The sequence below is a fragment of the Nelumbo nucifera genome, chromosome 4 (genome assembly GCF_055504915.1).
Source record: "Nelumbo nucifera cultivar China Antique chromosome 4, China Antique-T2T, whole genome shotgun sequence".
NCBI classification, from domain to species: domain Eukaryota; kingdom Viridiplantae; phylum Streptophyta; class Magnoliopsida; order Proteales; family Nelumbonaceae; genus Nelumbo; species Nelumbo nucifera.
The window spans coordinates 6,700,866-6,973,734 of NC_142652.1; the positions used below are offsets into that span (position 1 = coordinate 6,700,866).

The 272,869-nt window shown below is 39.7% G+C and overlaps 17 protein-coding genes, 1 long non-coding RNA gene and 1 other non-coding gene across 27 annotated transcripts; 9 read left to right on the forward strand and 10 right to left on the reverse strand.

Moving 5' to 3' along the window:
• Positions 1-6,996: 6,996 nt before the first annotated feature.
• Positions 6,997-33,712, forward strand: LOC104591628 (AUGMIN subunit 6-like). The gene is made up of 13 exons (XM_010250544.3): positions 6,997-7,343; positions 7,436-7,492; positions 7,641-7,735; positions 10,033-10,183; positions 12,635-12,760; positions 12,882-13,041; positions 20,247-20,307; positions 20,397-20,718; positions 22,975-23,100; positions 31,898-32,059; positions 32,147-32,399; positions 32,530-33,000; positions 33,450-33,712. Exons 1-13 carry the CDS (start codon positions 7,128-7,130, stop codon positions 33,488-33,490), a joined length of 2,241 nt encoding a protein of 746 aa, XP_010248846.1. The 5' UTR covers positions 6,997-7,127; the 3' UTR covers positions 33,491-33,712.
• Positions 33,713-37,504: 3,792 nt separating this feature from the next.
• Positions 37,505-67,034, forward strand: LOC104591627 (Zincin-like metalloproteases family protein). 4 transcript variants are annotated; one of them, XM_010250540.3, is made up of 20 exons: positions 37,505-37,741; positions 38,019-38,140; positions 39,206-39,369; positions 40,117-40,207; positions 43,115-43,294; positions 52,219-52,299; positions 55,381-55,461; positions 56,445-56,537; positions 56,731-56,811; positions 56,888-57,050; positions 57,186-57,306; positions 57,408-57,480; positions 59,628-59,735; positions 60,372-60,469; positions 60,544-60,589; positions 61,638-61,734; positions 65,611-65,684; positions 65,755-65,859; positions 65,956-66,036; positions 66,743-67,034. In XM_010250540.3, exons 1-20 carry the CDS (start codon positions 37,624-37,626, stop codon positions 66,863-66,865), a joined length of 2,100 nt encoding a protein of 699 aa, XP_010248842.1. In that variant the 5' UTR covers positions 37,505-37,623; the 3' UTR covers positions 66,866-67,034. The 4 variants fall into 4 exon arrangements, with proteins under 4 accessions (XP_010248842.1, XP_010248843.1, XP_010248844.1 ...); XM_010250541.3 differs by having other exon boundaries at positions 37,509-37,741; positions 66,752-67,034; XM_010250542.2 differs by having other exon boundaries at positions 37,563-37,741; positions 40,109-40,207.
• A 2,751-nt stretch (positions 67,035-69,785) lies between these two features.
• LOC104591626 (serine/threonine protein phosphatase 2A 57 kDa regulatory subunit B' theta isoform-like) lies at positions 69,786-78,103 on the forward strand. 2 transcript variants are annotated; one of them, XM_010250537.3, is made up of 3 exons: positions 69,786-70,036; positions 70,262-72,150; positions 77,292-78,103. In XM_010250537.3, the coding sequence occupies exons 2-3, from the start codon at positions 70,939-70,941 to the stop codon at positions 77,649-77,651; spliced, it is 1,572 nt and encodes a 523-aa protein (XP_010248839.1). In that variant the 5' UTR covers positions 69,786-70,036; positions 70,262-70,938; the 3' UTR covers positions 77,652-78,103. The 2 variants fall into 2 exon arrangements, 1 of the variants encoding a protein (XP_010248839.1); XR_016085338.1 differs by having other exon boundaries at positions 69,895-70,036; positions 70,262-75,781.
• Positions 78,104-78,153: 50 nt separating this feature from the next.
• On the reverse strand, positions 78,154-79,936 carry LOC104591625 (vignain-like). The gene is made up of 4 exons (XM_010250536.3): positions 79,322-79,936; positions 78,952-79,187; positions 78,679-78,819; positions 78,154-78,574 (listed from the first exon to the last, which is right to left on the reverse strand). The coding sequence occupies exons 1-4, from the start codon at positions 79,809-79,811 to the stop codon at positions 78,278-78,280; spliced, it is 1,164 nt and encodes a 387-aa protein (XP_010248838.1). The 5' UTR covers positions 79,812-79,936; the 3' UTR covers positions 78,154-78,277.
• A 7,055-nt stretch (positions 79,937-86,991) lies between these two features.
• Positions 86,992-92,143, forward strand: LOC104591624 (putative carboxylesterase 11). The gene is made up of 2 exons (XM_010250535.3): positions 86,992-88,256; positions 91,265-92,143. The coding sequence occupies exons 1-2, from the start codon at positions 87,376-87,378 to the stop codon at positions 91,800-91,802; spliced, it is 1,419 nt and encodes a 472-aa protein (XP_010248837.1). The 5' UTR covers positions 86,992-87,375; the 3' UTR covers positions 91,803-92,143.
• A 3,114-nt stretch (positions 92,144-95,257) lies between these two features.
• Positions 95,258-99,094, forward strand: LOC104591622 (nucleoside diphosphate kinase 2, chloroplastic). Its single transcript, XM_010250534.3, has 7 exons — positions 95,258-95,535; positions 95,674-95,730; positions 95,849-95,935; positions 96,276-96,356; positions 96,491-96,603; positions 96,723-96,772; positions 98,882-99,094. The coding sequence occupies exons 1-7, from the start codon at positions 95,305-95,307 to the stop codon at positions 98,947-98,949; spliced, it is 687 nt and encodes a 228-aa protein (XP_010248836.1). The 5' UTR covers positions 95,258-95,304; the 3' UTR covers positions 98,950-99,094.
• Positions 99,095-103,964: 4,870 nt separating this feature from the next.
• LOC104591621 (uncharacterized) lies at positions 103,965-109,258 on the reverse strand. Its single transcript, XR_734281.3, has 2 exons — positions 105,575-109,258; positions 103,965-104,232 (listed from the first exon to the last, which is right to left on the reverse strand). It is a non-coding gene; the product is annotated as an uncharacterized LOC104591621 (long non-coding RNA).
• A 1,636-nt stretch (positions 109,259-110,894) lies between these two features.
• Positions 110,895-146,373, reverse strand: LOC104591620 (uncharacterized). 3 transcript variants are annotated; one of them, XR_016085562.1, is made up of 12 exons: positions 145,919-146,371; positions 145,706-145,834; positions 145,078-145,272; positions 142,322-142,369; positions 142,115-142,243; positions 135,292-135,416; positions 133,389-133,499; positions 132,710-132,818; positions 122,316-122,434; positions 121,443-121,596; positions 111,415-111,549; positions 110,895-111,325 (listed from the first exon to the last, which is right to left on the reverse strand). XR_016085562.1 is itself a non-coding variant. In XM_010250531.3 (12 exons), exons 1-12 carry the CDS (start codon positions 146,030-146,032, stop codon positions 111,261-111,263), a joined length of 1,443 nt encoding a protein of 480 aa, XP_010248833.1. In that variant the 5' UTR covers positions 146,033-146,369; the 3' UTR covers positions 110,895-111,260. The 3 variants fall into 3 exon arrangements, 1 of the variants encoding a protein (XP_010248833.1); XM_010250531.3 differs by having other exon boundaries at positions 111,415-111,559; positions 145,919-146,369; XR_016085563.1 differs by lacking the exon at positions 121,443-121,596 and having other exon boundaries at positions 111,415-111,559; positions 145,919-146,373.
• A 5,657-nt stretch (positions 146,374-152,030) lies between these two features.
• LOC104591618 (glycosyltransferase family 92 protein RCOM_0530710) lies at positions 152,031-163,996 on the reverse strand. The gene is made up of 8 exons (XM_010250528.3): positions 163,738-163,996; positions 161,892-163,453; positions 153,622-153,992; positions 153,449-153,531; positions 153,127-153,284; positions 152,987-153,036; positions 152,814-152,888; positions 152,031-152,730 (listed from the first exon to the last, which is right to left on the reverse strand). Exons 1-8 carry the CDS (start codon positions 163,859-163,861, stop codon positions 152,166-152,168), a joined length of 2,988 nt encoding a protein of 995 aa, XP_010248830.2. The 5' UTR covers positions 163,862-163,996; the 3' UTR covers positions 152,031-152,165.
• A 3,332-nt stretch (positions 163,997-167,328) lies between these two features.
• Positions 167,329-179,090, forward strand: LOC104591617 (multidrug resistance protein). Its single transcript, XM_010250526.3, has 6 exons — positions 167,329-167,697; positions 168,074-168,211; positions 177,277-177,363; positions 177,488-177,535; positions 178,413-178,554; positions 178,697-179,090. The coding sequence occupies exons 1-6, from the start codon at positions 167,446-167,448 to the stop codon at positions 178,699-178,701; spliced, it is 672 nt and encodes a 223-aa protein (XP_010248828.1). The 5' UTR covers positions 167,329-167,445; the 3' UTR covers positions 178,702-179,090.
• A 511-nt stretch (positions 179,091-179,601) lies between these two features.
• Positions 179,602-181,603, reverse strand: LOC104591616 (tryptamine 5-hydroxylase-like). The gene is made up of 2 exons (XM_010250525.3): positions 180,549-181,603; positions 179,602-180,401 (listed from the first exon to the last, which is right to left on the reverse strand). Exons 1-2 carry the CDS (start codon positions 181,482-181,484, stop codon positions 179,769-179,771), a joined length of 1,569 nt encoding a protein of 522 aa, XP_010248827.1. The 5' UTR covers positions 181,485-181,603; the 3' UTR covers positions 179,602-179,768.
• A 12,647-nt stretch (positions 181,604-194,250) lies between these two features.
• Positions 194,251-196,712, forward strand: LOC104591615 (myb-related protein 315-like). 2 transcript variants are annotated; one of them, XM_088886322.1, is made up of 4 exons: positions 194,251-194,664; positions 194,798-195,064; positions 195,194-195,323; positions 195,499-196,712. In XM_088886322.1, the coding sequence occupies exons 2-4, from the start codon at positions 194,932-194,934 to the stop codon at positions 196,013-196,015; spliced, it is 780 nt and encodes a 259-aa protein (XP_088742448.1). In that variant the 5' UTR covers positions 194,251-194,664; positions 194,798-194,931; the 3' UTR covers positions 196,016-196,712. The 2 variants fall into 2 exon arrangements, with proteins under 2 accessions (XP_088742448.1, XP_010248826.1); XM_010250524.3 differs by having other exon boundaries at positions 194,251-195,064.
• Positions 196,713-204,920: 8,208 nt separating this feature from the next.
• On the reverse strand, positions 204,921-208,920 carry LOC104591614 (26S proteasome non-ATPase regulatory subunit 6 homolog). Its single transcript, XM_010250523.3, has 8 exons — positions 208,637-208,920; positions 208,416-208,530; positions 206,929-207,019; positions 206,681-206,826; positions 206,373-206,592; positions 205,958-206,066; positions 205,473-205,641; positions 204,921-205,360 (listed from the first exon to the last, which is right to left on the reverse strand). The coding sequence occupies exons 1-8, from the start codon at positions 208,770-208,772 to the stop codon at positions 205,186-205,188; spliced, it is 1,161 nt and encodes a 386-aa protein (XP_010248825.1). The 5' UTR covers positions 208,773-208,920; the 3' UTR covers positions 204,921-205,185.
• An 822-nt stretch (positions 208,921-209,742) lies between these two features.
• LOC104591613 (Cysteine proteinases superfamily protein) lies at positions 209,743-212,060 on the forward strand. Its single transcript, XM_010250521.3, has 7 exons — positions 209,743-210,066; positions 210,536-210,779; positions 210,869-211,033; positions 211,128-211,259; positions 211,336-211,417; positions 211,499-211,612; positions 211,704-212,060. Exons 1-7 carry the CDS (start codon positions 210,009-210,011, stop codon positions 211,773-211,775), a joined length of 867 nt encoding a protein of 288 aa, XP_010248823.1. The 5' UTR covers positions 209,743-210,008; the 3' UTR covers positions 211,776-212,060.
• A 9,566-nt stretch (positions 212,061-221,626) lies between these two features.
• GHS1 (Ribosomal protein S21 family protein) lies at positions 221,627-223,482 on the reverse strand. Its single transcript, XM_010250518.3, has 2 exons — positions 222,917-223,482; positions 221,627-222,275 (listed from the first exon to the last, which is right to left on the reverse strand). Exons 1-2 carry the CDS (start codon positions 223,375-223,377, stop codon positions 222,164-222,166), a joined length of 573 nt encoding a protein of 190 aa, XP_010248820.1. The 5' UTR covers positions 223,378-223,482; the 3' UTR covers positions 221,627-222,163.
• Positions 223,483-224,202: 720 nt separating this feature from the next.
• EMB2423 (telomere length regulation TEL2 family protein) lies at positions 224,203-243,453 on the reverse strand. Its single transcript, XM_019196736.2, has 13 exons — positions 243,176-243,453; positions 243,002-243,030; positions 242,643-242,745; positions 242,056-242,230; positions 239,686-239,883; positions 239,344-239,489; positions 237,658-237,913; positions 235,337-235,551; positions 234,839-234,937; positions 234,213-234,748; positions 226,181-226,947; positions 225,396-225,594; positions 224,203-224,595 (listed from the first exon to the last, which is right to left on the reverse strand). Exons 1-13 carry the CDS (start codon positions 243,333-243,335, stop codon positions 224,431-224,433), a joined length of 3,048 nt encoding a protein of 1,015 aa, XP_019052281.1. The 5' UTR covers positions 243,336-243,453; the 3' UTR covers positions 224,203-224,430.
• Positions 243,454-243,670: 217 nt separating this feature from the next.
• LOC104591610 (elongator complex protein 3) lies at positions 243,671-248,988 on the forward strand. Its single transcript, XM_010250516.3, has 9 exons — positions 243,671-244,211; positions 245,428-245,497; positions 245,626-245,798; positions 246,431-246,605; positions 246,776-246,942; positions 247,109-247,328; positions 247,454-247,558; positions 248,278-248,430; positions 248,736-248,988. Exons 1-9 carry the CDS (start codon positions 243,676-243,678, stop codon positions 248,892-248,894), a joined length of 1,758 nt encoding a protein of 585 aa, XP_010248818.2. The 5' UTR covers positions 243,671-243,675; the 3' UTR covers positions 248,895-248,988.
• Positions 248,989-250,191: 1,203 nt separating this feature from the next.
• LOC148791989 (U5 spliceosomal RNA) lies at positions 250,192-250,308 on the reverse strand. The gene has a single exon (XR_016070987.1). It is a non-coding gene; the product is annotated as a U5 spliceosomal RNA (small nuclear RNA).
• A 1,244-nt stretch (positions 250,309-251,552) lies between these two features.
• LOC104591608 (C2H2-like zinc finger protein) lies at positions 251,553-257,985 on the reverse strand. 2 transcript variants are annotated; one of them, XM_010250515.3, is made up of 10 exons: positions 257,735-257,985; positions 256,813-256,838; positions 256,062-256,146; positions 255,740-255,949; positions 253,515-253,637; positions 253,375-253,432; positions 253,197-253,270; positions 252,606-252,694; positions 252,453-252,526; positions 251,553-251,956 (listed from the first exon to the last, which is right to left on the reverse strand). In XM_010250515.3, the coding sequence occupies exons 1-9, from the start codon at positions 257,837-257,839 to the stop codon at positions 252,457-252,459; spliced, it is 840 nt and encodes a 279-aa protein (XP_010248817.1). In that variant the 5' UTR covers positions 257,840-257,985; the 3' UTR covers positions 251,553-251,956; positions 252,453-252,456. The 2 variants fall into 2 exon arrangements, with proteins under 2 accessions (XP_010248817.1, XP_088760602.1); XM_088904476.1 differs by having other exon boundaries at positions 251,710-251,952; positions 252,455-252,526; positions 257,735-257,984.
• Positions 257,986-272,869: the final 14,884 nt, after the last annotated feature.

Consider the following 272,869-nt stretch of genomic DNA (forward strand, 5'->3'; position numbering starts at 1 on the left):
AGAATAAGGGGAAATTACATATTAGTATCCTCTACTTTTGGCCTAGTTTCTGTTTGGTTTACTGTCATATAATTTTTTTTATCAGCCATCCAAATACCCTTATCCTGATAAGTTTGAACCATCACTCTTTTCTCTTTCTTTGATTTTTATTTCTTAACTCCTCCCACTTTCGTGCCTAGGTTTAATGGAGATGTGAGCAATGTTTTTAACCTGTCGTTGATCTGAACGATTGAATCGTTTAAACTGTCACCCGATCAAGATTATGGGTCCGATTCAATCAAGACATGTTAGACGGTCAAAAACTGTTGACTTGGTTAATAACTGTTCAACCCGGTGACCAGGTTGCGGGTTGCACACTCAATGCATGCAAACTTTCAAAGGCCATAACTTTGCATTCCGATGTCCAATTTTTTTTTTTTTTGGGGGGGGGAGGGGGGCCAACTTTTCAATATCTATGTGTCCCAGGGGCCATAATCACCTTGCTCCGCTATTTTCACAAAAAAAAAAATTTGTGGACTCAAAATTGCAATTTTTAATATTTATATAAATAAAAATAATAACTAAATTAAATATAAAATATTTATACATTATTTGTTGCTACAATATATATATATATATATAAGTATGTATGTATACATATATGCATTGATGTGGCACAGTTTTAACTGTTCGACCCGACCGGTCGAAACGGTGACTCGAAGGCAAAAAATGATTCGGCCTCCAGGTCATTAATAAAAACATTGGCTATGAGTATTGCCACTCCCTTGTAAAACTCAATGCCCAAAACTTACACCATTGCTTCATCTTTATGAGGAAAATTATGGTGAATAATATTTTATTCTGAAGGGTAATTTTGACATATTCAAAAGTTTTAAGTCACACATGATACACATAACTAACGGCTGATTAACTATAGGCAATGTTCAAAATTTCATCACGTATCAGTGGGTCACCAATACACGAAATATAAAGAGTTTTGGGGTAAGACCTGTTTCAAGGGGTAACTAGGCCTTTAACCAACCCTAAACATATTTTGAAAAAAAAATTATAAAAGAGTGTTGATACAAAGTCCGATACACCCAATTTGGTGTATCCGACTGTATCAATACTTTGAACTTTTACTATAGGTACTAAGTTGGCATGTTTTGAAATTTGGAGACCAAAGTGAGAATAGGCCTAAAATACACAACAGAAATATGCAATTTTCCCTTTTTTGTAGGAAACGAGCTTATTAAATGCAGTTTAGTGTTTAAGTGTTTGAAGAAAGTCTTCTATTAGAGTATATATTTACTAATTCATTTGGTGTCAATTCCACAATAAGAAGACTAGAGACAATTTGTACTTTTCTTTAGGGTTGTTCACAGGTCGGGTTGGGTCGGTTTATTGGTGTTTTTCCAACCGACCCGATCTGGTTGGGTTACCTAAAGATGAAACCAAAACCAACCCTATACTAAGCAAAACCGACATGGTCGGTTTGGGTTGGTTTCAACCGACCTCAAGCTTTAACACTCATGAAATTGAATACCCATGATATTTTAACAAATATTTTTTTCATAATATATATTTTCAGATATTTTGGTTTTTATGCAAAACCGAAATATCTATATTTAACAGTTTTAAATATAAAATATATATTTAAATTAAAACTGAAATATATATTTAAATAGATTAGGTTTTCCATACAAAACTAAAGTTTTTTTGTGCAAATATATCATAAATAACCAGATTTTTTTCAAAGCTTAAACAAAACATAAATAAAATATATTTAACATGCATTAAAATTAAAAAATATTAACATGTGAATGACTGAATGTGATGCTTGAGTCTTAACTCTTGAGAAGTTGAGAGTTGAGAGAATGAGAGATGAGAAGATGGGAGAGCCAACTTGAGATTCGAGGGATGTTGAACAATGAACTTTAAATTTGAAAATCTTGATTCTTGAAGTTGAGAGAATGAGAGTGCTTGAGTTGAGCCTTAGGGAGGCTGACCAAGAAAAATAAGAGTCAAAGAGAAATAATAATGAAATTTGGAAATTGGAAGTAGGGCTGTCAATGGACCGAATACAGATTGGACCCCGCCCGGACCATAACCAGTTGGACCGATTTGGATGGTCCAAAGTATTATATCGGACTGGATTGGTCCAAAATTTGATTGTTCAGTAAATTAGTGGACCGAAATGGACATAGTTCAAATACCCAATGGTCCGTTCAATTGTCCACTTAATCCTTTTTTCCTCACTCTCTTCATCAGCATAACAAAGGGTTTTGTCTCCGACAATGATTATGCATTCTCTCTCTCTCTCTCTCTCCCTCCCTCCCTCCCTCTCTGGTAGTATACCAGAGAGTGTTTTTAGATGATCTCTTCTTTAACCGATGATAGACGATCTATTCTTTAACCGATGGCATATTACAGAGGTCTCTCTCTCCGACAATATTATAGAGAGTGTTTTCAAACGATTTTAGCAACGATCACTCCATCTCCGGCAACGGTTCCAGCCTAAGGTGTTCTCTCTCTCTCTCTTCAGCAACAATATCTCCTTCATCTCCGGCAATAGTTCAAGCCTGAGGTGTTCTCTCTCTCTTCACCAACGATATCTCCTTCATCTCTCTCTCTTCGACTCTCTGCTTTTTTTAACAATTAAAGAGAGCATAGATACAAAAATAACCTTCCTAAACAAATCCTTGTTTCCAGATCACAAACACAAGAAAAATTTAGAAATTCATCAAAACTGTCCAGTTCATTCCATTACCTTCACCATGACTGAAAGCTTCACTTGAGAATCCACCTTGTGTGCTCAGATTGGAGAAAACAAGTTCAGAGAGAAGAAGTTGAAAGGCTGCTCGCTCAAAGCTAACGTGCACCGAATGGTCTCTAATTCTTTATCATTGTGGAAATTATTTTCTTTTTATATTTTTATTTTCTATTTTGATACATTTTTTATATTTTGTAAAATTTTTAATAAATATTTTAAATACCGATCCGCAACCGGAATTGCTTTGGCCACTGGTTTTTGGGTCAGCGGTTTGACCATTCGATTCAAATGGATGGCCCATTCCAATTTAAAAAATAAAAATTAATTAAAATAAAAATGACAAAAGATGGTCGAACCGGTTGATGGTTCAACCGTCTAGGCCAACGGTTCATTGATCAAATCAACACTTTTTGGCCAATATTCGGGTTAATGGTGAAACAGAACCGGTTGTCTTGATGGTTTTCGAGCTGAATGGTCTAATTATCGGGGTCAATGATGGTTCAAAAACCATGTTTTTAATGTATTTCTATAAATTTTTATATTTTTTATATAAATTTTTTTTTCACTCATTTTGGATCAGATTGGACCCAATTCAGTCCATTTGCATTTTAATTGGACCAGTTTAGGTCTAGCTTGTATGGTTTTTGGACTGGATTGGATTTGGTGCATTTGTAAATGGACCCGATCAGATTGGACCAATTTGACCAAATCTAGTCTAGTTGACACCCTTAGTTATTGATGATTTTTTTTTGTTAGTAAGGATGAATTGGACTTGGATTGGACCCAATCCGATCCATTTGAATTTTAATTGGATTGGAATGGAGTGAAACAGGTGTTGTAGGTTTTTATATATTTTTCTGGATTTCTCATGTTATATTGGTGTATGGTCCAATTTGGATTGAATTGGACCCCAATCCAACCCATTTATATTTTAATTGGATTGGATTTGATTGCAACAGGTATTATAGTTTTTTATATATTTTTTATAAATTTTGTATGTTATTATAGTATTTGATTCAATTTGGATTGGATTGAACACAATCTAGTCCGCTTGCATTTTATTTAGACCGGATTGGACTTGGTTTGTTTGGATTTGGTAAAATCCATTTATAAATGGACAAATATTGGATTTGACTGGAGTGGACCAAATCCAGTCCAATTGGCAGTCTTAATTGGAAGAATACTTATAATCTTGGAAAGAAATGACACCAATTTGTCATTGCCTATTTGGTGTAAAGGTCCTTAGAGAGTAGGGATCATTTCTTTAAAATTTTCCAAAAAAATACAATAAGCTAATATTTCTAAAGGAGTAAAGGTGTAGGGACTAGGGATTTTCCTTGCATTGCAATGCTTGCCATTAATGTCAATCCTAAAGAGAATACTATAAATAATAGATAATTAAATATAATGAATCAAAGAAGTAAAAAACTAAGTTAGTAAGTAACTAGGATAGAGACAACCTTGTTAAGTAGTTAGATAACTCGGTTCAATTCGGTTTAGTTTTGATTTTCACACATGAAAATTGAAACCAAAGCCGAACCAACAATTTATCCATCTTTGCAACCCACAACCAATCGGTGGTGAAGAAAAACAAGCCGATTCAGGTTGGGTTGGGCTGGATTATCGATTTGAACTTTTTTTATGAACAACTGTACTTTTCTTTAAAGAGAAATGGGGATGGAGCAGTGAGAACTAAGAATATAAGGCGATGAGAAGATAGCATGTGAGAATGGGGGAGAGGGGGGAGGGGGGAGGACGACATGGAGCGGTGGTGAACTTATAGTGGATATAAGTTGGGATGGGGGAGGGGTTTGGACTTCGGAGGCACTTTCAATCATCTATTGAAACCGAATGAGACAATCTAACCAATCATTAGCAAACAACATTGTATCACTTAATATTACTCAACGAATGATCCTCGTACTAAGTATGGGACCATTAATATGAATTATTTCAACATTTTAAATTATTTATATTAGACATTTAGGTTATGCTTTTTATTTGATTTAAGAGACTTACTGTTTTATCTAGAGAATGATCCCATACTAATGGGCAACTACATTATCATTTCATTTGAAATTTACCATTTAACTATAAAAAAATAAATAAGAAAAATTAATATGGGTTTTACATATTTGAAATTGACAATTTATTTTGACCTATTTTGTTTGAAAATCACTATTAATTTATATTATTTTTAATATGATTTAAGAGATAAAATGAGATCTTATTTGTATAAATCACTTTAATTGGTATTTACTATTTGATAAACTTATTTTTAAAAGCTAAATTAGGTTATGCTTCCAAAAAAAGTTAAATATAATTTGCAATTAATAAACTATTTCATCTAAAAGAATGAAACTCACACTGATGAAGGGTGATTCGGCCCGACCTAGCGAGAATGGGACACATGGACGCGACCTGATTAAGGGATGATAGCTCAGCCTGGCAAGCCTAGTTTGCAACATTTGAGATTGGGCATTCAACCACCTCGGCCCAAAACTCACATCGACATTGAGGCACCTCGGTATCCAATCCAGTTCGAAACTAAAGAATCGAAGTATCAGTTCGGGGCTAACAACCCGAATCGTCACGTAACCGACTCCAGAGGTCTCTCCAACGGATCCCGAATCTCTCGAAATCACGATGAGCTAACAGATCCCGACTTTTCCGATATCACGATGATGACTCATCTCGACTCCACCAGAGTCGGAAGTGAAACGATAAAGCCTTATCTACGTACTGCTCCTTTGAAAGTGTAATGAACCTATCTCCACACCCTGGAGATTTCGGAGCTCTTCCATGAGACCCACGACTACTCCAGTATATAAATACGAGAACCTCAAGGCAAAGTTACACGTGATTACTCTACTCTCTAGCATTAAAGCTCTCAAGCTCTCAAGCACTCAGCTTGCATTTACAACATACTAACTTAAGCATCGGAGCGACCTCATCGGGTTAGCCACCCCGGTTCTCTGATAGATTGTTTTGCAGACCGATCCAGCTCGCCGTCTACTTGGAGTCTGGATCGTCCTCCAACTAAGAGTAGTCAAATCGCGCACCATCACACATCATTTGTATTAATTGTTTAGTCATTTTTATGAATTTCATTTATTTTTATCTTATCTATTTAATATTTTGAATATTTTTAAGTTAAATTAACTGTTTAATGTTGCTTTTGAAATGATTGTGTTTGAATAAAATTCGGTTACTACCATAACATTTAAAGTGTCCACTTTTTAGGGATTAGGATGCTAAGTATGTGAATTTTAAGAGAGTGGAGTTATCACTTTTTTTTGTGAGTGGATATATTTTTTTAAGAGTGAAAGTTTAACCTCTTATAAGATTTTATATATTGAAAATTTGAAGGATTTAACCTCTTATAAGAGTTTAACCTTATATATATATATATATCAAATAGATAATATCCAAGATCTACTTCTCACGGACTCACAGCTTTAATAGGCGCGTGTTACCGAGTTCACATCTTGTGGGGCGCCCCACAATGTCCCACATCACGTACCCACTTTGTATTGGAATATCTCCTAGTGATGTCTCATCATTTCCTATACTTATTATCGAGAAATATTCCTAATACACGGTGGAGATATGGTGTAGGGCATTGTGGGGCGTATATATGATCTCCGTGTTCGTATAGTGTTGGATTCACCTTCTAAGTAGAACTGTCTATCACGGTTCCCACTATCACGGTTCCCACAGGTATTCTTAGAACGAGTTGGGACGATTTTTTTATTGGAGGAGATCCGAATTTGTTGGCGTTTTGCTTAGCATGACTCCCTTCAAATTCAAATCTCTCGATCGCGAGCAAGGTTAGTTGAACGCGAGGCTGTTCAGAGGGCTATGGAACCAATGGTAAGGTTCCACGACAGTAATAAAATACATGGGCTCGTACCTTTTACAGTGGGCCCATAATTTATTGCGAGGAACCTCATTATTTTTTCACAGCCAGTTGAACAGCCAAGGCGTTCAGCTAATCCGAATTCATCCATCTTGTTGGCCTCTTCGTAACTTCCTCAGTTCCTCTACCGTAAAGGCGCAAACAAAAAAGTTTTTAAAATAAAGTCCTTGTATCATTTCATTTTTCTGCATCAGCCCTTGAATTGATGAATTTGTTTTCAGCTGTTTGTATTTATAAGGTCTGTTTCCGGATTAAGTATTTCTAGAAGGTCGTAAAAGAATAACTAGAACCATTTGAATGAAATACAATAAAATAATATCAAGGAACCACCGAAACCACAAAAATACGAAAAAATATACAGAGAAGAAGGTGAGTGAAATAGAGAAAAAGCGAAAACAGAAATCAGAAGAGAGGGAGAAGAAGCAATCCTACGAGGAGAGAGAGAGGTAGAGAGGAATGACAATGGACAGAGAGAAGGAGAGAGAGGTTGAGCTAGAGAGCGCAATGTACACCAACTGTTTGTTATTAGGGCTCGATCCAGCGATCATCGGTGTGGGAGGCAACAATGGTACCCCTCGAGTTGGGCTTTTCCGCCATTCCAACCCTAAATTGGGTGAGCAGCTTCTTTATTTCATATTATCTTCACTGAGAGGTCCAATTCAATCCGCTAAGGTACTATAACTATCTCTAAAGATCTCGACCCTCCTTTTTTTTTTGAATTTTGTATTGGATTATTCTGGTTCTCTAATCTCGAGATCTTGCAGGATTTCGATAAAGTTTGGCCGATCTTCGATTCTGCCCAGTCCCGCGACTTTCGTAAGGTGAAATTCTCTAACATTTTTAATGATTCACCTATCAACAAAATTACATGTTTAAACTTCGTCGGTTCGTCCGTGTTGGTTGGTTTGAAATTATTGATTCTGACATTTTTTTCCTTAAATAAAATTCATTTTTGTTTGTTTTCCCCAGGTTGTGCAGGGGATTATAAATGAGCTCGAATCACAGGGGGCCCTTCCTAGAAGCAATTCAAGGGTTTCTTCACTCGCAACTTGTTGTGGGCCGAGGTTGGTTATTTCTTTTATTTTTATCTGTCATACATTATTGTTAGTTTACTACTCTCTTTGTTTTCCATGTCTTTAAAGCATTAATTCAACTATAAACTTTCATTTTTTTTAATATTGTCACTTATTGCGAATGTCTCCATGATAGACATTCCTTGCTTCTGTATGAGCTGTCTTTGGGGTTTTGAGAAATTATAAGCTGCTCCTGGTTAAGTATTGACATTGAGTTTTGCTTCTGGCGCTATTAAGTGTTTCGTGGAAGCTACTGAATTAAGTTAACTCTAAATGTTTTCTACGCGTGATTGTGAAGTGAACCCGATCTTGTGCATAAAGAGGTTACTCTTTGATTGGCACCTGAATACTTTTTTCATATAAAAGAAACTCTTAGCTGGACCAGGACTTTTGCTTTAGGTCTCCTGGTTGACAGAAATTCAAGGTGAGAAACTTGTTCTTGGACGGTGATTTCTACTCAGCAAGGTGTACTGGGAAACAATAGGGATTCATAGCATGTTATAAAAGTGGGAGTTGATGAGTAGGTATTTTATCACAATGCCTTCGGTAATGTAAGGTTAGAGTGATGACCACCATAACTATGCTTTTGATAAGTCTTGAACTTTGTCTCTTTAATTGATCAAGTTGCACGGGAATGGTATACTACACATGGAAACATGGCTTTTGAGAGTTTCAATCATTCAACATAAGGGTGCTTGCTGACTGCTGTACTCTATGGAAGATATTAATGGGTTTCCAATTGTCTCAGGAGTGGTAGTGGTAGAGATAACTAAGTTTGTATTCCATATTTGATAGTACATGAATACTTATTTTTTTCTGCATATTTTGTGCATCCATTTATTTTGCGTTTGATGTTTGAAGGCTAAGATCTATTTATAGGACGCTAATCATTGAAACGAATTATAAGAATATTTTGCGGTCTCACTGCATTTATTTCCTTTTCCTACTTATCTTGGTGGTTCTTTGTTATTTAGTTTTTCTGGTCTTGGTGTGCATCTGATTATCACTCTTGAGTTGTCTTGAACATTTCATGCAGAAGTGGGCCTTGTTACGAACCAGATAAATATATTTTTTATATTATTGGGAGCTAAAATTTATTGTTTAGCATTTTCCTCCCTAGAGACTAAACTGTTTCTGGTGAAGTTAAAGCGTTGTCTAGATGTAACTTAAGTGATTGCCTAGGCGAACCATATGGTCGGCATAGATATAAACTTCTAACTGGGGCCAAATAACTTGTTATGCTTCCTTATATATTAATGGGTTTATGTTATCCCATTTACAGTTGACAGGAGTAAATGTAGGGCTAAAAATTAGGACTCATAATCTTTTCGTGTATGTTGTGTTTTTCCATTGAATCATGGTGGTTACCTGAGACTAGTATAAGTTGTCATTTGACCATGTATTAATTTAACTTGTGGTTCAATAGTTTATAAATAACTATTATAAAATATGATTTTCAAAAAAAAAAGCTATTGTAAAATATGTGTGTATGGTTATATACAGTATGTTATGTATGGTTATATGCAGACACTATAGAGTATGTATATACTTTTTTACTGATTGTGATGCCTATGTCTGGTAGGCATTGACTTGCCTTGCCATGCCAACATGCCTAGGAGTTGTCTAGCTGCCTCTGCTTTTGTACACACTAGTTGTGTGTGCTTTAATTTTTATAAATGGTCCTCAGGTTTTTCATCTTCTGTTTCTTTGTTATATATTTGTATGTACATGCATGTATATTTCCTTTAAGGCTATGTTTGGTTTAAAGAAAAAAGTAGAGAAAGGAAGGGAAAGGTAGGAAACCTTTACAAACCTTGTATGGGTATCCCAACCTTTCCCTTCCTTTTTCTACTTTTTCCTTCAAACCAAACACAACCTAAGTTCATCACTATGGCTGTGCTGCCTCCACTTTTGCACACACACAGTTGTGTGTGTGTTTTACTTTTTATAAATGGTTCTCAGTTTTTTATTTTCTTTTTCTTTGCTGTGTGTCTGTGTTTGTTTTTTACTTTTTAATGGTTATCATTTTTTTTTTTCCATTTCCTGTTACTTTGTTATATATTTGTATGTACATGTATGTATATTTCCTTTAAGTTCATCACTATGGCCATGTTTGCGTGCATGTCATTTTCTGTTTCTTTGTTATATATTTGTATCTGCATGTATATATATTTCCTTTAAGTTCATCACTATGACCGTGCTGCATCATTGAAGTCCTTAGATTTTGCAATGCATGTTGATAATTGGTATAGTATAACTAAGGAAGATGTTTCATATGGTGACTGCAGATTTGTTGAGCTTTTATGGCAGCTTTCTTTGCATGCTTTACGAGAGGTTCATAGAAGAACATTTGCGGCAGATGTAGCTTCTAATCCATTGCCTGCTTCATTGACAGATGTAGCATTTTCACATGCAGCTACATTGCTTCCTGTGACAAAGGTACTCTTGATTTATTTCACTGCTTAAAGTTTTCATGACCTCTCTATGTTACTAGTATTACATAGTTGTTTATTATCACTTTATTTTTTAAATATATATAATAAGAGCCACATATGAATATGTCATGTCTATTAAGTTTTGTTTTCATAACGGATGTTTGCTTCTCCTTCAATGAATATCTTAAGTACATTAGGAACCTAAGTTGGGGTAGTGAGTAAACATATTATTATTTGCTAATTTAGTCAAAGTAAGAGAGAGGGGAGTTGGGGTTGGAAAATTGGAGTAAATAACTTCAGATTTCCTTAGCAAATGGCTATGGAGATTCACACTTGAGCAGGACAATTTGTGGGACAATGTCTTTGGTAGCATCCATGGTTGGGCTGTTAATGGATGGGAAGTTAAATTTTGGGAAGACCTCTTGTAGGGAGACAGACTGTTGAAATATCATTTCTCTATTATCTATTCCATCTCCTCGCACAAGTATAAGCCCATCTCCCACTTGGCCTTCTTTTCTAATATGATAATTTCTTGGGATTTGGGTCAAAGGAGGTTTAAGGGACTTCAAACATGCTAAAGCAATCAACCTCGTTAATCTTTTGGAGGAAGTGTTTCTTGATCCCTTAAAACATGACTCTAGGCTTTAAACCCTCTCTGCTTTAGATTGACTCTTAAGTTCTTTGATCTTTTAACCCTCTCCTGTGCAGGTTTTTCTGGTAAGATCCATTTGGTATCAAAACAGTTCTGCTAAAGATTAGGGTATTTTGTTGGGAAGTATTCCATGTGGCCTTAATTAGTACCTTTCACCTCATAAATTCTTTCTTTGTGATGCGACCATGGAATCTACATTTTGTATGCTAATCTCATGCCCATTTACTTCCTAGTTTCTTGGTTTGGTTTTTTGCTCTCTTTTGTTGTAAGTGGTTCTTTTCTGGAAATGTTTAAAGCCTGTTTAAGACTCATTCTTCAATCAAGAAAAAAAAAGAAAGATCTTGTGGAGGTGCACAAGGATATTTGGGTGGGTTCAAAAACTGATACGTATTGCATGATACACACTGATACGTTGTGATATTTTGAACCCTGCAGGTATATTTAATGAATAAAAGTTATCTGAGGATTCAATCATAGAAAATATTTCCACAGAAGTTTACTGATAAAAAAATCCATAGAAGTGGTTAGTGGGGTTAAAACATTGGAGTTATTTTGAACCATATTCTAAGAATGATAACCTTAGAGGATAGTAGATAGTGGCTAATTCCTCATCTTTAGGAACACAGGTATGGCCTCCACGGTTCCACTAGCTATGAGCTAAGTGAAGCTTAACTTTATTGGTTGTAGCTTGGGCCAAGGTTCAAAGTATCGATACGATACGCATTTCGGCTGTATCGTATTGGTACTTAGAAACGGCCGATACACACTTTTTTTTTTAAGTTTTTTTTTCAAAGTTTGGTTTTTTGGGAAGTTTATAAGATGTTTTTTATTATTAAAAAAAGTTGGGGGGTCCGAAACTCCTGGAAACAGGCGTTTCGGACCGTATCTTTTTCAAAAGATACGATATGATACACCCGATACGGGGTGCATCGTATCGATACTTTGAACCTTGGCTTGGGCAGCCTGGGTAATTCAGGCACTGGAGGAATTATTAGAGACAGTGAAGGGGCAGCTTTAATCCTCTATTTAGGCCCCTAAGCCCCTTTTGTGTTGGGGATTCCACAAGAGACAAACTGTTTACTGTGTTACAAGGATTCAGGTTGGACAAAAGGTGCATGAGGAACATGGTTGTAGAAGGAAATTCTAAGGTTTGATAAAAAAAAGGAGATTCAAAGGTATGGTAGGCTGGCTGAAAAATGATAGGCAACGAATGCTACAATATTATCAGACATTCAGAGAGTTCCTAGCAAGGGAAATGACTCTTGCTATTAGATGATAGATCATTCAGCAAATAGTATTGCTAATTCAATACCAAAGCGAGGGATTACTAGGGAACAACTGCTCTGGGGGTAATCAGTTTGTTGAGCAAAAATTAAAATTGGTGTTTAGGTGGCAATTGCTAGCCTAACAAAGGATACCAATGCTCACTGTACATAAAATCTTTTACCACAATCAATAAAATTTCAGAGTTAATACAAGGAATTTAGTCAGAATGTCAGATATTGTAATTTCAGTCCTTTTTGTTTTTTTGCATGAAGTGGCCACTCTCAGACTCGAACCTACGTTCTCATGCTTGACAGCCCGAGTTTTTACCATTACACCAAGTAATGGTCCCTATCAAAGTTTGCCTAGAAAACAAAATGTAGTGATTCAAAGAAGTTCAACATTGTATTTTTTGATGGTCCTCTCCCCTGCCTCTCTTTATCTAGTAAATCACATATTCATCTTTATATTAAAGCCAAGTATGTCAAAACCATCTTTGGTTGCTGGCTAGCTCTCACTGGAGCCTTCTATGTATAACAGGCTCGGATTGCACTTGAACGAAGGAGGTTTCTTAAAAATGCAGATACAGCTGTCCATAGACAAGCCATGTGGTCGAACCTGGCTCATGAAATGACTGCTGAATTTCGTGGTCTTTGTGCCGAAGAGGTAGAGGGTAACTTCTTGACATTTCTTTCGGGGGCCTGAGGTCTATATTGAATTTTCTGCTTAGAGGTTATGGTTGTATCAATTGTTCTTACATCAAAATTTCCCTGATCCTGGAAGTCAGGCTTATTTACAGCAAGAGTTGGAAAAACTACAGGACTTGAGGAACAAAGCAAAGTTGGAAGGGGAACTATGGGATGATCGCGTCCCTGGTTCCTTGGGTCAGAATTCACATTTAGTCTCCAAGGCAACTCGTCTGTGGGAGTCTTTATTAGCTCGCAAGAGTAATTATCCAACTCTTACTGTTTTGAACTTTTTGTATCAGTAACAGATTAGTGATTGTATTATTTGCAATACAAATAGAGTACAACTTGATTTGTGCCAAGCACCCATTCAGGTATAGGCCCCTTGGCCATCCCAATTTGAATATCTTTCTAATTTGTGCATTTTACAAGGGATTTCCTTCTGAAGCCACCCAACAATACAACTGATTTCTGCCTAACTGCCTTACTGTTCTGAATCTTATGATACGGCTTTCTTTTTTCATACCCTTTTCTTGTTCACTGTCATAATAGTAAGTAGCCAATCTGATAGTTCAAATTATTGTGCATGATTCTCTCAAGAGAAATCTGTTAAATGGAGCTTCTTTTTCATGCCCTTTTTCTTGTTCACTGTCATTATTGTAATTAGTAAGTAGCCAAACTGATAGTTCAAATTATTGTGCATGGCTCTCTCAAGAGAGATGTTATTAAATGGAGCTTTTTTTGGATGTTTTACATGTATCGCAGTATTGCTTTGCATGTGCTTCATTTAGCATTATGAATGTTGACTGAAACATTGTAATTTTGACAATGCTTTTTTGATTCTATACACCTTCACATTTTGTGTAAATAGCACTTGTAGTTCTTTTTTTTTTGGATAAGCAATGGTAAGATTTTATTAATGAAAACACCCACACTGCTCCAAAAAGCAGTTGGCATAAACAGGTACAAACAAGCTACCAAAGCTGCAAGCCCAGCTCCTGCCACAAGAAGCCCTATAGACAGAATTAGAAGGAAAAAAACGAAACACAAGTTAAAGATTACAAGTTTACAACCTGGTCCTGGATAGCCCTATTCAAGATGATTTTTTTTGCCACTCCTGCCCTAGCTAGAGAGTCCGCTAGATCATTAGCACTTCTAAGCACCCATTTGAATGAGCTATTCAATAAGAAGCCCAAATGTTGTGCTTGTCTCACCAGTGGTCTAACCTTCAATGGAATCAAATTCTGTTTTCTCATCCAACAGATTTAATTCCTATGCACATTATAATGGCCAATTCTTTTTTTTTTCTATACTTAACTTTTTTAGGTATTACTGTATTACTTTAGATCAATGATTTTTGGTGTGTTCTTATTTTGGTAAAGCCATAAAGGGGGGTGCCCTCAAACAGAAAGAACAAAAAAAAAAAAAGAGCTTGAATTTATAGGCGGACTTTGAGGGAAATTGAGAAGTTAGCAAGGAAAATGGTTGCAACATTCAGATGGGTTAAAAGAACTGCTAATGGGAGGCAGATTCCTTGGCCAAACAAGAGGTTAACAGGGAGCAGTATTTCTGGGCAGAATTGTAAAGGTCTAAAGATAAAAATGGGTGGTCGGGTATCCAGACCCAGTCTGGTTGTAATGTAATCACTAACTCAATAATTAATAAGAATGCTTTTTGCTGATAAAAAATGTCTCTGTTGTAAATAGTCTAAAGATAAAATTTGGGTGGTTGGGCATCCAGACCCAGCCTAGTTGTAATGTACTGATCAGCTCAATAATTAATAAAAATGTTCTTTGCTGATAAAAAATGCCTGTGTTGTAACATGGGTATCAGTTAGAGTGGCAGCCAAAGTCTATACTAATATACTTTCAGTTTTTTATTCTTCTGTGAGGGTAGGTTATCACTCTTCTATTTTAGCATATCATTTTTGTTTAGGCCTTTTTGTATAAGGTTCTGGATGGCCAGAGTGTGATCTTCCTTTTTGTTGATGTTTCTTTGTTATTTGGTCAGGACTGTGCACGAAGCATATACAATCCTTGCTAATATTATAGATGATTACTTTAAAAAAAAGTATATATAGTCATAATGACATGGCAAGAAGTTTCACCAACCCAATTATGATATTTTATAGCTCCTTTTGCTTGTCAGGCGTCAACCATCTACCCATCCATTCTCTTTTATTCTATCAGTAACAAATATTTTTTATTAACATGGAAATAAATGTACAGAAAAGAAGCTAAGGGTTTTTATTGTTCAGTCCACCTCATAATTTTTTATGAGTTTGTACGGTTGGGAGCAGTGGCAGGTAGGGGAATCCATCACAATTTGGGGGGGGGGGGGGGGAGTAGCATAGGTGGTGGGTTTGGGACAACACGTTTAGAAAACCAATAAAAAATTCCGAGGGCGAGTACATCATAAATTTCCCAAGAATATGTTATCTATAAATGAACTGATTTCAAAGTCAAAACTTGATCTTGATTATATGAAAAATTGTGTATACACACACACACACACTTGAAACGAAAGTAATGTCCCCATGCTGGTACTATCTATTCAGGTTCTTGGAAGGGCTGGATTGGATATGGACCTAACCCTTTGCATTCTTTTTTAGGCACAAAGTAGCAGCTGGCTTGAACCCATGTTCTCACACTTTCCAGCCTAAGATTTTACCATTTCACCAAGAAATGGTTATACTGTATGCCATAGTAGAGTTAATTATGGTACACCATAATACAAAGTGATAATGTAAAATTTAGAAGTATTAATTACGATATTGATAATATAGTTGAAAAACCAAATTTAGAAAGGGAATAAAATATAAATTTATTAAGTGGGATGGACAAAACAATGCTGAAGAAACGAGGAAACAACTATTTGTCTTGCCGCTTGTTGATTTAAGCAATTAGATGTGAGTTTTTACTAGATGCATTTTTATTTTATTAATAAATTTCTGAGAAACAGTAATAATGGCAGGATTTAAAATATGATCAATGATATGATTTGATTTAGTTTTCTTTATGTCTATGATAAGAGTAGAATTTAAGACATTGCTCTAGGGCATCACAAACCAAAAAGGTTGCACCTAAATGGATGGGCTCAGGGCTTACCTGAGGTGCAATGTCGAGAAGCCCTTGGAGATCAATTTTGGTTTTATTGCTTACCTTCATGCAAAACATAAGGTATGATGTGGTTTCAGGGCAAGGTGTGAAGTTTTGGGAAGATACTTGGTGGGGAGGCTCTCCTTTTTGTTAAACTTTTCTGAGAATTTATAGATTGTCCAATTCTAAAAATAGATTTTGCGGATTTGGCAACCTTGGGAGAGAATGGTTTAGTTTAGGACTTGGGCTTAAGAAGGCCTTTAAGGGATCTTGAATGTGTTGGTTTCTCTTGTAACCGTACTTGAAAACTTTGATTTGTCTTTGTTGGGGAATGATGAGAGAATTTGGTTCCCTAATACCAATGGCTGTTTTACTTGTGCCTCCTTTTTTTAAATCCTTATTACCCCTTACAAAGTCTCAACCATTCCTGGTTAAGGAGGTTTGGTGTAGCCTGACTCCCCCTAAAGTAAAGATTTTTTGTTGGGAAGCTATCAACCAAATAATCAACACCCATGAAAGGCTTAGTTGTTTAAGGTGAAACCCAAAAACAAAGGAAGAAGAAGAGAAAGGAGGAGAAGGGAGAAGAAGAAATGTTACGAAGGTGTGTCTCAAGTTACTGTTTACACCAGAGACAAGGTTTATAATGTTGCTGAAAGTGCAAGTTTGCTCGCCCTTGGGTGCCCAAATACAAAGAAGAAATGAAAAACCAAAAAAATCCCTTTCGTCATATTGCATATTCTCAACACTCCTCCTCTAGCTGAGGATAGATATCTATCATGTCCAGCTTGCCTAGGTTACTATTGAGCTTTGGCTTGTGAACTCCTTTAGTAGAGCAGTTAACAAGTTGATCCTCAGATCTTACAAAAGGCAGGCAGACTTCTCCACTATCAATTTTCTCTTGGATGAAATCCCTATCCATTTCAATATGTTTTGTACGATCACGTTGAATAGGATTATGAACAATGTTTATAGCTACCTGATTGTCACAATAAAGTCTCATAGGATTTTTTTTGTTGGGATTCCCATTTCTTCTAACAAGATCTTCAACCATAGTAACTTTGAAACCCCATGAGCCATTGCCTTACATTCTGCTTTCGTCCATTGACCTTGCCCAATTTGCATATGTGTAGGCCTCAATCTTCAACTTTCCATGATTGGAGTATAAAATTCCTTTGCTAGGACACCCCTTCAAGTAAGCAAGAATCTTGTTGACAACTTGCATGTGAGAGGTTCTGGGCTTATGTATATATTGACTAACCACATTGACTGCATAGGATATATCTAATCTTGTCAAACATAGATAGAGAAGACGACCAACCAATCATTGATAGACCTCTCTATTTGGAAGAACATCTCCATTTGTGGCATTCAACTTGTGGTTGGGGTCAATTGGGGTTTACACCCCAATTTTCCAACATCCTGGAGCAAGTCAAGAACATATTTTCTTTGAGAAATGAAAATACCCTTCTTTGATCATGCTGCTTCAATTCCCAAAAAGTATTTAAGATCACCAAGGTCCTTGATTTCAAACTTAGAGGCAAGAAAAGATTTCAACTAAGAGATTACAGAGATGCCATATCTTGTCAAAACAATATCATCTACATAAACTATTAGCATAGTCACCCCATCATCATGCCTTCTTATGAACAAAGTATGATCAACCTGGGATTGAGAGAACCCAACTGCCAAGATTGCTCTTCTGAATCTATTCAACCAAGCTCTAGGAGTTTCTCAAACAAGGACAGAACCTTGGCAAACCTATTGGATCTAATACTTTTAAGGGCTGTCCATTGGCTAAAATCTTTGGAGCTGTTCTCAGACTTTCCTGTGGCTGACTTATTAAGAAATTGGAAAGAGATAGCTACTTCTGCTTTGCGTAAGAGGACTCCTAGTCCCTCATGGTCCCCTCCTCCCTTTGGATTTATAAAACTGAATTTTGATGGCAGTAGTTTGAGGAATCTAGGGCCTTCTGAGATTGGGGGAGAGTTCATGAATGAGGAGGGGGTTGTTATTGCCTTGTTCTCTGGAAGGAATTCAAAGAGGAAGGGAACTAAATATCAGACGTTTGGCCTTGGAAGGTGACTCGAAGGTGGTGATTAGCTGGCCGAAGGAAGAGGACAGTGGCTTGTGGAGCTATAACAATGAAAAGAAAAAATTCTGTTGGTTGGGCAGAGACATTGAGATACACTATAGCTGGGTGAAGAGGTCTGCCAACTCATTTGCAGTTGGGCTGGCCAAGCAGGGGGTGAATAGGGAGGCTATCTTTTGGGCTAATTATTAACTTTCTGTTATTGTATTCTGTTGATGGGGAGTTGAGACTTTTTACCTCCCCTATTGTATCTAAAGCTTCATAAATATTCACATCATTAATAAAGTTCTATTGTTATTGATAAAAAAAAACCAAGCTATAGGAGATTGTTTGAGTCCATACAAAGACTTTTTTAAGTGACAAACCTTTCCCTCACCATTAGGAAGGCTCTCCTGATGGTAGGTCCATATAAACTTCCTCCTTTAGGTGTCCATTAAGAAAGACATTTTTCACATCCATATGATATAAAAGGTAAGAGAAGTGTGCCACAAGAGACAAAATCACATGGATAGAACTGATTTTAGCTACTAGAGCAAACATTTCCTAATAATTAGTGCCATAAGTCTGAGTATACCCTTTGGCTACTAGCCGTGCCTTGTTTCTTTCAAGTTTCAACAAAGCCATCAATCTTGTGTTTAACTATGTACACCCACTTACATCCAAGTATAGATTTATCCTTGGGAAGAGAAACAAGCTCCCAAGTTTGGTTCTTTATGAGGGCATCCATCTCCAGGTTCATAGCTTCTTTCCAATGAGGTGATTGCACTGCCTTTGTAACACTATGGGGAGTAGAAACAGAAGAGATAGCTTAGATATATGCACAATAAGAGGGTAAGAGAGCATCATAAGAAACATAATTGGTGATGGGATAGTTGGTGCACTTTCTCTTTACCTTGCGGATGGTAATGGGAAGATCAAGGTCAAGATCAATGATAGGAGCATGAGTAGGTTCAAGAGGAGTAGGATCAAGGTTACTTGAGTTTGGGTGTTTAGATTGTTATGGACATTCAGCATTAAGAGCCTCCTTTTTCTGCCGCCTGATAAAAAACTGTTGCTAAGACCGAGGACGAGATACATAGGAGGGGGAGGAGGAGGAGGTGAAGGAATGGTAGTAGAAGATGGATTGGAAGTAGAAAATGAGTCTGGAATAGGAAGATAAAAGGGAGTCCAATCTTCACTAACATTCTCCCCCTAAAGATAAGGACAAGATGACTAGAAAAAGGTGGAGGACTCGATGAATGTAACATCCCTAGAAGCTTCCATTCCTTAACTAGGAATAACTTTAAGAGTCACAAAGAGTTCCAATGCACCACCGGCACACAACAAGGCCAAGGGAAGAGCCAACACATGGCTAAGAAGCAACAACAGCCCCAAGAATAGTCTGGGTGGCAAAATATAGGAAGAAGAAAACCCCCCAAAAAAATTTATAGTGTTCAAAAAATTACGAGACTCACTTCCCGTCTTCCTAGAAATATAAAACGAGCCAAATAAAATTGGTTTGTGGGAGAAAAACTCCATTAAAGGTGCTGAAACAACCTCAAAAGGGTAGCTCATTGGGCTGTGATTCGTGGGGAATTTCAAGGTGTTTCTATCAATGATTTGCTTAGGGAGTGGCAGGTGGTGACAGATTTTCAGATTAGGAGACAACAATGGGTGGTCAATTGGTCCCCCCCGATATAGAGATGTTCAAACTCAATTCTGACAGCTGCAGCCTTGGAAATCCCTTGGGAGTGGGAGGGAATTGTTAGGGACCATGGGGGCAGTATCATTCTAAGCTTTTCAGGTCTGGCAGGCCAAGGGAATTTTTCAAGGGCCGAACTGCTGGCTTTGATTCAAGGTTTGAAGTTGTTTGCTAGACAGGATTTTAAGGAATGTGGAAGTGGTTACTGTCAAGTGGTTTTATGTTGGACGACAGGTCAAAGTGAAATCCCATGAAAATCCAGACCTCTAGTCAGACTGGCTCATGCTCTAGGTGCTGCATTGAATTCCTCATTCAAGTGGGTGCCTAGGAGTGCCAACATGATGGCTGGTTCTCTGGCTAAGCCTGGGGTTGGAGAAGTTTGTTTAGAATGGGGATGCCCAGGACCAGCTGCTAATTTGTAATAAATGAGTTGCTGTCATTTGTTTTTGTTTCTGCTGTTAGTTGTGGTGAGGCCTCTTTTGGGAGGCCCAATGTTGTACACTTCTCTGCATACTTTGTGTGCAGTTTGGTGTTTAATGAAATAAAAAAAAATTATCCTGTTTAAATAAGAATACTTGGTTTTTATTTCTATTTACAGGTCAACATGAAGTTCTTGCTTCAGGCCCTATTGAGGACTTGATAGCTCATCGTGAGCATAGGTAATTCTCTTTCACTCTTCCTCTTTTTTATGATCTTTGCATGGAATTTTACTCATCTCTCCATATAAATACACAACGTTCCTATCCAGGTACCGCATCTCTGGATCATCTTTGCTTGCAGCTATGGATCAAAGTTCCCAGGTTCCCTATACTGATATTTTGTCTATTCAACCTGGTGATCCAAGTTCAACACATGCAGATGATAGAGAACCGGTAGATGGGCCATTTATCAATGTCAATAGGGAAAAACAGAAAAACAGTGTAGATTCAACTCATCTACAAGCAAATAATGAAACCTATTCTCGAGTGGATGATAGAAGTGGAAGAGTCCATCCTGTCGTTGACATAGCAGAAGTTCTCAGGCGTTGGACACATGCTTTACAGCGTATTCATAAACAGTCACTTAATCTGGTAAGTCATTATTTTGTTTTATATTACTATTTTATTCCCACATAAGGATATGGCACTGAACAGCACAGAATGGCAAAACAGGATTCATGTGCCGAACCCTTATGGCTGGAACAAGGCTTAGGTGGTAATGATGATTCATTGATTCTATTCCCACCTAAGAAATATGATTATTATTCCTTTCTGGCGTTATCTGATTCTTCTCATGTAAGGTCACGACTGATAAAATGATTACAAACATATTATGAAATTTGAAAAAAGGTACAAAGAAGAGGAAAGCAAAAGCTTCTCACCCACGACATGTAGTTGTTTCTTTAATAAAGTTAGGCTGAAGGGGTCTTTTTCTTGGTTTCTGTTTCTTTTAATGTGTGTGTTTTTTTTTCCAGTTAGATATTCATTGGCTAAAGTAGTCCCATTCATCTTGCCATTTTAACTAAACATGTGTCTTAACTGTGTATGGGAAGGATTAGTTGTGTTGTTTGGTGAGTTTCCCCGAACAACCCAGGAATCTTCTTCCACATGATAACCTATTTTAGGGACCCAAGGGGAACTCGTGAGTTTCTCCATTCTTTTCCCATGGGGTAAATTGAAAATTTGAATGGCTGCTATAATTTTGGCAAACTTCGAACCAAGGTATGCTACTGATATGGACTACAGTAGTGGATGCATAACTGATCTAGGGGATCCTATATATGATGGATGTTATGGATAAGGCCACATGATCATCCACACTGATCTTGCCTAGTAGTTTGGCTTTTCCAAACACTTGCACATGTGCACACATATTAGGACAACATCTTTGGACTAGTTTTATCCAGCTGTGTAGTGAGCAGTACCATATACATTAATAATGGATATGGTACCGAGGACAGAAAGGTGGAATAGGATGCTTGTAGCCGACTCTATATAGTTGGGACAGGATTAGATGATGATTTCCTGTTGGTTGGTATAAGACTAAAATATTTTCATTTATGATATTCCAAGTCTGTAACTGCAGTAAGGAATTATAGTTTAGCAGTTTAGAAAATCTATTATGTTAATATAATAAAAAAATTGATGCCCATAATATTGTAAAATGCTTTGTCTTGTAGCAAGCTGTCCCAAACAGGGAGAGTAGTGGACTAGCCACCATTGTCAGTATATCAAAAGGGCATGCCTATGTGCATAATAAGGTGCATTTTAAGGCACACGCCTTGCTTGAACTGGCAAGACAAAAGATTTAAACTCTCCACACTCTTAAAACAGATGACACACAAGGGCAGAGTAATTAAGCCTTCTGTCTTGTCTGGTATTGTCAATCTGTAGTGTAACCTCCTAGCAGAAAACTTCAACCTTTGGAGGAAAGGGACCCTCACAAATGGCTTTAGAAGGAAAAGATTGGAATAATAGGTTATTCTGGTAAGATGTTTTAAAAAATGAAGCATATGAAAAAACCCATTTTGGGTTGGACATCAAATTCCCTTGCCTACCCCAGATGGAGAGAGAAAAACACCTTTCAAATCTTCCAGAAGGTTCACGACTTCATCAATTTTGTAACCTCTCAATCCCAATTTCTGAGATAAACCCTCATATGCAAACGAGATCAATTTGGAAATAGTTTATTTCTTGTTATTGCACAAAGCAAAAGTCCTAGGATAGGTTTGACATGAAAGTTTATCCCCCACCATAGATCTTCGCAGAGTTTCATCAGACCCTACAGTGATCCCGTCTGATATTGCTACCAAATTGAGGTCAATTGAGCTAATATCCTTCGGGGGGCATTGCAAAATGGAACCTCTAGTAGGTCCTTAGTTCCAACTTTCAACCATTTATGTTAATGTCATATTTGCTCTTGACACCAAATCCTGTAAGGATTAGCTTTCAATAGGAAATTTCCACAGCCATTTACTCAGAAGAGCTGTATTTTTATCCCCTATTCTCTTCAACCCTAGCCCACTCTTCTTTTATCTTATACACCATTTCCTAGTTTGTCAGGTGGTGTTTTTTCTCCTGCCACAGAAATCCTTTATTACCATCTTCACAGAAACCCTAAAATTCAAAATAAAGTAGGCAGGGAGACTCAGGAATATGGATTTAATAATTGTGATTCTGCCCTCAAAGAACTCTGGGTTCTTCTTGCAAGTCACGTAATGAGCTGTAGTTGTGATAGGCTTGGATTTTTGTTTTTTTTTTTTTGGTATTGTTTTCTTTTTCCATAATCTGGTTTTCTTTGTTAGTTTTAAAATATTAACATGCTGTCACTCGCATATGATATTGTAGGCCAAGGCCAACGATGGAGAGGGTCCAGAACTTCTACGAAGTGATCATGATGAAGGTACTGGTGGCCATGCTGAATCTTTAGCAGCAACACTTGCAGAACATCGGCAACATTTAGCTAGCATACAGGTATTTAAACATTATTAGAGAGATGACTCTTGCAGCATGCAATTGCTGTAATCTTTGAAGTTTATTTGCTTCTTCTTTTGTGTTTTTTTTTAATCTTTTTTTTTTTTTTAAATTCAGTTGTTCCTTTTGCAGTTAAATGGAATTTTCCAATACCTTCTAGTTTCTTTACCCTTGTGGGTATAATTTATATGAGATCTGGGTTCTTAATGAAAGAAAGGATGGAACTTTTGTCTCTATCTAGTGTTATAGATCCTAGCATTTTTATGTAAGGTGGACTATGGCTTCTCAAGTTTGTTGGCTTCTCTGAGAGCTACAGAAATCTATTGAGCTTTGAGATGTTGTTGAGATGCTTACCAAGTAGTTGGCAACTTGTAATCTCTACTGGGCAAAGGATAAGTCCAATAAGGCTCACTTTTTAATATATGGCAATACGGTTTTGTGGTGTTTAAGGTCTTAATGAAGGTCTTTTTGAGAATTTGATGTATCTAGATGTACTTTTCTGGGAACAGCTGGATACCTTGTTTCTCTCATCAACTAGGAAATTATTCATAAATCTAGAGAAAAATGTTTCTCTTTTGTGGCAGGTGAACTTTTCAGGGAAGCACATTGTAAGGATTCTCATTTGGCTATTGAGTAACCTTTGTCTGTTGTAATCCATTAGGTTCATTCTTGCTAAGCTTTCTTATTTTATTAGTTATATTGTGAGGAACTGAGGGTACGAGGTTAGAAAAGGATCTACAGGTAGGGCTGTCAATGCATTGGATAGATCTGATAGAACCAGCCTGACCCAATAATATAGAGTGTGGGTGTAAATTATTTTTTGGTAATAAATCAAAAAGAAAATTTATTGAATTTAAAAAGAATGATACAACAAGGTGATAAGACATCACCCAACAAGACAAAGAGATCCAGATACTACTGTTCTTCTCTAAGGCCCTGTAGAGAACACTGATGTGGGCCCCACAGCTACGGTCCCACTGTGTTCGTAGGGTAGAAGGTGTTCTAGTCTTCCTAGGGTTAGCCGTTGGTCGTTTAGTTGTTTCAGTTGCTATTTATTTCAGTCTTATTTTGCTCTATTATGTTATGTAAAGACTAAGGGCAGATCTGTCCTTTCCATGTAATGAGCATAACCTATAAATATTAATTAAAGTGGCGACGGCAGAACATTAAGCTTCTGCTCCTCATTTCAACTCTTATGTTGTACTGCTTCTCCTCCCTCTTTCTCCTCTCTTCTCTTTACCTTTCTTCTTATTTTCGAACCTGAAATCCATTAGGGTTCAAAACTGATAACAGTCCTGAACTTCTACTTGGTATCAAAGCTAGGGTTTCTCATGTGAGTCTAGTCCAACCGACCACATGAGAACCATCTAAGGCTGGAAGCTGAGAAAATAGAGTTCGTTGACTAGTTCTTGGAGATCTCCAGAGGGTTTAACAGCTGTTTGAAGAATTGCCACAGTTGCGTGTTGGTGATCAGGAAGAATCAGAGAAGGCTAGGGTTCGGGTAATCTTGGAAGGCAGCGAACAACATCCTATTGTAAGTTTTTTATTTTCTGAGAGAAGTAATATCAGAGAAGATAGGTTGGACCTATCTAGCAAGGGCGGCTGAACCACTCTAGGGTTTTATCTTTCTATTCTCTAGGGTTTTGTCTTAACCCTGCGGAAAACCCTAATACTGGACTGAACCTTGTGATCTAATACTGCGGCAAACCCTAATAGTTCTCTCCTCAACATTGATCAGTTTTAGGGTTTCATATTAACCCTACTACAAGCCTTATTCGTACGGTACTTTCTAGAGTGTACGGCTGAGAATTTGCTTTTAGGACTGATTAAAACCCCAATTCGGCTTCAGCATATCAGATTGTTCTTCAAACTATTTTTTAGTTTTCTTTTGGGGTTTTTGAACTCTTCTAAGGGGGTGGAAACAGTTCGGACTGTTGCTGTTGTGTGTGGTTATTGGTTTCGGATCAGTTTTATACCTGTTTCATGCACATCTACTGTGAGTACAGATTGGTTCTATACTGATTTTGTGATTGTGGTTGATAGTCCAAGTGCTGTTTTGACTGTAGTAACCCTAATTTTGAGACTTTTGGTTCTTGACTGAAATGGAGTTTAAGAATCAGGTAGAAGGCAGTTTTGGGAACAACAGTTATGGTGGTGGTTCTGAGACAGGTTTTCAGATTACAACCGTAAGATTTGATGGATCAAACTATTTGGAATGGGCCCAATCAGCCATGATGGCTATTGGGGGAAGGGGAAAAGTAGGGTATCTCTTGGGAGATGTGACAGAACCTTCCAAGGGAGACCCTATGTATACCAAGTGGGTTCAAGAAAACTACTTGGTTATGACATGGCTGTGTAATTCTATGCAGCCTCATATCAGCCGAAATTACTTATGGGCAAAGACAGCCAAGGAGATATGGGATGTGATGAAAGAAACTTACTCCCAACCCCTTAATGTTGCCAGAGCATATGAATTGAAATGTGAGGTGAATACCCTTAAACAAGGAGAGAAACCTGTTTCGGTCTACTTCTCTACCTTGAAGTCCCTGTGGCATGAGATTGATCACTTAGAGACTCTTAAGTGGGAGAGTCCCAAAGATGCTCAGACCCATAGAAAGCACATCGAGACAAACAGAGTGTTTGAGTTTCTGGCAGGACTGAATTCAGAATATGATATTGTGAGGCAGCAGATTTTGACCAGAGATAGTGTGACCCTCTCTCAAGCATACTCCTTAGTGCACAGTGAAGAGACCAGGAGGAAAGTCATGATGCAACCTCAGTCGCTTACACCTGCCTTGGTAGCTGTCAAACCCAAAACAGGGGGTGATTCAGAGAGGGACAAAAAGAAGGAAGATAAAAGGGATGTGGTGTGTGAGCATTGTAAGAAACCTAAACACACAAAAGAAACATGTTGGAAGCTGCATCCACATTTGGTCCCGACAAAGTTGAGAAACAAAAAGGGTAATGCTCATGTGGCTGTGACTATTGATTCAACATCCTCGTCTGGTACAAGAGGCACACCCTTAGAGACCTTAGTTGCAGTTCGGGCTGCTCTAATACAGTTGAAAAAGGAAATTGGCAGTTCAGCTCAGTCACCGCAGTCATCATCAGCCCCTGCCACATCGGCCTTTGCACATTCAGGTACTCGAGCCTCAGCCTACCAATAGATTCAGGTGCATCCAACCATATGACTAGCTTGCCCTCATTGTTTACTACTTATCACTTATCTTCTGGTAGGGATAAAGTATCTATTGTTGATGGCTCTCTTGTCCCTATTTCTGGCAAGGGTGACATCAAATTGTCGGATACTATCTCCTTGTCATCTGTCTTGCATGTTCCTAAACTTGATACTAACCTTCTTTTCGTTAGTAGTATTACCAAACATATGAACTGCTCAGTAACTTTCTTCTCTAACCGATGTGTTTTTCAGGACCTGGAGACGAAGAAGGTGATTGGGATTGGCCGTAAGACGAATGGTATCTATCTGCTCGGGGAGAGTTCTCGTCGGGAAGAGTCAGTGGATAAGAAGTTACTTGTTTCTCAGGTTGTGAGTCCGGTTATGCTTTGACATAACCGATTGGGTCATTTGTCTTTTCGGTCCTTAAAGAGTCTGTTTCCTACTTTGTTTGAGTCTGTTGAGTCGTCTCAGTTGAAATGTGAAAGTTGTGAGTTTGCTAAGCATTGTAGAAACTCTTATTCATTGAGTAATAAAAGGAGTAATAGTTCTTTTGATATTGTGCATACTGATGTTTGGGGGCCATATCACATTCCTTCTATGGGTGGGTATAGATATTTTTTGTTATTTGTTGATGACCACACCCGGTTTTCTTGGGTTTATCTTATGCGTTCACGAGATGAGGTTCCTGCCCTAACCCAAAACTTCCACCAAATGATCCTAACCCAGTTTGATGCCAGGATCAAAGTTCTTAGATTTGATAATGCAAATGAATACTTTGCTAAGCCCATTGGCATCGTACCTTCTTAATCATGGGGTTATCCACTAGAGCACTTGCCCTCATACACCTCAGCAGAATGGGGTTGCAGAAAGGAAGAATAGGCACATATTGGAGGTGGCTAGAAGTATTATGTTTACCTCCAATGTCCCTATTCGCTTCTGGGGTGATGCTATCCTTACGACGGTATATCTTATTAATCGGGTTCCTTCCTGGATTCTTGATATGAAACCTCCTTTTTCACTTCTATACCCCAATGAGGAGTTGTTTACTATTCCTCTCAAAACATTTGGTTGTACCTGTTTTGTTCAGCTTCTCGGTCCCCATCACTCCAAGTTCGAACCCAAGGCCTCCAAATGCATCTTTCTTGGTTATGCACAAACTCAAAAGGGTTCTTGCTGCTATGATCCTGTCTCAAGGAAGAAGTTTGTATCCATGGATGTCACTTTCTTTGAGGAGACACCCTACTATTCTCGGGTCTCTCCTCAGGGGGAGAGTAGTGAGCGTGGAGATTTGGGTCATTTTCTTCAGGGGGAGTGCAGTGAGGGCAGGGTTAATACTTTTGGGGTTGTTCCTTTACCTATTCCATTGGGTGATGAGGGTTGTAGTAGCGAGGGTGGTCAGGGGGATCGGGAGTTGAGAGTCTATCACAGGCGATGTAGGTAGGTTGATCCCGATCATCAGCAGTCCCGACCAGCTCTAACCTCTTCTGCGGCTCCAAGTCCAGATATTACAGTTCCAGGGCCCACAGAGACTCCTTCCATTGTTGCTACCTCACCCCCTGCAGATGACCTTGACCTTCCCATTGCCATCCGTAAAGGCAAATGGCAGTGCACCACATCTACAGCTCACTGCATCTCTCGGTTTTTGTCCTATGATCGCCTATCTCCCTCCTACAGGTCCTATCTCACTTTCGTTGCTAATGTCCCTATTCCAAGAACAGTGCAAGAAGCCCTATCAATCTCGTAGTGGAGAGGTGCAATGCAAGTCGAAATGGATGCCCTGTTGAAAAATAATACCTGGGAGCTAGTTGACTTGTCCAAAGGAAAGAAACCAGTTGGATGCAGATGGGTATTTACTGTGAAGCACAATGCGGATGGTTCCATTGAGAGGTACAAAGCTTGGCTAGTTGCAAAAGGGTTCACTCAGACTTATGGTATAGATTACTTGGAGACATTTGCCCCGGTAGCCAAGATGACCACCATTTGGGTTCTATTATCTCTTGCAGCAAGCCACACTTGGCCTTTGTACCAAATGGATGTTAAAAATGCCTTTCTGAATGGGGACTTGCAGGAAGAGGTTTACATGCAGTTGCCTCCTGGATTCTATGATACAGAGGCAGGTAAGAAGGTCTGCCGGCTCAATAAGGCATTGTATGGTTTGAAGCAGTCACCTAGAGCTTGGTTCGACAGATTCAGACTAGCCCTTGGGAAGTTCGGTTATGTACAGGCCCAGTCAGATCATACATTGTTCATCAAGAGGGTGGAGTCATCTCTGACACTACTTGCAGTATATGTTGATGATATTGTGGTGACAAGAAATGACAACCATGAGATTGAGTCCCCCAAACAGCTCTTTCATCAAGAGTTTGAGGTGAAAGATTTGGGTACACTACGGTATTTTTTGGGTATTGAGGTTGCTAGATCTAAACAGGGGATCTTTGTCTCTCAGAGGAAATATGTTCTAGATCTGTTGGCGGAAACTGGAAAGCTGGGTGTCAAACATGCGGATACACCCATTGAACAGAACCATAGGATTAGTGCAGAGAGTGGGGAGCTGCTTGAAGACAAGGTTATGTTCCAGCGGTTAGTGGGAAAGCTCCTATATCTATGCCTCACTCGGCCAGATATCAGTTATGCAGTTAGTGTTGTCAGTCAGTACATGCATTCTCCTAGAACCACGCACCTTCTAGCAGCAAAAAGAATACTAGCATACTTGAAGAGATGCCTGGGTAGAGGTATACTGTTCAAGAACAATGGCCACATGAAGGTGGAGGTCTATACGGATGCCGATTGGGCCGGGAGTGTTGATGACAGAAGGTCTACCTCTGGATATTGTGCTCTTGTGGGAGGTAACCTAGTCTCTTGGAGGAGTAAAAAACAGAGTGTTGTCTCCCGATCTAGTGCTGAAGTTGAGTACAGGTCAATGGCTAACGGAGTGGCTGAAATTCTTTGGCTGAGATCACTACTTGAGGAGTTGGGTATTGAGTATGAGAAGCCCCTGATGCTGTATTGTGATAATCAAGCGGCTGTTAATATAGCACACAACTCGGTGCAGCATGACAGAACTAAACATATTGAAGTTGATCGACACTTTGTACGAGAGAGGGTCTCATCACAAGAAGTGTCTCTCCTGTACATCACCTCCAACATGCAGTTGATAGATATCCTCACCAAAGTTGTACCACGGAAGAAGCTAGAGGCGGATCTATCCAAGTTGGGAATGATAAACATTTATTCCCAACTTGAGGGGGAGTGTAGAGAACACTGATGTGGGCCCCACAGCTACGGTCCCACTGTGTTCGTAGGATAGAAGGTGTTCTAGTCTTCCTAGGGTTAGCCGTTGGTCATTTAGTTGTTTCAGTTGCTATTTATTTCAGTCTTATTTTGCTCTATTATGTTATGTAAAGACTAAGGGCAGATCTGTCCTTTCCATGTAATGAGCATAACCTATAAATATTAATTAAAGTGGCGGCGGCAGAACATTAAGCTTCTGCTCCTCCTTTCGACTCTTGTGTTCTACTGCTTCTCTTCCCTCTTTCTCCTCTCTTCTCTTTAACTTTCTTCTTATTTTCAAACCTGAAATCCATTAGGGTTCAAGACTGATAACAGTCCTGAACTTCTACTGGCCCAAAGGTACCAGCTTCCCAAATCAACAAAAGAAAACACCCAAAACAGAAAGCCCAAAGCCCCAGGAACTTTTTTTTTTTTGATCAATAACAAAAGTTTTCATTAATGAGAAAAAGTCAATTACAAGAGTCCCAGGAAATTAAAAAACATAATGACATAATCCTTCACCTAATACAACAAGTTGTCAAGTGAATCAAACTACAGACCCATCAAAAACCCACCAAAGAAAAGACATTCCTTCCAGATGACTCCTGCATAACTGTAATACTCAATTACTTAGCACCTCCTGAGTCTATACCAACACCCTTTTTGCTTCTCTTTGTGGCTTTCTTTGTTTTCTTCACCTTCTTTAGGGCACCATTCCAAATAAACCCCCTCTCAATCTAGCAAAAACTTTTGACACTTGGACAGCTTGCATACTCTTCTGGCTTCTAAATCTCCTTCCTGCATTAGGGTCTAGGGATTTTCTCAAGAACATGTGAGTCCTTATTGTGATCAATGATTTTTTCCATATCCAAAACTGCATTCTTCTCAAATACCGAGTCTGCTGCCAGCTCACCATCCATACGGATATTAATCCTTATATGTCTCAATTATAATTGGGTCAGTTCTGGTGGGTTTTGCTATTGTGTCACAATTACAATTGGGTTGATAGACCTTAACTGACTATATATATGTAATTACATTACTTTCTCATGGTGAACTTGTAATGTTATTATTTTAGCATATTGCAAAGATACTCCCAATCCAATACCTAGCTTTCTCATGGTGAACTTGTAATGTTATTATTATATTATCATACCCAAATGCGTCAATTTAATGAATGAGTATAGCTGTCAATCGTAATCACGTCTTCTTGGGTTAGACCCAATAGTCCCAATTAATAATTAGGTTAGTTCTGAGTCTCTTATTTACAGAATGTAGGTGGTGTTTGGTACTTTGGTAGATAGCCATTTTGTTTGGTTTCGGACCACACCATGGAAGACACATTCTTTTAAGCTGTGGAATGTTCTGAAACTGACCGAGTATATTTTGACAAAAATATTTATATTTGAGATTCCAATGCTTTGTGTAACACACTGGCTACCATAGTACAGAACACTACCAAAGGTCTGATGAGTTTACCTATCATTTGAAAAACACTGCAGTGGGGACAAATAGCCTGGCATGCACCAAACTTTTTACGTACATCGTACTGAACGAGATGTACTGAACATCCCCTTATTGGTTCAGTATTGGGTCTACTCGGACACGACCCGACCCACCCATTGACAGCACTATTTTGGAGGGAGAGGCATAAGATTGTTATAGATTCCCTAATTTATTGTCTTTCTGATCTCAATGAAAACTGAACACTATCTTTATTGCCATGCCTATGTGGGGTTTTTCTTGTTGAATTTGGCTTTTGTGGGAACTTTAGGGTCTTCAGAAAGGTTAATGTGTTTTATTTGGTTGATTGCCTGAAGGATGTCAATTTTTTATTATTTGACAGATTTTCCTTCTTTCTGCCTATACATCTATTACTGATTTGATTGCTCCAAATTCAGTTCTCAGTTTAACATTTTAATGTAAGTTCTTGAATTGTATTTGTAGTAGTTTATCTCATAACAATCTTAGTTCATTATTTTCATATTTGTTAAGGATACGGTGCATTTTTCATTATGCAGAATTAAGTCTATTGCTACGCAAGCATCACAGTGCTTTCCCTTCCCATCGTTAACTTTCTTGAAGATTAGGAATTAGACTCTGAAAGACTTTTCTTAACTTGTTTACTTGAATAGTTTCTTTGGAAGATTAGGAACCCAGTTTTCTGGTATTGGAAGGTCATTTGCCCTATGAGTTTATCAATGTATTTTGGTTCTGCTGTTGCTGCAATTAATTTTGGAAGGTCATTTGCCCAGTTTTCTTAACTTGTTTACTTCTGAGAGTGATATGATATACTGTATTTTTAGTCATTTTTAGAACTTATTTTCAAAGGAAACATCTACCGTGCAGGTGCTCATTAATCAACTCAAGGAAGTTGCTCCAGCAATAAAAAAATCAATTTCAGAGCTCACAGAAGAAGTGAACAATATTTCATCCACTCTACCTCCCATGGCTACATACTATGGCAGATCTAATTCACCCATCCAAGCTCAAAGTAGTGGAAGGACAGTGGTAATTGCTCTTTTAAATGTTTACTTTGACAGTGTCTTTTTCTTCTCTTAAATCATGTGACTAACTGAAAATCTCTGAACTAAGCAGGAAAACAGCATTGCTGAAGTCGCTGAGGTGACTTCAAAACTTTCTACTGTTCAGATTGAAAAAGTTCCGGCCACTTCTCCTGCTTTGAAACTCCCACAGTTATTTAGTCTAACCTCAAACTCAACTGGTAGAAGTGCAAATCTGCAAAAACGGCATGCTTTAGCTCCTCAAGCAAGTCAAATGGAGAATTTGTCTGAAGGGAAATCTCTGAACCAGCCTTTGTTTAATAATCATGTAGATAATTCACCACAAGGTTTGCAATCCTTTTTTGTTGTTACCCACCTTATGTCCATTTCCATGGTTTGTCAGTTTTCTGCTAAAGTTGAATAGCATCATAATTTTTGTTCTAGCCAGGGGAGTTGACTCTTGTTTTTGTTTCACAGAAAGTGATAGTAACTATGTCCAGAACTTGAGGAGATCTGTTCGGGAAGCTGCTCTTTCAATGCCTACTGTACAATTATGCAATACAGGCTCACGGGAGAGTAATGCCAATGATAGCTCAGAACATTTCTTTGTACCCCTTTCAGCGAGTTCATTTTCTTCTGTTGGCCTAGAAACCAAATCAGTTCCAACCAAGAATAAACAACTTGTTTCTCCACCAGACGCCTGCTTGCTTAAGAATAGTGCTTCCATTAGCCATGATGGGAGCAAGTATGAAGAAATGCCAAACATGTTGATTGAAACTGATTTTGATGACCATGTTAATGGGGTTCTTTCAGTTTCTGGTTCAAATTACGGTATTTCTGATATCCAAAAGACATTTTATGACTTGGAAGATACTCAGGATCAGGTCTTCTCTCCTCCGTTGCTAATGGAGACATCACTCTTAGAAGATTCATACGAGGATTTGCTTGGTATGTGAAATTTTGATCTTTTCAATGCTTTACGTGTCTCTATTCTAGTGTTCTTTAGTGTGTTTATGTTTATTGGAAAACCATATGATGTTTGGGTACTTCTATTAGGCATGACACACCATAAAGGGGTGTTTAGATTGCTTCTTTAATTATCACCTTTATTTTTTTCTTTAATTATTGTCTGGACGCACCTAGTTCAACTCTCAAATCATTTGGACCGGCACCTGATGTCTTCTCCCAGAAGTTTACCGTGTTGCTTTTCTACTTCCTAGGCACCAAACGGATATTTTTCTAGCTGTTAAGATCATATTTCTTTGGGGGGGGGGGGGTCTTCGGACGCTTATACATGGAGAAGTAACCTGTGCTTAATATGCAGAACTTTCCTTTATTGTCCGCTTTCTCCTTGTTCTATAAGGAGTTTTATCTTTTTTGTTCGTTTTACTCTGCAGCTCCATTGTCTGAAACAGACACAGCCTTAATGGAACGTTGAGGCTGAGCTTGGACCTGGTATCTATGATGGGCTTGGGAAGCATCTCAATCAATTCGAGTACAAACTGCAGTAACAGTTAGGTGCAATCGGTTATGCAGTGATATTGTTCATCTCTTGTCATTGGTTTTTGTATTACTTATTGTTTGTATTATTTTATTCTAAATGCCATTATCTCCGTTTATCTTCTCCATACTAATGAACAAGAAATTTTAAATTGTCCTATTTTTGAAGCTACAACTGTAATTACACTGGTGTACAAGGGAGCATGGACTAACACTTGGCTTCCATCTATATCTCCTGGGTCTTAAAGCCAGCCTGGATCAGATGTTTTGACTGGCTGACCGCCTGACCCATCACATTTGTCTATTAATGTGAACCAAAAACAGGGATGATAACGTCTGAGTTTTGTTGGTTCTCAATCCCTTGGGCCTGGGTGAGTGGGTGATCTGATAGGTGGAAATTTACCGCACCTACTGAGTCGATTCGGATTTATTTTTTTGCTGTTGAAAACAACTGATACCCGAACAGCGATTATTAGGTAAGTAGCCGGTATCCAAAAGATGGTTTCTTACTCCATTTGAATTGTACTGCACCTAGTGGAAATTGGAAGCTTTTTATCTGCGTTTATAATCTAATTCTCCACCTTTGGCACGTTTGTGATCTGAACTATGAACTTTCCCATGTCGATAGGTATTCGATGCCCAAATAGTGTGTAAGTGGGTTGCTAACTGAATAAATTAATTTCGCGTAGAAAAACTTAAAGGTTATTGAAGGAAACAACTTTTGTTTTGTTTTGCTTTGTTTTTTTTTTTTTTTTTTTGGTGAGAAGAGAGATCATTCATAAAACTCAGAATCAGATGAATACCAGTTTAAAGAGTTACAATCCACTCTATTGGTACAAGCTTTGCTAGCAAGGAAATGCGCTCTAAAATTTTTGAGCCGCGGCACATATCTAATACAGACTGAATTAAAAGAATTAAGCTCAGCCTTGATATCATCCAAAATCAACCAAATGTCTTTTTGGGGAGTAACCAAAAAAGCCACTGAGCTGCTTTGCCAAGTAAAGATTCGCCATGAAGGCACTAGCTTTAGCAAAAATAGGAGAGTATGTGTTCTGAGAGAGCTGCTAAAAGAAACCTGAAAAACGATCTGAAATGAAGACACCAACAGCAGAAAAACCATCACCAGAAAAAGGAGCCGTCCTGATTCAATCCTCACAAAATCATGGTCACACTGTCCTCGGCCTTTGTCAGCTGTCAATCGGGAACATCTTCATATTTGTGTCTCTTTATTCATGCGAACATCAGCACTCTCTTTTACCCTATGAGAAAGAGCTGCACCTGTTCTTCTATAGTTCTATATAAGCTATACTAATAGAGCACAATAGGAAGAAACTGATGAATCATCTTGAAACATGGTTGAACGATCTCTAAGGGATATGTTAAACCAAGTCGGCGGGGGGAGGGGGGAGGTGACGAGTCAAATTCATCAGATCTACAGCCCATACAAGAAACTAACCAAATCCTGGGAGTATGGTTGCTAAGAAACAGAGCATGATCCAGAGATTCGCCCTCTTCCTTACATAACAGGCAAATGAGATATACATTTATACCTTTACAGCAAGATTCTTGAGAATCCAGATTTGGGTTCGGGATCTCCAAATATTGGATTTTCTCCTCACTTGATGAAATGATCCCGATCTCAATATATGGTTTCAATTTGCCGTTAGGTTGGTGTGAGAAGCGCGTGAGGAGTAAATCTGAATTCGTAAGGTTATGTTTGGAAGGAGTAGAAATGCAAATATGTAGGATGTAAAATCTTGTATTTTGTATTATTTTGTATATATTTACACTATATATTTGTCTTTGTTTTCTTTCCAAAATGAGTATTATTTTATATATATTTACACTGTATATATTTGTATTTGTACTCTTTCCTAAATGAGCCCAAAGGTATTCTTTATACACCGCTACAGGTCCTGTGAGGTGGATTAAAACATTAATGTGAGGGTAAAATAACATCTGCAAATTGCAGAGACTGGATCTGCTCCTCACACAGGGGTGCCTCACATGCACATCCACCGTGTATTGGGAACATCTCCTGTGAATACTAACTTATAAGTACAGGAGATGTTCTCAATGCATGCTATGATGTGCGTGTGAGGCGCCCCGTGTAAGGAGCAGATCTGGTCTCCAAATTGGAACCAATTCCAAAGACAAATCAGTTTGGATGTACTGATCATGGTCATCCAGCTGCATATCATGAACACCAGTTATACTTTAAATCGTTCATATTTCCGATGTGCGGCATAGTGAATTAGGCCAACAATGTGTTATGTTGAGTTCACATCTCCGCCCCACAATGCTCCACAGTACATCCCTGCCGTGTATTGAGAACATCTCCCGATGATGACATCATCAGTTTCGGTGCTATCATCGGGAGATGTTCTCAATACACGGCAAGGATGTGCTATGGGGCAAACTCGTGTTATGTTCAGTAGATCCGATACAACCATTTTTTTTTTGTTAAGTAAAATATCTAAAAATCTTTGTCCAATCATACCCCTCCCACACGACGCCCAATAGGCATGTGATAAGTGGCACATTACGTGTTGTTTGCTTGATTCATGCTCTTGGTTGCATTAGTGATATCGCCCAATCAAAGACCCCAGATGTCACACTTTTGTCACTCCAATCTCTTACCCACAAGAATTCTATCCACGTTTACCCACAAAATAGTGAACATCCCTTGCATATAACATGTAGGAAGATGAGATGCTCCCAATGTGGCTGCGATGTTATATAGGTAGGTGTGGGTAAAATTGTCATGGGTACAGAATCAGAACTCTTGTATGGTGATGTGTTCAGATGGAAAGAATTTTTTTCTTATCTTGCCAGGGTTGTAATTTGGCTTAGCTTAATCATATTCGAAATGGGAGCTCAGTGATCACATCAATACCCCTATAGGAGATGTTCTTAATACACGGTTGGAATGTGCTGTGAGACGTGATGTAAACTCCTCAAATGGAGATGGAATCTGCTCCTCACTAGGGCTGTTCATAAGAATGCCCAACCCAACCAAACTGACCAGCCTGGACCAATCCAACCCGAGTTGGTCGGGTTTTCATCATTACCAGTCGGTTTTGGGTTGGGCAAATATATAAACCGATATATTGGGCCGGTTTCGGTTTTCTTGTGTGAAAACCAAAACCAACCCGACACGAACCGAACTAGTCTTCTACTAGTTCGGTAGTTCATAGTTTGAATAGTTTTCTACTTAATTATAACTAGTCTTCTATTAGAACTAGAAGGCCCATTAGGCAATTACAATTAGAATAGACAATCTATCATAGTTTTTAACTTTCTATAGTCTTTTACACCAAATAGGCAACCCATTAGGCAATTACAATTAGAATTCAATTAGGTGTCCTTTTGTACAACAGCAAAACCGAAACTGACCCAACCTGACTCAAACCGACCAGGTCGATTTAGCCTATCAGTGGGTCGGTTTCGGTTTCCACCTCAAGTAACCCGACCAGGTCGGGTTAGTTGGGAAAACCCCAATAAACCGACCCAACCCGACTCGTGAACACCCCTACTCCTCACAAATGGGCGCCTCACATCCACATTCACCGTACATTAGAAATATTTATCGTAAAAATAACTAATAAGTACGATTTACAATGCATGATAGGATGTGCGTGTGAGGCGCCAGGTGTGAGGAGCAGATCCCGTCTCCCCCAAATGGACGATGGCTATTGTCTACCTGCGAGACATGGGTGTGGCCCACTGGCCCGGGTCCGCTACAAAAAAGACGTGTACACCAGCTTACTTTATCCGAAGATTCCGAAGACAGTGATGCACACCGGTCACCGGTGATGCCGGTAACCATTTACAAACTTTTTTTTCCCCACCATTTACCAACGTACCAAATAGCCAGTGCCAACAACCCAACATTCCAAAAAAAAAAAAAAAAAAAAAAAAAGCTTGTAAATTCGAATTAGCATTTGTGATGTTTGTAATCATCATCGTGTATGACTTTAAAAAGTGCCCTTTCCGCCCTTTCAATTTTCATTGACACAAAGTTCCCTCGCATTTGTAGCTCTGTCATCGGGTGGAAGCTGAGAGAGGCAGATGAAAGGAAGGAAAGAGAGGAAAATACTAGCTTTCACGGGAGTCGCCGCTCTCGTTGCAGTCGCTCTGAATCTCATCATTACCACAGTTAACTCCCAGAAAAAGAGAAAAAAGAAAGGTCTTAGTTCTCCACTATCTCTTCATTGTTTTTTTTTTTGTTCTTTTTCGAAGTAATTCTCAATGTGCTTTCAGTTCAGTATGCATATTCTTTTAGTACACTTTTTTCAAGTTTATTTCGTTTTTTTTTTTTTTTTTCTGATTATGGTTTCCTACTCATTTCGATAATTTTGATGAAATACTCTATAATCTTTACCACTATACTAGTACTAGTAATGCTTAATCGCATATAAGCCTTTCCTTCATAGTATATTTTTTTCCTTGCGGGAATATGGCAGATCTTCCAAGCTCAAATGTGCTTGTCAACCTCTCGGCATCCGAAATTCTCAAATTAGCCGATCATATCATTGCCAAGTCGAAGGAGGTTCATGATGCAGTTGCTTCGGTTCCCCTCGACAAGGTATTAAAATTCTCTTTTCTCTATTCAATCCATCTTTTGATTTTCTTCTGCATTGATAATTGATTAAGGCGCATATGCCTTTTTTTATTCCATGTCTACTCTGATTCTTAATTAATGAAATTTAAAGGGAAATTGCCATTTCTGTGCAATGAATTCCTGCCTTAACAGCAATAGCTTGAAAACCGATTTCTAACTATTCTCATCTTTGATTTTTGAGCAATAAATATGTGCCCAAATTTTACTTCACTTGGCGTTGGTTGTACAATAAAACTTTCTAGTTGATGTACACTATGTTTTCTTCATTCTTGGAACTTGGAAGCTGAGTTAGTGTTGGACATTGATACTGTGGGTCTCAGGAGAATTATATGTTGACATTAGGATTAATTTTATAGGTTTAGATTATGATTTATTGTTTCTCTTGATACATTAGTACGGTAGTACCAAGTATCAAGCAATAGTTATACCGTCGTTAATCAGCAATGATTCATTGATATTCGGTAGATTTTTTTTTTCTTTTTTTTGTTCACATATGCAGAAATAAACGTGACCAGGGAGGCTAAACATTGATCTGTGATGCTTGGTCTTGGTCTTGATTGTTGACTTGCTGTAGAAACCGTTAATTTTCCTTTATCTAGTGCCTTGGAAAAAATTCAGAAGTGCATTTTTCCCATTGCAAGGGGAAAAATCCACCATAAAACAATCTATAAGGAGCTCTAGCACAGTGCTAGATGTTCACTATTGCATTGAACATTGTCATTTCAGGTATTATGTCCATGCCCCTTTTCACTAAAGTAATTGCAACAAATAAACCATTTGGTGCTGTATTTTATTTGTTTCATTTTGGTTCAGTGCTTATATGCACCTTTATTTTGGAATTTGACCTTGTGCTACTAGATCTGATAATATTTTTTTTTGATGAATTACTAGATCTAGATCTGATAATCTTGAGCTGTCATACAAGTATATATTTGCCTACAGGTTTCTCATTTACTAATTTGGATGTCCTGCACATTTAGATATCCATATGCTTTTCCTCAATACATGTTGCTATAATATCTTTTGCAGGTCACATATATGAATGTTCTTTCACCATTGGCTGAACTAGAGGCTCAACAATTTCCATTGGTGCAGTCCTGTGTTTTTCAAAAGATGGTATCTGTTTCAGAGGATGTACGCAAAGCTGGTGCTGAAGCAGAGAGGAGAATAGATGCTCACAATCTGGCATGCAGGTCTCAGTTACCATCTTGATATTGCTTTTTTATGTTTTCTTTTTGTTTTTGAGGACCTTTTGGAAAGGTAGCAATGCTTGTGGCCTCTTGGATCACATGCATATTTGTCATTGACTTGTGTCTGAGATGTCCTTAACAAATGCATTCTCTGGTGTTGAAAAGTACAATGTTTACTACTGGCTCCCGCCAATGAGTGTGTGTTTTAGCGCAATGGTAGAGTTGCTCCATTTTGACCTGGGTGACCAGGGTATTTGTAGGAGCAAGGCTGCGTACATCTGTCCTTCCCCAGACCCTGCATTGGCAGGAACCTTGTGCACTGGGCTGCCCTTTTTTATTATAAAACAAATTAGTTATTCTCTTTGACAAGAAAAAGCAAATTGGTCAGGGTGTATATATCTTTTTTAGTTGTTCAGGCTTAGTAGTTTATGACATATCTCTCAAAACAGAATTTCTGGAAGTTCTCCAAGAATAAAAATCATCTTTCTATGGGACTGCACTTTTCTGATGGTAGAAGGGCACTGCCAGGTGGTGATCAGCTAGTTGTCTTCAAGTACAGTTGTTTCTTGGATCCTTAGGTTCTTAAAAAAAGTTATTAGAGTCTAAATATTGCATCCTTGTAGTACTTTTTTTTGGTAAATTAAATAATCAACATGTAGCCCACTTTTGTGGAGAAGAGGTTGTCTTATGGTGAATTTGAACTTGCCTGTATATAAACTAATGCTATATAGTTGCATGCAAGGTGATCAGCAAGCGCGAAGATGTCTACCGTGTTCTCAAGGCTTTTGCTGCAAGAGGGGAATGGACAAATGCTGAAGCCAAACGATATATGCAGTGTTTGGTATGGAAAAAAGTCAATTTTTTTTATGGATTTTCTTTTTTCTTTTGAAATGGTAAAGTTTTTGTATTGGTGACAAAAAGTATAGTATGCATTCATTTCAGAAGTGCAGTCAGAAGGCAACAGGAAGACGGGAATCGAAAAATTAACAAATAGTTTTGCTGTTCTTTGCACCTTGTTATGGGTATTGGTGGGGGTAGTTTTTTCTTGTTTTGGGTATTGTTTTGGTTTTTCGCTCTGTGCTTGTTTGTTGTTACAAGTGGTTTCTTTCTGCTTTGTATGGGGTATGAGTTTGTGGGTCGGGTTTGTTGGGATGGTTTGGCATATCTGGGTGTCTTAAGACTTAGTCAGAAATCTTTGGGTGTTTTATCTTTTTCATTCGGGTGATTGCTCATCTTTCTCTTGTATCCTCTTTCTTTTTTAATTTAATTTTATTTATCTTCAAAAAAGTATAGTATGCATTCATATACTCCCGTACAAGGCTTTGTACATATGGAGCACAAAATAAGTGCCTTATTGACTAAAAAGGATGACATCAATGCCTAATATTTTGTTAGAGAATAAATACCTATTCAAGGACCTCACCTAACAGCTTAAGCTTTTAGGTTGAACAATTCCTTGAGATGGTGTTAGAGCTTGTTTGACCAAGTGGTCTAGTGTTCAATCCTTGTCGCCTTCATTATAATTAGTTAAATTTTGACACAATGTATGGGTGCCTGTGCTTGTCCACACTTCTTGCTTGATGGAATTTCACGTGAGGGGTGCTTTAGAGAATAAAAACTTATTCAAGGACTTCACCTAATAACTTAAGCTTTTAGGTTGTGGGTCAGCCTCTTTTATAAGTCGCTTGCCTTTCTTCTCCCTTTCCTATGTGAGACACCATCCACTCACACGTGAATCCCAACAATCTCCTCCTCATATGTGAGTCCTTTGTTATTTGCTTAAAGAGCCCTACCTATCCAAGCACACTCAACCATGGAGAATGGGAAAGCCATGGGAGTCACCGACCACTCTTGCAAACCACTCACCAACCATTCTTGCCAATCATTCAACCATGGGAACTGGTAGAAGCATGGTAGTCACTGTATACATCCATCAAACCTTGTTCCTAACTGAATTATTAGCTTTGATGTCACTTGTTTGGGGGAACCGAGGGGGGTCACCAAAACCTAGGAGTTTGTAAACACAAGAGTTGAACACCACCTCTAACCCAAAAGCTTAAGCTATTAGGTAAGGTCCTTAAATAGATTTTTATTCTCTAACACACCCTCTCATGCAAAAGCCCATTGTGCTTGGAGCGTAGTCAAACATAGATCCACCCATACCTTGTGCTGAAGTTTAATTAATTATTAATGAGGGCAACAAGGATTGAACATTAGATCACTTGGTCAATAAGGCTCTGACACCATCTAAAGGAACTGTTCAACCTAAAAGCTTAAGCTGTTAGGGGAGGTCCCTGAATAGGTTTTTGTTCTCTAACATATTCATGGATTCAAATCATAAGAGAGAGCTCAAGCATCAGTTAAATCCTTGTGAATGGCAATCTAAGATGAAACTGTGCCTGCCAACTGACTATTCTCTTCAAAATCATTTCTATAGATGAAGGTTTGTGCTTTAAAATGCTTGGGTTCCTATTTTCCATAACATCCAAATGAAAGCCAAGGGTAAGATATTTCAAAGAGTTTTACACCTTCTACTTAGCTTCTTGGTGTGACATGGCCCACATCTCAAATGCTTGCTGTACAAGCTGTGGGAGGCACTGTCTCATGCAGTTGTGCTGAAGGTCTCTAAGAAATCAGCCCATAACAAAATGCTAAACTTTCATTGAAGAAACAAGTGGCAGATGGATTCATCTACTTTTTTACATGACACAATTGATGTCTTGAATATCCATATCTCTGGCCAGCAGTTAGCACTTGCCTGGGGTGGTGCTTGACAGCCCACACCATGAATGAAAGTTTGGAGGGGGCTTTTGAATCCCATATCCAAAAGTAGGGAATTCTGGTCTTGTTGGGCTGTGCAGTCTTTAACCTTGAACATCTTGGATCCTAAAACCTACTCTTGTATCACTACAATTTCTTTGATGGGCTACCTTTCAATTTCAAAATGAGGGCTGCTATGTCATTTTCACTATAATAATCTGTCTAATCTGTATTGCAACTTCTGTTCATTTAATTTGGAATGCTTCTTTTTTTTGATTGGTAACAACAAAAAATTTTATTGATTTCTATACCCCAAAACAAATGAGATCTATGGATTCCTTGCCTAGTTAAGGCATCAGCCATGCTGTTTGCACTTCTGGATACCTATTGGTATGTGACCATCAATTCTTCAGCTAGAGATCTAACTTCCCCGAGCAAGTATCTATATATCCATGTTCCTTGGGTTTTATTCTTTAATCAACCCACTACTAATTTGGAGTCTCCCTCCCCTGTTAAATTTCTGTGTTGGAGATTCCTGCTCAATCTCAGCTTGTGTAAGACTGCCATCAATTCTGCCCTGTTCATTTAATTTGGAATATTTATCTAGGCTACTTAGTATATTGAGCAATTAAGTTTCCTACCAGGCAATGCCGGTGATGGCATTACATGTTTAATTCCTCCCCTTCAACCCCACCCCCTAACATTCAGGAGTGGATTTTTGAATTGTTAACTTAAGCTAGGACTACTTCATGGTTAATCTCTATTTCCTAGTTTAAGATGTTTCATATTCCGCAAACAAGCTCATTGAACATTTATAGTTGTGGAGCTTTTCCCTTTTTTTTTTGTTTTGTTTTGTCATTCTTCATCTCCTCATGGAGATGTTATTTAGATTCTATTGCAATAACAACACATAGATGTAGAGAATAACCTGCAATTCTGCAGAGATTTCTTCAAGTTTACATAGTGATTCTTTTGTAATCAATGACAGCTTAGGGATTTTGAGCGGAATGGATTGAACCTTACTTTAAGCAAGAGAGAGGAAGCACAGCGTTTGAGAACTCAAATAGATGAGCTGAGTATGCGATATATCCAAAATCTGAATGATGATAGTAGTTTTCTTCTCTTCGATGAGACTGAACTGCTTGGGCTGCCATCAGATTTTATCAAGGTATAATATTCTTCCTTTTCCTTTAACATTACCCATAAGCAAAGTATATTAATTCAACTGTGTTCTATGGTGGACAAATATTGGCACTATTTTTGTGTTTATATGCTATTGGCATTCCCATAATTTAACAATGGATATGGCATTAAACAGAATAAAATGGTCAAACAGGGTTCATGTAGCCAAACCCGTACAGTTGGGATAGAGCTTTGAGTTGTGCCTCACCATACTTGCCTCAACTGGCACAAGTCCACCAAATTGAATAATTCCCATTGAAAGGGAAGTCGGATCTTTCTGGACTTAACATATCATGAATACAATTTGAAAAAGGTTGTTCAATATGCTTTGCTCATTAAGGCTTAACAAACCTGTCCTCCCTTTTTCTCAACTCCACTGAATCCATGCTTGGAATTGTGAAGATGGCTGTCATGTGTGATGGAGCTGTTCTTTCCCAACCAGCAGAAATAGCAGAGGCTTTTGCAACCCATTTTAAATCAATTTTTGGAAGGCCTCTAAATGAGAGGATTTGGGTGGAGGGGTTGGAATGGCCAACTCTTAGTTTAGAAACTAGAGTGGGGTTAGAGAAAAACTTTGACTTAGAGGAGATAAATGAAGCAGTATTTTCAATGGATGGAACGAAAGCTCCAGGCCCAGATGGATTTACAATGGCATTTTATCAAGATTGTTGGGATATTGTGAAGAAGGACTTAGTGTTGGTTTTTGAGGAGTTCCACAGGAGGGGAATCATTGATCCGGGTTTAAACTCCACATTCATTGCATTGGTCCCTAAGAAGAAAGAGGCATCACATCCAAGGGATCTCAGGTCGATTAGTTTGGTGAATAGTCTGTACAAGATAATTGTAAAAGTCTTGTCTCTAAGAATTAAGAAAGTTCTTCCAGCCATTATCACACCCAATCAAGGAGCTTTTGTGAAGGGAAGGTAGATCATTGATCAAATTTTGGTTGCAAATGAGAGCTTAGAGAATTTTAGGAAATCCAAGAAAAAGGGAGTGGTATGCAAACTAGACTTAGAGAAGGCTTATGACCTAGTTGACTGGTCCTTCTTGGTGGAGGTAATGAAAAGTTTTGGTTTTGGAGACAGATGGTGTAGATGGATCTAGGGTTGTATCAGGAGTTGCCATTACTCGATATTGGTGAATGGAACTGCGGTGGATTTCTTTCCGGTCATGAGAGGAATAAGACAAGGTGATCCGCTCTCCCCCTTTCTCTTTACTTTGATTGCAAATGTCCTGGGGAGACTGATACATAGAGCCGATTCTTGAGACTTATTAAGAGGTTGGAGAGTCGGAAGGGGGGGAAGTACCACTTACACACTTGTAGTTTGCAGATGACACAATCCTATTTTGTGAGGGTGGGGATATAAGATGGATCAGAAAACTAAACTGACAATACAACTCTTTGAGCAGATGTCTAATCTTAAAGTGAACTTCGATAAGAGTTGTGTGGTGGGAGTGAATTTTGAGGAAAGGGAAGTAAGTGATTGTGCAGGTGTGTTAGGGTGTGCTATCTTGGAGTGGCCTATCACTTATTTGGGCCTCCCCCTAGGAGATCACCCCAAGAATGAAAGCTTTTGGAACCCGGTAGTAGAGAGATTTGAGAAAGGCTTGCTTCTTGGAGGAAAAATTGTCTTTCTCTTGGGAGGAGAATCACCTTGATTAGGTCTACCCTTTCCAACCTTCCTATTTACTTCATGTCAGTGTTTAAGATTCCTACAAAGGTCTCAAACAGGATAGAAAAATTAATGAGGGATTTTTTTTGGGAACCGGGAGTGGAGAAGAAAGACCATAGGGTGAGGTGGGAAATGGTAAATAGGAACAAGAAGCTAGGGGGGCTTGGGATTGGGAATATCAGGAAAAGGAACATGGCATTATTGGGGAAATGGTTGTGGAGATTCCCGTTGGAAAGGGACAAATTGTGGACGAAGATTGTGGCTAGCATACATGGGCTGGATGAGAATGACTGGGATCCTGGAATTTTGGCAAGGACTACTGCCGCATCCCTGTGGAAAGCCATTCATGATTTGCTTCCAGTTTTCTCCCCTTGGATCAGGTACGATTTGAACTCCGGTAATCGAATAAAATTCTGGGAGCAAATTTGGGTTGGGGACCTACCTCTGAAAGACCAATTTCCTTCATTCTTTACTTTGTCAGATTTGAAAATGAACCCATTTCCTCCTTCTTGGTTCCTTTTGATTCTTCTTCTGGGTTTGGGTGGAATCTGAGGTTGAGAAGGGCAATAAGGGATACAGATTTGGGGTGTATGTCATCTTTGCTAACCATCCTTGAAAATGTTTTCTTGAACCCTAGTAAGGGAGACACCAGAATCTGGACCCCTTCTTCATCCAACTCTTTCTCTTGTGCTTCGTTTTTTGAGACATTAGTCCAACCTACTACACTGCTTGGGCTGTCATTCCCGATTAAAGATATTTGGAGCAAACCTATTCCTCCTTGGGTTGGTAGTTTTTGTTGGGAAATTTTTCTGGAAAGAGTTAACACAAATGACTTTAAAGAAAGAGGCCCAACTGCTGTTTACTTCCCAATAGGTGTATTCTTTGCAAAGCTGATGGGGAAACGGGTTATCATATTATGGTTACTTGTCCAGTTACTAAAATTGTTTGGGAGTGGGTGTTTTCCCTTTTTGGGTATACTTGGAATCCCCCTGGGAGTGTGCAATGCTTGTTCTCTCCTTTCTTTAGTTGGCCTAAGAGAAAGGGGAAGATTATGTGGAGAAGCATTAGGGCTGCGGTGTGCTGGTCAATATGGGAAGAAAGAAATTCACAATTTTTTTCAGATAAGAAAAGAACCACAAAAAACCTAACAGATTTGATACTTTCAAGGGTTGCTCATTGGCTGAAATCAATGTTGATATTCTCTGAATTCTCTATGGCAGACATGTTGAGAAAGTGGAAAGAGGTTGCTACTGTTGTTATGTATAAAAGGAACTGTAGTCCCACTTGGACCCCCCCTCCCGTTGGATTCATAAAATTGAATTTTGATGGGGGTGTTTTTAGGAATGAGGAGGGGTATATTACTGCCATGTTCTCTGAGCCAATTGGAGAGAGTGACTCTCTTAGAGCCGAAGCAGTTCTTGAAGGAATCCAAAGAACAAGAGAATTAAGCATTAGATGCTTAGTGATTGAGGGGGACTCGAAGGTGGTGATTAGGTGGTTGAAAGGAGATATCAATGGCTTGTGGAGCTACAACAATGAGAAGAAAAAATTTAATTGGCTGTGTAAGAACTTAGAGGTGCAATACAACTGGGTGAAGAGAAGTGCTAACTCAATGGCTGATGGGTTAGCTAAGCAAGGGGTGGCTAAGGATTCGTTGTTTTGGGCACATTTTTAGTATTTTGTTGCCATTTTGATGTTGGGGAGTTAAGATAGTTTACCTCCCCATTTTCTGTAATTAATTTTCACAAGTATTATTCATTAATAAAGATTTCTGTTATCGATATAAAAAAAGATGGCTGTCATGTCACCTCTCGAGATAGGGATATTAAGATTGTGCCCCTTTCTGATACGAGGTATTCTCCATTGACAATTAAGAACTGTGACCTAGCTCTTCTAAGCTCATATAAGACCTTTGTTGAGGATGAAAAATCATCACCGCCAATGCCTTGTGACTTGTGAAATCAGCTGAATTGGTTTGGGTTGAATATTTCGTTATGGCTAGAAATGCAACCCTGTCATTAAGTTACACTATGCTTTCAAATATCATTGCAATTGGCTTGTAGTCATTTTTTGGACCTCTGAGAAAAGAAATATGGTAGCATTTTGGGGTGAGAACTTTGGCACTTGCACCTTTTTTCCTCATCTCAGTTTGCTGTTTTTGCATCATAGTAGAGTAGTAGGTTGATTTAGAATTTATTTCTTTTGACGGGCAGATAGGCCTGTAAACGGAGCGATTTTGAATCGAATCAAGCCATGCTTGAATTCAATTCCAATTACAAAATAAGTGATTTGAATTCGATTCAAGATCCGTCGGATATGCAAAAGTCTCAACCGAATTCGATTTTGATTAAAATGTTGAATATTCGATTCAGTTTGATTTAACCGATTTTACAGAGAAAACCCTAAATCTAAAATCTAAAACAAAGACATAAAAACAACCATTGCTTGTGAACGACATAGAAAGGCCTTAGAAAATACAAACTCACTTGTTAACAATACAAAAAACCTCAAAAAATCTAGAACAAGAAAGAAATAGAAGAAAGAAACTCATGGACAGAAGTTGAAGCTTAAACTTCAAAACGCCATTTTGTCTTCAATAGTAGGCAGCAGGTGATTCTCTTTACTTGAGGCACTAAAACGAAATATTGCACTTGCAAAGGCCAGTGTTAGATCACAGTCCAATTCAGCTGGTTTGTGGTGCTAGAATGGTAGCTAAAGTTCTTTTTAAATTAGAGAATGCTAATCTTGTTCCTTTGTTGAAGTCAGTTTGGGAGGAGTTGCATGTGGAGGGTACCAGTTCATTCATTTTGGCAAAGAAATTGGGGGCTATCAAAGCAAGATTAAAGATTTGGAAGTTGGAAAAGAATTTAAATTCAGACATAGAGAAGAAGGCTCTCCTGAGTTTCATAAAGGAGATAGATACAGCTGAAGAACTAGGTTCTATTGCTGAGGAGATCAGACTAAAAAGGCAGGAGGCCAAATTGGCAGTGGTGGAAGAAACTAAATGGAGGCAAAGAGCCAAAGTAGCTTGGCCGAAAGAGGGGGATAGGAATACACATTTTTTTCACAAAATGGCAAATGCTAGAGCTAGAGCTTCTGTAATTACCAGACTGGAGAGTGAGGGCAGGATTGGTATCACTGAGACTAATATGAAGCTTGTGGCAACAAATTTTTATTAGAAGCTGAATAAGGAATCATGGTCTTTCAGACCTTTTTCAAGATCCCTTCCTTTTAACCAGTTGAGTGAGGAGCAATCTTCCCTTATTGAGGGTTCCTTCTCTGAGGAGGAAATCAAAGAAGCTATCAAGTTGTTGGTTGATGAGAAGTCTCCTGGCCCCGATGGTCTTACAAATCTCTTTGATATTAAATGCTGGGATATGGTGAGATAGGACATCATGAATGTTTTCCAGGATTTTTTTGAGGGGGGTTCGTTGCAGAGAAGCCTAAATACTACTTTCATCACCCTTATTCCAAAGACTAAAGGTGTAGTGATTATTAGGGATTTCAAGCCGATTAGCCTTCTGCATAGTTTTTATAAAATCCTAGGTAAAGTGCTTGCTGAAAGATTAAAAGGAGTCCTTGGTAGTGCCATCTCAAACAACCAAAGTGCTTTTATTTCGGGTAGGCAGATGCTGGATTCGGTTCTTATTGCCAATGAGCTCATTCATTCAAGGAAAAAAGAGGGTTCCCCAGGTTTGATCTGTAAACTTGACATTGAGAAGGCCTATGATCATGTTAACTGGAGACATGTGGACCTTGTGCTTGATCAGATAAATTTTGGGCAGAAATGGAGAAATTGGATTAAAGTCTGTATCACTTCTCCAAAGTTCTCAGTCCTGGTAAATGGGCAGGCTGCAGGTTTCTTTGATAGTTCCAGGGGCCTTAGGCAAGGAGACCCCTTATCTCATCTTCTTTTTATATGTGTAATGGAGATTCTTACTCTGTTCTGTAAAAAGGCTGCAATCTCAGGAGTATGGGATGGTTTTGCAATTGTGCCGGGGGGAGAAAAGGTGAATATTCTTCAATTTGCAGATGATACTCTATGTTTTGTGGATGCTTCCCCCTCTCAGGTGGAGCTAATCCTTGGGATTCTGTCTTGGTTTGAAGTGATTACAGAGCTAAAAGTAAATTGGAACAAGAGCCAAATTATCCCAGTTGGCCAAGTGTCTAATTTAGCTAAGTGTGCTGGTATTTTGGCTTGTTAGATTGAGTTCCTCCCAGTTAAATATTTGGGACTCCCGCTAGGGGTGAGTGGTGGTTCCTCTGCAATTTGGGACCCAGTTATTGAGAGATTGGAAAGGAAGCTGGCTTCTTGGAAGGCAAAATATCTCTCTTTTGAGGGGAGGGTGACTCTGATTAAGAGTACTCTCTCCAATTTGCCTACCTACTTCTTGTCTCTTTTCTATATTCCTAAGAAGGTTGCAAATCAGATCGAAAAGCTTCAAAGGAATTTTCTTTGGAGAGGCTGGGAGGAGGAGTAAAAAGTGCACTTGGTGAGTTGGGAGCAAGTTTGCCTCCCCAAATCTGAAGGGGGGTTAGGTATAAAGAAGCTGAAAAATTTTAACTCTGCTCTCCTTTGTAAATGGATTTGGAGATTTTCTATAGAGCCTGATGCTTGGTGGAGATCTCTCATTGCCAGTAAATATGGTGTGAGTTGGGGAAATTGGAGAACTAGGGATCCTCCTCCTAACTGGGGTAACTCTCTATGGAAAGGGATAATGAAGACCTATTCAGATTTGGCCAGGGGAGTCTCAATTAGGGTGGGTAATGGCAACAGGACCAAATTCTAGAAGGACCCTTGGTGCTCTGATGTTCCTGTTGCTGAGTCCGTTAAGCGTGCTTCTGATCAAGAGGCTTCAGTTGCTGAGTGCTATAGTATTTCGGGTGGTTCAGCTCCTTGGACTCGAGTTTTTGAAGGAATCTTTTTGATTGGGAGGTGGAAGAGGCAGTGAATCTCTTGTCCTGTCTCCAAAATCAAGTTCTGGATTATAATTTGGAGGATAAGTGGCTTTGGAGGTGGAACTCTGGTGGTCCTGTTTTCTGTATAATCCTTGGCTGCTATGATTGGTAGGAGGGGTGGTCCTGATTTCCTAGCTCGGCAAGTATGGAATCCAACCAGCCCAACAAAAGCCTGCTTCCTGGTTTGGACTATGGCTCTAAATAAATGCCTTTCTAAGGAAAATCTTGTGAGAAGGGGCATCCAGGTTTCAGACTTGTCTTGCAGTTTATGTGGTTGCAGTGCTGAATCCACTGATCATTTGTGCATCTACTGCTCGTTTTCTGCTCAATTGTGGAGTCATCTCCTCAACATTGTGAAGGTTAGCTGGGTGATGCCGAGGTCGGTTAAAGAGTTGTTAAGCTGCTGGCAGATTAGGGGTTTGAGCAAGAAAAAAAAGACTCTCTGGAAGCTGATTCCAATTGTGGTAATCTGGTGCATCTGGACCGAGAGGAACAGAAGGGTCTTCAATAATAAGTTTCTTAGTCTGGAGGACCTATCTCAGAAGTTAGTGGGCAAGCTGATTTCTTGGCTGTCTGTGGTTGCAGAGTTTAGAAACTGTAATGTGTTAGATGTTTTATTTTCTGTTTCTTGATGGTTCATGTATTTGCTGTTTTAGATCAGTCAGCCTATTCTGGGACTGATCTCAGCCTCCTGTGTGTATCTCTTTCTCAATAAATATTACTTCACCTTTCCAAAAAAAAAAAAAAGAATACAGGAGGAGAGGAGAGAGGAGAAAGAGGGGAGAAGAGTGGGTTTTTGGTATCTCGGTAAATTAAAAAGCGGAAACCTGAAAAAGTAGCTGCATGTCAATTAGTCTTATCTTTCAATCAGATAACTTTTAATTGTCTTTTGTAATAAAGAGATACAATGGACACTTTGGGTATCGTGTAAAGGAGTGTAACTCGAACTAAAGTTTAGAATGATATATATTATAATTCGAATATTTATCAAATCGAATTGGCATAGCTTCAAATTTGATCTGATGAAATAATTGGTACACAAATCAGATTTGAATTTGACCATTTATTCAATCCGAATAATCCGAATTCGATTTGTTTAAGTTGAATCTCGAATTCAAATTCGAATTTCCGGATACATTTTTCAGGCCTACGGGCAGATATATTAACACTACTAGTTCTCCTTCAAGCCCCTTGTCCAAAGGCAAAGCCTACTTGATCTGGTCAAACCTCTCATTTTTCACCTTTTATTTATCTGTTTGACCTTCTAATAAATTTAAAACAAGAGGAATTTCTAGATCAATCTTTTTGTTTCTTTCTTTTTATCATCAGTAGAAGAAGTTTATAAAGAGATAAAACCAGGTATGGAGACAGAGTTATCCACAAGAACATGGCTAAATATGAGATGCCAAATATAAAGGGCTAAATTATAACTATGCATACAGAAATGACACCTCAGCTGACAAAGAAGCACTGAAATTATGAAGAATTTATGAATAAGCAAATATTTAGTTGCAGTGGGAGATATGAGATAATCTGATGCAGTGGAAGTGATCTGACCTAATTGCCAATGATCTCACCTCATAGATGTTCATTCTCAAAGGGCATGGAAAGAGATTGTCATCCATTCATCCAACCAATAGCTATTTGGAGCCATTGTCTATCATGATCTCCTCAAAGCCCATCAAGAAGAACTTCTAGATCAACTTTCTTTTGTCTAGTCAATAGGCAGCATATAAGGCCACAAAGGTTTTACCTTATCTGTATGGATTATCTGGATCTTATTTTAAGATTTTCCAGTGAAGCAACTGATCTATGCCATTTTTGTTTTATGATACTCTTTGAAGCACTTAGCTCTGGTTGCACTGCAGTGCATCAAATGGCAGATTATTTATTATAGAATTACATGTAAAAATACCCTTGATTTTTTCTAGAAATTTGGTTTTGGTGTATTTGCTCATGTTGGATTTGTATTGGTGACTTTGACCCTGCATGACTAGGATTCTTGACATATTTGTAGAAAACTTGGGATTCTTAATTTTTGCATTGCCTTTCTGGTTTCATATTGTGATTTTATTCATTTCTGTGGCATACTTAAGGTTGTTTCATATTGTTTCATATTGTGGTTTTATTAAGCCATTACTAGAATGCTGAGCCCCCTTCCCCTCCCCCTACACCTAAAAGAAAAGCAAATCCTGTTTTCAATGCATTTTTTATTCATCCCGTACAAATGTTCTGCTTTGATATACTAACAATAGTTGGAAACCATATTTTTGGCCAGAGCTTAGACAAAGCTGAAAATGGTAAATTAAAGGTTGTCCTTAGAAGTCATCACGTTTCTCCTGTATTGGAGTACTGCAAGGTATACTGAATTTTCATGTTTTTGTTCTTGATTACTTAATCCATTCCCCTTTAAGATCTGCTGTAATATAATAAATGTATAATATTGTTTAATGCCTTTTTGAGTTGAATAAATGATGCCATAATTCTGTTTATGCTATGATTACTTGGTTTGGTTGAATTGCTTCAACTTTTCAAGGTCTTATTGTTTTTACAGAAAACATCTTGTTCATCCATTCACTTGGAATGTTCTTTTCTTTTGTGGTCTAAAGTAATCAAATTGTATTCTATGTCAAAAGAAAATGTGCATGAGATGGCATATACGTCTGCACAAAAATGTTAACAGACAGGCCGAATCTCCATGCAAAACTTCTCTAAGGTAAGGAGCTGTCACTAACAGAAAATCCCAGTAGTCACTGATTTGACTAGCATATCTGCTACCCCTTCCAGGACCCCAGATAGCTGGGACCAACATTTGGTAATGTCCTTTTATCTGCTATAGAGTTCATCTTCCTTTCAATCCCATCTTTTTGGAGTCAATTGCCAAGTCCTGCTTCCCACCTTTTGACATCACTGCATTTGCTGGACTCTCCTTAATGACTTAGAGTTAAAGCTGATGGCTAAGCAAAACCAATAAGCAAGACCCTTACACCTGCTTCCACACAGTTGGGTTTTTTCACTAGGCTCACTGAAAGCCCAAAGGTGCTTGGATTGAACTTGATGAAGACACCACCAATTCCAGTTTGCCTGAAATTCTTAATAAAGCTAGCATCAAACAAAAAAAATTGGCATTATCTTCCACTGGAGGAAGGCTAGGCTGAAATTCACTGTGAACATTGTTGTTATTAGGAAATTTTGCAAACTTTGGAAGTATCTAAGTCGTAGGCAATTGGAGCTTTATCATAGATATGGTAAGCTTCATGGATCTTTTTATCATGTCATAATTTAAGTGGTTTATTCCACCCTTCAGTACACATATCCAGTAGTTTGTTTGTGATAGCAGGGGATACCAGCAGAGTAATGCATTTTTTTAAACCACATCACTTTTTTATTTTTTTAGTTTTTTTATCAGCAATGGATCAAGGAAAGTTACAGAGAATGAGAGTACCAATATAATCATCCCCATTTCAGATAGAATGAGAACTAGCCCCTGGTGCAACTCTCCAATACCGTACAGCTAAGGCAATCTTGAGTTGTGGAGGGGTTAGTCCTCCACCAATTCAATTTTTTTCTATTAAATCCCTCTCAAGCAAGTGAGGCACATCCCAGGCTTGCTGATCTTGACAACCAAATAAGCAAGGTGTTCAAAACTTCAAATTATTTGCCAGAGGTCTTGCTTCCAAGATATGATGCTGCAGCTGCCAAGGAGCAATGGTACCTTCCCAAGATTTTTATTTTTTATTTTTTGATAAATGAGAGTAGTTTTATTAATTCAAATAACGAATATACAAACAGCCTAGGAGGAGGCACGGGATGCTACCTCCCCCGAGGACTGAACCAAATACACTAATCATGCCCAAGCCTGAGACACAATTACAAAGTAGCCCAAAACAGATCTCCCCTTGACACCCCTTGCTTGGCCAGAGAATCAGCCATTGCATTTGCTGATCTACTGATCCACTGAAACCTGACAGTCATATTCCATGTCATCCATTTAACATTCTTTAACAGATCCCTGTACCTTCCCAAGATTTTCCTATGATTATTTGTTGATCTCTTTCCAATTGGAAGGTTCTGTATCCTAAAGAGCAGCCCGACTTTAACCGATGCAATATGGAAGTTCATTCTGAATTATCATTACCCATTACTTGAAAATACCATCAAACATACAAGCCACATCACCTTTTTCTTTAACAATTTTCAAATGCTTCTCAGACATTAAACAATGTATAAGCTTTGTATTTCATCTCATTTCATTACAAGGAACTAGTTTAATTTTGAATGGGCAGTCATGGCAATCAAAATTTTACAATTTAGAATATGATTCATGATTTGAATTGCAAATGCCAAGGGTACCCAATCTATTTTTATTTTTTTTCCTTTGAATCCTTTAATGAGAAAACTAGCTCTTTTTAGGGGATTTTGTTTTAATACCTTCAGTGTGAACCAAAAACTTGTTTGGGTTCTTTAAAACTTGTCTTCAGTTTAATTTCCATCAAAATGTGGTTAAAGAATATTTGTTGTAGTCTGAAGTTGAAATTGATTATATCATTTATTGCTTGCAGTGTACAAGTAGAGTAGTTGGTGATAGTTATTATTCATGGTGGATGTGGATTGAATTGGATACAGTTGTCTTTCTTTTTGTTTCAAGTTTTAATTTTTTTCACTAGGTGACTGCTCTCAGACTCAAACAAGCATTCGCATTTTTGTCCTACTTCAGAGATTGACATTGATATCTTTGTTGGGTTTTCAAAGGCTTGTGGTGGTAGGAGACTCTTAGGTTGTGATTGCATGGATTGGACGGGGGGGGGGAGTATTCATAGCTGCCATGACATCATAGTGGAGAAGTGGGGTGTAGAGCCCTTGGTTGTTGGAGTGAACATCTTGCTCTGGAGTGGACAGAACTGAGCATTTTCATGGTTCTGTCATCCCTAAACAGTCTCTGGTTTCTTATAATTGTTGTCCTATGGGTGGCCTTTGGCTTTTGAAGCCAGTGTTTGCTCCATTTTCTAGGTTCTTACTGTTTTCTGTCTTTCTTTGCTCTTGTTAATTCTCTGTTTTTGAATAATTGAAATCTTAGTTTTTTAATAATTTCATCAATGTTTGCATAACGTGTGTTGTTTTTAATATCATGATTGGTGAATTCAATTGCCATAAGGTGTTCATCCATGCTGTATGAGAATTCAATAGCAATAAAACTTCCAAGTTTGGTATAAGGAAATTTCTATCTACTGCACCTTGGTGCAATTTCTTCTGAATGTATGTTAAATGGGGGTCCCTTTGCCAAGTTCATGGTTATGGTGTCAGAGTTGGATTTTTTTTTGTTTTGTTTTTTGTCATATTTATTCTGTCATTTCGATGTTATCTTTGATGCATGTTAAAGTGGGCTCTGTAACATCAGAAGTTTGTTGCAATTAACAGCTTTCTGTTTGGTTTTGTGAAGGTAGGAACTACCAGGAAGATGGTAGCTGTGGCATATGGGCAGAGATGTTCTGAAACTAATCTTCCTATCCTGGAAAATCTGGTAATGCACTAATGCTGCAATGAGAAGTATATATTTAACAAGCTTTTATTTTGATTCGATGTTGCAGAATGCTAGTTTTGAAAGTTGCACTTTAATATGATACTGATGCTTCATATGAGTTATGCAGTATCATTCATTCATCACCATATGAGCTAATTTTTTAAGGTTTCCCTCTATAGCTAGATATGGTAAATGTGAAGCAGCTATGATGCAAAGCATTGGCTGAACACTGATTTCATTTATATCCCTTATTCATGATATATATTGTTGACCAAATTTACTTAGCTACATGCATTATGTCATGGGTTCACCTGGTTCTATTCTAGGGCATAGTTTTATTTCCATCAGACAGCTGAAATTTGGTGAGAAACTGATACTTGGACTATTATTTGACCCAATGGTCCCTTCTGTTAAAACTTTATTCCCATAAGGCATAAGCTATGATACCCAGATACTCATACAAGGGTGCTGTATCATGTTTGATGCTTAAATTTTTAGTGCAGATACTGTATTTTTTTTGATAAATAGTGCAGATACTGTATTTTTTTTTTTGATAAATAGTGAAGATACTGTATTCATCTGTTTCCATTCTATATCTGCATAATATAGTCTGTTAGACTGTTGAAGTTCATTCTGGAACTCATTGAACATTGGCTAGTCAGAATGCCTTGAATGCAGAATATTTAGTGTCTTTGATCTTGGACCTTCTCCATTTCATTTTCTCATCCATCTTTTCCTCCCCGTACATACAAATATCTTGATTTTTTTTAGATGGCATTGATGCACGTGACTGATATTGAATGATAAAATATGGTGGAATGTTATGCATATTGCTTATCATGGTTCCTCCTGATGAATCTCGTCTTTTATTCCTATCTGCCCAAGAAGGGGGCACTATAAGCATAATATCTGAGATTATATGTCATTGCCTCTTGTTCTTTTTAAAACTCAGATATTAAAGGTGGTAGTTTCATTTAACTCAGGTCCATTTACGGCATAAGCTTGCTCGGTTGCTTGGCTATTTGAACTATGCTGATTATGCCGTAGAGCCTAGAATGGCAAAGATGTCTTCCAAGGTTTGTTCAGCTCTCTCTGTTTATAGAAACTCAAACCAACCATGATGTCTGGTGCAATTATTTAGAATGATCTTTCTCTCAATTTTATCATTATAATTTCTACTTGGCAATTAGTGTATGATGCCAATTCTTCTTCCGGATATTCTCCTTATGGTTGGGTTGTGTCCCTTTATATTCTCCTTATGGTTTCCAGGTGTTTGAGTTCCTAGAGGAAATCTCTGTTAATTTAACTGACTTGGCTTCAAAAGAACTTGCAACACTTAAAGATTTGAAGGTTGGTTCTAGCCCAGCTTATGTCCTTCTCATATCTTGTTCAATAGCTTATAATTTTGAGTGTTTTGGATGTTCAGAAGAAAGAGGAAGGTGAATCTCTGTTTGGGGTTGAAGATCTTTTGTACTACATGAAAAGGGTAGAAGAACAAAAGCTTGATCTAGACTTGGGAGCTGTTAAGCAATACTTTCCTGTCACTGTGGTTCTCTCTGGGGTTTTCAAAATATTCCAAGACCTTTTTGGTAACTGTGATATATTTCCTGATGTTTTTATAACTCTGAAGTGTTTTTGAATTTGTCATTGATTATGCTAGTATACAGCTTAGTCATTTATTTATTTTTATTGAATAAAATTGATAGTCCTTTGACATGTCTTAGGCTTAAGGTTCGAGGAAATCATAGATGCTGAGGTTTGGCATGGTGATGTTCGCCTATTTTCAGTTCTGGATTTTAGTTCCAGTGAACTCTTGGGTTATTTTTACCTGGATATGTATTCCAGGTCTGCTTTTTTTTACTTGATAAATGTTTGGCCCACCCTTTTATTTGTGTATCTTTCATTTGAGATAGAATGAAATGGTTTCAGTTGATATTGTCAAATAGGGAAGGAAAATATGGTCACACCTGTGTCATGGCTCTTCAAAATGGTTCATTATCACAAAATGGTTCACGGCAGGTAACTGTCTTATTGACCTTCATATTTAAGAGGACTTCTGATTGGAATTTTCAAGATTGATGGTTTATTCAGGTTTTGGATTGGAATATTTCACCTTGAAGTATATGCTAATTATGAAGCATCTTCTATTTTTTTTTTTTTTATTAAGCTGAGCTGTGTTTCAATTTGTAAATATGTAATGGTTAAGCTTTTAAGACATGATATTCGACTACAATACTCTAAACGGTATGACGTGTAGCTTACCTGTTTGTGCATTGTGTTTTACAGTTCAAGCCTTCCTTGCTTTGTTCTGGTTTCCCTTGTTTTTGTTGGAGCTTTTTCTTGGGAATTTGATAACTCAACTTTAGGAGGGCTGTTCAGATCATGCACTCATGTTTAGTTTTTGAAAGATTATGCTTGTGTGTTTAAATGTTTATTCCACTTGATTCTACCCTGTCTTTAAAGGGAGAAATATTTGGATTAAGGTCTATATGATTGCATTGTTCCTTCCAACTGAAGTTTAATAGACGTTCTTTCTTGATCTCTGCCTGTTTGGCAGACTGATCCAAGAACTATGGGTTATGGGATCTCTGCCTGTTTGACAAGATACCTGAGGTATTATTAATGCTGGTGTGAATGACACATTGATGGCTATATAGCACCTTTGCCAAGAAATTAAAGCTATTCATCAAAAAGACTGCAGGCTTATTAGTTTGGTGAGTGGTATCTGCAAAATAGTTGCTAAGGTGCTTTCTCTAAGGGTCAAAGAGGTTCTCCCTCCATTATCTCTTTGACTCTTCGCTCAAGGCAAATAAAAAGTTGTAAATTCTTCTGCTAACTAGTGTAGTCAAGAAATGAAAAAAAAAAAACCTGAGAGAAAAGGATGAGTGTGCAAACTAAATTTGGAGAAAGCGTACGATATGGTGGATGGGGATTTTTTGGAGGAAGTAATAGAAAATGTAGTTTTGGGGAGAAATGGAGGATATGGATGAGAGAATGTTTGCACTTTTGTCATTTTTGAATCCTAGCCAATGGGTTGATTTTATAAGAAAGGCCTTGGCAACTTTCTCCTGTCAGTTTTAAACTTTTTTTTTTTTTTTTGAAAAGAGGCAACTTTCATTAATCAAATGGGGGGGGGGGGACACGAATGATGTGCAAAAAGCCAAAAAAAAAAAAAACAAAGCATTTACATCAGTAAAGAGTTAGCACTATACAAATCAATACTGACCACCCCCAGGTTTTGAAAGAGAATCAGCCAAGTAGTTCATCTCCCTCGGAATCTATCTAAAAGAGCAACAATGATCAGAAGAAATCTCCTGATCTCATTTAAACAAATGGCCAAGTTTCCAAGGACCCCAATCCTGTCAATTTTAAACTTGTACTTGATATACTAAGTTGTTCACTTTCTAGAGCATATAGTAGAGAAGGGCTAGACTTGTGAGGGATGTAGTAGTTTTCCCCTCACCAGTATTACTAATTAAACTCCTAATTTAACTTGCAAAACCAAAAATAGCAACCTTATCTAGAATTCTACTCTTACTTGGAAACTACCATAGCTCTCAAACCATGAGTCCAATTTAGTTGAGATTTGAATTGTAAGTTCCTTGGGTCTGGGCAACACATGCTATGTGGGCCCATATGGTCAATCTGACAGTCCCTGGTTTCCTGTTGATGAACTTATGCTTGAAGACCTTCTGATCTAATTTTCCTGAAATTTTGAGAATTCCTACACCATAAGAACTTTAGCATATAAAAAGATTTAGCTCAATCTGATTGCTAGATTGAGAGAAATTAATCTTGCGAGTTCTGCCTAGAAACTATGCAGGAGAAATTGTATCCTGCATTTTCTTCTGAGGTTTGGACAATGCTTGCCAACCCATTTGCATCAGTTTACAGAAGCTATGATTTTCTTGTTCCACATTTTGCTTCATCATACTAATTGGTGAGACTTTGCTTCTATTTCTATTGATTCTTATAAGCTCTTACATGGATCCCTGTGAATTATTTGCTTTACTATCCTGATAGATAGCTGATTTACTTTACTGTCCTGTATTGTTGGTGTGTGCCTACTATGTTGCATGGCAGGTTTTATCTTTCCTTTTAATTTTATTGCAATTTGAAAAAAACTAATTTACTGGTTATTTTTCTTTGGATTTTTCCTTGTCTAGATCCCAGTGGCGTTATTTGTTTCTCAATTCCAAAAGGAAACTGAGGGAAGTCCTGGGTTGTTGCGGTTCTCAGAAGTGGTTAATCTTTTCCATGAGTTTGGCCATGTGGTATGTTCATATTTCTTATCATTTTTTCTTAATAACTTTCAATTGATGTCCATGTTTGCTTATTATTTTACAGTATAATAAAGTTCTAACCTAGTTCATCTTTTGATAAACTGTTAAAGCTTTTAATTAATCTAGAAAAAGAGGGAGAGGATCCCTTAAGATAAAAGATAAAACAAGGAAGGCCTATACAAGTTGATTCTATTCCAATTCCTCATAAACTGAACAGGCTTACAACCATCAAATATCTTAATAATGCTCATTCAATGTCAGCTTTTCAGTTCTTCCAATGATAGCTTCCACTTTGGAGCTCTTCCCCTTAAATTTGGTGGTTGATGATCTACTAGGAGGGGTGTGGGATCTTTTGTATTGTGATAAGTCTGCCTTCCTAAGAATTTTCATTGAGCATGGGATGCATATCCTCTCATATACTTTCCTCCTTTTCTTAATCAAATAGTTAGATTAGTTACTTTCTTGAAATAAGAGGTTTATCTTTTCTTCAATTAACTTCCTTCACTTTTTCCTCGATGACAAAGGAGATATTGTTTGAGAACTGGAAACAGGTAGTGTGGTATTTTAATGTGTTAATTTGATATGACAAGCAAGTATGATGATCCGTTGTAAATAATGGGTTTTCAGGTCCACCATATTTGCAATCGTGCATCATTTGCTAGATTCTCCGGGCTTCGTGTTGATCCAGACTTTGTGGAAATTCCTGGTCAACTGCTAGAGAATTGGTATGTGATATTGATGGCAATACTTTGGTTGGATAAAACTTTATAATCATGCTACAACTCCCTTTATTGTCTAGGTGTTATGAAAGCTTCTCTCTCAAATTGATGTCCGGCTTCCATCAGGTTAGTAATGTTATTATTTGTCCTTCTAAATCTATTCATCCTTCTGAATTTCTGGTTCATTGTTAACTTCAGTTTCCATTTCCTCCTACTTTCCTTATTTTGTTTTCCTTAAGGCTGTGTTTGGTTTGAAGGAAAAAAAGTAGGGAAAGGAAAGGAAAGATAGGGAAACCTTTACAAACCTTGTATGGGTTTTCCCATCTTTCCCTTCCTTTCCCTACCTTTTCCTTCAAACCAAACATAGCCTAAAATCTTCTTACTTTAGAAAGGATTTAGAACTTTCTTCTAAACATAACAACTAGCAGAATGGATTTGTTTAATGAATATCAGGATTCATTAACAATTGAAAAGAAAGATGTAGTGAGAAAAAACAATTAAAAAGAAAGAAAGTACAAGGAAAAAAAGAGGAACTACTGTAGAAGAGAGCATAGCCAAACAGAAAAAGATAATATAGAGCCCCTCTATACATAGATACTGAATGTGGCATCTTATCCCCAACCTTTTTCCCAAGACTAAAAAGGCCAAGCACCAATGAGTTCATGAGCTTTTAACTGCTATACCCCTACAACCACTACCTTGACAACTGCAGCCATGACATCCCTTTCCTTAACCTCCCTTTGGCTTCTATGACCTCAACTGGTTAATTGACTTCTGCTCCACTACAAGCACCTTCAGGCTTCAACCCTTGAGCCATTCTGAACAATCCTATGAGCAAAAGTGGATAACCTTCCAGATAAAGTTGGTTTTGCATGGTAAAGATATAACAATAGATGCCCTCCTCCCCCTGCTTATTCTTTCCTGATCCTTAGGGCTGTATGTTAGGTGTTAAACAGATCAATGGGATCTAACTAAACATATACCCATCATATTGGATATGCTCATATAGCAAACTGGTGATATCTAAATAAGCACAATGTCAGGTAAATGTCAAAGGAAAAATTCACTTGGATTTGATTTTAAAGTTTACTAATGTAAAGTAGAAAAGGTAGCTCTCTCTGTTCCCTGCTCTTCTAGACATCTTGTTGATCCAAGTAAATTTTACGATGTGTAGGATATCACAAAGCCTATCCCAGATGAAATGTGTAAATTGCTAAAAAGAAGGAGGGACTTCTTTTCTGCACTTAAATTGAAGCAAGAAATTCTTCTTTGTAAGTCATCTATTGTTCCTAGCTACAGTCACAAACTAGGAAATTTGTTAATTCTGTTCTCTGAGGAGCTGGCTACAAGCTTCATGGATGAGAACCTGCAAAGGGCCTCAACCATAATTTTATGGTGTTAGTGTTTACACTTTGTTCATAACATTTGTATTGCTTATCCACTGGTTTCTTATGGTCTGATATACACAACCTAGCAATGACAATTCAAATAAGCCTTATGCCATTTATTTGTCTATTTGGTTTATTTATGGTGTGGAACTTACATTATTGTTCTTAGATCTGAAAATTACTACTTGATTTTTTTTTATTTTTTATTTTTATTTTTTTTTATTTTTTATTTTTATTTTATTTTATTTTTTATGGTTCATGAGTTAAATTTGCTTGCAAGGATTAAAATATCGATATGATACTCCCCTGTCTCTAGGGCTGTAAGCAGATTGGATTCGGATCAGATATAGCTGCATCTGCATCCGGTTACCATGTTGGATTTTGGATCATATTCGAAAAAAAAGTTAAGAAAACCTAGTTATTTTTAACTTATATATGTATAATAAATGTACATAAATATAAAATATTAAGCTTAACAATTATATATTTTATATAACTATACATAATATATATATATATATATATATATATATATACATAATTATATTACATATGTACATAAAATAATATTTTTTTATCGGACTCAAATTTAAATTGGATTTGATGGGGTTAAATCCACATTCGATCTGATTCTTAATTGGATGCAAGTTGTAGCATCCAAATCCAGGATAATTGGATTCTGAGTCAAATTGAGTATCTGACTTTCAGTCCATTGACAGCCCCACCCATATTAGGTGTATTGTATCCGTATCAGTGCACCCAGAATCCCAGATATAGGTGGATGTATTGATACAAAAGTTTTTTGAGAACTTTAAAATACATTGTGGGACCCTCTAATAACCATAAAATTACGAAAAAGTAAAAAGAAAAACAATGTGTCTTGGTCATATTGGGCCGGGCCGGGCGTTGCACCTTGTTAGAGTTGGTTATATAGGGGTAGTTTGGTTATTTCATTTTATATTAAGAATGTGGTGTAATGTCTTTTATGTTCTGGTTTAAGTACTATGTCCCATACTTATCTAGGGGCATAAGTGTCTTTGTGTTCTTTAATCAGAAACATATAAATAATACCTGGCCGACTAGAGAAAGACATCTTCTCTAGTTCAAACCAGTTTTCTCTCCTCTTTTGTTCTCTCTCTCTCTCTCTCTCCTGCTATTATTATCTGCTAATCAAGGGTTGAAATTTCGATACGTATTGGGGGCTTCCCGATACACCCCTACAGGGGGTGTTTCAGGGTTTAACCTGGTTTAGGGGGTAGACAGGCCTTAAACCGGCCCCTCTGAACCAGGTTTAAAAAAACTAAAAAAAGGGGGAGCGAGCCCCAATACAGTCCGATACGCCCCCACTGGCGTATCAGGCTGTATCGATATTTTGAACCTTACTGCTAATCTACGGCTGAAACCAGTACAGATCAGTTCTGTAGCACACCTCACCTGTGATAAGGGCTATATCCTGGGCCTGTCTTTTTATGTAAAAAATACTATGTTATGTAATATGCATATAAAATTTATTTTATACATATATAATATAGAATATTATGCATATGATACTATGCATTGTATGCCTCATCTTATAATATTTATATATGAAATATAACATAAAGCAAAGTATATGCATATGCATAAATTATCTATAAACTATATATTTATAAATATGTAGGTTGGGGCGGGCCCAGGCCAGCATTGAAGTATTAGGCCCAGGCCTGGCCTTGAAATTTGCGGGCCTGATGCGAGCCCAGGCCTGAACACAAAACCTAGGCCCAAGTCTGGAATTTCTGGCCTGGGCCGGGCTGAAAATGATCACCCCTAGGTGTATCGATAAGCTACTTTTGTGTTTGTGAATCTTTGTGGAGAATAAGTTTCTATGTTCAGTTTGTGTCTGAGCAACATAGGAAAATGTAATCAAGCAAAGGAGAGGGACATGTTCAACATGCTTTTTTTTTTTTTTTTTTGTGAAAGTTCAACAGGCTGAAGGAGCAATATGATTTTGGTCAAGGTAAAATGGGTCTACAGGGTCACACATGGACTCGTTCGGTCTTGCTTCGAGGGGCGTGGTACAACGGTGACTCATAGAATCAAGAATGCAATATGTTTTACATCACATTAACTAGAAGTAATGCAATTGAGTAAAAAAAGAGATTGTGGATTTTACATGCTTGAAAATGATTTATATGTTTGCTTTTATTTTTAAATTTTCATTTGAACATGTTTTACATAATATTTTATGTATTTTAATTTTAGATGATAAGTTTTTTAAAACATTTATTTTAAAATTTAAGTGTATTTTTTTATTAACATTAGGTTTAGTATTTTTTTGGCATTTTTTGAATTTTCTGACACTTTGATTTTTTAGCTTTTTTTTTTTTTGTATTTTTGCGCCTTGCGCTTCAGGCGCAAATTGGCCCTTGCGCTTTCTTTGCGCTTGCACTTTTAAAACACTGACATGGTCTATTTTGCGCTCCATACCAATTTTCAGTGGAAGATTCTGTGGTTGTTCACCCTTAAATAGTCCAACTAGCATACCTACTCCATACACAGAAGTACATACATTTACAGACGCACACACACACACACGCACACACTGGAATAATACATCCGATAGTAGTTGGTATTCTGAAATAATACATTATTTTAACATATAAAAGTATCTCTAGCTTTACAGGAACCTATTTTAGTTGTGCAATTGGCATATGAATGAGAAACAACACTAAAATGTGTCCTGACAAAGAAAACATGCAAAAGTCTAACATAAACGGTTTCTGTAGCTAAGCCTTTTTTCTTTTGTCATTGGAAAAGTACAAGCTTTATCACCTAGACATGTCCTTAAGAACATCATAATAAATTAGTAATTTTAATTGCATGTGAATAGAAGTGATAGAAATCGATCAGCACCCTTGAAAACTTATTCTAGAAAGAAGGCCTTACAACAGGCCCTGATATGGCATAGTGATGGTACTTGGGATTGGGACTGAAATGGAACACCAAGGGTATTTTTGCCATTTAATAATTTTTCTGTAGGGTCCAATAATAGGGTTTGATTGTCTAGTTATAGTTTGTTTATGTTTAAAGTTTCAGATTCATTGCATAAGTAGGATTAGAGTTATTGAGTCTTTGAATTGAAATAGGATATGACAACTTAGTTTGAGTCCTACTAGGATTATTGAGTCTAACAGTTTGACTCCTAAGACTATTATGAGTCTAACAGTTTGACTCCTCGGATTATTATGAGTTAGATTCTATAAATATGTATGGACGTTTTACACAAAGGCAATGAATCATATTGAGTTTTCTTCAGCTTATGCTAGCTATGATGAGTGATTCCCTTGCCCTAGAGTGGTTCTAGGCACCCTGTGAGTGATTACAGGTATTTCTCTCTTCTTTCTCTCCCTATTTTCTCTCTTGTTCCTTCAAGAAGCCATTGCAGCCATTGACAGCCATAAAACTCTGATCAAGAAGGCCATTCAACATTCTCTAAGGACTAGAACTGAGCTGGTCCTACATCAAGAAGTTGTACTGTTTTAATGTTAATGTTGGATACTTTTTTGTTTCTTAAGAAGTTTGTAAGTTGCACAAATGCCCTTAATACTTGTACTGATGCTTTTCATCTTTTCTGTGTATATGCATAACAATGGAATTAATCATCTTTATCTTCAGCATCAGATGATATATTTCATGGTTATGATTGATCAGGTCATGAATATATGCTTGCAGCATGTACAATTTGTAAGTAGCTCAAAGTTGTGTGTGTGATTTTATCAGGTCTTTTTGATCAGATTATACATTGCACTGAAAACGTTGACACAGTGGAATTATTCAAGCACCTTCATTTAAAGGTAAAGAATGGTGTGCTAGAAATTATAGAGGACTTGTTATTATTGTTTGCATAAAAGAGCCATTTTACAGGTGATGCTAGGATTGCCAATGTTAGAGGGAATCAATCCAGCCTCATGTTTTCCACGCTTTGCCATTGGTTATGAAGCTGCTTGCTACAGTCGCATCTGGAGTGAGGTCTGTATTGTTGTTGATCTTGAGATACTTTCATTTGCATTCTGAACTTCTGTCATCGGTTACAATAGCCATTGATGCTTCATGTTGTCTCTACAGGCTTTTGCAGCTGATATATTTGCCTCAAAGTTCCAAGATGATATTTTGAACCAGTATGTAGGTGCTCAGTTCCGAAACAAGGTAAACAAGTTATTGACCTTGCCGAATTGATTTCTGGTTTTGTAAGTGTCAGGTTACTCAATGGTCATTTAGGGCAGGCAAGGCAACTTGTTGGTTTCAGTATGGATAGGGTCACTCTGACCCTGAGTCCCTGATCCTGTTGGATCTCAATTGAAGCCTAGCCTGGCCTGCCCTGTGAAAGTAAAGGGACTACATAGTTGGGTCTGGTGGGGAGGGAGATAGCCAGATAGGGACCTTGTACCGTTTCCTTGGGTAATCTAATCATAACGATATTTTTTCTTGAGAATTTCTCCCTTTGATTGTTGAAGATAATACTTGTTTTGAAACTTCTGTGTGGGTTTGGTTGCTGGTATACTTTCTCGGAATAGTTCTGCATCTCTTAATCCCTTTGACAGTGCAAAAGTTTTCTTGTTGAAATCCCAAAGTCTGCATCAACAGATCTTAGAATCCAACAATCATCGCAATACTAATTTTCCACTGCTGTAATTCCTCGAGTCTTAGTCTCTCACCAGGCTTAACTTCTGAACCTTTGATATAACTCCAGAGACCTTAATTTTCTTATTATCAACTTATTCTAATTAATCATTGGCATATGCAATAAAATCAGTAAGTTATGAATATACTTTTTTAAGGTTCTGAGTTGTGGAGTTCCAGGGCTTATTATTTAAAAAGTTGAGAGCAATGAAAATTCTGAAACAATAGTTAGATTTTGCAGGTGTTGGCCCCAGGTGGAGTTAAAGACCCCGTTGAGATTCTGGCTCACTTTCTAGGAAGGGACCCGTCCATTCAACCCTATATTGAGAGAAAAACTAGAAATAGTTTGTGGTAGGGTTTCGGTATTTTCCTGGCAACCACGCTGGCTGTAAGCAAAATTTTGTAGCATCTTTGTCCTCTTTTGATTTTATTAGCAATAAGCCCTGCAAGAGAGCCTACCTCTCCTGTAAATTTTTACAATTTAGCTATTTATTTAATTATTTATTTCTTTGCCTTTTCCTGAATAAGCTATTAAGTAGGTTGTGAAATGTGAACTCTTGACCAAAAAAAGGATTCCTAAATTGGCTGAAACTGAAGTTGTGTTGATTATTATATTTATTATTTAATTATTTTATGCACTAAAAGACAGAGATAAAGCCATTCAATTCAGCCACTTCAGCCTCAGTGTCCTCATAAATTCATGGCAGCTTTAGAAATTGGCAATGCCGTCCGCAACTAGTTGGGGTTTAATAAATTCTAATGGGTTTAGGCTTGGGTATGGGCTACACTTCACACTTGGTTCAGCACACTCCATTTGACTCGTTGATTCATCGGATCCTTCCTTGTGCCATATAAAAGCGGGAACACGATGGGTAGAATTCGGATGGGTAGGGATCGATGAGGGATTGTTTTTTCAAAATTCCTAATTGATGACTTCTTCCATCGAGAAATTTTGACCAGCATCACAGTATGAGAATACCACCGGCGAAATGACTAAAATGCCCCTACTATTCAAAATCTGGTATTTCTGGAATAATTAGTTCTCTTTACTAATAAAAAAAGGATTAATTAGGGCATATTTTGTTTATGGAATTAGAATCGGAATGGACAATTCCATTCCAACTGTTTGGTTGGATAGAATTGAAATCCCATTTTCATTCATGATGGAATGGTATTTGCCCATTTGAGGGAATGGTCATTCCCTCTCGTTCCCTTGGGAATGAAATCACATTATAACTGATTTTAATTCTCATTTCATTCCTGTCTGATTAAGAATATACCATGCCGATTTGATTTCCTTCCAATTCTGACTGTCAATCAAATGGTTTCTTAATTCATAACTCAGGGAAATGTTCTTCAGGTGTTTGGAATAGATTGCGAAGCAATGGTTATGAGTTTTTACTTTTTACATAAACGGAAGTCCAGGTGGCAATAGGTGTACTCGAGTCATTCGATGCTGTAATTTTGGTCTGCTACATGTAGAGTCTAGAGTGTCATTTTCACCGCTGAGTCTATCCGGAAGGATAAATGAAGGAAATTAAAATGGGGTGACAAAAGTGCGATAGAAGAGTACATGGCTGACATAGATCCTGTATGGTGAACCCTACTTCCAAGGATTGGGTTCCCCTTGGAGGAATCATCTGGATTTGCTATATTAATTTTCAACAGGTTTTTTGTTCTTTTAATCTTTTTTTTTTCAAAGAATATAAGACATAAAGCTATGCAGATGGAATAGTATAGACCAGAATACTTTTCAGTTTTCACCCATGGAAGGAAGATTCTTGATGGTTCAAGGTATTGTGGATATTTTTTTATGCAGTTTCATGGAGTTCAGCTTGTAGTTGTGTGGGGACTCGGGGGGATCTGATATCAATTTGCAGATTCTATACAATTTGACGACTAAAATCAGGAGTTCAAATCAGTCCCCCACAATGTTCTACATCACATCCCTGTTGTGTATTAGAAACATCTTTCGATGATATCATTATTTCTGATATTATAATTGGAAGATGTTTCTGATACATGGCGGGGATGTACTGTAGGACGTTGTGGGGGCTAATTTGATCTTTAAATTCTAAAACCAGGTAAGTTGGGAATATGGGCCTACTTGGGCTGTTGGAATTGGGTGAACCGGTGAAGGTAGCTTCTTGGAAGCATTGTAAATTTTACGTTAGGCACGTTTGGCAAGCCTTTTTGAGAAAATCTTTTTGTAGCTTTGACAGTCAAAAGACGCATTATGTTTTTGACATAAGATCTAGGCAGCCCGAAGACCGTTTGGTAGACATGTGTCTTTCTATGCATCGTTTTGGGTCTTTCCGTGTGATATTAAAACACGGAAAACGCAAGAAGCTTCATTTGGAGCTTCTCGAAATCAGCTTAAAGTGGGCTTCACGCATCTTTTCGGCGTCCCATCTTTTGGCGGCTAGATCTTCCGCATGCCAAACGAAAATAGACCAATTTTTGGTCTTCCCGATTTGTAAACTGCCGAAAGACTGTACGGAAAGATACGCCAAATGGGCCCTTCTTTTTATTCTATAATAAATGCTTTTTATTAAAATATTTATATTTCAAATTAGAGTTCCCCACTAATAATAGGCAGTAAAGCACACGAAAGAAGCTTTGTTTAGTTTCTGGTCCAACTGGTTGAACCAACTGGCTCCATTTGCCCGGAGTTTTTACTTTTTACCAATAAACTACCAACCAAACAAAGAAGCTTTTGCATGCCTAGAACTAGATCCTTCTTGAACCAGCTTATCTCTATCTTGAACTATCACAGTAGAAATTAAATTACCGTGGTAATAAGGGTAAGGCTCATCAATCTAGGTTCTCTAAAATCTAAACCAGCTGTTACTGTCTTGGAACGGGCGCCACATCTTCGAACACTAAACCAAGTGCAACCTTTACAGGGACCGCTGATCGCAGATCCTGCTGACCATTGACCCTGTAGATGAAATCATCAGGTGGTATACCGAGTTTAAGCGTGCAGCTTTAAAACAGGGGATTATTACTCAATCAACTATTAATAAATCAATGGTATTAATTAAAGATTACTTGCTACTTAATTTTCATGATTAAGAAAAATAGTAAAATAAACAGATAGAAAGTGCGAAAAGAAAGCATGTGGAATTGTGGAAAGCGAAAAGCAAAAGACTTGTTACGAAAAAAGAAGGATAAGCATTTTTGTATTTTCAACAGAAGTTTTAAACGCGGATTTTTTTAGGGCTGTTTCCGTCCATTCGGTTTTCTTTCTTAATTTTTCCTCCCTGGTCCCAAGCGAGACAGTAGACGTAGACCGAAGAAAATAGAGAGAGAGAGAGAGAGAGGTGTATGAGAAAAAATCGGAAATAGAAAAAGGAAGAAACAAAATCTAACAAACAAAAACAACTACAGCACAGAAGAAAGGGATTACTGCCTGTCCAACCTTTTTTTAGTTGGTGGGTTTTGCGGTTTCCGACCACTGACCCAACACCCAGAACTTCTCCTTGTTTGTCGTTCATATTCCTCATCAGGACCAGCTGAGCTCTGTGTAAGTATCAATCGCACTCATCTGTTCCTAGTTTCATCTTGGTTTGCATGTAGTCCTTTTTTTTTCTCCTTTCCTTTTAGTTATTTCTTTAAAATCGTTGTGTTTTGTCTGTTGTTTGTATATCTGACTGTTAGCTTTGTTTTATCGTCATTTTCTTTTCTTGATTATCCTTTTTTCACTCTGCTTATGTCACTTTTGATGAAAAATGTTATCTTGGTCTTCTAGATCGTACCCGGATCTTGTCTTGTTTTGATCCAGCTGAATTGCTGTTAATTTGTGAAAGGAAAAAGAAGAGGGAAATATTCTTAGCCTTTTACTTTTAAGTGGAAGAGCTGAGAAGACAGCAGCATCTGGGGTGTGGATTCAATACTCAAAGTTGTCGCTGATCTTTGGGTTTGAAGTGGTTTTGTGCAACAGCTTTCCGATTTTAAGAAAAAAATTGTCATCTTTCCCTCATCGATTTCAGGAAAGGGGTCATTTTCTTTTGAGGAGGTAAAGAATTGTAGAGAAGAGTTTCCTTCTTGGCTGATTCGTCAGACTTCAGGTTCTGTTTGAACTCTGGATTAAAATGGTTCACTACCTAAGGGATTTATCTTCAGAAGCTGTTCAATTTTTCCTTCCAGATGAGAAAGGGAGTATCCCCTGATTTGGAGAAACTGGAGAGCAAAGAAACAATACCGGTTTTCAGATGCTAAGAGACTTATAGGGTGGGCTAGAAGTTTTACCGCTTGAACTAGTATATAATCGGTTTATACATTTGAAGGAGCTTTAGGGAAGAGAAGAAGAATAGACAGATTTTCTCTTTGTTGATGGAGTGTAATCTGCTTTGAAAGAGCTTCGGACACAGAAAATAGTAGGTTTGAGAGCTCAACAGTAGGAGTGTCTGTTTCCATATCTCAATCATGATCAAGCAGATACTTGGTAGGCTCCCTCGGAAGCCAAAGCCAGTCGAAAATCGTGACTCAGGGGGAACCACTGCTGCTTCTTCAAGTGCTTCTACTAGCTCAAGAAGCAATGATCTAATCAGTAATCGGGCTGGGAACCCAAGCATATCTCTTCCACCCCCTAATTTTGCTCCAGTTTCAGGATTAAATTATGGCAATAAGGTATCTCAAGTCCTGAATTCAAAGTTAAATGGAAACTCAGCTATTTCTTCTTATGAGGCATTACCTGGTTTTAGAGACGTGCCCAGCTCTGAGAAGCAAAACTTGTTTATCAAAAAGCTGAATTTGTGTTGTGTTGTGTTTGACTTCACTGACCCGACGAAGAACCTGAAAGAAAAGGATACCAAAAAGCAGACATTGCTAGAGCTAGTGGATTATGTTACTTCAGCAAATGGAAAATTCACAGAAACTGTCATGCAGGAAATCATAAAAATGGTATCTTCAAATTTGTTTAGGGCACTCACTTCTCCACCTCGTGAGAACAAGGCTTTAGAATCCTTTGATTTGGATGAGGAAGAGCCTTTAATGGACCCTGCATGGCCTCACTTGCAAATTGTATATGAATTCCTCCTAAGGTTTGTTGCATCACCTGAGACTGATGCAAAGTTGGCTAAGAGATACATCGATCATTCTTTTGTTCTCAGGTTGCTGGATCTCTTTGACTCTGAAGATCCCAGAGAAAGAGAGTATTTAAAAACAATCCTACACCGCATCTATGGTAAATTTATGGTACATCGCCCTTTCATCAGGAAGGCCATCAATAACATCTTCTACACTTTTATTTTTGAAACTGAGAAACATAATGGAATTGCTGAACTTCTGGAGATTTTGGGAAGCATAATCAATGGATTTGCTCTACCACTGAAAGAAGAACACAAACTGTTCCTTGTCCGTGCACTGATTCCCCTTCACAAACCAAAATGCATACCCATGTACCATCAGCAATTATCATACTGCATTACACAATTTGTAGAGAAAGACTGCAAGCTTGCCGACACTGTTATAAGGGGTTTATTAAAGTATTGGCCGATTACAAATAGTTCAAAAGAGGTTATGTTCTTAGGTGAGCTGGAGGAAGTTTTAGAAGCAACTCAGCCTCCAGAATTTCAACGCTGTATGGTGCCCTTGTTCTGCCAGATCTCTCGTTGCTTGAGCAGTTCACATTTTCAGGTACTAAGTTTTTCAAAGTTTCCTCATTTTGTATTTTCTGGTTTCCTTATTTCAGTTTTTAGGACATGCTTCCTTTTACAAAACAAAATCATGAATGGGGAAACTTATTTCCATTTTGCAAATTCATGATGGTTCTGAAAACTTGTTTTCAACTTTTCATTTTCTCCAATTGAAAAAGAAAGTGTCCTATCTCATCATCTTCTGCAATCAGATGATGAGAACTATGGTATTAGTGATCTGTAGCTAAAGCATTCATATGTTTTGCATATTGCCCTGCTTTGATTTGTATTTTTGCCTTTTTTTTTTGTTTATCTCAGTTTACAATGATATATTGAAATATAAAAGAAGAAAACACCTTGCCTATTTGAGGATTCTCTATAATCTGCAGTTGGCACAACGTTGAATTTTACATTCACTTACGTTTTTATTGAATATGCTTAAATATATTTCCTGATTCTATTAGGCTATGTTTAGTTTGAAGGAAAAAGGTAGGGAAATGAAGGGAAACCTATACAAGGTTTGTAAAGGTTTCCCTATATTTCCCTTCCTTTCCCTACTTTTTCCTTCAAACCAAACACAACCTTAATGTTGTAAGTGCACCAACACTTGTCTCTCCATGATTGTTGTGGGTATTGTGAATTTGGCTAATTTTGGATGTCAAATCATTGCTGTTTCTAAGCTAACTCAATAAATTAAGGAACTTATATACTCCAAAATAGATGGACTAGAGCTAATAAAGTAACAAAAACCATGAAACTTCTCACAGCCTTCTAACGATAGAAAATTTGGATTTACAAACAAAAAGTAAATGTTAATTCACTATAAGCAACTGAGTCACAACTTACTATGGATTGTAGACTAAAAATTTAAATAATGAAGTAAAACTGAAAATAAAAAATTTATATTGCAACCCGCCGTTTTTCTATTTTTCTTTCTTCTTGTTATATGCATCTCTTTGGACATATGGTATGATATGATCCAAAAGTGCCAATTGCCACATGAGGAATTCATTCTTCCATGTCTACATCTTTTTTACTGGCAAAAAAGTAGCCCAAAAATGATTAGTTAACAAATACAAGGTATCCTATTGCAGTTGGGACTGACCTTTCATTTCAAGCCTATAAATTCTAGTGGATTCCATTTTCTAATAGGTACATTTTTAACTACAAAGGCAAAAGGAGGCCTAGATATTGTCCCTGTAGATGTTAGTTTTCATTTGCCCTAAACAACACCGTGGAAAAGCTTTCCTGAAATTTCTTTTTTTAATCACTAAACAGAAAAAGAATTGCACAGAAAATAGGGTGCCTTGTAAAAGATAACCCCCCCATAAGCAAAAGATAACTCCCTATGCAATAAACAGCTTCAAATAATACCCCAAATAATTCCTCCCATAAAGGCCTTGTTCATCCATTTGAAGTTAAGTAGAATCAAAAGCCAATCTAGGATAGAATATCCATGATGGCTCATAGATGCTTGAAACTCCTCTTGTTCATGTCAATTATTCTTCTGTTTCTTTGCTTCCATATCCGCCAATGCAAAAGGTGGTGTAAGCCTTTATAATGAAGAGAGCAATGATTGCATCTGTAAAAAAAGACTTAACTATTGCAAATTGAAGTCTTTTAAAGAACCAGGGGAAAACCAAAAGGTACATTGGTTTCTTGTAGTAAGGGGTCAACTGGATAAGTTTTAGGAATATGTTTTTTTTACAATTCACAAAATAATAATAATAATAAGTGGCTTCCAAGTTTGGTAAGATTCATAAAAAAAAAAGTTTGGTAAGGTATCAAAATGAAGTACTTTTACGTAGTTCATAAACCTTTTTCTTCAGATTTATTTTATTTTGCAAATGAAAAAGGTGCGATTTAAACAGGAACTTTTTTTTGCTAGTTGCTACTCTCACGACACTTCTTTGAGTTCCTTGCAAAGAAAAATTTTGTGCTATTTTGGCAATGTGTTTCCATTACAAAGCACAGAAGCTTGTCCAAACAACTCATAAGAATGAATTTGATAACTCATTTCTAATTAAAGATATGGCCCTATTTTGAGTGAAATAGAGGAACAACATTTTAAATGTGATTTGTATTTTATTTTTTAATGTAATGTAATGCTATTGCATTTATACATTGACATAAAACATTAGCTTTTTTTTTATTTTGTAAATAATGTTCATTAATTTGACATAGACATTCACTGAATTATATTTCATATGTCCTCCATTAAGATTAGAATTAGATATGCAAATATAATTGTCCATTTACCTTTCTGATGTCTTATTTGTCATTATCTGTTGCTCTCTGAGTTTTCCACTTTTTTAATTTATTGTAAATATTTTGTGGAATAGTTCCATGAACATGATTTGGTTTTTTATTTTTACAGAACAGGTGGAGTAAATTTATTTGCCTTGGCCATAGACGTGATATGCTTATAGTTGGTTGTCTTTAATTTTGTGGTTGGATGTGTTCTTTTTTTTTTTTTTTTCCTTCATCATCACCATCATCCATGCCCCATCTGAACTATATGGGGTCAGCTGCATGAATCCGGCATATCAGCATTGATGCCTCTGAGGCATATGCTGATATGCCTCATGCACGAGGCTTACACCCTCTGAGGCACACTCCTCTTGAGGAGGCTTGCGTTCCTTGCATTCTGGACTACACCACATGTTTCCAGGTTGTGGAACACCTCACATCACACCTCCATGTTTTAAAACTATATCCATAGTGGACTATATAATGGAAGAAGAGAAGATAAAAATGTCATTTGATTTCTAGCTTACTCTTGTCAACAGACAATATGACATCAGTTCATGCATGGCAGATAAAGGGGTCAAAGTGTCACTAAGGTGGCGTTTGATAAATCTGAAATCTGAAGTCTGAAAAGTTAAAAAGATATTATTTATGTCTGAAATCTGAAAAGAAACGTATAGATGCTTTTCTACTTTTTAGAGGCTCTGAATAGACAAGGTTGTTTGTGTTGGATCAATGCCTAAACATCTGAAGCAATGAAAAAAATTTAATAATTAGCAAATTAATATCTTAAAACTATTAAAATAATTAATAATTAATTCAACTAAAAATTATAAAAATAAAAATAATTTATTGAAATAAGAATAAAATTGGAAAGTACATATAAATTTATAAATTAAAAAAATTATTAATAATTAAAATAATAATAAAATAGTAATAAAATTTATGAAGCAATTAAAAAATATTTAATAATTAGCAAATTAATATCTTAAAAACTATTAATCTATTTAATAATTAATAAAAAATAAAATATTTAATAATTAATTTTACATCAGTTGTAGCGGTGTTTTGTTTTACATTAGTTGCAAATGCACAGAATGGGGCGGAGATGACGACAGTGGTCGGGAGTGGAGGGGGGAGAGAGAGAGAGAGAGAGAGGGAAACCGAACGACTGAGAGTTACAATGGATTCTAACGGCTACTACTGAGAGAGAGAGGGGGGGGGGAATCGAACGGCTGAGAGTTGCAGTGGATTCGATCAAACAGCTCAACTGGCTAAAGACATGGGTGTTGGCCGCCGCTGCTGTGAGAGAGAGAGAGAGAGACATGAGGACGGAACCGACAACATGCTTCATTGGTGTAGAGACCTCGATTAACATTCTTTAGGTGAGTTCTCCATCGCCATCTACCCTTCTCATTCGATGGCAACATATCGAATGGGCTTCTATTGGGTTTAAATGGGGGTATAATATGTCATTATTAAAAATATTAGGGATATTTTAGACTTTCAGCCAGGTCTGAAAAGTATCTGGGGTATAACATTAGGCGTGGAAAACCTTCTTACTTTATGTATTCACAGAATGAAGCATTTTTTTATTATTTACCCCTTAATAGGAAATTATCAACTCTTGCTTTTTGTTTTTGAAGTCTCCCAGTAGTAGTATTTCAGATGAAATGTGGTTTTGACAATTCACCTATGTAAGTTTCTCATATGGAAGTGTTGGGTCAAGCCTGTGGAACTGCAGACTCTCTGTGGTATGGCCAGTGGGCCTCACATGCACCTTGCTCTGTCCCCATCCTAGTCCCTTGTAATGTATACTATATAAAGCCAAAAAAATGTACATAATAATGTGCACAATATTATGATATGTATCAATTGATTCGATTCTGTTATTGTTTCAGGGGATTGCCATGTTTAATATTGTGCACATTTATATTCACAATGTTGGCAAAGGTTTTACTTTCTATGACATTCATATCTTCAAAATGCCACGGTATTATCTACTTTAACATATTATTTTAATGGTATAGCGTTTATTTTCATTATATTATTTTATCCATTAACACCATGGACATTTCATATCGAGTACATTAACGCATATTATGCTACAACATATGGAATTTTGGAATTATCGAATATATATATATATATATATGTGGAGTAATGGACATTTCTCCCTACATATTTTTGATTCTGATATGTCAAAACACATTATTGGTATGTGCACAATATTATATGTGTCAGCCCTGGATCTTTAGGGGGCTTGCCATATTATGCTCGCTTATATTCACAATGTTAGGAAAGATTTTGCTTTCCATGACATCCATATCTTTAAAATGCCATCAAGTTATCTACTTTGACATTTCAGATAAATGCTATGTATGTGGGAGAGGGGCAGGAGGGACAATTTTCCACTGACAATGTGAAATTACCATAGCAATCGGATTGTTTAGTACCATATATTGTCTTCGTCATTATCATTATCACCAGTCATGTACTGGTTGTGTAGCTGGTAGCTGTTGTGTGAAACCTGCTCCTCCAGTCCCAACCTAGGACATTTTTCATATTCATTTCTCATTGCTAAACTATTGGTGCTAACCCTAAAGATTATCTGTACTCGATAGTCATTTGATAATGTGTTTCTCCTAGTATTACCACTCATCCCTACACCTTCCATCTTACCACTTATTTTGCTTTCACTGTAAAAAAAAAAATTAACCAAGCCAAATTATACTTTTTTATTTTTTATCTCATTATATTGTGATTATAAAGCATATACCTTCCACTATCACCTGCAAGACAGTTTCTTCAAGGTAAAGTTTTTACTGTGGGAAATGATTGTTTCTGTGAGAAGCTATTGAAGCACACATGATGTAACTGATGCCTTTGTTGCAGGTGGCAGAAAGGGCTTTGTTCTTGTGGAATAATGATCACATTGAGAACCTGATCAAACAAAATCGCAAAGTTATACTGCCCATCATCTTCCCTGCCTTGGAAAGAAATGCTAGAAACCACTGGAACCAGGCAGTTCAGAGCTTGACATTAAATGTCCGCAAGATCTTCTCTGATCTTGATCCGGAGCTGTTCGAGGAGTGCCTTCTCAAGTTTCAGGATGATGAAACAAAAGAAAAAGATCTCAAAGCAAAACGAGAATCAACATGGAAACGTTTGGAAGAGATTGCTGCATCAAAAGCTGCAAGCAATGAAGCTGTGCTTGTTGGCCGTGTGACACCTCCTCATGCATCTTTGGGGTAGATAGAGAGAGAGTTCCACCACTCTAAATTTTCAAATGGATGTTGAATCAGGAAATGGGTAAAAATGCTTCAAGAGGTGGAATGCCCAATGCCGTTATTCATTCTTTTAGTTGCTCACCCCTGTTCTGATTGTTTTGGGTTGTCAGGTCCCATAGAACCAAGAACTCCACTGTACAGGGAACATACTGGCCCCAGCTTGTGGTTTTTAGGCGGGGACTGTATATATGTGAACAAACCACACAGGAAACTGCTTTTCAGTCATAAAGTGAATCGGCTGGTATCTGTGTACTTTCTATAGTCAATTCTGAAGGGTGGCATAGAGGGGCTTCAAGTGACAGGTATTTTTATTTACCTAGCATTACATACTTGGCTTCAATTGGTTCCTGAGTGTTGATGAATACTCAATCTTCATTTATTTAAATGTATTGCCCTTGCATTTTTTTGGTTGCTTTATGAATGGAACCGTTGCTTGGCATGGAATTCAACATCCTTATAAATCCAAGTCAGTTCAAATAGGAATATTTGTCAATTGTCCACCAATTAAACATGAACGCTGTTGATTGATGAAAAAAAAAATAAATGTACAGTAATTGCCCGTTGCCATCAGCAGCTCAGTTTTTCATGGAGTTACGATGCAAGGGGCTGCCCAGACTTTCTTCCAAGGGGCTGGTGGATGAGGGGATCACTTGTTTTGGCAGCTGAAGGATTGGGTGTGAATTTGACTGGATAGGATGGCATCATGTTTATCCCACACAATCCTTCCTTTGCTTCACTCATTTTCATCTTGATGTAGCCTTTCTCCCCCCAGTCAGATCCCCATGAGTTCTTCACTATCCAGTACTTGACCCCATTTCTTGTCTCTCCGTATCCTACAACTGCAACCCCATGATCCAGATCTGTTCCGCATGCCCCACTGAACACACCCTGCATGGAAATTTGCTCAATCAGCGGTTTGCTTGTAGAGGCCAGGCGCATGCTTGTTTATTGATTTTATAGTGGGTGGGATGAACGAGGATAAGGAAGCTTACTTTCCAGTAAAACTGAAGCTCAAATCCTCCAGCTTCAATCGCAACTGAAACAGGCTGATGAGAGACTGCTCTCAATAGAGCATCAGTACTATTGGCAGGAACATCTTCATAACCATCTATGACAACCGAATGTAAATTTTTCTGCCAAAAGGAAAAGTGATATGCGAATGAATAACCAGTGCATGGAAAAACAGTGTTCCTAAAATACAACGTTTGCCCATGGAAATTGTGAATAAATTTAAAGGCAAATTGTTCTGAAAGCATAAAAAATACCTTCGTGAGGTCACATTGGTTGTCGGTAGCGGTATATGGATAATCGCCTTCGCTGCTGATTCCACCATTCTCAACAATGAATTGGAAAGCATAGTCCATTAACCCGCCATTACACCCTTGGTTTATTTTGATGTCGCAGTCAACCAGTTCTTGTTCTGATAAAGACGTCAACTTTCCTGATCTGATTTGATTAATTCCTTCAACTGCCGCTACTGTGGAGAAAGCCCAGCAGCTCCCTATGATATTTTTTTACATTTGCAAAGAAAAGCTGTCAAATTTCTATTCACTACAAAGCTAGAACAACCGAGAAATGAATGGCGCAATCTGCAATTTAGAAAGGATAAAAAGAAAACAAGTATATGCAACCCACCGCATGGACCTTGGTCTTTGACTCCGGTGACAGCTCCTCTCCGCCTCCAATCTACAGAAAATCGCAACGGTCGTGTTACATTCTCATACATGAAGCTTTTCTCACCGGCCTCACCACCTTGCTGTTTGATTCTTTTGGGTATTGATCCTGTATAGATTGTTCGAAACTCTTCATTGCTCAAGTCGGCAAATTTGTTGAGCCCAAGAGTGTAAGTAACATTAGTTCTTTTATTACTTGCATAGATGAACTGAGCATTGTTCTTGAAGATATCGAATCTCCTGAGCAATGCATTCTGGTTGGTGCCTGTCTCTCCAAAATTGACGTAGTTGGGTCGATGGATTGCAAGCCATCTCTTATACAAACCGAAGAGAGCCCTCTCGGACTGGACATCTGCATCAACAACCCCAAGGACTACATCACGGTGGGATGCAGAGGATGGAAGATGAAGAAAGCAGAATATGGCCACAAATGCAAACCACGTCAGGGCCATGGGGTGAGGTTGAGGTGGTGGTGGCCAGGAACTGGGTGGGAGGGAGCATGTTTATAAAGAGGTTGGTTGGTTTGATTTTTCTTGTATTAGGAGGTTTTGTGTGCAAAGCAAGAGAGAGCTTTCTTCGCTTAACGGCTGTTTCACGAGAAAGAAAGAAAAAGATTATATATTGATGATCTAAGGATTTGCTTCTACGACTGAATTGTGATTTTCTGCCAATAAAACACATTCCAACCCTCTACCAAATTGATCTCACACGCACATCTCACCATAAAACTAGGACCCATCATGTATGAATAGGAGATGTACAGTGTGAGATCATGTTGATAAAGGGACAAAGGATTTGTTGGCAGTTGATCCGGACTATCTCTCTCTCCATTATTTGTAGAATTTAGAAGAAAGATGAAAGGTTGTTTCAGTATGAACCGTGCACGGTTTCCCCACAAGGTGTGTCGTATTCGTGGCTAATGATCAAACATTGGTATCCAAAAGCTCGTTTGGATGAGAAATGAGATGTTGGTTTGTAGGACCCACTTTGATAATATACCACCAATGGAAGTAGTCATCGTGACACCCGACAAGCCATGCAGATGACATTCTTCTCGGTTCATTTTGACTCTATGGAGGATGATGTGGTCATGGCTGATTACTCAAAAACATCACCGTAAATGAACTGATTTTTCAGCAATCAATCATTCTTGGCAAATGGGATTTTCTACACAATTAAAAAATTCAATTGATGTGGAAATTAAAAAAAAAAAAAAAAACGTCAAAATTCAACAAATCTATTCCTCCAACCAAACCTCCTGGTCAACTTGAAGGAAGTAGTTTATGAAGAATTCGACTTTGGGCTTGGCCAATTCATACAACTTAAAAAATTGACTCTATTTTCTTCTAGATAGTCAATTCCTTCCCCCTCATTATAATTATGGCAATTTTTATGATGTTAGAAGGATATGATGTCCAAGAAATTTAACCAATCATAACCCTAACCCCTATTAGTTATGAGATCAAATCAGCCCCCCATAACGTCCCACAGCATATCCTTTATCATGTATTGAAAATATTTTTTGATGACGATATCATCATTTTTGATATTATCATTGAGAGATGTTTTTAATACACGGCGAAATATGCTGTAGGACATTCCCGAAAATAATCTTGTGGAGGTCTGATTTGAATTCATTGGTTATTAGTCTTATTGTTTTCTTTTAAGTATCATGCCTTTTCGGTACATGGTTGAATTCATTAATGGCATTCAAGCGTTGGATTATATTTAATTAATCCTTTCAACAATCTTTTAAAGCATCTTTGTGTTAAAAATAAAATCATAGATATTGATAAATAACCCTCCTATCATGGTGACAGGCTGACAGCAGGATTTGATCCCAAGTCTTCGTTGCAACCAGGATAAGAAACTTAGAAATTGCTCTACACATTGGGAGTTGGGACGCAGCCACAACTACTAGATGGTTTCACCAGGTTTGATGTCGATTTGCTAGGCATTCAACAGAATCATTCCTTACCTTTGCACATTCATAGATGCTGTTTCCAAGATTTGAACCCTCGTAATGAATGAATTTAACCAAGAGTCACCCTAAGAAATAGATCTTTTAATTCTTGTAATTATATTTATCTATGCATCAAGTTCGTAGATAATTCTTGTAATATATAAAGCTGATGCAAACAAATTCTTGTAATATGGATCTTATTATGAGATTATACAATTTTACCTGTAATAAACTAAAGCAAACGAAAATTGTAGATTAGTACCTTGTATTTTGGGTCCAGTCTCACTTTAGTATCCTAGGATGCGTTTGGAAGCGACGTAAATCAACAACCCATTCTGAATTGTTCTAGTCACTGATTTTTGGATCGGTAGTTTGACGGTCCGGTTTGAATGGACGACCTATTTTGACAACAAAAATTACAGGCAAAAAATTGTGTGTGAGGTCCATTAAGCAGTAGCATGCGTGTTATGTCATTCGAGTGTGTGACTCATACGACCCGAAAATGGAACCGTCTTGGCCACTGATTTTTAGGTCGATGGTTCGACCGTCCGGTTCGAGTGGATGACCCGTTCTGACAATAAAAATTAAAAATAAAAAATGGTCAAAAACATTGAACGGTCAACGAGTCGACGGTTTGACCACCCGGGACAATGGGTCGTTGACCGATTCAATGGTTTTTAGCCAAGGACTGGGATTGGGATAAAATAGAATCGGTTGCCTGGACAGTTCCCAATTAAAAAAATAAAAAATGGCCAAAAACCATTGAACGGGTCAACGGGTTTTCTTGTGTAATGTTTTTTTTTTGTTATTTTCTTACAAGACAATCTGCTTTGTCTCTTTCTTGATTGCATGCATGTTTAGCTTCGTCTCTTGGTGGATTTACCGTCTTTTTTTTTGTGTTTAATGTCACTTTGGATTTATCTTTCAAGGTTTTGGAATCCCTTGCAATGTTCACCCTTCCCATGACTATGACTACAAAGTTATTTCGTCTAATTATTGATCTAGAAAAAATGACCTAGAAACAGAACCGTTCTGGCCACCGGTTTTCAAGTCGACAGTTCAACCATCTGGTTCGAACGGATGGCCCATTCATACAACAAAAATAAAAAAATAATTAAAAATGAAAATGGCCAAAAACCATTGAACGGGTCAACGGTTCGACCGCCTAGGTGAACGGGTCGTTGACTGATTCAATGCTTTTTGGCCATGGATCGGATTTGGGGTAAAACGGAATCGGTTGCCTATACGGTTCCTGGGCCGAACAGTCCTACCGTCCGGATCAACTGGGAGTTCTTGATGTGAAACAAAGGACATCTATGAAGTAGAACTCAGAACTATCAGTGTATGATCGTGTTATTTTATATAAGATGCTTTATTGAATCAATATTTAAAAAACAAGCACATGATGATCTCTTTTAAGTCTTTGTATGAGTTTCAAGATTTAATACTTATAATTCTAAGTTTCTTATTAAGAAACCATTATTTTTTTCTTAATGTAGCAAATAGCAATGTTACAATTCTAATCCGACCCCTGCTTTCGCAGGCCCCTCCGCTAGCTTACCCTTTAAAAAACATTCAGAAATAGTGTAATATTCGCTTGATTACAACTCAAATCAATCCTTGGCTTTTGTACATTTGTTCTCCTTTTTTTCTTTTTAATTTAGACATTTCTTAGTAAAAAAAAAACACTCTTTTCCAAAGTTGCTATTTTTCTCTTTCACTACATGTAAAAAGAACTATACTTTTACTATGTCATGCAAAGAGTACTTCCTTCCTAAGGAGACCATACCCACCATTGGATCTTAACCCACTTCAACGATTGATGCAAAAAAGAAAATAAACCCTAATTAGTAATTACTAATTAGTAATTACTAATTGCTAATTAGTAATTACCATTTTAAATGCATTGCTTTTGTTGTATTTGAACATGATTTGGACCATGGTTTTCAAACTGTTGTTGATCCGGACGGTTGGACCATTCGGCCCGAGAACCATCTAGGCAATCGGTTCTTAGTAAAAAATTGTTGAACTAATCAATGGCTTATTGACTTAGGCAATCGAACCATTGACCCATTTGACCTATTCAACAGTTTTTAGCCATTTTTTATTTTAATGATTTTTTATTTTAATTTTTTGTTAGAACAAGCCATCCATTCGGACCAGACAATCGAACCGTCAACCTTGAAACTGATGACCAGAACAATTATATTTTGGGATCATTTTCTAAACATTGATTTGGACTTTGGTGAAATACTTCTTTTATTAATATAATTCCCATGAACCCTGTAACCAAGGTTCAAAGTATTAACACTGGTCGATACACTACTTGTATCGGTGCTTTTTTTTTGTTTTACTTATTTTTTCTGAAACTGGTTCAGAGGGGCTGGTTTAAGGCCCGACTACCCTCTGAACCAGTGGCTGGCCCGATACAACCCCTGTAGGGGCGTATCGAGAAGCCACCGGCATGATACAGATCAGTCGATACGTATCAATACTTTGAACCTTGCCTGCAACCAAGTAAAAAGCAAGATGATGCCAAAAATTCCATTCTCTCTCCACCAAGCGAGTTTTTCACTGAGAGTCTTTGCGTGCGACAAAGAGTTTTCCAGTCGATTCAAAAACTCCTCCCTGTCTGGGAGGGGTCTCCCTCTCGCACCGCCTGATGCGAATATCCCTCTTGCATCGATTGATGCGAGTTTTTCCTCTATTACAATAGGTTTTGGATAGATATGGTGTTCTTTCTTTATTGTTTTATTTGTTTTTTTTTTTGTGTGTTTTCTTTTGTTCCGAGAAGTGGTTCATCCTCTCCAACTTGTTCTTCGTTGGCTTTATCTTCATGAAGGCTGAAGATGTTATTGTTACTAAAATCACTCTGAACGGTGATGTCTGTTGTAGAAAGAAATTTGTGGATGCTTTATTATTGACATTTGTTTAGGAGTATCCTCTTCCTCGTCGGGATGCTTTCTGGTTTGGTGTATTCCAGTGAGTTGTTCTTCAGTGCGGAGGATTGTTCTTTGTTCTGGCATTTTTTTTCCGGTGCAGCCCAAGCGTTTCTGTTCAGTCTCCGGCGCTATCCGGCATTTCAGTTATTGGAGGAACCATTTTTTGACACTATTTTTGGTCCATCTTCTTTTAATGGGGACGTGGCCTTTTTATTGCCTCATGCCTAGGGACGGTTTGTCTTGGAAGGAGTTTACTTTTGTAAAATAACTGCTACGTCCAACAATGGTTGGCTCTCTCCTTTACCTTTCCAGTTTGAAGTTTTAGTTGTGAACTTGTGATTGCCTTAGAAGGGGTGATTTTGGCAATTTTTTATATATTTATCCCTGTTTTCGGGAGTTTCTTGTGGCTGTTGGAAGTCGGTATCCTCCTTTTGGCGTTTCCATCTGTATTTTTTTTGTTTGCTGATTGTACTCCTATGAATTATATTTGAAATTCTGAGCATTCTTAATGAATTTAGCCCGTAATTTAAAAAAAAAAAAAACAAGGTGATAAGCCATTTTCACACAAAAATAAAATAATAGAGAGAAACAGCTAAATATGGTTATTGGTGACTAGTGACCTCAAAATCACCCGAGATGGTCACCTGTCACCTGCCCCCACCTCCATTGGTTAATATTAAGCAAAAGAAATTCATCTCTACTTTAGAATAAACCTTTCAATACTCCACTTAAAACGAATTTGCATCTGCTGAACACGATACATTTAGTGGCCACATGCATCCAGCTATATATCGGGAATAGCGATATTTAAAGTACAATTAATGTTCTCATCCTTTATCATTGTTACAAAATTTACGATGAAGTTAGAATTTGTTAGGTGGGATCAACTAAGGACGGACCCATATTCAATCCAAATTATAAAAACGGATCGAATATGAATATCCGTTAACCGGATCTAATTATGGGACACATGCATACTATCTATGCAGGTTTTGGGCTGTTTAGAAGTTCGAAAGCTTGAATTCTAGGTTTTTTTTTGTTTGGTAATGAAAAGATTTATTAGAAAAAAAGTTAAAATTCATAAAAGATGTCAATGGTTCGAATTTGGGCTTTTTCAGAAAGCTTCAAATGAAGATTTTACAATCTTTTAGCGCCCCGTTTTCTTCGAATGTGTGGCACGATGCACATACTTGGAAGAAAGTGAGTTATCTTTTTCACAAAAAAAAAACTATTTGAATCTATAAGTGAGACCTACCAATGGTATGTGGGGCCCACCTTGTAAAATATATGGGCCCCACATACATATCCACACATAAACCCACATGCATGCCCACCAATGGTATGTGAGGCCCACCTTATAAAATGTAATGTAGGCCCCGCATACATGTCCACACATGGATCCTGCATACATGTCCACAAATGGTATGTCGGGCCCACCTTGTAAAATATTTGTGGGCCCCACATACATGTCTACACATAGATCCCGCATACATGTCCACAAATAGTATGTGGATCCCACACACATGTCCACCAATGACCCACCTTACAAAATGTATGTAGACTCTATGTACATGACCCCACATGGACCCCACATGCATGCCACCGGTGGTATGTCAGGCCCATCTTATAAAATGCATGCCAACCCCATATATATATCCACCAATGGTATATGGGGCTATTTTAGAAAATATATATAGGTCCCATGTGTTAAATAAAATGTTTGTTGGCCCACACACAAGATATTTACATATACATAACACATATTTACTTCACGTTACCAAACAAATTTTTAGCTTTTATGATATTTCATTAAATGTATGAAAAATATTTCAACCAAACAGTATTTTGGTATTTTACATCCACCTCGGTTGAATTTACAAATGGCTGACCTGAAGTCTGATCCGGTTTCAGATTTCCCAAGATCATGATAAATAAAAGCTTCATCACCAAAGCATTCACGAGAATGTGTGTCAGCCGTCCTTGTCTCCAGATGTGTATCGTACAATTTGGCTGCCATGTGATTCCTGTTTGTCGCTTTTTGATGGTGGATTGGTGGGGTCCCCCGTCCCTCTCCTCTCCCATTATGATACCCTGGTTTCAACTTTCAACATATAAATTCTTCCTTCTACATCAATTAATGGTCCAGATTAATCCAGGGGCTCTACCTCTACCACTCGTATTGGTTTATACACAAAAAAACGTACAGCCAATCAGCACTCCAGTATTTCTATTTCTATTTGATAACCAATTGGGTGGGTGGCACATGCAAACAACAGAGATTGATAAAATGGAGAGAGAGAGAGAGGTCAAAGTAGCAGCCTCAATGAATTTGAATTGGAATGATCGTATTGACGTGAGGCCTCAAGGCAAGTATCTTCCTGGGCTTGTTCAAATATATAAGTATTATAGATCGAAGTAATTTACAAATTTCCGATCGTGTTTGCCTCCGTTGGATTGGAATATCATCGCCCTATCCAATGGGGATCTAGATTCTGCTGGGCCTTTTCGAAACATGGTTGTCGTGTTGGGCTCACTTCCCAAGTATTAATCAATTTCGATTGCTGATTACACAAAAAAGAAATCAATTTCGGTTGTCATTAATTAATCTCGTGACCATACTAAATGCACCTTGCGCATATTAGCTGAGATTCTAGATGCAATTGTTTTTATCAACCAGCGAGTGGTGAGAACTGAAAACTTAAAAGGAGTGAAGGAAGGATAACGATTACGAATGAACCTCGACACGGCTCCAAGTGTTTTTCAACTGCGCATATTAGTAAGCCCGCCACGACTGTACAATCCATTGTCCTGTCTGATCGAGAAACAGAGTCGAGAGAGGAGAGACCCATCCCTTTCGATTTAATAAAAATCGAAACCATTTCTTGTCTCTCTCTCCTTTGCAGTTCCTCCGCACGCCATTGACAAATATTGAATTGAACCGGTCTCCACCATCTTCATCTTGTTTGAAAAACAAAATCTGTTTTCATTGCCATAAATGTAACCTCGGAGGAGAAGAAGAAGAAGATAATTGTAATTCGTAAATTGTATCTCTCTCCTGTCTGCACTCTGGCTTCTGCAAGCAACAGAGAGGGGAGAGAGAGAGAGAAAGAAATGCCAAGCGTTGCTGTAAAGCTCTACAGTGTATTCTTTAAATTCCTACTGAAACACCGTTTGCAGAAACGAACTCAAAGTACATTTGATGATAACAATCCTTTCGGCGTCACGTCCCGACCTGAAGACCCCGTCGCCGCTGCTAATCCTTCCTTTACCGATGGCGTTGCCACCAAGGACATACACATAGATGCCTTCACCTCCCTCTCCGTTCGAATTTTCCTCCCCGACACCTGCCTCGCCGCCGCTGATTCTGAATCTCATTGCAATTCTAGGGCTAGGGCTAGGACCTCTTGCAGATCGTCAGACCTCGATTCGACATCTGCCGCTCTCGGTGCAAATCCCAACCTCCAGAACCTTCGTCGTAGCAGCTATGGCGTTCCTGGGACGCCCAAAACCTATTACCCGAATCGTAGGAACAGCTATAGTAGCAGCATCGATGCTGGGAGCTTGAATTCTAAGCATGAGACTGCTTCTTATAGAGGTTACTCCCCGTCCCTAGAGAATGACCACCAGACCTGTCGGAAGTTGCCTATCATGCTGCAATTTCACGGTGGCGGATTTGTTGCGGGGAGTAAAGATTCCACGGCCAATGATTACTTTTGTAGACGGATCGCCAAGTTGTGTGATGTAATTGTCATCGCCGTCGGCTATAGGCTTGCGCCAGAGAATCGTTATCCGGCTGCATTTGAGGACGGGTTGAAAGTTTTGAACTGGTTAGGGAAGCAGGCAAATCTGGCGGAGTGTAGTAAGTTTCTTGGTAGCACACGGGGTGGTGGCGGTTCGGATCTCAGGAGATCTGATATCTATCTGCACATTACTGATACATTTGGGGCATCAATGGTGGAGCCTTGGTTGGCTGCCCATGGAGATCCTTCCAGGTTCCATTCTGATCCACCTTTCTTTCTCTGCATTTAATTTTTGAAGCTTTGATAAAATCTCCGTGCATTTGCTTCAATGACGCTACATGCTTTGATGACATAAGGAAACCTATCGTTTGGTTTTGAATTTGTGGAGTGACAAACTGATTCCTGACATTGGTTTGGATGTGATGTGAGACTTCTTTTGGTTCTTAATTGTCTGGACTTAAGTTCCTGAGTGTTTTGTCTTAGGTGAATTTTATTTGTTTCTGTCAATCAAACTATGCTTCATAAAGAGTAACGTATTGTGATGAAATGTAATTGGGAAGAATAGAAAGAGAGATTATTGCTGCTACTAAGCCTTTCAGCCTTTCAGTTATCAAAATACAATGTCATTCACATTTAAAAGGTCAAGGCCCTTTTATATCGAGATAAGTGGATTTTTAATTTGTGAATGATAAACCCTTGCAATTTAAACTTTACTCCGTTTATGAAGAAAACTGGAACTGCAGCAACTTTCAAGTAACATTATATTCTAAATTTATTTTCTTATCAAAAATATTCTAAATTTATTCGTAGTGAATGATGTTTTTGTAATGCTTTCCATGGTTCATTAGTACATTATATATTTAACATTTCTCATCATAGTGTGCCGAAGCATTCTGGACTATCGTCCTATCTTGACTTGAGCATGCATGGGACCTTGTTTACTAGATTTTTCTGAACATATTTTTATGTTATTAAGAAAATTAGAAATCTCTTGGAATGTGTAGAGAGATGCTTGTGCACAAGAGGTCATAAACATTAGAAAGTGCATATTTTGTGGAAGTCCTTAAATATTGGAAGTTGAAGCAGGGTTTTCATATGTTTTTCCTTCTTGGATAAGAGAAGTTGTATAGATCCTGTTGTGAGTGTTGTCTGCCAATCTTGTGGGGGGCATGCAGGTATTTTGATTATCTTATGTACCATATTCTCATTGGAATGGAATGCTATGATACCTGGATAACGGTGCATGCCTAGCATATTGGTTTTGGATATGATGCTGGATATTACATGGACACTTCTAGAATATACTTTATACCATACTTTAAAACATGTAAAGTGGTATGTTTTAACAAATTATACAACAAACAAATATGTATATGTTAGAAGTTTAGTTAAATTTGGCAAGATATCTGTACTGGAAAATCTATTAATTTTAATAAATAAGATAGTTTTAAATTCAGGTCTGGTTGGCTTGGATCATATTGTCTTAATGTAAATGGATAGGATTGGATTCTTACATATTGGGTCTAGATCAATTGAATCCAGGTCTGGTTGGCTTGTTGTTTTCTGGCCAGTCCCCTTGTGGACTGACTATGTCTGTAGCTTCTTTCAATATTCAATAAAATTACTTTACCTTTTCAAAAAAAAAAAATAGTATTGGATTATCGGAATCAAAACCACTAATATTGAAGTTCACCCTCTAAATATGCAACGTATAGAGTTGTGCTACTCAGAAGTTGGTACACAATCCAAAATTTGATGTCTACTATTTCAAAATTTCATTAGACAGAAATTGTTTGGTGATACGTGGCTAAAGAGGAGTGGTTTCAGTAGGGATATTTGATGCATGACCTTTCTGGCCAATGATTTTGATCTGCCACATTGGTCAATCTATTGCCCATGTTGGACAACAGGTGGCACATCCAATAGACATTTTCATTTCCTTCATATTGAGAAGAAAGCAGATCCTTCAGGCTCTGTTTGCAGTGCAAATTTCATTTGCACTGATGTAAATGCATGGGAATGCAGATAGGCTGAGGGTAAATTCTGGTTTTCTTTTGCTTCAGATTTGACTCTGTCTTATTTGTTTGTGAGAAGTAAAATGGGAAGTAAAATGAAGTAGTCTCCACTTCATATGAAAAGTAATGGAGATAGGAGGAGGATAATTTGTTTGGGAGTGAGGCAGGAAGAAAGATGATGTGTTCCCCACTTTATGAGAGAGAATTGTGGTAGGAGGAAGGTGGTGCAAATTTTATGTTAGTTAGATGTGCAAATTGTAGTTGCAAACAAAGGAATGCAAAACTGAACCAAGTATAAAATTTATATCCAATTCAGATTTGCACCGCAAACAAACAGAACATTACATATGTCGTGTGGTTACATACTAACAACTGACAACTTAATAAGTTACGGGTGGTTTTTGTCTTTCCATGTTAGTTAACAGAACGGGTTGGTTTCCTTTTAGAAAGGTGAGGAGAGGTTTTATATTTGTCAGAAGCCTCAGTGGAGGTTTAAGGATTTTACCTCCTTTGTGTGTTTTTCCTGGTTATAGTTTCACAACTTCTGGTTGTATTTATTAATTAATGAATGAGTTTCTGTGTTGCTGATAAAAAAAGTTTCGAGAGTACAACAGGCCCCTCTTTTTTTAAAAGGGAAAAACAGGGGGAAAGGATGTACATGAGGAGATGTACAGCAATATCAAACAAGACCAAAACCAAAAGCAAAAAGACCCTCCAAGAATTTACAATTGCACTGAAGAGTCACTATGCAAAAAGTCCCTCCCCACCCCTGACTTGGCCAAAACATCAGCCACACACTATTCAGCTCTCTAGGAATCCATCTAAAGTGATGTTTTAAAATAGACTTGATTTCCATAATCTCATTAAAAAGCAGTTGAATCTCCAAGGACCTTCCTTGGCGTTTTTTCATCCAGCTGATTACAATCTTGTAGTCACCTTCCACCACCAATTCAGTGTTGTTAAGATCCACCGCAGATCTCAAGCCCGCCAACAAGGCACGAATTTCAGCTTCAGCTGCATCTGCTACACCAACAGACCCTCCTACTCTAGGACCAAGAGAAAGAACCAAAAACAAAGACAAACAACCACAAAACAAGGTCAACCAAAAAGCCTTTTTTAACAAAGGCTACCCCAGAATGCATAGTTAATTGTGAAATGTATTTCCATCTTTTCATCCTTCTCATCTTTCTAAGAATGCATGGTTATTTACAGAACCACTGACTTGGTTTGATTTTACTGAAACAGATGTGTTCTCCTAGGTGTAAGCTGTGGAGCAAACATCGCAGACTATGTGGCTCGGAAGGCTGTGGAGGCGGGCAAACGTCTAGATCCTGTTAAGGTGGTGGCACAGGTCTTGATGTACCCTTTCTTTATTGGGAGTGTTCCAACTCATTCAGAGATAAAGTTGGCAAACTCTTATTTCTATGACAAAGCCATGTGCTTACTTGCATGGAAGCTTTTCCTACCTGAGGAGGAGTTTAGTCTGGATCATCCAGCGGCCAATCCTCTCATCCCGGGGAGGGAACTACCACTAAAGCATATGCCTCCAACACTAACAGTGGTGGCAGAACATGACTGGATGCGGGATCGTGCCATTGCATACTCAGAGGAGCTTAGGAAAGTTAATGTGGATGCACCTGTTCTTGAGTACAAGGATGCCGTTCATGAGTTTGCAACACTTGACATGCTCCTCAAGACCCCACAAGCCCAGGTCTGTGCTGAGGATATTGCAATCTGGGTGAAGAAGTATATCTCAGTTAGAGGCCACGAGTTCTCTTATTAGTTAGGTGAAAGAAAGGCCAGCAACAGCTGTAGCAGGATTAACAATTTTGTATCATTCAAAGGCCCCCGAACTTCTCCCACAACTCAGACTCCTTGTAACTTGGATACGTGGTTCATGCTAATTTAGAGGATTTATTTGTAGGTGATATTTTACATTTTTTCCTCCTTTTTGTAAGATAGACAGTTTGTTTGAGATCAAGATATAGTTTGGGCAATGAGATGCATTTCTTCCCCTGTTGAACACTCTTTTTGTTCATGTTCTTTCTTATATGTCCTTTTTCTCTGTGAGATGTATTATTTATGTGATGAATATAATCAATCAAACGAGATGCATTCCTTTTCCTTCTTTAGCACTTTCTGAGCATTTTCGATGCATACCTTCAATGAAGAGATAACTTTGGCTGTTGGGGGCCAACAAGCAAAATGGCCTATGCTGTTGAGAATGTTCTTGGGCTTGACACGTTAACCCATTTAGTCATTTACGCCCATCTCTAACATTTTGGTCAAGAGAAAATAGGCTCTCATGGTAACATGGCATTCCCAAGAACGTTTCTCAACATCATAGGCTGTTAGCCCCAACAGCCAAGAGCTGTGTCGTCAGATTAATTTTCTTTCCCTCCGACGGGATAGAACAGCCTATATGGATTTTCTTTCCGCAGTGTTAGATTCCGTATTCTTTGCAATTACATGAAGAAGAGTAGAAGACATGCATGTTAATTACTCTATGCTTAGTGCTTATATTGCATATGCCTGCTTTAGGGGAGCAACCCTTAGACCCTTTTTTTTCTATTTATTTGGAGGGTTCAGATTTTTATATAGAGAACCTGGGAAATTTTTCCCACGATGGAAATATAGAGGTAGACTTGGAGCCTGGTTGAATTTGCATAAATCTATGATGGATGGGGCAGTTGGTTTTGTTTCCCCTTAGGGTGTGTTGGTTTTTTGGATTTTGAGAGAGGGAAATTTGGTCAATGGAATTTTGGTTTTTAAAGACGAAAAAAACCCATGTTCTTTTTTTAGATTTATGTGAGGATTAGAGAAAATTTATTTATACCCACATCTTTTCCACTTAAGAAAAGTTGTCAATACTTTAATGTGATAAAAATGCCCCTTTTAATAATGGATTTTTATGACCAAAATGGTTAATGTCTTTTTTTGTTTACTTGAGAAATAAATGCCAAGCGCATTCACCAAGATAAATAACTTACCAAAAAACGAATGGGCCTTAATTATTGCCTCCTATAAGAAGAGGCTTTCCATAGGGGTGGAGGTAGTGCAAGGCTTGAGCTCGAGCTCGATTCAAGCTAGAACCTTGAGCTCAAGCTTAGCTTGAGCCAAAACCTCGTAAGCTTGAGCTCGGCTAAACTTGAGCTCAACTTGAGAAAAATGTTTTATAAAAATAAAAAAAAATTATATATAAAAAATAGTCTTATTTGATATTTCAAAAATTAAGAATTATAATAATTAGTTGTTATTATTATATATAAAAATAAAAAAATATTATATATATTATTTTTTATAATTTTATATTGTATTATTATTATTATTATGTAGCTATTTGAGCCGACTTGTGAGCCTCACGAGCTGAACTTTATTAGGCTCGAGCTCGATTAAAACCGATCCGAGCCGAGCTTGAGTAGCTCGTGAAGAGCTCGGCTCATGGTCATGGCCACCCCTAGTTTTACACCTTGTTTATAAATTGGGTCATTTACTAAAACACCTCTTATAGTTTCATGAATTTACTAAAACCTACCCTATAGTTTGTGTTTTACTAAAACACCCCCTATGAAAGTGGAAAATAACAGTTTTAACCCTAACATCCATTCAATTAAATTTAATCAAAAGAAACTAAAAACAAAAATGCTATTTTTGCCCCTACTAAAACATGGACAACCACTATTTTTCTCTATTTGTTCAATTTTGTTTTCTATACAAAAAAGTGTTAGGGGTACTTTTGGAATAGGCAACCATGGATCCATACCCTTGAACATTTTCCACTCAATTTAGGGGTACTTTTGGAATAAACAACCATGAGTACATGCCCTTGAACATTTTCCACTTAATTTAAGTGATCATGTTACTATTTTCAGATGACAACACGAATATTTCTTAATGAAAGATCGATTAAATAAACAGGTTGTAAATTATAAAGGATGTTTTAATAAAATGCAAACAATAGGATAGATTTAAGTAAATCTGTGAAACTATAGGGGGTATTATAATAAATGACCCTTATAAATTTTGCCCACAAATTCACTTTTACTGGTATTTGGTTACTTCTCGATATTTAGGAACTCTTGACAGAAAATCTGGTTAATGTAATAGACCTACCAAATACCTATTAGGGAATCCGCGCAGTGGGCGAGTGCACCCACGAATCACGTTTGAACACATCAACCAGGGGAAGCAAACATAACGTTAACAGTCTAAGGCCCCTTAACACGGGTTCAACGGTTCAACCACACACAAACCGGCCGCAAAATGACAAAAGGTTAATGAATTCAAAGCCCTAATCACATTTTGCATTTCTCCTTATGCTTTTCCTCCCTCCACCAGACCCTACCCACACATCGGTGACCATACCACAGCGAGTGACCCGAACCAGCGGCCATCGGCAGCAACGGCAAGAGTTCCGGCGGTACGTTTCTGGGGCTTCTTGTGTCAACAGAAACCACCCACCTGGACAACCACCGGCAACCATACCACAGTGAGTGACCTGAACCAGCGGCAACCACCGGTGGGAATGGTGAGAGCTCCAGTTATACGTTTTTAGCCTCCTCTTCCTCTACTACTACTACTTCTTATTCTTATTATTACAAAGGGCTTCTTGTCTCAACAGAAACCTAATATTGTGGCCGGTTTGTATCCGGTTGAACCGCCAAATCCGTATTAATGGGCCTTTGATCGTTAACGTTATGATTGCTTCCCCTGGTCAACGTGTTCGGACGTGGTTCGTGGGTGCACTCTCCCAGTGCACACAGAACGCGGGCGGACTGGTCCAACCATTGAATGAATCTGGGCCAATAGAAGTATAGAACTACAGATCCCTTACCTTGAAGGTCAGCTGGGCTAAAGCTGTGGAGAAAAGTTTCTCTTTAAACCAACCAAGTACTAAAAGTATGAGATCCCTTCAATATTGACTGTTGAGAGGTACAATTGTTGATTCACGTGTGATTAGAGTAAATATCAAATTTACCCCTTTTAGCAGATAATATTTAGTTTAGTAAATCATGCAATGCATCCTCTTGCTTGGATGGAGCGTTGGGGAACTGGAATTAAGAATTCAGGACAGCTGGAGGTTACAATCGCTGTTCTGTTGCCTTCTTTGTCTGTCTGTGACTGTGAGCGTATCCATCGACTACAGTGAACAACCTTCCATTTTATCGTAGGGGTGTTTTGGTCAATCTCAAACAATTCAAGGAAGGGATATTTGGGTAATTCGACCATATAAATCCATTCGTTCTCTCATCTGAAGCTGAAGGGGAGACACTGACAGAAAGAGGATGGAAGCTCTAGCTGTGTTTGGAGCGATCCCCTGTGTTTCATCCTTTCACTCCCCAACCGAGAGGAATGGCAGCTCTTCCAACTTCCGGAAGCTTTTTCTACGCACCCACCACCTCGCTGCATTGCGCCCATCTTCACTCTTTTCGTCTTCTCCTCCTCTCTCCACTTCTAAAATGCGCACCAGGAGGAACAAAACCCACATCTTCCTTCCTCACTTGGTTGCTTCCATGGTCAGCTCTTTTTCTCCTCCTGGTCATCTCTTCCATCTTTGTTAGAAATGATTATGAATCCACTTAAAAAATGTCTTCCTTCATCTTTCTTCTCTTTGTGTAATTAACTCTTCTTCTTCTTTGTTTTACTGCGCTCAGGAAGAAGTTGAAGAGACATACATCATGATAAAGCCCGATGGCGTTCAACGAGGTCTGGTACGACTCAGTTACTCTCTCTCTCTCTCTCTCTCTCTCAATTATTTTAAGAGGTTAATGGAAAACAGGCTATTTCCCACCAAAAAGTTATGTTCAAATTATATGTTTGCTTTTCTAGGTGGGAGAGATCATTTCGAGGTTTGAAAGGAAGGGATTTAAACTCACAGGCTTGAAACTTTTCCAATGCCCCAAGGAACTCGCAGAGGTTTGTGCTTGAACCATACCTTTATTCACTTGTTTGTTGAAAAAAGAATCCCATTTGTATTTCCATGCCTCCAATGTGAGAAATAGTGAAATACGTCCTTTTGAAATTACTATTAGAGATTTAGATGTGAACGAAGGAAATCCATCTTGTCTTTCTTGTATCTGCTGTGGGAATTATGTTGATTTTGATTCCGTGCATACTTGGTAAGAAGCAGCATCAGCTGAACCCTTCTAATTGATGTGAACTTGATGGCTACCAGTGCATTGCAGCTTTTCGTCTGACCCTTTCTCTAATATACTTCTGTTATCCTATTTATGTTTCTTTTGTTTAATTGTTAAAGGAACATTACAAGGATCTTAAGACTAAGCCTTTCTTTCCTAAGCTGATCGAGTACATTACTTCAGGGCCAGTTGTCTGTATGGTATGATTTTCATTGGCTTTTTTCTTTAAATTGTTAACGATAATACTTAAAGTAGTTAAATTTCATAGCACTTAAGGTTTAGTTGACAGTCAGTTGTGTGTATTATTAATTGCCCCCACTTTCCTTTCATGAAGGCTTGGGAGGGTGTTGGTGTTGTTGCTTCTGCAAGAAAGCTTATAGGTGCAACAAATCCCCTTCAAGCTGAACCAGGCACTATCAGAGGGGATTTAGCAGTACAAACAGGAAGGTCAGTTTCCCAGAGTCTGGACTTTATGTCCAAGTAGTGTACTACATGCATTTATTTGTCTATATTGATTAGATTGTAGCAAGACAAGTTCTTCTGAGTCATGATGTACCTGTTTGCAGGAATGTCGTCCATGGAAGTGACAGCCCTGAAAATGGTAAACGTGAAATAGGTGAGGCCTTTTAATCTTCTCATAAACTCAAATTTTAATTAAATTATTACAGAAACATTTCTTACCTGTGGATGCTCTCATAAGTCTTGGCTTCCAATGTCCTCTTATTTGAGTTCCCTAGTTCAAACAAGGCCAGGTGGATTTTTGCAAGGAAAACTATGTGATAAACCTAAAATCTATATGCATTTAGGAATTTCCATCCTTTGTTCCATGTGTAATGACCACTGATGCATTTAGTCAAATCATTCAATCTGGACTGCTTTGATGGAGAATGGTCCAAAGTTGGACAAATAGACAATGTAAATGTTTCTGCTTAAAGCTAAATTTGAAAAATGTACATAATGCTAGTCTGACCATGCTCCACCAAGAGGAAGCTTGCCATTTACCTGTATTCTGAAATAACTGTAAATCTTGTTTGGAAAAGGAGACTTGTTGTTATATATTCGTAATTAACAAGTTGTCAATATTATTTATTTACTTACCTAAGTAGTCAATTGACTTGCCTTGGTGGTCTGCCCAGGTGCTTGCATTTTGTAACACTGCTTCCTACAGTCAATGTGTCTTAATGTGTTACTTGAATTTGAGCCATTGGTGGTGTAACTGGGCAAAGTTATGTCAATCTTCTTGGTGGCGTATAGACTTAAACATCAAACCAGTACATTCAGTTTTTATAGACTAAAGGAGCCATCAAAAGTAGTAATCAATTTCATTAGGTAATGAGAAGGAAAAGGCTGTAAAGGGAGAGATTTCCTTTACAGCCGGCTACAAGGAAGCATGCAGACGCCAAAGAAAAGCACAATACAAGAACAACATCAACCAACAAAGGTATCATCCCACAAAATAGAATCACATTTATCTGTGAAATGATTATACTTTAGTCCTCTAAACATCTTTCTGAATGAGGCCCACTTTAGAACAGTCCTCTCAACCTTGTCACAAAGCTTCTTGATAGGCAGGGAGACATCTTCAAAAATTTGGTTGTTTCTTTCCCTCCAGATGCACCGACCAATTGCAAAAGGGGCCATATTCCAGAGCGCTTTCCCCCTTCTACTAAAAGCTTGTATTCTCCTAGTAGAGAGCAGGGACTCCACATCAGGAGGGTTGACCCAAGACACCCCAAACAAATTCAAAGCATGAAAAAAAAAACCACAAAGCCTGTGAATAAGTGCAATTCACCAGGAAATGCAGGATATTCTCTTCATCTGTACCACACGAACAGCACCTATTGACGAGGAACCATCAATACTTACATTTTAATTTGAAAAGGAAAGAGACAAGACTAGTGAGATGATTAGGCATCTACTTAATTGGTTTGGATATAGATAGATCAATATAGCAGCCATTATCAATAAGAAATTTATATCTCATTGGTCAATTTCAGTGTATCAAGTTTTCTTAGATGATAAGTTGTTGATTAGATGGTTTGTCCACCAAAAAAAATAAAAGATTAAAAATATTAGATTGTTTGGATTATTCCAAACAGATTGAATTTTAGACAATTGCTATTTTCAAAGTGGCCTAGCATTTGCAATATCCAGATTAATAATCTTGTCTATAATATGTTTGGCATCTAAACCACTGCTGTAATATGCACAACTAGGGCAAATTCTACCTACCGTGCATAATGACAACACATGTTTGTCATCTGACCCACTGATTAAAATGAGTAAACAAGCACAATTATATAATGCAACAGGCTTTCAGGTCACTGATAAAAAATGAGTAAACATGCAAAATTAGGGCAGCTTTTACAATGTATCGTTAGTGCCATTATATAATACAGCAGGCATTCAGGTTACTGATGATTGCTAATTTGAGACTGCCCTAACATTCACAATTTCCGGATTAATGACCTTGTCTGCTGGATGGCATGTCTAAACCATTGTAGTATTCACTATTGGGGCAGCTTTTACAATTATATAATGTCTTGGATGGCATGTCTAAACCATTGGAAATAGTAGTAGTTTGGCAATACAAAATTCTGGTTTGTTTACTTTCTTTGTTGTTGGACATGGGATTATGCCTTTCTTTTTAAATGCTTGTTTACATTTTACCTTGGGTTCCAAAGTTGTATAAGAAAGCCTGGTTTGTGACCTTTATTTTCTGCAGATCTCTGGTTCAAAGAAGGAGAATTATGTCAATGGGTACATGTTCAAGCACCTTGGTTAAGGGAATAATTTTTCATGATGTACTCGTGGGTTTGGTTTACATGTCAGAATGTCAATCGATGATTTCAAGCAACGATCCGAGATGAAATTGCAATATGGAGGCATCATTTTTGTGACAAGAATAAAGCAATTATCGAGATAAGGGTGTATAAAATCCTTGCCCTCTGTTTTTTTGCTTTTTTGTAGTGACATTTACATGTGCCCAAATTCAAGAATCCATGTCCTTGAAGACCCCTCACACAATGAGGAATTGAGGACCTGAGGCTATGCTTGGTTTGATAGAAAATAAGAGAGAAGGAGAAGGCTGAGGAAAGTTCTGTTTCTCTCTTATATTCTATCAAACCAAACACAGCCTAAGCGAGATTGCCAAGCCTAGAACTGAACTCGCGAAGTATTAAGCTCGTTATTATATGCCCGTTTGGAGGGCTTTCGGGATGTGGCTTCTTGCGTTCTGAGATGAGGCCCCATCATATGGAATTTATGAAAGTTGTGTTTGGTGAAAATCCGAACGCAAGAAAAACGACTGTGAACTAAAGCTACACCAGGTAGTTTGTCCGGACCAAGGTGGTCAACAACCACGGCTCAATCAACATAACTCACCTCCAATGCTGAAGTCCTCTCAAACAGGCCCTATGTTTTTGTGCGTTTTCTGCATCTACATGGGGCAATAACGTGTTCTCCTCCCAAACGAAGCTTAATATTGATCTCGGGACCCGGGAGATTGCTGAGTTTGCGCTCGACTATCTCTTCTACTCTACAGAGTGGGATCTCCAACTACACTCTCGGCTTTCCTAGGTTTGGATGGCTTTGTATAATAGGAGTGATAGAGAGGAATTGTCGTCATTAGATATAGGGCATTGCATCCTCGTCGTCAAATTCATCTTACACTACATCTAGAACACAGCGAGTGAGACCAACTGGGAGTCTGGGACTGATATGTGGACTACTGAGGTGCACAATTGAGGTGTATGATGATGCATTTCTGTGGAGAACAAGAATTTGCATATGCATATATATAGGGGCTGATATTAATGGATACAAAAAAGTTTTTTATTTCAATCTTTGAATGAGCATTTCCATGTCAGGGAAGGGTATTAACTACAGAACATGAACACCATGTCTTACATCCCCACTATTTAAAATTTTGGTTACGCATGTAAGAGCATTGCATTGGTAATAAACCTCTGGACACTGTGGAGTAGAATTAACGTTCATCTTTTTGCTACATTAATTATGATTATTCTTATTATTATAGAAGGAAATCAATATCACTGAGATTTTATTTATTATGGACAATACACATGGTACAAATAGCAGAGATCATCATCCAAACACCTAAAACAAAACCAAGACAAACGCAATCAAATCCCAAAGAACAATCTCTTAAAATGGGCAGATGAAGAGAGGCTAGAACCTAGAGGGAAAGAAGAAAGCCAGGAGAGTCAATAGGGCTGACAGGACCAAAGGAGAGGAAAAGGCAGCAGCACCATTGCCTCTAGTAGGAGTAGTAATAGTAGTGCCTGGAGCTGGAGCTGGGGCAGGGGCATGATGATGATCATGTCCATTATGAGCAGCCACTTCTGAGATACCCATCAATACCAACATTGCCATGACCATGCACATGTAAGAAAAGAGGGAAGCAGTCCTCCCTATCGCCATTTCTGAGCCGAGAGAGAGAGAGAGAGAGGGGAGGCCAACTTCCTTACAAGATTCAAGTTTCTCTCAGACAGACTAGTAGTTATATAGGCAAGAGTGGGAGAGGTGGTTGTGTCTTGGGTAGTTAATTGTATTATGACAACTGGTCGGTACCCGAAACTTCCAGCTCCAGGTCACCCAGCTTACCACTTAATGTGTTGAGAAATGAATACAGAATATCATAACCATGTACCAGAGAAGAGCTGGTGGTCCGAAGTCTAAAGCTTCGGCCAGGATAGAGACGTGCGTCTTTTAAGAATTGGACCCCAACCTCATAACTGAAGATGAGTTTATGGATATGGTTTGTTTATTTCCATAAAATATGAATTTGCTCTTCTTGTTCACGCAAATTATCTGAAGCCTGACCAAGTCAATCCAATTGAATAACAACTCTCTGCATCTTTTTTTAATCATAATTGACTATAGAATAGTCTATTTATTTGGATGGGAATTACGTGTGTTTAAATAATTAAAGTCAATAGATCTTTAATAATAGATTGATTGTGGACGAAGATAATCGAATGGCCACCAGCCCATTAGACTAGAACTTCAATGGTCCTATAACACATACAATTGGTACAAAAGGAGAAAGAAAAACAATTTCAATGCCAATGAAACAAGTAATGTTGTTATTTTTTTAATTATTTGGTATTAGTTTGTTGTTTATTGAAAGCTTAGTACCAGATGCCAAGTCATTCCAACCTAACACAAGTTGGAACTGGATATTTTATTTGGTATTTTTCTGATTATGTTGGAATGATTCTCAATACTTATTGATCAAATTTTATGAATATTTTAAAATTTTCAAAATGTTCCACAACAAACAAAATTTCATTTTACAAAATTTTGGGTGATATCCATTTCAGATTTTCAAAATTTCAAAAATTAGAACTGGATTTCTTTTTTGACCAAAATAACCTATATTTAAGTTCTTGGAAACCTTGGGTTAAATTGCTCAAATGAATTGATAGGCCAATCATCCTCTTGGGATTGATCTTTTTGGGTTGAGTTTAAAGGCCATGTTTAGGTTTTTCAAATTATAATTCAAGAAGGTAAATGGTCCAAATCATAGTATTGGGCTAGGGTTTGCAGATGGAAATTTCCTTTTTGATTATTTTATAGTTTGTCAGTTGTCGGGTAGGAAGGATGGCACTTTCATTGAAAATACATATGAATTTGCTTTGCTTTAGATCATTGCTTTTGAAATTGCTTACCAATGCATACATCATTTATTCACTTCCCGATAAGTCTGGTGATCTCATCTGACAGCACAGTACAAGCCGGCTTCTCTCATGCGTTTTGTCCTTGAAGTTGGTATCTCCGGATCGGGTTCGGGTTGGGTGCAAATATGTTCGAGATGAACCTCATTATATTCATTGGTTATGGGTCTTGTCGGGTTTGGCCCAGGTATGGCACGGGGTGGTTCCAGACCGAGACCCACTAAATGATTTAAAGCTTTAAACTGAGAAAACTCTATTGACTATAGTCTATATGTTGATAAAAAAAATTGGTATACTTGAAGGAGTAGGAGATCAAAAAGTAGACTCCCTAACGACTCTTATAGGTTCATGGTTTATACAAAAATCAGGGTCATGGGTCATGACGCACATAATCAATCTCAAACAATCCATCTTTCTTCTCTCTTTTATGAGTAAAGAAGGTAGGAGAGACTGAAGAACGTAGGAGAAAAGGGCAAGACCTGATATCACGGACTACACTATTGTGTGTTGGAGGCTTAGAGAGCCCCAGCTCCACTGGATGTTCCAAGACGAGGAGATGACTGATGGGAATGCCAGGATGATCCTTGTGGCACCATTACAGCTATGTCAGACCTACTATATTTTAACACTTTGGTGCAGAAGCCCCAGTAAGCACTTTAACAGAGGCTAGTTCTAATTGTAGTGCAGAAGCCCCAGTAGGGGTGTCGATTGGACCAAATTTGGCCCAATCTGCTCTAATATGAGTCCATTACAGATGGACCAGGACCAGGTCTAATTAATCCAATCGAATGAATACTCTGGACTATTTTTGGACCAGTCCAATTCAATGTCTAGACCGTTCAATCTGTTCAAATTTGTTATAATTTAGATTGGTTCTAACAAAAACTTGGTCCATTGACTTGACACCTGTATCCATGACTGCATCCATCATTGTCCATGCTTCCTTTACTGAGATTGAATCGCTGTCTAATGAAATGCCCATCTTTTTTTATTCGAAGGTCGAGACTGATGATGTTGCCAAAGTGACTTGCTACCCATGCTGAAGGTTTCCCCATACGTGAAGTGCCTGTTGCCATTCAGTTTTATCAAAATTTTTCTCAAACTTTCTATTGCCGTTGTTCAACATAAAGCATGTCCAGAAGACTACAGAGTGCAAATTATTGGTGAACCATTTCCGCTTTAAAATGTTCATGTTTCAGCCAAATGTTGCCATCACAAAAATATTATAAACTTTTACTCGGATGAATAGCATTCTGTTTGAAAATTGAAAATTTTGATGCCGCTATTAGATGACGAGGAAACCCTCGAGCATTTTTTTTAAGTTGAATAAACGCATAGCTCTTTGCCTCTTTCTTTCCTGCTTTAATGATCTCATGTCATGTGTGATGGATGATATCTTTGAAGGAGATTTCTGGAGTCGGCTGTTACCTGTTACCGAGTGGATGCACATGCACATACCAAGAGGGTTGCAGAGTTCCCTCATAGGAGTTGGGGTAATGGTTGACAAATCTCCTTCAAGTATGATATTTGGCACTCCATGCATGTAGAAGACTATATTGCACGGTTTCCACAAAGGCCAAAGCTTCTTCATCTTCGATAGCAAAACAGAGATGAAGATGGTTTGCCGTGCTTGCAAGTTGCAACATGGAATCCAGTCTCGTTTATAATGACATTACAAAGGATTGGCACAACGTAAAATGTTACCTGTTTGACCTTGGAGAAATGGGTTGGATTGGAACAAAGAAGACTGAACATCATTAGATCAAAATGTATTTCAGCAAGATGATCCTCCCGAAAGAGAAAGTAGGATTTTGGAATACACTAGGTATCTGAGAAGGTATAAAACCTGCAGGGATATCAGTACTAGAGACAATTGCCACATACGAGTTTCAACCCATGGAAAGAGGGGAGGACCATTGGCTGGTGGAAAAAAAGGGCATATAACCCAGTTTTAAGGTTCTTTCGAACATGGGAGATGTGTCTTAGTTATTCACCATCCAAAGCAGCGTTTCCGTCCAGGAAGCAAAAGTTTAAAATTTAAATGTTGAGTTGAGCCAGCCCAATACCCAAATCAGGCCAGGCTTGGTAGTGATTGCAGGACAATCCATATTGATTCAATGGAAAAATTCATCTCTTAAACTAAGAAAATGTCATCCATAGAAGTTAGCAATCATGTATACATCATACACAACCTTACATTAGGAAACTGACAGAGAATTGAAGTCTTGTTCCTTTTGCTGTTTTGAACAATCAACAGATGGGCCATTACTATACCTTGAATCAGTTCTTTGTGAAGAGACATCTATATCCATTGAATTTGTTGAGGATGAAAGAAGAGCTCGTTGAGAACCAAGTCTAAGCTTCGTAAGTGTTGCTTCTGTAAAGACATTACACCATTAAATCCATAGGGTAATGTAACTTTTAACTGTAAATTTTAATATTCAACATTATAATCAATTCCATCAGCAAAATGATGTGAACTTTATAATAACAAGAATCCAAACTAATGAGCAAAGCAACATGTCAATAGCATTCGGAATCCAAGCAGGTATTACAACACATTGAATCCATGTAAATAAGCGAAATTACAGAACATTAAATCCAAGCAAGAAAGCATTGCAAAATGAATCCAAGAAAAAAGTTAACAAACAGCATACGAACATATATATATAATATGATGGCATGTATCATAGAGTACAAATAAAATACAACATAGTAAACAGTATGTGATAAGGTGCCTGTCTTACCCTTGTTTTCCCTTTCCGAAGAAGGCACTGAACATGTATCCAAGAAAACCATGATATAATGACACACCCTAGAAAATACCTTTCACCTAGGCAAAGGCTTGCTAAGGCACCCACCTAGACATCACCTTGATGTTAATAACCATGACCAAACATTACCAAATAAGATTTTAATGAACAAAGAAAACTCCGAATTAAGATTTACCACTGTTAAATTGTTAATTACTCAAATTTTCATGTTTAAAGAACTGATATTTAACCATCACCATTCTAGAGGATACAGGATTTAATTCTACCAAATTATCTAAAAAAAACATGGAAATGATTGAAGCGAATTCTAGTAGTAAAACTCTTAAATGTGATAAGTGAAGAGTGAAGAACATAGCGTCTGTTTTAGTCTTGTCCCGAAACATAATAAGACCCAAACATGTGCAACATTACAAAATCCCATCTCTGATGTCCAGTCTTTCAAATATTAGAGTACAAGTTCATTTATTAATAAGGAAACGGAATGGGTCCATTTTGGGTTTCCAATAAAGAAACTGAAATCCAATTCTAGTGAACGGCAAGAAATGATTGCATTTGATATGATAATGCCTGAGTTCATATGCTATAAAAAATAAAATGAAAATGATTTCTTTCACGAGGTATTCAAGTTTTGAATCAAGGGTTTAAACTCCAGACAATTTAACTTCTCTAGGGCAGCCACCTATCTGATCAGTTTGTTTGCTACGGAACAAGGAAAAACAGCACTCTTCTACAGCTCAGTGGCATGATAACGCAAAAATGAAAGAACCCAGTGAACAATTCCACACGTTTCAAGAATTTGCCCTAAATCAAATTGGCATTTTCTACTCGAAATTGGTGTGATTTGGGAAGAAGTAGAGCCCATCTCGCAAATAGAACCCAATCGACCGAAAGAAAGCATGTAGACGAAAGAAGAGAAAATGAGAGAAAAAAGAATGGGAAATTTACCGTAGATGGAGAGAGCGTCGTCCTTGATGATCTTTGGAGGAGGCCTCTCCAGACAATCCAGTGAGGAAGGTCTGACTCTCCCCAACATCTCCCTCTCGAGTGGAGAACAGTAGAAGAGAATTTTCTAGCTCTCGATGGTCGATATTGCTTTCCGCTCCAGAAAACAGTGCGCCTAAAAATCTTCGTCTCTCTCGATCCTGGCTCTTGGGTCAGATCTTGATTTTTGAAAGTATGGATCCGCGCGGGCGCGGGCGCGGCCAAGGCGAAAGTGGGTACAAATTAGGGCGGGAATGCAGAAACGCGAGGTCCATACAAAATTGAGGCGGGACCATTGAGTCTGCGTCTGCTACCCACAACGCTACCCATTATCCTACCCACTCGCCGCAATACACTACAGACATGAGATGTTCCCGATGTGCAGATGCAGTGTCTAGTGAGTACACGGTTGGGCAACGTCATCGTAAGTAGAAGATCCGAGCTTGGAGCATGAACCCAAAATGCGAATCCATGGATGGAAATGGAATAATGCTACAGACGTGTTCCGATCTCAACTTTATCCACGCATCACTACAGCCGCACATTGAGAACATCTGACGTATTTGAACGTTATCATTCATAGGGAAGATCAGAGATGTTCCCGATGTGCAGCTATTGTGTCCTGTCGGATAGGTATGGGTAGAATTCTTGTGGGTAGGAAATAACTTCTCCCAAATCCGATCATTTCTGAAGTAGAACATAATTCTCTCCTGCATCGTATATATGATATATGGTTGGGTTCAGTTTTTAGACTCTGCAAATAATGTTAGATTGGCTCTTCTGTTTTTTGTTTTTCCTTTTTATTTTTCTTGGTCAATTTCTGGCATTTCATGTGAGGATATGCAAAAAAATATTATCATCCTGTGTCTTTCTGAGTTTTGATGTATCAATGTTTTTCTTTTTGATTGTGCATTCCTTAATGCTTGAAGAACTCAACTCGAATTTGGGTTTTTTTTATATCAAGTTTGACATGAGTCTGGATTCGATGAAAATTCTCTGAGTCTTGAAGAACTCCTCTTCACGTTTGCAGTTGTTGTTACCACATTTTGACAGAGTTCTCTACTCTTTTGTTCGTTCTTTTCTCTCACTGGAGCCTTTGCAAAAACCTTATAAAACAAGCATTACGAGGTTAACGGACTAGTTGTAAATTACTAAATTTTGAGCTTAATGTGTTTGGTTGCAGTGCAAATTTATTTGCACTAGTACAAATGCATGGTGGTGCAAATGTAAAAAATGTAAATTCTTGTTTAATTTTGTTTTAGATTTTAAATTATTCTACTTCATGTCTTAATTTATTTCATTTGTACTGCAATCAAACAAAGTAAACTAAAATTTGAAACAAAAATATGTCATAATTTACACTCAAATCATTTTTACTGTCACGATTTTGCATCAATGCAAATTTATTTTCATTGCAACCAAACACAGCCTAATTGGGCTTCATCTCTTTATTTTTTTGTAAAAGGTGAATTCATTAATCACGAACAGGTGGAAACAAAAATTTCAAAAGAGAAATCGGACAAGATTAAGGTGTGGTAACTCAGAATGGGGCAATAAGATGAATGCAAGAATCAGAATTAGGACAGGAAAAGATTTGTCGCCGATAGGTTGCCACTTGCCAGAGAATGAGATTGAGAGAGTGACAGCAAGCTTTAAGCAAAGTTAAATATATCCCATCCTTTCCCTACCTTTTCTTTCAAACCGAACACAGGTCTAGTTGCACATTTTAATGAATTGTTTTCTACTTTTCTCTACGAAGATGGAAGGAAAATATGTTAATCTCTGAACAACTGCACCTGTAACAATTGAAGAAGTTTTCTCGGTTCAACTATCAACTATACCCAAATATAGGGAGAAACAGTAAAAGATAATCAGCTTTGCTGTAGCGATGAATATGTCTTGGCAAAGAACACCACACTAGACCTCCATAATAACCCACAACATTTGCTGAAATGATGTTTAAAAACATTCAAAGATTGTATGGCTTACACCCTATTACATATGTCAGAATTACCAATAATAAAATGCAGTCAATGTGAGCCATATAGGTGGTGTTTTGGAACTGTGGGTGTTTTTTCAATAAATGTTGCCATATATGTACCACTTCAGCATTTAGCCCATCATGTTGATCCATACCCATAGAGACTTGCAAAAGCTTACCTTGATTTATGTGCACGCCTATCATTTTAATGCTTCCCTTAACGGTTAGGTGTTTATTCACTGTTATACTAATGTGGTGTCTAATATCACTTAGTTGTCAATAAAAAGTTTCATTATTATTTTTCTTGTTTTTACAAATAAATCAAGTATAAACGTTTAGTGAATAAACAGAACCTTCATTTTAACACTTCCCTCAATGGCTATGCGTTTATTCATTATTATGCTGATATAATGCCTAATGACACCTAATTGTCAAATGTCAATAAATGGTTTCGTTATTACTTTTCTCAATTTTATAAACAAATCGAGTACAAATATTTAGTAAATAAACGGAAATTATACCAAACACATACATAGTTGTAGAAACAACCTTGTTCAGTGTTCAAAGTTCTCAAAAAACTGTAGGCGGGGCTTACTTGGTTGAGAGCCCGGGTCTACCATCCACAGTTACCACAAGACAGTCTCCGTACAAAGTGAACATCTCCTTAATGCACCTCTGTAGTGTCTTGTTGGCAACAGATCCACACTCCTTGGAGGTTGAAACGCAGTGTTTCATATACATGGGCCCACATGCCACTGTTACCCTTTGTGTACAGAACATTGGTGTATTAACTTGTGATTGGTTATGTAGCAAGTGATACACGGCGTTGCAATCAGAAGATCCGGGCTCAAGATGCATAGGCTTTTGGCTTTCCAAGGTGGGTCATACATAGATGACTCATAAGTTATGTTTGGTGAAAAATGTGAAGGGTTGTCCACTTCTACCTCTTTTGAATAGCCTATTCAAAGCAGCTGAACCAGCTCAGCCTTCCTAAGTGCCTATTTGGGAGAGCTTTTATGCAATAGCTTTTGACTTTGCAAGGTGAACCTACTTGAAAAGCCTATAAGTTATGTTTGGTGAGAACCCCAAAAAGCTCAAGTACAGGTTATTTTAGCCAAGAAATCAACTTTCCAGTGACACTAATTTTAATAGTTTCTTCCAAACATCAGCGAGTGCAGCTCAATCAAAGCTGAATCCCTCCCAAAGAGGCTCCAAATTGGACCCATAGGCTTTCCAAGTAAGCATAACCAAGTGCATGTTTGTATGCAAGGTTCAAAGTATCGGAAATGCCAAGTGTATCGGAAAGGCAATTTTAAGAGACGTATCGGGTTACACCTTGGATACACATGCATTTCGGAAAAAAACTAAGATACACATGAAAACACTATAAATACTTTAATAAATCATAAAAATACATCAACAACACTAAATATAAAACCTCAATGAGGCATATATACATTAAATTAATATATTTTAATGGTTTTACAAAGAAATATATTATATCTAATTATAATTTCATTAAAATCCTTTTCTTAACTATAATTTATAAATTATAATTCTTAAGTTTTAATGTTTTATGGGATGAGAAAAACCCAACTCTCCTATCCAACCATAAAACATGCATTGACGCAACTTCTATGTGAAAATATAATTAACAATTATTTATTATTTAAATAATTATTATTTTCAAAAATTATAAAAAATAAATACACATTTTATAATATATTCAAAAAATAGTTATTAAAGAAGAAATTTCAATTGCTTTGTGGATATGATAGATCACCCATAGAATTATAATATATTCAATCATTGTGATCAAATGATAAAATATAATTAATTAATTAATTAATTTTTAATTCTAAAAATATAAAAATAAAAAAATAATTATTAAAGAAGAAATTTCAATTGGTCTATGGATATGATAGATCATCCATAGAATTATAATATATTCAATTTTTGTAATCAAATGATAAAATATAATTAATTATTATTTATTTTTTAAATTCTAAAAATATAAAAAAATAAAAAAAAAAATCAATTGCTCTATGGATATGATAGATAAATCCATGGATCTAAAACATTTAATCTTTATAGGTAAAAAAAATTACATTTTCAAATTTTTTGTTAATTTATATTTCTCCAAATATCTTCATGAAATTTCCATAAATCTACTGACAACACAAAAAAAAAGTGATTTTGAATGTAAAAAATGTAGATCAACATAAATTTAAACATTCAAGAAAAAAAAATCACAAGATATTATAAAAGATTGAAAAAATTTACCTATTTTTGCCATATTTTTTCAAAATTTGAAAATTCTTTAAAAAATATTAACGATTCATACTTGTTTCTTGCAAACTTTTGCAAATCTAACACTGTAGAAATGAAGTTTAGAATTTTAGAGTCATTTGGAAGGCAAAAGAAGGCTTATTTCAGGGAAAAAGAGCTTGTTTTCCCCCTTTATTTTTTAGTTTTTAGTTGTATCTTTTTCATCGATACGCCCCAATATACTCCCAATACACTCCGATACACCACCGATACGGGTCCAATACGTATGAAAAAAGACGAAACGTCTGATTTCCATGCATATCCTATATCAATTTTTCAAAGATACGATACGATACGCCCCATATTGGACGTAACATCTCAAAATTTTAAACCTTGTTTGTATGTCAAACTCCACTCACAAAATCTCAGTAACCAATTATAAAGTAAGAAAAGCTGCTTCCTTCTTGACAACATTATAAATACATGCACGTGCACAAGAAAAGTAATAAGATATATGATATATGGTATTTTTATTTAACTTTCACTTGCATGAAATTAAGACAAGTATCAAGAGTACGTAACATGCACATATGGAATGCAAATATTAATTATATATATATGCTATTTGGATATATGAGTACGTGATATGCACAATATGGAATGCAAGTATTAATCATATATGGTATGGTATTTGGATTTAACTTTTATGATATCACATGGGTCAGTGTTTAAATTTCATTTTTGTAGGAGTTTCAAATTGATGCTTTCTTATCAAATACTGAAAATAACCCCCCATCCCCACACGCAAAAGGGAAAATAAAAAGCTTACTCAGTTAATGATTGAAAGTTTAAAACAACTGTTGGTCCAGCATTTCCTTGCCCTTTTTACCTCAATAGCGTAAACCTTGGCTCCGTAAGTGTCTAGTAATGTGCTTCCTTTTGTTACTGAACTTTTTATTTCCCCTTTGTTTTATTCTGCTGTTAGATATTCCAGACAAGGAGGGAAATAAGTCAAATAACCACAATTCTACCAAATTCAAAAGGGAAATCTGGAATTACCTCATTGAATAGATGATTGGAGACAATGAACCGTGACATTTTTGTTTTTTCTTTCGCAGTTATGCATCTGGGCCACAGGAAAATAAAATTTGTACCCACTAAAAATGAAAGATATCAAGTGAATGAATTATCTAATCTGTCTTGCTGATCTACTGTGGCATTGGGGAGATGAATGCGTAGATTGCTACAACAGAAAGAATAATGGAACCCAGAAGCTCAACCAATATTTCCTTGTTCTTTCTATTCTTCTTTTTCTTTTTCTTTTGGAGGGGAGGAAGAACAGGAACCTGGCAAGATAACTCTTTCACATCAGTTACTATTTACCCATCACCACTGAAACATTCAGACTCTCCAAAACATTCTTCTAAAGAAGCTGCGCTTCTGTAATTTTGTCTTCAGGTCTTTATCTGAAATATTACCACAAGGAGCGTCAAACATGGTAGCTACATGTCTGTAGTTTGGGAGGGATGAAATATTTTAGCAAGGAGATGTGAACCTTTTAGTCTCCCAGAGAGATACAAAGCTTCTTCAGCAATAGGTCTCCACTGCTCTGCACATGAATAGTTGATGCCCAGGCCAACACCAAGTCCTCTCAACAAATGTACAGTTCGAAGAATAGAGAACAACTCTTCTGGGAAGTTCTACCATTGTTTCAGAACAAAATCAACATATTAATACAGTTGAATGCATGTTTATTTTCGTAGACATACAAGCCATAACTGAAGCCAAATAACCAGCTCAACAGAATAAATTCGGTTTTGTCTTGCATTGGGAAACTAAACAAAATAACATAGAATAAAATGCTTGCAATTTAGAAAAGTAGTTTCATATAAATTTCCCCCTTCCAACCATTTTCATCTTTTGGGGCCAAACCATCTTTGATTGCTACCATATTTGGATGCATTCATGGATCCTAAAAACCCTCCACCTCTCCATATATCATCATAAAATTCCATCTAGAACCCTAGATTCCGTAACTTTTTAGTTTTCTTCACACCTCAAAATTTTTGTCCTTTTGTGCAAGACATTCTGAAGCCTCTACAATTATCCATTCTAACCCTACCCATGTGTAGGTACATAGTGCTCATCCAGTCCCTCAAAGCACAGAAAATACTAGATTGATGCCACGTGGACGCCTACGATCAGCCTGCAGTTCATTTTTCTTCTGCAATTAACCTATAGTACACCGCAGGTATGCGATGGACCCGCGGTTCACCACACGCTTCTGATGAACCTGCGCTTAACACAAGTCCAAAACAGACTCAAGTTGAACCTCCAATGAGGTTTTACATGCATTTGGCCTCGTGATGAACCCCGGATCGCTATGGGATCCTGGTTCGTTAAGAACCGGGCTCGGATATTAGCTGCACGTGTAATTTCTAAGTGACGAATGTGACAAGGCACCACGTAGGTCTAATAAGACATTGTCTGCCAAGCAGTGACGTCACTGGCGCCATGTCGATTAAGTAAGGCGCAAAAGGTGTAATCTGAAGTGCTATACTCGAAGTAGCAAGGAAGAAAAGAGAATGACAGAAAAGAAGAGAATGTCGAACTGTACTAGCCAGTCGACCAGTTCTTTATTTATAGATGAATATAGTACAAGGTACAAGAAATTACTGGGATGCCCCTGATTAGTGATGGGACACCCAGATGACTTAAACATTAAACAGGATTAGGCCCATTAACACAAGCCCAGTTACAAGATAAGTTAAACATAAGAATGAGCTAATAAGAACTCTTATCAGCCGAACATAACTCTAATATTCTAACACTCCCCCTCAAGCTAAGCATAGATATCAATCATGTTTAGCTTGCCAAGTATATCCCTGAACTTCGTTGATGCCAGCCCTTTAGTTAATACATCTGCAATCTGCATCTCTGATGGAGTATAAGGCACACAGAGTTCTCCTGAAATAATTCTCTCTCTGACAAAGTGTCGATCAATTTCAATATGTTTTGTCCTGTCATGCTGCACAGGATTGTTGGCAATGTTGATAGCAGCTTTATTATCACAATACAGCTTGAGAGGACCCTCTGTCTTGATACCAAGCTCATTAAGGAGAGTCCTGAGCCATAAGAGTTCAGCAACCCCGTGTGCCATAGCTCGGTATTCTGCTTCTGCACTTGATCTAGCCACAACATTCTGCTTCTTACTACGCCATGTGACTAGGTTTCCTCCCAAGAATGTACAGTAACCTGAGGTTGATTTTCTGTCTCCAACAGACCCAGCCCAATCAGCATCAGTGTAGGCTTCAATTTCAAGTCTGCTGTTTTTTCTAAATAAAATTCCTTTCCCTGGGCAAGTCTTCAAGTATCTGAGGATTCTTTCCACTGCTCTCATATGAGGGGTCTTTGGTGAGTGCATGAATTGACTGACAACATGCACTGCATAGGCAATGTCTGGCCGAGTAAGGGACAAGTATATCAGTTTTCCTACCAACTTTTGGTACCTTTCCTTATCACAGTATTCCTCACCCATTGATTCTTGTAATCCATGGCTTGGTTCTATTGGAGTGTCTGCTGGCCTGCACCCCATCATGCCTGTTTCCTCTAGGAGATCTAGCACATACTTTCTTTGACATATGTAGATTCCTTCTCTTGATCTAGCAACTTCAATTCCAAGAAAGTATCTCAGATTTCCCAGGTCTTTGATCTCAAATTCTGAAGCTAAGAACTCCTTCAGCCTCTTCATCTCTCTCACATCATTTCCAGTAATCACCATATCATCCACATACACAATGAGTGTTGTAAGTTTGTCATCCTGTCTCCTTGTAAACAATGTATGATCTGCACTGCTCTGAGTGTACCCTACTTTCTTCATGGCCAAACAAAGTCTCTCAAACCATGCCCGGGGAGATTGCTTCAAACCATATAATGCTTTCCTTAGTTTACATACCTTCTTTCCAACATCATATCCAGGTGGGGGTTCCATGAATACCTCTTCATGAAGATCACCATTTAGGAAGGCATTCTTCACATCCAGCTGATGAAGTTCCCAAGAGAATTTTGCTGCTAGTGACAGTAGAACCCTGATTGTGTTGAGCTTTGCTACTGGGGCAAAGGTTTCCTTGTAGTCAATTCCTTCCTTTTGTGTAAACCCCTTTGCCACGAGTCTGGCCTTGTACCTCTCAACTGACCCATCTTCCCTGTGCTTTACTGTGAATACCCACTTGCACCCAACAGTGCCTTTCCCTTCTGGCAGGTCCACCAATTCCCATGTCCTTGCTTTCATTAGGGCTTTCATCTCCTCATTCATGGCTTCTTTCCACCTTGGATCAGATGCCGCCTCTGAATACCTGGAAGGGACACATACAGAGGAAAGGGCAGACACAAAGGAATGATAGGCAAGGGATAAGTGTGAGTAAAAAACATAATCGGCTATGGGATGCCGAGTGGTACAAGAACGAACAGGCTTACGGAGAGCAATAGGAAGATCCAAATCTGAATTGAGTGAATCAGAATTACCTTGGATTGCAGAGACAGATTGATCTGAGTTCAACTGGTTGCAATCATGAGGTTGAGGGGCCTTCTTCCTTCTACTGTATGTAAGTATCTCTTTCTCTTGTTTACTGGAACCTTCAGAAGTATCAGCCGAATCTGGAGAAGCAACTGGCACAGTGGAAGTCTCACTAGGTTGACCCGGAATGCTATAGCTAGTAGTAGTGGAAGGTGCTGAAATGGGAACAAAAAAGAAGGGAGAATGAGAATCCTCTTCCAACCCACTACTCTCCCCCTAAAGAGGATTCTGAGAAGACCCGAAATAGGGTTGAAACTCAAAAAAGACTACATCCCTGGTGACATATTTTTTCTTGGAGACAGGATCATAACACTTATACCCCTTCTGCGTAGGAGAGTACCCCAAAAATATTCCCTTTGTAGCCTTAGGATCCAGCTTGGTCTTCTTTGGATCTTTCACATGTATGAAGCATGTACAACCAAAAACCCGCGGGGGAAGAGAAAATTCTGGAAGAGTGGGACACAAAACAGAGAAAGGGGTCTTCATACCCAGTACCTTAGATGGCATCCGATTTACCAGGTATGATGCAGTGAGAACAGCTTGAGACCAATATTGCTTGGGCACATTGTGCTGGAAAAGAAGGGCTCGAGCTGTCTCCAATAGATGTCTGTTCTTGCGCTCAACGACCCCATTTTGCTGAGGGGTGTAAGCACACGATGATTGATGTAACATGCCTGCATCTTCCATGAATGAGTTCAGGCATCTTTCAAAGTATTCAGCTGCATTGTCTGAACGGAATTGCTTGATCTTTTTATCAAATTGTGTTTCAACCATCTTGCAAAACATCATAGTTATCCGGGGAACTTCTTCACGTCCTTTCAACAGATAAATCCAAGTGCACCGAGAATAATGGTCAATAAAACTGATGAAGTAACGGAAGCCATCAATGGAAACAATGGGTGAAGGACCCCAAACATCAGAATGAACCAAGTCAAAAGGGGCTTGAATTTCATTACTAGAAATTGGATACATTGATCTACATTGTTTTGACATTTGACACACATCACAAATTAAACTCTGACTCGAAATGCCCTTACATAATTCGGGAAACAACATTGTTAAGGAAGAAAAGGACAAATGACCTAGCCTAGCATGCCACAAGTGCAGCCTAGCTATTGACTCCACACTCTCCGGACTAGTAGTAGAAGCTTGCATGGCTGAGCTGACATCTTCATCAAAGTAGTAGAGGCCCCCATACTCATGACCACTCCCAATCGTTCTCCTCGTCAATCTGTCCTGGAAGACACAATGAGAAGGAAAGAAAGTTATACTGCAGTTCAAGTTTTTTGTAAGCTTTGAAACAGACAACAGATTTGAGGTAAGACTAGGAACATGTAGGACTGATTTAAGAGAGAGATCCTTGCTTAGGTCAACCACCCCCTTTCCAGAGATGGTGGAGAGGGACCCATCAGCTACTCTCATCTTATCCTGGCCAGACAACAAATGATATGTGGAGAATAAGGAGGACATATGTGTCATATGGTCAGTGGCTCCGGAATCAATCACCCAAGAGGTAGAATTAATGGAACTAGATGCACTAAATGCAGAGGCTGTACCTGATTTGGCAAGAGAGGTGGAAGCTAAAGAATTGTTCTTCAGACGGGCTAATGCCCGACTGAGAACCTCTACCTCACTAGCTGTGAAGCCCAAAGTACTTGGTCCAGAGGAGTCGGCAGCCTGCCTTGCGGTGGAAGATGACACTGTCTGAATACTCTGTGAGTTGTCACTACTGTTGTTGGTGGCAAGATTCCCACTTGCTGTGTGGCCCTTCTGTTGCCTTTTGTCCTTTCTCAGAGCAGCTGGCTTCAGATGAGGGTACAGGACCCAACATTTCTCCTTTGTGTGTTTCTCACCACCACAATGTGTACACTTGAGGGACTTCTTGTCTGAAAATCTATTCCCCTTAGTGGAGACTAAGGCTGAATGTTCTCCAGGTTGTTCTGTTGACTGTGTCTGGGAGTCAATTTGCATCTCTTTTCTCCTTACTTCTTCATTCCTCACCAGGTAGTAGACATGGTGAAGCTCAGGTAATTCATCTCTCCCTAGAATCTGTGACCTTATACCTTCATATACAGGGTCAAGACCCGCCAGAAACTTGAAGGCTCTGCCCTCCTCAATCTGCTTATCATGCCTCCCCTTATCATTAGCATTTTCCCAATCCAAAATCAAATGGTGGTCAAGCTTTTCCCAGAGGCCTTCCAGTGTTGCAAAGTAGGTTGCCACGGACATGTCTCCTTGCCTTAGGGCTGCAATGTCTTGGTTCAGCCTGTAAATTCTAGCATTGTTCTTTTTCTGGCCATATGTCTTAGATACTTTCTCCCAAATTTTAGCAGCTGTGGGGAAGTGATGAACAGTTCTAGCCACCCTAGGAGTCATAGAGGCCAGCAACCAAGACATGACTGTGGCATTTTCCTTACGCCACACGGTGTATTCAGGACTGCCAATTTCTGGTTGTTTCTTGTCTCCATCCAAATAGCCTGTGAGGTCACGAGAGGTAATGAACAGCATTGCTGAGACAGACCACTCTCTGAAGTTATACTCATCTAGCAGCACACTTGTAATCTGCAAGCTGTGCAGATTAGGGTTTTCCAGGTTTGAGGACCTTGTAACAAGTCTGTTATCTCTAGAGGAAACTTCACCGGATAGTGAGGACATCTTGACTTCAGTCCAAGAGTTGTTCACAGTGCTGTAGGTGATTCTGTTTAGGACTGGCCGAAGTGGTCACAGTGTTCACCGTGCTGGTAGAAGTGTTCACAGTTCGGGTACTGTGCAGTGCTGTTTAGGACTGGCCGAAGTAGCAAGTACAGGGCTGTAACTGAACCAGTTCACAGTGCTAGTAACTGAAGTTACTTCAGTTAGGGCTTGTTGTGCAACTTGAAGTAACTGTGCAGTGCAGTAACTGAAGTTCACAAAGTAGGACTGATAACCGACCTGAAGAGAATCTGTAACTGAAGTTACCACAGTTCTACCCAAGTCTTGCTGGGGCACGAAGCTGCAACTGTAGAGAAGGCTAAGTCTTTACCACTTGTTCTGCGCAAGTCTTGCTGGAGCACGAAGCTGCAACTGTAGAGGAAGCTCTCCCTCTTTCGGCTAGTGCTAGGACTGCTGAAAACAGTCCTCAACTAGGTCTGTCCTATACAGACCTCTCTTAGTAGCCCAATATCTACTATTTGCTGGAGATAATCTAGTAGGACATCTACTTCTGGGTCTTACTTCTCTTGAGTCCTACAACCAAGAGAAACCCTAGGTTCGAACTTGCTTTACTCTCTTACACTCCTAGGTCTTCACTGCAGCAACCCAGAAAAGGAAAAGAGAAGATGAAAAGACAGCAAGAGAAGAGAGTGCGCCTGCTGAAACCAGGAAGGAGCTAATGCTCTGATACCATGTAATCTGAAGTGCTATACTCGAAGTAGCAAGGAAGAAAAGAGAATGACAGAAAAGAAGAGAATGTCGAACTGTACTAGCCAGTCGACCAGTTCTTTATTTATAGATGAATATAGTACAAGGTACAAGAAATTACTGGGATGCCCCTGATTAGTGATGGGACACCCAGATGACTTAAACATTAAACAGGATTAGGCCCATTAACACAAGCCCAGTTACAAGATAAGTTAAACATAAGAATGGGCTAATAAGAACTCTTATCAGCCGAACATAACTCTAATATTCTAACAAAAGGTAGTAGCACACATGGGTATTAGGATCTTTGGGTGAAAGGAAAGCCAATCCTTGAAGAGATCCCATAGGAACAAGTGGCGAAACCCTAGCAATGCTCCTTAATGACTGACAACGAATCTAATATTCCCTTTCCTAGTAGAAAACAAACACTTTTGGTTCCTTCCTTTCACCATCTTGGGATGAATCTACAATTCTTGCTATTGAGCTCCAAGACTTTTGCTAAACTAAATCCTTTCCAGATTTTTCTGGTGGCCTAGCTCTCAAGATCGGTAGGGGAGATAGGTTGAAGTTTTGGAAGGACTCCTGGTGCTTAGACATCCCTCTTGCTGAAGCCTTTCCTCTGCTCTTTAATGTGCCCTCAGTCTTGAGGCTTCAGTTGCTGATTCTTATGATGTGATTGGGGACTCAATCTCCTGGTCCCCCCCCCCCTCCCTTGGAAGAAACCTTTTTGATTGGGAAATGGACCGGCTGTTGGACCTTCTGCAACTGTTACAGAGGCAACCTATCTCAGTTAATCTGAAGGATGAATGGAAGTGAAGATGGTGTTTTTACTGTTAAGTCCTTGGCCTCAAATCTGAATAGAATAAATATATTTGATTTCCCAAGTAAGCAGGTGCAGAATTCTGTCGGCCCATCTAAGCATAATTTTCTGGTTTGGGTGATGGCACTAAACAAGTGCTTGTTGAGAGTTAACTTGGTTAGGAGAGGGGTTCAGATTTCAGATCTTAACTGTGGCCTATGTGGGCTCTTTCCAGAGACAGTTGATCATCTTGGCATCCATTGTTCGATCTCTGCAAGAGTTTGGGAGCATTTTCTCAAGGCGGCTGGGGTTTGCTGGGTTATGCCTGGTTCTGTCAAGGGCATTTTATTCTGCTGGAAGTTACCCGGTCTGAAGAAAAAGGGTAATCTGATCCAGATAACTATTCCTGTGGCTGTTTTAGTGACGGACTGAAAGAAACAACAGGATTTTCTGCAACAAAGTGAGAAATCCGGAGGACTTAATTCAGGCAGCAGTGTCTAAACTTGCTTCTTGGATGTCTGTTTCCCCTGAGTTTAAATCTCAGAATCTGTTTCAACTGCTTTGTACTCGGTCTATTTTTTTTTTTTTATCAATAACATCAATTTCATTAAATTAAGAGAATAGAGGGAAAGGAATACAAAAGGAGAAAAAATAACTTAGCTCCCCAAAAATCAGAAAACTCAGGGAAAGCAAAGAAAATTAAAAACTAGCCCAGAAAACAGCCTCCCTATTCACTCTTTGCTTGGCCAACCCATCCCCAAATGAGTTGGCACTCCTCTTCACCCAGCTGTACTGAATCTCTATGTCCCTACCCAGCCATAAGAACTGTTTTTTCTCATTGTAATAGTTCCACAAACCACTGTCCTCTGTCTTCAACCAATTAACCACCACCTTCGAGTCACCTTCCAGAATCAAACGGCTAATATTTAGATCTTTTGCTCTTCGAATTCCTTCAAGCGCTGCAAGGATCTCAGCCCTAAGAGAGTCACCTTCTCCAATAGGGCCAGAGAATAAAGCAGTAACAACAAGCTGTAATGTGTCTTCCTATTTGGAGTCTCTAATGTGTCTGTGTGAGGGGCTCCAGGAAGTAGTAACATTTTCATCTTTCATCTTTCATCAATAAAATTTTTTACCTTACCTTCTAAAATATAAAAGCCAATCTCTACTTTAGTCCTAAAATCACTCACTCCTAAACCTGTCCTAACCCTCCTAGACTCATCCATCAGTCATTGAAGTCCTATTTTAAGTGATATTGGACCTATCTGTCCTACATCAATAATTAATTCAATATCAATGCTATTACTCCTACATCACCTTAGATCAAGAACATTCACCTCCATCTAAAGAAATAAGATCATGAATGGAACCCTCCCTACAATCGAACAAATAAAGAAAGGGAAAAGAAGCTATTACATGGAAAAAAATCATAGATGAGAAAAAAAAAAGGCAAATACACAAAATATCCTCATGAGTGTAAGAAAAGAGAACTATAAATCATCATGTATTAAAAATGGGACACTAAACAGTGTGAGCTTGTCTTACACAGCCAGTCCCAAGCCAGGATAAAGGAGGAAGGTTGTTCCAGGTTGGCAGTTGGCACTAAAACTTTTGCCAAACTCCCATGATCATGGAGGCCAGCTATCCTATATGGAGCAGAGTATTGGGCGGTCAAGAAACAACAAGCCCAAAAAATAAGTGTGGCAGAAATAAGTATGCTGAGATGGATGAGTGGAAAAACAAGAAAGGATAGGATCAGAAATGAAATCATTGGGAGGAACCTACGAATAGCTCCAATAGGTGATAAAATGAGAGAAAGTAGACAAAGATGGTTTGGTCATGTGCACAGAAGACCATCAACAGCACCTCTAAGAAGAAGTGACCTGTTGCAAGTTGAAGGGGCTAGAAGGGCTAGGAGTAGACCAAAAAGGTCATTGGTCGAAGTAGTAAAAAATGATTTTAAGTACCCATAAGTTAACAACGGTTGTGGCATTAAACAGAACAGAATGGTGAAACGGGATTCATGTAGCTGACCCCATATAGTTCAGATAAGGCTTGGATGATGATGATATGTACATGTGTGTGTGGAAAAGGGTTCCTAAATGGGTCAATCAGGGATACACAACCCATCAAATTTCTGCCACATAGATGGATGATATGGTTGATCTAAACAATCCACGGAGTAGGGAACTCTTTGGAACAGCCTCCCAGATAAGATTAACCATTGACTTGCTTGCAAAAAAGAGCCTATCCTACACATGTTGCAAGGTCTTTTGGGCCAATATTTTTTTCCATGAACATAGAACGGGTAGAACACAGAGAGCCTTTCGGACTCCAAACTAATTTTCCATGTGGAAGATTCATGGATTGTTAATGGAGCTTCCCTAACAAGTTGACTAGTAGGTTTTTTCCTTATAACAATGAAATCATATAATGCGGAGGCATTTTTTTGTAAATAGTCACCCAGGCCTGGTTACCGCGAGGCACGAATACCTTTGTGAGGAGGTACCCTTTTCCCAAAGCTATGAAACTATTTCACTGTGTTCCATAGAGTGAACTACTTCACATTCCTAAAAATTCTCTATCTCCCTATGAGCATCAGTTTTGAGTACAGGTACCCTCTTGTAATATACCTCCATATTAGAACTTTATGAAATTTAAACACCAATAAAACAGGAGAAATGAAAAAGCCAAGATGTTTTTGTGTGTAAGCATACATTATATGTAATCCACAAAATTTATGCACCTCTAGTAGTGTAATCCAACTGCAGATAAGAAGCAAAACCTCCTTGGGCTTGAATAGCAATTATACCTGAACAGCAATTTTTTTTATTGAAGATTCTTCTGAAAAAGGTTGCAACATCATCACTCCAGGCGGGAGTTTTGTATCAAACATTGTTTGGGCCAACTTAAGCATTTCTGTTTGTTCATCATCACATTTACTCAATGTTTTTATACCAAGCTCTCTGCAAAGTGAAATAAGAAAAATAATAACATATGCACTTAACTATAATACCAGATAGATATAAGATCCGAGTTTTTTTTTTTAATTAGAATCTTATAATTTAGGCAGCATCAATGGCCCAACATGGCCTTAAAGAAAGACCTTATGAAACGGGAGGATAGCTAGACCATTTTTACTTTAAGAATTTCTGCAAGAAAAAGGTCTAATGATATATGAAATTGGATTCATAAGGTGAAAAAGGTCTAATCATATATGAAATTGGATTCATAAGGTATCTGTTCAGTGGTTAGCTAAACTTTGACCTACCAACAGCATGGAAGTAAATGAAGGTGCAGAAGAAAAGATGGGAGAAGCCCATTGGTCCCCATTCTCTACAAACATCCACCTCATTGGATGATCTTAATCATCTGATCCATGCAGCCATTTCAAAAGTCAAAAAGAAAGCAGATTTTCCAGAAAGAGAGAACACCATATCCAGTAGTTAACCATCCTAGTCAATTGTCATCCAATATAATGGCACAAGTCCCACTGAATATCAACCAACTCCCTTGTTTTTAAACAACATCCACTGGTAGAATTACTAGTATTTAACCTTAGATACTTCTTTTTTTTTTTTGATAAATTCCTTAGATACTTCTTAAGACCTTTATCTTGGATATTCAATCTTACTGTTGTCAGATGAAAATAATACATTAGCAATTATTTGGTGAACTTTAATACCTGTAACTCTGAGAGGCTTTTATAGGATCACCATCAGCAATAGCAAGAACCAGGCCAGCATATCCGAGCCTCAAATCATCAGGGAGATCCTTCACTTGTCCATAGTCTAGCAAAGCAACCTGATTTTTTTTTTTTTTTTTTGGAGGGGGGGTGGGGGTGGGGGTAGGGGAGAGGGGATACCAAAATAAGTTATAGGTTGACTATGAGGGCCTACTAAAGTTGCAATTCTGAATGTATGAAAACGTAATAGGAAATGAATTACATAACCAAATAGAAACTGCTGTTTCGGAAAAAGATAACATAATACTTGTATGAAAAAGGACTGGAGTGCTTGTCACTTTACTATTCTTGTAATTATATCCAATTCTTAATAAAGTCACCAGTTACCAATCAAAAAGTGAAAAAAAAAAAAAACATATGACAACTTTTTGATACATCGATTGATGAATACATTGAAGAATGATGCTTCCATAGAATTGAACTAATAAGGATGAAACTCAGATGTGCTTCTAGAGTGCTAGGAAATTTTATAAGACCAGTTGTGCTGTATGGGATAGAATATTGGAAGATCAAGAAAAAATACACACATAAAATGAGCATAGCTGAGATCAGAATGTTGACATGGATGCATGACAAAACTTAAGAAGAACAAAGTCAGAAATGAATGCATTGGTAGAAAACCTAGATAGAGATTCAATAGGTTATAAGGCCAATGACTGTTCTATTGAAGCATATGATGGGCCTATGACACAAGAATGTATATGACCCTGGATAGTTTAAAAGGAACAGGATTCATGAAGCTGACACTAAATAATTAATTGACTTGAGGGAAACCACAAGGAGCCCGAACTCCCTACAAGGAGCCCGAACTCTCTACAAGGAGCCCGAACTCCCTACAAGGAGCCCGAACTCTCTACAAGGAGCCCGAACTCCCTACTAGGAGCCCGAACTCCCTACAAGGAGCCCGAACTCTCCCTTAGGCCCCGAGCCTCACACAAGGCAATGACCAGAACTGGCCCGCCTCATGGCAGTTCGGGACACTCCCCTATCCGAACTCAAGACTTCACCTCACTCACCACTCCAGCACTTCGCCTCCAGGACACCGAACTGAACAAACGTACCATACCTGACACCGAGGAGGTCCATATCCAAGGGCGGCGCACCTGACTGACCTGGGATCTGACGCTTGACAGCCGCACTTCAACGGCCACCTGCCACCGTCATCGCCAGTCGCAGAGACGGCTCCGACAAAGAGAGCAGTGGCGGTTCTGTCCAGCAGAGGGGATGACACCCGAACTGGCAAGAGCCCAGAGGTAGTCATACCCGACCTGGCAGAAGCTTAGAAGTGAGTGCACGAGGTGGTTATAAAAGGCTCCCTACCCCCCAAGAACAAGGTATATGAACTTTGCGCCATCTGGTTTTATCTTGCCTTTGAGAGAATTCTAACTTGAGCTTCGGAGCAATCACACCGGGTTCCCCTCGGAGCTTCCTCATCTTCTCCGTTTCAGGTTCCCTGTAGCTCCGTTCAGAGGTAAGGTCGTTGACAGCTAGGACCAGCCGGATTGCGCACCATCAATTGGCGCCGTCTGTGGGAACGCTTCTAAAAGCCTCCTTCTAAAACTCTCATAACCTCTTTTTTCTCCAAAAAACCCCAACACTCATGGCTTCTTCCAGCAATGTCGGACGTGGCACAGAGACGAACACCACCGGGGAACAACTCCAAGTCCCCGTGGTGTGCATCGGACAGTTCACCATCCCCCTTCCGATGGATGGGATCCCCAGCTTGAATGCGCCACAAACAGTGGCGCCCGTGAACCTTCCTGCCATGAACATCCCTCTTCCACTCCCTATCGAAACAACCTTTGCTGAACCAACTGCTGTCCCCCTGGCGACCCGCCAAAACCAGTTTGACAACCTGATGCAATGCATGCGGGCAATGCAAGCCCAAATGCAACAATTCCAGCAGCACCAAGTACTACACCACCTCTCTCAACATCACTATCAGCAACAGTTCCCCCAACTACCCCTGAACCAGTCACTACTTCCACCTCGGCACCCTACTCCGAAGCCGGTTAAGGCCTCCCCTCAGGGCGGACGCCCTCACCGAGGAGAAGCCTCCCAACTCCAGAACCCCCCTAACAGCCAGGCCTCATCCCCAAGCCGAAGGGAAAGGAAAATCACCCCCGCCTCGCAGCTCGCAAGCGGGTCGAGAGCCTTGCCCGCAAAGTCAGCACCTCGGCGCTCCAAGCCTGAGTTCCTGCTCACAGAGAACCGATTCAGTGCCCTAGCAGTAGACTACCAACATTCCGGGTACAGCTCCCTAGCAGAACCGATTCGTAGTCCAGAGAGAAGGAGAATCCATCCGGGGCTACATCAAGCGGTTCAATGAAGCGTGCTTACAGATACCGCGATACAGCTCGCGGCGGCCAAGAGAGGAGTAACGCACAAGGAGTTTAAATGGCACATGGTAGCCAGCCAGCCCGCGACCGTGGCCGAATTCCTCAAACTCGCGGACAAGTTCATGAGAACAGAGGAAGAAATCAACCAAAGGACCGAAGGCGGGGTCGAGAAGAGGAAAAGAGAAGGTGAGCCCTCCAACCCAGGTGATAGAAGAAACCCGGCCCGGAAGGCGAAGCCAAGCCAGCCGTCCTAAGCTCCCTTAGCAGTTCGGACGAATTACACGCCGTTAAACACGAGGCGGACCGAGATCTTGATGACGATCAAAGACGCCCCATACGTAAAGTGGCCACCTCGCCTAAAGGGGAATCCAAATGAGAAATAAAAATCTGTACTGTAGTTTTCATAGAGATCACGGTCATAGTACCGAATAGTGTAATAATCTCCGAGACGAGATAGAGGGACTCATCTGTCGCGGATACTTGAGAAATTTTGTACAGCATAATAATAATAATAACAATAAGACAGGTCGGCAAGGGGAGCACGGAAAGGATGCCCCCGAATCCAGTAACAGACCGGCTGAAGCATTGCAACGACAGCCTCCGGAAGAGAGGCCAGTTCGGGGAACCATCCATGTGATAGTGGGAGGTTTGATGGTAGCAAGGTGTACTTCGGCAGCAGCCCGGACGTCAGTTCGCGAGGCAGCCCGAGAAGAAAAGAACCCGCCAAAGAGGCCGAAGGCAGAAGAACCGATCTTCTTCACGGAAGACGATGCGTGAGTTGTCCACTACCCCCACGATGACGCGCTCGTCATAAAACTAAGGATCGGCGACTTCGAAGTCAGGCGCGTACTTGTGGATTCAGGTAGCTCGGCGGACATCCTCTTTAAGTCGGCATTTGACCAGCTACAGTTGCAGAGAAGCGAGCTGAAGCCCGCAAACACTCCTCTGGTGGGCTTCAGCGGAGAGGAAGTCAGGCCCCTCGGGAAGATAACAGTACCTGTGGAAGTCGGCACATGGCCTTGTGCGGTCAGACTCAACCACGATTTCCTGGTGGTCGCGACCCCCTCCCCATACAATGCCATAATAGGGCAGCCACTTACGCATATTCTGCAGGCAGTGGTCTCCACCTACTATCTGGCAATGAAGTTCCCTACAGACTTCGGTGTGGGGGTAGCGCGGGGCGACCAGCTTGAGTCCCGAAGTGTTATGTTGCCGCCCTGAAGGGAAAAACCAAGGCGGCCGACAACCTCAAGCTAGAGCGGCCTACGAAGCAGGAAGAGGAACGAGCCTCGCCCACAGAGGAAACGGTTGCAATCCTGACTTCAGCTACGGATCCGGCTCAAACGCTACAGATCGGTGCTTCCGTCAAGGAGCCTCTACGAACCGAACTGATGAGTTTCTTACTTCAAAATTTAGATATTTTTGCATGGTCCGCGGCCGATATGCCCGGTATTGACCCTGGCCTTATAACTCACAAACTTAACACTGACCCTGTAGTCAAACCCATTAGACAGAAGAAACGCAACTTAGCCCTGGAGCGCTGGAGGGTGGTCGACGAGGAAGTTGAAAAGCTCCTCGCAGCGGACTTCATAAGGGAAGTTCATTACCCGAGCTGGGTAGCCAACCCAGTACTAGTGAAAAAGGCAAACAGCAAGTGGCGCATGTGCGTCGACTACACCGAGCTTGCCCAAAAGACTGCTTTCCCCTCCCCAGAATTGACCGCCTAGTGGACGCGACCTCGGGACATGAGTTGCTAAGCTTCTTGGACGCCTACTCAGGCTACAACCAAATTAGGATGGACCAGTCCGATGAGGAAAAAACCAGCTTCATTACCGAGTTCGGCCTGTACTGCTACAAGGTCATGCCCTTCGGACTGAAGAATGCTGGGGCGACCTTCCAGAGACTTGTAAATAAACTGTTTCGGCCCTTAATTGGCACGAAAATAGAATGTTATGTAGATGACATGGTCGTCAAGACGCAGTTTTCACAAGAATTAATACAAGACTTAGATTCTGTCTTCCAAATTCTACGTCAATTTAGCATAAAGTTGAACCCCAACAAATGTGTCTTCGGTGTCACCTCGGGTAAGTTCCTAGGGTACATTGTCAATCGGTGCAGTATTGAGGCCAACCCGGACAAGATAAAGGCCATCCTAGATATGAGACCACCCCGGAAAGTAAAAGAAGTTCAGAGGCTAAACGGCCGCATAGCCGCTCTGAGCCGCTTCATGTCCAAATCGGCAGCTCTGTCTGCCTTTCTTTAAGGCAATCAAAGGCAAAGGGTTCAAATGGACCCAAGACTGCCAGCTCGCGTTCGACGAGCTAAAAAGCTACCTCGCTACTGTGCCAACCTTAGCCAGGCCCGAGGAAGGCGAGGTCTTAGAACTGTACCTCTCGGCAAGCGACGAGGTGGTCAGTTCAGTACTAATAAAAGAAGTAGATCGGGTCCAGCGGCCCGTCTATTATGTTAGTAAAATTCTGCAGGGAGCAGAGACGAGATACCCGTAGATAGAAAAACTAGCATATGCACTGGTAATCGCAGCTCGGAAACTCCGCCCATATTTCTAGGCTCACACGGTCATGGTCTTGACCGACAAACCTCTGAGGCAAATCTTGCTCAAGCCTGAGGTTTCCGGTCGGCTAACGAAGTGGGCCATCGAGCTCAGCGAGTACGACCTCCAGTATAAGCCACGAACTGCTATTAAGGCCCAAGCCTTAGCAGATTTTATCCCCGAGTGCACGTTTGTCCTCGAAGCCCCTGGGCCAGTCGAGCCCGAGATCCCCAGTTTGGGTGAGACCAGAGCTCCCAAGCCAATAGAGTCTGAACCCCGTGAAGTAGCAGCCAGTGTGGCATCTCTCCTGGTTAGGCCAAACGCGAACTGGGATGAGGAGCCCTGGATCCTTCACGTAGATGGCTCCTCGAACCAGCAGGGCAGCGGGGCTGGAATAGTGCTATGCGGCCTGGGTGGCACGAAATTGGAATACGCACTACGCTTTGAGTTTGCAGCATCCAACAACGAGGCGGAGTACGAGGCACTGATAGCCGGGCTGAACCTAGCGCACAAGGTAAGAGCAAAGCACGTAGTTATCTGCAGTGATTCCCAGCTCGTGGTCAACCAGGTTACAGGCGAATACGAAGCACGCGAACTCACTATGATTGCATACTTGACAAAAGTAAAGAAGGCTCTGCTCAACTTCCAGTCACACTTCATCAGGCAAATCCCGAGGTCAGAGAACACTGAGGCCGACGCCCTGTCTTGGTTAGCCAGCACGAGTCACAACACCATGAGAACCGTGTACATAGAGGACTTACCTCGGCCTAGCATTCTCGGTGGGGCAAAGGAGGTCGCTCCCGTCCTTGAAGCAAAGCCGAGCTGGATCGACCCACTCGCGAGCTTCTTGCTAGATGGAACCCTCCCTGCGGACCGCAATGCAGCCAAGAGGGTGCAGCGCCAGGTAGCCAAATACGTCATAATAGACAAACGGTTGTATCGACGGTCCTACACGCTCCCCTACCTGCGTTGCTTGCGACCTGCCGAAGCCAAGCTCGTACTCCGCGACACTCATGAAGGTCTGTGCGGCGGACACCTGGGGGGCAGAGCCCTCGCCCAAAAGGCACTTTGACAAGGATACTACTGGCCAATGATGAAGGCAGAAGCCGTCGAGCTCGTCAGAAAATGCGACAAGTGTCAGAAGCATGCCAATATCCACCATCAGCCTGCTGCCGACCTCAAGTACCTCACCAGTCCATGGCCCTTTGCACAATGGGGCATCGACCTCCTGGGGCCATTCCCGCCAGCAACAGGTGGAAGAAAGTTCCTAGTGGTGGCAGTAGATTACTTCACAAAGTGGATAGAAGCTGAACATCTGGCAACAGTCACAGCCCGAAACATACAGAACCTCTTTTGGAAGAACATAGTATGTCGCTTCGGGCTACCTCGGGTACTGATCTCCGACAACGGCAAGCAGTTCGAGGATATCAAGTTCCAAGAATGGTGCCAAAATATGGGAATTCATCAGAACTTCACATCGGTCGCACACCCGCAGGCAAACGGTCAGACAGAAGTAATGAACAGAGCCATCCTCCGCGAACTGAAAGCACGACTAGACCGAGCTAAAGGGTTGTGGGCGGACGAGCTACCAAGTGTTCTATGGGCTCACCGAACTACGGAAAAAAACCGCCACAGGAGAGACCCCCTTTAACCTCACCTACGGCACTGAAGCGGTAATTCCGGCGGAAATCTAAATACCTACACTGCGACTAGAAGCATATGACGATCAGACAAACGGAGACGAGTTACGTACCAACCTCGACCTACTGGATGAGGTAAGAGACCTCGCGCACATCCGGACAGCGACCTACCAACAAAAAGTAGCTCGGTACTACAATGCCAGAGTAAAGAAGCGGATCTTCCGCGTCGGCAACCTGGTTCTCCGTAAGATCATGGTACCCGAACCCGGCGTGGGCAAACTTGGACCGAATTGGGAAAAGCCCTACAAAGTAAAGAAAGCGCTCGGGGGGGCATACGAGCTCGAAACCTTAGAGGGCAAACAAGTACCCCGAACGTGGAACATCGTCACCATCAGCAGCATTGGCCATCTCCTGAGTTATGCGCGAAGTGGATATGGCACTGATATCGAGCTCGGGATACGTATTCTGGATCATCCACCGGCTTAGCTTGAAACCCCTTCGGTACAAGTCCACCATTAGGTCGTCAAAGCTCGGCGAAGCGATGTACTCATCGACAGCCTTCTTCTTGGCATCTTCAATACCTTGAGAAAAGATCTGCGTCCTCTCCCTAATGTCCTCCTGAAGGTATTCGACCTGATGCTGCAAATCCAGCCTTAGGTCCGCCATGTGCTTCACTACGACTCCCATGGCCTCGGCATCTCTCTGAGACCTCGCCTGCTTGGCCTCTGCAGCGCGAGCAGCCGCCCCAGCAGCTCGGGAAGTCGCCTCTGCAGCACGGAAAGCCTCTTCGGCAGCTCGCGCCTGCCTCGAGCTCCTTTCCACCTGGGCCGCCAAGGCATGGATAGAAGAATTCACCTACCAAAAGGGAAGAACAAGTGTTCAAAAGGACGACAACAAGAGGGATAAAAGCAGAGAGCCCGACAAGAAATCTGACTTACCACCATGGCATGAGTAACAGCGCGACAGGCCACCTAGTTCTAAGGAAGATCTGTCCACGCCGCGACCTCCTCGGGGAAAATGGCCTCCCTACTCTTCTAAAGAGCGTGGTTCGGCGACAACACGCTCCTGAATTTCCCCTTAGGCTCCCGAGCCTAAGGGCCCAGCTCGCGTATAAGCAGACCCAGAGTAAGCGGGAGCCCCCGTGTAAGTAGTCTCGGCATAAGGGGCCCCTGCCGCTTCTTGCATCGGAGGAGCCATCTCGGGCTCCCTAGGCGGATCCTCTGACGGGTAGTCTGGCACCTCGGGCTCCACGTCTCGGGGCAGCTCGGCACGAGTTCGTTTGGCGACTCGCTTCCTCCTCTTCATGCCTTGAAACAAGTGCCCACCAAGAGTCCCTCCTGAGTCCATCACACCTGCAAAAAGAGTTCGGCATCAGAAAAAACAAAACAACAGAGCAAAACAAAAAACCTTTTGTAAGGAACCTACCCGAGCTCAGGCCGGCCGCAATGAGTTTGGCCTCCGTCAGATACTGATGGCATTTTAGCCCAAGCCGTGCCCATTGCCGGAGGCCCTTCACCGTCTCTTTATCAAGCGTAACACCGGAGTCAGGGGCGGCCATCCCCCATCCGGGACCTTGTTGGGAAGTTCATGTAAAAGCTTAAAACCCGGGCAGGGAGACAGGTAATACGCCCGCCTACACCCGGGAAGGGGACCCTCTTGCTTCTTAAGCATTAAAATGGAAGAGAAGATCTCCAAGTCTAAAGGAAAGCCCTGTTCGCAAAATAGGGAGATTATCCCCACCAAGTTACGAATGGAGTTCGTGTGAAGCTGGTCGATCGTAACGCCGAAGTGGTTCAAGACCTCGACAATGAGGGAATGGAAAGGCAATCGTAGCCCCGCAGTGAGCTGCTCCCGGAATATCACGATCTCATCAGGACCGTGTTCCCAAGGAAAGCTACCCGAAAGTATGAAATAAGCGTACTCCCCAGGCAAGTTGTAATAGGTAATAAGGGATTGGAGCCCCTCAGGCGTCATGGTCGAGGGGCCAAACTTGTCTAACGTCCGACTCCGACGAGAGGTGGACGCCAAACTACCCGAGGCGACTCGGCCTACGGGTTCGAACTCTTCCTCGAGCTCTACCTTCGGCTCGCTAGAACCATCAGGGGATGCAACTCGGTTCGTAGAACCTGCATCTGACCCACTTGAAGAACCGTCTGAGCTATCCGAGCTAGACATCGAGGAGAGAAGATGGATTCCAGGAAGGTACTCACCCGGAAAAAGGCTTGAACAGACTACGGGAACTTGAACGAGCAAAAACCTTGAATGCGAACTAAAAGCCTGGACGCGAGCTGGAACTTGGACGCGAGCTCAAGAAGCAAAGCGCAGAAGTGACAAAGCGACTGGGGTCCCCCACTATTTATACCCACATTGACCGAGAAGCAACAGTGTAAATCAAAGCCGATGTGACGGCCGCAGTCGCGCTGACCGCACGTCCCCCGAGACCGAGACGTGATTGGCGCACGTCTTTCTGAAACTGACAGAGCACCGGTGCACGTCTTTCTGAAACTGACAGAACGCCAGCGCACGTCTCCTCACATTAAAGGCGGCAGCGGCACGTTTTCAAATTTGAAAAGACGCCTGCTGTCACGTCTCCCAGCGGCGCGCTTTTTGAATTTTTGAAATAAGGAGCGCGCTGTCACGTCTGTCAGCATTTGTAGGCAGGTCGGCGCGTTTCCCGCACTATCAGTCAATCCAAAGAACCCTGACAACGCACCTCGCGCTTTCAGTCAATCGAGATTCGAAGTATGGGACAAATCCACCTGCCACCTCGCAGACTCCCCGCGCCAGGGCAAGACCCTTAGCACGAGGAGTGGGGGGCAATTGATGAAGGAAGATTTGGCCCGACCTCGTAATCACTCAACACATGGCAAAGGCAAACAGCTCGGCACAACAGTGCGCCCAAGGCGCGAGCACCGAAGGGAGGAACCAACAATCCGAACTCCCTACTAGGAGCCCGAACTCCCTACAAGGAGCCCGAACTCTCCCTTAGGCCCCGAGCCTCACACAAGGCAATGACCCGAACTGGCCCGCCTCATGGCAGTTCGAGACACTCCCCTATCCGAACTCAAGACTTCACCTCGCTCACCACTCTAGCACTTCGCCTCCAGGACACCGAACTGAACAAACGTACCATACCTGACACCGAGGAGGTCTGTATCCAGGGGCGGCGCACCTGACTGACTTGGGATCTGACGCTTGACAGCCGCACTTCAACGGCCACCTACCACCGCCACCTGCCACCGTCATCGCCAGTCGCAGAGACGGCTCCGACAAAGAGAGCAGTGGTGGTTCTGTCCAGCAAAGGGGATGACACCCGAACTGGCAGGAGCCCAGAGGTAATCATACCCGACCTGACAGAAGCTTAGAAGTGAGTGCACGAGGTGGTTATAAAAGGCTCCCTACCCCCCAAGAACAAGGTATGTGAACTTTGCGCCATCTGGTTTTATCTTGCCTTTGAGAGAATTCTAACTTGAGCTTCAGAGCAATCACACCGGGTTCCCCCGGAGCTTCCTCATCTTCTCCGTTTTAGGTTCCCTGTAGCTCCGTTCAGAGGCAAGGTCGTTGACAGCTAGGACCGGCCGGATTGCGCACCATCACATAGAATCTTTGTTGTCATAACAAGGCAGCCTATTCTCATTCAAATGATTGAATCAACAAAACCAACTTCACATAAAATTGAAAGTACGGGGGAAAATCCATTTTTGCCTTTATCCAACTAATTGTGAGAATATGAACAATTACAACAAAATACAAAATCAAAATAAAGCAATGAGTTTTCTGGCTGAAAATCAGTAATCTACTTGCCTCTGAACCCTTACAGATCAGAATATTTCCAGGATGAGGGTCTGCATGAAACAAACCACTCTTCAAGATCATTTGACCATATGCTAGAGTCAAACTTCTTAGGATGTTCCTGTATTTACAGAATTTTTGAGAAAGGTGTTACAATATTTTTGAGGTCTAATTTATTGTAATGTAAATAAAACATCTTGCAGCAAGCTATAGCAGAGTTGATTGAGCTTTAGATTTCATGAAACCAAGTCAAACTGATTAAAATAAGAGAAAAGACAGAAGGTGAACAGCAGAAAGATGTCGCCATATTAAAAGTAAAGAGGATTTCAGTTGTAAGGGTGGAAATTTGACAGAAAATTATAAAGATCAATAAAGCTTCCTCTCTTAGACCAAACAAAACAAAGATGAAATTGATATTGAAAAATCTTTATTTTTGTTTTTTTCTGGCACTTGCATGATTTTGGTCCAGGAGAGAGGTTGCTAAAGCCAAACAGTGAATTCTAAGATTCCGTTGAAAAAAAAAAAATCAGCATTTGAATATCAACAAGTCATAAACTTCTTTTCTACAAACCATTCCTAAAATAAAATACATATTGATATAAAAACAAGCACGCAACAATTATTCATACAATGAACAAACAAGGCAAGGAAAACTTCAAACTATCCATCTAGAGTAACATAGGGAGCTTACTGCTTTGCCATGGCAGCAACTTTACCATCAGGATTTATGCCTCTTTTAGCCATCTCATCACCAAGGTTTAGAATTGGTACTCCATCTATAAATTCCATTACTAAAACTCTCCTAACCAAGAACAGACAATTTTTATTAGCAAAAGTAAACTAACCAATACCTAACAATCAGAGATGAGTTTTATATACTTCTGCAAAACTGCAAGAAAAACTGCACAGTAGTTGGAATCAATCAAATTAAGACTTTTCAGGTTTATTAAGGTAGCACAATATAACATTTAGAAAAATTAGGATTATCATATGAATTGGTAGGGAGCATGAAGCAATAGAACTCACTGGAGCTGATAAATGCATATATTTATACAAAAGGATAATAAAAGCCAATTACAAAATGGAAGAATGTGATTGCCTAATATCAATCTCAAGAACCTTATTTAATAGCCTTAAGCTGGAATTTATCTCCAATTCTACATTTGGGCCTTAATAAGAAACTACTATGTTGTAGTGGTAAAGATAGGCATATAAACTATCATCATCATCATCATCTAAGCCTTACCCCAACCATATGGGATTGGCTACATGAATCTTGTTTCGCCATTCCATTGTGTTTAATGCTATATCCATTGTTAAATTATGAGCATTTAAGGCATTGTTTGGATAGACTTCTACCTTTGTACTTCTAAAAACATCAAAGTATAAAGTACATAAAATACTTTTACTTTTGGTATTTTTGTTTTGAAAACCGTTTGGGTAAAAAGGTGTGAACACCTTTGGTATCAAGAGTTTTATCGAAGGGTGGTCACGTGTGACCACCCGTTCGCACGAAAACAAAAGTACAATTTCACCAAAAAGCACGAAGCATAAAAAGCTGACTTCGTGCTTTTGGGGTTTTTCATACCTTTAAAGTATGAAAGCAAAAAGTATAAAGTACATAATACAAATACTATGTCGTGTTTTTCGTACTTTATACTTTCAAAAGTACGAAAATACTTTATAAAAGTCTATCCAAACAGGGTCTAAATCATTTCTTTCTACTTCGACCCATATCCTTATTGGTCTGCCCCTAGCCCTTATAGCCCCTTCAACTTGTAACAAACCACTTCTTATAGGTGCTGTAGGTGGTCCTATATGCACATGACCAAACCATCTTAGTCTACTTTCTCTCATTGCATCACCTATTGGGATGCTTAAATCATATAAACTGTACAGGGAAATTTTGTTTGATTTAGTAAACCTGTCTCCTCAACAGAAATCTGCAAATAAAAAGACTTTTCTACGTTTTTGGGAGAAAAGACAGAATTTCCAAGTGACCAGATGAGAAGAAGAAAGGTAAAATGCATAAATGTATATATTTTAGTGGACCTATTTTCTATTGGAAGGTTTCTGTTGATTTCCACCCACAGAAACCTCCAAATAGAAAGACCTTTACTCTATATAATATGGAAAATATACTTCAATTCTCTGAGTGATCAGATTATATCAATGGCAATGAAAAGTGATACATAGAAGTCTAAATAATATTGAACCCACTTAAGCAAACCCAAATAACCAAAGCCCCATCCGCGCACACAGAAAAGGGATATTTTGACCACTTAGACTATGTTTGGTTAAGATTCTAGTCCAAAGAATTGGTATTTGAAGAATGAATTTTGGGCCAAAATGATTATTTTTTGAAGCTGATATTTTTAGTAATGAGTTTTGAGTCCGAAAAATGGATTAGTTTGAATCATGTATCCAAACTTAAAAATGATTCTTCCAATCACAAATTAGCAATATTCATCAGAATTAATTCTCTGTAAGCAAGCCAAAGCCAGCCTTAGTCTCTAATGGAATTGCATAGAAAAGATTTTTCCGTGTGAATGTTTGAAGTTCTGAGTAAATAAGAATTATTGTACATGGCTTACCTAGTCACCATGTTTGGCATCAGACGTGGCACTAAAACAGGAGGCCTTTTGTTGTTGACATAAAGAAAATCCCGTATTTTCTCCATGGCTTGAGCCTCCCTCATAAAGTCAAATTCATATCCAATCTTGAATTCCATGCATCAGAGCAGAAAACAACAGAGTTTGAATGGTATTACACAAAAATAATAACAATTAAAAATAGAAACAGCCTATGCTAATGCACCTGGACAATTAGATGTTCAATTAGATATAGCAAATAAATAGGCTGTGGTGCTGTGCCATGATTAGATAATTCATGGGTTCATTAGGTTTGAATTCAGGTTTGCAATTCACAATCCATATACAGTAGGTGAACCAACTTTACAAGGGGCAGGCTTCTGTTTTAATCAGCTAAAATAGGTGATTCTGATTAAAACCCAACAATTTCTGGTGTAATAGATTATGAATTGAGGCATTACATGAATGAGAAATTGCAATTATGAATAAGTGTCTAGCACACAATAGTTAGCATTACCTTCAAGGAAAGATTTTCTGGTTCCAAGCTTATTATTTCTTTCATTTCCTTTTTTTTTTTGTTCCAATTAATTATTTATCTAATAAGTCTTCAACTTACTACATTTTTATTGGTCATTTCTTTCCAATAGAATCGCCTAATTATCAGGAATTGTTTCCTTTTTTTTTGAACTTATATCAACCAACTTGCCAATTAGTTCCAACCAAACCAAATCAGATGGTAGGGAATGAATCAAGTAACTATAGAGAATAGACTATACCAACATACACCATTGGAAGTGAACTCATTCTGGTCCTTTTTATTGATATCAGGTATATAATATCTTGATTCAAAAATGTCCCAAGGAATCAGGTAGAACTCAATTAGATATTAACCTAAAAAAAATCACCCATGAAATAAATTATCTAGCTTTCCCACCAAAGGACTCCAGAAAATTAGAGAGAAACCACTGGAGGTGGCTGAGTAAACTAATCTAAAGTTCAAATCAGCAGGTACATGCATGAATCAGATTCAGCAGATAGCACCCGGCAAGCTTTCAACCATGTCTAGGTGTAATCTATATGGAGTTTGTAACTGCTGCAGTTCAAATTTTAGAGTGTTAACATAGAACTCCAATACTGTTGAGTTGGTCTGAGTTGTTTTTTATTTAGTTAGGAAGTTGTTGGGCTTTAGGCCCATTAGTTTATGTTTTTTTTTAAGTTGTTACTGTTCAGCTATATTAGTAGCCGCCCTACTAAGGGCATCCTTGTAATCTCATTCTTTAAGTTAAGTATAAATATAATGAGAGGTAGGTGGCTAGGGTTAATTCAGAATCCTGGTTGACTTCCTACTCTTTTCTTCTCCTTTCTTCTCTACTGCTGAAATCTTCATCTTCCCCCTCTTTCCTTTCACAAGAAACTCGACTAAATCTGCAATTAGTTATTTCTACTTGGTATCAGAGCAGGCCAAAGGTTCCTTGAAGTTGTTCTCTCATGCAGCCCTAGATCGGCCGACTGCATGGTGATTTAAGAGGCTGATCGAAGCTCTCAGGTAAGCCCAGTTTTTGGATTTTTTGGTGGATCTGTGTGCCCTGTAGCTGATCTAGGGTTTCTCATCAAAATCAGGAAAAACTGGAGAAAGGGAAAGAGTCTTGTTTCTGTTAGACTCTTCAATTTTGACCTAGGAAGTGGCGCCTTAATTTTTTAGGGTTCCTTGGAGTTTTTTGTAAGGGGCGATTCAAGTCCTACCTGATTTGGAGGCTTCTAGAGAGAGCGGCTGCCCCTTCTCTCTCTCCTCCCGTCCCACAGAAAAGGAACCTTTTGTGGGAAGAAAGTCTAGGACACCAGAAAGGTGTTGTTGGTTCCAAAAAGTGTCTTGTTTGATCTTGTTGCAAATTTCAGTTATTGTCTTTACATTTTTTGAGAAGCATGGAGGGCCACGGAGTTGAAAATAAGCTCGGGAGTGAAATGGGACCAGTGGGAGGAGGTGTTGGAGACCCTTTCGGGGCTGGGACCATTACTACAGTTAGGTTGGATGGTGCAAATTACTTAGAATGGTCACAATCTGCAAAGATGGCCATTGGTGCTCGTGGGAAATTAGGGTATATCACTGGTGAAGAGGTGAAACCCGAAACTAGCAACTCCCGGTGGGTACAGGAGAATTATATGGTGATGACTTGGTTGTGTAATTCCATGTTGCCCCATATAAGTAAAAAATTTTTATGGGCAAATATAGCTGAGGAAATATGGGATGGGGTTGCAAAAACCTATTCACAGAGGGAGAATGTTGCTAGGGCTTATCAGTTGAGAAATCAGATTATTTCTACAAGGCAAGGAGATAGATCTGTTGCAGCCTATTTTTCAGCCCTTAAAACCCTGTGGCAGGAGATTGACCATTTAGAGACATTTGCTTGGGAAACCACTAAGGATGCAACTACCTATCAAAAACATCTAGAGAAGTATATGGTGTTTGAATTTCTTACTGGCCTTAATCCTGAGTATGATATTGCACGACAGCACCTTCTTTCCAGGGACAGTGTTACTCTATCCCAGGCATATGCCTTTGTGTCAGGGGAGGAGTGCAGGAGAGATGTGATGATGAAAAACCTTTTTCCTGATCAGTCTGCCATGGTAAGTGTTGTGAAACCTAAACAAAGTGGAGATCGGGGTGGCAGTGAAATCAAGAAGGAAGATAAAAGAGATTTGATCTGTGACTACTATAAGAAGCCTTAACACACAAGAGATACTTGCTGGAAGTTTCACCCACATCTTGTGCCGACTAGATTGGAAAATAAGAAGGGAAATGAACACATGGCAGTTACTAGTGACATTTCGGCCTCTCCTACTACAGCTGCTGCAGCAAGGGCCGAACTTGAGAGGTATGGGCTACTTTTGAACCAGCGAGATACAGCCAGTTCCAGTTCAGCCGCAAGCGGACAGCAAGGTACAAGTGGCACTGGTGGAGTCCACTCTACTTCCTTTGCTCACACAGGTAGTTCACACGTCATTGCAAATTATGTTTCAACTTCAGGTAAGGAGGGACCTCCTTGGATTATAGATTCTGGAGCCTCAGAGCACATGACCTAGAGCTCTACTATTTTTTCAACTTACCAGCTTTGTTCTTGTAGAGATAGGGTTTCCACAGCTGATGGATCCCATGTTCCTATTGCTGGGAAGGGATCTGTCAAGATTAGTGATTCTATTTCTCTACCCTTTGTCCTTCATGTTCCCAGATCGAGCACTAATTTGTTATTTGTTAGTAGTTTGACTAAAAACCTGAACTGCTCAGTAATTTTTTCTCCTGATCATTGTATTTTGCAGGATCTGGATTCAAAGAGGACGACTGGGAGTGGTCGTGAAGTGAATGGAATCTACCTCCTGGATGTACTTCCTCCTCATCAGAGTCATCATGTCAGCAGGAATAGTGAGTCAAGGTCTGTGGGTCAAATTATGCTTTGGCATAATCGTTTGGGCCATTTACTTTTTTCTTCTTTGAGTCTTTTGTTTCCAAAACTTTTTGAGTCCGTTAATTTGTCAAGTCTGGAATGTGAATGTTGTCAACTTGGAAAGCATTGTAGACATTCATTTAAACCTAGTAATAAAAGATGTTCTTCTTTTGATATTATTCATTCGGATGTGTGGGGCCCTTACCATGTTCCTTCTATGGGAGGTTATCGCTATTTTCTCTTATTTGTGGATGATTTCTCACGATACTCTTGGATTTACCTGATGAGATCCCGCGATGAAGTACCATCCTTGGTGAGGCAATTTCATCATATGGTTCTAATACAGTTTGGAACAAGAATAAAGGTGTTCAGATCCGACAATGCCAGGGAATATTTTGAAAGACACCTTGCCTCATATCTGTTAGAATATGGTGTTGTCCATCAGAGCAGTTGTCCCTACAGTCCACAGTAGAATGGTATTGCAGAAAGGAAGAACAGACACATTGTTGAAATTACAAGGAGAATGATGATCACATCTACAGTTCCAGTTCGGTTTTGGGGTGATGCAGTTCTCACAGCAGTATATCTGATTAACAGGGTGCCCTCTCGTATACTAGGATTCAGCACCCCATTCAGTCTCCTTTTTCCTCAGGGAGAGATGTTTCATATTCCTCTCAGGGTGTTTGGGTGTGTCTGCTTTGCACATATCCTTGGTCCTCACCACTCGAAACTTGATCCCAAGGCAAAGAAGAGTGTCCTCCTTGGATATGCAAAGAATCAGAAAGGGTACTACTGCTATGATCAAGTCTCTGGGAGCCGGTATGTTACCATGGATGTCACCTTTTTAGAATCCACGTACTTCTTCTCAAAGAATCCTTCTCAGGGGGAGTGTTTTGGGGAAGTGAGTCAGCAGTCTATTCCTCTCCCAGTTCCAGTCCCTGTGTCTACTCCTGTGCTTGACCACCACCCTGTGTCACCTACCTTGCCACCTCCTTTGCGTTCTGCTTCTTAGCATTACTTACGACAGAGACTTCACAAGGAGGTTGATCCCACTACAGCAGAACTCATATCACTTCCTGACGATTCCTTGGAGACTCCAGATTCGGTTGACATGAATTCAGGTATTCCTCTTGGTCCCGCTACTGTTTTAGTTCCCATTGATACTACTAACACTGTTACAGATAACCTTGATCTCCCTATTGCTCTCGGAAAAGGGAAGAGAAAGTGTACTGCTCATTGTATTTCACAGTACTTATCCTACAGTGGAATTTCTCCTTCCTACCATGCTTTTCTTTCCTCTCTTGATTCAGTGTCTATACCTAAGAGTGTTAGTGAGGCTCTCTCCAAACCTGAGTGGAAGACAGCTATGCAGGAAGAGATGGCAGCTTTGATTAAGAATCAGACATGGGACATTGTGAATCTACCAAAAGGCAAGGAAACAGTTGGATGCAGATGGGTTTACACGGTAAAATATAAGGCAGATGGAAGTATAGAAAGGTACAAGGCAAGACTTGTTGCAAAAGGGTACACACAGACCTATGGCATTGATTACTTAGAGGCCTTTGCACCAGTTACAAAGATGACCTCTGTTCGGATACTTCTTTCTCTTGCTGCCTCATACTCTTGGCCCTTGTTTCAACTTAATGTGAAGAATGCTTTCCTAAATGGGGATCTGCAAGAAGTGTATATGGATCTTCCTGCTAGATTTTACAATGATACTGAAAAGGGAAAGGTATGTAGGCTTAAGAAGTCACTTTATGGCTTGAAACAATCTCCTAGAGCATGGTTTGACAGATTCAGAAAGGCCTTGATTGCTTTTGGCTACACTCAGACTCAATCCGATCACACCTTGTTTGTGAAGCGAAGGGAATCTTTGGTGTCAGTCCTAATTGTTTATGTGGATGATACTGTTGTCACCGGAAATGATCTGAGTGAGATTGATGGCCTGAAAAGGAACCTACATAAAGAATTTGAAATTAAGGATCTTGGAGAATTGAGATACTTCTTAGGCATTGAAGTTGCAAGATCAAAACATGGAATTTTTCTCTCAAATGAAGTATGTCTTGGATCTCCTTCAAGAGACAGGGAAGCTTGGAACAAAGGCAATCAACACCCCTATTGATCAGAACCATAAAATCAATGCATCAGAAGGTGAACCAGTAAAGGATATTGGGAGATATCAGAGATTTGTGGATCGACTGTTATACTTGTGTATGACAAGACCAGACATTTCCTATGCAGTAAGTGTAGTAAGTCAATACATGCATGTTCCACGAGTCTAGCATTGGGAGGCCGTTGACAGGATTCTTGCTTATCTGAAGGGACACCCGAGCAGAGGCATATTGTTTACTGATCATAGACAGTTGAAACTAGAGGCCTATACAGATGCAGATTGGGTAGGATGCCTTGATGACAGGAGATCAACTTCAAGAGTGTGCACTCTTGTTGGGGGTAACCTTGTCTCATGGAAGAGTAAGAAACAAACAGTGGTGGCAAGATCAAGTGTTGAAGCCGAATATGGGCTATGGCACATGGAGTTTCAGAACTTCTCTGGATCCGTTCCCTGTTAGAAGAAATTGGCGTATATGCAAAAGAACCTATGATGCTATACTGTGATAACCAGGCAGCAATTAACATTGCCCGTAACCTAGTCCAGCATGACCGAACTAAGCACATTGAAGTGGATAGACATTTTATCAAAGAAATGGCAACTTCTGGAGAAGTTTGTCTTCCATACATTGCTATCTGCAGCTTGCTGATGTTCTCACAAAAGGTGTTGCAAAGAACAAGCTGGAGCATGATCTACGCAAGTTGGGAATGTGTGACATTTACTCCCAACTTGAGGGAGAGTGTTGAGTTGGTTTGAGTTGTTTTTTGTTTAGTTAGGAAGTTGTCGGGCTTTAGGCCCATTAGTTTATGTTTTTTTTTAAGTTGTGACTGTTCAGCTATATTAGTAGCCGCCCTACTAAGGGCATCCTTGTAATCTCATTCTTTAAGTTAAGTATAAATATAATGAGAGGTAGGCGGCTAGGGTTAATTCAGAATCTGCAATTAGTTATTTCATCTTCCCCCTCTTTTCTTCTTCTCCTTTCTTCTCTACTGCTGAAATCTTCATCTTCCCCCTCTTTCCTTTCACAAGAAACTCAACTAAATCTGCAATTAGTTATTTCTACTAATACAAAAGCCGTACTCAAAATAAATTTGACAAAATATGACCACCTAAGTGAATATAGGATTGACCAATGTCTCATCATCTCAATGAACTCTAGCCTCTCATATTGTACCCCTGGAATACCTACTGACCAACAATTTAATGAGATGGCCATCTCCTGCACTGGCACATACAGAAATGGGATTGAATGTACCAAAATAGAAATAGTATGCACCTGTTTCTCCATCTCCTTGGTTACAGAGAAAAGATCAAATTTGATATCTGTCATTTGCAAATATAGAGCAAAAGCTTGCAAGTTTTGAATATCTGTCATCATCAAATCCCGAACTCCAGGATGTTGCACCTATAAATCCACATATGAGTTAAAAATCCATAAGAGCATCCAAATTGAAAATATTAAATAATTTCTAATATCACATACCTTTACAGCAACATCACTCTTGGCACCTTTCAATCTTGCACGATGAACCTAGGCCAAACACAAAAGATTTATTATTATCCATAAGAACCATGGGTTCACTTTGCCAAGATAATCACAATAATGAAATTCCCCTATCCCCACCACCACAAACAAAAAAGGCAGGGTGCTTGTAATATGACAGTTTGGTCCCACAATGTACTATCAAATATCATCACTTCCTTCCATCTACATGTTTAACTGATTTTCACTGAAGGAAACAGCACATTACAGCAATTTCTTCATGACATAGTATTACAAAATTCCAATCTTTTGTTCTGGAATCTACATCTCCTATTTAATATTATCATTTGCACATGAAGATAAATATTTAACTTCAGTGGCAGGGCTGCTTCTGGGGGGCCTACAATATATGCATAGATTCTCAACCTTTTCTCCTATAAATTCTTGACACCATCAAGTTTCTGCCCCTAACCATAGTTATGTTACTTGTCCATGACATATTTATCTTCATATGGAATACAGTAGAATTTTACGTATCTACCTCTTCTTTGAGCAAGAAACCAATAGTAAACTGTGATATTCCAAGCTCAGCAATAAATTGCATACCTTAAATATTATTGTTATTTGATGTTCTTCAGTATCACCTATACAATTAATATTTAGCTAACTTATGTATGAGTATCATTACAATCAAGTAAAACACAAGATTTAGGTAAACCAACCTTATTGCAACTCCATAGTGTAAAGGTGGTGGTTTGTCAGTGGTCTGTGGAGGTTCTGAGATGGAGATACCACTGAAGAAAGAGATTGTGAGGTTTGGTTAATGAAGATTATGAATCTCTGCAACCTGAAGGGAGTAAAAAGAGGATGATGAGTTTTACAGAGAAGTTGCAAAGGAGATATAGAGTACAGAGATTAGGGTTTCCTAGGAGAATGATGGAATCTTCCCAAAGGAAGTGTGTTCCAAAGAGCCATGTATTGAAGGACATAGAGTTGCCTGATCTGAGGGGATGTTATGCTGTTGCTTGATTGGGTGTACCACCCTTTTATAGACACATGTCGCGCAAACCATGCCTAATACAAGAATAATCTCTTGTCAAAAAAGTGTCTTAATTAGTTATGCCAGCTTAGCACAGGTAGTTACAGGAGGGCCATGAGGAAACTTTTATCAAACGGAGTGCCTTTCCTGAGTCCTTACATGCTGTCTTGCCACATGTCACTGCCTTGTGCTTTTGCTTCGCTTATTAGAGCAATCATAAAGTTATGCTTCACAGACCTTTAGGAGCTTAGACAATTGCTTCATAGGGCCCTGGCAACTCAGGTCAGAGTTTCACAAGATACTTTTATCAGCTGATGGTGTTGGATATGTCCAAACCCTTGCACATAGGTGGCTGGGTTTGGCCATACCAGCCTCTTTTCACATAGTAATTCAGCCCACTAGCCTTTGTCATGATGCAAGGAGTAGTGTTGTGAAGGGAAATATGTAACTGGATAACTGAAAATATGACCACTCTAAAAAGCCTTCTATTTGATAAATAGTACATATGTAGTCAAAACACCTTTCCATGTATGAAATAGTGGAGGCCACTTAAACAAGAGAATTAAGCCACTCACATTTTGTCAACTGAGTTGGAAAATTGGGTCCACATGTTTCACCATGTCGCTGTAATTCTATGTTGTAAGTTCTAGGCTAACAGATTAACAACAACCTAAAGAGTTATTCTGTTTCCACCAAAAAAAAGAGTTATTCTCACTCCTTGCACATTTACAATAGTTCAAGAAAACCAAGACATGTAAAAGAGACAATAGATGATGAGGCATGAGGATGAAATGGACAACTGAAAAGGCCAAAATCTATTAGCCAATTCAAAAGGCCCCTTATTAAATTGGTGCTTGGGATCTAATAGGTTAGAACCACACATAGAAAATGTAACTTCAGGCATTGAAGATCCGTGGTAAAATAGAATATTTTCACCTATACATGTTTCCATGGTAATGAATGCCTGTACATATTAACCACGGTTGGACCTTCAACTTATCAAAAATCACACAAAAAAAGAGGTGTTATTATTGTAAGCCTGTAAGGTTGATGACAATAAGCCAACATCAAGGTGACAGAAAAGTCACAAGTTTACCATATTCATACAAAGCATAGTTTTAAAATATGCTTCATAGATAATCTTGGACAGAAGTTCTAGATACCCCTGTCCAGCACAAAAGGAAGAATGAGAAGGAAAATAAAAACCAGAAAGAGAGTCCTGGATTCTCCCTCCATATGGTATTCTCCCAAGTAATGGGTGCGTTTTCAAATTTCACCTCTCCTACATTTTATCATCTTTTCCAAATTCCAAGCCAGGTGTAAGGCAACTGAACTTTTTTTGGTCCAAGATGCATCATTCCCATAATCAATCTTGTTTTGGGATTATATCGTTGCACCTAATGACCTAAAGAATGAGCCTTGGGTAATAATTGAAGCATTATTATGTAATGCTTATTTTTCAACATTTTAAGTTTTAACAAAATCAAAAAATTTTAAACTGAAGAAGAGAAAGCTCCAGGAACTTTTTTTGGTCCAAGATGCATCCTTCCCATAATCAATCTTGTTTTGGGATTATATCGTTGCACCTAATGACCTAAAGAATGAGCCTTGGGTAATAATTGAAGCAATATTATGTAATACTTATTTTTCAACATTTTAAGTTTTAACAAAATCAAAAAATTTTAAACTGAAGAAGAAAAAGCTCCAGGAACTAAACCTGTGCAATTGAAGCAGAGCCGAGAGGCTCCACATCAAATCTTTCAAACATTTCACTAACACTTCGACCTAGCTCCTTCTCAATCACAAGCTGGACAACATCAAACGGAGTTGCAGGAGCTTTATCGCACAATGTAACAAGCCTTCTAACCCATGCAGGAGGGGCCAAATCAGGCTTCCCCAGAATTTGAGCAACCTGAATCAAATGCCATCACGTTAACAATAAACATCCACCTAAAACAAAATAACATGAGGAAAAATATAACAGGGCCTTAACGTCATTTCTTTTCCTCTTTTTCCTCTACTTTTCCCCCTTACAGGGTTTCATTACCGAATAAAACATGATTGCCGAATCGTGGATAAAACCCATAATCAGAAGAAGCTACTCCGTTGAAAAAAGATCACAAACTCAGAAAACAAAAACTACTCTCCACTTTGAAAATGAAGCAGGGAGAGAAAAACAAATGCATATTCTCTTAAGCTAAAACCAGGATAAGCACAACTCATTTAAAAGTTAAAATGAATATCCAATTTTGACAACCGCACTTTTTTGTCAGCAAATCAAAACCAACTAGCAAGAAAAAAATATTAAGGCAGAGGCCCGGTTGACAGCAACAGAAATCCAATACCTTGAGAAAAAACCCACCAAGGTCAGAACACATTGAGTATATCTTCTTAGCAGCGAGCTCATGCTGCCTTTCCCACATCTCCTCCTGCTTCTTCATGTCTTTCACAAAATTAACCCGCAATTGAAAAACCTAACAAAACCCAACAAAGTTCAGATGTAAAGAATCTGAAATCCCAGAAAGAACGCGGGAGGAGAAAGACAGACAGAAAGAGACCTTGTAGCCGGTATAGATATCCGCAGCTCGAATCCAGAACTGGAAGGAACGCTGCCAAGGTCTGAAGTGGGTGGTGAGCTTTTCACGAAGATCTTCAACTTGAAGAGAAAGCATCCTATTGGGTGATGGTGAATGAACTTAAATCGAATCAAAAATGTTATGAGATGTTGGAAACTCCACTCTACGCATGAAGCAATTGTGCAGTGTACTGCATTTTAAACGAATGGGCACGCGTCGCAGATCATCGTCGTCATATACCTCTCACATAGGAAGAGGAGGGAAGTCTGTCATGTGTGGTTGAGAAGCTAACGACTATATGTATTTTCTTTTTTTGGGTTGAAGATTGGAGTTGGGACAGAAAGAAAGTGGATGAATGAACATCTAAAACCGGGGAAGAGAAATGAGTGTTGGAGTCTTGGAGTTGGAGGGAGGAATTTTATGATTTGATTGACCCGTTTCCATTCCTTCATTTATTTATCTGATTTTTTGACGAGAATTATTGATGGATGGACAAATACATTGTATGTGGTAGGGACTTGGGTTACTTGGTTTTATTACATTTACAGAGCTGACACTCCGTCCATCCGTATGATACAGGGTGGGGTCGCATTTTATCTCAGTTGCTCACCTTGCACTATTGCACGTGGAGGAAACAGTTTTGATTGCCAGACCCGCTTTTATTATGACTATGATTGTGGTTTGCCGAGTTCGGCTTCGGTCACGGCTAGACCTGTTCATGGGCTGGACGGGACGGGTTCGGGTCGGGCTTTTATTCTTTATGAATGGAAATTTGTTAGGCCCAAGCCTGAGCTCGGCCCGACCAATGGGTCTACAATTTGGGCCCGAGCCCGGCCTTGATAAAAAGCCCAAAGCCTGAGTTTGCGGTGACTGTAAGCTACGATTTCAATAGTGATCAATTTGTGTCTGAGAAAGAGAGAGAGAGAACTCATCGCCGCGCCCGGTGCCTATATTCGCCGCCTCGCCGGTGACTGTAAGCTGAGTTCGCGGTGTCTGAGATTTGTAAGTTGCGATTTCAACAGTGATCAGTTCGCGTCTGAGAGAGAGAGAGAGAGAGTGTGAGAAAATGAACGGTGAATGTTCGCTGCCTCACCGGTCGTGTGGCTGCCTGAGAGTGTGAGGACTGAGGACTGAGGAGGATGTGAAGACTGAAGAGAAGAGAGGTTCGACTGGAAAGAGGTGAAAGAGAAAAGGGGTTCGACTAGGGTTTTTTAACTTTAATCTATAGGTCAGGCGGGGCTATTTTGGCAAATCCCGAGCCCGGCTCGAATTTATTGCGGGTCGGGCTTTTTTGGCCCGAGGTTAAGCCCGTCCGGGGGTCGGGCCACCTGGCCCATGAACAAGTCTAGTCAAGGCAAAGCCGGATCGAGCACCCTTTACTGCCTTGCATTGAGAATATCTTCGTACTTGTGTGTTTTATTTTTCCAATGCAAAAGGTGGAAAATGCTCTTAGAACGGTGTGGGCACAGATTTGTCTTGATAAAAGTTGATCTTGGCTTTCCAAATGCCAATGTTCAAACCACAATTGTTAGAATTCCATTTTTATTATTTTTTAATTATATATGATATATGATATTTGAACTGAACTTCTATTAATTATTTTTAAACTATAGTAAATATCTATTTTATATAATATATAAATACGAATATATATATATAACAGGGTTGTAACCATTATCTAATTGTATGAATTAGAATCTAAGTCCCATCTGATTAATTGGTTTTAATGTTGTATTAAGTCATAGGTTTAAGATTCATACCACTAATTTTTGGACCATTTTGTTCTTGATATATAATATAAAGGACTTTGATGGGTGTTAATTTATTAATACTAGTCACAGAATGCCATTTTTGGTTCAGGCGAAATTGAAATCAAAATCAGAATTGGCTGGAATGGATTTTCATTCTCATGGGAGGGAAAGGGAATGGTCATTCCCTCAAATGGGGGAGTGCCATTCCACTAGGAATGGGGATTACACTTGAGGTTTGGTTTTCGATTACACATGTTCATGGGCTAGACCGGGCCAGGCTTTTACTCCTCATTAACTGAATTTTTTCAGGCTCGAGCCCGAGCTTGAAGCTCGACCTAACAATGATTTTTTTTTCCACTTTTATTGAAGATTGCATCTTGAGTTCACCGGTGAGAATGAGTTCGCTCGAGTCCGCCAAAGTTCTGGTGGCGTGGGTGTTCACTGGTGAGAATGAGTTCGCTAGAGTTCACTGGTGGTGCCGGTGTTCATTGGTGAGAATGAGTTTGCCTAAGTTCATTGGTGGCGCTAGTGTTCACTGGTGAGAATGAGAACATTGAGAAGATGGAACACACACACAGAGGGAGAGAGAGAGAGAGAGAGAGAGAGAGCGAACTCACCGTCGCAATTCATTGGTGACGCTGGTTCCTGAGAAAATGAGAATATGCAACAGTGAGTTAGAAATTAAGAATGAGAATTGCAAGAGAGACGAGAGAGAGAGAGAGAGAGAGAGAGAGAGGACTCACCGAGAGACGACCGGTGCCTGAGCTCGCTTGTCGCCTCTGAGACTGACAATGGTGGCTGCCTGCCTGTCTGGGTTTGTGCCGGTTCTTGAGAGTGAGTGAGGAGAGAAGAAGACGAAGACTGAAGAGAGGGAATAAGAAAGGGTTATTCGACTAGGATTTAGAATAGGCTACACTTGGTCAGGCTGGGCCGGGCTTTGTGGCAAATCCCGAGCCCAGCCCATAAAACAGTTGGGCTTGGGCTTTTAGGCCCGAGGTCAAGCCCACGGGCTAATATCTATCTATGCACAAGGCCGTCTGGGGTCAGGCTGGGCCAGGCAGGCCCATTAACAGGTCTATTTTCGATAAGGGGCAAAATTGGTGTTCTATTAAAAAAATTACCAGCACATGATATCATGTTCAAACCGATATCGATGGTTTGACGACGGACGGGAGGTGTTTGTTAGATGGCATCACCTAACAAACAAAAGGTTTAAATAGAGGAGAGGATTCAATATTTACAATAAAATATGAAGGGAGGTTTAAATCTTTTACCCTATATTATGATATGAAAACAAAAGGTATTCTTCAAGTTAAATAAACCTAGATTTGTTGCCATGTAAAGAAGTTGGGAGTGTTGGATAAAACCCTAACAATATGATGAAGATCAATAAGTATCCCTTGTGCAGGTGGGGTGCACAGTAGAGGTGTTAATCCATTGAAAGAAATCCAAACAGAGTTCATTCTTAATATCGCATGAAGCTAAAACGAGTTCACATCAGCACCCCACAGCACATCCCAACAGTGTATTGGGAACATCTCCCGATGACAAGCACAGGACATGTTCCCAATGCACGCTGAGATGTGCCTATGGGGCGCTGATGTGATCTCAGCTAAAACTCCCAGTTTAGTTGAATTCATCAGGTAAGCAAAGATTGAACACTTTGACCGCATTGTCGCCTTGCAACAACATGTAGCCTGATCGCTCAGTGTAGCTTGGTTGATGGTCAGAACCTAAATTGTATCAATTGGGTCAATGATCTTGCACCAGGTCGCTAATCCCATCTTTTGAAGTTGGAGTGGAGATTATATGTAATTGAAAGGGAAACTTTAGAAGATTTTGCATGATAATGCCTTAGTCCATGAGTTTGCCAAGAAACAAGAAGCTTCCTACATTGAAATGCATGAGACCCCATGCTTACAATTGCTCTGATGTCCTCAGAAGTCAGAAGCCTTTCAAAATCATAGCAATTTAGAGGTAGTTATACATCTCCGTGAACCAGAAATATAAAAGCATCCCACCTAAACATGCATGAAAAATGTTTTCATCATCAAGTTCAACCAGTGAGATACAAGAACCATGAAGCAAGTAAAAAGGGTCTGAGTTAAACTCCAAATGATGACTGAATAACCCAAGTTAACAATTCTTTACAATTAATTTAATTTTAACTAACAACAGAAGAAAGTCTTCTATTAATGTTTCATAGAATATATCCAACCATCTGTGGCTAAACCATCACTAATTCATAATTCATATAACAATGTCACTAGATTAATGCTTTTTAAATGGATACAGAGGAAGCTTTTCTTCCAAAGTTTGGTAAAATATTACTGATTATGTGAGAGGAAAATGAGGAGATCTATAAATCCTTCTAAAACCAAATCATGAATCAGAGAAAAACTTAAACATTATAAAGAAACATGTGCTACAGCCTACAAGAACAAGACTGGTGTTCCATGGAGATTGAAGACCTTTGTTGATGAGTGTCTCAAGCTGTCCGATAGTTGCTGGAGCAGGTTGTGACTTATTGCTTATAGCTGGGATACAGAATCATCTTTTACTACTTGTTATGAGCTCACAAGAGTTGTAATAATTGCAATTGTGTTAGAAAAAAAATTAGCTATGACCATGTTCCAAGCAATTAAAGCGAGTTCTACAGAAAAAAAAAAATTAAAAAAGGTGGTGTGATTCTGGCACCCTTGCATGCTAATTATGATAATTAGGGAATTTGTCTAAAACTTACTATGACTTTTCACTATTTCTCTTTAAACTCACCATAACTTTTCAAATCGTCCAGGGCCACATGTCAGTAACTTGATGTTAAATAAACTAACCAATATTAAGAATCACCATTTTACTCTTTGTTATATTCAACTATTTTTTAATATTCCAAAAAAACCCTTGTTATTATTCGATCCAAAATCCATTTGTTAGCTTCATTGGAATACTTTCAAGTGGCACAATGAGAGCAAAACGTCTATCAACAAGTAGAAATCTTATATATAAGGCATTTGGGTGTTGAAGGGCATTTTAGTCATAAAAATATGTTTAATAAGGCTGACTTGCCATTATGGGGGCAGTTTGGTCATGAAAATTGTATTTATGTTGATGTGGACAATTTTTGTCAATGTACACTGATGGTGTTCTAACGGATGGTGAGTTTTAGAAAATAAAAACTTACTAACATGGGGTTTCCTGGATGTTTTGAAATGTTGAAAAGTCGTGGTGAATTTTAGACAATTTATAGTGCCCATTTGGGACTTGGGAGGGCTTTCACATAGCCTTTTCAAGCATTGCAAGGTGAAAAACCCAGAAAGCCAAAATATGCTTCAAAGCTGAAGTTGCTGGGACTCATACATAATTGTAAACAGCAAAAGTTTTTTTCTTGTAACTTTTAATAATACAGACATATATGTATATATATTCCTCCTATTCTTCTTTCTTGCACATGTGTATATTTATTTTTAGTGCAAATTTCTTAAAGTATCCTTATGGTTTAGGAAATTGACTAACAATTGTCTTAAAGTACCCTTAAAGTTTTCTAACAATTGTCTAAAACCTCCCTTGCCGTTTAATTTTCTATCACACTCCATTACACGTGGCATCATCTGATTGATATATTTTCTAAAAATTCTTAAAATACACTTTCAAAAAAAACCCCAAATCCTTGCCTCTTCTATTCAAGAAAGTTGGGGTCACCAGAATGCCCACTCAAACATAACCCCAACTGTCTTGAATGGAAGAAGCAGGGATTTGGGACTGTTAATTTTTTGTCAACGTTTAGATGATTGATAAAGAAAATTAAATGACACTCAAAGGGTTGTGTCATTTTCAAATGTCACTTAATGACAGTTAACTGCTGATTAATGACAGGTATTGGATTGTTAAGTTTTGAAAGTTCGGGTGCTGAATTATATCGCATTTTAAAGTTATGAACCAAAGTGGCACTAGGCACACAAAGTACATGGTACTAATGGGGAACTTTCCCTTAGAAATATAACAAGACAAAATTAAAACCCTAATTGTGTCTTCATTGTATCTCATAAATTCCATGTTTAATCTATAATAACACCATTATTTTGGTTCTATCTAATAAAAAAATAGGGGGTCAGAGCTAGTTCACAAATATAGAGGAATGATAGTTCTTCTGTAGTATAAATTTCCAATTCGGAGATCAGATTCCCACAGGTTGGAATAAAATTTGTTTGCAGGGGAGTTCTAAGTTTCCTTTCTCTTTTTATACCAAGTTATTCAGCAATAAATTAAAAAGACAACCAGCTATTTACAATAATAAGTAAATGACAACTAGTAAACAACACCAATAACAAGGTTTTCACTGGAGAATTTTTTGGAGCAGAGAAAACAAGCTGCTATTTTCAAGGTATTATTTCAAAATTGTCTTCAGCATGTAGAACAAACGAAGCAACCATGCTTTTCTAAGGAAACCCTCAGAAGATGAAAGATTAGAGATAAAGAGACTAAGTCGACCGGCCTCTGATGCGAAGTTTCATGGCTCTGGATGCCATGGCTCTCAAGTTTGCTCTGGCTGAGGAAAGAGAGCTTCTTGGTTGCATATGATGGTGATAGGTGGTTCCCCTAAACGCCTCCATGAATTCTTCCCTCTGAAACCTAAAAGCCAATGCAGCATCCTCCTCATGATTAGGGCTTCCCTCCCTAGTAAAAGCCAATGCAGAACCATCATCCACTCGACCAGGAACTCTTCTTCGTCCTCTCACACTAATATCCAATACATCATCCAGTTCTTGACCAGTTACTCCTCTTCTTCTTCTCGCAGTGAAAGCCAATGCAGCATCCACCTCTTCCTCCGGACTAGGCACTTCTCTTCTCGACGCACTAATTTCTCTGCTCATTCTGCTAGAAAGTGGGATAATTCGATTCCGTGTGTTACCCTTTCCAGGGCTCCGGCGCGCAGCTTCACGGCTGTTTAGGGCCCCTGTTGCTTTTCTTGCTTCAACTTCTGCTGGAAACAGAAGTTGTATGGTGTTCCAAAGAACCGTGTTCACTGTGCAGGATCGCCCATTTCTGCTAATTCAGAAGGAAAATTTTTATAAGCGTTTAACCAAATTCGGAAAGAAAATTTAATTGAGTTTCCTGCAAAGTCATACCCAATTAATTGCCTGCATTTTGGGCATCGCTTTCCACATTTATCAGCTGCAGATCTTAGACATTTCTTGCAAAAGCTGCGAGAAGAAGAAGAGCAAGAATACTTAAAAGGAGAACATTAATCAATCAAAGAGCAAGAAAATTATGCACTATTTGAATTGATTTTTCCTTTTACCTGTGACCACAAGGAGTGGTACTGGGTTCGAAGCAAATCTCAAGACAGATCTGTGAAGGAAAATAAACTTGGTTACCAAATGTATTTTGATCCACCCAAGTCGAAATCTAGAGCTGGACAACCAAGATTGAATTCCTTACCGCACAAGATAGCTCTTCCCTCAGTCTATCCATGCAAGGGAGAGATGAACGCGAAGAAGAAGCATCAGATGCCTTTTCAGGCAAAGCAACTCCGTCTTCTTCTCTCTTTTTCTCTTCGATCACTTTAACTTTTGACTCCATCTTCTTCGCTGCATCTTCTGCAGATTAATCACACAGAAAAGAAGACCCCAAAAGCGTGAGCAAGCAAAACCTCATACATACAAAATAGAACACAGAATCTCAATTGTTAAATTAAAAAAAAAAATTTGAAGGTAAAAATTGAAGAGAAAATTTTGAAATGAAGATAAAAGGGATACATTACCTTCTCCTGTAGTCTCCTCATCATCAAGGTTAAGAACAACAATAGGAATTGAAGCAGGATTTCGTCTCTGAGCTCTGCGTTTTCTGAGAAACTGGGAAAATCAACTAAAGATCTATCTAAAGGGGGAAAATGAGAAAAAGGGTGGAAAAGGAAAAGAAAAAGCAAGGGTTTACCTTCTCGAACTGGTTTGTGGAGACTTAAACTGCAAATGGGCGCGTTTCTTCTCTTTGGATTCTCTGTCTGGCGTGTCTTCGACAATTAGAGTGGCCAATAGAAGTGCTTCTTCGTCCCAACCGGCCATCGCCGCCACGGTTCGGAATCTGGGACTCATGATGCTTTCTAGGTTTCCCAAGTTTTCGACATCTACGAGTTCTTTTGTTGGGACTTCTGCGTTTGGCGGGCTCTCATTGTCTTCCGTAGTCATTCTTTGTTTCTTCTTAACTTGTGCAAGGTAGAAGCAGAGTATGGGTCGGAAGTCGGACAGAGGGAAGACCGGAAGGGTGAAATTTCTCAGCAACGGTCGATATTTTTGAATTGGGTATTGCTATCTTTTCCCATCGACTGTAACGGTTATAATATCGGAGTACGGGAGGATACAAAGGACTGGGGATTATTTAAAATGCGGTAGACCCAGATCTCCTGCAAGCAAAAGCTCGTTAACGTTGACGTGGCATTCAGCCGCAGATTGGGAATATCTCGCGATAAGAAGATGTTCCAAACGTGTGGCTGGATTCGTATGTTTTCAAAGAGTGTGCAGAATTGGAATTTCGTCACGGGTCTTCAGATTTAAACGGGCCAACTTTTAATGCAGCAGTGAATCCTCCGTCACATGTCCTCACAAGTTACAGTCATTCTCCATAAGTATGAGAGAGATCCCTAGTGTACAGTTGCAAGTGGCTGTGAGTACACTGTGAGCATGTTTTGTAGGATTGAATCTGATCTCTACACCAGTATATTGCACAGATCCATCATAAACGGGTCCTATTAAACCCGATCTACTCGCCTTCTTCACCCGCATGTTCTGAAAGGAGATTTTAAAGGCGTTTTCGGATCCTGTTATGACTTTCCATTGTAAAATAGACAGAACTTGTCCCAATGTAAAATACTAAAATCTAATCTCATAGAAAACAGAAACATTTTGATCTCATAAAAAAATCTAGAAATTTCATGAAGAGAAGTATCAGATGCAAGAAAAAAATGAATTCGTTATGTTAACTTAGGATAATATAGATGGTTTATATAACTATCGGTTCACATCTGTTATACTATGCTTGTACACGTGGCAAGAAAAAACAGCTGGCGTAAAGAGATGCTTGACATGTGAGCAATGATTAAGTCCCCATATTGGATCAAGTCCCGAATGAAGTGACAATCAATTTCTATGTGCTTTGTGCGCTCATGAAAGACTGGATTTGCTGCAATATGAAGAGTAGCTTTGCTATCACAATGGAGGGTTGGAGGCTCAACTAGAGAAATAGTGAGTTGAACAAGTATTCTATGTAGCCAAACGAGTTCAAAGGTGGCAACAGCCATGGCTTTGTATTCATCCTATGCTGATGAGCAGAAAACCGTGTGTTGTTTCTTTGTTTTCCAAGAAAGAGGCGAGTCACCGAGCAATGTGAGATATCCTGTAGTGGAACGACAAGTAAGAGGACAACTGGCCTAATCCGAGTCATAGAAACCATGCAACTGAATTGTGTCCATGGCAGAGAAGAAGATGCTAGCAGAGAGGGAGCCTTTAATGTAGCGAACAACTCTTAGAGTAGCATTAAAATGCTCTTGGCGAATGGCATGCATGAACTAGCTTAAGCAAATTAACAACAAAGCAAATATCTGGGTGGGTTGTCATAAGGTATATAAGCTAACCCACAAGACGACGTTATTGTGCTAGATCAGAGCATGGAGGGCTCAAATCATCAACGGAGTGATTTTGTTGTTCCATGGGAGTAAACTTGGTTTGCAATCTTGAAGTCTTGTGGTGTGCACAATGTCTAGAGCATATTTGTGTTGACTGAGGAAAATGCCAAAAGCAAAGCGAGTGACTTCAAGGCCTAAGAAGAAATGCAAGAGCCCAAGATCCTTTAATCCAAATTGTTCAACAATATACCTTTTGAGAGATATGACTCGGTCCTAGTCATCACCGGTGATGATGACATCATCCACATACACAAGAACAACAACAAAAGAGGTATCAGAACATGCAATAAAAAGGGAATAATCATTGGAAGATTGTTTGAACCCCAAGGATGTGAGGGCATGTGTCAACTTAACAAACCACATGCTAAAAGCTTGCTTAAGGCCATACAAAGATTTCTGAAACTTGCAAACATGCGCTGAGTCTATAGTCTCAAAACCTTGGGATACTGTCATGTAGATCTCTTCGTTAAGGTCTCCAAGAAGGAAGGCATTGTTGACATCTAGTTGATGAAGATCCCAACCTTTAATGGTAGCTACGGCAAGGAAGCAACGAACAAAGGCAATTTTGCAACTGGAGCAAAAGTGTCATGGTAATTAAGGCCTTTAACCTGTGTGTAGCCTTTTGCAACAAGTCGTACTTTGAAGTTCTCACTGGAACCATCTGCCTTATATTTAATTTTGTATACCCATTTTGAACCAATGGGATGCTTGCTGGGAGGGAGGGGCACAACAGTCCAAGTGTTGTTTCTTTCAAGAGCAAAAATTTGATCTGCTATAGTTTTCCACCAACGGGGATCTTGGGCAATTTGGGAATAGGTCTTGAGCTCAACCTCTAAAGTAGCATGGTTGGATTGTGAAGTTGAATGAGGTAATTTGTAAATGTAATCATTAAGGAAAGCAAGGATGGTGGTTTGGCGACAAGGTCGCTGAAGGTGACCATGAGTAATGGGTTGAATTGAATCTATAACTTTGGTGGGTTGGGCCACATTATTAGTAGTGGTGGGATGAATGGTACCAGTGGTTGTGTTCTCATGAGAAGGGCCATGTGTATTGGGGTAGTCACAATCATCAGATGGATCTAGAGGTAGAGGTACCACAATGGAAGAATTGAGCTGGCAGGTAGTGAGCCATCTTGAAAAGGAACTAATCTTCATAAAATACAATGTCTCAACTTGTGAAGATGTGTCAGGTTTCAAGGCCGTGAACCCGATAATCTTTTTGGCCATGTGGGTAGCCCATAAATATGCAAGGTTCAATTCTAGGAGCAAATTTTTCCAAGGGACCTGGGATGACTTGAACATAACATATGCAATCAAACGCCTTCAAATGGTCATAAGACATTTTTTTGTGAAATAACATTTCATAGGGATAAACATTAGATAGCAAAGGTGTCGGTAGCAAATTGATTATGTAAACTGTATTGAGGAGGCACTCTCCTCATAATGAAATAGGCAAAGAAGCTTGGAAACGCAAAGCTTGGGCCACTTCTAATATATGGTGATGTTTTCTTTCCGCTACTCCGTTTTGTTGAGGTATAGCAACACATGAGGTCTGCTGTATATTTCCTTCATTCACGAAAAATTGTTGAATAGGCCCGGAGAAGAATTCAGACCCATTGTCTGAATGTATTTGCTTGACAGATGCATTAAATTGGTGGGCAACCATTGTGCAAAAAGCCATGAGATAAGTGCCAGCCTCAGATTTATTCCTTAACAAGTAAACCCAGGTACATCGTGTATGATCGTCTACAATAGTAAGGAAATAATGTGCACCAGAGTGTAAGTTTTTTTTTTTTTTATATATATAACCACCCCAAATGTCACAGTGAATTAAAAAATGGAATATTACAAAGGTAGTACTAATGGGAAAATGAATATGAGCTTGTTTTGCTCTATGACAGGTATCACAACATTTGTTTAAGCCGGAGGTAGATATGCCAAGCATAAGGTTCATACCGGCTCGAGAGGCGTGGCTTAAACGCTTGTGCCAAAGTTTAGAAGTGATGAAGGCAATAGAAAAGTTAAAAGCTAATGGTGGTGTGATGGAGTGGAAGATGAAGTGATACAAACCATGGCGAAGTTCACCCATCCCAATCACAATGTTGGAGCTCAGGTCCTAAAGAGTGCAAGAAGAAGCAAGGAAAGTAGCCACATAATATAGTTGTTGTGTGATTTTACTAACATATAGAGATTGCAATGAAAATTAGGTACGAATAGAACATCGTGTAGAATGTAGGAATTCACTACAATGGAACCTTAAAGAGATGCATGAGTGACAGATCCACTGAGTAATAGAATGGGCGTGTGAACAGGTTTAGAATTATAAAACAAAGAAGGTGAGGATATCATGAGGTCAGATGCATCACTATCCACGATCCATTCGATATGAGGTGTTGAGTGCTTACTGATAATGACATTTGCAGTGGAATCAAATAATTCTCGATTCAACATGGAAATGAGTTGTGAATACTGGTGCATGGTTAGTCCTGCAATTGGAGAAGTCTTATTGTTAGATGCAACATATTTGTCATTGGTAGAGGCACAATATGTTCACTTGTCGGTCTTAGAAGAATTGTCTTGTTGTGTTTTATTAGTTCGACGGCGATTCCAGTTGGCAAGATAGCCATGGAGAGCATAGCATCGGTCTTTGGTGTGACCAGTGCGCTTGTAGTGGTCACATTTGAATTTTGATCGAGGATTGGCATTCTTGGAAGTATATGCTACTAGATCTGTTGCTTCTGGTTGCAATACACGAGGAAAAATCACCGACTGATGTCTCTCTTCTTGAGTGATAAGTGCACAAGCCTTGTTGAGGGAAGGTGGTGGTTTAGATCCGAGAATACTGGATTGGATGGCATTAAAAGAATCATTGAGTCCCATGAGAAACTGATGTAGTTTCTCTCTTTCTCCTTCTACTGCAAAGGCTTTGGCTGCTCCACAGATACACTGAATATTCTATGAGAGAGCTGAGTTCATCCTACAGAGTCTTTAGTTTAGTGAAGTGTACAATTACCGATGATTCACCTTATCGAAGGAGAGCAATGTCTTGCTTCAATTAGTGGAAACGAGGGATATTACCCTTAGAAAAATGTCCTTGAAGCTCCTTCCAAATATCAACAGTAAATTCGATGAAGGCCACACTTTCATATATTTCTTTACTTAGTGAATTGAAAATCTATGCAACTACCATGGAGTTGCATTTGATCCAAGCATTCAAATCTAGATTGTTAGAAGCTAGCCGTGTCAAAGACCCATTGACAAATATGAGTTTATTCTTTGCCCTAAGAGCATGTCATGTCTCGCTACTACATCGAGAAGCTATCTCTAGTGAGCGAATATGAAACCAGGATAGCTCCTGGGCTATCAGATGGATGCGAGAAGTATGGGGAATTCATCGTGATCTCCATTATGAACTTGTGATGATAGGGAAACAGAGAACTTGTTTTCGGTGAAGACAAGGAAAAACAGGCAACACAAGAAAGAGGAGCAAAGCAGCTCTGGTACAGAACTGTTTCGGTGAAGATCTTAGAGGAGACCAAGAAAAGCATCACGACAAGATCCTCAGAGGAGGGTAGAAAATAGAGCAATCTTCGATGTAGAGCAGCTCCAGTGCAAAAATTTGGAGTAGAAAGCTAAGAAAACCGGCGCAAGTATTCCCGGAGGAGGGCAACAAACAGATTAGCTCCAACGCAGAACAACTCCAGTGCAAAATTTTGGAGCAAAGCACGTAGTGGGCAGAGAAGTTATCGCTCTGATACCATGAAGACAAGTATTAGATGCAGGAAAAAAATGAATTTGTTATGTTACTAACTTGGGATAATATAGATGGTTTATATAGCCATTGATTCACATCTGTTATACCAATCTTGTACACATGGAAAGAAAAAATAGGTGGCATAACTAATCTTGATATCCCAACAACAGTTGTCTCAACTAATCTTGATATTCCAACATTTCAAAGTTAAAAAATTTATAGAAAATAATATGGTCAGGACTCGATGCTTTTTGACTTCTGAGGGATTATGAAACTACTGCCCACAAGGTATTGCAAATTCAGATATGCTATTTACAGAGTTCACCTCACAACACATTGTAACCATGCATTGGGAGAGTCTGGATCTGCTCCTCACAGAGCGCATCTCACACAGACCTCATTGCTCCATCCCACTATGTATTGAGAACATCTCCCATACTTTGTGTTATTATTCATTGGGAGATGTTCTTAATACATGGTGGGATGGTCTATGAGGTGCGTTCTATGTGGAGCAGATCCCAATTCGCATTAGGAATATCTCCCCATAAACGACAATATCAAATATGGAAGATATTCACAATGTGTGACTATAAGTACCATAAGGTTGGTATGAGTCACACTATGTGAGGAGCAAATCTAGACTTTTAAGACACTATGGCTACCACAAGTTGAAGTTTCAGTACATCTCGCTATCTCAGTTGCTATATAGGGTTTGGGTCAACATACTATGGACCTAAACATCATCATCATTTAAAGTTTTAAAACAATTGAGAAAATTCCTAATCAGTACCCTATACTTTAAAGGTTGTGTCAAGTCTAGGGGTGTCAACGGTATTCGAAATGGTATTTGAAAATCTGATTTTGAATTCGAGATTCGACACAATCGAATCGAATTCGGATATGACCTGATTCGATTTGATAAATATCCGAATTCGATCGATTATTTAATTTTTATATATAATATATAAAATTTTTAAATGTTTATATATAATAATTAAATTATATAAATAATTTATATATTTATATACTTTATATAAATAAAATATTTATTTTATATATTTATTAATTACCTAAAATAATTAATTAGTCGAATTCAAATCAAATTGAATAATCGAATATTTAATCAGATTCGAATTCAAATATTAATTTTTGATATCCATCAAACATCGAATCGAATTCGGATATCAAATTTTTTAACCGGATCTGAATTCGGATGTTGCCTGATCCGATTCGAATTCGATCCATTTACACCCCTAGTCAAGTCAGTCCCCGAACTTCAAATTTCAAAACATGTCTCTGTAGTACTTTGAACTTTCAAATTGTGCCTAATAGGTCCCTATCCGTTAATAGACATTAATAGAAATACCCATCAGGTGTCATTTAATTTTCTTTATTTGCCACTTCCACATAAACCAATTCAAGAGTTGAGCAACGTGAAATGGTAGCACTTCAGATGCAGTGACTGTGGTGGAGAATCGTCGCATTCGTTAGTGTTGAGTTTCTGGAGTCTTGAGTCTTCTTTTGCACATCCAAGTATTAGATTCCTATTTCATCCATATCTGACAATGGGAAGCACAAAAATGCACCAAGTCCTACAAACTCAGTGAGTTATTCTGTGGATGAGATTACCAAGTTCTCATATTTCTTCCTCGTGTCCACGTTACGACTTCTGAAAAGCTCATCAGTGATTAATAAGGTCTGGATGGCCATCATCTCATGTGCAATCCCAACGTGTTTGGTCCTATAACAGACCTTAACACTCAAACGAAATGGGTAAGATGGTAAAAAAAATACCATAAAAGGTAACTTTTCCATTTTAAAATTATTTAATGCACACCTGATATCATGTGAAGGTATTGTCAGGAAGTTTGGGGGACTGACTTGACACAACCTCCAAAGTTCGAGGCATTGATAAGTAAACAATTATATGAATTAGCTACATAAATCTTGTTTCACTGTCTTGTTCTCTACTCTATAATGTCGTCTAGTTTATCCTTTTTGAATTAATGCCTCATGAGGATGAGGCCAATTTCATTATCAAGGTTTATCCTCTTATAACAGTTTTTACTTTTTAAGGGGTTACTTAAAAAATGGGAGCTAGGATGGCTTAATATTACAAATAACTCCTATACAGTGATTAACGGATTTGGATGAGATAAGCACATTTAATGAATACTTGAAAATTTTTTTGACACCTGTCCCTTAAAATACCCTCACCCACCCTTAAAAAAATTAATACCCATTTTTAACAGTTATCAAATATTCCTTTAACGTATGCGCCACTATATTTCTGATAGTTGTGGCCTACGCATTCATAACTTGACAATAGACATAACACTAAATACAACCGAATGGTGAGTTAGGATTCATGTAGCTGAGGTGAGGATTAGGTGTCTTGATTTGGAGAATTGACAGCAACAATCGTGAATCGTCCAACCAAAAGGAAAGACGACAAGAGTCGAATGGAATGAAATTATTTGCAATTTGACATTATCTTCATTTTGTTGACTTTTGGTTACTTCGAGTGCCACCCCATTGAATTTTGGGGTTTCCTCTAATTCTTTCCTATTTATGCTTGAAACTTGAAATCAAAGCATGACTTATTGGAAAGATTATTAGAGAGAAGAAGAACTAGAAAAAATGGTCGACAGACTGTATGCTTCTTGATATAAAAAAACAAAAGAATGAATCAAACTATGTATGTATATATATCTCTCTCTCTAAAAAAACAACGCGAGCTATCTCTCTGTTTCCTCTTATTAGTTATCTATCATCTGCCGTCTTTACTTTCTTCAATCAACGATCTATCATTTTGTTCCTGCCAGGGGAGAATGCCAGTGTGAGGGTCGGCCATGACCCGTAACACCCAATCCCTCAGCCCAGTGTCCATCACCTGACAAAATCGATTCGACCAATCCCGGGGCTCAACCGCCTTTGTACCCAAACCCGGTGTCCGATCTTTGGACCCCACATTCTCCTTGACACGCCAATCAGCTACGTAGGTGGCAACCCTCCTATAGAACTTCTCCTTGAACACCTCCCACACTTGATACTTGTAGTGATTAATCACCATCACTCCTCTCTCCACGTCCACGTACTTGAACCCTTCCCTCAGATGAAAATGGTGCACCACATTTATCAGCGTTGAATTCAACGCTTCCGGCCTCACTATACTCTTGTGCCGCTCCGGGGTACCCATCCGACACGTATACCCGACGGTAACCCCTTTCTCAGGAACACGTTTCAGCCCCGATGGACCGAAGCTATGACATGAGATCCGTATCTCCCCAACCTGGCCATGGTCCGAGTAGTAAGACCCGGATTGGTTCCTCACAACATCGTGCAAATACAGGCCGGACGGCATGTATAAGAACTCGTCCACGTCAATGAACCCGACCCACTTGCACGACTCCCGTGCCCGCATTGCACAATGCGAAAAACCCGCTTCCTGGGTCTTGATCCACGGCCATGCATGCCGGGTCATGTTGTAACCGGAGCCTTTCAACATCTCGATCATCCTGTGGATGTCATCATCGCTGTTGTTGTCGTAAATGAACCAACGTTGAACGCCGATCCGGCCATGGTACATGACCCACTCTTGCAGGAATCTCGCTTGGTTGCGCAACATGGTGCACACACACATCTCATACTTTCCTGCATCCGGTTCGACCGCTTCCGGATGGGCCACCGAGTTTAAGATGCGCCCGCCTTTGACCCGAATGGAGACCTTCATAGAGTTATTAGGGTTATGTGGGCCGTTCATTACAATGAGAGGGGTCTTACACCGTACGATTTCCTGAGCAACGGATATAACGTCCGACCTCAATAGGTGCTTCGTACTGTTGAAATCCCCATCGTACACGCACTCGAATCTCGAGGGATCGGAGAGCCTATTGGGCCGCAAGTTTAAACCTTTAACGAAGACGATGGTGGTGTTGTCTCGATCGAGCAACGCTTCGTATACCAGGGAATCCCAGCGGTGGACGGAACCTGCAGGAAGATGGCCACCGTTGGATTTTAAGGCAAGAGAAACGGTAAAGCCACGCTGTTCAAAGGGGCACCGTACGATTTCGTAATCGGGACGCTGGCGGTCTAACCGGAGCGGCGGAAGCTTCCGGAGGGGATGAGAGGAATTTGGCGGGGTGTAAACACAGTCAAGGTCCTCTTTAGTTAATAAGGAAGCCGAAGATGGAGGGTACTTTAGGAAAATTAGGATTTGATCTGGGAAGAAGACCGTTTCTTTAATCTCGATAGCGGGAGGGAGGGAAGAGTCTCCGGAGATGGCTTCCATGGCCGGATTCTGCCAGGCGGAAATCAGAACTGGATGGAACGACTCTGTTGCAATTAAAACACGCAAGTCAGAAGCCAGTGATTGTTATTCAGAGGAAAAATAAAATTGTTTAAGATAAACAGAAAGCAGAAGATTCATCAGGAACCCATCACATGATAATAGAAATACAGAACAAACCGTATCTATGGGACCTCCGTATTTGGAAAAGAAACCATTAAAATAGTTCATAGATTGGAAGAAAGAAATCACTAAAAAAAGAAGATTTAAATTGAAGTAGCGAATTATTTGAATAGACGAAAATCCCCACAAGAAAAACAGAGCAATTTACCTCCGAAGCGACGAAAAGTAGAGAAGGTGAGGCCTGTGAAGAGCACGCAGGACAAAACCATGAAGAGAGCGCACCAGAAGGACGTGCTCCATGGCACCACCTCTCGTTTCCGGCGGTCCTTCATTTCTGTTTTACAGTAGCGATCGTCGAGAGACGCAGAGTTGCATAAACTCCTCCCTCTGCAGCAAATTCATGGGGTTTCCTCTTCTAGCAGGGAAAAAACAAAAACAAAGCGCCTGCGCCCAAGTGAAAGGAGAGGGTGAGTATAAAGCAGGGTCGATGATACTGACAGTTCTGGACTCTGGAGAGAATAATAGTTAAGGAGGACGGTAGAGGAAGAGACGGCTACCTGCAACTTAAACCGGTCGTGTGGGTTTAGTTGTGGTGGTGGTTAGATTTCGGTGCACCTTCATATACCGGTCGGGTCAAATGACCCGGACCGAATTGATTCATTTAATCAATCAATCCGACTAAATACAGATGAATAGATGATGAGTGGATCCGATGCCATTGGCTCCATATACTTGCCTTGACACTTGTAAAGCTTCTTTCGTCATTGGAAAAAAAGAACAGAAGAAAGAAGGGAGAATTCTGATTACGTATGGCTATGATCTTGGAAAAAAGATAAAGTGGTTGCTTTCATCAATAAAGAGATTATTCTCTTCCTCTTCAGTCTTCAGTCTTTAGTCTTCAGTTGCAACTTATCCGAGCTAATAATCCACTTCGCTTTTAGAAGAAGGATCTAACTTTGCTTGGTCCATCTAGTTTTCCGCTCTGATCACTCTCATCTCATATTGACTTTACGAGTTAAAGTCTAGCTTAAAGCAGTTAGATAAAACATGGATTCGACTACTCAATCCCTGCTTTTGCACTACTTTTACAGGGGGGAGAAGTACAGAACATGCAATGGATTTATAAGAGGATTGATTTAGGGAGACCCTGTCTTTGATTATCGAGGCATATCCCTTGCTCATCGCCAGGAAGTATTCATCGAATTGATTCTTGCGTTACGTTTTGTTCCTACTTTCTATTATTGTCTTTCTGTGTGTATATTTCGTCTTTTCAGCACTAACAAATAAAAAGAAGAGTTTTGTGGCGTGAACTAGAATCAACTCTGCTTATTTATTATAATAATAATAATATTTTTTTTTCAATTATTTAGATTTTATGCATAGGATTACTTAGAGTTACAAAAGTGTGGAGAGAGAAAATAAAATGGAATAAAATTTTGGGATGGCCACACTTGAAGCTTGAAGTGAGGGTGTTTATGACACACAAGTGTCATTAGGCACCACATCAGCAAAGTGCCAATTAAATGATTACCCGTTTCAGGAAGTTCCAAAATGAAGCTTCTCCCATGCAAAAACTGATTACGTACGAATGCAATTAATGAGGACTTTGCTGATGGGGTGCCTATGTGACACCGTTTACTCAATAAACGTAAATGGAACCAAAAACATACTAAGTCATTACATGTATTTTAAGTGAGACCAGAACTGCACTAGTAGATGGCTGTGTTGGGAGACTGTTTTTCACGAATAAAAAAAAAAAAACATACATTCGTTCAGTTTGGTTCTATGGCAGAATCTAAAACCTACTTTATAGGGGTCAGTTCTAGGCTATTGGAATGGAAGCCTATCTTATGAAAGTCGGTTCTGGTCTTGACAGTTCTAGGGTCAATTCCAGGGTCTACCGGTGGAATATGTTCTTTGTTTACTCTCCCCCTTCAAAAAATAAAAGAAGAAAAAAAAATGAAGCATGTTCTTTAAAAACTTGGTTTTCAATAAATATATATAATATATAGTTTAAAACTTATATTATCTTTATTTTTTAAATTGAGTAATTCAATATGTAGATTATCATGTATTAATATATGATTCAAAACTTATCATTCTAATTTAAAATTTTCAAATATTACCTTTTATATTATTTATTATATACATTAAAATATTAAAATAATAAAAACAAATGATTAAATCACTTAAGTAACTCAATGGTCAAGTGAGACCATGGCCTTTTGTAACCATGAGCACTTGGGTTTAATTTCCATGTCCTCAAAAGTATTTTGGGGTTTATTTCTGACAAATTTGGTTCAAAGGCTGGTTCCACCAAGCCCGATCAAGGCCAGTTCATTGATTCAGTTTTGGGTAGGGTAAACCCCTATACCCTAGAACAAAATAGGTGAGGATCAATACCAAAAATTTGGAACCAGATCCTATCTATAACAAATTGGGTAGGGTCAGTTCAAGGTTAGTTTGAAATTGCTTCCACTCGATTCCTGGTAGAACCTATCCATTTGTTCACCCACCTCAACCATCATGTCAAGTAAGAGATTGAGTGGTTGCGGGGCATATACACTTGATGGCTGTGTGTGCTGTGGGGTGTTATTGATATTGGTTAAAATAGCCCCCAACCCCCCAATACATCCATCAAAGTGCAGCTCTTCCAGACTTTGTTTAAATACCTATACCATTCATATGAGAATGCTCATATAATATGACAATGGAAGTTCAGGATAAGTGCAGCAAAACTAGCACAACAAATTCAATAATGGCACACAATAATAGAGTTCAGAACTGCTTAGATCTCTTTGTTGTAGCATTTGAGATAGGCCCAATAACAATTGTCCACCTGTTTATTATTACTATCAAAGCTCTCCTATATATGCAACTTAGAAAACTTCATGGCCTTTCCTCTCCATCGTGAGCTAACAAAAGAGCACGCCTATTAGATCCACTTTCTTGCTTATCTTTGCAAATAAAGCTCTTCTCCTCCGATTTCTGTTGCATTTGGCATTCTTATCTCATTTTTTCTGTTAAAAACTTACTGTTTGTAGGGGCATTTTAACTGTAAAAAAAAAAAGTCCTTCAAACAAGGAATGTCAAATACAATATTATTTTATTTTATTTTTATCAAACACCCATTCGGGCTCATGTTTGGGTGATTTTAGAATCTAATAAGCAATAAACTAGAGTTATCAACGAGTTGGGTCTGAGTCGATATCAACTAAAATCGAAAACGATTTGACATAAAATATTAAAGACTAAGCCAAACCAAATCCAATAATATTTATAATTTTTAGACCCAGAACCGAATCGAACGATTTTCGGAACAATTGAAAACAGTTCGTTGGAAGCGATGTGGGAATAGTTCATAAATAGGACTGTAGAAGATCGGGGCTCACTTTTAAAACACTTCATTTTTCCACTTAAATTATTTGAATTAATGCCAAGTCCAAATTCCAAAAATTGATTTGGCACACAAAAAAAGTCTAAAATTGATTTTACATGGTTTGAAAATTACAAGGAGCTAGGAATCGGGCCTAAGCCTGGCCCAAAATCAAGTGTCTGGACTCTGGACTGGGCTGCTTCGACCAACGTTGGAATACCCAGCATGACACGTTGCAGGCTTGTAGCCTCAACATATTACTGAGATGATGTTCAATCAATGGATAGAAATAGAGATATGGACAGGATCACGTGGGTCCCCGTGCATGTGAGATTTTGCATGGCTGGTTGTGCGCCATGTCAGCAGCGGTAATATGGATAAGAGAAAGAAAGGACGGGGCAGAGAGCCTGAGAATTTTTTGATGATCTGTCTCCATATTCGCCTTGGAAAAAGCATACAACGACACCACTCACTCACCCAGAAATCCCACAAACATAGAGTGAGGAGTTTGCAATTCTTCTAGCATTGATAGAAGTGGGTATGTCTCTAAACGCACTGGTTCGTCTTCCCTTGTCAAATTCGAGGAGCCATGAAGATCTGCTCGTCAAACATTCTCTATTCTCAACTGGGACTGGTAGAAAACAACAGCATAGACAGCGCGTTTTAGTTGTTCAAGCAAAGGGGAAGAAAGGAATGCTAGCTCGTCAGTTCCAACGACCTCCCCCTCCTTCCTTGCCCAAAATCGAAGACGATGGCAACCCCAAATTTGTTATCTTCATTCGCATGGCCAACGTTAGTTATTTTTCCTTTTTCCCCATTCGAAACTTCTCAAGCATTTGTTGCTCTTGATTTCTGGTTTTTGGTATATATTGTTATTAATTATTTGGGATGTGATTCCAATTTCTTCTCTTGGAAATGGTTAAATTTAGTTGTTATTATTATTGTTTTCTTCATTCCGAGGTAAAACCGTAAAAGAAATATCTATTTAATTGATTCCTCTTGATGGATTATCATGCATCATGCATATGGGCGCTTGTGGTTTTTTTATGGATCTTGTAAATTTGTTTTTGGTTTCTTATGGTGGCTTCACGTATTGATTGATGCAACTGTACCCATACTAATAGATTGACTCCCTTGATGGCCTTATAAAACACTTAGCATTCTGCAGGTTTATCTTTGGTACCCGCTGAGTCTTATAACTGGTGGGACAACTGCAAAAATCATGGTTGCAGCTAAAGATAACTTTCTTGGAAAATATATCTACAAGGATACAATAGCGAGAAATCTTGCAGCTGTTATTTACAGAGTAAGTTCCTTTGATGGGTCTTCACCTCTCTTTAGGTTTTAGTTCCTCTGCAAGGACTTGCTTTTTTATAATTGTGCTTATAGAAGAATGCCCTCTTATTTGGTTAAGAAATGTCTTGTTTAATTGCTATTTTATCCGTCATTATTATTAGTATTATCGTCATTGATAAAAGAAAGCTTTTGAATTTTGATTGCTGTAACTAAATTGCATTTGTTTCTTATCATTGGCAAGACTACTATTGTGTCTTTTTGATAATTTTCATAAAAAAAGGAAGAATGGAAATAGGGACGGGAAGCTGCTCTTTAGCCTATGTAACTTAGGAATGATGGCTGTATTAGCCTTGATGACTGTTGTAACACTTGATTTCAATTTTCAAATTTCCAACAAATATCTCCTTTTTGTTTCTAATAAAATGGCCAAAAAACATTGCAAAGGTTTTGCTTGCCTCTGCTTGAATCTACCATGCTGGTGCTCCTCTTTAAATAGAAGCCTTGGGTCTTGGTTTATTGCTCTTCCAAAGTATCCTAGGCTTGAATTGATCAAGTTGGAGACTTTTCTTTAGTGTAGGGAATTAAGAAGTGATGATGGGTTTCTGTTGGGAATTCAATAGAGTTATAGTTGAGTTGCAAAACAGAAAACAAAGAATTTGCTTTATTGTGATCTTGGATCTTATTGAGGTTGTAGCTGATATCTGTCTGTATGTATTTGCATGAAAGAACCAAGAGATATAGTACTGATGGCACCATACAAACACCCCGGGCAAGACAAATTCTATTTGTGTCAAGACTGTTGGAATAGACCAACAAAAGGCAGTTAATCAATTTTACAAGAGGAGGCCACATCAGCACAACTAACCATCCACTTGTAACAACTGCCATCCACTTGTAACAACTGTAACAATCAAGATTGTAACACTATAAGTAGTAGAGCAGAAAAGAATAGGACATTGACTCTTTCAGCATTAAACTCTCCCTCTCTCTCTCTCTCTCTCTCTCTCTCTCTTTCTCTCCTTCCAAGAATTCAGGAGGTTGGCCCCTCGAAGAGCCCTGAGTTAGGCAGGTTCCTAACAATTTGGTATCAGAGCTAGCATGACCAACACAAGAAACACGTTAGTAGACACCCGAGTGGATTAGATGGAGGTCAAGATCCATCGAATGTCTTCAGATCTCAAAGAAATGAAGGAAGGCTTCACTGCTCTCCTCCTTCGACTGGAGCAGGGGGCAACGAACATTGACAGAGGAAGCCAAGAAGAGCGCAGCAATGAAAACAACCGCAGAACAGGGGCGGCAACAAGAATAGCCAAAATCGACTTCCCCATCTTCTTAGGCGGCAACCCAACTCCCTGGATTCTCAAAGCCGAAAGGTATTTCGATTACCATGAAACACCGGAGCAAGATAGGGTAGCTCTGGCTTCTGTGCATCTTGAAGGGGAAGCCATCATTTGGTTTCAATGGTACTGAAGGGGGCACCCTCGTCAAACCTGGGCAGACTTCACGGACGCCATGACTGTCCGTTTTGGATCATATGGTTTCGAAGATCTTGATGAAAATTTGGCAAAGCTGCGGCAGGTGGGATCAGTAAAGGAATACCAGATGGAGTTCGAAAGGCTGGCCGTGAGAGTCCAAGGGTGGACGGAGAAGGCGTTGGTGGGAAGCTTCGTCGGCGGCCTAAAAGAAGAACTGTGACTGGAAGTGAAAGCGATGCAGCCCACTTCGGTCATCAATGCGGCAGCACTACCAAGATTGTATGAGGACAAGTTCAATCGAGCAAGAAAGGTGCAGCGACCATGGGGTCCAGGAGCAAGAAGGGAACAAGAAAGGACAACAACACCAAACAAGGAGGAAGGAGTACTGGGCCCAGGCCCACTGGTTCCTTTCAAATGGCTGACCTGGGCAGAGATGCAAGCCCGCAGAGACAAAGGTCTCTGTTACAACTGCGAAGAGAAATTTGGGTCGGGCCATCGCTGCAAGAAACAACAAGCGTTTCTCCTCCAAACAGATGCCGAAGAGGAAGACGACATCACCGGTTGCGGAGAATCTAACCCAGGGTGGGAAATACAATCCAATGGCATGCCTGAAATATCCTTACAAGCCCTTACAGGTTTTGCGTCCCCTCAAACAATGAGAGTTGCAGGGCTGATTCTAGGACGCCAAGTGTCAATCCTCATAGACAATGGCAGCTCCCTTAACTTCATAACTCAAGTCTTGGTGGATAAAATGGGACTTCCGGTTCAACCAACAACGGCCTTTACGGTTAGTGGCCACCTGTGGATGAGGCATGGAATAATTCCAGGAGCTTCCTGAGATGAGCAGAGGCTGCCGGGATTTCTAGGCGTCCCTTGAAGAAGAGTAGATCATTCTTAATTGTGTACCCGGGGTGCAGTGAGGGATTTGCCAATACTTGGGGCCTTCAACTGTTGTAACTCCTTATGGGATTGGGCTTCTTTTCGCAGTAGATCCAGGAGTGGAGAAGTTGGGGAAGATACTAGTAACTGAAATGACTGTGGATGCCGTGAGAGGGCATCCGCCACTCGGTTAGCAGCCCCTGCTTTGTATTCAATTCTGTAGTCGTACCCCAGTAGCTTGGATATCCATCGTTGCTGTTTTGGGGATAGAACTGATTGATCCAATAAGAACTTCAGACTTTGATGGTCAGTCCGAATTGTGAACCGTCTACCGATCAAGTAGGATCGCCAACGTTGGACTGCTAAGACTATTGCTATTAATTCTCGCTCATAAACTGATTTGGCCCACTTTTGTGATGTTAAGGCCTTGCTGAAAAAGGCTAGTGGTCGCCCTTCTTGCATGAGAACAGCCCCAACGCCTTGAGCGGAGGCATCACACTCAATGATGAAATCTTTTGTGAAATGGAGCAGTGCTAATGTTGGAGGGCTCGCAACTGCCTGTTTCAATTGCTCAAAAGCTTGTTGGGCCTGGGTTGACCAATTAAAAGCGTCTTGTTTCAACAATTGGGTCAATGGGGTAGCTATTAGGCCGTAGTTTTTGATGAAGCGGCGATAGTACCCGGACAGGCCCAAGAAGGCCTTCAATTCTTTCATACATTTGGGTTGCAGTCAGCCCAGTATACTGGAGATTTTATCTGGGTCAGCCGCTACAGTCCCCTTTTCTACAACATGTCCTAAGTAGTGAACTTGGTTTTGTCCAAAGGAGCACTTGGACTCTTTAGTGAACAACTGGTGGGCCTCAAGTGTTGCAAGGGTGACCTGTAGATGGTTCAGATGTTCCTCCCAATTGGGGCTATAGACCAATATGTCATCAATGAAAATAAGGATGAACTTACGTAAATATGGCTGGAATATGTCATTCATCAATGCTTGAAATGTGGCTGGAGAATCGGTCAACCCAAATGGCATGACCCGGAACTCATAGTGGCCATCATGTGTCCTGAAAGCTGTTTTGTGAACATCCTCCTTATGTAACCTTATTTGATGATACCCAGCTCGTAAATCCAGTTTTGAGAATATGGTGGCTTGACTGAGTTCATCAAGCAGCTCATCAATGACTGGTATCGGAAATCGGTCTTTAATGGTGATGCTGTTAAGGGCTCTGTAATCAATACAAAACCGCCACGTCCCATCTTTTTTCTTGACTAATATTACCGGTGAAGAGAATGGGCTGTGACTGGGCTATATTATCCCTTGCTTAAGCATATCTTGAACTTGCTTCTCGATTTCAGATTTTTGAAAGTAAGGGTATCGGTAGGGTCTTACATTGGTCGGGGCTGATCCCGACATGAGGGGGATGCGGTGGTCATGCTCCCGGCGTGGTGGCAGTCCTTGGGGTTCTTTGAACATGTTGCCATAGTGTTGAAGGAGTTGTTGTAGGCGGCTTTGGAAGTCTCTAGGCCCATCTGGGCTGTTGTTAGCTAAGGATGGTCTGGTCCAATTTGAGTCCATGTGCATGAATATGGGCTGATCTGGATCTCCTCTTTGCTTTGTCAGTGTTGCAAGACTGATGGGCCTTGGGCCCTTGCATGTTTGCCCTTGTAGATGGACTGTAGAGTTTCCTGATGTGAAGTCCATGGTAAGACGGGCCCAGTCACAGACCACGGGTCCTAGCTGTCTTAACCATTGAATGCCTAGCACCACGTCTGCTCCACTGAGATGGAGAGGATATAGGTCCACTGCAAACTGATGACCCTGAATCTTTAGTGCTAGGCCCATGCAAATGCTATTGCAAGATAGGCTGTTACCGTTGGCCACATGAACCGTAAAGGCCGTTGTTGGTTGAACCGGAAGTCCCATTTTATCCACCAAGACTTGAGTTATGAAGTTAAGGGAGCTGCCATTGTCTATGAGGATTGACACTTGGCGTCCTAGAATCAGCCCTGCAACTCTCATTGTTTGAGGGGACGCAAGTCCTGTAAGGGCTTGTAAGGATATTTCAGGCATGCCATTGGATTGTATTTCCCACCCTGGGTTAGATTCTCTGCAACCGGTGATGTCGTCTTCCTCTTCGGCATCTGTTTGGAGGAGAAACACTTGCTGTTTCTTGCAGCGATGGCCCGACTCAAATTTCTCTTCACAGTTGTAACAGAGACCTTTGTCTCTGCGGGCTTGCATCTCTGCCCAGGTCAGCCGTTTGAAAGGAACTAGTGGGCCTGGGCCTAGTACTCCTTCCTCCTTGTCTGGTGCTGTTGTCCTTTCTTGCTCCCTTCTTGCTCCTTGACCCCATGGTCGCTGCACCTTTCTTGCTCGATTGAACTTGTCCTCATACAATCTTGCTAGTGCTGCCACATTGATGAGTGGACTGCATCGCTTTCACTTCCAGTCGTAGTTCTTCTTTTAGGCTGCCAACGAAGCTTCCCACCAACGCCTTCTCCGTCCACCCTTGGACTCTCACGGCCAGCCTTTCGAACTCCATCTGGTATTCCTTTACTGATCCCACCTACCGCAACTTTGCCAATTTTTCATCAAGATCTTCGAACCCAGATGATCCAAAACGAACAGTCATGGCGTCTGTGAAGTCTGCCCAGGTTTGATGAGGGTGCCCCCTTCGGTACCATTGAAACCAGAGGATGGCTTCCCCTTCAAGATTCGCAGAAGCCAGAGCTATCCTATCTTGCCCCGGTGTTTCATGGTAATCGAAATACCTTTCAGCTCTGAGAATCCAGGGAGTTGGGTCGCCGCCTGAGAAGATGGGGAAGTCGATTTTGGCTATTCTTGTTGCCGCCCCTGTTCTGTGGCTGTTTTCATTGCTGCGCTCTTCTTGGCTTCCTCTGTCAATGTTCGTTGTCCCCTGCTCCAGTCGAAGGAGGAGAGCAGTGAAGCCTTCCTTCATTTCTTTGAGATCTGAAGACATTCGATGGATCTCGATCTCCATCTGATCCACTTGGGTGTCTACTGACGTGTTTCTTGTGTTGGTCATGCTAGCTCTGATACCAAATTGTTAGGAACCTGCCTAACTCAGGGCTCTTCGAGGGGCCAACCTCCTGAATTCTTGGAAGGAGAGAGAGAGAGAGAGAGAGAGAGAGAGAGGGAGTGTTTAATGCTGAAAGAGTCAATGTCCTATTCCTTTTCTGCTCTACTACTTATAGTGTTACAATCTTGATTGTTACAGTTGTTACAAGTGGATGGAAGTTGTTACAAGTGGATGGCAGTTGTTACAAGTGGATGGTTAGTTGTGCTGATGTGGCCTCCTCTTGTAAAACTGATTAACTGCCTTCTGTTGGTCTGTTCCAACAGTCTTGACAGGCTCTTCGAGGGGCCAACCTCCTGAATTCTTGGAAGGAGAGAGAGAGAGAGTTTAATGCTGAAAGAGTCAATGTCCTATTTCCTTTTCTGCTCTACTACTTATAGTGTTACAATCTTGATTGTTACAGTTGTTACAAGGGGATGGTTAGTTGTGCTGATGTGGCCTCCTCTTGTAAAACTGATTAACTGCCTTCTGTTGGTCTGTTCCAACAATCTTGACAACCCCCCCTTCCTTTAGAGCGACCTTGCCCTCAAGGTCTAATGTAGGAAAATTTGATTGCAGATCTAAGTAGGATTCCCAGGTTGCATCCTCTTCCGGAAGGTTAGACCAAACAACTAATGCTTCTGGTATGACTCTGCCACCCCGGCGCACCCATCTGAAATCAATGATGGCTCAGTCTGCACTTGTCCTTCTTCTGAAAATATGGGAAGGGTCGTACTTGTAATGACTCCTGACTTCGGCCCTTTCTTTAGTAAGGAGATATGGAATACAGGGTGCAGTTTGGATGTTGCCGGAAGGTCCAGTTTGTAGGCCACTGATCCTATTCTCTCCAGGATTTTAAATGGGCCAAAATAGCGCGGGCTGAGTTTGTTCCACTGTCGGCTTGCAACTGAAATCTGCCTGAAAGGTTGTAATTTGAGAAATACCCAATCACCTACTTCATATTGGACATTCTTGTGGTGTTTATCATAGGTGTGCTTCATCCATTGCTGTGCCTGTAAGAGATGATGTCTCAGTTTCCTTAGCACCTCATCTCGTTGCGTTAGCTGTTCTTCAACGGACGCTACTGTGGTGGTTCCTTTTTCATAAGGAAGTAGAGGGGGTGGGTCCCGGCCATATAAAGCTCTGAAGGGTGTCATCCCCGCAGCGCACCTGCGAAGCATCTCAGATATGTTTCGAGACTCTTGTTAACCGCCTCTGTCTGTCCATCAGATTGGGGGTGGTAGCTAGTTGACTTGAACAGTTTAACTCCGTGTAGGCGGAAGAGCTCAGCCCAGAAACGGCTCATAAAGATAGGGTCTCTGTCTGATACAATTGCCCATGTAGGCGCACAATTTCCCGGAGGAATAATTCAGCAACTGTGGCTGCTGTAAATGGGTGTGATAGAGGTAGGAAATGATTGTATTTCGTCAGTCTATCTACTACCACAAGGATAACTGTTTGCTGGTAGAAATGGGCAATCCCGTGATGAAATCCGTTGATATATCATCCCAGACTTGGGTTGGTATTGGGAGTGGTTGCAAGAGGCCTGCTGGTGTTGTAGTGGCTGACTTGTTTTGTTGGCATACTGCACACCCGGCTATGAAGTTCTGGATAGATGTACGTATGCCTTTCCAATGAAATTGTGTGGCGATGCGCTTTTGTGTTCGTAGGATGCCGGAGTGGCCACCTGTGGGTGAGGCATGGAATAATTCCAGGAGCTTCCTGAGATGAGCAGAGGCTGCCGGGATTTCCAGGCGTCCCTTGAAGAAGAGTAGATCATTCTTAATTGTGTACCCGGGGTGCAGCGAGGGATTTGCCAATACTTGGGCCTTCAACTGCTGTAACTCCTTATGGGATTGGGCTTCTTTTCGCAGTAGATCTAGGAGTGGAGAAGTTGGGAAGATACTAATAACTGAAATGACTGTGGGTGCCGTGAGAGGGCGTCCGCCACTCGGTTAGCAGCCCCTGCTTTGTATTCAATTTGGCTATTGAATTTTCTGGATGGCACCAAAGAATGAATAAAATAATTCAACAAGTTGTGTCACTCCCAGCAATAAGCAGCACTATTGCAACACTCTACAATGGAAAACCTAGCTAAAGAAAAAAATTGCTTACATTCTGTTCACGATAATTTGAAATCTATATCTTGTTGTTTGAACCCCCTCATTTGTATACAAGATCTCCACAAGTCTTACTCCCGACACAACCCAAAAGCATAGTAAACTTATCTAAGACTGCTAAACAAATTACTGGTTAAAAAGGACAACTGAAACTGATAGAAAAAAGACAGCTAAACAAGTTAGAATGAACTCCAGACAAATAAACAAACTTCCTAAACTAACCCTATTATTTGCAACTTATTGAAATTAGACAACAGAATTTAGTAATAAATTGTAACTTCCTATAATTATTTAGTAAATGCTAACACTAAAAACAGAAAAGCACAAGTCTGTCTTTTTCTGCTGTGATCTGTCTTCCCCACCAACTTTTAATTTCTCTTTGATTTCTCTTCTAAGTCTGTCTTTTTCTGTTGTGATCTGATATATGGTGGAGTGTTGCCATGACAAAGAATCTTACACTTACATGACACATGCTCCTGTATTTATATTAAAGGTTTATCTATCACTTCTTTCAAAATTCAGTAAAAGAACAAAGGGAAAACTTCATGGCTGGAATCAATAACTAAAAATATGCTGAAAGATATTTTCCTTATTATAAGTCTGATGACTCTGATCTAAAACAACAACAGTAAGGCGTACGTCTCAAGGGGAGGTGGATCCAAGACACCCACCTTCTATAGCTTCAAACAACATAAGAGGACTACACTTCCTGATGCAAGTCCTGAAATGATTGATTGACTAAGGTAGTAAGGTCCTTAAGCCACCACTGCCTTAAATTCTTCCAATAAGACCAATGCCATCCAATAGGCCTTGATCTAGCTTGTAAGGAGGTTATAGTGGCTTTACTGAAACATATGGCCAAGTCTTCCATTAAATTTAAATTGATGCATCTGTCAACTGGGGGGAGGGGATATGATCACATTCAATTCTTCCTTGGGTTTTTGATATCTCTGTCAAGGGATAGGGAGGGATGCATTTCCCTTTTAACTTATTCAATTTGTCTCTTGACCTACCCATGGCTGTTACATTCATAAAAGTAATGGTCCATTGTCAGCAAAGACATGGGGATAATGTGGACAAGGAACTCTGAGAAACCTAAGGCATTGCTGGGGCAACTGATCAGATGGGTTGGATTGGTCTCATCATTTGCCTGAGTGGTGGAAGCAGGGGAAAGGTTGCATCAAGAAGGCTTTTACACACGCCAAGTGGTTGACCTTTATAGTTTTTCCTGTAAATAATTACTAAAACCAGGAAATTGTTTTTTTTTTTCTCTGACCTGCATGGATCTCCGAGTCTCTCACCACTAAACACCTTGTCTTTTAACTGATAAAATTCATTGTATTTGTGTGATTTCTGGTTGTTGATTTCCATAGTGGGGTCTGAGTTGGATTATCTTTTGTGCATCTGAAAGCAAGTCTTGCCATTTCTAGTGCAGATTGACATATTTTCTACTTCAGTCTGCTTGGATCATTCTTTCTCTAATTCTCATGCATTACTGACTTTGTCAGGTGGTCTATAATTTAAACAGGATGAGAAGGAGATACAGAAGACAGCATTTAGGCAATACCGAGTCTTGCGATCAACTACAGACTTTAGATATGGCTACAAACTTGTTGTAATGTCTCTATTACTTAAAACTTGATGCCTGTGCTCTCCTAACTCCTTGCCATTAAAGATTCATCCATACACAACCTAGTGGGCCTTTAAACAGGCTAAGTTTCTTTTTAATGAAAATGCAGGAAAATAGCAATGTAAGAGCTGCTATTTCTACTACAGACGTTATTGAGGTCAGCTTTGATTTTCTTTCTTCCTTTTTGATATATAGGGTCAAATATTAATTTTCCTTTCTATCCCACATTTTGAACAGTTTAATTTTCTCAAATAGGATTGAGGAAATATTGGGTATATGTATATCAGGTACCTTGACCTATGTTTTCTTATGTGAACTCAAGTAGTTAGGTATGGCTTATACACTTGGCAAATATTTTAGCTTCAAATGATGCATTAGAGAATCTAATTCTTGATTGAGTTGGATACTAAAAGAATATCGAGGATTGTTCAGGTGAAAATTTCATAGATAGAGAATCTAGTTCTTGATTGAGTTGGATACTAAAAGAATATTGAGGATTGTTCAGGTGAAAATTACATGGATCCCCTGAATCTTCCGAAATGGAGTGCAGAGATTGTGTTGTGCCTTTTCCTTGGAACAATAACAATCATAGAAATATGCCTTAAATAGAATAGACTGGTGAAGAGGATCCATTTACCCAAACCCAAATAAGTGGGCCAAGATTTGGTTTTTGTTGCCTTAATGTGTTCCATTTCTAATTGGATAACTGGAAAATGCAGGCTATTGCAATTTTATTATTTTGGTTGTTGAGTGAAATGGAATCTAGAAGGTCAATGTTGTTTTTGATGAGATTAGTTTTAACTTTTGAACCAATGGCCTCTGAGCAAATAATAGTCTTACTATTGAACCCTGGAACACTGACAAACTTTGGCAAAAATGTAGTAGCCTGTTGCTTGTATTTTCTGTGTAATGAGACTGAGTTCAAAACTTCCTGAGATTGTTCTATAGTACTTATTTTTGCATTTTTATCTTTACTATAAAATTATTGTACCTTGTTCTCTTATAATCACCCAGCCTATGAATTCAATTTTCAGCTTCCAAGAAAGGAGGAACTCAAAACTGTGCTTGACAAAGTGAAAGACTTTTTTGGGGACGCCAAAGAATCATTCGGGAAGTTAACAGCCTTAAATCCAGCTACACCTGAGGAGCCGATGGAAACTCCCAAAGAAAAATCAAGTAAGAATTGCTGGTATAAATAATACATAATTAATTTAAGAAGCACTCTTCCTTTCTCGTCTACATTGCCAGTCTATCATATATAATAAAATATCTTATACTATGATTTTATGAGTGAAATTTTATTTTTGCACTGCCATAGGGTGAAAGGCTGAGAATGAAGGAGTACTTGTCAACATGGTATACTACAATTATTCCTTAGAGCTCAGAAAGCTTCATTTGCTACCATACTGGCATGGAGCAAGGTTGTGGATGCATCTCGACAGCATAAGATTTTGTACACAGATTCAGTTCACAAAACGCTTTCAGATTTATGTTTTTTTTCAACCTCTCAGTAAAGGAGATATGTTTATTAGATATGATTTGCTAATTGTGAATGGTTGCCATCTTGCATGTACTAACCAGCATTCAGACTCAAGACGGTTGATCTGGGATCAATGAACTCTCCGGGTCCCAGATTATTTTTTATGGTTTTGGTATCTGAATGCTGAATTGCTGATCGGCCAATTTAACTGTCAAGGAGCTTTCCTGTTTTACATCCAGTCTGGTTTACTTTCTTAGTTTTTAACAATAAGGCAACAAATTTGATGAAGATAGATGTTATAAAACACTGAAATGGATCTATTGAACGTCAATAGCTATGGTATACGACTTTCTTACGGATCCGGGATCCCCACACAGGTGGTGCACACTTTTAATAGAGCCCACCAATTAGGAGGTATAATGGCAGATAGCCCTAACCCTAGATCAACCTAGCAGGAGAGAAAACTCAATCTACATGGACCGAGCATTCTTGAGGAAAATTGCTGATGGTCCAATTTACTGCATGGTCTCAAGCATCTGGTATACAGACTTCCCAGGTGCGAAAGTTCCTTAAGGCTCAGTTCGGAAGGAGTACAAATACAAACATGTACAATGCAAAACTTTACATTTTGTATTATTTTATATGTATTTGTACTCTTTCAAACTGAGCTTAAATTGTAAAATTTTATATTCAATATCCCAGAAACAACGGAGCAAAAAGCTTACCTAAAAGTAAAAAACAAATGGAGCAGCAAAAAGAAATATGTTATTGACGATGATTCATCAGTCATCCTCACTCATGGGGTCATGGCACTACACAGTAACACAGATAACAGCCAAATGCTGCTGGTAGTAGCTAGTAAGTAGTAACCAGTACCAGCCAACGAACCAAGTATCGATCGAAAGAGGTATCATCCAGTTCTTTTGAACTCATAATCCTTAATGGTAGTAGGAACAAGAAGCAGAGCAACCTTTTTTCTAGTAGCCAGGCCAAAAATCTCAGTGAGGTCGACATCATCAGCAGTGACGCCGTTGGGCAGAGCCCAATCGAAGTGATACAAGAATCTAGCCAGTGCTATCTCTATGGTAGCCAATCCAAAGGAGTAGCCAGGGCAACCCCTTCTCCCTCCCCCAAATGGGAGTAACTCGAAGTCCTGGCCCTTGACATCAATGTTGGTGCCAATGAATCGCTCAGGGTTGTACTCCAGGGGATGCTCCCAGGAGAGTGGATCCCTTCCAATTGCGTAAGTGTTGATGAAGACTCGAGTCTTGGCCGGTATCTCGTAGCCGTCGAGAACACACTTCTCTATCGACTCTCGGGGAACCAGCAGAGGGGCCGGCGGGTGTAACCGTAAGGTCTCCTTGATCACGGCCTTCATGTAAACAAGTTGTTGCAGATCTCCTTCCTCTACTCTCCCTTTGCTGCCAAACACACTTCTCACTTCTGTTTGCGCTTTCTTCATCACGTCTGGGTGTCTAGCCAACTCTGTCATGGCCCATTCCAGCGTGGCCGATGTTGTATCAGTTCCAGCAACAAACATGTCCTGTTGCACAAAAGCTCAGAAAGAGTTCGTTATATTGGTATTTAGTTATTTACTATTCACGCCTGCATGGCTGTATCAATCAATCCCGGAGGCCGGAGCCGGGATTGATGTAAAGGGAAAATGGAAACAGAGTTGCGAATGAGTTACCAGAACGAGGGCTTTGAGATTGTCGTCTGTAATGGGCACCTCTAAGTCGCCACCTTTCTGCACTCGAAGCAATACGTCTACGAAATCCTCCCTATCGGAAGCATCGTCGGTTGTTGCTGCACTACCACTACTAGTCTTTCTCTTCTCTAAATGCTCTTTGATGATTTCGTCACACACTGTTCTCAAATCTCCCAGGTTCCTCTCCAATCTCCTCTTCAGCCCGGTCAACCAATTGACCCACTCCAACGCCGGATAGAAATCGCCTATACTGAACCCGGCAAACAACGCCTGCGCCTCCGTCAGTATCTCCGGCAACCGGCTTTTCGACCCTCCTGCTCCTTCGACCCTCGACTCGTCGTCTACGTACCTACTCCCGAACGCGACGCGACACAAGACGTTATTAGCCAACGAGAAGAATCGGTGGCTCATATCGGTTTCTTTCCCCGACAGCGCGGAAAGAGAAGCCAGCAACAGGTTCACCTCCTCGTCTCGAATACGTTGGAAGGAGCTGACTCGTTTCGAGCTAAGTAACTCGGTGACGCAGATTTTCCGGGCTTGGCGCCAGTAAGGGCCGTAAGCGGAGAAAGTGACGTCGGAGCATCCGAAGGAGAGATACTGAGCGGCGATGATCTGGGGTCTGCTGGCGAAAGCGTGGTCGTGGGTCTTGAGGACTTCGCGGGCGAGTCTAGCGGAGGAGATGACGAGGGAGGGGATGCGACCGAGCTGGAGGTAGATGATGGGGCCGAGTTTCTGCGCGAGTTGGGAGAAGGAGTGGTGGGGCATGTCGGTGAGGAGGTGGAGGTGTCCGAGTATTGGGAGCTTCGGAGGTGACGGAGGGGTGATCGCCGGCGATCTGTTCCATTTAGTAAGGGTGACGACAAGTACTGTGATAATAACTGAAACGGAAAGGGTGAAGAAAGCGGTAAGATCCTCCATTTGTGACAGAGAGAGAGAGAGAGAGAGAGAGAGAGAGTGAAAGCTTGGTAGAAGAGATAAGGGGGAGTGCCGGACTGGGGAGGAGTTAAGGCTTTATTTAGAACGTTTAAATGGCTTTACATAAACCGGTAAACGATTAAAAATATATTTTTTGGTTGATGATTGTTGATTTAATGATTCCTATGACAGTGTTTGCAGGAAACTGTTTATTATCTTGATGTCTCTATACGGTTACACTCCTGCATTTTCAAATGTAGAAACTACGTATTCTTTATTAACTGACCCTTTTAATTACTTTTTCTATTTGTAATTATTATCCAAATTCACACGAACTTTTTGTTACTATATTCTGTCATTTATGTATTAATTTTAATTATAATTAATGACTTGACAAATCAATAATTTAACATGGTCAAAGGAGACAAGGATAAGAGAGTGAAGGGAGGGGGGGACAAACGGTCTCATCACTCATGTATGTGCCGTTGCGTGATTGGGTTTGAGTTTGATTAGTTGGAGTAGCTGTTCAAATTCAATCCGGTGATGAACTTTGATGTTGAGTTATGAGTTATGACCAATATTTTAGAACTGCTGCTCAACCGTCCGGTTTCTAGACCAGTGGTTCAACCGTTTGGTTCAAATGGATCACTTCATGACATTTTAAAAAATAAAAAATAATTAAAATAAAAATTGATCAATAACCATTGTTTAGGTCCAATGTTCGGGTGAACGGGTGGCTGACCACTTCAATGCATTGGTGGAATCAGAAATTTTCTCTTGGGGTGGGAGAGCAAGGAGATAATTAAGAGAGAATGGAGATTGAAGACTAGGCAAAATTTTCTACAATACATACACCTATGAGATGTATTATACTATTTTTCATCTAAAATCTAATCAAAAAGTTCAGTTTGAAGTTTCTCTTAAGGTTAAAATTAAAAAAAAATATGAATCCTATTAACTTTGGGCTGGGTTAAGATTGAGGAGGCAGTGTCAAATTAGACAATTCCAACCCTGCAATATAAAGTAAATAAGTCATTTAAATTCAAACCCAATTTGAAAATTCAATTCAAACAAATTGTATTGATACAGGAAAAAAAATAATGGATTATATTAAAGTTAGATTGGGGATTTAAAGACATCGAACAAGTAATAACGTGACTCTACCCACCTAATAATATTTTCTCTGAAAAGTTGTGTGGGGGGAGTCCGGATGAGGTGGAAACAAAATCATGCACACTGGACTCATACCCGATAACCTATCACAACTGAACACTCCAGTGTTTAGTACAGATGAGGGGCACCCGTGATAAGTAGACCAGCCCGGTGTGCATGATTTTGTCTCGGGGAGTATTAACCCAACCTGATTATGGGTATAGGGGATGGGTTACCCCTAAACAAGTTTCAAAATATTAATACTCATATTGGACAAATTGGTACTGCATTTTGTTGACGTTTTGTGTGGCAGCGAAATTCAACAGCCACAATAAATGACGTCGTTTGGTGTGGCTGCTGAGATTTCAACAGCCACAATAAATGTTCTACCATTTCGATTCCACCAAAACTGCCCATTTAATTCGACTCCTCAAATTCTGTCTCTCCATCTTTCCACCAGAATTCTAGGGGGCATGTTCCATTTTTCTTCTATAAAAGGGGTGCCTCCTGGGGGTAGTGTGTGCATAGAGTGAGAGCATTAGAAAGTTGAAGAGATTGGGAAAACTCCATTGCCATCTTCTGGCAAGATCTGCTCCTATTCGGTTTGGGATCGGTTTTCTTCTTCACTACTCCCATTAAGGATTCTCTCACACCAGATCAAAGCAATCATCTATGCTTTTGAGTGCTTCAAGGCTTTGTTAAAGGCATTTCGGCACTAGTAAGGTGGTCAGTTTGTAGTTCTCCTGTGGACGTAGGTCTCTTTGACCGAACCACGTAAATCTGGTGCCATCTTCACCTTTCTTTTGCTCTTATTATTTGTTTTATAATTCACATATTTCTCAATTATTTTCTTGTTTGCCATACTAATTAATCGGTAATTCAGAGTTTAAATCCTAACAAACTGGTATCATAGCATTGTTTTGGGATTATTTACCGATTAATTTTGCTACTAATGACATCAATGAAGTTTGATATTGAGAAATTTGATAGATTTGTGAATTTTGGTCTATGGAAGCTCAAGATGAGAGCGATTCTGATTCAGAACGGCTTGGAGAAAGCCTTGGCGGGGCAAAAGAAAAAGCTTGAATCCATGTCCGATGAAAAGTGGAAGGAGATTGATATGAAAGCCATGTTGGCTATTCATTTGTGCTTATCGAATGAGGTTCTTCGTGAAGTTGCTAAAGAAACCTATACAGCAGAATTGTGGCTCAAGTTGGAATCACTCTATATGATAAAGAGCGTGACCAATCGGCTTCTGCTGAAAAGCAGACTTAAGGACCTTCGTCTTCGGGAAGGTAACTCGATTAAAACCCACCTTGATGAGTTTTTCTCGATTGCCATGGATCTACAAAATATTGATGTTGTAATTGATGATGAAGATCTGACTATCACTCTTTTATGTTCTTTACCCGCATCATATAAGCATTTTAGAGAGACCTTATCGTATGGGCGTGAGGAGATTACAGTTGAAGATGTAAAGAATGCATTGTTACAACGCGAACTGATTGATAATCAACTGACCAATAACCCAAATAACTCTACAGCCGAGGGTCTCATTGTTCGTCGCAGGCCATCTAAAAGAAGTGGCAGCAGTAAGTCAAAGGGTCGTTCTAAGTCAAAGCATCGTAATTTGACTTGCAACTACTGCAAAAAGAAAGGTCATGTTAAGGCTGAATGTTTCAAGTTGCAAAATAAGTAGAAACATCAGGCAAGTGGGGACACAAAGAAAGATCCTCAAGCCGAAGCAAGTGTTGCGACGGATGAGTCAGAGAATGATCTTCTGCTAATTGCAGATGCAGTTGCAAGGAAAGGTTCAGAATGGATTATGGACTCAGGATGTTCTTACCACATGTGTCCCGACAAAAGTGCATTCTCCACATATGAGAATTTTGATGGTGGAGTTGTTTTGATGGGCAACGACGCAGCTTGCAAGGTTGTCGATAAAGGGACCGTCCGGGTACATATGCATGATGGTATTGTGAGGACATTAAATGAAGTCCGTCATGTTCCTGATCTGAAGAAGAACCTAATTTCTTTGGGTACACTCGACTCCAGGGGTTGCAGATATTCAGCTGAAGGTGGAGTTCTTAAGGTAACCAAAGGCGCTTTAGTAGTTATGAAAGCTAACAAGGTTGGTAAATTATATGTATTGCAGGGAAGTACTGTGATAGAATCTTCTGCTTTGGTCTCGTCATCCATGTCCGAGGAAGATCTTACAAAGATGTGGCATATGAGCGAGAAATGGATGACTTCTTTGAGCAAACGGGGTTTACTTTGTGGGCATGTCACATGTACTCTTGAATTCTGTGAACATTGTGTGTTTGGTAAACACAAAAAGGTTAGCTTTGCCAAAGGGATACATAGGACCAAAGGTACACTTGATTACATCCATTCAGATTTATGGGGCCCTTCTCGTGTTTCTTCAAAGGGTGGAGTAAATTATCTTCTGACATTCATTGATGATTTCTCCAAAAAGGTATCGGTGTATTTTCTCAAAAATAAAAATGATGTATTTGGAGTCTTCTTGCAGTGGAAAACTATGATCGAGAAGCAGACAGGGAGGCTGATTAAAAGGTTGAGGACTGATAATGGGCTCGAGTTTTGTGAGTCTGACTTTACAAATTATTGTTTGAAGGAATGTATCGTTAGACATCGCACCTGTGTTGGTCGACCACAACAGAACGGTGTGGCAGAGCGGATGAACCACACACTCTTGGAAAGGGCTCGTTGCATGTTGTCCAATGCAAGTTTGGATAAGTCCTTTTGGGCCGAGACAGTTTCCACGGCAGCCTATTTGGTGAACCGATCTCCGCATTTAACTCTCAAGGCTAAGACTCTATTTGAGATTTGGTTAGGTACTCCTACTGACTATTCATCTTTAAGAATTTTTTGTTGTCCTGCTTATACTCATGTTAACGATGGAAAGTTAGAACCTAGAGCCAAGAAATGTATTTTTGTGGGCTATGGCTCCTGTGTAAAGGGTTACAAGTTGTATTGCCCTTCGAGCAAGAAAATTATTATTAGTCGTGATGTTATATTTGATGAATCACACTTGTTATCTCCAAGGAAGGAGGATTTTGTTGCTGGTGATTCAGGTACATCACAGGATGACCGGATGCAGGTGGAGGTGGAGCCCAGTCCATATTCATAGCCTTCGCATACTATTGCCAAAGATAGACCGAGGCGACAGATAAGACCACCAAGCAGATTTGATGATTGTGTGTCTTATGCATTGACCGTCGCTTGTGAGGTAGATAGCACTACCGATCCGACCACTTACGATGAAGCTATATCTAGTCCTGACAGTGGTAAGTGGTTAGTTGCCATGGAAGAGGAGATTGCATCTCTCAAAAAGAATGGCACATGGGAGCTTGTATCACCACCACCAAAGAAGAAAAATGTTGGGTGCAAGTGGGTCTACAAGACTAAGGAGGGTATTCCTAGTGTTGAGGATGCTTGACACAAAGCAATGTTAGTGGCACATGGTTTCAGTCAAGTTGCAGGTATTGACTATATCGAAGTCTTCTCCCCTTTTGTTAAACATTCTTCTATTCGTACCTTGCTTGCTTTAGTAGCTATGCATGACATGGAATTAGAGCAGTTAGACGTTAAAACTGCATTCTTGCATGGTGATTTGAAAGATAAGATTTATATGAAACAACCAAATGGTTTTGTTGTGGAAGGAAAGGAAGACCATGTTTGCTTATTGAAGAAGTCTCTGTATGGACTTAAGCAATTTCCAAGATAGTGGTATAAGCGCTTTGACACTTTTATGAATTCTAGTGGTTATTCCAAGAGTGCCTTTGACAGTTGCGTTTATTTCAGGAAGCTCTCTGATGATTCATTCATTTATCTGTTATTATATGTCGACGACATGCTCATTGCCTCTAAGAATAAGTCTGAAATTGTGAAGTTGAAGTCTCTTTTGAACAGTGAGTTTGAGATGAAGAATCTGGGTCCAACGAAGAAAATTCTAGGTATGGAGATTATTCGTGATCGTGAGCACGAGAAACTGTTTCTCAGTCAGCAGAACTATATTGAGAAAGTTCTTGATCGTTTTGGCATGTCAGATGCCAAACCTGTCTCCACTCCTCTTGCAGCTCACTTTAAGTTGTTGGCGAAGCAGTCACCGAAGTCTAATGAGGAAAAGGTATATATGGCTCGTGTGCCTTACTCTAGTGCTGTTGGTAGCATCATGTATGCTATGGTATGTTTGCGTCCAGATATTGCTCAGGCAGTCAGTGTTGTGAGCTGTTATATGCCCTGTCTGGGGAAGGCTCATTGGGAAGCCGTAAAGTGGAAATTTAGGTATTTGAGTGGTACATCTGATTTCTGCCTTGAGTTTGGAAGATCTACAGAGAAGCTTGTCGGTTATTGTGATTCTCGTTATGCTGAAGATCTTGATCGGAGGAGATCTCTCACTGGATGTTGTTTCACTTTGGGTAGTACCTCAGTTAGATGGAAAGCTTTACTTCAGTCGATTGTTGCCTTGTCTACGACTAAAGCAGAGTATATGGCGGTGGCTGATGCCGCTAAGGAAGCTTTATGGTTTCAAAACTGGTTGGTGAACTCACAGGTAGACAAGAGGCTACAGTGATCTATTGTGACAGTCAGAGTGCCATACATCTGACTCATGACCAGATGTTTCATGAGAGGACCAAGCACATTGATGTGTGTTATCACTTTGTTCATGATATTGTTGAGAATGGTTGTGTTTTGGTCAACAAAATAGCTTCTGCTGAAAATCCTGCAGATATGTTGACAAAGCCATTACCATCATCCAAGTTCGATGCTTGCATCAACTTGGTGGGTCTTGTCTCATTTGATGCTTGATGCCCTTGGGGCATTTGGAGAGGTAGATTTGTTGTTTGAATTCTCGCCAAGGTGGAGATTGTTGACGTTTGGTGTGGCTGCGAAATTCAACAGCTACAATAAATGACGTCGTTTGGTGTGGCTACTGAGATTTCAAAAGCCACAATAATTGCTCTACCATTTCGACTCCACCAAAACTGCCTATTTAATTCGACTCCTCAAATTCTGCCTCTCCATCTTTTCGCCAGAATTCTAGGGGGCATGTTCCCTTTTTCTTCTATAAAAGGGGTGCCTCCTGGGGGTAATGTGTGCATGGAGTGAGAGCATTAGAAAGCTGAAGAGATTGGGAGAACTCCATCGCCATCTTCCGGCAAGATCTGTTCCTATTCGGTTTGGGATCAATTTTCCTCTTCACTGCTGCCATTAAGGGTTCTCTCACACCAGATCAAAGCAATCATCTATGCTTTTGAGTGCTTCAAGGCTTTGTTAAAGGCATTTCGGCACTAGTAAGGTGGTCAGTTTGTAGTTCTCTCATCAAGGACATGAATAAACAAGTTTTCTTTCTTCTCCTGTGGATGTAGGTCTCTTTGACCGAACCACGTAAATCTGGTGCCATCTTTACCTTTCTTTTGCTCTTATTATTTGCTTTATAATACACATATTTCTCAATTATTTTCTTGTTTGCCATACTAATTAATCGGTAATTCAGAGTTCAAATCCTAACACATTTTTATACTTTTTTTTTTCACAACCAGTTCAGGGTGGCTGGTTTAGGTCTCCTCCACTCCCTGAACTAGTCAAATCCCCAATACACCCATTGTAGGGGCAATATCAGAGGGGTCCCGAAACAATACGTATCGATTGATACAGACCGATACATGTCGATACTTCGAACTTTCCCCTTAAATATGGGTATAGGGATGGAAAAAATTCAAAGGGCAAAGGACCCCCTCACCTAATAGCAGGTCAGTAAGACCATTCGGATCAACAACAATTTTAAAACCTTGATTATGGCATTGAGTTAAAATCATTTATAGTCAACTCTGTATCCATAGGTGACTTTGTCCTCGGGACTTTTGATTTTAAGTTTTGTTTTGACACAGTCATACTCAATTTTGATTTTAAGGTTTTTAATGGTATTGTTGCATGAATATGCCTATATTTATAATTAATGTGAAGTCATAAGTAGAACATGAAACAACCCAAGAATAAATAAAGTCGTTTTAGGGGGTGTTCAACTGTTTGCTTTTAAATAAGCAAAAGCAAAATCCTATCATCTATTGTATGCTTTTTCTTGGTGGTTTGGCAACCAATTTGTAAAACATGGACAAACACCTCTTTGGTGTGTTCGATTTGGTAGAAAATAAGAGAGAAGCACAACTGCACAAGGGAACCCTCAACTTTCAGCTTCTCTCTTATTTACTATCAAACCAAACAGTGCCATTACAGGCTTAAACCGAAAAAAAAAAGAAGCCGTGAGAATAGACCTTACAAAACACATAGCGGGCAAAAAAGCAAATACGTTATAAAAGTTTGACACGAAAACGCATTTTGTCACTTCTGGGCCAACCTTTAATTAGTACCCGAAGTTCAATAGTGTCACTACAGTATCCAAATTTCCGCCATTAGAGTTAACTGTCGAATCCTATTGCCACCAAAATTTGGGGAGGGGGGATATTTGTGGTGCTGCTCTACTCAAACAATCTCTATGGGATTCAGCGGTATCACTAAATATCAAAAAAATTTATTACGTAATTTTTTAAATTATTCCTACTGACAAATTATATGCTTACTTTTTAATTATTGTCTTATAGTACTTCTAAATTTTCTAATAATTATCATCATTGTTAAAATATTGATAAAAAAAGTAAAATGTTAAATTTATCATTCATTATTTTTCAAATTTTCAAAATAAAACCCAATTAGGAGTATTTGTTACAAAGTGAAAGTCATCACTAATCTCATAGTGCAAGGGGGGTCTTGCAATTGACCCTTTTATTTCAATAGGCCCTAAGATTCTGTGATGCAGAGTTGAGATGCTATACACCAGCTTTGTAATTAGATTCGAAGGTAGGACAGTGTGCTTTACTTCTCTGATAGATGAAAGCGTCTGACCACCTCTTTATTTTTATTTATAAACCCTAAATTTCATATCCTAAATTCCTAAACCCTAATTGTAAACCTTAATATTAAGTGTAAAATGACCAAAAATTTGGTGGGATGCATGTCCTCCAAAGTCCAAACCGATGGGAGCCTATCTTAGGACAATGTACGGAGACACAAACCTCAAAACCTGCAACAGTTGAATTATATTTATATTAATAGAAAAAAATAAAAGATTGTTCTGTTTTTCTTAAGTTTAAAACACTTGGGAAATGGGAAAGGGAACTTTAAAAATTATAGGCCAAATAAAAAGATCAAAATGAAAACCATAGAACAAATTGAGTTCCTAGTTTATCTCAGGGTTTCAAGGAGCTCAATGCAACAAGAATAAAAAAAAAAACCCTTCATCTTTCTCTTTTTCATTCTTGGTCAAATCAAGCGGGATTTTTTTTTTCAGTAAGTTCAGTAAGTAGAAATTTAACATTCTAAGTTTGTCATTATTTTCTTTTATCCACAAATGTAGTTTACCTGATTTTTGTATTTCAATTCTTTTCCAGATTTCATACCTTATTTTTTTTTTTACATTGATTAAACCAACTAAGTTGCTTCCCTAATTCTAAAATGCCGTGTAACAAAAAATCTAGTATCAATTATATGGATGATTCATGATGATGGAAAAGTTTTGATTATTTAAAACATATGATTGGTCATTTGAATAATTTGAGAAATTTGAATTTTGGAACTTGAAATAGAAAATGTTTATAGTTGCTAGTTGATTTGTTGTTATTTTACTGAATGCTAAAAGCCTAAAATTTGTTGTTTATAAACTTCTATATATGAATGCTTATAGTTATAAATTCTATCATTCTAACCTAATTTATCATATATAATTTTTTTATTATTTATAAACCTTAATTAATCTTTTTCTATCTTTTTTAGGCTAATGCCTCACCTTTTTGAGCCATCATGCCTCAACTATGTCTTTTAACCTTTTAAAAACTTGGTAATGAGAGCAAATATGTCAACTATTTGGTGAGAATCAAACCTTATTGACTCTCAGATGTGTTACATACTTACATACAAAGTGCAACAAAACCTAATTCCAATCAAGAATAAAATGTGTAAGACATATTTACTCCTGATTGAGGTTTGTAGCCTGCTGTACATGTCTTGTGTCTCAGATACAAAGTTTTAGTTGAAATTAGATGTTGCAAACAATCAACCACTTAATCTTCATCTCGCTGAATACTAGTTTCCTTACAATACACACTCACATATATATGGGAATGCGTATCACTTCATGGCTTCAGCTCCCATAAAATGTGAGACGCTAAAGTTTTCGGGGCAGAGTAAGGGTAGACCTAGGGGAACCATGGTCCCCACTAATCTGATCTGCACTTATATTATGGATGGTTGGCCTCCTATGGCCCCATCCATATATTCTCCCCAACCAATCCATGTAAGATTTTGGTTCCCCCAAAAATGAATCCTGTTTCCGCCCCTGATTTCAGGCCCTTGTGTTCTATGAACTATAAGCCCGAGCACCTTAGAGCATTAGTTGCGAAGGAATCAAGATGATTGATATGGGCTATGTCTAAGACCAGGCCTCAGCCTAAATAGCTGGTTGATTTTGAATATAAGGTGATGCTTGATTTTTGGTAAGTTATTTATTCAGGTAAATGCAGTTATCTATATAAGTTTTTCTTGGGAAACACTTATCTGGGTAAGTGCATTTATCCATGTTCTTTTATTTCTCATGTAAATAAGGCAATGGCCATTTTAACTATAAAAATCCATTATTAAAAGGGGCATTTTTGTCTCATTCAAGTGTTGGCAACTTTCCCCCTAGGTGGGAAAGTTATTTATCCACCTAGGAGATGGGTATCACTTACTTTCCTTGGTCCCCACATAAATCTGAAAAAAGAACATGAGATTCCCATTGACCAACTTTCCCCCTCTCAAAATCCGAAAAAAGAACGCCCCCTAAATCTTCTGCTTGCAAGGCTATATAAAAGGTATATTCACTTATGAGAGCAAGGTTTAGCTGAATGCTTTGGCCGTTCAGTGGGCTGTGAAACCAACAATAAATTTTTACGTCAATAATAAAATACATGGGGCCTACACCTTTTACAGTGGGGCCTAAGAATTTATTACTAACATGAAACCTCATCATTGGTTCCATAGTCCGATGAACAACCAAAACATTCAGCTAATCTGAATTCTCTTTATGATTGAAATCAGCTCTCCACAAGATTGCCCCCTACAATGTCCTACATCATATCTCCACTGTGTATTGGGAATATTTCCTGATGATGACATCATCATTTCTGAGATTATCATCGCGAGATGTTCCCATACAAGGCAGGGATAAGCTGTGGGGGGCTGATTTGGTCTCAGCCCATTATGCATAGAAGTGGATGAACAGGATGGGTTGGGGACAAAATCATATACTGTGGATAGGACAACTACTTCGAGTGAATACATCAGTATTCCGTACACATGAAGTCCACGTGAGATCCATACTTTATACGTATGGAATTGTGGCATGTTCGCTTGTGATGAATTGCTGAGCCCACTGTATATAATATTGTCTCCAGTCAATTCATACCCATTATACACCACTCCAGATTTTTTACCCACACCTGTATTGAATTGCAGCCACACATCACCATCTTGTATTGGGAGATATAATTGTGGATAGATAGAATAGGCTGCAAAATCTGATTTACATTATACACAACCTTGCAAGCAGTAGATCTTAAAGATGGTTGGTTGGATCCAATTTCACAGTTTCACCCTCATTGTCTACCAAAATCTAACAACCTAGGGCCCGTTTTGCAAGTTTTTTTGGGAAGATCTTCTAATAGCTCTGATAGTTAAAAAATGTATTGAGCTTTTGCATGAAGAGCTGAGCAACCCAAATCTAATTTGACAGATTCGTGTCTTTCCATATATTTTCGTGCGAGAACAAAACGTAAAAAGAGTAAAGAGCTTCATTTGGAGCTTCCTGAAATCAGCTCAAAATGAACTTTTTGTGTCTTTTTGGCACTCTAGCTTTTGATGATTAGATCTTTTACAAATCAAACAAGAATAAAATAAAAATTGGTTTGTCCAACTTATAAAATGCCAAAAAACCGTATGAAAAGATGCACCAAATGAACCCCTAATAAATGGGTTGATCAAGAGTTCAACTATTTGGACCGGTGGGTCATCGGACAAATTAATGGGGTTTTGCTTTTCTTTTTTTTTCCTGTAATATTGCAGGTTAGATATTGATTAGAATCAAAATTATGACCGGGTCACAGAGTGATAGAAATTAACCCAGGTAAACGGAAAAAGTTTAGTTGTTGGTTGAGAGAGTTTCTGGGAATGCTACATTACCAATTTACCACATGAGATTGGATAAATTAGTAATTGTTTTCTTAATTTATTTTATTTTGATTAAAAACAAAAATATGGGAGTGAATAGGTGAACTGCCGCGAACGTGCCCAACCCAGAAACTCTGGCCCCCAACAACCAAAGTTATCCCCAGGTAAACAGGGCTTAGAGCATTAGACAAACCAACCTTTGCCAGTTCAGGCCTGGACTCATGATTCATGAACTAGTTGGGCATGGGCTTAGCTAATTTATATTGGGCTCAAGTCAAAATATGGAGACCATAATTCAAGGCCAACCCAGACGAACAGTTTATATATTAATTAATTGGATAAATTGCTGAAATTAAGTTTAGTAATTACAATCACTTTCATATAACTTTCTGATATAGTTGCAAATAATTATTTTTTGTTAAAATCCTTTAATAAGAGAAATGGAAATGTCTAAAATATCCATGCAGTTACTATTGAGGCTGGTTCCTAGTAAAAACCATGATTTTGAAAACCGGACCGAATAATTGAACCAATTGACTTGGGAACCGGTCAAGTAATCAATTCTGTTTCACCTTAAAACTGCTTTTTGGCCAAAAACTGTTGCTTTGGTCAGCGACCCACTGACCCAGGCAGTCGAACCATTGACCCATCGACCCGGACAATGGTTTTTTGCCGCTTTTTATTTTATTTATTTTTTTAAGTTAAAACAAGCCGTCCGTTTGAACTGGACTGTTGGACCCAAGAACTGGTCCCTAGAACGATCCCGTGTCTCGTCCAGTTTTTAAAACCTCGGTAAAAACAATACAAACTTTAAGAACAACACACACCAAAAAAAGAATTTGAAAAATAAATTAATTTTGGAAACGAAATCGGAAGGACTTGGGGTAGCGGTTAATATGAAGAGAAAATTTAGGAAAAAGAAACATTTTGGTCCAAATACCCACATGGATATTTTGAATATTTTAGAACAGAGGGCTCTACTTGCAACTGTATCAAAAAAAGTTCAAGAGAGATGATTGTAATTACCAAATTCCATGTGTGGTTTTTAGTAATTTACATTAATTAATTAAATAATAATATTGCTAATTAGAATTAGATTTATTTAAATTTTTGGGAAATCAAGCCATACAGGCATAGGGTCACTGGTAACCCAAACAGAGTAGAATTGTCCTGCTGATCCTGCTGAATCTTGGCCGGCGTGGCCGTGGGTGGCGGTGATTCCCACAATCATTTTAATATTAGAAAAGTTACACCAAATCGTGTTAACAGCCCAACCGCACAGAATGGACGTCCAAGTTTCCTCCCCAACCAAAACTCATTTGCATTGGTCGGAAGTGCATCTCATTAGCCATACTCCATTGTCTCTATGCATAAAAGTCAGTACTGTGCATGAATAAACTGAACCATTTTCGTATCTCCAATTGCTATTTGATGCAATCCCTTTATGAAACTTGTAATAATTTAATCTCTGTAGAACTACAAAGCATCTCTCTCTCTCTCTCCTCTGTTCCCCACAGAGAAGAGTTTGCCTCCAACGACAAGGGGACCAAGGAATCCTTTTAACTAATGTTAGTTTTAAAGCTGGAAAGTGCCAATAGGAGAAGAGCTTTGGATGGATGCAAATTATATAAAACTTGTCAACAAAGGAGGCTTGCACTGACTGAATCCGGTTTCTCAACAAAGATGATCCACGTCTACTTCTTCTTCGCTCTCCGTCCTTCTGTGGTTTTGTTTTTCTCAGTAACCAGTAAGAACTGAGACGACCTTCCATTTCAATTCTTTTTATAATTATTACATCAGCGTCCGTGGCCCGATTCTTTTTCGTTCAATCATGTATTCTTCATAAACAACACTTCTTTTCCGTGTTGATGAACTGGCAGCATCTTTGGTTCAATTATAAGCTTGCCGCCCTCCCCTGTATTCTCCGATCGACCGCCATCTCTAGAGCCTGGACTCTCTGACTTTCTCTCTCTCTCTGGTCCTGTCATCTACTTTCATCGACGAAGTTGGTGTAATGGGGAGAAAGCCTTGTTGCGAGAAGATTGGATTGAAGAGAGGCCCATGGACAATTGAGGAAGATCACAAGCTCATGAACTTCATCCTGAACAATGGCATACGGTGCTGGCGTCTCGTCCCCAAGCTTGCAGGTGCTTGCAGATGCAGAGAAAGATATGTTCATTTGATTTTTATTTTCTAGCTAGTTTTCTACGATATAATTAACAACTAAGAAACCCAACCCAAATGATATCTCGTCTGGTTTATGGTTGATGATGAAGGTCTGTTGAGATGTGGGAAGAGCTGTAGATTAAGATGGATCAATTATCTGAGACCAGATCTCAAGAGAGGGGCGTTGTCGGAGATGGAAGAGGATCAGATTATCCAACTCCATTCTCGTCTCGGTAACAGGTATATGCCATGCCATTATAAGTTATATCATGCCACCTCCTTCACCTATAAAAACCATGCCATGCCATTATAAGTTATTATATGCCATCTCTGTTATAATTAAACAGCGACCTGCTATTATATACAAATTTCAGTTCTTAATTTCTGAGTACTCATTTGCCACAATCTCTCGTAGGTGGTCTAAAATTGCAGCGCACTTTCCTGGTCGGACAGATAATGAAATCAAGAACTACTGGAATACACGAATTAAGAAGAGATTGAAGCTTCAGGGCTTAGACCCTGTGACCCATAAGCCAATTGAACAGGAGAAAGACGAAGGTTTGAAGATTGAGCCACTGGATACTCGTAGGTTTCAGGAGATACCAGCAGTTCCTCAGAAGGAGTTACAAGAAAACTGTCGATCAGATTCAGATGAAACAGTCGATCTCTTGCATGATTATGAGATGCTGTGGGAGGAGTTGGACATGGGACTAAGTTCCGATAATCCAGAAATCTGCAGCCTCACAAAATATTACAGCCCATCAATTTCTTTGGAAGTCTCCTTCAACCCATCCTGCAGCACTGGTGAATCCTCATCTCTGCAAGAAGACTCTGGCCAATGTTGGATCAACAATGTTGAAAATTCTGTCCCTCCCAGCTGGGATGGGCTCCATGACGTAGAAGATATCTTCCATTTCGAAAATCATCAATAAACATCAATTCTACTCCCACGAATTACGTACTCTCATCGAGAAAAGAAAAAGAATAAAGCATGATGACATATAGTTAAAATCTCTTACGTACTTGTGGCAATTCGATCGGATTCTTGCAATTTAAGTCCTTTTTTCATACCCCAAACGGCGTATTTCCATATTGATCGATCACTATCTCCTCGTCACCTCATTCAACTTCCACTGGTTCATTCCACAAACTTGTATTTATTTCTTATCAAGGTTTGCCTTTCTTTACGCTTCTCCTTTCTGTAATTATATATTATTGCATGTATCAGATCTATTCATAGAAGAGGCACCATCAACCTCACGAAATTTCATGTGTTGTTGGAAAATGATATTCATTCAGTAAGTTTTACGATTCGAATGGGCTGATTACTGATCGAATTGGCAAAAATAATTTCGACTATGATACCGGAAAACTTGTAAATAAGCAATCAGGCCTCAATCTTCAAAGTTGTAAGGGTTGGTACCTGTCTGAGTTAACAATGGGATGAAAACGTCGGCATCATCATCATCATTATCATCATCTAAGCCTTGTTCCAATACATGAATCCTGTTTCGCCATTCTGTTCCATGCATTGCCATATCTATAGTTAAATTATGGGTACAATTCAGTGTCCCTTCGAGTATACATAGGCATGAGATCAAACCCACGTTAGGTGCAGGCTCTTTATGTTAAGGTCAATGGACATCATGGGTGTACCTGCCGTGCCTCCCCACCCCTTAATCAATCTGTAATATCATTTCTTATTACTTCTCTAGGCCTCGTTCACTTTTAGATAAGTTATTTATTCCCGTAAATGTAATTACTTGGATAAGTTTTTTCTAAGAAACACTTACCCGGTTAAGTGTATTTATCTATGTCCTTTTATTTTCCAAATAAAAAAAGGAAATGACCATTTTAACCATAAAATTTCATTATTAAAAGAGTCATTTTTGTCCCATTCAAGTATTGGAAATTTTCCTCCAAGTGAAAAAATTATTTACCCACCTAGGAGATGGGGAAGTGATACCTAGGAAAATAGACTTTCCCACATTAATCTAAAAAAAGAACATGTGATTCTTGGTCAGTGGGAACCAAAATTCCATTGACCAACTTTCCCCCCTCTCAAAATCCAGAAAAAGAATGACCCCTTAAATCTTTTTGAAAAGAATCAAGTGAATAAAAGTTACCTAGTTTATATTTGGATCTAACCCAAATAGATGAATTTACAGGATAGAGAGTTAAATTTAGTTCACATCTCCTCTAATTAAGCTTCTCTTCTTGAGGAATTATGATCTCCTACCCATTGGATATTAGAACTACAAATCAGGAACATCTTCTGTTACTTGTATGTTGTCCTTCATATATGGGATATGTTCCAGATGTGCGGATGTGATTGTCCTGTGGGTAGGGTTCTTGTAGGTAGGAGCTAGATTCGGATTGCTTCTTCACCCCTATAAATTTTGTAGCTTTTTGAATAAGAAAAACAAAATATAGGAAACATGGGCATCAACAACCAATTAAGTTTCCTTTTTATCAGGAAATTGAATATAATTATACTTCTATTAAATATGGCATCTTTTAACACCAACCATAATATTATTAGAAAGAAATGAAGTGTTTATTGGTTTTTTAACATTGAATATGAGTAAGACATTGTGAAACGTTCTGGGTGAAAAAAAATTGCAAACCGATTTTTTTTTTATTTTTTAAAGGACTACACAATGGTGGTAGCCCAGCAGAGACCTTACCAATCATATATGTTACTGTTAGAGATTAATTCAATATCTATCGGGCCTTATTTGCTAAATGCACTTACCTAGGTAAGTTTTTCCTGTGAAACACTTGCTCAGATAAGTGCATTTATCCATGTTCTTTTATTTTTTATGTAAATAAAGTAATGGCCATTTTAACCATACAAATCCATTATCAAATAGGGCATTTTTAGACCATTCAAGTGTTGACAACTTTCCTCCTGAGTGGAGAGGTTATTTACCCACCTAGGAGATGGGTATTGATGAAGGAAGATTTGGCCCGACCTCGTAATCACTCAACACGTGGCAAAGGCAACAGCACGCCCAAGGCGCAAGCTCCGAAAGGAGGAACCAGCGGTCCGAACTCCCTACAAGGAGCCTGAATTCCCCGCAAGGAGCCCGAACTCTCCCTTAGGCCCCGAGCCTTATGAACACAAAGGGCAACAACCCGAACTGGCCTGCCCCATAGCAGTTCGGGACACACCTCTATCCGAACTCAAGACCACCTCGCTCACCACTCCAGCACTTTGCCTCCAGGACGCAGAATTGAACAACCGTACCGTGCCTGACACCGAAGGAGTCCGTATCCAGGGGCGGCGCACCTGACTGACTTGGGATATGACGCTTGACAGCCGCACTTCAACGGCCACCTGCCACCGCCACCTGCCATCGCCATCTCCAGTTACAGAGACGGCTTCGACAAAAAGAGCAGTGGCGGTTCTGCCCCAGCAGAGGTGATGACACCCGAACTGGCAGGAGCGCAGAGATAATCATACCCGACCTGACAGAAGCTTAGGAGTGCGTGCGCAAAGTGGTTATAAAAGGCTCTCTACCCCCAAGAACAAAGTATGTGAACTTTGCGCCATCTGGTTTTATCTTGCCTTTGAGAGAATACTAACTTAAGATTCGGAGCAATCTCACCGGGTTTCTCCCCGGAGATTCCCCACTTTCTTCTCCGTTTCAGGCCCCCTGTTGACAACTAAGACCGGCCGGATTGCGCACCATCAGGTATCACTTACCCGGGTAAGCAATACTCAAAAAAATAAACTTTCCCTAATCTTCATATAAATCTGAAAATGAAAATTTATGAAGTTCTTTGGAACCAAAATCCCATTGACCAACATTCCCCCTATCAAAATCCATAAAAAGAACGCCCCCTCAATCTTTTCAAAAGATTAATTAAGAGTGGTATATTTATATAAAAGTTTTTGCAGCACAACGGAGAATTCGCAACTGTATCTTTTGTGGGACCGTGACCAGACTTTGCCATAATTTTATACGATTGATGAGACTTGGAGAGAGATTCATGACTTGTTGCGAGCAAGCAGCCAACTGCACATGTAGTGTTGCTACCACAAGGTGGGTGGGACTTATGCACCGGCCGGGAAGGAATTCGATTCATGCCATTTCAATGGGGTACGACTGTAATGCATTCCAATCCAATGATTTCAAACGTACCTGGACCTAATAATTTTTTCGTTTAACTTAAAAGCTTAAATTGTTAGATGAAGTTTTTACATATATAGGTTTTTATTCTATAACATGTCGTCGGAACACCTATCAGATTTAAAGCGTGAATGTTTTGCGCTACAATTTTTAATTAATTATACACTTGGCCAAACAGATTCTGATACCATCTCAAAAAACTGTTCAATTCATCTATATATATGTATCTGCTCAAGAACATTAAGAATCTCATACAGTGATTCAACTCATCGTTTTCTTTAATTAATATTCATTGGCGAGGCGACAATTCCATTTGGAGTATTTGGATGTTATAAAGGGTTGTTCACTGCTCAATCTCTGATTGATTTTAATATAATATAAAGGGTTACGAAATTGGCACATAGCCACATACAAGCCCTTATCTTCAAAGTTCTGTTCACTTCTGCCATTATGGTTAGGGAGGGGTATTGGGAAGGAAACGGAATTATAAAGGAGAAATGATTCTTAAAACCTTTACAGACTGGAAATCATGTAAGAAAGACATGAAAATAAAAGACCATTTACCTATGTTAAGTCCCACCTATATGTGGTCTTAAGCAGTGGCGGATCTAGGACCTTCGGTTAGTGGGGGCGACAAGCATTATCATATTCAGGGATGCAAATAAATTGGATCAGATTCGAATTAGGGTATATTTAAGTCTGATCCGATAATATAAATCTCATAAAGGTCAATTTGAATTCGAATCCGTTAAGGATGTGGAAATCTAAATCTGATCCGATCTGATTTAATTTCTATAAAATTTAACAAATTATTAAAAGAAATAAGCATAACCATTTATATAGAGAAAAACAAAAAAAAAGCATTTTTTCAACTAATTTTATCATATATATGCCTTTTTTATAAAAAAAATTACAAAAAATGCAATATAAATATATTTACAAATAACTAAATAACTATATCTATCTATCTATGCAATATATATATATATATATATATATATATATATATATATATATATATATATAATAGAGAGAGAGAGAGAGAGATGTCAATAGACCGGTTTTGGATTGGACCCCGTCCAAATCAAAATCAATTTGGATAGATTGGATGGACCAAAAAGATACATTGAATTGGATCAGTCCAAACTTAATAGTCTAAAGTATTTATTGGATTGGATTGGGCCTGGTCCCATCCATAGTAGACTTATATTGGATTGGGCTGGATTGAGCCAATGTCTGGTCCATTGATAGAAAATAAGAACATAGGTGTCAATGGACCCGATTCAGATTATAATTGATCTAAATTAAAACAAACTAATTGAACAAATTGGACCGTCCAGACATTGAATTGGACTGGTCCAAAATATTCATTGGATTGGATTGGACCTAATCCATTTGTAATGGACTCACATTGGACTAGATCGGATTGGACCAAATCCAGTCCAATTCACACCCCTATACATAGATTCTTTTGGATCAGAGGGTGATCCAATCAAATCCTATTATGTCCTCCGATCCAAAAATCCAAAAGGAGATATCTAAATCCAACAAAATAGGATCATATTTGAATTCAGATCGAATCATGATCCAATCCATTTTCACCCCTAATCAACTTAGTCATAATATTTGAGTAATTAAAACAAAAAATTGATATTGAAATATTTTTACTTCGAACATTTTAAGAAAATTACATACATCTTACAATTGAAAAAAAAATCTAAGAGAAATAGATATATATCACCCCTTTGAAAAAAGAAATTTACCACAGAATTAACAAACATCTTAACAATATCAATTCTAAGAGAAACAACGGTTAAAAAATAAATTATAAAAGTAAAAAATAATTTTAAATTTTTCATCAATGCAAAGATAAAAATTATAATATATACACCAAATAGATAAAATATTAAATAAATATATATAATGAAACATAAGTATAATCATATGAAAAAAAACCTGTAATAAATAAGAACTTACAGGAATAATATCATTCCCAAAAGTTTTGATCAAGGGAAAGAAATAAAGGTGATCGACAAAATAAGAAATATAATTTGTAAAGAAAAACAAAGCCAATAATAAAATAAAAAAAAAATCTAAGTATGCACATGAAAATTTCATTTTCAATAGAAATTTATACAAGGTGGGCTGCTCTTAAGCTTAAACACATGTTCTCACGCTTGCCAGCACAAGATTTTATCATTGCATCAAGAAATAGCCCCAGGTAAGAAATGAAACAATTGGTAAACTATAGGTAAGGTAAAAATGTTCATTAAGACTTACAAATGATAAAAGAAGTTTTCCACACATTTGGCAAGGGTTTTGGCTTTTGTTGTTTTCTTGTGTCTTCTTGCATAACATTTTCTTGCCGTCTTATGTGAATTTCTTTGCAAACTCCCATATCATAGAGAAAATCCCATCACTCTTAGAACTGGCTCTCATATCTCAGCTGGACTTAAAGACTTCTTCGTGAGGATTACATTAATCTCCCGGTTCTGCGTGTTGATTAATTTGTTTTGTTTTGTTTGGGCTTAATTTTCTTTTGGGTGGGCTTTGAGTAGGGATGTCGATGGTTCGGTTAATCGAACCATGGACAATTTTTGCAAATTGAATCAGTTTTATTGGTTTTTCGGTTTTTTATATTTATAATATATTATATAAATATATGTATAATATTATATTATAAATAATAAATGGTATATAATATATTATAAATACTATAAAAATATATAATGTATTTTTAAATAGATTATTATAAATATAATATATGTATATATTTATATATAACATATAGAAAATATGTGACATATATTTAAAATATATATAAAATATACATATAAATATATACCAGTCGGTTCAGTTAACTGTCAGTTTTTTCTAGGGTAACCGAAAACTAAACCGATCCTTTGGTTTTTTAAAATATCAAACCAAAATCGAACCGATCAATTCAATTTTTCGATTTTTTGGTTTTTCATAGACACCCCTAATTTTGAGAGGGCAAAACTGAGAACATTTTATCGTGGGTTTCGGACAAGGCGGGCTACATCTTCCCCTCCTATTTCTAATAATCTTCCCTATGTTATGGTTAATAAAATTTTAAGATGGTCGCCTCTCCACCTAAGCTAAAGTTTGTAGTTAAAAAAAAAAAATACTAAATGAAGCAAACTTCTTGCTTCCTCATGGTTTGTAAAACTTTTTCAAATGTTTCTCTTTTCAAAAGAAATTTAACACTGCATCTACTGCAGTGGCCCCACCTATAAGTCAGAGGCCATGACAATAAATCAAAGGCTTTGATTTATTTGTTTCAGCGCAGGGCAGCCACACACTGTCGTAGCAAATGTGGATTGCTAGAAAAAATGAGGAAACTTCATATTTGTAGCAAGATTAGTTAAACAAGATTGCTAGTTAGATAGCAAATCTAAATAGCTGAAATTTTTTTACCCACAGATGATACATGTCTCTCTCTCTCTCCTACCACCATGCCAAATTCCTTGCTAAGTTCAATGGTTCAGACTCGCCACCAACCATAATGTGGAATGAAGGAATCTCTCCAGTTATTGGCGAGATAAGATCCAAAACCAATTAACCATTTGCTAAATTGAGCTGGAACTTGAATCCAAGTGGAACTTTGAAATGTACAAAATGTTTATATAATTTTTTAGAATCCAAATGCATCTCTATAAAGAAGGAGAAAAGATTCCCCATTTATTTATTTTATTGATAAATACATATGGGTACTTTTGCCTATTAAAGCAACTACTTTTGCCTATTCAATCATTACCTGTAGAATAATATTTTGAGTTAAAAAAAAAGAATTGCCTGTTTTGAAGTAATATATCAATTTTTTTTCATGTCTTATTAGAGAAAAAAATTTGGTTGTAGAACCTATCAACTATAATTCCTAAAATCAGCCTATGGTTTTATCACTTTTATGGTAGAGATGAAAATAAGCAAGTCTCAAAGTATAACTAAGTATTATACCAAAAAAATAGTGTCAATGGAATGTTAAATACTAGGAATCAAGGGGGTTCTACCAACTGAGGGGTAGCCCAATTGGTGCGATGGATGAATTGTCCCTGAAGTGGTGTGGTTTCGAATCCTGCTATTATCATTTATAAGAAAAGAGTTGATTAATACCAAAAAAAAAAGAAAAAAAGAAAAAGAATCAAGGGGGTTTAACCACTCCTAGTCCTAGTATATCTATTGTGAAAATATTAAAAAAAAGGAGTGTATCAAAGTTTAAAAACTCACAATATAAATTTGTTTGTGTATCATGAGTATTGACACTTAGAAATTGTAATTATGTAAATAAGGAAAGTAAAATGATATATGTAACTGTTATAGGTTAGGGAAGAGAAGGAAAATTGTTTGATTAAAAGATTCTAGTGTAAGAAAATGTGCTATGCAATGTGCAAGTTGTATGGTATTTAGATTTAACTTTATAATGTACATCAAACCCAAGACAAATATCGGATTTATAAGTTGGTATAGATGCCGGGAATTTGGAGCTCATAACCATGTATGTTCTATGTTCATCATATGCAAGTTATATTTATATATAACCTGAATTTATATTCCACTTATGCAATAGAACTCTTGTAATTTATAACTTGGTTCTAGTTCCTCTACACCTTAGATTGTATTACATAAAACAAATATATTATGAAATATGACATCTATTTTATAGACACTGTTAACACCATTGCCTTAGTATTCAAATAGAGACGGGACAAGTCTTTGTTGATTTGAGTTCATAAGATTGTATGGAGATTTTTCAAGCATAAATTTTATTTGTTTCTCTGAAAAATGGATGTGATTTTTGAAAAAAAAAAAAAGAACTAGCTATTTGTGCTTGTTTCAACATGATGTTGACAGAAAATTTTCATGCCAAAATATTTTAGCTACTACTTTAGCCCTTCTAAAGTGAAAGTTTTGTTTTTTATAAATTTACTTTGATTTACTGGGAAAGAAAAACAAAGTTCCAAACTTCCAATTGTGTAAGGAGTGGAAATATAATGAAAACATTTGAGTAGTCATGCCAAGTGTAGTCTATACCAGATGAACCTCTGTTTCAGATTCAGAGTTGTATCTCCAAACTGGGAGTTCTCTAATTTTGGACTCATGGTTTCACTAGATCGTTTCACAAAATCCTCCCGGCCCTTGATTTCTTTTCCTGTTTTATGCCGTTTAGGAATAGAAAAATGAGGTTATCCTTTCATTGTTATTAGACTCTAGATTTAAAACTTCCAAGTGAATTTGTCAAAGTCATTGATGACTGAAGTCTCAGGAAATATTTTCTGGCTGCAATTAGATATCTGCAGATGTATATTATTAAGGTGTTGCCCACATTGGAGAACTCATGGACCTGAAATTTTGCAGGGATGCTTGCCACGGTCGCAACCTTCTAACTTCTTATGTCCACTTCATGAGATTGCAGTTTGCAGGTTCCTACTGGCTTGATTCTTTCCTGGAAATAATAAATCAGATTAAACCGAGCTTCCTCTTATCCAAAATCTCAAAGTTAAAAAAGGGAACGTCACATCCAGGTTGTGAAGTATGAAGTTGGATAGCGGCAATATTTTGGCAGCAGAACTTTCAATCGGTAAATTCTATAGGTTAGGATTGAAACTATGAAACAGCAGTTGTTTGAAAAGCTTTAGAGCTACATAGCACAAGGAGGATAAAGGCGACCGCGAGACAACAATTAGCTAACGTTATGCGTTTGTGTTTCTCCTCTGAAACAGTTCATTAGACCAGGTTCAGCTGGGATATTCAACTGAAATAAAAGAAAATGAGCCAGCATGCTCATTTGGGCATTCAATAGTTCATATGGCCATCCCTTATAATCCGAACAAAAATTACATATCTTTTGTGATTTAATTGATCGGACATCACCAACTCAACTCATTAGTAACTTCCGGTTATGGCCTCCAACCGCGCCTGCAATGCCTCCCAGCTACAGGGTATTCTCACAGGTCAATCACTCGAGACAGTTTTTGGATCCTATTGAGTAGGAAGTCCCCTTGCTTAATGGTTGCTTGATATAAAGCATTCTTTGCATCCGGCCTATTGGTTTCAAGCACCCCAGCGACCTTGTCAATCTTGCAATGAAGTTTCCCTGCTGCAATAAAACGGGACAACTCCCTGGAAAGCACAAAAGAAATTTTGTATAGTGTCTATGAACATCTGAACCAGAACTGGATAAAAAGAAGCCAACTCCTTAACAAAGATAAGACTATGATGATGAAAGACTTACAGATCAATAAAGTCCACGGTTACACCAAAGGCTGTTGCCATTGCCTCCATGGTGACACTCTTATATGATTCCAAAAACTGAGAATAGACAACAGTACGGACCTCTCTCATGTAATATCGAAAATGTGGATGCAGGTAACGATCTAATTTTATCTGTTCTGTCAAGCCAGCTGATGAACATGCAAAATAATAGGCGGAAAAAAGGTCAATAAGGCAGGCGACACAAGAATTTCTGACATACTGCAAATAACAGCAAGCTCTATAAAAGTATAAATATCTCCAGCCCACATGTGTGGGAGTGTGATTACACCCAAGGAAAGGGAAATCCCTTAAAGAATAGACAACAGTTTTTGAAATAAAGGACCCTTGTGGAATATGCCAAGGGGTTATGGATCATCTTCATTTGAAAAAAAAAAATTAAATTTAGCTTCTAGGAAAACAATAGAGAAATGGAAAATTAGAGCAGGTTATAGAACATGCACTTACCAAATGCTGAAAAGAAGGACCTGTACTGACATCCATAGAGAGAGTTCAAGAACTCTGATAGATATGGGACTTTACCAATCACCGTTAATATCTCAGGAGCATCCACCACCTGGCAATATATGGTCATCTTTTGCAATCAGTGAGAGTTAAAAATAGGTAAAATCAACATCCATTGCCAACATAAACACAGGGAGGGCGGAGCCAGGGCTTCTTTTTTTTTCTTTTCTTTTTTTGTGAGGGCCAAACTGTACTTTGAGGCGAAGGGGGGACTGTATTAGGGGGGGTTGATGCAGGGGGACCAAGGCTCCCCCAGGTCCTCCCTGGCTCCACCCCTGAATACAGGGACCAGCAACCACCAGCATTAACCAACATTGGAATAACACCAAGTATGAAGAGCCCAGCCTATGTGTATTACCTTCTGTTTTAATGAAACTCTGTCCAAAGATATGATGCTTGTGAGGACAGTATAGAAAATGAATGTATCATAAGGAAAAAGTTCGTAAGTTGTAAAAGTTGAGATGGAATCCAGAAACAGATTGGCAGCTCTCTTGAAGTTTCTAGTGGCCATGCAGTATAAGCCTTCATATACTTTAAGACGATTCTTCCTCTCCCAATCACCTCCCTCTTCAAACAAACTGCCATCCATGATCATATATCAGGAATCAAAAGTTCTGAAATGTAATGTCTTAAAGGTATTTTAAAATTGTAAAAGACTCGTCTTACTTCTTGGCTTTATCAATGCTTTTGGAGATGAGATCAAAGTCCATATAGAAAAAACCAATCTGTAGACTATAGAAAACTATATCCATCTTGTGACCTATTGCTACTGTTTTGCTCTCTGTCAGCTTTAACTGCTCCAATGCTTTTTCCTAGGAATTCAGAAGAGAATAAGCTACACAAGTGCCAAATAATTCACGAATTTTTAAGGAACAAAGAGAGTTGTTGAGCCACAACAAGAAAGCTGCATATACCTTGTCACTGATTCGAATGTAAAACAAGGATTTAGCCAAGTGAGCTTCACGAACTTCACTTTCACCTAGGTTCTCTTCAGCATCGGCAATTCTGTTCAAACGCATCCAGAAGACATTTATAAATAATAATCCAATAACCATGGCCTTGAGAAAACATTCCAGACCTTGAATAGGTTGTTCTAAATATATAGAAAACCAAGATAGAAGCCAACAAAATCTAGGAACCTTTAAGAAAAAGAACTATTTCACCCAAATCAAATAAAAAAAAAAGAACAAGAAAACTTCTCAAAGGATAATAACATGTGTTCTCTGCTTCTTTTTAAAATTTTCACAATAAATGACAATAGATAGACTCCTTTAGAAAACAAAAAAAAAGGCTATCTCTAACATACTCCTTATCTTCTCCCTCCTCTTGCTAAGCTATATCTTCCCTAGTTCCCCTTTACATGTTTTTCACATCAATTTCTGTCAGGAACTAATTTAATAGAATCAATATGTGCCATTTCCATATAACCAATCAAGTCTCCATAGAGAAAGAAATATCTTCACACTGAAACTTATTCATCTTTCAGTGATTTTAGGGCAATTTCTTCCGTCTCATATTCCTCCAACAAATTAATTAAGCTTGCCCAGAAATATAATTTTCTAATTACCACAGAGCACAAAGAACATTCCCAACAACAAGGGGTAATGTGTTGCCCTACTAGTGTAATGTTCTTAGCTATCTTTTCTAATTTAAGCAAGTAAGACGGGTATGTACAGATGGCCTCTTAGTTGCAATATTACTGCCTATTATTGCTTACATCAGGTAACTCTTCCAGTTTTGAGCTTATCTTACACTGCTGGCAGCTTGGCAATTAGTGAAAGCTCATGTCAAACGTTTAGCTTCAAGTTTTATCTCTCATTTTGCTGTATTTGCCATCCAGACTAAAAAAACAGAAGAAATTAAAATTTCAACGTATGTAGTTAGACTGCTTGATGCAGTATCCAGTTAAGATTAATAATACTCCTCAAAACAAATCAACAACAAGGAAACCATCCCCATACATCTAGCTCAAAGTCATAAACAAAACCCCTTAAGCCACAGCAAAGAGGACCATGCATTGGCAACGGCAGGACGAATCCACCATAGGTATTAACTAGGGTTAAAGAAATGATCTTTGTACCTCAGAAATAACCACTATAAAAACATTTAAGAGAACCCATTTAAATAGTTCTGTCTAAACCGAAACCAATCTTTTGGGGAAAAAAATCCAAATCCCATGAAGAAAATTTTAGTACATTAGCCAAATTTCCTGCAAAGTATAATAAAAACATTGTATAGATTTTAGAATAGGCCCTAAGACGCTTCTTCACAGAAACTACGTTTCGAATATGAAATTTATTCCTGTATATGCACATTTAACATAATTTTTGTCTTCCACTTTAGCCAGGGAGAGATGCAGGAAAACAAGAACAAAAATAAAGAGAAAAGAAAAGAAACTCACTTTTCGTCAAACTTCTTGAGCTCTTCGTCAATCTTGGCACGCATGGATTCCAAAACAGCCTGATCCATCTCCAAAATCGAATTAGCAGCTAGGGTTTCGTATAGCGGAGCCATATCTGCAGATGGAAACAAAAGGGTCAGTTCGTCAGTTCCATGAAAAGGAACGAATAAACCAGAAGAGCAGAAACGGAGATCAGGAAGGAAGGAGAAGAGGGGATCTACAGTCGGCTTTAACAGCAGAGAAGACTTCTTCTCTAAGGCGGACTTTCTCGATGTCCTCAACGTCTGGATGAGTCAGAAGGAATAGTTTGTGGGCAAGCACGAGGTGTGGTTGCTGAGTTCCCTCCTGCGCTTCCATGGTTTCTTCGGGGATCTCTTCTCTCTCTCGATTCTCCCTTTCAGTGCTTTTCTTCACAAGCAAGTGAGAACCAGAGAGGTTCTCTTCTTTCTTTTCTTCACAAGCAAGGAGATCACGTTGGCGCCCCACAGAAGGCGTCTCACATGCACATCTCGCCTTGCATTGGGATCACCTCCCGTACTAATCATGGAAGATGTTCCGAATACACGGGTGGGAGGTGATGTGGGGCGCCGATCTGATCTCTATTATAAGAACTACCAGGGGAGTACCTTATTGGAGCGCTGCTAACGTGCAAGATTCTAATCTGACGGTTTTAACGTTCGGATCGATTGCTTGATTCTAGGGACACATGAGACACGAGTACACGATCACTGATTGAGGAGTTGGGATCTTCTCATAACAAAAATCGTCCCAACACTTCCAACATAATCAGTGTCCACACATCATGTGTGGGACCCACCGGGCGTGTAATGTTCGAATGTATTGGAAGAGAATCTTATTGGTAGGACATCTGGATGGGATCTGCTCCATACACTGGAGCGCCTCACATGCACATCCACCGTGCCTCACATCCACCGTACATCGTACCCAATGCAGGGTACGATGTACATGTGAGGCACGAGTGAGGTGCCCTGTGTAAGGAGAAGATCCTCTCAGGACATTCCTATTCGTGTTTTTTTTATTCACTCAGGGGGTGTTTTTTAAGAAGGGAAAAGTTGATTAATGAAATTTTAGTTTTTCTTGACCAAGAATTCTATATTTCTTTTTTAGCTTTACTTATAAAAGTAATACTTATATCCTATATGATTAAATAACTTTTTCACGTAAGAGAAAATTATTGATAAATGAATGAAACAAAAATATCTATTTTAATAATGAATTTCTATGATTAAAATGACCATTACTTTATTTACCTATAAATAAAAAAATACATGGATAAATGTACTATCTTGTTCAGGAAAAACTTACTCCGATATTTGCATTTATGTGGATAAATAATTTAACGAAAAGTGAACAGGCCTTAGGATCCACCTAAGAGAGGACCTGCGTCGTCGATCAACATGATCAGATGCTTGTGGACTCTCTGGTTAATTTAATATAACCTATTTTCAAATATTTGCTTCTGACTCCCGGCAAACCCGAAAATACACACACAAAAAAAAGGATAAACCAGAGTTTTAATGGCTACTCTGTACTGCTACTCTCTCCACTGCGATTTCCGTTAGCCATCCCTCCATGGGAACGAGAAAGATTCAAGATGTTTTCGCCTCAGATCACGACTCTCCCGACTCAGGCAAGTTACCTATCTTTGCCCTTAGTTGTTGGATCACTGGATGACTGGAGTCTTGTGTTTTGTTTATCTACTAGGGTTATGGTTTCGTTCTCACTGCTTACTGTAAGAGAAGCTACTAATTTTTGCATGTTCTGTTCTAAAAAAATTAGACCATAAATTAGGGTTTTCTGGAAATGGCTTCAGCAACTAGTTCTTCATGATACATGAGCATATGATGTTAGTTTTTGGTGGGGGTAGGGAGAGGTGTATTATGTGTTTGTGTAAAGTTCAAACCAAGTATAAAACATTTTAACATGAAAAGCATTGCTTGCATTAAAAAGAAAACAAGGTTTATTATGATTTAGGCAAACAGTGTTTGAAGATTATGTAAGTTTGATAGATTGAAAAAATCTGACGGAGTTTGAATCTTTATTAGCCAATGCCCGACGAAAAATCCGATGTTATTTATTTTTCTTTTTAATTTTAACAGAGGTTTGGCGGCAATACTCAAAGCATCGTTCATGCTGGGTCCATCTTGCAGCCAGTGTGCATGCACTTCCAAGGAGAATAACCAGACAAGAAGCCGAAGATATTAGGAGATTCGAATTTACCTCCCCATGTTTTTGGGATGATTTCCCTCACCGTGAGCGGTCGAAGAGAGTCACTAGCGATAAGACCACAATCCCAAAGCAAAAGAGGAAGCTAGACACCGACATGTTTGAGCGTTACTTGGAGTTAGTTCTAAGTCCCACAAATGCAGTAGGCTGAATGAATCTCCTGCGTTTTCCCTACCTCTCTAATGACATTGGTTTGCCTTGTGTAGGAGTTTATGGAGGAACTTATCAGAAGATAAGAAGACTTCCTTCACATATCTTGACTCCTTGTGGTTTGCTTTGTATAGAGGAACCACCAAAACAAAGGTGTTGATGTGGATTAAGAAAAAGAACATTTTTTCGTGGAAATATGTTTTTGTTCCCATTGTTTGCTGGTTCGTTTTTCCAGTTCCCATACAATTTCATGTAAGTTGCTCTCATATTGCTCCTCTGCAATTTCATTGATAAGTTGAAATGTGGTTTTGTAAGGCATCATTGGAGTCTTTTGATCCTGTGTAACCTTGGAGAAAATCTACAATCAAAAACCAGAACACCATGTATGCTGCTTCTGGATTCACTTGAAATGACAGACCCCAAGCGTCTTGAACCCGATATAAGGAAGTATGTATTTATTACATGCATTCTTGCCCTTATATATTTGGGTCAAATAACCAGTTCTGTGTATTGGCCATTCCAGGTTCTTGTTGGACATTTACAGATCAGAGGGCAGGCCAGAGAAAGAAGAGTTGATTTCAAAGATTCCTCTTCTGGTGCCTAAGGTGAAGATGTTTCTCCTATTTGACTTTTGTGATCCATATTCCTGTGTTTTTGTCAATGTGGATATAACAAATTATTCGCAGGTTCCACAGCAGAGGAATGACGAGGATTGTGGAATCTTTGTTCTTTATTTTATAAATCTATTTGTAGAATGTGCTCCTGAAAATTTTAGCATTTTTGAGGGCTACCCTTACTTTGTAAGTTACAGGAATCTTAGTGTTGCCTGCCAGTTTTCGTAAAACAAATTTATGTTGCATTAGATATTGAATAATCTTTTTTCTGCTACAGATGAAGCAAAACTGGTTTAATTATCAAGGCTTTGAAAGGTTCTGCAAGAAAGTCCTATCATTCTGTTCGTGAACTTTGTGTATTTGGTTGCTGAAACCTTTACTGTAGTCACACAAGGGGGCATGCAGATTGCATATCCTCGGTCACCGGCTAACATGTCCATCTTTGTTAGTTCCAGTCTTTCAGAAATTTATGTGAATTTCAGGTACAGTAATCCAAGGATATACATGATTGATGTGTAAATTGTCAGATGATGGTATAAACATAGGGCTCTTTGGATGCATTGGCCATCCAAATGAAAATACAGCATATCCAAAAGGTATTTCCCTAAATTGAGGAAGCATTTTTGGAAAACAATTTTGCTTTTTTGGCATTTCTTTCTTTCTTTCTTTTTTTTTTTTTTGTTGGATGAAAGTTCTGTGCAGTGCCCATATCGCCCCATTTTGCTCAGGCCAGTCCTCTTGGGGTTTTTTAAGCTCTTTTGAGTATGATCCCCCATTTTCATGTATTCTATTTACTTTTTTACACTACATCTTTAGAACCCATCAGAACCAGTGGTCCTGCAGAATTAGGTGCCTGGCTTCTTTGGGTGATAAATGCATCATGCATAGAAGAAGCAAAGGCATGGCCCATGGCCATGTTCAGTCAGATGGAGAAGGGAAGAAGTCACTGAGAAAAAGTGTTCAGTCAGATGGCAAATGGATTGGTTCGGTTGGATGTGGGTTGAAGACCAACACATCCATCGACCACCCACACCCATTGATAATGATAATCCACATTTCTAAGATGTACATGGGTTGCAACTCACCCATCTTGACCCGTTTGAATATTTTAAACTATGTAATCCACTCCTTATTGAGAAAAAAATGGATTTCTCCTATAGTAACACATGTCCCTATATAATTGGTTCAACCCAAACACAAAAATTTGATTTCTTTAAAAAACAGTTAGGAGAGAGAGGATAGAGAAGTCACATAACCAAGGAGAAAGAACCTAAGGATGTGTTTGGTTTGATAGGAAATAATAGAGAAACAAAATGTTGAAGGAAAGTCCACAAGGATTTTCATGAAATTTCTTGAGAACTTTCTCTTCATTTTCTCTCTCTTTTGTTTTTTATCAAACCAAACTGAGTCTAAAGGAGAGAGTAGGGAGGGAGAGAGGAAAGAGAAATTAGAAAATAGAGAATAGATGAGAGGGATAAGAAAGAGGGAGAATGGATAGAAGTGATAGGAGACAGGAAAGAGAAGAAAGAGTAGAGAGAATAAAAATTGAGAATGATACACATAACTTCATCTAGTACTTGCACCCAAAAAAAGCATTTAGTACACAAAGTACCTCTCTCAAATCATTCATCATCATCTAAACCTTGCTCCAACTATATGGGCCGACTACACAGACCTCTTTGCCATTCTGTTATGTTTAGTGCCACATCCATTGTCAAATTACGAGCACTTAGATCATTTCTTACTACTTCCCAACAAGTCTTTTTCAGTTTGCCTCTATCTCTTCTAGCCCCGATCAACTTTGTAATAGATCACTTCTTCTAATAGTTGCTGTAAATGGCCTTCTGTGGATGTGACCAAATCATTCAGTCTACTTTCTCATTTTATCACCAATTGGAGTAACTCTTAGGTTCCTTCGTATGGCTTCATTTTTTACCCTTATCCTTCCTAGTTACTACTCATCCATTTAACCAGGAAGGATAAGGGTACGTAAAAAATGAAGTCATACGAAAGAACCTAAGAGTTACAAGTTGATGGGTTAGATGGGTCATCCAGCCAATTAGATAGATTGGATCAGAAATCGCCACCTCTAGTTTCTAGCAAGCAGTAGACCTTTCAGCATCTTAAAAGCATATAAACTTTTGTTTGTTTGCAGTGCAAATCTGAAGCAAATACAAATTTTGCACTTGGTTCCGTTTTGCTTCCATTTGTTCGTAATTATGATTTGCACTTTTATCTGATACAAAAATTGTATCTTTCGTCTCTAGCAGTGCAAATTTTGCATTTCAAAAACTGATGCAAAATTTGCACCACCTTCCCCAGCTCAGCTACTCAGTTCTTACAAAGTGGAGACTGCATCACGTTTGCTTCCTACCTCACTCCCAAACAAGTAACCTTCTCTTACCTCTATTCTCTTTCAAATAAAGACGACATAATACAAATTTGAAGCAAAAGTCAACCAGAATTTACACTCGGCACATTTTCACTCCCAAATTTTCTCGAATAGGCAGATTGACAATTACAGGTCTGTTCTATAGGATATGTTGCAATCAATTTGACTCTTAGACTTTGTGTCCACCTTCAGAGGGGATAAGGTAGGCTATTTTCAGGGACATTCATTCATTGCAATCTAGTTAAAGCTAGAAAGACTGCATTTTCAGGCCCCTTACAGATGATGTTAATGGGGAATTACACTGACCCGCGTCTTATGGCCCGGTTTCTTTTATTTGTGTCCCGACACTGACTGCATGCTCATATTCATTTTGCATCTGAAACGTCACATTTTGCCCGTTTGACATTGCTGCTTTGGATGGGATGAGCAAATGACTTCCTATTTCCCCTTGTATATCGTAATTAAGGTAGCTTCATTTTTTCTCTCTTGCAAGCAAGAAATGATGTCTATAATCTATCCCTTTTTATTATTCAAAATAAAAGAGGGTTATTCAAAATTATTGAAGGATTTCTTGATCCAATTCTAATTCCATGAATAATGATGTAATTGTATATAAATAGGATCCAATTTTTAGGCATAACATTCGGTACTAGTGATGAAGGGTGATTTGGCACGACCTAATAAGAAGGGGACATGTAGACGTGATCTGCTCGAGGGTGACAATTCAGCTAAACGAATCCATTTTGCAACATTCGGAGCTTGAGTATCCAATCATCTCGGCCTAAAAAACCATCTCGGCATAGAGACACTTCGATACTTATTCCAGTTCGGGACTAAAGAATCGAAGTGCCAGCTCGGAGCTAAAGAGCCAAAACGCCACATAAACGACTCCAAAGGCCTCCCCAACGGACCCCGAATTTCTCGGGATCACGATGAGACTTGTCCTAGTTCCGCCTGAATCGGAGGTAAACAATAAACCTTATCAACATATTGCTCTCCTTCAAAAACGGAACAAACCTTATCTGCACGGCCCAAAGATCCCGGAGCTCTTTTGTAATGCCCATGACTATTCCATTATATAAGGACATGAAACCTCAAGGCAAAGGTAAGCGTGATTATTTTACTCACTAGCATTCAAGCACTCAAGTATTCAGCTCGCATTCACAGTATAAGTATTGACTTAAGCATCGGAGCGACCTCGTCGAGTTAGTTACCCTGGGTTCTCTAATCTACTGTTCTACAGATTGGTCCAGCTCACCGCGCAACTGGAGATCGGATCGTCTTCCAGCTAAGAGTATTTAGATCACGCACCATCAATTGGCACCGTCTGTGGGAAACGATCAAAAGGTCATCTCAACTTTAGTTACAATTTTATTTTTCAATTTGCCCCAATGGACTCTTCCAGCAACACCAGAAAAAGTACCGAGATGAACGTCATCGGGGGCAAGATCAACAATCAACCTTCCCCCAAGGTCCTACGGTATGCATTGGCTAGTTTACTATTCCTCTTATAGTATCAAGAGTCCCGTCATTGTCCGTACCACATAGCACTATGCAAGTAAGCATTCTGCTTCCCCCACTGGGCGCGACTTTCTCCGAGCCATCTATGATCCCTCCTGGAATCGGGCACTCCCAATTCCATGACATTGTTCAGTGCGTCTGGGCAATACAGATCCAGATGCAGCAGGTCCAACAATTCCAACAGTATCAGCAACAGTTCCCACCACTGTAGCCAAACCAGCAGCCAATTCCATCCGGGCACCCAGAGTTATGTCTGGTCCAGAACCCCAATCGGCCTAGGACCATCCAGAACGTCAATCGATCCCCCAATCGGGGTGAGAAAACCTCACAAGTACCTATTCCTCCAAGGGTCAGGTTTCGCCCCGTGGGAGGAGAGACGGTTAGCACACTCCTCCAGCCTCGTAAGGAAATTTTAGAAACAGGCCCAGGGATAGTCAGTTCAACAGGGCCAATCCACCTCGGCACTTCCAGCAGGAAAATGACGGCTCACGAGGAGATAATAACCAGCTCGGAGTTCGAGGTGCGAACTCGAGGCAGGACCCCTCCGTCCCTTGCGATAGACGGTGCGAACCCCACAACCAAGAGAACCTAGCAAGAAGGAACCAGGATCTACCTCGCAACAATGTCTGTAGTGATGCCGAAATTCCATACCATACCGAAATCAGCAATACCAATGCCAAGCCAGTGAAGAAGCAGCAGCAGCGACGTACAAGACACGCCACTCCTCGGCCAGAAACAATCCGTCGACAAAGCCAGGCCAACAAGCAGAGCAAGCCAAAGAAAAGGAAGAAGTGAGCTTGGTGGCTACGAAGACTGTGCCTTCATTACTTTGTCGGTCATCTCCTCTATCTCCCGAGCTTTTGGCAACTCCGATGCCGAAAGATTTCAAGGTACCCCCGTTGGACAAGTATGACGGGTCATTTGACCCCAACGATCATGTGGATTCCTTCATGTCTCAGATGCACCTAGCTGGGGCTGATGAGTCCTGCATGTGTGTGGCCTTCTCCACTATGTTTAGGGGGGTAGTCCGAACTTGGTATCGGAACCTCGCGTCAGGCTCCATCAAAAGCTGGTCCCAATTTGTCGACCTGTTTACTGCGCATTTCATTACCAACAAGTGCCCAAAGTCGCAAGAAAGCCTTTTGGACGTAGTTCAGAGGGAAGGAGAATCAATCAGAAGTTATATAAAGCGCTTCAACGATACTTGCTTGCAGATACCGGACCTCGATCCAGTGGTGCGACTCACTGCGACAAAGAAATGAATCACCCACAAAGATTTCAAGTGGCACGTGGTAGCTAACAAACCGAAAGATATCACCGAATTCCTTGGGTTGGTAGATCAGTTCATCGGTACCGAGAAGGAGATCAACCAAAAGATTGGCAATCCACCGCCGGAAAAGAGGAAGAGAGAGAATGAATGAACGAGCAATGGTGGGCAAAAAAGAAAGAAAAGCAAGTCCCCAAGCAGGGGGAGAAGCAAGTCAAGAAGTCGGTCCCCCTCACGCACCCACAAGCTAGGTCGGCGCTCCAGGACCCCACCTGTGGAGAGAACAAGCTATACGCCTTTGAGTGCTAAGCAAGGAGAGATCTTAATGTCTATTAAGGATTCCTCCTTCGTCAAATGGCCTCCCAGGTTAAGGGGAGACCCAGTAACAAGAAACCCGAATGTCTACTACCATCTCCACCAAGATCATGGACACAACACGGAGAATTGCAAGAATCTCCGCGACGAGATCGAGGAACTTATCCACCGCGGGTACTTGAAGAATTACATATTGCGAAGAGAAAGGGGGCAAGCAGACCGACAGGCAGATCGACAAGGGGACCAAAGGAGGAATGGTCCCGAGGTCAGCAGGCAGAATGAGCAACCACCGCGACAGTTACCGGAGGAAAAACCAATTCACAGAGTGATTAACATGATCACCGACGGGTCCATCATCGCCGGATGTACATCGACAACTGGGAGGACCTCGATCCGCAAATTGGAAAACGAAGTTGAAAACCTGCCAAAGCGACCTCGGCTTGAAGAACGATCTACTTCACTAAGGACGATGCACGCGGGATCCAGTACCCTCACGATGATGCTTTAGTGGTGAAGCTAAGGATTAACGACTTCGAGGTAAAACACATCTTGGTGGACCCAGGCAGCTCAGCAGACATACTCTTTAATGAGACCTTCAACAAATTACAATTACAGTAGAGCGACCTGAAACCGGTAGATACGCCTTTGATAGGGTTCAGCAGCGAGGAGGTCAGACCTCTTGGTCGAATCACAGTACCCGTGGAAGCTGATACGTGGCCAAACATTGTGTGATTCGAGCACACGTTCTTGGTAGTCACGACTCCCTCCCCCTACAACGCAATAGTAGGTCGGTCTATCACACATGTTTTACGTGCGATAGTATCCACTTACTACTTAGCGATGAAATTCCCAACTGATTACGGAGTGGGAGTCGTGCGAGGTGACCAGCTCGAATCCCGCAAGTGCTACGTGGCTGCCTTGAAAGGAAAAGCAAAACTGACAAAGGATATCGAGCTCGAGTGACCAGTGGAGTATACCGACGAACGAGCTGCCCCGAAAGAAGAGACGATCCACATACCAGTCTCTGTCGTCGAACCAGCCAAAACTCCTCAGATCGGTGCCTCGATTAGTGAACCGCTTTGAACCTAGCTAGTAAGTTTCTTACTTGAAAATTTAGATATTTTTGCTTGGTCCGCGGCAAAGATGCCCGGGATTGATCCAAAAATTATAACTCACAAACTTAATACCGACCCTTTAGTCAAACCAGTAAGGTAGAAGAAACGCAACCTCGCCCCAGAACGTTGGAAGGTAGTCGATGAAGAGGTTGGGAAGCTCCTCGCAACAGAATTCATCAGGGAAGTCCATTACCCGAACTGGGTGACTAACCCGGTTCTAGTGAAGAAAGCCAATGGCAAATGGCGCATGTGCGTCGACCACACCGACCTGAACAGAGCCTGTGTGAAAGACTGCTTCCCGCTACCCAAGATCGGCCGCCTAATGGACGCGACCTCAGGGCATGAGTTGCTGAGTTTCCAAGATGCCTATTCCGGTTACAACTAGATTAGGATGGATCCCGCTGACGAAGACAAGACTGCTTTCATAACTGAGCTCGGATTATATTGTTACAAGGTCATGCCCTTCGGATTAAAAAATGCTGGGGCAACATTTCAGCGCCTTGTAAATAAGATTTTTGAGTCGTTAATCGGTAATAAAGTAGAATGTTATGTTGATGACATGGTCGTAAAAACCCAGTTTTCAAATTCTTTGTTGGATGATTTAAAAAATGTTTTTCAAATTTTAAAAAGATATAACATGAAGTTAAATCCGAATAAATGCGTCTTCGGAGTCACTTCGGGTAAATTTCTAGGCTATATAGTCAACCGACGCGGCATCAAGGCCAACCCAGACAAAATAAAAGCGATTCTAGATTTGAGACCACCCCGAAAAATAAAAGAGGTCCAGAGGCTGACTGGTCGAATAGCCACCCTAAGTCGCTTCATGTCTAAATCGGCAGACTGGTGCCTACCCTTTTTTAGAGCTATAAAAAAAAAGCAAGGATTTCGAGTGGACTGAAGAATGCTAGCTCGCTTTTGACGAGCTGAAAAAATACTTAGGTACCGCCCCAGTTTTAACTCAACCCGAAGAAGGGGACGTGTTAAAACTATACCTCTCTATGAGAGATGAAGTAGTTAGTTCGATACTGATCAAAGAAGTAGATCAGGTTCAACGACCCATCTACTATGTTAGCAAAGTTTTGCAAGATGTAGAAACTAGATATCAAGAGACCGAGAAACTAGCGTACGCACTGATCATAGCAGCCCGAAAACTTCGCCTGTACTTCCAGGCCCATACTATCATTGTTCTCACCAACAAACCCTTGAGGCAGATTCTGCTCAATCCCGATGTGTCTGGAAAATTAACGAAGTGGTCCATCGAGCTAAGCGAATACGATATCCGGTATGAGCCTCGACCAGCAGTCAAAGCTCAAGTGTTGGCGGATTTTGTAGCAGAGTGCACATTTGACGTAACGACCCCCGAGTTGACCGAGCTCGCCCACACGACGAGAGCATTAACCAGTGCGGCGCCAGCCCCGGTCAGAACGAAACCAACCTGGGACGGAGCCCTGGATCCTCCATGTCGACGGCTCGTCCAACCAGTAGGGGAGTGGTGTAGGACTGATATTGTACGGCCCAAGCGAGGTGAATATGGAGTATGCTCTCCGGTTCGGATTCGAGGCGTCAAACAACGAGACAGAATATGAAGCATTGATCACCGGGCTAACCTTAGCAAGGGAAATGAAAGCGAAGCCCCTCATCGTATGTAGCGACTCACAACTAGTGGTCAACCAAGTCACTGGTGAGTACGAAGCTCGTGACCCCACTATGGCCGTTTACTTGCCAAAGTCAAAGAGATCCTGCACAGCTTCGTCTCCTGCTTTATCAGACAAATTCCGAGGTCTAAGAATGCTGAGGTCAACGCCTTGGCACGACTAGCTAGCACGAGCAGCACCACTATGCGAATTGTGTACATAGAGGACTTACCTCAGCCCAGCATTCTCGAGGGAGCAGAAGAGGTCGCTCCCGTGTCAATAGTGATGTTAAAGAACTTAATGATTTCTACGATGAAATGGTGGAGCGGGAAGCGCAACCCAGCTACGAGCTGCTCCTCAAAAACCTCGAACTCGTGATGACCGTCAACCCAAGGGTATTGACCCAAAGGAATATTGAAGACAAGAGTGTCAGGGAGATAGTAACGGGCTATCAAGGACAACAATCTGTCCAAGGTCATCGTGGAAGGGCTGAAGTTGTTCGGATCCCGACCTCGAGAAGAAGATGGGACCCCCTCTCCGGAGGTCGGTCGTTCTACCTGAGGTTTGGGTTCCTCAAGCCGAGATGGCCCGACATCAAGTAAAGGCATTTCTCTTAAAAGGTGTAAAGAGGAGCTCTCTAGCGAAGAGTTGGCCCCACCAGCGGGAGCCGAAGACCACACCTCGGCACCCTCGGGCTCAATATAATCGCTAAGCAACCTATTTATGCTAGCACTAGACATATTGGACAGGAAAAGAAAAGGTAACAACTAAGGAAAGAAGACGAACTCACCAAAAAGACGATAACAACCTCAGACATAAAGAAAAGAATGACGAGCTGAAGGACTCCGATGCGATTTCAAGAGAGCTCAGTTACACGATTTATGGCGAAGGTAATGGGGCGATTTGGCCCTTTATTTATAATCCACCACATTCGACAATCAACGATTGAGACCTGTACGATCCGACGGCTCCCATGAAAACCGATTGCACGCTACCCGAGGACGAAATCGATTGAGCGTGCCCTTTGACGTCCGCGGAGTATATAAACAGTGTGACGTTCGCACATGCCCAAGACGCGACCTAGGTCATTTCATGGTTGAGTCGGATGGTTGAATAGGCCCGACCAACGGTTCGCCCTCCAAATCGTCTAGACTTCGTGCCAAATCCACCTAGACTCGTCATAAACTCCCCGCACCGGGTTAGGACCCCTGGCACGAGGAGTGGGGGACAATTGATGATGGGTGATTTGGCATGACCCAGTAAGAAGGGGACACGTAGACGCGATCTGCTCGAGAAGTGACAACTCAGCCAAACGAACCCATTTCGCAACATTCGAAGATCAAGTATCCAACCACCTCGGCCTAAAAAAACCACCGAAGTGTAGAGACACCTCGATACCCATTCCAATTCGGGACTAAATAATCGAAGTGACAGTTCGGAGCTAAAGAGCTGAAACACCACATAATCGACTCCAAAAGCCTCTCCAACGGACCCCGAATTTCTCGGGATCACAATGAGACTCGTCCTAACTCCGCCTGAATCGGAGATAAACGATAAACCTTATCAACATATTGTTCTCTTTCAAAAACAGAACAAACCTTATATGCACAACCCGAAGATACCGGAGCTCTTTCATAAGGCTCATGACTACTCCATTATATAAGAACATAAAACCTTAAGGCAAAGGTACGCGTGATTATTTTACTCACTAGCATTCAAACACTCAAGTATTCAGCTCGCATTCACAGTATAAATATTGACTTAAGCATCGGAGCAACCTCGTCGGGTTAACTACCCCGGATTCTCTGATCTACTATTCTGCAGATTGATCCAACTTGCCGTGTAACTGGAGATCAGATCATCTTTCAGCTAGCACCTAGGATTCAAAGCGTAAAATAAACCAATATGCAATTTTATAGCATGATCAAAATACCTAAGACTTCTCTTCCCAATATATGGTTGTATATAACTTAAAACTGGTCAAAATTCACATAACATTTGATCAAGCTATACATTTTCTTATACTCCTTTTGCCACCAATCCCGTATCCAACTCTAATCTGACAAAACCAATTTGTCAAATGCACAAATGGCTGCAGGAGAAACAACTTGAATAGAATGACCATGCCAAACCTTGGCATCTGGTGTCTCAAAAGTTTACTGCAGCAAATGAAGTATGGATAAGTTACCGACACAAATACTCTTATCAATCTGGACTCTGGATGCCTGAAACATTGCATGCAACATCATTTCTTGGAAGCTTTCAAAACAATGAGCATTCCTGGCAGTATTACTAATTGTTTCAGACAACCCCATTTGCAACTTCTGTTTATGCACGATCCTAGAGAATTTTACACAATTTAAAAGGCATAAACTTAAATCAAGCATTTTGCTGTTATCCAGTCTGAAATGTCATCCTAACTCCACAAGAATCAAATCAATGCCCCCGCATTTTAAACAGATGAGGAAAAAAAAACAATGGTGAAAATGGTGGTCAATACGGTAATTCTCCTTCAGGAAGTTCCCAATTATCTTCTTCTTCTTCACGGACCTTGTTATTTGACGATTCCTGTTTGTCCGGTGGTGGAGTTCTTGACGAGGGTCGCCTGATAGAAAATGCAATAATGAGGATAAATATAAAATAATCATTAGAGAAAAGCTCTGCCTTTGCCTATATGATCAAAACAAGCATATCAAAACCCCCTCTACTAATTTGAAAAACTACCTACTTGAGGCAATTGTCAATTTGCCACCCCCCCCCCTCCAGTTGAACATTGAACAGTATTAGAGGTTTGGGTAATGAGTAGAAATTAGAATTCAACACGGAGAGGCATTCTGAGGAATAATATACACAAAAAAAATAATAAGAAGAAGAAAAGAATGACGATTGCGGCTATTAGGAGTTCTCCAAAGCTTTTATCTAGCAGTTTGGAGACTAAACAAAATATGAAAGCAATGGGCTTTAAAAATGAACCACAAACCAGAACCCAAATATCAGTGAAACAAATGGCCGAATACTGAGTTCGCACCCAAACCATAGCCGTAGTTCGGAAAGAGAGAATTTCTCCAAAATTCGAATAATAGAAAAAATAAATCAATTTGGGAAAATAACGATTTTGCAGGGAAAGATAACCAGTAAATAGTAGTATATTAGCAGACAATAGAAAAGTATAACAAGCAGACAGAAGAAGAAAATAAATGACCCTATAGAAGAATAGGAGGAAGAGGAAATGATCGTAACCCTAACCTTCTTCGATTCCTCTTAGCAGCCTCTCTGGTCTTCCTTTTCTTCTTGTCCTGGATGTTCTCGAAGAATCTCCTCCTTTTGCACTCCTGGATAACTCCCGCCTTCATAACCTCTCTCCGAAACCTCCTAAGCAACGATTCTTCAGGTTCGTTATCATCCGTCACAACAACCTGAACGTTGTATGCTGATTTAAAGAAGAAGGTATTGGCGTATGCAAAAGAAGGGCATGTTACAGACAAGATGTCGTTAGAATAAGACGAACCATCGCCCGCCATTACTGGAATAGAACCATATCTACTTCTATGACTCTCGAGCGGTACAGAAGAAGATAATGACGGAAAAGAAACAGACGCGGAAGAACAAGGAAAAGAGACCAAATAGGTTGGCGCTTTTTTGTTGGATGGTGGTTGTGATGGTAATAATAAGAGAGAAAAGAAGTTGCAGAGAGACGACGAAGCCATGAATGAACGACTGTGAAGCCGCAAAGCTTCTCCAGTTCACAACACGAGCGTTTTTAAAGATGGGAGGAGTCAGCCGAGCCGAGGTATTGGTGAACCTTTTGGGTCGGGTGACCGAGTCCGACCGGTGAGAAGGTAAGTAAAACCTCTTGGTTCCACGTGTCACTTTGTGACACTCACACGCTGATCTTTCATGGACCCCATTTCTCTTTGGTTTCGACCGTAAGATTCGAATCCATTAAGCACATCAGATCCCAAAAGAGGACAATGTAATGGTAAGCGCGCGCATATCGGCCGGCCATCCACTTCCAATTTCCAAAGGTATGTGAGCCGCAAGGCGAAGTTACAGTCTTATGGAGATTGGTATCTCGACCGAGATTGTGGATGGAAAGCTTAACGGGGGAGAACGGCGGAAAATAGCCAAGAGCAGCTAATCCGAATTCGGATCCATCCACCGCCACAGAAGCAGAGAATCTCTCCATCACAAATTCCAGTTTTCGTGAGGACCACAGTGACACAGCCACTCCATCTCTGATCTCCCACAGACCACAGTTTGTTTGATGTGATGATCAATTTCAATTTTCAACACAAGCTTTTCTTTGGTAACAGATTTACCGAACTGAGACTCATTATCTCAAACTCTCAAGTATGGAAGATTTCAAAAACCAAAGCCTCTGAGACCCATTATCATCCCTTGTCCAAAGTATATGAAATCAGTTACATGCTCAATTGCTCGAAGGGGACGTTGCATTATGTAGGTAACTACTAACTAGCAGATACAGAGCGGGAAGAAAGAACCCTTTCCAGGGTAACTGGGTTATGTAGATATATATAACTGCGATTTCTCAATTGAAATAACCTTGTATTACAAATAAAATTTTCTTTACCATTGTGTGTTTTTCTCTTCTCTATACAACTGCAATCACATGTGACTCGTTAGCCCACGATGTAAGAATAAAAACAATGGTAACAAAAAGGTCACCAACGGTGAGAGTAAGATCGAAAATTATACATGGCAAGGCCAAGGATGAATATACCAACTACCAGGGTTATCATTCAAATTCGAAATTCCATGTTTGAGTGGGGAATCCTGATTGCTCCCTTCATCAAACTAGAAGGCAGACCAACATCTCTTGCCTTGTATACAGTGTCTGCAGACTCAAGTGCTCGGGAAGCTTGGAGGGCCATCTCAGCATGAAGTTGGAGACATGCCATTGCCATCTACAAATATAAATTGGTGCTTAGTGATGACAGTAGCCAACCATTCAGTTGACGATCAAAGAAACATCAAGTGACAATATAACATTTAAGAATGCATACAATTTTAGGTGACAGAAAGGTACAGATGCAAGTGTTTAACACGTAACACTGTGAGATGAAAAAAATAAATTCTGTTGGGTCTTCCCTCTCAATTTCCATGAGAAAAGTTAAGCATGCTCTTCTTCATCAGGGGCATTCCGTCCTAACCATTTATCCCTGTCTTTCTAACTCACACACATTCACACACACAGGCAATATGCATATGCATATGAGCTCGGATCTCCTTTCCATGCGTGTGCATGCCCACACACCCACACACACATTCTATATCCTGTATATCTCTATCACATTCATTATATTACAAAGGCCTCATTTCTTCATTTGTTCATCCCTCTTGCATTAACATAATAGGGCTACATCCCCTAGCTTTTTTCCCTAAGCTCTATTTTGATTCTTTCATGTTGGATTATGCCTAAATGTTTTCTAGCTGCTACGCTAACTAGAGAAACAAGATAATTTACAAAGAAACAGAGAAAAATAAAAGAAAAGAAAGAAGAAAACAAGCTAAAATAAGGTGTCACCCAACCTCAATTTAACACCTTGACAACCAAGTACCAAGGCATTTGCACTAGAATTACACTTGCTCTTATATTAATGCAAGAAAAAACGGCTTCACTTTTTGCACTAAAAGAGAACAATGAACTAACAATAGGAAATACATGGAAGAATCTCATCATCCATCAAATAATGGCAGTACTTACTGTGGAGCATTCAGTATCTGTATCTGATTCAGCAACATGCAGTGCCCATTTACGTACCCACTCAAGCCCCTTGGAAATTTCAGAATTACCTCCAACCAAAGCAGATGCTACAAAAGAAGGATGAAGTGCTGCCAATACACATGAAGCTGAAAACAGGACCGATCTTCTAACATAGGCTTCTGCATGATGTGAGATCTCCCTGGATAGAAAATATTATAACAAAAATAAATCAAGTAAATAGAAAAATGAAAGCACCATAAAACCTCGCATATACATCAAGGAAAATCCAAGGCACCTATAGCATAGAGCCTAGGGATTGTTGCCAATGGCATACCCATAAATATAGTAGTACCTTCTGTCTAAGTAATCCATATTCCATACAATAGTTTGCCTAAAGAAAAATATCCAATGCTCCTGACCATCTAGGGTGTTGTGAGGAGTGGACTGGACTGGATAAGGACTTAACCTATGGCATCTTTAGCATAAAGTGACCTAGGTACCCCCCCCCCAAAAAAAAAGCAGATAATCAGAACTGTCATTTCCATGGAGTATTTGCCCTCTCTATAATCTCCTTATATACTACTGAATAAATATGACTATAATGAAATGGATCGAATGGATGCATCTCATCCAATCATTTCCCACACAAGTAATACTAGGCCTTAAGATGAGATGGGTTAAGTGACAGGTGCAACTAACTCACGAGCAATATATAACAAAATTCATATTGTCAATGCCATTGATATTTTCCCGACATTTAACATTTTCTACACAGTGCTGAGTACCTTGAGCTTAACATATCAAGTAGGGCAGGAGCCAAAGCCATTGCCTCTGGATGCATTGCTGCACACTTCATACATACACCAAGCATATAGATAAGTTTCCCAAGCACAACAAAATCCCCACCAAGCAAATCAACACCATGCCTCTTCTTGTCATATCCCTGCATAGCTGGGAGCATAAATGCTGCTGCATATACAGGGAATTTATTTTTTGACAAGTCCAGTTGGTTTTCTTGTATCTTTGTTGATCGGATGCTCCACCTTCGTGACTTCCCCACTTTGATCTGATTTGGTTTCAAGGGAAGATCTCTCTCATAGCGATACGACCAACTTAAAGGTCCTGTGTCTGAGACCTCTTTCCAGGAACCTGCTCCGGAAGGCCCTCTGTTACCAGGCAAAAACCATGGCTGGCTCTCTGACATTGATGATATAAGTATCTTCTTATTCCGTTCTGATCTGATGATTTTAGCATCTGCAAGCTCCTCAGCTGCATCAGTCATCACATCAAGTATCAAGATACGTTGACTAACATCCACATTAGGAGAGTATAATAGTTTGTTGAGGACATCCACAGATTCAAATGGGCATGTGACAAGCAATGCAACTAGTGCTCTTTGCCTCTTTATTTCAGCTGATTCTTCCTCCCCTTCGATGGTCAAATCAGAGCAACGGACCTGCACAAGAGCTCTCACAAGATCACCAGACACATGCTGGAGTTCATCAGGTGATGCTCTTACAAGATTTTCAGCAACATCGAGTGCTCTTTCCACCTGATAGAATAAGAAACAGATAAATAATCAGGAAGGGTTCCTTTATTACCTATTCAAATTAATCATGTCATAATAGTCCAGATTAATCACTTGATAAGAGAAAACCAGAGAGAAATGAGAAGAAATGAGAGCAGAAAAGAAGTTTAGTGGGTGGAGAAAAACTGTCTATTCTGCCAGTTCGCCTAGTGGTAAACTGTAGTGCTGTCAATGGACTCCATAATCCCAAAACTAATCTGACACCCAATCCAATTATTTCGGATTTGGATGATCCATTTATGTAATTGGATTGGATGTGGACTCAACCCCATCTGATCCGATTAAGATCTGAGGCCAATTCTTCATCATCATCATCTAAGCTTTGTCCCAACTATATAGGGTCAACTACATGAATCCTATTTCACCATTTCGTTCTGTTTAGTGACATATCCATTATTAAACTACGAGTGATTAAATCATTTCTTACTACTTTAACCCATTTCCTTCTTGGTCTGCCCCTAGCCCTTCTGGCCCCTTCAACTTGCAACAGGTGGCTTCTTCATATGGGTGTTGTAGGAGCTCTTCTATGCACGTGACCAAACCATCTAAGTATACTTTCTATCATTTTATTATCTATTGGAGCTACTCTAGGTTTTTTTTTATCAGCAGCTACTCTAGGATTCCTTTCTAGTTTTATGATACACACACATATAATTATGTAGGGGCCATTACTTGGAGTGATGGTAAAATTTCAGGCTGCCAAACATGAGAATGTGGGTTTGAGTTTGAGAGCAGCCACTTTGTGCCCAAAAAAAAGGTTGGGGACCATATCCAATCTAACCCTCCCAAGACCCTAGATAGCTGGGACCAACATTGGGCAATGGCCCTTATATGCATATTATGCATAGATAATAAATAATCATATAAAATTCGTAACCAATGAATTTAATAGTTCATATTTATACAAATTTATTATATATGTATATAAAAGCTAAAAATAATTAACTTTTTTAGTTTTTTCTTTATTTTAAAGATAATAAAGTGGACTCAGATTAAAATCTGATCAACATCCCTAGATCTAATTGGATTTTGGATAAGATTTGGATGTGGCTAGATCGGATCTCAATCTGACCTGATTACAGCCCTAGTCAGCTTGTTTTGGAACAGCAACAGTAATCCGAACCAGTGAAGAAGGAAGAAGAAGAAGATGAGGAAGAAGACAAGAGAAAGAGAGAACAGGAGGGTTTGGTCGAAACTGATTAGCCACCCATTCAGTCGACCCCCTTATGTTTATTAGGTTCTAATTACACTTACAAAGACTAAACTGCCCACACTTAAGTGTGGGGCAGAGTGCTTTAATAAAACAGCCACATAAGCAAAGTACTTAACTGACATGAGATTACTAAACTACCCCTATTCGGCTCACTCTAACACTCCCCCTCAAGCTGGAGAATATATGTCATATAATCCCAGCTTGTTACATAGACGGTTCACTTTCCCTGAGTTTAGAGCTTTTGTAAACAAATCTACCCATTGATCATTCGAGCCCACATGTTCTGTGTTTATCTCTCCAGCAAGGACCTTCTCCCTCACAAAGTGGCAATCAACCTCTATGTGCTTTGTTCTCTCATGAAATACAGGATTAGATGAGATATGGAGTGCAGCTTGATTGTCACAATACAGTCTCATAGGTTTATCCATGTGAAACCCAATTTCTTGTAGAATATTCCTCAACCACACTAACTCACAGGTAGTATGTGCCATGGCCCTATACTCAGCTTCAGCACTACTTCTGGCCACAACCGTCTGCTTTTTACTCTTCCACATCACAAGATTTCCTCCAAGAAATGTGCAATAGCCCGTAGTAGATCTTCTATCATTCACTGAGCCTACCCAGTCTGCATCTGTATACCCCACTACTTTGTTTTCCTCCTAGTTTATACAATAGTCCACAGCCTGGAGCTCCTTTCAGATACCTCACAATTCTAAGAATTGCATCCCAGTGAGGTATACGAGGGTCCTGCATGAATTGGCTCACCACACTGACTGCAAAGGATATGTCGGGTCTCGTGATAGTTAGATAGTTCAGCTTCCCCACTAGTCGTCTATACCTTCCAGGATCTTCAAATACTTCTCCTGTATCACTGCTCAACTTAACATTTGGTTCCATAGGGGTCTCAGCCGGTTTTGCACCTAACAATCCTGTTTCTTCCAATAGATCAAGAACATATTTTCTTTGACACAGATTTACACCTTGTTTTGACCTGGCAACCTCTATTCCCAAGAAATATTTCAATGTTCCAAGATCTTTTGTTTGGAAATGATTTTGCAAAAATACCTTTAATTTGTCAATCCCCAATTTATCACTGCCAGTAATGACAATATCATCCACATAGACCACTAATAGAATCTTCCCAGCTTCTAAGTCATAGTTGAACACTGAGTGATCTACCTGGCACTGCTTCATTCCAAAACTCTTCACCACTTCACTGAACTTCCCAAACCAAGCACACGGCGATTGTTTCAGCCCATAAATTGCCTTCTTCAATCTGCATACCTTACCATCCTCCCCCTGAGCAACAAACCCAGGTGGTTGCTCCATATATACCTCCTCCACAAGATCACCATTGAGAAAGGCATTCTTTATATCAAGCTGAAACAGAGGCCAATCATACATAACTGCCAGGGAAATTAGTACACGAACAGAACCAATCTTAGCCACCGGAGACAATGTCTCCATGTAGTCCACTCCATACAACTGTGACTAACCTTTAGCAACAAGTCTGGCCTCCAGACGCTCCACACTATCATCTGGAAAGTATTTCACAGTATACACCCATTTACATCCCACAGCATGCTTACCAGGTGGAAGAGTAGTAAGTTCCCACATTTAAGTATGTTGAAGAGTAGAAAGTTCCTCCTCCATTGCCCGCCGCCAATCAGGTGAACTGAGAGCTTCTTGAACATTGTTAGGTATGGAAATAGAGGATAAAAGGGAAACAAACTGGCGATGTGATGTAAAAAGACGAGATAATGAAACAAAATTGGAAATGGGATGGAGGGTAGAACTGCGTTTACCTTTCCGTAAGGTAATGGGTAGGTCAAGGTCTGAAGGTTCAACAATAGGAGCCATGAGAGGATCCACAGATGAGGTAGAAGCTGGAGGAGGGGCTGGTGTCGTTCGACGTGTATACACTTGCCGGATTGGTGGACGTTCGGTGGTGTTCTGCACGGGATGAGGTGATGAGTCTACTCCAACAACAACATCTGGAAATGGATCACTGACAGGGAGAGGAAGAAGAAGTGCGGGTGGAGACGAAGGCGCTTCAGGACTTGAGAAGAAGGGGACTGACTCAAAAAAGGTGACATCAGGGCAGACATAGCACTTCCGGGTAATGGGATTATAACACTTGTACCCTTTTTGAGTCCGTGAGTAGCCAAGGAAGACACATTTAATTGAGCATGCATCTAGCTTGTCTATTCCAGGGCTCAGATTGTGGACAAAGCACATACAACCAAAGACACGAGGAATTAATGGGAATGGAGATAGTGGGAAACAAGATAGAGAAGGGGGACCGACCATGAAGGATGAAGGAGGGCATCCGATTAATGAGAAAACATGCAGTGAGTATAGCATCACTCCAAAAACGTTTAGGAACATTCATGTGGTGAAGAATAGACCGAGCAGTTTCAAGAAGTTGACGGTTCTTCCGTTCATCTACCCCATTTTGTTGAGGGGTGTATGCACATGATGTCTGATGAATAATGCCATGTTGTTCTAAATACTGTTGAAATGAAGTAAGAAAGTATTCACGACCATTATCTGAACGGAAAATTTTGATTGGAACACCAAATTGTGTGCGTATTTCAGCATGGAATTTTTGAAAAATGGAAAACAATTCACTTCTTTCTTTCATTAAGTAAATCCATGTCATTCTTGAACGATCATCAATAAAGGAGACAAAATACTTGTACCGTTATAAGACTCTATTTTGATTGGACCCCAAACATCTGAATGAACCAAAGAAAAAGGACTCAACATACGACTCTCAACTCTTAGACTGAAGGACACACGACGATGTTTCCCAAACTGATATGACTCACATTGCAAAACTGACAAATGACTCAATGACGGGACCAAAATCTTGAGAGCCTTGAGAGATGGATGTCCCAGTCGGCAATGCCATTGTAGAGGAGTAAGTGAAGTCTGAAGAGCAATTGAAGATCCACCACCGTCGAGATAATACAGTCCACCAGCTTCATGCCCCCCACCAATCTTCTTCCCCATCTTGAGATCCTGAGAAACACAAGTGGAAGGAAAGAAGGTAACAGAACAATTAAGAGCTTTGGTTATTTTACTAACAAACATAAGATTGAATGGAAACTTAGGGACATATAAAACAAATGATAAGGGCACAGAAGCCATGTCAACATTACCAACACCACATATGGGAGATGAGGACCCATTGGCAAGTGTAACAGTTTGTGATGTGGGGGTTTCAGAAAAAGAAGAGAACACACCTGGAGTGGTCATATGATCTGAGGCTCCAAAGTCAATAATCCAGGGAGAGGTTTTAGATGACATGCAAGCAATACCTGATTGGGCAAGTGTGGCAGTGGTATGCTGTGAAGTAGTTTGAAGGAACCGTTCATACTCATCACGCGGTACGCTCACCATTTCCCTCCCAGAGGTAGATGTAGATGTGGGAGGAGTTCGGTCTGCCGGTTTACTGTCACTGATATCAACCTCACCTGCTACAACATGATTAGCCCATTTAGAGGGAGGGCCATGTAGATCATAACAGAAATTCACTGTGTGTCCCTCTCTACCACAATGAGTACATTTCCTTGTAGAATTATTCTTCCTTCTACCACGGCCTCCCCCTGAGTCACGACCACCCCGACTAATCATGGAACTGCCACGGCCCCCTTGGGGAGCATGACCTCCCCCTCTTATACTATGTCCAACCCCTCGAGCTGTCACAAGTGCTAATCTATCAGACTGGGTGGAGTTCTTTGTTTGTCCCAAAGAAATTCTACGAAGCCTTGAGAATACTTCCTCAAGTGTAGGAAGAGTAGAGCCCCCCAATATTTGGGCTCTAACTGGTTCATATTCCGACTTCAGCCCCACTAAAAATCTTGTAACATCTAGTTGCTCCCTTTGTTGTTGCTGAACTTTAATATTTGGAGTAAGGGGGTGATAGATATTGAGTTCATTCCTTATATTCTTCATGCTGGCATAGTACTCTTCTAGAGTTTTGGTTCCTTGTTGTAAATCAAAATACTCCTGATAAAGCTGATACTCTTGTTGTGTTATCTTGTCCAGAATATAGCTTCTTAGCATGCTCCCATATATCCTTAGCCGTATCAAGGAACATAAAGTTGGCACTAATTTTGGGTTCCATACTATTCCACAGCCAAGTCATGATTTGAGCATCTTCTTGCTCCCAATCATCAAACCCTGGAGAGTCCTCCGATGGCTTTTCATCTCTTACATGCTTTACTTTCTTCTTTGCCTTGAGAAACACTTCCACTGATTTAGCCCATGGAACATAGTTCTCCCCATTCGGCTTAATTGAGGTCATTTGTACCCCTAGGTAGTCGGAGGAAATTACCACATTAGGTTTCTGATCATTGTAGCCATCTCCTATTGCTGCCATTGTACTCTTTCACAGTTGCCTCTAACCTTACTTCTCAGCTACAAGCTGATTGATGTTGTTCACAGTTTGATACTTCAGCACCTATTGCAGCTCCTAAACACAACAGTGGGAGCACACACTTGTTCTTCTTCACACTACTGCTGACTTCACACACACCTACGACCCACATAAGCATCACAAGCACCACAACACAACAATAGGCCCTCTTACAACCACAATAAAAAAAATTGTGCATCACAAGTACCACAACACAGTCAAATTGCTACACCCAGTTCAGATTTGTTTAACACACTTAAGAGGGCATTACACGACTACAAGGAGCTTGGCAAGGTCACTGCATTCCACCTTACACCACTCGGCCACCTATAGTAGCCCTAACACCACTCAACAACTCACAGCAGCCCTACACCATTCGACTACTGCACACACAGCCCTTCTTAGGGCAACAATGAACCTAGTTCTCTAGGTTCTAATCAGTACTAACCGATTCTTGAAGGGTTCCTACCCAGAAATACCAGCAACACAAAAGGACTAAATAACCAACCTTCCTTTGAGAGTATCAGCCAACCATTCACTGCTGAAATCACCTTCCTTGATGAAGAAAACTGTGCGCAGCAGAGAACAACGAACTGTGATGTCTCAGACCTAGGGCGAACCAGCTCTCTCCATTAACTAACCAGAAACGAAGAAAAGGGTGTCACGAACACAGCTGAGATGCTTTGCAAGCGGAAGCAGGTCAGAAATCTCGCTCTGATACCATGTTTTGGAGCAGCAACAGTAATCCGAACCAGTGAAGAAGGAAGAAGAAGATGATGAGGAAGAAGACAAGAGAAAGAGAGAACAGGAGGGTTTAGTCGAAACTGATTAGTCACCCATTCAGTCGACCCCCTTATGTTTATTAGGTTCTAATTACACTTACAAAGACTAAACTGCCCACACTTAAGTGTGGGGCAGAGTGCTCTAATAAAACAGCCACATAAGCAAAGTACTTAACTGACATGAGATTACTAAACTACCCCTATTCGGCTCACTCTAACACAGCTAATATATAAACTCTTCTAATCACATGGTAAAAGTACTGCCCCCACCCCCTAAATTATATAACAGAACAAACCACATTACCCACACTTAAATGCATATAAAGACAAAAATATCCTGCAGTTGTCACCCTTACATCAAAGGCTTCTAACAAGTCCAAATCCAAGATATCCCTATTCTTTAATAGGCAGACAAGGGCAGGGTGCATTGCATCATGGATATAGATACACATTGTAGGATAACCAAGCAGGGGCTACATTTGGTGGACCTTTGGACCAAAAAGACCACCATGCTTAAAAAACAAAAAAAAAAAAAAACGCTATATTGTGCCTAATATTCTATCTTCTCTTCCCTGAATTGCGTACCCATCTGATTTTCCCCTTACAACCATCAGAGTAATGGATGGGATGGTTAAGATCACTTGATTAGATCAATTTCCACCTGGAGCAAACCCATGCTGGTGACATAAAGTGATGGATTTCATCAACACAATGAACTCGTGTTGTATTGATAAATCATCTTTGCTGTCTTTCCTCATTTACAGAAAAATCACTCTGAGAAAGTAGACAACTCAAGAAACTAACAACTTACACCATCTGGGTCATCAGGTTTCCGTAATGCTCCAATTAGATCAACCAGCTGTGAGAATTTTCTTTTTAAGTCTGTATCATCATCTGTCAAATCGTATGGTTGCAAAGATGAGTCACTTAAGGATTCAGAGTTCACACTTGCATCATCATCATCATCTTCTTCTTCTTCATCAGATATAGTCATATTATTTAGCATTGATGGATCAATAATCTCATCTGGATCAATCATCTTTAACTCAGATAGCTTCTTATTTTTTTGCTTTGTATTGGTATTTATTCTGGCGTCAGCATTGTCTACTTCCTTGTTTGACCGAGTAATAAAAGATATTTTCACATCACCATGAATCTCTTTTTTGCCATTCAAACTGGCTGCAATCCCCTTGGATTGGGTACAAAACCCAAATTCCCAGTCAATAGTCTCTCCATTGAAACTATCATCAAGGTAAAGAGGATTTTTTGGGTCAACCACTTTAGAGAACACCAATGCCACAGAGCTAGCCATTCTCCTTACTAAATGCATAGGACTCTCCAGCCTACCTGCCAGAAGTTAGGATAAAATAATGAGTAAAACAACGACTGCTCAAGCAGTAAAATACTGTACCAGATACAGAAAGAAAAGAACCCTACAGCTTACTCCTTGAAGGATTGAGTGCATCACATCCTTGGCTGCTTCAAGTTCTTCCCTGGATAGCAGTTCCAGGGATAGGCCAACAGCAGCAGTTATATCTGAACCTTTCCTCAAGGAGCAACAAAATTTGGAAAGCATGAAATGTTATTAAAATAAAGCAGTCTCAAATATCATCTTCCTCTAGAAATTTGAGTGATTTCAAAGGCTCAACTTTTCCTCCTTTTTTTTTTTGCCTTTTGTTTTGTAGGACTTCTGGAAATTAACTAAAAAGAACAAGTGAAACATAGATTGTGAATATGAAGAAATAAATAGTTTATTCCTTGGACCATTAATATCATTAGCTCATGAAACTATTTTACAGATGAATAGAGATTACATTTGTTGTCAGATATAATACGATATCTCATGAGAAATCAAAAATTATATTATTCATTTTACATGCTAGATATGTCTCTGAAGAAAACAGCACATTGGAAGAAAAGAATGGGAAAGGATACAAGTTTGCTGCTCCATTGGAGCTGATTGAACAAACTCACGTTTTGACCATACTCCAACCAAACGCTGCACCATGTCTAAGAGGCTTTGAGAATTTGGGCCTTTTGTCAGCTCACTGGAATTTGGCGGGCAATCAAGCACAGAAAACTGGAGAATCCATCTCAAACAACAGATAGGAAAAACTTTCCAGAGTAAAAATTTGTCAACAAACATCGACCTGAATAAGGAAAAAATGTCAAAACCTTTCATATAGGAAAATCAATGACAAAGTGATAATAGACATTGAATGGGGAAGGAAAAGGAATATGCTTGCATTTCTTATTAAATATGAGGTAACCAAACCTGAAATCGAGTCCATCTACATCACTAAGAAAAATAAAAATAAAAAACAGAAAAAAAATAAATATAAAAATTTTTACAGACCCATATTTGACAACATATGCAGAAAGTCGTGAAGGTGCAAAAATGTATATGTCAAAATTAACTCAACAACAACAAGACCTCATCCCAAATATTTGGTACCAGCATATAGATATTAAACTGAACAGCTTAAATGGGATAAGATTGAAGATTTATTAATTTGACAGACATGTCTATCTTGATCATCCAAGTAGTTGGAGAAGCCCCATGCAGTCTGCAGCATTTTAAAATAGTTTATTAGCAAAGCTGGCTACCTGAGTAAAACTCTTATCAGATGGATCCTAATATGGGTCAACAGGAATTCTTCTTCTGGATGCGGATCTTCTGGAATAGAGCAGTTGTATATGTTACATTAGGCTGTAGTTCTTTTTTCTTTTTTTTCTTTTTTTTTTTTGCTTTTGGCAGTCTCTTTGTGATGATTATTTCTTCTTCTAGAGTTCTAGTCCAGAGATTTTTTTCCTTTTTTGTCTGGTGTTGTTGTGCCTCTTCTATCCAATACTTGTTCTTCTCATGATCTCATCCATCCAAAAAAAATTAATCTATTAGCAAGTCGTGCAATGCAGCAAAAACTATTTTCCAGCTTCTTGCTGCACAATCAGTTTTTTTTTGGCAAATACAATCAGTTATTTTTTTTAATTCCTAAAACTCCCAAGTTTTCTCTTTCAATGGTATCTTATGATAAATCATACAATGTCAAAAATTCAACTAAATTTGGAATGATTTAAATATAAAAAAAAGAATATACTTTTCTTACCCCCAAAAAATTACTTTGATTAAATAGTTAAAGCAGCAAACCAATATATTGGATTAGACACTTGTATATCCATCCATGTCTTTCATCATGGGAAACTAAGAACTGTATGCCTGTTACAATGGTCATTGTTCACATGTCTACCCACTACCCATATCTGCACATCTAAATATGCAACTATCAACTTCCAAAGAAGCCTTATCCATTCCTTATTTCCATACCAAGATCACCATTTTTAAGCTTTGAAAGATATTCCATCTACCAACTCTTATGTGCACTTCATTCAACTACCAAAGAAGTGCCTTTGACTCTGATCAACCTTATAAGCTGCTAAGAAAAACTTTACCTGTAATCAAGTTGGTAAGAGCTTAACTTATGGAAAATAAGAAGCTTAACGGTCAGAATACCAAAAGACAATCATTATCCATTAGTCATTCTAGAAGGAAAAGTTACGGGTTCTCCTTAATCCATTTGGCAGTATGATTTTGGAATTAAGAAGCATAACTCATGATTCAACACCTGCTTTCAGTTGTAGAAATCAAATAACTAGTAGTAACAAAAGACAATCCTTTCTTTGAAAAGTTATAAGGATTAAATTATCAAAATGAAGGAATACAAAGGCTCGATGGACAGATGGTACCAGACAAAAAACTGAGAATCCATACCAATCAGTCCATCCAAATGTTGTGCAAGCAAATCAGATATACATCTACCTGTATTAAACATAATAATATACATTCTTTCTCTATTGGTCTTGGATCTTGCCAAATGATCAGTTATATCATTGTTATCCCTAAGAATTCATCAAAAGGTATAGGAGCATAATAGTAGCCACCAAATCTTATTAAACAAATGTGGATAGCTTTCATGGCCCTTTCCCAAACCCCTGGCACCATATAATGGTCTTGACGGAATCTCCCTTATTAGGACCACCCCTCCTACATTTAAGTGGCACCCTAATGCCTACAAGTAGGGCCACCACCTCCAGGTTTATTGAGGTAGCCTCTCCAGTAGTACTGGTAAAGGCTCAAATGCTGTTTCCCCTCTCTATTAATTTATCTTATTCTTGGTAAGCGGTAGTTTGAAGGGGGTGGGGGAGGCAATACATACTCAAATGCATTAAAAAGAATACAAGCACACATGTTTGCTCACCTGACTGATGTTTGGTGCTTAAAAGTCCAACTGAACAACATCCAGAGGATCCAATAAGCTTCAATGTCAGTCACATGTTCAGTGGCTAGCTGATGCAGCAAGCATTCAGTCAATCTTTCAACAGCATATGCATCTCTAATTGCCTCCATCAACTTCATCCAGAATTGTGATTTAGATGAAATAGGATCAACATTTGTTGATGAGAAGCCCCGTACATGTCTAAGTATCCGAGGGATCATTTCAACTAACATAGTATCTGTAATAATAATAATAATAAAAAAGATATCTTAGTGTTACTGTTAAAAATCATCCTGCTTAGTCAAATTAAGTAGCAACTGTTAATGAGTTAATTTTTAGTGGCTTAGTTTAATACTTATCGGTAACTTCCTCTTTGTTCTTTTCTATAAATGTATGATTGAAGGTGTTATTTCAAGGTTTAAGAAGTAGAACAGCTCAGAACAAGTAGGGTTTAAAAGAAGAGAAAAACTGGAGAATGCATATTAAAGACAAACTTAAAATAAAATTAAAGAATTTCATTGCTTGATTAAGAAACTAATTGTGACCTTCAGTTGGACTTTTAGATCAGCCAATGATCTGGCTGACACACTGGCTAAACAAGGGGCAATAGGGAACATTTCTTTTTCTGGGGTCAAATGTAATGTAAGGAACAAAATGAGGCTGGGGGAAAAGCCAGCCCATATCAAGGGATTCTGTTGAAGGTGTCTGTATATAATTCATTGTTTTTTTCAACCAATCAAAAAAAAAGTATGTAATCGTTCATTATTACCCAATGCTAGTCCTAACTATCAGTGGTCTTCAGAGGGGTGGACTGGATAGAGACCTAGCCTCCAGAACTTTTAGTACAAAGTGGCCACTCTCAGTCTTAAATCCACATTCTCATGCTTGTTAGCCTGAGAATTTACCACCACACCAAGAAATGACCCCTATACAGTATAACTATTAAGTAAGGCTACAACTTGGGCAGGCACAGGTTGAGCATTTGCAAAAATTTGAATGGGCCCAGGTCCAATGTCGTGTAAATTCTTCAAGTCAGGTACCCGACTTGCACTCCTACTATTAAGAATCACCTGAATTACCAGAAAAATGCCTAGGAGCACACACTATCCCTCCAAACACACTGACAGGTTAATTGCTTAGGCAATTTGAGAATGGCGGTACATCAAACAACCCTGTGAAGATCTAGATATTTGCAAGATAAAATAGCATTACCTAGATAAGCTGTTTTTTTTTTTCCTTTTGAAGGACAACAACAAAAGTTTTACAACTGAAAGAGAAAAAACAATGTCCCTGTCTCCCTGAAACTTAGAGAGAAGAGAAGAATGGTGTCACTCTCACACATCCCTGGCAGAGAGAACGTAGCAGAGATTTGACTTAAAATTTACAACTACAAGAAGACTTCAGGCACAAAGTAAAATACAAGAGCATAATAAAAGAAAAGGAAAAGAAAATTTCTAAACTAGGAAGTACTAGAATACAAAGAAGAAAATCTTGACTATTCTATACATCCCAAATGCTGTCCAAAAAAATTAACAAAAAAAAAGGTGGTAGATGATGATCTGATGCTTTGTCTGTATTATATCTTCATTAAGTAAAAACCTAATGCCATATCCCAATCACAATGTTTTAAATTTTCAGGTGCAAGAATGCTTCACATATTTTAGATACCTGCAAATCCGCGCCGACATATGCGAGCAAATGTTTCCCCTATAAATAAAAATACGCCTTCCAAAGCATCTACTTTATTACATAGGTCTGGAGCACTTTCTTCTGCTCCATTAAGAAGCTGGTTGGTAACCTGCTTGAAGAACTGGCTAAAATGATGTTGTGAAGAATAAACATTATACGAATGGAGAGAACAATTAATACAACCAAAGTACTTTTCAAAACAGAGTGACTGAGATATGATTTGTGAAGCCAATCAAAAATAAAATAGTGTTCAAACTTTTAATCATATGTTAGTGTTATAAGATTTATATAATATTTTCACAGAAGAGAAATTGTGGATACTGTGATGAGAGTGCAGCTGGGGCTTCTAGTCGTGCTTTGTCAGGAATAGATACAAGTAGCTGTGCAATTCTAGATATGAAGATTGAATCGTCTGGCTTCAGATTTGTGCTAATGAGTTCTCTAGATTGACAAGAACCACCAAATTCTCTAGCCATCTTGAGTAGACCATTGTTTTCAAGCAAGCATAGTACCAATATCCTGTCATGAATGTAATGGTAAATCATAAGAGACCTTTATTTTTGGGTTAACAAGTACATACAAGGCACTCATTTGGGAGTAACTTATACACCTAGAAAAGCATTGCTTCTCCACTTTCTAACAAGATAAATGAAAAAGCAATTTCCTTTGGAAACTACCCTCCCATGCAAAACATTCCAAATCCTCATAAATCAAAACTTGGATAAGAATCTAATCCCAGCAAAGAAAGCAACCTTAGTGGATTTTGCTCTCATATCCCATTCAGAAGGTTGACCATAACAAATTCAATATGAGCTCATCAAATGACTTTTTTAGAAGAAAATAACAAGATATATTATTAAAAGACGGAATGTCCATGAAGGGGATGTACATGAGTACAAAAAAGGCAAAAAAAAAATTGTAAACCTAAATTTTACGGTTATCCAATCACTGTAGATTCTAATCCTTACCCAGCCTTGCTTTTCATTTTAAAAGCCATTCAGGGTAAAACAGTGTTAATTAACTATGTGTCAAGACAAACTTTGTTTATTTTAAATTTGAGCAAACTATATGTAACATTACAAACTCTAATAAGAAAATATGTCATGATAAATTGATATCAAATATTTGATTAAGAATCTGTCAACAACTTTTTTTGAAACAGGTAAAGTATAATGTCATTAAAGGAGAAAAAAGAGAACAAAACCATATACAACAAGAAGCTGTACGCAGGGATTTACAAAATACTATCAATACCCCCCAGCCCTGCTTTACAAAAAGATATTCTCATGTACAAAAAAAGTGTTGTAATTCCTATTCTTGAATAATTTGTTTACAGAAAGCTAAGACACCATTTTGCCCACTATTCTCTGAAACACTGTGTCGAGAGAGCTGTGGTTGTTCTTGAAAACTCTTGCATTTCTTCCCTTCCATAAACACCAAAAAACAGCTGCAGGCACCATGTTCCAAGCCAACTTTCCTTTCAACGATAAACCCCCTAAACTCCAACCTGATAAAAATCCATAACTGACTCCGGGCAGCGGCTCTTTATTTCAAATAGGTTTCAGATTTTAAACCACAGTTCTTGGTCAAAGCCACAGTGTAACAGAAGGTGATTCACAGATTCCTCTTGAGCCTCACAGAAGACACAGATAGTGGATGTCAAACTGCATCCCTTTTCTGACCAGATTGTCTCTGGTTAAGAGTCTATGCAGGCAGGCCAGCCACACAAAGAAGGCCACCTTAGATAGAACACTCTTGCACCAGATGACTTGAACTGGGATATTCTGCTCTTCCGACCTTGAGATAGCCTTATAGAAGGATTTAACTGAAAATTTCCCAGATTTGTCCCATTTCCACACTCTTCTATCAGCACTCCCAATGTCCATCTGAGTATCATATAATCTTTGTAGAAAATCCACCATAGCTTCTACTTCTCAATCATTCAAAAGTCTTCTGAACTGAGGAACCCACATCACACTGTCATTGAACACTTGCAAATTCTCAGCCACACTAGAATTTTTGTTCACTGCCACCTCAAAAAGAGTAGGAAAACTCTCCTTCAGCAGTTTGTCTTCACACCACGTGTCTTCCCAGAATTTTACCCTCAGACCATCACCAATTTTGAACCTTATTCCTTTTGAGAAAGAGTCACGAGCTTCTCAAAACCTTTCCATAAAGAGCAACCACAACTCTGATTTGGGCTTTCTGGCTCCCAACCAGAGTTTCTGAAACCATACTTTGCTGCAATCACCCTCCTCCAGAGTCCTCCCTGATTGTTTCCAAAACCACTTGCCCAACAGGGCAGTGTTGATGTCCCTTGCCCACTTGCCCACTTGCCCAGCGGTCTGTCTTCACAACTTTTTTTATTAAGCTGTCAACAACCACATTTCAAAACACAAGTTTATTGTATATTGCGAATTAAGAATATGTGCTTTCTTTTTTTTCTGGTCTTTTACCTACAAGTATTTGTTTCTAACATTTTACTGAGGCATGGCAACACAGTTAATGCTATTAACTTACATAATCAAATAGGCGTGTCCAAAATGTTTCTGTTTGTTTATGAGAGGACCGAAAAACATTTTACTTTAAAAGCCTAAGTTATAAGCATATGTTGTGATACAGTTAAATTCCAAAGAGAAAACAAAATATAAGCTCAACCAAAAACAGAAATATAGACAATTAGCAACATACCTTTCAGCATTTGAGCAGATAGCATTTGCATCTACATCTTTATTACTTCCGTTTTGCACTAGACTGGGAACTACAGCCTGAACAACCTCAGTTGTAGGTGCATTCAAAAAGAAAGAATCATAGACATGCATCCGTGCTGAAAAAGGGAAACATGCTAGCCAATTTGAGGCAATATCTGCATGTACAAAAGCAAATTTTATGAGAACCACATGTAAAAGCATGGACATCCGACCCAGCATAGACCAGGCTAAGTCCATCCAATGCGGTCTGGTCTAATAATCAACCCAGGTAGTCATGCATTACTAATGGCTGACAGCTGCCACTCATGATGAGTTGGGAAAATGGTTAGAAGTGAATATATATATATATATATATCCAGAATTGAATAAACGGTGTTTGGTTGAGCCAAAGAGTTACTTCCAATTCCCAGAAATAAATATGAAAGCAGATTAGCAAACCGACAATTTCCTATTAACTACGAAGAAAATAGCTGCTGCGCAGTCTGTAAAATGACTCAATATTTATTCAACATCCTAAACAGTTGTTGTACAGGAGTTATGCGTTTGATTAGATGGTAGACAGCTTACCATATATTAAAACCCTAGCTAGTATCGGAAATGGAGATCCCCGATAGAAAATGTGCCACCACTCTTCCCTCTCGAGAGGAGAAGGGCCCTCAATTCCAAGAACCTGAACATGTTGGAAACAGATATTGTGAAACACATACCCAGAGGCTTTGTATTATGAAGTAACTGTAACAGTATCTACGGTTGAGTTCTTTCCTTTTCTTTTTTGGTAAATAACACGAAAATCTAAGTTTGAGTTCAAATATCAGAAAGTTCAGATAATACACACTACCAATTCAAATCAGAGTATACTAAAAACTCGAATTAGTAAATGAAATGTACTAAAAACTCGAATATATGTATAATGAAATTCGACACACCTTATCCCTGTATCGACGATCTATGCTACCTGCAATTCGAGGAGACGGTTAACAGAACTCTTTGAAGTCTATTTTGCGGAAGAAACAAATTTCACTTTCTCCATGTTAACGGAAACGGAATCTTCTATTGAAAACCCTAGACAAGGGAAAATTGAGAAAAGCTTCCTCACTTACCAGACAGAAGTGACGAATCGAGCGGGAATAGCAGAACCGCGATGGAGTGAAGAGCGCAGATGACCTCATCAACGTGCTTTGCATCGTTAATGGCGGAAATCACGCCTCCAACTTTTTCGAGGATTTTCTTCTCAAGCTCTCTTCTGCTTAACTCCTCCATGGAAAGTGCTCGAACAGAGACTATCGAGGTTTGCACTTCGACGCGAGGCAGATTTCTTCAATTTTTGGAATCGCCACAGCGCGAAGGGATGCGCGTGTTAAAGAAATTTCCCGTAAGGCATGTTATCCGAATTGAGGTGATCCGAATTAAAATATCTTGTAGGGTGCCGCATCGACCCGATCCGTGATCCCGGTAATTTTGGGTCCAAAGTAACCGGATGATGATTATCTTGTAATTTGCAAACAGTTCAATTCATGGGCTGGGTTTAGATTTTCATGCTTTGGGCCAGGCCTGGGCTAATAGTGGGCCTGAAGGCTCAAGTATGACCTCAATCCTAAAAATGGAAGAGGGCGAAGAAAGTCGAAAACTGTATTTGCAGCGCCCTCTCTCTCTCTCTCTCTCTTCCATGGCGACGGCCGAAGTCGCTGAGCCAAGGAAGATGCCTCGGCCCGGTCGAGGCGGAGTGGTAGCCCACGGACTCAGCGAAGAGGAAGCGCGAGTCCGGGCCATCGCGGAAATCGTGAATGGCATGGTGGAGCGATCGCGCAGGGGAGAGAACGTCGATCTTAATGCTCTCAAATCGGCGGCGTGTCGCAAGTATGGACTCGCTCGTGCCCCCAAACTCGTCGAGATGATAGCAGCGCTTCCAGAGTCAGAACGCGAGTCTCTACTCCCTCGCCTCCGAGCCAAGCCCGTTCGCACAGCCTCGGGTATCGCCGTCGTCGCTGTAATGTCGAAACCCCATCGTTGTCCACACATCGCCACTACAGGGAATATCTGTGTGTATTGCCCCGGCGGACCTGATTCCGATTTCGAGTACAGTACCCAGTCTTACACTGGTTACGAACCTACCAGCATGCGAGCAATTCGCGCCAGGTAATCTTTCCTGCTCTCTTCTACTTATCTTACTTAAAAATGTTTTTTCCAAGTTCATTTAATGGATATGTAGAATCTTATATTCCCGTGTTTTATATTCCGGATTACACTTTGATGTGTAACTGTTTGGTCTCTATTATCATCAGTGTATAAATTGGATAGTTTTGTCTTCAGTTGGATATATCTTAATCTGACTCAGCATTATTGAATCTCTATTTCTTGCTTTCTGAGGAGCAACTGCAACGGCGTAGCAATCAGATGTTTCTGTTTACCACTACGTTAGATAATAAGCAGTTAGTGAAGGACCTAGAGAGTGCAAGAAGAGATCCTTGGCATGATATCTCTTGTAGCAACTTGGTGACGCTCCAAGTATAATCCAGCATAAAACCTTGGCACTTTGCACTCATAACCAAAAGAAGGAATGCATCTAAGGACTTGGCACTTTAGGGGGTGTTCTACAACGTGAATTGTTTTTCTTATTGAATTTCTAGTTTCAAAAACATGTTTTCATCTGCTTATCTAATATTATGTTTCATAAATTATATAATTTCTACACTACATAATTTGTTTTTGTTTTAAATACTATCATTTTGATGGTTCCAAAAACATGTATTATATATTTGAAACAAAACCAACTTGGTTTTGCCTTCCAAAAGAAAAACAAAGTTCAAGAACACGTTTTTGTTTTTTCTGATGTGGTGATTTCAAAAAACAAATGAAAACAAAAACATTCATGTTGTAGAACACCCCCTTGTTTTCTTATGATTACTATTTGCATTGTATATGTAACTAAATACTATATATTGTTATTTTCTCATGCCATGAATTTTGGAGGTTGGCATGGCGGACATCTATGGACACCTGAATACTTGGCACAAGTGCCATATGCCAAGGTAAGACCCATATGCATGGTTTTCTTTCAACTTTTGAGGATGTTCTAGAAAGTGGAAAGCTAAGGAATATGTACTCTTGAGAAGGAAAAGCCCTGGTGACTCAACGTATGAATGATAACGTTATGGTTCTTACTATTGCTTAGTTGGCTAAGAACTTCAAATGACAAGTTTTCAATTCCTAAACCTTTAGTGAATGTGCTTCTTTGTTTAGTTTCAATCTTCAGATTCTTTTAGTGTGGAAGTACCTCAAAAGTGCATATATTTTTGTGCTTTACTCTTCCAAGCTACCCTCTCATTTCTAATTACAACTTACATGATTCCAGATATAACCCATATGTCCAGGCCAGAAGCAGAATAGATCAGCTGAAACGTTTGGGACATAGTGTGGATAAGGTTTGACCTTATTTTTTCCTTTATAGCATAATAAATTGGGCACTGACCAATTAGTTGTACTAAACAAAATATGATTTTTTTTTATAGAAAGGCATGTTCTACTATTACAACTGATGAATATTTTGCAGGTTGAATTCATCTTAATGGGGGGCACTTTCATGTCATTGCCATCTGAATATCGTGATTACTTTATTCGAAATCTTCATGATGCATTGTCAGGACACACTTCTGCCAATGTTGAGGAGGCAGTTTGTTACTCTGAGCACAGTGCTATAAAGTGTATTGGCATGACAATTGAAACGTAAGTCAGATTTGAGTTCAAAATCTTGGTTATTTCTGAGATTTGAGAAGATGGGAAAGTCCTACTTTTCCTGCAGCTGTGCTATAAGTTCATCACAATTGATCTGGCTACATGGTTACTACTCACAATTCAATAATCCCACCTTTTGCTCTGAAAATGTAGGCATGTCAGGAAAGTGCACAGTGAAGATTGAGTGTGCTTCACGAAGTTAAAGTGCATGAGACAATGATGCCTCACTTGAAGACCCATTTGAAGCACATTCTATCTTCACCATGGCTTCAGTCATGAAGACTGATGTGTCTTTATCAGTTTATCTCCTAAGTGCACCATAGAAGCACAACAGAAAACACAAGAAACAACCAAGACTCCTTTGGTTGATACCTCAAATGGAAAGAAATACCTCAAGACTCCTAAGTGCATCATCAAACGTTTTCTTAACCCAAGTTCCAATTTCTAGTAACTTCACTGCAGTTGGAGTTTCCTTCCAAGAGTTTCACTTAAACCATTTGCAACAAACTCTAATTGTAAAGCCAAGTTAACTTATAAATGTTCCACGAGACCGCTGGAACTCATTTCTTTCACTGATAGAAGTGAATTTTAACTTAAGTCCTTCATGATCTTTAATCTATTAGGAGGCCAGATTATTGCCTTGGACCTCATCTCCGGCAGATGCTTTCCTATGGCTGTACACGATTGGAAATAGGGGTTCAAAGCACCTATGAAGATGTTGCTTGTGACACTAATAGAGGGCACACTGTAGCTGCTGTTGCTGATTGCTTTTGCCTGGCAAAGGATGCTGGGTTTAAGGTGAGTGGATTATTTACCAAATTTACATGCTCTCTCTTCAGGGAATGTTGAGCAATGTCAAGCAAGGAATTGTATCATGAGAATGCCATACTAATGATGCCTACTTCCAGTATGAACTGATCTCCCTGTGGTTGGTTGTCATCTCCGTGCAAATTTGCATGCTTCTTCAGGTGGTTGCTCACATGATGCCTGATCTCCCAAATGTTGGAGTTGAGAGGGACTTAGAGAGTTTTCGTGAATTCTTTGAGAGTCCATCATTTAGGGCAGATGGTCTTAAGATCTACCCAACACTCGTAATTCGTGGAACAGGGCTTTATGAGCTTTGGAAAACTGGAAGGTATGATGGTCACTTGAAATGTATGCCTCCATCTTATAATGTTGAACAATTTAATTCCCCATACTGGATGCACCAATTTTGGTGTATAACATGGCTATTGGTTATTGATTTAAACCCATAATAGATGCCTGATGGCTAGCAAATATTTTTCACTCATCCCTTGCAGATATAGAAACTATCCACCAGAGCAACTTGTAGACATAATAGCAAGGATCTTAGCCATGGTGCCTCCATGGACACGTGTTTATAGAGTTCAAAGGGATATTCCCATGCCCCTAGTAACTTCTGGAGTTGAGAAGGGAAATCTCCGGGAGCTGGCTTTGGCTCGGATGGATGACTTGGGCTTGAAATGCCGTGATGTCAGAACACGTGAAGCTGGAATTCAAGTAAGTGAACACAGTTTTTCTAATTTGGATAAAAGACCTAAAAAATTATAATTTTATTTAGTTGGCCTATTTTGTTCTAAGAGCAAAAAAAAATAACTTTTGACATTTCTGTTTTGGGAGTTTAGGACATTCATCACAAAATAAAACCTGAAGAAGTGGAGCTTGTTCGCCGTGACTATGCAGCAAATGAGGGTTGGGAAACTTTTCTCTCATACGAAGATACACGCCAGGTCTCTCTCTCTCTTATTTTGTCTTTCGCATTGTCATTTAGTTTATGCTAGAAATGTGCTTGTGAATGTCTTCAATCATTTTTGCTCTCTTTGTTATCTATAAATCATTTTAGTTGATTCAAGATCCAAGGGCAACCCAAAAAATTCAACCGTTGACTCCCTGACACAGTCCATTTTATTGGTTGGTCAACATTCTGGTTCTCAAAACAGTTAATTTGGGGCATCAAAGATGATTCTAGATGCCTAACCATGCCAAAACCAGAGTCTGAGTTGAAACAATATCTAAATGATAATCATCATACTAATCTTATACTTCATTAGTTTAATAGACATTTCAGGCCTCAGAAGAGAGGGGAAGGACTGGTAACACGTTCTATAATTTCCTCGTCTAGTGGTAAATATAACATTTCATCTTATCAATCACTAACATAGCGATAACAGATGAAATGCTCCATAGTTTTTTTGTTTTGTTTTGGTGCTCTCTCTCTCTCTCTCTCTCTGCTTGGACCTTGACAAGAGTGTCCTTTCCCTGGTAATTGGTTCCCTTGTAAACAAGTTGGGGAGGAGATGAACAGTGAAACATGTCCTTTCCCTTGCTGGCTTTATAAGAAAAAACTATGCAAAAGGATATTATCGGATGGTCTATTGGCCTACTGCTAACTACTTAGTCAAAGTGTGTTCCAATCTTTTGTTAGTTTTTAATTTTGGTGGGAATACAGGATATTCTTGTTGGGTTGTTACGTTTGCGGAAATGTGGCCGAAACACAACATGTCCTGAACTCACTGGAAGATGTTCTATTGTTCGTGAACTCCATGTTTATGGAACAGCAGTACCAGTACATGGTCGGGATGCTGACAAACTGCAGCACCAGGTAATTAAATTTGGAGGAAATGGGTAAAGGTATTCCAGACAGGTTTTTTAGATCCATTTACTACCAGACCTTCAGCTACATTGAGTGATATGAGAAGTAGATGATATCATTATTGGCCTCCTTCTGGGGATTCACTTCACTTGATCTGGCCAATTATAGGTTTCTAAGTTGCATAGAATTCTCTGCTAGGGGATTCATCTGTCAAATGCATTCCTTTTATTCAATAACATTTCAAACAGAGCCTCTAAAAAGAGTGATACTGTTAATAGGTCTTGAATTTGATTTTGTTTCCCTTTGATCGACAGGGCTATGGAACACTTCTGATGGAGGAGGCAGAGCGGATTGCTCGTAGGGAGCATAGATCCAAAAAAATAGCTGTAATCTCAGGGGTTGGAACCCGACATTATTATAGAAAATTGGGATATGAGCTCGAAGGACCATACATGGTAAAATATCTTGTATAACTATCATTATTAATAGGACAATTACATTTTTGTAATTTATGTTGTCTTTTCTTTCATCTCCACTTTTAAGAATCGTTCTGTTATGCACTTGAAATTTTTTACCTGAATATTGTTACATTTTTGTATAACCATCAATGGTTGCACCTGCACCATTAGGACGTAGTTCAATTGATGGTGCCGACCAAATTGGGTTCGCTGTGTATCTAATAATACCAACAGCTGAATTCTAGGAGAGTCATAAGAGAAAAGAAAACCCTATTTATAATGGTTTAAAGTTAGAGCCGTGGTACGTATGTTTGCACAATGCTATCCGAGAGAGAGAGATTTGAGTTTGACAAATTGGAACGTCAAGAGAAGAGGAGGCACGGCACAAAAGGAACAAAATAATTAAACAACTGTAACGACGATGGATATGGCATTGAACGTAACTAAGGCTGCAACTTAGGCAGGATAGCCCGAACCTAATCCTAACTCAACCCGGGTTGGGTCTGGTTGATGCTTGGGTTAGGGTTAGGGTTGAAATTTATGAACTCGATATTATTTTTGGTTGGGTTAGGGTACCTTTGGGCAATCCGATTCAATTCGAATCCGCTATAGTATATATATATATATGATCATACATTGATTTGTTTAGACGCATGATAGTTGTACAACCACTACCACATACTATTATTTATTTCATTTAAGATAATCACTTCACTTGATCCTAATTTAAAATGCTAAAACCTTAATAACATATTTTATGTTTTTCTGAATATTTTATTCTCTATTGCTTATATTATAAGTCATCATAATAAATTATAGTAATTTCAAATACATTTTTTTTTTAATTTTGTACTTAAAAGAACCAATAAAAACATCAAGAAACAAATACTAATAAAACATAAGATCAATATATGTAATGAAAGTTGAGTGAAGATATGAGATCAAAAAGTTTTACAAGATTTTAAGGGGTGGGAAGAAGGTTGGGTTGGGCCCAATCTGAGCTATTGGGTATGTCAGGTTGAATTAGGGTTGGACTAAGGTTGGCCTCAACCAGACCTATGATAGTTCATATTAGCTTCATGGGAGAAGGTTTAAAAGAAATGACAAGGGAACAGAATGAAACAAAACTATATTTGGTTAATAGTCAAAATCGAAATCAGAATCAAAACTTGCCATTCTAATCACACACAAACAAACGCCCTGAAAAATGATATCATCCTCAGAGACGGTTCGGTTCAATCTGGCTTGACCGAATAAGGCATTATCCTCTTGAAAGAACGGTAAAATACCTTGAGGTTGAAAGACTTGTCAGGGGTATCTTGTAAGATAAGCCCTCGAAAAATAAGCGTATGCCGCTTTAAAAGGCGAGAACACGGTATTCTTTAGTAAAAGGCGAACGAATAGTTCGCTCTGTGCTCACCGCGCGGCTGCGTGATGTTAGGCGACATCCTCCAGTCTCTTTTATAGTGTGTCTTTGGCTTCAGTTTTCCTCACATATCCGATGTGGGATCTTATTTTCATTTCAAACTGGGCTTAGCTAATTCATCTATGGTATGAAATTGTAAAATTTGTACTCGCGACTTGTGAGAGGGATATACGAGTGAAGTGACAACAAAACAACTGCTTTCATGAAACCCCCACCTCGGCCTTTCCATGTCTTGCATTGCATCTCAGATCACAGCACCTCCACTAACACCACGGCACCACCAACCCCCGTCCCAATTACTGCAATTTCCCAATTGTTGTTCTCTGTTCTTTAAGCCAAATAATGGAAGACCAACCACGAATCGCAAATTATTTTCAACTTCTCTTTCGAGAAAAAGTGGCATCTAGTAACAGCCTACCACGCCGCCAAACTGTCTCTTTTGGAGGAGGAACACCGAACACCTCCTCTCTTGCTTACCACCTACAATCCTGATTCCTGGATGTCCATGCCCACCTATCATATTGATTTCAAAACCTATTAAAACCTCTCCTCTTAGCTGACCTCGCATCACTAACACCTCCTTTCTATTAGTATTCCTTTTAAGGCTGTGTTTGATTTGATAGAATATAAGAGAGACAGAAAGTTGAGACTTAAGAGCAACAAAAGTCCTTTAACAACTTTCCCTCATCTTTCTATTTCTCCCCTATTTCTATCAAACCCCTAAATATTTTTCTTTCTTTCATGAACTCACATGACTTTAAAGATTTTAGGAAAGCAAGGTGCCAACCAACGGGTTGGTACGGTCTCTTGCTGGTTGTTGCAGACTTGGGATCGAATCCTGCCTGCACCTGAATTGGGGTGGGGGGGTAATGGATTGGGGAATGGACTACCCATCCTACCCCCATTGTGTAGCCCTTCAAAAGATCTCAAAAAAAAAAAAAGATTTAAATAAAAAACAAAATTATACTCCCATGAAATGAACTAAATTACCCTCACTTGTTTCATGATAAAACCAATTATCTTCTTATATATGATTTTTGGGTGTAGAAAGTTTTAATGCAATTATCGTAAAAGATGATTTTGGGGCTTGTTTTAAACTTTTAATACAAATTTTTAGTAGGTAACTTGGAATTTTAAGATGTTGGGCTTTGCTGACATGTTTAGAACAGGAAATCACCCCTACTTTTCTCTTCATTGTGGATTCAATGTCTTCTCCTCTAGCAATGGGCAACAGTGGCTCTCTTCAGTTAACATGTCAACAAATGGACTAACATTGATGGGTACTTTTGACCATTTAAAAATGACAATTTCCAATTTTTCAACTGAAGCTGTATTGTTATTTGACCAACCCAAGTAAACATGAAGAATGTTGATCCAGAGACATTGGCCCTTGCAGATGCATCCTTTAACAGATCCTCTTCTTACGGTAATAGCACAAGTAAAGGAATTTTACAGAATTCAAAGGAATGGAACTGTTGAAGGAATGCATGGACAATACAAAGGCAGTTCTTTCACCCTCAACGGCCAACATTGAAGTTATGATGTGCAAAATTTGGTAAAGCAAAGCAAATCGAATTTTAGTTCCATGCAACCAGAATCCTTTGTTGTTTCACCAGAATGACACCCAATGCTTCAACTCCTCAAGCCTGACCTACGACACAGAAATAGGGACAGGTCAACTAACTTTCAGTTATAATGAGAAGAAACCGAGGAATATGTGTAACCACATGCCTCATGTAAGCAAATATATATAATGAATTATGATTTATGCATGTGGACTATGGACTAAAAACTGCAGCTTATGGCTGAAATCACTTCATGGCTTGTGAATGTTGGTGCCCACAGCTTGATGAACTAAACTAAAAGCTTGACCAACAGGAAATTGCAATTTCTAACCGCTGACTTTGAGGCATACACCTAAGTTCTTCAACGACAGGCTCTAATGGCCTTGGTAGTGAACTTCATAAAGGAAACATACAAGATAACATGCAGGAATCATCGAATCAGGAAAATTTGTTAATAAGTCGGTACTGGATGTGAGTGGGCCTTGGAGTATGACGAATGGCAACATTACAATAGCATGATGTATGTATATAGGTGAAGTGATTTAGGTCACCAGGAGCTCCAAAGAAACATACGGAAATTACCAAATTATAAGGGCTTTGTCTTCTGTCCAATTTTTGAGATGCGCTTCAGATCTTGGATACTCGTTCTCATTTCTCTGCAACATAACACACTCAAGCATCATGATGCCATCCAAAGAGTTGTACAAGAAGCAATTGAAGGTCAAGAATGGATACCTTCTATGTAAATAGACAAGAAGATAGAACACAGGCAGCAACATCAAAGTCAATATTGAAATGGCAATGTAGAATACACTAACTTGTTTCTGTAGACAAGAAACAGTGGAACACAAATATCAATAACCAAAAATATAACCAACAAGAACACTAAGCTTCTTGATCTTATGGATGCAAACACCTATGCATAAGCTTGCAGACATGCAGTGTATGATGTAATGAAAAAGAGGCATAAATTTCTTCACTCAGTAGCCTGGATGCAAAACTAGGAGCCAGGAACATGTAAGCTATATGGCCTTCCGTAACGATGTGCTGTACACTTCAAGCACATGCAGGTAGTTGAGTCTCACATTAGGAACTCATGAGATTAAATAAAAACCAAAATGCTTGATTGTAAATTTATAATTATCTACTTTTGTCATCAGGGTGACTTGGATGGAACCAATCCAATTCACAGGTGCAAGCATGTTTGCCTGCAGGGAAGATGACAATCCTCATATTCTCAACAATTATTTTATGCAACCTCTTAAGATTATTGAATCTTAACCAGAACACTACCTATCAAAACAAGAGACAAAAAAAAAACTTTACCCTGCCCCCTCTAGAAAATGGTTTGTGCCGACCAGTGCAAGTGTGGGCATCACAAAATTGGCGTAAGAACAATTCTGCAATTCAAAATCATTGGAGCATAAGAGTTGTTACTTAGAATGACAATAATCATATACAGCATATTTCAAGAATAGGGAATGAAGAAAGAACAAAAAGGAACCATGAAGACGGCTTGCTGCTGAGCGCACACCAATGGGGAAACAGTTGTCAGCAAGACTCTGCACAGAAGCAAGAGAATAAAGATGAGGAAAAGCATATGAACCGATAACAAAAGAGCTTAGCTATACTGTCAGATGCAACCTCGCAAAGATGACGATTCCTTTCAGCAGCTGCAGGATTGCATTTGGTCTTCCGCAACTTAGAATCCATAACAAGGTCACAATGCAAAGCCCCACATAAATCTGCCAAACACTTGCCATGACTCTGGATTCAATAAAAGCAAGTCATATCGGGATTGTCAGATGATATGTTGTTGGAAAATTTTCCCAGCCAAGGAATAATCAACAATAGTCAGGAAGAAAAACACCTGAAGGCTTCAACTAGGAAAAAGCGATGCCAGGGAATAGATAGAGATCAGGCACGTTTCAACAATTATTTATTGTTAGAACATTTAGGTTCAAGAACAATGACCAACACTCAAGAGAAACCTTTAAGCACCATGTTAAAAGGACGGTGATAGGATGAAAGAGTTGGTAAGGACCTTTCCAGTGATGAAAAATTATTATGGTGCCACATACAGGGGAAAACAGATGTACTTGGTTATTAACTATGCATTTGACTAAATCATAATGGGAAACAGAAAAATAATAAAAAGCAATAAAAAAATTCTTAAAAACAGATGGTAGAAACTTGTGCCCAAGCATTTTCCTGCTCTTTTGTGCTCTTTCTCTTGATAGAAATATGTGCCCTGATTGAAAGCCATGTTACCCAGTACATGGCATAGATGACAAATACTCGGATGTTGACAAATCTCTGGCACATCAATCCCTAAAAAAATCGTCGCAAAGGGATATGATATAAATACACATTAAGTTATACAAAATCAGTTGAAAAGTTTTGGACATGTCTAAGAAACCACAAACTATTCATCAATAGAGAAGTGGTGATAAATGATCACATGGAAGTGACTGTTTCAGAAGAGATACTTGTCAGAAACATAAAGATGGATCTGAGACTATAAAGAGTAAATATATGATAAGAATTCTTTATAAAAGTTTCAAACAAGTCTGACACTGTGAGAATTGGAATAAGGGAAAGACAAGAAGTAAACCTCAAGGCTTCACCTAAGAAGACAAATGACAAAAATGTAGATTATCCTCGGTCTTAGATACTTCCATTATTATCCCAATCAAGAAAGAAATAACATCACTGTACACAACTTTAGCAAAAACGACGACATATTTAAGTTGGTTATAAGCTTTAGCGAACTGCTTGGGCTATGCCATACATTTTTTCTACTCTCTTCCTATGAAAATGCAAGGGAGTGAAAGGGGTGCATCAATGCAGGTGAAAAGGACAAAAAAGAAGACAAGGGCTTTCTGCAATTTAGAGAAGTTCAAGGAAATTGAGAGTTTTCGTCATTGAGCTCATAAGGCGTCCAAGGGATACATAAGTTCAACACCCCATTAAGGGAAATTTATTGGGAAGTGATAGGTGGTTGTAGTGCTAAATTTCAGCCTTCTAAAATATGTGATTCTTAGTAAAAATTGGAATTACAATTTATGGTAATTCTTGGACTTAGTATTTATAATAATTCATGTAATTGCTACTCATTGTAAAATTGCAATTTATTATTGATAGTGATTTTTGTTTTCTGTAATTTAGGTTAGGATGTTATTCTTGCTTTATAAGAGTTTGCATAAAATTAGAAACTCTTGGGTGTTAGGTAATCCCTTTGTTGGTCATCAAGTATTTGAGTTTGTTAAAGAAAGCCTAGGTATGGCCTCCAACCTACCCTAGAGCTTCATATATCTATTGTAAAGCTTCACTTAGAGATGGAATGAATATAAATTTGATTTGAAGTCGTTTCTTGTTGTGCCTGTCCTACATCACACATAAAGGTAATACGCAATTGACTATGCTGATGAAATTCATGGAACTCCTTAGTTCTCGTCGAGAAAAGAATTTAGCATCATAATTGATAATATACTTGATCATGATGAATTTGTGAGTGAACACAACAGATTATTTTGCTTAAACAAGAAGGTTGGTGGCTTGTCCTCATAGACAGCACATGAATGAGAAGGGGAAATTTTATGCAATGGATATCAAAATAACTAAAAAAAATTTACATTCATTTTTCATGGTTCCTAAACACATCAAAATTGGGAATTTTAGATTGTAAAACATTTCCATAGTGATAACCTAGGAATGGCATCACTCATCATATACTAATTAACATTGAACTTGGTTGTTTCAACAATATGTCCAAGAAAATTGTGGGCCTAATGGCCTATATGTAAAATCAAAATCCAATGAAAGAAAGAAATGCCAGGTGGGTATACAGGAAACTAGTGAACACATACAACATTTAGCAAATCGGAGTGTCTGTTGTCAAAGTGCTGGTCAAGAAACTTCTCTGCACGAAAGCTTTTCTTACAGTATCCACACCGCCATTCATTTACATCCATATGAATCTTGTGCAGCTCCTGATCTCTGAACATGTCATTGTCAGGATGAAGCCTGCACTTATTTGAAATTTGATACTGCTCTTTCTCTACAAATGGCATCAGGTACTGCACACAATTGGAGGTATATAAGGAACAAATTTGTCACTTAACTGAACAAAGCAGTTATTTAAAAGTGAGCAGCTCCTAGGAACATCTACATATTGTATTATGGTAGTACCTCCTCAGTTATTTTCCAGGCAGCGCGACTCCTTTCTCTAGAGCAATGTACTTCAGGACTGTGCCCCTGTTCTTGCTTAAGAGTTCTGTAAATTAAACCAAACTTTGCATTAAACATGGACACTTTTCAACAGAACTGGAGAAAAATCCAAGATTGTAAGCAAAGGGCTATCAATGGGTCCTATCTATTTTTATCAATCGATACCCAAATTCCAAACTGGTTAGTAATCAGATTGGGTTTGAATTATATACTTCAACCCAATCTGATAGTACACATTTATGTATGCACATCCAATCTATGTTATCAGGATATGGCAAGAAATTGGCTGGACAAGGTATCAAATGCAGAATTCACACTAAAAACTGAAGCATCCGACACAATATTGCACCCTCATAGATGCATCTGGGTATCATAGATTCCAATAACTATTGATTAGCACAGTTTTATATTTATTGGAATTTGACAGCTTGGATCAAATTCAAATAACGTAATATGGAATTAGATCAAATTTGGTAGAATTAGATCCACTCCAAATCAAACCCGTTCACTGCATCAGTTATGCAACCAGTCACTGATTCCATTAAATGAATTCTAGAGTTTGTGTTATATATCGTAACCGACAACTAAGTATTTTTCACAATTAATTCTGAAGCCCCAGTACATAGAGACTTCATTTGGAATATCCCGTCTGATGCTCAGAACAGATACAGAGAAAATATGTTATCAGATATAAATAATGATATCACATTACCTTGCACCAGCAGATCCTTCCAACTCCTGAAGCATAAAACAAATAAAATTGGTAAAGATGGAGAGCAATGGACATTAGTAATACAAAGTAAACTCACAAAAGAATATAGTGGAAGCAAAGACTATGGCAGCATAGAAAATATAGAGTGCTGAGCTACTAAATTGAGGAACATATAACAGAAAGGACCACAAGACTAGAAAGGACACCAGAGTATACCACAAATATTTTATTGTTTGGAATTATACCCTAGAGAACCTTAACATCGCAAACAAACATATAAATCAAAGTGGAAATACCCAATTAGGAACGCATAGCAGTAGCACTTCATTCATTAAAAATAGCAATAACTTCGAAGGTGCTGATATCATTAGGAGACTCATAAATTGATATAAATAAAACAAGAAAAAAAATGAGATCATTTGTGTTTGGTGTTGGATATACATACATTGCCTTTATTAAGTCAAATTTAAAAAGTTTGAATCAAAATTAAGTGTTAATTAAGTTGATTAAGAAAAAAAATCAAAAGCTAACCATAGAGAAACGGCAGCAAAATCTGCCAAGTTGTTTATGTAATTCAACACTCGGTCAATAGATCAATTACAAAAGAAGGTTTGTACTCAACGTATAATTGTAGTCATTTATGACCCTTTTCTCATCAGAATATAAAACAACAACAACAACAACAACACGTAAAATTTGAAAAGCAATATATTTGAATTTCGTGAATAACCCGTTTTTGAAATCTCGTAGCTTAAAATCGAGGAGAGAACATAACCAGAGACCAATTTGTCTAACTCTAGTGTTTTCTTCATCATCTTCTATATTTAATTCATGAAAGTATAGATAGGCATGCACAGAACAACATAAATGAAATTGAAGGGGAAAACAGAATGGTTAATAGTAGAATTTCCTTCGTAAATACCTGATTTCCCCAAGGGGGTGATGTTGAAGATGCTCGGCTTTTCTGCAACAACAGAGAGAGCGATAGACAGAGGAGGAGAAACCCGATTGTTGACGACTTGCCCATCTCTCGGCAGCTAAAAATTTGGGCTTTCGCCAACGTCGACTCAGCGTGTTTATTGGGAGGAGAAAATAACGAGGAAAATATATATAAATTCTTATTCCTCTATTTCATATTTTCATTCCCCCAAGGGCCCAAGCTAATGTCCGATGAGAGTCAAAGCGTTTCACTTGTTTTAATACGCAGTGGCATTTGATTTGATGAAGTACTTTCACGTGAGATTCAATTTTTAAACGTCAGATTAGAATCTAATCATTCTTAGTCTTGGGCGTGCATTCTCACTCTCGCATCTGGGAGATCAGCACACGTGGCCACACAGCCCACACCACCGGGCACTGTCCACGGTCCACCAACAAAATGATACGTCACTATTATCCTGTGTCACGGGCCGGGCCGGGTTCGTGCCGGGCTTTGCCCCCATATCAACACAACATTCACGCCCAAACTCGCCCCGATCCGACCATCGGCCTAGATCTTGAGCGTGAACCGGAATCCCGACCAGTAAATTGAGGAAAAAATATACTCAATAATAAACTGAGATATTTATATTAAATGATCTCAAAAACCAAAGATAGCAAAAGGTCTCACTATGGCTTGAGAAAAAGAGAAGATGAATAAAGAAAACATATATATGATTTTTATTATATAAAATATATATTTTGTTGTATAAAATGCATTTTTATTATATAAATATTATCAGGTCGAGCTCAGGCTTGGGCTCAATGAGCCCGAATCCACAAGTCTGAATTCATGACCAAACCCAACTAAGAATGAGTTCGGCCATCAGGCTACTCAACCCATGAATAAGTGATATAGTCAAGTCTAAATGGCATCTTAAAAACAAAAGTAAAAATATAAAACCTCCCTCGAAGCTTCTAACAATCATATAATCTTTCCATATGATTTCATATTCATAATAACTTCCAATGTCGTATACTAGTATTGAAAAAACCTGTACTTTTATTTTTTGTCTTTGACGGAAAACATTGGCCAAATACATTTTTCTTTTCAAAAGTACCTGATGATGCACAATCCGACCGATCTTAGCTGTCAACGATCTTGCCTCTGAACTGAGTGGTAGGGGACCTGAAACAGAGGGGGTGAAGAAGCTCCAGGGAGAACCCGGCGTGAGGGCTCCGAAGCTCAAGTTAGAATCTTTCAAAGGCAAGATAAGCCAGATAGTGCAAAATTAGCATACCTCGTTCTTGGGGGGTAGGGAGCCTTTTATAACCACCTCGCGCACTCACTTATAGGCTTCTGTCAGATCGGGCATGATTATCTCTGAGCTCCTGCCAGTTCGGATGTCATCCCCTCTGGCCGGACAGAACCGCCACTGCTCCTTTTGTCGGAGCCGTCTCTAAGGCTGGTAACGACGATGGCAGGTGGAGGTGGCAGGAGGTCGTTTGAAGTGCGGCTGTCAAGCGTCAGATCCCAAATCAGTCAGGTGCGCCGCCCTTGGATACGGACGTCCTCGGTGTCAGGTACGTTTGGTCAGTTTGGTGTTTCGGAAGCGAAGTGCTGGAGTGGCGAACGAGATGTCTTGAGTTCGATTTGGGGAGTGTTCCGAGCTGCCATGGGCCAGCTCGGGTCACGGCTTCGTGAGGCTTAGGACCCGAGATAGTTCGAGTTTCTTGCAGGGAGCTCGGGTTCTTAATAGGGAGCTCGGACTTTTGGTGCTCGTTTTGGGCGCTCTGCTGCCCCGAGTTGCTTGCTTTTGCCACGTGTCGGGTGATTGAGAGGTCGGGCCAAATTTCCCTTCATCTATTGCCCCCCACTCCCTTCGACAAGGGTCCTGTCTTGGCGCGGGGAGTTCGTAAGGTAGCAAGAGGATTTTGGTCCGTACTGAGGGCGCTCGCTTTAATTTGATTTTCAAAAAAGGCGCGCGTTTGGGAGACGTGATGGTAGCCGTTCGAGAGTTGTGCTGCAGATGCTTTTATTGCGAGGAGACGTGCGCTGACACCCTGTTAGTTTCGAGAAGATGCGTGCTAACGCCCCGTCCTCTGATAGGACATGCACGACGCCTCATCAGTTTCGGAAAGACGTGCGGTTTAGCGCGGCTGTGGGCTGTTGGATTGGCTTTGATCTGGGCCGTCGCTTTCCGACCGCTATGGATATAAATAGCGAGGGGGGGGGGCAGTCCTTGCTACTGTACCTCTTGAGCGCGCGCCTAAATTTCAGTTCGCGTCCAGGCTCTTCAGCTCGCGTCCCAGGTTCCTTTCTTGTTCGAGCTTTCGTGGTCTACTTCAGTCTTCTTCCCGGGTGAGTGCTCTTGGAATCCCGTTCCATTCCCTGATGTCTAGTTCGGAGGGTTCAGACAGTTCAAGCGGGTCTGATGCAGGTTCTACGAACCAATTTGCGTCCCCCGGTAGTTCAAGCGAGCCCGATGTAGGTCCTGAGGAAGAGGTTGAACCTACAGGCCGAGGTGCCTCGGGTAGGTCGGTGTCCACCTCCCGTCGTGGCCGGGCTTTAGATCAGTTCGGTCCTTCGACTATGACGCCTGAGGGACTTCAATCCCTCATAGACTACTACAACTTGCCTGGGGAGCACGCCTACTTCATCCCTACGGATAGCTTCCCTTGGGAACACGGTCCTGATGAGATCGTGATTTTCCGGGAGCAGCTCGCTGCGGGGCTGCGACTGCCTTTTCATCCTCTTCTCGTCGAGGTTCTAAACCACTTCGGTGTGACGGTCGGCCAGCTTCACCCGAACTCCATTAGGAATTTAGTGGGGACGATCTCCTTATTCTGTGACGAGAACTTTCCTTTGGATTTGGAGATTTTCTCCTCTATTTTCATGCTGAAAAAGCAAGCAGGTCCCCTTCCTGGGCGTAGGCGGGCATACTACCTGTCTCCTCGCCCAGGCTTCAAGCTCTTACACGGACTCCCTAATAAGGTCCCGGCGGGGAAGCGGGACTATTTTGGGGTGCGAAGTGCACTGGGGTGGCCGTTCCAGACCGGCTGGGGGATGGCCGCTCCCGACTTCGGCATCACACTCGATAAAGAGACGGCGAGGGGCCTCCAGCAATGGGCGCGGCTTGGGCTGGAGTGTCAACGGTATCTGACGAAGGCCAAGCTTATTGTTGTTGGCCTGAGTTCGGGTAGGTTCTTCCCCTAGCGATCCTGTCTTGCTCTTCTTTTTCTTGTTTCACTGATGCCGAACTCCTTTTCGTAGGTACGATGGACTCTCGAGGGACCCGAGGTGGGCACTTGTTCCAGGGCATGAAGAGGAGAAAATGGATGGCTAAGCGAGCTCGCACCGAGCCACCCTAGGGTGCGGAGCCCGAGGTGCCGGACTACCCGGCGGAGGATCAGCCTATGAAGCCCGAGATGGCACCTCCTATGCAGGAGTCGGCGGGGGCTCCTTATGCCGAAACTACTCACACAGGGGCTCCCGCTTACTCCGAGTCTGCCCATACGCGAGCTGGGCCGTCGGGCTCGGAGGCCCCGGGGGACTTCAGGAGTGTGTTGTCGCCTATTCACGCTCTTCAACGGAGTAAGGAGGCCATGTTTCCCGAGGAAGTCGCGGCGTGGACCGAGCTCCCTCTGCACCAAGTGGCCTGCCGTGCCGTTACCCATGCCATGGTGGTAAGTGCTCCATTCTTTAGAGTTCTTCGGCCTTTATTCTTCTATTCGTTCCTTTGATCCCTTGTTTCCCTTTGGTAGGTGAACTCTTCTATCCACGCCTTGGCGAACCAGGTGGAGAGGTGCTCGAGGCAGGCGCGAGCTGCCGAGGAGGCTGCTCGCCTCGCGCGGTCTAGGCAGGCGAGGTCTCAAAGAGATGCTGAGGCCATGGGAGTGGTGGTGAAGCATATGGCGGAATTGAAGATGGACCTACAGCATCAGGTCGAGTATCTTCAGGAGGATATCAGGGAGAGGACTCAGATCTTCTCTCAAGGCATCGAAGACGCAAAGAAAAAAGTTGTCAGTGATTATATTGCTTCGCCGGATTTTGATGATCTGATGGTGGACTCCTACAGGAGGGGTTTCAAGCTAAGTCGGTGGATGATCCGGAATACGTACCCCGAGCTCGATACCAGCGTCATATCCACTTCGCGCATTACTCAAGAGATGGCTAATGCTGCGGATGCCGAACCGGACTCCGAGGGGGAGGTAGGTCCTTTAGGTGTTGTTGAAGTGGCTTCTGATAATGATGAAGTAGCCCCTGACTTGTAAAAGATGAAGTGGCTTTTTTTTTTGAATGTACACCTTTATCTGAAATGAAATGGCTTTTTTGTTTAAGTGCTGGTTTTCCTGTCTTCGAGCTGCATTTTTTGCCGAACTGACCATTTCGGTCCTTTAGTTCGTTTGTTACCTCGGCTTCGGGGTACTTGCCTTGGTGGTTTATAGGTAGTATCTTCTTAAGTTGACGACGTTCCATGCTCGGGGTACTTGTTTTCCTTCTAGGGCTTCGAGCTCGTATGCCCCCCCACCGAGTGCTTTCTTTACTCTGTAGGGTCCTTCCCAATTTGGTCCAAGTTTCCCTACGCCGGGTTCGAGCACCATGACCTTACGGAGAACCAGGTCGCCAACGCGGAAGTTCCTCTTCTTTACTCGCGCGTTATAATACCGAGCTACCTTTTGCTGGTAGGCCGCAGTTCGGATGTGCGCGAGGTCTCTCACTTCGTCCAGTAGGTTGAGGTTGGTGCGTAACTCGCCCTCGTTTGTCTGTTCGTCGTATGCTTCTAGTCGCAATGTGGGTACTTCGATTTCCACCGGGATCACCGCCTCGGTGCCGTAGGGGAGGTTAAAGGGGGTCTCTCCTGTGGCGTTTTTTTCCGTGGTTCGGTGAGCCCATAGAACACTTGGTAGTTCGTCTGCCCACAAACCATTGGCTCGGTCTAATAGTGCTTTCAGTCCGCGGAGGATGGCTCTGTTCATTACTTCTGTTTGGCCATTTTCCTGCGGGTGTGCGACCGACGTGAAGTTCTGACTAATTCCCATACTTTGGCACCATTCTTGGAACTTGATATCCTCGAACTGTTTGCCATTGTCGGAGATCAGTACCCCTTGTCGAAGTGCTTTTTGGGCGAGGGCTCTGCCCCCAGGTGTCCGCTGCACAAATCTTCATGAGTGTCGCGGAGTACCAGCCCGGCTTCGGCTGGGCGAAAGCATCACAGGTAGGGGAGCGTGTAGGATCGTCGGTACAACCGTTCGCCTATCATGACGTATTTGGCTGCCTAGTGCTGCACCCTCTTGGCTGCGTTGCGGTCCGCGGGGAGGGTTCCCTCTAGCAGGAAGCTTGCGAGTGGGTCGATCCAACTTGGCTCTGCTTCAGTGACGGGAGCGACCCCTTCTGCCCCACCGAGAATGCTAGGCCGAGGTAAGTCCTCTACGTACACGGTTCTCCTGGCGTTGTGGCTCGTGCTAGCTAGTCGGGACAGGGCATCGGCCTCAACGTTCTCTGACCTCGGGATTTGCTTGATGAAGTGTGACTGGAAGTTGAGCAAAGCCTCCTTTACCTTTGCCAAATATGCAATCATTGTGAGCTCGCGCGCTTCGTATTCGCCTGTAACTTGGTTGACCATGAGCTGGGAATCACTGCAGATAACTATGTGCTTTGCTCCAACCTTGTGCGCTAGGTTTAGCCTGGCTATCAGTGCCTCGTACATCGCCTCGTTGTTGGATGCTGCGAACTCAAAGCGTAGTGCGTATTCCAACTTTGTTCCGCTCGGGCCGCGTAGCACTATTCCAGCCCCGCTGCCTTGCTGGTTCGAGGAGCCATCTACATGAAGGATCCAGGGCTCCTCATCGTAGTTCGCGCTTGGTCTAACCAGGAGGGATGCTACACTGGCTGCTACTTCACGGGGTTCGGACTCGTTTGGCTTGGGAGCTCTGAGCTCGCCCGAACTGGGGATCTCGGGCTCGATCGGCACAGGGGCTTCGAGGCTAAACGTGCATTCTGCGATAAAATCTGCCAAGGCTTGGGCCTTAATGGCGGTTCTTGGCTTGTACTGGAGATCGTACTCGCTGAGTTCGATGGCCCACTTCGTCAGTCGGCCGAAAACCTCGGGTTTGAGTAAAACTTGTCTCAAAGGTTTATCGGTAAGGACGATGACGGTGTGAGCCTAGAAGTACGGGCGGAGTTTCTGTGCTGCTATCACCAGTGCATACGCTAGCTTTTCTATCTGTGGGTACCTTGTCTCTGCTCCCTGCAAGATTTTACTAACATAATATATGGGTCGTTGGACCCGGTCTGCTTCCTTTACTAGTACCGAACTGACCACCTCGTCGCTAGCCGAGAGGTACAGTTCTAAGACTTCGCCTTCCTCGGGCCGAGCTAAGGTTGGCACACTGGCAAGGTAACCTTTTAGCTCGTCAAACGCGAGTTGGCAGTCTTGGGTCCACTCGAACCCTTTGCTTTTGATTGCTTTGAAGAAGGGTATGCAGCGATCTACCGACTTGGACATGAAGCGACTTAGAGCGGCTCTGCAGCCGTTTAGCCTCTGAACTTCTTTTACTTTCCGCGGCGGTCTCATATCTAGGATGGCTTTTATCTTGTCCGGGTTGGCCTCGATACCGCGCCGATTGACAACGTAGCCTAGAAATTTGCCCGAGGTGACGCCAAAGACACATTTGTTGGGGTTTAATTTCATGCTAAACTGATGTAGGATTTGGAAGACAGAATCCAAGTCTTTTATTAGCTCTTGTGAAAACTGTGTCTTGACGACCATGTCATCTACATAACACTCTATCTTCGTGCCAATCAGGGGCCGAAACAGCCTATTTACAAGTCTTTGGAAGGTCACCCCGGCATTTTTTAATCCGAAGGGCATGACCTTGTAACAGTACAGACCGAACTCGGTTATGAAGCTGGTTTTTTCCTCGTCGGACTGGTCCATCCGGATTTGGTTGTAGCCTGAGTAGGCATCCAGGAAGCTTAGCAATTCATGTCCCGAGGTTGCGTCCACTAGGCGGTCGATCCTAGGGAGGGGGAAGCAGTCTTTCGGGCAAGCTCAGTTCAGGTCGGTGTAGTCGACGCACATGCGCCACTTGCCGTTCGCCTTTTTCACCAGCACAGGGTTGGCCACCCAGCTCGGGTAATGGACGTCCCTTATGAAGTCTGCCGCGAGGAGCTTCTCGACTTCCTCGTCAACCGCCTTCTAGCGTTCTGGGGCTAAGTTCCGTTTCTTCTGTCTAACGGGTCTGACTAAAGGGTCAGTGTTAAGTTTGTGAGTTATAAGGCCATGGTCAATACCGGGCATATCGGTCGCGGACCATGCAAAAATATCTAAATTTCGAAGTAAAAAACTTACCAGTTCGGTCCGTAGGGGTTCTTTGACGGAAGCACCGATCTGGAGTGTGCGAGCTGGGTCCGTAGGCGAGGTTGGAATCGTGACTGTTTCCTCTGTGGGCGAGGCTCGTTCTTCGCCTTGTTCCGCGGGTCGCTCCAGATCGAGGTTGCCGGCTGCCTTGGTCTTTCCCTTTAGGGCGGCAACGTAGCACTTGCGGGACTCGAGCTGGTCGCCCCGCGCTACCCCCACACCGAAGTCCCTAGGGAACTTCATGGCCAAATAGTAGGTGGAGACCACCGCTCGTAGGATATGCGTGATTGGCCACCCTATTATAGCATTGTATGGGGAGGGGGTCACGACCACCAGGAAGTCGTGGTTGAGTCTGACCGCACAAGGCCACGTGCCGACTTCCACAGGTACCGTTATTTTTTCGAGGGGCCTGACTTCCTCTCCGCTGAAGCCCACCAGGGGAGTGTTTGCGGGCTTTAGTTCGCTCCTCGGCAGCTGTAGCCGATCAAACGCTGATTTGAAGAGGATGTCTGCCGAGCTACCCGAATCTACGAGTACGCGTCTGACCTCGAAGTCGCTGATCCTTAGTTTAAGGACAAACGCGTCATCGTGGGGGTAGCGAACTCCTTGCGCGTCGTCTTCCGTGAAGAGGATTGGTTCTTCGGTCTTTGGCCTTTTCAGAGGGTTCTGCTCCTCGAGGACCGCTTCGCGAACTGAAGTCCGGGCTGCTGCCGAGGTACACACTGCTACCACCGAACCTTCCACAATTACATGGATGGTTCCCCGAATTGGCCTCTCTACCGGAGGCTGTCGCTGCAACGGTTCGGCAGGCCTGCTGCTAGATTTGGGGGCGTCATTTTTGTGCTCGCCCGGCCGATCTGCTTTATTGTTATTATTGTTGTGCTGTACAAAGTTTCTCAAGGATCCGCGACGGATGAGCCCCTCTATTTCGTCTCGGAGATTATTGCACTGCTCGATACTGTGACCATGGTCCCTATAGAAACTACAATACAAATTCTTGTTTCTTTCGTTCGGATTTCCCTTTAGGCGAGGTGGCCATTTCACGTACGGGGCATCCTTGATCGTCATTAAGATCTCGGTCCGCCTTGTGTTCAGTGGCGTGTAATCCGTCCGAACTGGTAGGGGAGCTTGGAACGACTGGTTCGGTTTTGGGTCCCGGGCCGGGTTTTTTCGGTCGACTGAGTTAAAGGGCTCGCCATCCCTCTTTCTTTTTTCGTTTCCGCCCTCGGTTCGTTGGTTGATTTCTTCCTCCGTCCTCATGAACTTGTCCGCGATCTTGAGAAATTCGGCCACGGTCGCGGGCTGGTTAGCTACCATGTGTCATTTGAACTCTTTGTGCGTCACCCCTCTTTTTGCTGCCGCGGGGTCTAACCGCGGTATCTGTAAGCATGCTTCATTGAATCATTTGATGTAGCCCCGTATGGGTTCTCCTTCCCTTTGGACTACCCCAAAGATGCTTTCCTTTGCTCTGGGGCACCGTTTGCTGGTGACAAAGTGTGCAGTGAAGACCTGCACGAACTGAGCCCAGCACTTTATCGACCCGGGGGCCAGGTTCCTGTACCAAGTGCGGGATACCCCCCTGAGGGTGGTGGTGAAAGCCACGCACATGCATGATTCGCTGGCTCTAGCGAGGTGCATTTGGGACTGGAAAGCGTCAACGTGGTCGTTGGGGTCGAAGGACCCGTCATACTTGTCTAGAGGTGGGAGCTTGAAATCTCTAGGCAAGGGGACTGCCAGGAGTTCTGACGCGAGGGGGGAAGGAATTGAGAGAATCGGGTGGCGGTTCGTCGACTTCGCCGGCGCCTTCGCTGTTGAGTGGGCCTTGTACTGGCGCTGCTGGCCTCCGTGTTGCCGAGCTCGATGGGCCCGGAATGCTGGTAGTCCGCTGCTGCCAGTGCGCCGAATCGGTTTTCCGTGAGTGGGAACTCTGGTTTGGAGCCCCGAGGTGCTGATCTCGCGGGCGAGGTTCTCGACCCGCCTGCGAGCTGCGAGGCGGGGATGACTTTTCTCTCTCTCCAGCCTGGGGACGAGGCCTGGCTGTTTGGGGGGTTCTGGGGCCTGGAGGCCTTTCCTTGTTGGGGGCGCCCATCCTGCGGAGAGGCCTTGACCGGCTTCGGAGCAGGGTGGCGAGGTGGAAGTAGTGGTTGGTTCGATGGCAGTTGGGGGAACTGTTGTTGATAGTGATACTGGGAGAGGTTGTGCAACACTTGGTGCTGGTGAAGCTGGTGTTGCTGGAACTGTTGCATCTGGGCTTGCATTGCCCGCATGCACTGCATCAGGTCGTCCAACCGGTTTTGGCTAGCTGCCAGGGGGACGGCGGTTGGTTCAGCGAAGGTAGTCTCGATGGGGGGAGGAAAGGGGATGTTTGTGACAGGAAGGTTTACCGGCGCCACTGCTTGTGGCGTATTCAGATTGGGAATTCCGTCCACCAAGAGGGGGATGGTGAACTGCCCAACGCATACCACGGGAACTTGAGGTTGTTTCCCGGTGGTGTTTGTCTTTGTGCCGCGTCCGGCGTTGCTGGAAGAGGCCATGAGTGTTGAGTTTTTCAAAGAAGAATAAAGGGGTATAAGAGTTTGGAGGGAGGCCTTTTGAAGCGTTCCCACAGACGGCGCCAATTGATGATGCACAATCCGGCCGATCTTAGCTGTCAATGATCTTGCCTCTGAACTGAGTGGCAGGGGACCTGAACGGAAGGGGTGAAGAAGCTCCGGGGAGAACCCGGCGTAAGGGCTCCGAAGCTCAAGTTAGAATCTTTCAAAGGCAAGATAAGCCAGATAGCGCAAAGTTAACATACCTCGTTCTTGGGGGGTAGGGAGCCTTTTATAACCACCTCGCGCACTCACTTCCAGGCTTCTGTCAGATCGGGCATGATTATCTCTGAGCTCCTGCCAGTTCGGATGTCATCCCCTCTGGCCGGACAGAACCGCCACTGCTCCTTTTGTCGGAGCCGTCTCTGCGGTGGCAGGAGGCCGTTTGAAGTGCGGCTGTCAGGCGTCAGATCCCAAATCAGTCAGGTGTGCCGCCCTTGGATACGGACGTCCTCGGTGTCAGGTACGTTTGGTTAGTCTGGTGTTTCGGAAGCAAAGTGCTGGAGTGGCGAGCGAGATGTCTTGAGTTCGGTTTGGGGAGTGTTCCAAGCTGCCATGGGCCAACTCGGGTCACGGCTTCGTGAGGCTTAGGACCCGAGATAGTTCGGGCTTCTTGCAGGGAGCTCGGGTTCTTAGTAGGGAGCTCGGGTTCTTAATAGGGAGCTCGGACTTTCGGTGCTCGTTTTGGGCGCTCTGCTGCCCCGAGTTGCTTGCTTTTGCCACGTGTAGGGTGATTGCGAGGTCGGGCCAAATTTCCCTTCATCAGTACCCATTTTACCTTTATATCTATGGATACATATGGAAATCTATACATCTATACAACATATAAAAAGCGTGGATGCTAAGTGTAAATCATTTTTTTTTACTATAATTAACTTACATCATTGTTTGATAAAGGGTATAAAAGTCATTTCATTGTAACTTTTATGCAAATTTTAATGACTATTAAAATGCTCATATTTATTTATCTAGTCCATCTCTAATGGTAAGGGTTGAAAATACAACTTCAATTATTAATTTCCACATCACTTATTCCCCTCTTATCAAGTCTTATAACTTAATGTATTAACTCCCGTCTTCTCTTATTAAATCATATATTTAAGTCATATTTTACTAATAAATGCTACTAATTAGATTTATGTCAATATTTTTAACATATGTACCCATATATTTTAAAATTATCTTAAAAACAAAACCACTATTTATCATAGTGGTGGCTAAGCAATTCAACCATCCGAATCAAATTGATCAACTTATAAAGTCATAGTTAGGTAATAAATTTTTAAAATAAAAATAAATATAGAAAAATTTAAACACATATATGATATTTTTGTTAATAAAAATAAAACACAAGAGTAATAAACAATAATTATTTTTATTGATAATAAAAATTAAATACATAATATATAAATAACCAAAAATGAAATTATTTTATTGTTTGGCAAAGATCAATAATTAAACTTTTTTGGTCAAATGTGTTAACATTTAATATCACAAATAAATAAATAAAAATATACAAATTTTGCAAACGAACATTCTAACACATGTATGAATTTTATTGCAAACATGACTAGGGGATCAGTTAAAGGCCTGACTACCCCTTAAAACAGGCCTTACCCCTGAAATTCCCCTTATTTCATGTATTGGTGATCCATTGATACGCATCAATACTTTGAACCTTAGTTTAGATATAGTGAAGCCTAGAAGGGAAAATATAATATTTTGAAATATATTGATGGATGCCTTAATAAGTTGTAAGACAGTTTTGTGACTTTGAAGTCTCCATCACTTGGATAAAAATGGAAGGGAGGTAACTACAAGTTTTAGTGAAACTACATGAGAGGTTTTTGTTAAAGTGAAACCTTAAGGGAGGTCATTACGATTGTCAAAAACTCCAGAGTATGTTTTTTATATTTTACCCTAAAAACAAATTGAAAATGGGACCAATTTGTTCGATCTGATGTGGGTCAATGATTTAAACAACTAGGTCAACATCATAAATAATAAGAACATAAAAACACTTGGTATGTGTTTGGTTTAGCTTCCATTTATTAACTAAAGGTTTGTACTTTATTTGTCTTCAACACCAAGAAAAGTAATAATGTCAATCGTTTATGACAAGTAGGTGCCACTAGCACTAGGTGCCATTAGGCACCACATAACACTTCACGAATGGTAGGCACACATGTAAATCAAGGCCAGCTTTTGTGAGTATCCATGCATAGGAATCACTATAATAGGCTAAATGCTAATTTTGTGATAATACGACGGCGTTTTGATAAACGCATATCATGAAACACCCACAGTCATAAGCTTTGTAAAAAGGGACATATCTCTTAAGATTAAAATCCAATTGTATTAAGAAATATAAATAAGTGAGATGAATGATAGTCTTTTTTTTTTGATAAAATGGGAAGTATTAAATGTCAGACCAACAATCCATTGACCATTGATCAGGCCAGATGGTTCAACTGCTCAACCAATTGGATCATCATTTCAAGGGGTATTTGGCAACTTTTTTTTTTTTTTTGATGTGGCAATTGCTTTTGTTTTCAATAACAAAATCAACCATGTTGTCAAACACCCCTTATAAATAAATAAATAAATATATATATATATATATAGAGAGAGAGAGAGAGAGAGGTGCCCTAATGGAATTGGGCCCGAAGCTCGGCCGTAAATAGACATTTATAGGCCAGGGCTGAGGCTTCACTTTAAAATTGGGCCCGAAGCTCGGCCGTAAATAGGTATAGTGAGGAGTAAATCCAAATTTACACTGTTGCATAACACAATATGATCTGATATAAGAACTGACATGTTCACCCATGGAACACTGCATGTTTAATTGTGATTGGCTACATAGCCAAATTCGTACACTTGTATTTTGGAGCAGGTAACCATTCCTATTGCACATGTGGTCTCACATGTATACAGTGGAAAAAGCTCGTGCTCATTGCCTTATTTTTGTATTTTTTGAATGCAAGGTTTTTAAAACTGAATTCGACAATGAATCGGTCAAGGGTTCGGTTCCTGGGTCGAATGGTCTGACAGTTCAAATTAAATGGATGGCCTATTTTGACATAAAAAAAGACTAAAATCATTGGACGGTTCAAATGGTTTAACCCCCCAGGGCAACAGTTTATTAACCAAATCAACAACTTTTGGCAAAATAACAATTATAGAGTAAAACAAAACTGATCATCTGACCAATTTACAGTTTTTCCAGTCTGTCTGTCTGATCCGATACGGTCCTGTTTTGAAAACCATGATTGAATGATCTATGGCTTTTATCACTTTGTATTGACTTTTGTTGTTGTTTATATTATTTTAGTTGTATTCTAAGTGATTTATTTTGAATGGAATTAATATTCATATGATTAAAACACACACAGCACACAAGTTAGATTTTGGAACACATGACAAATATGCATGGAATGTATGGTTAAACTCGTGGCCAATCCAATGAATCTCCTATTGAATGGATTATTTAGAAAGCTCTTTTTCTTGCCCTTGTTACTGAACCCTTTTTGTATTTGTGGACTTTGCTCCGAAGAATCACTACTTGAAGAATGAATTCCATACCAGAAACATCTTTAAAGGTTATTTTTAGCTTTGAAAACAAACAATTATTAGAATAAATTTTGAGCCCCAATTAAAAAATTAGTCCTAATAATTTCCATACATATAAATTTAAATTGATTTTTTAAATCAGAAAATTCATTAGAATTGATTATCAGAAACGAATGCCAAATACATCCGAGATATATAGGCTAAACAGGGGGATCTCCCCATACTCATAATCCCAACTTTGGTGATAAATATACCAGGAGTTTAGAACATGTAGATATCATGCAATAATTTCACCAATATATCAAACAATAGTTGAACCTCCATTCTTCTAAAATTTCATTACAAGACACGCCAGATCAATGAATTTGATAGGTCATTAATAGACCCAACCCACAGTTCTCCCCTGTTGTGAAAATCAGTTAGAATATATAAAATATATTCTTCTCTTTATTCAAGTCCAATAAAAAATAATTTTAACATAAATTGCTCTTAGATCAATGAGTTTAATAGATCATCAATATTATTGTTCTTTATTGCAATGAAAATCATTAATTTATAACATATAAATTAATAAATATTTTTATAACCTTTGGAATTTCCTCTTTCTTTGTGAAAAAAAAGGATCCACATAATTAATAAGAATGGACCACCGGATATACATGTTGGTGGTCCAAACTGTCGTGACATCACATGAAAGCTGTCAAATAGTTTGAAGATTTTTTTGGGGGGTAAAGATAGTTTGAATAATGAACTTCGTTATACTTTCCTATTAATGGATTTCGTGCCAAATAATTAATAACTGAAGAATTAATTATAAGCAACGTTTGAAAAAATGACCCGGAAATGGAACCGTTTTGGGCATCAGTTTCCGGGCCAATGGTCCGATTGTCTGGTTCAAACAGACGGCCCGCTCTGATAGTAAAATAAAAAAAAAATTAAAAAATTAAAAAAATGATCAAAACCGTTGAACGGGTTGACGGGTTGACGATTTGATCGCTCGGGTTAATGATTTGTTGACTTTTTCAACGGTTTTTGACCAACTATCGGGTTTTGGATAAAATAGAACCGGTTGCCTAAACGATTCCCTGGTCGAATGGTCCGACCGTCCGACTCAACGATGATTCGAAAATATTGATTATAAGATACAACCGTCTTTTTAAAGATATTTCATAGCTTCATTTTTTGGGGGGGGGGATAAATTTTATACATGTAAAATAAAGGAGTAGTACTAATAATTTTCACATAATTTATTATAAATGATTTTCTAAAGCGAATGCTAACACACAATATAGATATTGATACTCAATTTTTTTTTGAGGGCAGATATTGAGACTCATATTCAAAATAATACATTCTATTTGTTAGACTAATTACTAAAAAACCTCATACAATATATGGATACACTTCAAGACATTAGGAAAATCCTTTCCAAGTCCACAAAGACATCACTACACTAGATATGAGGTTAAAATAAGTATGAATAAAATATAAACAAATAAAAATGTATATTTTAATAGTTTGCACAGATATACATTACAGTCAACTATATTTGGAATCTGACCACGTCGGTATCGTACAATAATTTTACCATTAATACATCAAACAACGATTAAG

Bases quoted from the DNA above. Each gene is read 5' to 3' on its own strand.
- GHS1 (XM_010250518.3), bottom strand. From the start codon at position 223,377: ATGGCTTCGTCGTCTCTCTGCAACTTCTTTTCTCTCTTATTATTACCA. The intron at 222,276-222,916 runs GTTAGGGTTACG...ATTTTCTATCAG, and splicing joins GCTAAGAGGAATCGAAGAAG to GCGACCCTCGTCAAGAACTC.
- LOC104591617 (XM_010250526.3), top strand. From the start codon at position 167,446: ATGTCTCTAAACGCACTGGTTCGTCTTCCCTTGTCAAATTCGAGGAGC. The intron at 168,212-177,276 runs GTAAGTTCCTTT...TAATTTAAACAG, and splicing joins TTGCAGCTGTTATTTACAGA to GATGAGAAGGAGATACAGAA. The intron at 177,364-177,487 runs GTAATGTCTCTA...ATGAAAATGCAG, and splicing joins GATATGGCTACAAACTTGTT to GAAAATAGCAATGTAAGAGC.
- LOC104591625 (XM_010250536.3), bottom strand. From the start codon at position 79,811: ATGGCCCTGACGTGGTTTGCATTTGTGGCCATATTCTGCTTTCTTCAT. The intron at 79,188-79,321 runs GTGGGTTGCATA...AAAATATCATAG, and splicing joins CAAAGACCAAGGTCCATGCG to GGAGCTGCTGGGCTTTCTCC. The intron at 78,575-78,678 runs GTAAGCTTCCTT...ATTTCCATGCAG, and splicing joins AGCTTCAGTTTTACTGGAAA to GGTGTGTTCAGTGGGGCATG.
- LOC104591620 (XM_010250531.3), bottom strand. From the start codon at position 146,032: ATGCTTTCTCTTCAAGTTGAAGATCTTCGTGAAAAGCTCACCACCCAC. The intron at 133,500-135,291 runs GTAAGCCATGTA...GTTCTTGGTTAG, and splicing joins ATGCCAAACATGGTGACTAG to GAGAGTTTTAGTAATGGAAT. The intron at 122,435-132,709 runs GCAAGTAGATTA...AAAAAAAATCAG, and splicing joins TGATCTGTAAGGGTTCAGAG to GTTGCTTTGCTAGACTATGG.
- LOC104591615 (XM_010250524.3), top strand. From the start codon at position 194,932: ATGGGGAGAAAGCCTTGTTGCGAGAAGATTGGATTGAAGAGAGGCCCA. The intron at 195,065-195,193 runs GTGCTTGCAGAT...TTGATGATGAAG, and splicing joins TCTCGTCCCCAAGCTTGCAG to GTCTGTTGAGATGTGGGAAG. The intron at 195,324-195,498 runs GTATATGCCATG...AATCTCTCGTAG, and splicing joins CATTCTCGTCTCGGTAACAG to GTGGTCTAAAATTGCAGCGC.
- EMB2423 (XM_019196736.2), bottom strand. From the start codon at position 243,335: ATGGAGGAGTTAAGCAGAAGAGAGCTTGAGAAGAAAATCCTCGAAAAA. The intron at 242,231-242,642 runs GTAAGCTGTCTA...TTGTACATGCAG, and splicing joins AGCTAGGGTTTTAATATATG to ATATTGCCTCAAATTGGCTA. The intron at 226,948-234,212 runs GTAAGTTGTTAG...TTATTCTATCAG, and splicing joins AACCTGATGACCCAGATGGT to GTGGAAAGAGCACTCGATGT.
- LOC104591628 (XM_010250544.3), top strand. From the start codon at position 7,128: ATGACAATGGACAGAGAGAAGGAGAGAGAGGTTGAGCTAGAGAGCGCA. The intron at 12,761-12,881 runs GTAGAGGGTAAC...CCTGGAAGTCAG, and splicing joins GTGGTCTTTGTGCCGAAGAG to GCTTATTTACAGCAAGAGTT. The intron at 23,101-31,897 runs GTATTTAAACAT...TCTACCGTGCAG, and splicing joins AACATTTAGCTAGCATACAG to GTGCTCATTAATCAACTCAA.
- LOC104591614 (XM_010250523.3), bottom strand. From the start codon at position 208,772: ATGGAAGCGCAGGAGGGAACTCAGCAACCACACCTCGTGCTTGCCCAC. The intron at 206,827-206,928 runs GTATATGCAGCT...CTGAATTCCTAG, and splicing joins ACATTCGAATCAGTGACAAG to GAAAAAGCATTGGAGCAGTT. The intron at 206,067-206,372 runs GTAATACACATA...ATATATTGCCAG, and splicing joins GAGTTTCATTAAAACAGAAG to GTGGTGGATGCTCCTGAGAT.
- LOC104591618 (XM_010250528.3), bottom strand. From the start codon at position 163,861: ATGAAGGACCGCCGGAAACGAGAGGTGGTGCCATGGAGCACGTCCTTC. The intron at 153,285-153,448 runs GTAATGTATCCC...ATTAATCTGCAG, and splicing joins TGAGGAGACTACAGGAGAAG to AAGATGCAGCGAAGAAGATG. The intron at 152,889-152,986 runs GTAAAAGGAAAA...TTCTTCTCGCAG, and splicing joins ACCACTCCTTGTGGTCACAG to CTTTTGCAAGAAATGTCTAA.
- LOC104591608 (XM_010250515.3), bottom strand. From the start codon at position 257,839: ATGGGCAAGTCGTCAACAATCGGGTTTCTCCTCCTCTGTCTATCGCTC. The intron at 253,433-253,514 runs GTTGCATCTGAC...GCTTCTGTGCAG, and splicing joins GGAATCGTCATCTTTGCGAG to AGTCTTGCTGACAACTGTTT. The intron at 252,527-252,605 runs GTATCCATTCTT...GTTATGTTGCAG, and splicing joins CTTGTCTATTTACATAGAAG to AGAAATGAGAACGAGTATCC.
- LOC104591613 (XM_010250521.3), top strand. From the start codon at position 210,009: ATGGGAACGAGAAAGATTCAAGATGTTTTCGCCTCAGATCACGACTCT. The intron at 211,260-211,335 runs GTATGTATTTAT...TGGCCATTCCAG, and splicing joins CTTGAACCCGATATAAGGAA to GTTCTTGTTGGACATTTACA. The intron at 211,613-211,703 runs GTAAGTTACAGG...TTTCTGCTACAG, and splicing joins TTGAGGGCTACCCTTACTTT to ATGAAGCAAAACTGGTTTAA.
- LOC104591626 (XM_010250537.3), top strand. From the start codon at position 70,939: ATGATCAAGCAGATACTTGGTAGGCTCCCTCGGAAGCCAAAGCCAGTC. The intron at 72,151-77,291 runs GTACTAAGTTTT...CCTTTGTTGCAG, and splicing joins TGAGCAGTTCACATTTTCAG to GTGGCAGAAAGGGCTTTGTT.
- LOC104591627 (XM_010250540.3), top strand. From the start codon at position 37,624: ATGAAAGGAAGGAAAGAGAGGAAAATACTAGCTTTCACGGGAGTCGCC. The intron at 37,742-38,018 runs GTCTTAGTTCTC...GGAATATGGCAG, and splicing joins GAAAAAGAGAAAAAAGAAAG to ATCTTCCAAGCTCAAATGTG. The intron at 57,307-57,407 runs GTCTGCTTTTTT...ATTGTCAAATAG, and splicing joins TACCTGGATATGTATTCCAG to GGAAGGAAAATATGGTCACA.
- LOC104591610 (XM_010250516.3), top strand. From the start codon at position 243,676: ATGGAAGAGGGCGAAGAAAGTCGAAAACTGTATTTGCAGCGCCCTCTC. The intron at 245,498-245,625 runs GTTTGACCTTAT...AATATTTTGCAG, and splicing joins TGGGACATAGTGTGGATAAG to GTTGAATTCATCTTAATGGG. The intron at 248,431-248,735 runs GTAATTAAATTT...TTTGATCGACAG, and splicing joins CTGACAAACTGCAGCACCAG to GGCTATGGAACACTTCTGAT.
- LOC104591624 (XM_010250535.3), top strand. From the start codon at position 87,376: ATGCCAAGCGTTGCTGTAAAGCTCTACAGTGTATTCTTTAAATTCCTA. The intron at 88,257-91,264 runs GTTCCATTCTGA...TTACTGAAACAG, and splicing joins GCCCATGGAGATCCTTCCAG to ATGTGTTCTCCTAGGTGTAA.
- LOC104591622 (XM_010250534.3), top strand. From the start codon at position 95,305: ATGGAAGCTCTAGCTGTGTTTGGAGCGATCCCCTGTGTTTCATCCTTT. The intron at 95,731-95,848 runs GTACGACTCAGT...TTGCTTTTCTAG, and splicing joins ATGGCGTTCAACGAGGTCTG to GTGGGAGAGATCATTTCGAG. The intron at 96,773-98,881 runs GTGAGGCCTTTT...TATTTTCTGCAG, and splicing joins AAATGGTAAACGTGAAATAG to ATCTCTGGTTCAAAGAAGGA.
- LOC104591616 (XM_010250525.3), bottom strand. From the start codon at position 181,484: ATGGAGGATCTTACCGCTTTCTTCACCCTTTCCGTTTCAGTTATTATC. The intron at 180,402-180,548 runs GTAACTCATTCG...TTTGTGCAACAG, and splicing joins ATCTCAAAGCCCTCGTTCTG to GACATGTTTGTTGCTGGAAC.